The sequence below is a fragment of the Symphalangus syndactylus genome, chromosome 12 (assembly GCF_028878055.3).
Source record: "Symphalangus syndactylus isolate Jambi chromosome 12, NHGRI_mSymSyn1-v2.1_pri, whole genome shotgun sequence".
In the NCBI taxonomy this organism is placed as follows: Eukaryota; Metazoa; Chordata; class Mammalia; order Primates; family Hylobatidae; genus Symphalangus; species Symphalangus syndactylus.
In genome coordinates this window covers 21,963,779-22,252,136 of record NC_072441.2, presented here as the reverse complement: position 1 = coordinate 22,252,136, position 288,358 = coordinate 21,963,779, and the positions used below count along the sequence as shown (strand labels likewise).

Below are 288,358 nucleotides of genomic sequence, written 5' to 3'. Positions count from 1 at the left end.
CTGCAACCTCTGCCTCCCAAGTCCAAGCAATTCTCCTGCCTCAGCCTCCCAAGTAGCTGGGATTACAGGTGTGTGCCGCCAAGCCTGGCTAACTTTTGTATTTTTGGTAGAGCTGGAGTTTTACCATGTTGGCTAGGCAGGTCTCAAACTTCCGACCTCAAGTGATCCGCATGCGTCGGCTTCCCAAAGTGCTGGCTTACAGGCATGAGCTACCACGCCCAGCCCAGAAACTATGTTTGATCTCTGTAATCCCAGTGCCTAGCATAGTACTTGCAGAGCTCAATCAATTAATTAAATAAATAAGCAATAAAAGATGAATGAATGAAGCCCAGTGGGCAATAAGAAACTGGATTCTTTCTGATTCTCCCACTAGTCTACTATGGGACCTGGAGAAATTCATTTCACTTCTCTGGACTCCATCTTTTTCATTTGCATTATAAGGGTATTTGTCTAATCTTGAATCTCCATGCCAATTCTAATATCTTATGACTCCCAGCCAAGGTACCAGCAGCTCTTGCTTTGTTTTTATTTTTGTTTTCCTGTTTCAGAAAGGCTTCAGTTTCCCTCAGCTCCAGGGGTCTAATCCTTGCCACTTGTCAGCTACGTCAGTCACTGCATCGCCTCCGATCCGATCCTTACTTTTGCATCTTTCCCAGAATGCTTCCCGGCCTGTGCTCAAGCCATTAGCTCTGCCTTCCTCAACAAACCCTTTTCATCATCAGAGTCTCAAAGCAATTTTCTCCCTTTGTGAAACTTTCCCAACCATGCCAGCCCCCTAGAGTTCCCTCCTGTCTATGCATTGATCACCACAGCAGACAGAGAAAAAAGCCAAAGTATCACTTCATCAAAAGTAAAGGAACAGAGGGGTTATTCATTCATTTAACAAATATTTGTTGAGCAACCTCTGTTTTTGTGTATTGTACTGGTTGCTAGGGTTACAATAATAAGCAAAACATACATAGTCCTGCCCTAGGGAACTCATGTCTCTGCAAATGTTGGACAACAAAAATGACAAATATGAGCACATCACAACCATCTATTAACCAAGGAGTGGGGAGAGGTGGCAGAGACTATTACAAAGGGGTCACAAGAAACCTGCAGGGATAGCAAGATCCTCATTACCAAAATTATGGTGACGGTTTTATAGGTTTACACATATGTCAAATATGTAAAATATATGCAGTTTCTGTTGTCAAGTATACTCCAATAAAGCTGTTAAAAATGAAGTCATCAGAATCAGGATGGAAATAGGATTTTTGTGTGTATGTGGTGGGTGTGTGTGTGTGTGTGTGTCAGGGGTGGGGAAAATAGGAAATTGGCAGGAGGCTTTTTAAACATTGGGATGGAGAACAAACCTGCGAGATATTTCATCATCTTAAATATCAGAGCTTAGAAGTTGTTTAGGGCCATACTTTCAGTTTCCACGTGGGGATCTGAGGCCCAGAGGGCTACGATGGTTTTCCAAAGGTCCTATAACACATTTCTGGTCATTAATACTATGAATAACACCTACCTTCACTTAAGCAAACACTAAGAACTAGGCACTGTAAGAGGTGCTTGAAGTCCATTATCTCACTGGTCCCCACAATTTCTCATCTAAGTAGACATCATTATTTCTTTGTATGAGGAATGAGAAACCAGGCTTAGCTAAATACCTTGCTGAAAGTCACATGGTTAGACAACTGAAGAGCTGTGATTTAAATCTAAGTTAGCCTGAGTCCAAAGACTGAGCTTATTTTATTTTAATAGAACCAAACATTAATAATTATCTACAAAGCATTTTGTTCTAAGTAGAAGGTGAATATTACATAAATGTTGTGTTATAAGACACAGGGTCTTTGGGATGATGAAAATGTAGATGGAGAGGATGATTGCACAACACTGTGAATGTACTAAATGCCACTGAAATATACACTTTAACATGGTTGATTTTATGTTATGTGAATTTTACTTCAATAAAAAAAAAGATGTTTAACTTCAGTAGAAGTAAAACACGTCTTTCTTCATCATTAAAATCAGTGAAATAAAGTTATTTCTAGCCCTATGTTTTATTAACAGAGCTATAAATTTGAAAGCCTTCTAGAAATGTGTTTTCTTAAAAGCTGCAGAATAATAATATACAGCAAATTAGAGCACATTTAGCAGTGCAGGGGTACGGCAGAGAGAGCTCTTAACTGCAGCTAGCTGAGCTTCGTGGAGTCAGGTGGGCTGGGAGTTTACCCTCCATATAACCTGTTTGAAAGCTTGGTTTCCTTAAAGTGAGGGTAGTACAATCTGTTCTACTTGTCTTAAAGACCTATTGTGAAGCTCAAATCAGAGAAATAGCCAGAAGCTCTCTGTAAATCTAAAAAGCGAAACAAAATTGAATCATTATCATTATCAGCAAAACACTGTAATTTGAGTAAAAAGCTCCTTCATTGCAGCGTGCCTGGTAAAGAGTAGAGGTGACGTTTGTGACGCATCTAAGGGAATCTGACAGGCTCTGTGGCCGTGAGTCTGACAAGCTGTGACTCTGACAGGCTCTGTGGCTCATTTGCTCAATATGATATAGCAAAAGTGATACTGTGCCTGTTGCTGGTATCAGTACTTAAGAAACTGGAAGCTTCTAATTTCTGTCTCTTTTTGTTGGTCTGGGGAAAGCCAGTCACCATGCGAAAAGTCTGACTACCCTAAGACCCCCCTGATATGTGGAAGTCCAAGCTAGCCACGTGGAGAGGCTTGGTAGACAGAGAAAGAGATGCTGTTCCAGCCACTTAAAGCCAAGCACCTGATATGTGAGGAGACCATTTTGGACATCAGTAGATGCAATGTGAGGAAAAATGGAGGAACTCAGCAGAAAGTTCTAACTAAAGCCCTTGACAGACGGCCCTAGTTGAGCTAGCTCTCTAGTTCTTGGGGCCACCGCAGCTAAAGCCCCAGTCATTGTGAAGCAGAGATGAGTGCACTGCCTAAATCCTTCCCCACAGAAGCATGAACATAATAAAATGGTTGTTGACTTACTCCACTGACTTTGGGGGTGGCTTATGATGCAGCAATAGATAACTAGAACACTGAGAGAGCAGAAAGCACAGGGGTCACAGAAAAAGATGAAGTTTGATTCCAGGCTCTTCCACGTACTTCTTGTGTGCTCTCGAGCAGCTTAATTACCATCTTGGAGCTCAGTTTCCTCATCTATCCAGTAGTAATAATCACACATATATTGCAGGAATATACAAAGTGTATGCAGACTTGCAGGTGTGAAGAGCACTTAAGAAGTGGTAGCTATAAGAGATACTATTTTAATTCTTGCTGAGCTTTCAGTCCTCCTTCATGGAAAAAAGTAGAAACATTTTTGGGAACCTTGCTGCAATTAATTTTTTAGTTTAATTTCAGTTGAATGTAAACAGGCCGCCAGGTTGCTCTCCTAGTCAGAGCCCTTTATGAGGACTGTGTCCTGCTGGCAGCTGCTTTTCCCTGGGGGTGCCACCTCCCACACCCCCAGCATGCCTCCCAGTCCTCCTTGTCCCATGTCCCTTTGAGCCTGAAGCTCTTTGTTAGATATCCAGGGCTGAAGTTAGGAACTATAGGCCAGGATTACAGTGTGGAAGTTCAGTCCTTTTGACCCTTCTAGCTAATTAAGCTCCTGGCTGAGAGTCTGGCAGAAAGAAATGAGATTCTGATTTGCAGCCAACTTTAAACTAGGAACCCTGGCCAATCAGTTCCTGTGTCACAGTTGTCAGTCCTGGATGGGGCCGGCCTGGATCTTTGGCGATGATATTTGGCCAAATATCTGCTCAAGCTTTCTCCTCTGTCCCTTCATTCGCTTTCTCCTATCATAGCCGCTGTCTGGCAAGGGGACAGTGTGGGAGAGCAGGCTGATAGCCCACCCAGCCTCACCCCCAAGGCTCTTTAATTTCCTGTCCCTCCAAAATCCAAGCAGCCTCTTAGGTGCTGTTTAGAAAAACTGATCTATCAGTTCCAAATATCAACAGCAGGATTGCAGGGGATCAGGAGCAGCCAGGCTAAAGACTGGAAACGTGGCTTCCTCCTAAGTTTATCTATTTAACTAGCCAGACGTTCCCTCACTTGTGGTTTCCTCCTCCTATAACAAAGTGTAAGTCAGGAAAAGATAAGGAGCTGAGGGAACAGAGAAAGTGAGAGAGACCACCCCTCTCGGGCCTCAGGCCTTGGTTGCCGCAGACACCGGAGAGATCTGAGTGGCTCTGAGCAGCCCGAACTGCCACCCTGTCAGATAAAGGCGTCATAGTTGGCCTCTGCCCTATTAAAACAGCAGTGAAGCACTGCAGTCTTCACATTTATTTCCCCCCTTCCTGTAAACACAGTAACCCCTTAATTAGTGCCCAGCCGTCTCTGACATCAGACAGCAGCTCTCCTATGGGCAGCAATCCATTTAGCACCAGCTAAAACCGGTCTGGCTTCCAGGAGCAATCTGGGACCCCAGACAGCTTTCTCTGGAAAGAAGGAGCCAGAAGGGAACCATAGCAGTGAGAAGAGAAAAATGTTCACATGAGCAGACCACAGCTAATTTCCTCAGGAGCTGCTAGCTGTTCACACAGCCCTGAGAGTAGCATGGGGCCGTGGGCAGGCTCACTGTGAGGCACCCCTTCCCTCGCATCTCCTTGAAGGGAACTCACATTTATTGAACCAGGGGCTTTAGAGAACCCTATTACATGTGTCCGCTTTTATCTCCAGTTTGTAAAGGAAGAAACTGAGGCTCAGAGAAATTTTCATCACATATTTGTTTCAGTTAAGAAAAAAAAAGAACAGTATACCACAAACTGGGCTACTGAAAACAATTCAAATTTATTCTCACAGTTCTGGAGGCTACAAGTCTAAAATCGAGGTGTCAGCAGCGCCATCCTCTCAGAAACATCCAGGGAAGAATCCTTCCTTGTCCCTTCTAACTGTCCACGGTTGTCAGCCATCCTGGGTATATCCTGGTTATAGCGGCATAACTCCAACCTCTGCCTCTGTCTTCACATGGTCACCCCCCAACCCCAGCACCATCTGTGTCCAAATTTCCCTCGTTTCTAAGGACACCCGTCATTGGATCAGGGCACACCCTATTCCTGTACGACCTCGTCTTAATTTGATGCACCTGTAAGGACCCTATTTCCAAATAAGGTCACATCCGCAGGTTCTGAGGCAGATGCTTTCAACCTAGTGCAGCTGTAAACAACCAAGCTCAGATGGAAGCACAGGTCTGTCTGAAGCTGGTCTTCTTTGTGCCCAACAAACTGTTGCCAAGAATGTGTGTCCAGGGAAACCTAGAAACTTGGTCCCTTGACAATAGCTACACTTTCTCATTTGGGGCCCTCGTAAGCTAGGCAGGCATGATGTTCCACCCCATTCCCTAAGCCGCCTCTGGGACCTAAGCCCCTCTCCATGGGGATCGCTCCTTCACTCCTGTCTTGCTAAAGCCCAGACTTTCCTTCTTGTCCTTCTTGGGCTCGTAAGCACAATCTCAGAAAAAAAGTTCCTCTGGAACCTGGCATCCAACAGCCCTGAGGCAGACATATATACCTTTTATAAGGAACATGGCTGTGCTTTGGTCAAGGACAGGCCGCGGTAGGATGCTGACGTCCTGCGTGACTTGCCAAGTTTAGAGCGCAGGCATATAACTCCACTTGTGACCACGGCCATGTAGTCACAACATGGGAAGGCCATCCCTTGGCCCTACATCAGTATTGTCTGTAAAAGGTGTAACTGTCCTGTTGACACTGTGCATGGGGCTTTTGGGGCTTGGCTCTGCTCAACATGGCTTAACATGACAGGTGCGCTGACGCCCAGAGAAAGAGAGAGAGCCAAAGCTATCCGCCTTGCAGATGCACAGGAAGGAGCCAGGACACAGCTCGACTTGCTGATGCCCAGACAGAGAAAGAGTTAAGCTGCTGATACTGAAGGCAGGGGAGAGCTAGCCGCGCAGCTGTGCGTGGGGGCGGCCGGCTCAAGCAGCCGAGACAGGGCAAACAATGTCAGAGTAAGCTGCTAGTGAGAAAACTGTCGATGAGAAAGTTGCTGAATAAAACTACATTTCATCTGCCTACGGCCCCTCAAGTGTTCTTTCTGCCCATCCACCCACTCCCTCGAACTTCAGCATGGGCTGGACCCGGACCCCAGGATCTGACACCTATAATCAGCTCACAAACAAGGCCACACTTCTTTCTGCCACCCTCTCTGGCACTACAGCAAAGGACGAAGTTTGTCTCCCCAGCTTATGCCCACATTCTACCTTCATGCCACTCTTTTGTGGCTGCTTAATGGTGGTGGTTGGTGGCGGGGGGGGGGGGGTTGAATTCATATCCCCAAACCCCAAACCCTCTAGAACACTCCTGCTGGTTTGTTATGTACTCTCAGCTTAGTATTAGCAGCTTAAGAGGCAGCAAGGCTGGCAGTGATGGTTGATTTGTGGTGTCAACCTGAATGGATTAGGGGATACACAGATAGCTGGTGAGGTGTTTATTATTCTCAGTATTTCAGTAGGCACTGAGCCCTTCCCTCTTCTGCTGAAAGGGAAGCGCAGGTGGTTTTGCTTTGGATTAGAATGATTGGACAGCTCCAGGTGTGTCTCTGAGGGTGTTTCCAGAGATTGGCTTGGGAGTGGGTGGACTGACTGGGAAAGAGCCATCCTCAATGTGGGCAGGCACCACCCAATCATATGGGGGCCCAGGCAGGACAGAAAAGCAGGAGAAGGGTGAATTCTCTCTCAGAGAAAGGATGCCCTCTTTTTTCCTGCCCTTGGGCATCACAACTCCAGGTTGTCTGGCCTTTGGACTGAAGGATTCACACCACCCCACCACACCCTCCCACCCCAGGCTCTTCAACCTCTCATTAAGAGTTACACCATCAACTTCCCTGGTTGAGGTCTTCAGTCTGGACTGAACCCCTGTACCAGCTCTTCTGGTTTTCCAGTTCGCAGACAGTCTATCATGAGATTTCTCAGCCTCTGTAATCAGGTGAGTCAATTCCCCTAACAGATTCCTTTTCATATTATCTCTGTATATATACTATCAGTGTGTCCCTCTGGAGAACCCTGACTACAACAATGACATTATAGAATAATCATGTAATACAGAATGAGGCAAACTTGGGTTTGACCTTGAACCTTGCCTCATTTTAGCTGCACCGTAAGTTACCTATCTTCTGGGGGCCTTGGTTTCTACATGTCTAAGATGAGTAAAATAATATTTACTTGATTGGATTGCATCAAGAAACAAACAGGATAATGTGTGTCAAGCACCTGGCACATCATAAAGTGCTCAACAAATGCACAGTAGGTGCTGTCAGTGCCTCCCCTCAACCAGCTCTCCTCACCCCTACCATTTCAGTGCACTCCAACCCACCTCCCAACCACCACCATCTGCATTTCCTTGCCTTTCTCCTCCTGCTGCAGCCTGCCTTCCCACCATGAAGGCAGGCCTGAAATGCCAGGGAACAAATGCTCCCTGGGAGCAGCGCTTGGCAGCTAACTATCAGGGCTAGTAGGTAAAGACCCTGCTCCCTCGACCCTTGAGTGGGATGGCTTTGAGCTGTATGGTTTACACTGTTCCCAGAGATTCTCCACTGGGACTAAGCACCAGTCATCCACACCGATGGCTGGCTTGGAAAGTGCCCTTTCTTGGCTGTGTTGCTTCTCTGTCACTCTTCTTCAAGCTTCTCCCCATGATCCCTCTTTACCTCCTAAACTACAGTGGTCCTCCCTTACGGAGACATATTATGAGACCCCCAGTGGATGCCTGAAACTGCAAATAGTACCAAACCCTATATATACTGTATTTTTTCCTATACAAACATATCTATAATTAGGCACAATAAGAGATTAATAACAATTACTTCTAATAAAATAAGACAATTATAACAATATGCCATCATCACAACTCTTGTGCTTTGGGGCCATTAGTAAGTAAAATAAGGGTGACCTGAATACAAACACTGCAATACTGAGAAAGTCAATCTGATAACCAAGCTGATTCCTAAGTGACTAAGGGGAGGTAGTGTATACAGTGTGGATATGCTGGACTGAGGGCTTACATTACAGGACAGTGTGAGATTTAAAATTTGGGATTGTTTATTTCTGGAATTTTCTCCTCAATATTTATGGACCACACTTAGCCTGGTAACTGAAGCTGTGGAAAGTGAACCCTTGGATGGAAGACACTACTGTATTGGCACCCAAATCCTCATCTCAGGGTTAGCTTCGGGGGTACTTCAAACTAAAACAAAAATAAAACTATTGCTATTATAACCACATACTTCTCATTGGTAAGACTCTCTAATGGTTAAAAATAATTCATCATTATATTGAGCTGAAATGTGCCTCCAGGTAGGTTTAACTAACTATATATCATTTGAGAACCAAAGTGTGGCCATATGAAGCCAGCTACCCCTGACCTTTTCAGTTTAAGATCCAATAATCTCTCCTTTTTTGCTTAAGCAAGTTTGAGTTGCATTTCTATCACTTCCAACCCAGAGAGTCTTAACAACTTACACAGTTGAGCCAACACTTTAAATATATGATATGCGCCATCGGTTCCACAAATATCTGTCGAGCAGCTACTCTGAATGCAGTTTTACTTTCCATATTTCTTTTGACCTAAATATTACAGACAATTAACAATTTTCCACATGGACTGAAAGATTAAGGAATGCTTCTCCGGGGAGTGACAGTTGAGCTCCATTCTGAAGGACAATTGAGTTTGACTGCAGCAGCAAAGCAAGTTCCAGGCGGAAGAATCAGCATATGCTGCTTCAGAGAAGTGAGAGACATTAAAACATATTTGGTAAAGTGTAATAGTACAGATGATCGGAAACGAGCTGCATCAACTCTTAAAGCTTTAGTTTCCTCATATCTTAAATGGCTAACTAGCAGAAGTTAAAGTTAGCCATTTAGAAGTACTTTTAGGATTACATGCTAAACATATACAGTCACGCATCACTTAACAATGGGGATAAATTCTAAGAAATGCATCATTAGGTGATTTTGTCCTTGTGTGAACATCACAGAGTGTACTTACATAAACCCAGATGCTGTAGCCTACTACACACCTAGCTTATATGGTGTAGCCTTTTGCTCCTGGGCCATAAACCTACACAGAATATACTGTACTGAATACTGTAAGCAGTTATAACACAATGATGTGTATCTAAACAGAAAAGGTACAGAAAAATACAGTATAAAAGATAAACAATGATATAACTGTGTAGGGCATTTACCATGAATGGATCTTGCAGGACTCGAGGTTGCTCTGGGTGAGTCTGTGAGTGGATGTGAAGGCCTAGGACATCACTGGACACCACTGCTGCATTTATAAACACTGTATACTTAGTCTACACTACATTTATTTTTGAAATCTATTTCTTCAATAATTAACTTTAGCCTACTATAACTTTTTACTTTATAAATTTTTAATTTTTTAAACTTTTTGACTCTTGTAATAACATTTATTTTAAAACACATTGTATAACTATACATAAATATTATCTTTATATCTTTATTCTATAAGCTTTTTATTCAAAAATTTTATTTTTTTTAACTTTTTGAACTTTTTTGTTAAAAATGAAGACACAAACACACACGTTAGCCTAGGCCTACACAAGGTCAGGATCATCAGAATCTCTGTCTTCCCCTCCACATTTTGTCCCACTGTAAGGTCTTCAGGGGTAATATAACATGCACGGAGCTGTCATCTCCTATGATAACAAGGCCTTCTTCTGGAAGGAACACCCTGATGCTGCTTTACAGTTAACTTTTTTATATACAAGTAGAAGGAGTATACTCTAACATAATGATTAAAAAGTATAGTATAGAAAATACATAAACCAGTAACATAGTCATTATCATTATCAAATACTATGTACTATACATAATTGTATGTGCTATACTTTGATATGACTGGAAACACAGTAGATCTGATCTGTTTACACCAGCATCACTACAAACACGGAAGTAACGCACTGAACTGTGACATTACAACATCTACAATGTCACTAGGTGAAGGAAATTTTTCAGCTTCATTATAACCTTATGGGATCACCATTGTGTATGTGGTCTGTACCAGACCAAAATGTTGCTATGCAGCATGACTGTATAAAACCCCTAGTATTGGCTGGGTGCAGTGGCTCACGCCTGTAATCCCAGCACTTTGGGAGGCCGAGGCGGGCAGATCACAAGGTCAGCAGATCGAGACCATCCTGGTTAACACAGTGAAACCCCGTCTCTACTAAAAATACAAAAAAAATTAGCCAGGCGTGGTGGCGGGCGCCTGTAGTCCCAGCTGCTCGGGAGGCTGAGGCAGGAGAATGGCGTGAACCCGGGAGGCGGAGCTTGCAGTGAGCTGAGATCACGCCACTGCACTCCAGCCTGGGCGACAGAGTGAGACTCCATCTCAAAAAAAATAAAATCAAATAAAACCCCTAGTACAATCTATAATGTAAATGATGTCCCACAAATGTTAGTTTATTTTCTAAGTGTTCATATATTATACATTTTATGTTCCACAACTTTCCTGAAGTTTTCCATTAAGCTCACTGAGCTGAGTAAATTACTTCAGATGATAGCTTCCACCCAGAACAAATTAAGAGAACCAGAAATGATAAATAAGAAGGTTAATATAACAAAAGCTATAAATATTCAATAGTTTTCCTTCCTTATCTTCTTTAAAAGATAAAGTTATATAAAGTAATAATTATTACAATGTATTGTTGAGTTTAAACATTTATAGATGTAATATGTATAAAAATAATGCCACAAAAAGGGAGAAAGGGGAATAGAGGGAGATAGGAGTAACATCTGTATCTCACTGAAATTTTTAGTATGAACCTGAAGCTGATTCTGATAAGATAACATACGTTAAGTCCCAGAGCAACCACTAAGAAATAACTTTTAACAAGTAAAACAGGCCAGGTGTGGTGGCTCATGCCTGTAATCCCAGCACTCTGGGAGGCCAAGGTGGGAGGATCACTTAAGGTCAGGAGTTGGAGACCAGCCTGGCCAACGTGGTAAAACCCCATCTCCACTAAAAACGCAAAAATTAGCTGGGCATGGTGTTGTGCACCTGTAATTCCAGCTACTCTGGAGGCGGAGGCACGAGAATCACTTGAACCTGGGAGGCGGAGGTTGCAGGGTAAAACAAATCATTAAAGAAATTTAAATGCTACATTAAAAAATATTCATTTAGTGCAAAAAACCCACATTAAAAAAAGTAAAATGGCAGATGTAAATCCAATCATATCAATGTAAATAGATAAAACAATCCAATCAAAGGGAAGAGACTGTCAGACTGGATTTAAAAAAATGTTTTCACTATATATTGTTCACAGGAAACAGTTTAGAATCAAATACACAAATAGGTTGAAAGCAAAAAGACGAAAAAGGACATTATGCAAACATCAATCATAATAAAGCTGAAGTGACTATACTAATATCAGACAAGACAGATGTTAAAAAATGTCATTAGAGAAAAAAGGGACCTTTTTCAGTGATAAAAGAGTTGATCCATCAGAAATAAAAAATAATTATAAACATGTATGCCAAAATACATGAAGTAAAAAATTGCAGAAATAAAGGGAGAAATAGACATTTCAACAATGGTTGAAAATTTCAATACCCCACTTTGAATAATGAACAGAAAAACTAGACAGAGATCAACAAGAAAATAAAGACTCAAACAGCACTGTAAACGCACTACATCTAACAGACACTGATAGAACACTTCCAACAAGAGCAGAATCTACACTCTCTTCAGTACACATAGAATATTTTCCAGGATAGACCATATGCTAGACCATAAAAACCTCAATAAATTTAAAGGGATGGATAGAATAGAAAATATATTCTTTGACTACAGTGGAATGAAATTAGAAATCAACAGCGACTGGGCACGGTGGCTCACACCTGCAATCCCAGCACTTTAGGAGGCTCAGGCAAGCAGATCACCGGAGGTCAGAAATTCAAGACCAGCCTGGCCAATGTGGTGAAACCCCATCTCTACTAAAAATACAAAAATTAGCTGGGTGAGGTGGCAGGTTCCTGTAATCCCAGCTACTCAGGAGGCTGATGCAGGAGAATCGTTTGAACCTGGGAGGCAGAGGTTGCAATGAGTTGAGATGGCGCCATTGCACTCCAGCCTGGGCGACGAGAGTGAAACTCCATCTCAAAAAAAAAAAAAAAAAAAGAAAAAAGAAATCAATAACAGCAATCTGGGGAAAAAATTTAAAATGTAGAAATTAATAAATGGGTCAAAGAAGAAATCAAAAGCAAAATTGGAAAATACTTGGAGATAAAGTATTTATAAAATGAAGAGACAACATATCAAAATGTATGGGATGCAGCTACAGTCATGCCTGGAGGGAAACTTATGTTTAGAAATGCCCACATCAAGAGAGAAGAAAGATCTCAAATCAATAACCTATCCTCCCACCTTAAGACACAGGGGAAAAAGGGGCACACTAAACCCAAAGCAAGCAAAAGAAAGAAAATTGTGAGGATAAGAGTGAGCATTAATGACATAGGTAACGGAAAAACAATAAAGTACATAAAACAAAAAGTTGGTTCTTTGAAAAGATCAACAAAATATAAAAACCTTGAGCTAGACTGACCAAGAAAACGTGAGTGAAGGTTAAAATTACTAGAATCAGCAATAAAAGTGATAACTTTATTGCCAACATTACAGAAATAAAAAGGATTATAAAATACTCTGAAAAATGTTATGCCAATAAATTAGATGACGTAGGTGAAATTGACAAATTCCTAGAAAACATAAACTATTGAATCTGACTTTAGAAGAAATAGACAATCTGAAGAGACTATAACAAGTGAAAAGATTAAATTAGTAATCATAGTTACCCACAAAAGAAGTCCCGGTACAGATGCTTAACTGTTGAAGTCTACCACATGCTCAGAGACTTAATATCAATTCTTCACAACTTTTCCAAAAAAAAAAAAAAAACCTTCAAGTCATTCAATAAGGTCAATATTACCTTGACATCAAAATCAGACAAAGACATCAGAGGAAAACTATGGACCAATGTTTATGAATATGGATGTAAAATATTCTCAGCAAGATACCAGCATACCTAATCTAGCAATATGCAAAAATAATTATATAGCATGATCAAGTGCGATTTATCCCAGGAATGCATGGTTAGTTTAATATTTGAAAATCAATTAGTACATCATCTCAACAGAATAAAACATAAAACCACATGATCATCTCTATAGATACAGAAAAAGGACTTGACAAACTTCAACATTCCTTTATAATAGGAACATTCAACAATGTATATATAGAAGATAATTTTCTCACCCTGATAAAGAAGAACTACAAAAAACTCACACCTGCTAACATACTTATAGTGAAAGACTCTGTGTTTTCTAAGATCAGGAATAAGACAAAGATACCTGCTTGCACCTCTTCTATTCAATATTGTACTGGCAGTGCCAGTACAATAGAAAAAGAAAGAAAATGCATTCAGACTGGAAAGAAAGAAGTAAAACAATTGCCATTTGCAGATGACATGATCTTGTACATAGAAAATCCTAAGGAATGCACTAAAAAACCACTAGAACTAATCGGCGAGTTCAGCAAGGTTGTGGGATACAAATTAATAAACAAAAATAAATTGTATTTCTATATACTTGCAATGAACTGAAAATAGTCCACTGTAAACAATTGTTTTTTCTCCTTCCTTCCTTCCTTCTCTCCTTCCCTCCCTCCCTCCCTTCCTTCCTTTCTTTCTCCCTTTCTTTCTTGCTTGATTGCTTGCTTTCTGTCTTTCTTTCTTGCTTTTCTTTCTTCCTTTCCTTTTTTGAGACGGCATCTTGCTCTGTCCTCCAGGCTGGAATGCAATGGCATGATCATAGCTCACACAGCAGCAGCCTTGAACTCCTGTGCTAAGCAATCCTCCCACCTCAGCCTCTGAGTAACTGGGACTGCAAGCACACACCACCACACCTGGATTATTTTTATTTTATTTTACTTTATTTGAGATGGAGTTTTGCTCTTGTTGCCCAGGCTGGAGTGCAATGGCACGATCTCAGCTCACTGCAACCTCCACCTCCCGGATTCAAACGATTCTCCTGCCTCAGCCTCCCAAGTAGCTGGGATTACAGGCATGAACCACCACGCCCGGCTAATTTTGTATTTTTAGTAGAGATGGGGTTTCTCCATGTTGGTCAGGCTGGTCTCGAATTCCCGATCTCAGGTGATCCGCCCACCACGGCCTCCCAAAGTGTTGGGATTACAGGCATGAGCCACCACGCCCGGCCTATTTTTTTTTTTTTTTTTTTTTTTTGTGGTGATGGGGTCTTGCTATATTTTCTAGACTGGTCTCAAACTCCTGGGCTCAAGTGATCCTCCTGCCTTGGCTTCCCAAAGTGCTGGGATTACAGGCATGAGCCACTGTGTATAGCCCAGTCTTGCCTTTTTAGTAAAAAGATAGGGTAAATACTTCTCTCGTGGTTCTTTTACCTATTGATATTTGAAATTTTATGGAAATTTCTCCATGTATTGATTTTTGAAAATACTTTTTGAATTCTGCTATGTTGCTAGTCTGTGTCTGTGTGTGTAGTACCTGAAGGAATCTTGACAGTATATTCTCTTGTGAATTTCAAGTTATCGTGTACATTATTGAGTCTTCTTTCTGTGTCATGCCTGTGGTCAAATCTTCATAAGGAATATATCGGGAAACGAGCTTCATTTTTACCTTATAAAATAAACTATGTCCCAACATTTTCTAAGTTTCTTCTTTGCAACTCAGAATACATTTTTGTATTGTCCTTAGAGTAGCCCACAAACATCCCTTAACCCTAAATCTGGCCAAAATACTGCCAAGTAAATTTCATTTACTGGAGAGGCTTGTCCTCACTAAGTACTATTGAGTATTCCCACTATCAGTCTGTCAATTTTCATGGTATACACTGCACTGATTAGTTGTTTTTCTTTGTGTTTTTCCCAAAAGTATGTCAGCTCAGCAAGGGCAGGAGCTGTGTCTACCCTGTTCACCTCTGAACCTCCAATGCCTAAAACACTGTCTAGCGCATTGTAGAGGCTCAGTTAATATTAACTGAATGAATGGATGCATTCTGTTAGCCGCCAGGATAATTAAATCAGACTCAACAATTAAGCTTCCAAGTATAAGAAGAAAACATGAAACCGTAGAATGAGCACTCAGTGCAGAGGAAGGAGGCCTTGTACAAATCCTCTAACATCAGCTAGCCACGTGATCTTTGGCAAATAACTTTGCTTCTCTGAGTCTTATTTTTCTCAGCATAAAATATCTCTAAAGTCCTTCCCAGAGATAAAATGGTATGGGTATTTGAATTTACTTATCTTGTATAATGCTATTTGAGGAGGGACAGTTGCAATCAGAGAAAGATGAAGAGGCAGAAGAGAAACTTTTCCAAAGATTCTGAAGGAGGCTTCTGAGGACTTTGGAGGACTTTTCAAGTGATGACTCTGTTAGTCTAATATCTTCATTTTCCCCACACACTTAATGGTTCTCTTTTTCCTAGCTCGAAGTACGTCATTAGAGCATCCTTATGTCCATCATTTATAATTAGGGCCACTTTTAAGTTCATGACAAGTCCAGAGAAAGAATTTTTGTGGTATAATTAGGTTAGAGGCAGAAAAGAACCTGGGTAAGATGTGTGTGTTCGTGTGAGAATGACATGGCTTGAGATGGAGCAGACTGGTTCATAAGCAATGAATGGCAGGAAAAAAAAAAAGCAACAAGAGGGAAAATGATCCTCATGAGGATAAAGAAATGAAGTGGTGGGGAAGAAATGCTGAATGAGCCAGTTATTCATGCTAGGCATCCAATGGCAGTTATCACCACAGAGTGAGCAGGGCAAGCAGAGTTTACCTCCATGTGAGAGAGGAGACAGCAGCTGCTTTTTTGTCGTTGTGTGTTAACCTTTTTAAAATAAAGGACATTCTCTTTTGCTCATACCTCAATTCTTTTGCAACTGTGGTGCAATTTTGATGTCTTAATCTATCACATATAACTTCTCTATATCTTGACATTACAGTAGGTAGTCAGCTCTGTGCTAGCTGCCTCTGGGGAAGAATTTGGCAGGACTGAAGCCAGAATCACCCTAAAATCTCCCCAGGATAGCCAATTTGTCCTAGGGAATATGAAGGGAGAAGACGCTCCTCCGGTTCACAAAGAGACAGCCCAGGCTGGGTGGAAGAGAAGGAGGAGGGCAGAGAGGTCTACGGCTCCTGGAACGAAAGGAGCTCAGACAATGTGTCAGAGCCACAGGGAGATACGGACCCAGTCTGTGCCTCCTGGAAAGCTGCAGGGTGGGAGTGCAGAAACAGAAAAACGATTCATGCCTTCTGGATCCTAGATAGTCCCAGCAAAATCCTGGGTGTCCTCTAATTCAATTCTGAGGTCTAGAGAGCCGTGGTAAAGCCTGGGTTCGTATGTGTGGCCACAGCAACTGGGCACGGGACAGCCAAACCCAATATGGCTCCATCCTCCCTGACACAGCTATGCCTCCTGTCCATGCTGAGAGGAGTCAAATCCTCCAGGCATCCTCTACACAGTTCTGTCCTCTGTCTGGAGGTCTATATTTGGTGTGTAAATTTAGGATCCAGATAAGCCCTGTCCTTCACAGCAATCCTAGGTGCCACGTGGGTACTTGGAACAAAGTACCCAGGCCAACAGGGGAGGATATTAGGGATGGTAACTGTGTCATAGTTTCAAAATTCTTTTCAGTAATTTGTCTTAAAGTCATGTTAAATTAAGTAACAGATAATCATAAGATGTCTGAGTAATTTCTAAGTAACCTAAAATAGTGAAACATTATTTATTAAATGTAGGTTTAAATTTATATACTTTGACATCTTATTTTTAAATGCTATAGAAAAGCTAAATATATTTAGATCTGTTAATGAAAAAATTGGGGAAACATCTTTCTAAAGAATTATTAAATGATTTTCATCTACAATTAGTCATATTAAACAGTTTGAAATTACTTCCTAGCTTTTCACTAGAAATTGGGGTTACTAAGAGTTAAAATTCAAATTCACATATGTAATTAAAACTACTAAACTAAAATAAATAATTCTATATGCAAGGTATATAAGAAAAGCGAGATATGTTTCTGATTATGAAAGTTATAAAGGCATAAAAATGTACATTTGGGAAAAAAAGTTTGTCTAGTTTAGAAGTTATTTAAAGGTTGCTTCCTACTGAAGGAATAAAAATTATATAGATGAAACTAAATGAACATAGAAAGGTATGAAAAGAAAGAATACAAAAAAATTGTAAGAGGTCATTAAAAGTTTATGGAAATCTTGTGTGGTCAAAAGTTGACTAAGATAGAATGAATTTTATGAAGTATTATTTAAATTAGCTTTGGTATTGATAATACACTAATACAAAGGTAAAATTTGGTTTTCTCTTTTGAACAAGATTTTTGTGTGGTATTAACAAGACAGTAAAAGATTTTTGTTCACCTTTTAAGCAAACTGCAAAAATAAAAATAAAAAAAGGAGAGAGAGACAGATTCTCATATTGTCTTTCTTAGATCTTTTGATTGGAAAGCTGAGTTTCCTCTTACAGAGTAAAAATGTTTGCTTCTTAAAAACCTTTTACGTATAACTTTGGCTAAATGAACGACTATTACTTTACTCTAGTGACCTGTAATCCTATTTTGATTGTTCTAAACCCTTGACATTCTTGATAGGCTTCCCAAAATCAGGTTTCAAATTTTAAAATTGTCTTTTTTTACCTTAAACTAACTTTGGGATGTTCCAAAGCGCCCCAAAAGCAGCCAAAAGAGATAATAAACCAACTTATTTAATATGTCAAATTATACGGGAAGCATTGTAAAACAAGAAATGTGTTAACATAAAATAAGAAATGATGCTTAACATTTCAGTTGTATTTATGTAAATGTTTTATTACACTTTGGGATGCCAAGGTGGGAGGATCATTTGAGGCCAGGAGTTTTGAGGCTAACCTGGGCAACATAGCAAGAGCACATCTCTCTCTCTCTCTCTCTCTCTCTCTCTCTAAAACAAACAAACAAAAAACACATGGTATATGGTATCAGTCATAATTATGGTTATTATGTTAAATTATTGTTGGCCATAGAAATAAGCAAGTTCTTTGTCAACTGTGTTTTTAACTATACTGTCTTAAGTCTTATTTCCACAGTTAATTCCTTAATTCTGATGCATTTTCTGAAAGCTCTTTGTAAGTAAGTAAAATTCTAAAGTGTGTGTCTTCAAGGAGGTTTATGAAAAATATACAAAGGACCCTGACAAGCACTCTTGAATACAGGTTTCTGATAACTGTAGGATTTTATCATTCGAACTGGGTAAGAATCCTCAAACTCTAATGACTGGTTTGAAAAACTCCTAACGCAAGCAGGAAAAGAATTAATTGAGCACCAAGAAAATACTTTGCCAGATTTTCATGCTAAAATAGCCGGTACTGAAACTGCTTTGATATGCAATTTGAATGAACTTCGTGGCCCAAGTCAAATTACCTATGATAACCCATCTAATGAAGAGTGCTATGCACCTGAATTGGAGAAAGAAAATGGGTATTTAAGAGGATATAAATCCAACGTTGAGTGTGGACTCAGGGACAGCCTGCGTGACCACCTGGTCCTTCCTGAGTTCTTAAAGCTTCCATTATGAAAAGTTCTGTACTCTATGGGTCATCATGAAAGAGATAAGATGATCCCAATTATATTTTTAAAAATTGATGTGATGACTGTTTTAAATAGCTGAAATGGTTTATGATCAATGTCTGGTTTGACAAACCCATAATCCTGAGAAGACACACAATCAAAACTTCAGGTACCTTTCTGCTACATGATGGTCCATTTGAACATTTATAGAGGAATTTCATTCAATTGCCATTTTCGATGCATGTTTTCTAATTGTATAGAAGCTTTCCCATGCAGGAAGGCCAATGCTAAACAGTAGCTAAAAGGTTATTAGGAAATGTTTTCTTTATGAAGCATTCCTGGAGAAATCTCCAGTGATTGAGGTACTTGTTTCATTGAACAAGTTGTTAAACAGTTAAATGAGGTACTGCAGATACAATAAAATTAGGCAGAGCTAACTGAATCAACTGGATTGCCTTGTTCAAAGGCATTGCAGATTGATGACAACCAGATCTACCTGCAGTGGAAAAGATAAGTTGACCACTTATGAAAGAGTCACTGGAAGGCCTCTCTGCTCCTAATAACAGAACTTCATATATCTCCCGCTTTCCTAACCTCTATTACAACTAAATGCTGCATGGCTTTAATGTATTATGCCAAAGTGTATTTTCACCAGGTAGAGGAAGTTTTTCATCATCCACTGACTGTGGACAAGTCTTTCACAATCTAGAATCTAGAAATCGGGTCTTCTGGAAATGACATGAGAAAACAACCACACTTGCCACCCACACTACAGGAAAACTTCAGGACCTCAAACCTTGGGTCTGTAATCTCACAACTTAGAAGGACCCCTCCAGACTCTTGGAACTGTAAACACATTGGAAATCTTACAGTAAAACAAATCAGAATAGTTTCTCCCCAGAAGCAATGGCATCTTAGATATGGCCAGCTTTCCCAGATCAAGATTTCTCTGCCATCATTGAACTCTTACCTCTCTTAATTTTTCCTTTCTTCTGCCCCTATGAGCAACTGAACTGAAAAGGGGACCTTGTGTATGCCTATGGGGTACACTTTTATTTGTGGAGGACTTGAGAGCCAACCTTATACATGGGCAACCTTATGTCTTGATGGATGGTAGATGAAGGACCAATGTGGGTTAGGAATTTGAATGGTATTTTTGTTGTTTCATAGTTAGACAGAACATTTGTCCACTCCTCTTAACCTATATAATAAGTTAAAGAGAACATTTCCAGGAGACCTTCGTCCTTCTGAGTAGGCATCATTTTTTGATCCCTTTTGCCATGGCTTGGAATAAATATAAATGAGGCAATGGTTAGAAATGTATCCCTCATAATATGCTGTAGAGCAGATTCTACTGCAAAGGCTATGGTTGCACAACAGATTTCTTTAAATTCTCTTGCTAAAGTTGTAGTAGATAATAAAATTGCTCTAGATTACCTACTGGCCAAACAGAGAAATATCTGTGTAGTTGCCAACACTTCCGTTGTACATGGAGGAGTAATATCAGGTATTATGCAGACTCAGTTATAGGAGATTAACAAACAAGCTGCTTGATTAAAACAAGTAAACTTTTTATCTGGCTCATTCTTTGATCTATTTGACTTTAGTTGGTTTGGTTCATGGAGACCTGGCTAAGGAGCGTACTCCAAACTCCTGTTATTACCCTCCTGAGAGTCATAATGGTAGTCTCCCTGATATGCTGTATTCTCTCAAAAGTTTGAAATGTAACCATGCAGCCATCCATAGAATATCAAATAGTCTCTTTTGACTGGAACAGCAAAAACTCAAAGAAATACATGATCTTGTGGATGGACCCTGTAACCTATAAATGACATGTTGACTGGAAACTCAAAATGATGGTAACTGAGAGTAGTGCTAAAGCCCTAAGTCTGCCACACCCACACCTAGGTGAGAACCTGACCAAAAGGGGGGAATTGTTAAACAAAATTATGGCAGGTCATTCTTTTGGACTGAGTTCATGCATTAGGTCCTAACGAATGCAGACCTAAAAAAAATGGAGTCACTCTTGCTAAATGCCATATAATCAAATCGAAATTTTAAGAAAGCAGGTAGATCCTAAAACAGACTAGTTTTGTTTTCTCTGAAAACAGAAGATTTCAGCATAATAAGGAAGTATTTTTCGCTCTAAGTCTTATAAAAAAGTAACCTGAAGTAGCCTGGTATTAACTCGTTTTTTCTATTGTTCTGTTTCCTTGTTCCCACCTTACAAAACCCACTGTTCTGTTATTACCCAGAGGGAGTTGAGACCAAATAAGTCCATTTACAATGGTGACAGAGTGACATCAATGTCTAAAGTGGGGAAATTGTTATGTCAAGTTTGGCTCAAAAATAGCTCCTTATATTTGTTAAGTTCGGCCTAAAGGTTTCTCCATGCATACATCCTATTTTATTTTACCAATTTTTTTTTTCTGAGACAGAGTCTCATTCTGTCACCCAGGTTGGAGTGCAGTGTTGCAATCTCGGCTCACCGCAACCCTCAGGTTCAAGTGATTCTCCTGCCTCAGCCTCCCTAGTAGCTGGGATTACAAGTGTGCACCACCACGCCTGGCTAATTTTTTGTATTTTTTTTTTTTTTTTTTTTTTTTTTAGTAGAGATGGGGTTTCACCATGTTGGCCAGGCTGGTCTTGAAATCCTGACCTCAACTGATCCACCCACCTTGGCCTCCCAAAGTACTGGGATTGCAGGCATGAGCCACTGTGCCTGGCCTATTTTACCAACAATTTTAAAACTAGTTTTAACTAGTTGCTCAATTAAACTCTGTTAAATTTGTCTGAAGATTTTCTTTTAACAGCTTAAAACTGAACATTGACATTGTAAGTTTGATGGAGAGGACAGTCATGGAAGAATGTGATAGGACAAAGGTATGAGCGACATACAGTAAACTGGGGCAAACTTGGCAGGGCCTGTTCATTCAGATTCCTCTCAGTATCCCTCTGTCTTCAGCGGTAAGAAGGCTCCTTTCCTCCAAGTCATGAAAGGGCACCTCCCACATGAGGCTCTTATGGCCACTTCAGGGGAAGGTCAGAGAGTTCCTCCTGCACCTGCTCTTTCTCAAATTCCTTCAGCTTAAAATATTCAATATGCCAAAGTACCATATTCTGTGGTTCAGTGTGTCCTGAACCCCATCAACCTCTTGGTTTCCCTGAAGAAAAAAATGAATGAGCATGATACCTGAAGCTAGACTATCCCTGAATCTATTCATTCATTTATCAAGTTCCTACTATGCAACAGACACTGTATTACATAATAGAGATTCAAAGGTAAATTAATCAGCTTCCTTTCACTCATGGAAACAGCCTTCCGATGTATAGGAAATCTTCAGGTTGTCTGTGTCACACAAAGCCAGGGAACATTGTTCACGTTAGGAATATATGCCTGGAAACCACCTCACGGGCTGCCCAAGGAATTATGCAATACAGTGAATGGTACTGCCTGAAGTTTCTCAACTCTAACATTCAATTCACTTTGAAACAGAGCTTTAGATAAGTTAAGCATGGATTTTTAACTTGGATAAAGCTAAATAACAAGATACTCACTAAAAAGATCTTATAAGCTTTTCAGTCTCTTAGATTTTAGCCTTAAGCAAGTCAAAAATCAAAGAAGGTGATAAAAGTAGTTCCTATTTGGGCACATTCCTATTCTGTTTAATTCAGACCACAGCCAAAAGTTCCAATGGTTCAAGATGCCTCTGGATTGACATTGCCCAAAGGATGTTCCATGAAACAATAAAAGAGTTATTTGGGCAAGGCTTCTGAGGTCAGATAAGTCTGGGAAACACTAGGTCGAATGTTTTTCTTTATTGTAGAAAATCTAGATGACATGGAAGTGCTAGTGCCACATGGATCTCAGAGAGAAGGGAATAGTATGTATTAGATCAACCGAACACTTTCTTCAGGAAGCAGCTGTCGGGCCTGGCCTTCTGTCAAAGACACTTGGGGAAATCTTCTTCCAGACGATTCTTTGACCTTGGCCAGAACTGCCTGTCCATGCACTTACCAGTAAGGGATATTATATATGGCAATTAGCAGACTTGGACCGGGGAGGCACAGAGTGACCCTCAGGGAAAAGGTAAACTTGAATTTTCTGATATTCTGTGGCACTGACCTTTGAAGAATAAGAACTGAGAGCACACACTCAGCTCCCTGAGAATAAGAATCAGGTTTTCTTCCTCAGTATTTCAGGCAATACTCAGAGCAAATTAGTATTCAAGAAGTGTTTGTCCAACCCCATTAAAAAGTGGGCAAAAGACATGAACAGACACTTTCAAAAGAAGACACCTACGCAGCCAATAAGCACACTCAACATCACTGATCATTAGAGAAACACAAATCATAACTATAATGCGATACTATCTCACACTAGTCAGAATGGCTATTATTAAAAAGTCAAAACATAACAGATGCTAGTGAGATGGCAGAGAAAAAGGAATGCTTATACAGTGCTGGTGAGAATGTAAATTAGTTCAACCATTGTGGAAGACAGCGTGGTGATTCCTCAAAGACATAGAAACAGAAATATCATTCAACCCAGCAATCTCATCATTGGGTATATACCAAAAGGAATATAAATTCTTCTATTATAAAGACACATGCACGTGTATGTTCACTGCAGCACTATTCACAGTAGGAAAGACATGGAATCAACCTAAATGCCCATTGATAGTAGACTGGATAAAGACAATGTGGTACATACACACCATGGAATATACTATGCAGCCATAAAACAGAACGAGATCATGTCTTTGCAGGGACATGGATGGAGCTAGAGGCCATTGTCCTTAGCAAACTAATGCAGTAACAGAAAACCAAATACCAGCATGTTCTCACTTATAAGTGGGAGCTGAATGATGAGAACACATGGACACATAGAGGGGAATAACACACACTGAAGCCTAACGGAGGGAAGAGGGTAGGAGGAGGGAGAGGATCAGGAAAATAACTAGTGGATACTAGGCTGAATACCTGTGTGATGAAATAATCTACACAACAAACCCCCATGACAGAAGTTCACCTATGTAACAAACCTGCACAAGTACCCCTGAACTTAAAAGGTAAATAAAATTTTTTTAAAAAGTGTTCGTCAAAATAAATGTAATGTCTTAATATGCATACACATCGCTGATTTTACATGGGCATATGGGTTTCTACGCATGAGCAACCACATTCATTTCATTCATCAAAAGCATTTTGCCATATTATATTTCTAGCGCCACAGGCAGAAAAAACTGCTTTTATCATTTTCACAGAGAATATAGTACTTCCTGGTTCTAATTTCCTCTAAAAGCCAAAACACTGTAATCAGGAGGAAGAAAATCAGCCCTGCTGCTGAGGCTGAGAGGCACGTACAGGTAATCTGTTCAGCGTGGAAATTGTTTCCCTCATGGCTCTGCTTGCCCTGAAACTTCCAAGCCCTGGTCTTAGCTACAAGAAAACAGACGGAGGGGCAGCCAATGTTACCCTTGTACCCTGGCTGATTGTGAAATAGCACAGAGCAGCCCCAGAAACAAATACACATTGATTACATTTAGCTATTCCTTTAAGAAGAAAAAGCAGCCATGACCTGCTGTGGGTCAAATTTTGCAGATAGTATTATTTTTCTTCTGGGTTTTAGAGGATTTTCACATTCTAAGGAAAAAAGGAGAGACTATCCTCTAGAGAGACACAGCCTGCAACCGTCGTTTCCTCCATTCTCTCCGGGCGTGTGCCAGCAACAAGTCCAGCATGTTAAGTATTCTGTGGGGCTGTTTTTCTTTTCTAAAACGTCAGTGCTGTTGTAATCTAAAGGAAGAACCGAGCCCCTAGGGGAGCCATTGGTGAGAGGCTTAGTCATAAGGACACAGATATTGATTCTTACCTCCATTCCCTGAGCTCGGCAAGGACCTGGAGCTTTAGAGAAAAAGCCTTGATTTATTACCTCTATCTTTCGACTGAAATCTCTCCATTAACAAGGCCGAGCTAGTTTAAAAAAAAACTTACTGTGAAATATTTTTAATATATCTCAAAGTAAGGTAATTCAATAATTATGTCATTGTTTTGTCTATCCCCACTCCCTTCTCTTGCTGAAATTTTTTTATTTTATTTATTTTATTTTAATTTAATTTAATTTAATTTTATTTTAACGGAGTCTTGCTGTGTCGCCAGGCTGGAGTGCAGTGGCGCGATCTTGGCTCACTGAAACCTCCGCCTCCTGGGTTCAAGCGATTCTCCTGCCTCAGCCTCTGGAGTAGCTGGGACGACAGCATGCACCACCGCGCCTGGCTAATTTTTTGTATTTTTTTAGTAGAGACGGGGTTTCACCGTGTTAGCCATGATGGCCTCAATTTCCTGACCTCATGATCCGCCCACCTCGGCCTCCCGAAGTGCTGGGATTACAGGCGTGAGCCACCGCGCCCAGCCTTGCTGAAATATTTTAAAACAAAGCCCAGATATAATGTCATTTTGTCCCTGCATACTTAAATATGCATCTCTAAAAAGAAATAGCCAAACTATCTCACTCAAAGTATGGTATCATAATTCAGTGGGTTATCACATTTGAAATGCTATTATTTTCAAATTCTCCAGCTGTCTTCTTTATGGTCATTTTATTCAAATCGGGATATTAAAAACGGTGACTACATTTGGTCGTTTAGTTCTTAAGTTTCTTTTAATCTACAGCAATAACCTACCCCTTTTTTAAATGGTGATTGATATGTTGAAAAAGGGTTGAGCTATTTTAAAAAAGAAAAACAACGATAATATCATTCCCTCTCCTTTCTATCGTCCCCTCTCTACCTAGAAAAGGGAGAGCATTAATATCCATAGCAGAGACCACTTGTTACCAATATTATTTCTCTCCTTCTTCAAAGTAACGGAATTTGAAGCTGGGCCCATGACTGTCCAATATAAAGATGACAGTTCCCAGCCACCCTTATAGTTAAGTGTGGCCATGTGTGCAGAAGTGAGGGTGAACTTTCCAAGTTCCAGAAATTGTGTTCTGCAAGGAGAGAGGCATGCTTGCCTCTTCCTCATTCTTCTTCCCCACTGCCTGAACTGCAGCCATGGGGTGACCATGCAAACAGGACAGCACCACAGGAATGGCAAAGCCGCAGAAGAGCAGGTAGCAGGGTCACTGCTAATTTTGTGGAGCAGAGCTGCCATTCCGGCTCAGACTTTTACATGAGAGGTAAATGTCTACCTTGTTTTTTGTTATTTGTTTTTTTTTTTGAGACAGGCTCTCTTTCTGTCACCCAGGCTGGAGTGCAGTGGTGTGATCTCAGCTCACTGCAACCGTCACCTCCCAGGCTCAAGCGATCCTCCCACATCAGCCTCCCAAGTAGCTGGGACTACAGACTTGCACCACCATGCCTGGCTAATTTTTTATTTTTTGTAGTGATGAGGCTTCGCCATGTTGCCCAGACCAGTCTTGAACCCCTGGGCTTAAGTGATCCTCCCACTTTGGCCTCCAAAAGTGCTGGGATTACAGACTTGAGCCACTGTGCCCTGCTCAATGTCTACCTTGTTTAAGCCACTGTTACTTTGGGACTCTGTCACATGCAGCTACATGTATATGCTTACAAATTCAATAACCATATTTCATATGTCTTCAACCTGTCTTCCTGTGCTTTGGGGAACATATTTTATCTCATTAATTCTGGATTTCTTCCAGTGTTAAAAGAACAATAATATTAATACCTATCTCAGAGCATTGAAAGAATTAATTCATGCATGCATTTATTCAACAGATATAAATTATCATATGTCACTTACTGTGCTGTGCACTGGGCATGTAGTGTTGAATAAGACACTCTTCCTGCCCTGTAGAACTTGACAATCTTTTAAGGGAGGCAACAAGTTACAGATAATCACTTTAAAGTGCAATCATTTTACAATAAAAGAAATTAGGCACAGTGTGCCATGAAAACACAGAGGAGGAACATCAGCTTTGAGGCCTGAGAGTAAGGCAGAATTAGATTAAAAGGAGTTTGCTTATTAACCATCAAGAGTGCCTACACCCATCAGGAGCTAAGCCTTGGTTGCTATTCCTACTTATTCATCTAACAAATGTGCTGAATGCTGTGCATATAGCAATGGCTAAGACCTGGTCTGTGTTCTGCCTGGGGGAAGTACACAGTCTAATGAGGGAGACAGATGTGAAGAGATAGATAAATTATAAAATACAGTTGGAAGCATTTCAAAAGGACCTTAAATGTAGAAGAAAGGGCACAGATAAAAATATTAATAATAACATTAACCTTTGCCGAGTACTCACTAAAACCTCAGCACTAGACTAAGCACTCTGTAAACATGCCTGGTTTTCAATGGCAATCACAGTAACACAGGATTTGAGCCAGGCACTCTTCAAAATACGTTGGATGCGTTAATTCATTTATTCTTCACAATAATAGCCCAAAGAAGCAGGTAATATTATTATCCCCATTTCTCAGATGAGAAAACTCAGGCACAAGAGGTTAAACAACTTGCCCAAGGTCATCTGGCACACCAGGATAAGAGCTTGGGCTCTCAGGCTCCCGCTTCACCCTTGGCCACTCTGCTGGCACTGCCCCCACAGAGCACCTCTCCCCCAAGTGGAGGAGGGAGAAGGCTTCCGGGGAGAGACAAGCTGATAAGGACCTGACCTCAAGTAGAGCAGTGGGGAGAAGGGAGAAGAAGCTTGCTATCTAAGGGAGACCTGACAGGATTTGATGACCTGTTAGACATTGGTGAGGGTAAAGGGGAGGCAGAGTGAGGTTTCTGAAGAGAGACCTTGGGAGGGTCTAGCATAGGAGGATGAGACGATGACAATGTCATTAATTAAGAGTATGAGAGGAGGACACGTGTCTTAAGGGAAAGAGAAAGAATCTTGTTTTGATCATGTTCCCTCTGAACGGCCCCATGACTATTCAAGCAGAGATGAAGAGCTGGAGCTCAGGGAAGAGGATGAAGCCAGAGACAGAGACTGCCTAATCATTAGCATGGTGTGGCTGGTCGTACAAGCCACGGGATGAGATCACACATGGAGTGTGTGTGTGTGTGTGTGTGGCAAGAACAGAAAATAAACAAGGACAGGGCCAGAGGAAACCCCCCGCATTTAAGAGTAGACTAAGGAGGGCCGGGTGTGGTGGCTCACGCCTGTAATCCCAGCACTTGGGGAGGCCAAGGTGGGTGGATCACTTGAGGTAAGGAGTTCGAGACCAGCCTGGCCATCATGGAGAAACCACGTCTCTACTAAAAATATAAAAATTAGTCTGGCGTAGTGGCACGCACCTGTAATCCCAGCTACATGGGAGGCTGAGGCAGGAGAATCACTTGAACCCAGGAGGTGGAGGTTGCAGTGAGCTGAGATCGTGCCACTGCACTCCAGCCTGAGTGACAGAGCAAGACTCCATCTCAAAAAAAAAAAAAATAGTAGACTAAAGGAAGTGAGACCATGAAGTAGTGTTAGGTGAAAGTTTTCTCTTATTACCATGAACATGGATGCTTCAGCAGCCATCTTATAACCATTGTGTAACAAGGGCGGGAACCATTAAGAGAATCACAGATATGTTGATCCTAACATAGGGCACAAAATTGCACAAGTAATCGACTTTATATAGACATTGAAAGAAGCAACATTATTCGAGAACTCACTGTATGTTGTTTTGCTTAAAGTTGAAGTTTCCAAGAACCTATTGATAATGTTGAGGAGTTATTGTAGTCATTAAGCAGTAGAGATTATTCTTAACTATAAAATGAGAGTAATTGTCACATAGGATGGTTGTGAAAGCCAAGCCTGAAACAGCATTTGCTGCATTCTCTACACTCATTAAGCAGACGTGACACCAAGATACAAGGCTGTAAAATTTTCTTGGCCATTCACACAATAATTTGAGAATAGAATCAAAAAAAGCAAATTATACCTCCAGAGCAGGGGACCAATTATGAGGGGTAGGGTAAGGAGAATGGTAGAGTAAATGGAATGAGTGGTGAAAATACAAAATTTCCTTGCCATTAGGTCCGAGGTGGGAAGGGAATGAGATGAATCCAGGCCAGTGCTGACACACTGTTGACACACCACAAGATCCTCCCATCTTGTGGTGAGACTGAGTCCTCTCAAAGAGGACAGACTATAAGACCAGTAGTTTAAAAGGGATAGAGGGGTTACATCTTGTGATCAGAAAAAGGGATTCTCCTACTTTAAAATTTCATAGGTGAAGTGGTTTCAAATAGTGGCAAGCCCAGTAGTAGATGGTTGTAATGCAGTGGAAGTGGAGGCTACTGACAAAATAATCAAAGTTAATAGTTTACATGTTATTTTAGTACTTGTCTAGCAAATTCCGGGGGTATTGGTTTACTAGTGCTGCCATAACAATGTACCAACTGGGTGGTTTAAAAAGCATAAATTTATTTTCTTACAGTTGTGGAGGCTAGAAGCCCAAGATCAAGGTGTTGGCAGGGTTGGTCTCTTCTGAGGGTTCTCTCCTTGGCTTGTAGATGTTCCTTTTCCCTGTGTCTTCATGTGATCTTCCCTCTGTATTTCTGTGTCATAACCTCCCCTTCGTATATGGACATCAGTCATATTGGATTAGGGTCCAACCTAATTCAGAGATCTTAATTACTTCTTTAAAGACCTTATCTCCAAATACAGTCATGTTCTGAGATGCTAGCGGTTAGGACTTCAATATATAAATTGTAGGGTTGGGGGACACAATTTACCATATAACACCAGGCAACATGTTAAGCTTTTCTCTATATGAGTGCTGTTTCTCTATACATCATCTAATTTTTACACCAGCCTTTTGAGAACAAAAGCATTATTTTCAAGTTTATGTATTAAAAAACGAATAGAGAGATTAAGCTACTTGCTCAACGTCTTAGTCAGTTTGGACTGCTATAATAAAATACCATAGATTGAGTGGCTTAAACAACACACATTTATTTCTCACAACTCTGGACGCTGGGAAGTCCAAGATCAAGATGCCTGTAGATTTGGTATCTGCTGAGGGCCCTCTTCCTGGTTTATAGATGGCTGCTGCCTTGCTTTGTTTTCACATGGTAGAGAGAGAGATCTGTCTTCTTCACTTTTTATAAAGACATAATGAGGATCCTACTGTCATGACTTAATCTAACCCTAATAACCTCCCAAATGCCACATCTCCAAATACCACTACATTAGGGATGAGGGCTTCAACATGTGAATTTTGGAGAAACACAAACATTTATCCCCTAACACCCAGGTACACACTGCTAATACCCAGTGATGCTTGTATTTAAGCTCATCTCTGATTCCCAAGCCCATGTGACTTCTTTTCTTTCTTTCTCCTTCCTCTTATGTAAAATTTACCCCAGATCTACTTTGAAATGGATTAGAGGAAGCATCTTCCAATTATATCTAACATAAATCAAAAATACTTTTTATCCCCAAGCTGTGTTGTAATAGGTAATAAAAAAAATAGGGAGGAGGGACTAATCATGATGCAAGGCAATCAATAATGAAATTTGAAGAAGACCTGTATGGGGAGAAGAACTAAGCAATCTCTTGAGGAGAGAGCTGTGGATGAGGCATCACTCCAGGATGCGGCATTTCTGATTACCTAAAGTATTTGTTTCTATTGTTGCTATATTAAATTATCACAAAGTTGGTGGCAAAAACAATAAATATATGCTATCTAGCAGTTCCGGAGGTCTGAAGTTTGAAGGGCTAAAATCAATGTGTTGGCTGGGATGCATTTCCTCTGGAGGCTCCAGGGGAGGCTCTATTTCCTTGACTTTCCCAGCTTCTAGAGGTCTCCTGCATTCTTTGGCTCATGGTCCTTTACTACACCTACAGAGAGCACTGCTCCAACCTCTGCCTCTGTTGTTCTATCTCCCTTTTCTGACTGTGACTCTCCTCTCTCCCTTTTACAAAGACCCTTGTGATTACTTTGGGCCCACTCACATAATTGAGTATAAACACCCCAACTAAAGATCCTTAAACTGCTCATATCTACAGAGTTTCTTTTGCTACATAAGGCAACATACTCATAGGTATCTGGAATTCAGGCATGGACTTTTAGGGGGGACTATCACTCATCCTACCATGCTGTTGTCCAGTGTTTTGTTCAACTAGGAGAGAAAGTACAATGGAAATTACTAAGGCAAGTTGCAGTTCTCAGCATTTTAAAACTTTTACAAGAAGAAATTAGGAGTGTAAGCACTGATAAAGCAGTCGAATAATGTTCCTTCATATAATAAAGTGTACGATATGTGTGGTGGAGCAATCGGATGGCTGCTCTTTAATGAACATCCCTAAGTATCAGATGTATGACTCATATTATGTTAATGTTTGGGAGCTTTAAAGCAGAGCATAAATTATATTCGTGATTCTTCCTTTATGTGAGATATGAAAGGTGCAATAAAATGTTACTAGTGTCAAGCATAGGATTTGATTATTTCACTACTTCTTATAGTAAAAATGATTTTAGGTGAGCAAGGTGTATGCTCTCATCTGGATAAATTAAACAATAATTTCCTTGTAGGGTGGTTCAGAGCCTAAGTGGAGGTAGGGGTGGTATGTGAGAGCACCTTGTAATGGGCACCTTAATTAGACTACCCATGGCTGCACCATTGTTCATCAGTATTTGATACCCACTTGTCTCAATCTGTTTTGTGTTACTATGACAGAATACCTGAGACTGGGAAATTTATAAACAATAGAAGTTTACCGGGCTCACAGTTTTGGAGGCTGGGAAGTCCAAGAGCATGGCACCACCAGCATCTGGTGATAGCCTTCATGCTGTGCCAGCTCATGGCCGAAGATGGAAGAGCAAGACAGGGCAGAAAGCAAGGGGGGGCTGAACTTGATTTTATAACAAACCTGGTGTCTCAATAACTAGCCCATTTATGAGATAATGACATTAATCCATTCATGAGGGCAGACCCTTCTGACTCAATCACTTCTTACTAGGCCCTGCTTCCCAACACTATTGCACGGGGGATTCAGTTCCCAAAACATGACCTTTAGGGAACGCATTCAAACTGTAGCATGATTCCTTCCAGACTCATAGGAAAATTGCTCTTATCCAGCCCTCTTGATGTTAGAAGGGTCCAAATAACTTGCTTTAGCCAACAAAATGTGATTGAAGACTCTCCAGCTATACTTCCTCTGCAGTGGTGATTGTAGGAGCAAGCTTTGACATAAAGTGGGACAAGTACAAAATGCCTGAAGTCCTGAGCCTGCACATGGAGGACAGGCACACTGAAAAGAAGCTCAGAGTCAAAGAAGACTGTATACGAACAAGAAAAAGATTCTCGTTTAAAGCTACTAAAACTCTGGGGGTTGTGATCCTGTAGAATTAAACAACTTAATCTGACATACTATTACAGAGATAAACCTTTAAAGGTGGAAAAAGCTGTCTTGAGGGAATTTGGTGCTAAACCGCTTCAAAGTTTCAAGGCTTTCAGGCTGAGTATGTGTAGTAGCAGTAATAAGGGTAATATAACTGTTGTTGGTGCTTATGAAACTCAAGGCACCATCGTAATTACTTTACATTGTTTGTGTCTTGTCCATATCATTAACACCGGTATCTGCAGTGCCAAGAACAATGTAAAACACAGCGGGCCTATAATTAAATATCTGATGAATTAATACAGTTCTGCTTTCTATTAGGAAAGAATTTGGGCATAACTTGAAGAAAACTAGAGTTTGATTAACAGTGACTGAGCAGGTAACTTGCTTTACATGGGCAGTTACGTGTTTTTCATGTTTACACTTTAGTATTTATTGCCATTATCAGCCAATGTATTGAATGCTTACCCTCAGTAGAATATGTGTACTTCCATTTTTAACCATTTGCCTATGTGTTTTAAGACTGTTATATTAAAACAAAAAGCATAAAAAAATAATGTCCTTATTTCGGACAGGAAATAGTAAAAATATTAATCTATATTAGACATTAATAGGTCAGTAATGCTTGTTGCAATCTCTAGAATAACCATTAAAATTAGTAAAATAATGTGTAAGAAACCTATTTACAAAGGGGAAAGAACTGAATAATAAAAATAAATAACTCAAAAGAAGGCAAGAAAGGAGAGGAGAAAGGAACGTGGAACGGGTATAAGAAGTAGAAAGGTGTGGCAAAATGATAGTTGTACACCTAGACATATCTGCAAATGCAGTAAATGTAAACATCATAAATATTTCAATGAAATACGTAGATCATTAGACTGAAGGGAAAAATGCTGCTTATAAAAGACACATTTCAGATGATTCAGAACAGTTACAAAGATGGAAAAGTCATGGAGGAACCCTAAATGCATATTGCTAAGTGAACGAAGCCAGTCTGAAAAGGCTACATCCTGTAGGATTCCAACTAGGTGACATTATGAAGAAGGCAAAACCATGAATACAGTAAAAAGGCCAGTGGTTGCCAGGGTTAGGAGGGGGAGGGTCAAACGAATAAGTGGAGCACAGAGGATTTTTAGGGCAGTGAAACTATTCTGTATGATACTGTAATGCTGGATACATGTCATTATACATTTATCAAAATCCATAGAATGTCAATGCCAAGAATGACCCCCTAAGGTAAACTGTAGATTCTGGGTGATGATGATGTGTCATTGCAGTTCATCGGTTCTGCCCCACCTCAGGGACTGCCCCTCTCCACCCACAGGTGGTCACCATCCTGAACCCTGTGTTCATCATTCCCTTTTTCTCTTCAACTTGTGCTTTCTATGTGTATACAAGGATATATTTTTGCCTATTTTTGAACTTTATATCACACCTGAAATCATATTGATGTATTCTTCTGTGAATAATTTTGTTTTGTTTAATGATGTGTTTTTGAGACTCATCCATATTGATGTGTGTAGGTGGCATCAGCCGTAATTTTCATTACGGTAAAGTAGATTGTATGACTTTACAGAAAAACAAATTTATCCATTCGTTTTTGACAGACATTTGGGGATTTCCATGTTTCTTTTTTAAAGAGACTAAGCTGGGAAGAATCCTTGTTTATTTCTGTAATGAGTAACTTTGCTGTGGATATGTTTGTACATATGCAAGATTTTCTCTAGGTATTGTTTCAGCTAGCCTTGGGTTCAGCCATGAGTGACAGAAACCCAAAACACCAATGCTTCAACGATATCGAAATGTATTTTCTTCTTCCTCCAAAGAAGTCAGATTGGAAGCTGTGCATAGCTAGTGTAGCGGCTCTGCTCTCCTAAGTCCCCAGAGAGTGGGACTCCTTCCAGATCACAACTTTGCCACTCCTAAGGTGTGGCTCTCATCCTCACAGTCACGATGATGGAATCCTGTATTTCAGCCAGTGGGAAGAAGGAAGAATGAAAAGTAAGCTGCAAAGTACATACATCAATTGTCCATTAAGGAAGGATCCTAGAAAATGCTATACACATTTCTACTTATATCTCACTGGCCAGAAATCATGTGGCCACGCCTGGCTGCAATGGAGAATGAGAAATGAAGCCCTTATTTTGGAAAGTCATATGACCAGCTAGAAATTCTATTTTCATGGAGGAAGAAAAGAACGGAAATTGAGAAAGAACTGGAAGGTTCTACCATAAGTACATACCTAGGAGTGAAACTGCTGTGTGACAAGGTATGCATATGCTCATGTGTGCAAAGTAGTACCAAATCATTCTCTGGAGTGTTTGTCCCAGAGGGTAGAATTTGAATATTTTCACTCATTAAGCAATGAGTTATTAAACACCTACCATGAACCAGCTTTGTTATAAGAGCTGGACTGTAACAGTGAGCTCACATTTTAGTGGAAACAACTAATAAACAGATAATAAACAAACACTCACCAAAACCTGAATGTACAAAGTTGCGTATTTAGGAGTAAAGTGAAGTGAGTAGCTGGTAAGACTGTAGGGGTACTGGGTTTTAGAGAGCAGGCAGGGAGGACCACTCTCCAGGAGGCCTGAATGAGTAAGGCCAAAAGGGCACAAGTGGACTAAATTCAGATCCTTCCATGTCTCCCCTTGGCACATAAGAACAAACTTGTCCCTTCTAACAAGTGGCCTTTTTGGGTTTTTTGACCATCAAAAAAACTGAGTACGATGTTACTGATAATTTATTCAAATAAGCATTATTCTGGTGGTGACTCCTACCTGAAATGCAGCACAGCTAGATACAAAAGTTCAGAGGCCAGTCTTTCATTTATTCATCAAGTACATCACATTTGCAAAACACTGTACCGACTAAGGAGGTATTACAGATGTGCAGAACAAAAGAGTGCAAATGCTACTGTAGCTTGTAGGCACAAAGACAGTGAAGCCAGACTGCCACTAAGGCAGGTACAGAAGGACAGGTAATCTGCCACGTGTGCAAGGTGCGCTTATGAGTACAGGGAGTACTTCTCCAGGAAACAAGCCCCAGGTGCAGATGCTCACATTTAATTTTCCCAAAACATGCTCAGAAAGCTTCTTCTAAGACGGCAGCCAAGCTCAGGACTTTTTCTTTGATACCGTAGTTGTAATTCTACTACCACTCTTCCAGCTCCCCTTACCTAGAAAAATTACATATGAACCAATACAACTTGAACTTTATATAGATACCATTCTCCCTCTCTCTCTCTCTCAATGATTTATAAACTAAATGTTATTATAAAAACACATGCTATAGCATAACAAATCTATTTATACAGTCATACTTTCCATGCTTGACTATCCAATCCTTGAATGCAAACTCTAAAATGATATAGCTCAATATGCCCCATCATGCTGTTTCATCCCTGCTTGCAAACTAAACTTTGCCTGAATGGTAAAGTAAAACAGCATGAAGTCAATCTACTCATACCTGGCTTGAACTTGTAGCCTTGTTCTAATTAGGCCTCAGCTTCAAGAAGCTGAGTGAAGCAACCACAAATAGCAGAGAAGCTGAAACCAGGAAAACAGCCACCATTCAATAAACAAATACCAAAACCTGAATGTACAAAGCATTTTCTGTGGGTGAACAGCAAAGTGGACCCCACGGTTGAGTCTAATGGGACATCAGATCTACACAGAACTAATAGTTAAAAAAACATGGGATGAAGTAAGTGCTGTGCCGCCTGGTGATGAATAGCACTTGCTGCTTCTAGGGCCCCATAAAGATGCTTGTGCAAGCTCCATTTTGCTGGTTTTTTAAACATAGCTGGGCCATCCATTACACTGAACCAGGCAGGACTCCTTTCCTCCTACACTAGATCTTGGAAGTAATCTTGGCACACAGTTATATTACAAAATTTTATCCACCTAAAATAATATAAAGATATTAAGTCAGGAAACAGTAAGACGTTTGGCACACCCCTTCCCCACGTTGCCAATTTTCTGATCTTCAGAGTACCCTTCACTTCACTTATGAAATATGGGCCTGGAGTTGAATTCCTACTTTTTAGCTTTTCTGGGTCAGCAGACCATCACGGTGTCAGGGACACATCATCAACTGACCGCTGTCCTCTTTTGCTTTTATTGGAACCCAGGGGTTTCAGCATATCTGCAGCCTTCAAAGGGAGAAAATGGAGACTTCCTTAGCCAGTGATCATCTTCATTCTCCTGCACTTGTCCCCTACCTACCCATGGCCAGAATATCCCTCACCACCTCACAAAAACGAGGTGAGGAGTCACTTCCTATTTCTCCTAGAGGCCCTCATGGTTCACTAATCTACAGATCTTAAATTCCTGTTCAACCAACCCCCACAAAACTCCTGTATCACAGTAGCCAACGGCTGATGCATTGCCTACAATTGGGCATTTAATAATTATGTGTTTCATTGAGGTGGAAAGCACTGGGCTTTTTAAAAGTCCTACTGCAGCTATGGGAATACTGAGAAAGGATTTAGTAATTCTAACTGAAGGGCTGGGGAAGGCCTCACAGAGAAGAGTGTTTGAGCCACAGCCTGGAGGATGGAGTCAGTCTTGTTAGGCAAAGAAGAGGGTCAGGCATCCAGGCTGATGGAAGAGCATGAGCAAAGGCATGTTCAGGGAACACTGGGAAATTTAATGGCAGCACAGACTGTATAAGGTTGATGGAGGATAAAACTGGAGAAAGAGCTGGAGTCAGATCATGGAAAATCTTGAATGTAAAGTTTAGAATTTGGATTTGACTCTTTAGGTGATTGGGAGCCACTGAAAATTTCTGCAGAAGGAACTTCAGCTATCCTTTAGAAAATCAGAGAGACAAACTTGGAGGCCAGCGAAGAGGCTACTGCAACACGCAAGGTGAAAGGTAATGGACACTTACCACAGAGAGTAACAGCGGGGAATCAAACAGGAGGGGCCAGGCTAGCAAGTCATCAGGGAAGCTCAGACTTGACTGCTGATTTTCTAGTTAGTAAATTGAGATGGTTTGTATAACCTAAGGATTACTAGAAAAGTCATGGGACGGCACATTTTTTTTTATCCAGTGGTAGGGGAAGAATTAGTCCTATTGAATAAATGTATAGCAACATGGGAGACACAAATTGATTTGTGGTAATATCCTGAGTCATGCATTTTTAATATACTGCTTTCTCTACAGTCCTTCTTATGCATTCACCATGAAACCCAGCTTGATATATCCCTAAGGGCAGGTCAGCATCCTTACTAAATGGGAATATTTTCATTTATTCATTCAACAGATATTTATTGATCGTTCACAATCTGCTAAATGCTCTGTATGTAATGAACAAGACACAGTCCTTGCCCTCAAGTTGTTTACTGTCTGGGTGATGTGGGAGTCACAGAGGAGAGGCTGTCTCAATGAGGTGGATGGCAGTTATGACGGAGGCAAGCAAGGGGTATTCACAGACCACCGAGGAGGCAACTAACTGAATCTTGAAGGATTAAAAAAGCATTAGCAAGAAAAGCAAGAGGTCAGTGAAAGGAAGGATAGCCAACTCAAGAAGAGTCTGAATAAAAGCCCCAAGGTGAGAGAAGGGTTGGTATATTCAAGGAAACAAATCACTGTAGGGTGGGGAATAAGAAAGAGGTGGAAATGTGAGAACAGTATTTCACCCAGACTGTGCAGCCTCCTAACCATCCCAGGGAGTTAGGACTATATCCCAGGGTAATGGAACCAAGAAAATCTTCTAAGCCAGGAAGCAACAGTCTTGTGTTTTAGAAAGCTCACTCTGACTGCAGAAGTGGGGTGGATTAGAGGGCGATGAGGCTACAGCATGGGTATGTACCATTCATAACGTGGCTGTTTCTGCCCAGAGCACCCTTCTGCCTATAGAAATCCTCCTCATTCATCAAGATTCAACTCCTGAGACATCTCCTCTGCATGTCCCACACAATCACAGTTAATGATTGCTCCTTCTTAAGTATCTCCGTTACCCAGGTGCATGTACTTCAGTTTCTCTCAGTAAGTCCAGCTCTACAATACCTCCTCAGATACCAAAAGAATGAGAGCACCCTTTGTAAATTATAGCGTTATAGAAATGTTTGCAAAGTGATGACAGTAGCAATGAAGTCGTTTGCCTTTCTAGCTAGACTGAAAGATCTATGAGAACAGTGATTGCGTATTAAATCCTCCAAGTCCAAATGTTTCAGCTTGGTAAGTCTTCAAGTAAAATGGTCTTTCATGCTGGAGGGGCGCTGAGACATACAGCAGAAAAGACTTTGGAGCCCAACAGACATGGGTTGGAATCCCAGCTTCTGACTAGTGTATAGAGTTCTTTTTACCTCTTGGAGCTTCAGTCTCCACATATGTAAATAGAAATAAATCTAACCCATAAGGTTGTTGTGAGAATCAGAAGTAGCATATAGAAAGTACCTGGCATGGTACATTGTACAAATTAGGCCGTACATATAATTGCTACTATTAAATTGCCTCCATTTGTATACCCATGCTGGTGAAACCAAGTTCCAATTTAGAAAAGGATACTCTGACTTCAGAAGGAGGAAATCATGGCAGACGGCAGGCAGGACTAGATTTCCCCTCCCACTCGGGCACAGCAGCATATAGAGGCTTGCATCATGAACTTTTGCTCCAGAACAACTGCAGGAATAAAACAGGAAAGCTAACAGAACCCACAGACCCTCTGAAGGAAATGGATTGCTCCTGCAGGACCCAGGAGACACCCCAAATACTGTGCTGGTATCCACAGCTGAGAAACCCACAAATGGCTCACATCACAAGACTCTGTGCAGACAACCCCCAGTACCAGCCCGAAGCCTGGTATACTTGCTGGGTAGCTAGTCCAGAAGAGATAACAATCGCTACAGCTCAGCTCTCAGGAAGCCACATCCTGAGGAAAAGGGAGAGAGCCCTACATCAAAGGAACGCCCTGTGGGACAAAAGAATCTGAACCACAGCCTTGAGCCCTAGACCTTCCCGCTGACAGAGCCTACCCAAATGAGAAGGAAACAGAAAACCAACTCTGGTAATATGACAAAACCAAACAAGGTTCTTTAACGCCACCAAGAAATCACACTAGCTCACCAGCAATGGATTCAAAACAAGAAAAAATCCCTGATTTACCTGCAAAAGAATTCAGAAGCTTAGTTATTAAGCTAATCAGGAAGGCACCAGAGAAAGGTGAAGCCCATGGCCGGGCGCGGTGGCTCACGCTTGTAATCCCAGCACTTTGGGAGGCCGAGGCGGGCGGATCACGAGGTCGGGAGCTCGAGACCACGGTGAAACCCCGTCTCTACTAAAAATACAAAAAAATTAGCCGGGCGTGGTGGAGGGCGCCTGTAGTCCCAGCTACTCGGAGAGGCTGAGGCAGGAGAATGGCGTGAACCCGGGAGGCGGAGCTTGCAGTGAGCCGAGATTGCGCCACTGCACTCCAGCCTGGGCGACAGAGCGAGACTCCGTCTCAAAAAAAAAAAAAAAAAAAAAGAAAGGTGAAGCCCAATTTAAGGAAGTCAAAAAAAATGATACAAGAAATGAGGGGAGAAATTTTCAATGAAATAGACAGCATAATTAAAAAACAATAAAAACTTCAGGAAACAATGGATGCACTTATAGAAATGCAAAATGCCCTGGCAAGTCTCAGCAAGACAATCAAACAAGCAGAAGAAAGAACTTTAGAGCTCAAAGACAAAGTTTTCGAATTAACCCAAGCCAACAAAGACAAAGACAAAGGGAAAACTGGCTAGCCATATGCAGAAAACAAAACTGGACTCCTTCCTTACACCTTATACAAAAATTAGCTCAAGATAGATTAAAGACTTAAATGTAAAACCTAAAACCATAAAAACCCTAGAAGAAAACCTAGGCAATAACATTCAGGACATAGGCATGGCAAAAACTTCATGACTAAAACACCAAAAGCAATTGCAGCGAAAGCCAAAATTGACAAATGTAATCTAATTAAACTAAAGAGCTTCTGCACAGCAAAAGAAACTATCATTGGAGTGAGCAGGCAACCTATAGAATAGGAGAAAATTTTTGCAATCTGTTCATCTGACAAAGGGCTAATATCCAGAATCTACAAGGAGCTTAAACAAATTTACAAGAAAAAAACAACCGCCTCAAAAAGTGTGCTAAGGATGTGAACAGACACTTCTCAAAAGAAGACATTTATGTGGCCAACAAACATATGAAAAAAAGCTCATCATCACTGGTCTTTAGAGAAATGCAAATCAAAACCACCATGAGATACCATCTCACGCCAGTTAGAATGGCCATCATTAAAAAGTCAGGAAACAACAGATGCTGGCGAGGATGTGGAGAAATAGGAATGCTTTTACACTCTTGGTGGGAGCGTAAACTAGTTCAACCATTGTGGAAGACAGTGTGGTGATTCCTCAAGGATCTAGAACCAGAAATACCATCTGATCCAGCAATCCCATTACTGAGTATATACCCAAAGGATTATAAATCATTCTACTGTAAAGACACATGCACATGTATGTTTATTGCAGCATTATTTACAATAGCAAAGACTTGGAACCAACCCAAATGCCCATCAATGGTAGATAGGATAAAGAAAATGTGGCACATATAACACCATGGAATACTATGCAGCCATAAAAAAGAATGAGTTCATGTCCTTTACAGGGACATGGATGAAGCTGGAAACCATCATTCTCAGAAAACTAACACAGGAACAGAAACCAAACACTGCATATTCTCACTCTTAAGTGGGAGATGAACAATGAGACACATGGACACAGGGAGGGGAACATCACACACAGGGGCCTGTCGGGGAGTGAGGTGGCAAGGGGAGGTAGAGCATTAGGACAAATACCTAATGCATGTGGGGCTTAAAACCTAGATGATGGGTTGATGGGTGCAGCAAACCACCATGGCACATGTATACCTATGTAACAAACCTGCACGTTCTGCACATGTATCCCAGAACTTAAAGTAAAATTTAAAAAAGAAAAGAGAGAGAGAAAATATGAACAATGCCTCCAAGAAGTCTCAGATTATGTTAAATGACCAAACCTAAGAATAATTAGCATACCTGAGGAAGAAGAGAAATCTAAAAGTTTGGAAAACATATTTTGGGGAATAATCAAAGAAAACTTCCCCATCCTTGCTAAAGACCTAGACATCCAAATACAAGAAGCTCAAAGAACACCTGGGAAATTCATCGCAAAAAGATCATCACCTAGGCACATTGTCATCAGGTTATCTAAAGTTAAGACAAAGAAAAGAATCTTAAGAGCTATGAGACAGAAGCACCAGGCAAACTATAAAGGAAAACCTATCAGATTAGCAGCAGATTTCTCAGCAGAAACCCTACAAGCTAGAAGGGATTGGGGTCCTACCTTCAGCCTCCTTAAACAAAACAATTATCAGCCAAGAACTTTGCATCCAGTGAAACTAAGCTTCATAAATGAAGGAAACATAGTCTTTTTCAGACAAACAAATGCTGACAGAATTTGCCACTACCAAGCCAGCATTACAAGAACTGCTAAAAGAGCTCTAAAACTTGAAACAAATCCTGGAAGCACATCAAATAGAACCTCTTTAAAGCATACATCTCACAGGACCTATAAAACAAAAATACAATTGAAAAAAAAGGTATAAAGGCAACAAATAGCATGACGAATGGAATGGTACCTCACATCTCAATACTAACATTGAATGCACATGGCCTAAATGCTCCGCTTAAAAGATACAGAATTGCAGAATGGATAAGAATTCACCAACCAAGTATCTGCTGTGTTCAAAAGGCTCCCCTAACATGTAAGGACTCACATAAGCTTAAGGTAAAGGGGTGGAAAAAGACATTCCATGCAAATGGACACCAAAAGCTAGCAGAAGTAGCTATTCTTATATCAGATAAAACAAACTTTAAAGCAACAGCAGTTGAAAAAGACAAAGAAGGACATTATATAATGACAAAAGCCCTTGTCCAACAGGAAAATATCACAATTTTAAATATATATGCACCTAAACCTGGAGCTTCCAAATTTATAAAACAATTACTAATAGACCTAAGAAATGAAATAGACAGCAATATGATAATAGTGGGGGACTTCAATACTCCACTGACAGCACTAGACAAGTATCAAGACAGAAAGTCAACAAAGAAACAATGGATTTAAACTATACCATGGAACAAATGGACTTAATAGATATCTACAGAACATTCTACCCAACAACCACAGAATATACATTCTAGTCATCACTGCATGGAACTTTCTTCAAGATAGACCATATGATAGGCCACAAAATGAGCCTCAACAAATTTAAGAAAATTGAAATTATATCGGGCACTCTCTCAGACCACAATGGAATAAAACTGGAAGTCAACCCCAAAAGCAACCTTCAAAACCATGCAAATACATGGAAATTAAATAACCTGCTCCTGAATGACCATTGAGTCAAAAATGAAATCAAGATGAAAATTTAAAAATTCTTTGAATTAAACAACCATAGTGACACAACCTATCAGAACCTCTGGGATACAGCAAAGGCAGTGCTAAGAGGAAAGTTCATAGCCCCAAATACCTATTATCAAAAAGTCTGAAAGAGCACAAACAGACAACCTAAGGTCACACCACAAGGAACTAGAGAAACAAGAACAAACCAAACCCAAACTCAGCAGAAGAAAGAAAATAACCAAGATCAGAGCAGAACTAAATGAAATTGAAACAAAAAAAATACAAAAGATAAATGAAACAAAAAGCTGGTTCTTTGAAAAGATAAATAAAATTGATAGACCATTAGCAAGATTAACCAAGAAAAGAATACAGAAAATCCAAATAAGCTCAATTAGAAACAAAACAGGAGATATTACAACTGACACCACAGAAATACGAAAGCTCATTCAAGGCTACTATGAACACCTTTACATGTATAAACTAGAAAACCTAGAGGAGATGGATAAATTCCTGAAAGATACAACCCTCCTACCTTAAGTCAGGAAGAATTAGATACCCTGAACAGATCAATCATAAGCAGCGAGATTGAAATGGTAATTTTAAAAATTACCAATAAAAAGAAGTCCAGGACCAGACAGATTCACAGCAGAATTCTACCAGACATTCAAAGAAGAATTGGTACCAATCCTATTGACACTATTCCACAAGATAGAGGAAGAGGGAATCCTCACTAAATCATTCTATGAAGCCAGTATCACCCTAATACCAAAACCAGAAAAGGACATAATTAAAAAAAAAAAACTACAGACCAACATCCCTGATGAACATAAATGCAAAAATCCTTAACAAAATACTAGCTAACCAAACCCAACAACATATCTAAAAGATAATCCACCATGATCAAGCGGGTTTCATACAAAAGTCAACATGAAACCCACTTGATCATTGGTCTCACACAAGTCATACACAAGGGATGCAGGAACAGTTTAACATACACAAGTCAATAAATGTGGTACACGACATAAAAAGGATTAAAAACAAAAATCACATGATCATCACAATAGACGCAGAAAAAGCATTTGACAAAATCCAGCATCCCTTTATGATTAAAACTCTTAGCAAAATCGGCATACAAGGGACATATCTCAATGTAATAAAAGCCATTTATGACAAACCCACAGCCAACATAATACTGAATGAGAAAAAGTTAAAAGCATTCCCTCTGAGAACTGGAACAAGACAAGAATGCCCACTCTCCCCACTTCTCTTCAACATAGTGCTGAAAGTCCTAGCCAGAGCAATTAGACAAGAGAAAGAAATAAAGGGCATCTAAATCGGTAAAGAGGAAGTTAAACTGTTGCTGTTTGCTGATGATATGACGGTTTACCTAGAAAACCCTGAAGACTTCTCCAGAAAGCTCCTAGAACTGACAAAAGAATTCAGTAACGTTTCCAGACACAAAATTAATGTACACAAATCAGTAGCTCTCCTATACACCAACAGCAACCAAGCTGAGAATCAAGTCAAGAACTCAATCCCTTTTACAACAGCTGCAAAATAAAATAAAATAAAACGCTTAGGAATATACCTAACCAAGGAAGTGAAATACCTCTACGAGAAAAACTAGAAAACACTGCTGAAAAATCATAGACAACACAAACAAATGGAAACACATCCCATGCTCACGGATGGGTGGAATCGATATTGTAAAAATGACCATATTGCCAAAAGCAATCTAAAAATCCAATGCAATTTCCATCAAAATACTAGCATCACTCTCCATAGAACTGGAAAAAACAATCCTGAAATTCATATAAAACCAAAAAAGAGCCCACATAGCCAAAGCAAGACTAAGCAAAAAAGAACAAATCTGGAGGTATCACATTACCTGACTTCAAACTATAGTATAAGGCCATAGCCATCAAAACAGTATGGTACTGATATAGGAATAGGCACATAGACCAATAGAACAGAACAGAGAACTGAGAAATAAACCCAAACACTTACAGCCAACTGATCTTTGACAAAGCAAACAGAAACATAAAGTGGGGAAAGGAAACCCTATTCAACAAATGGTGCTGGGATAATTGGCAAGCCACATGTAGGAGAATGAAACTGGATCCTCATCTCTTACCTATACAAAAATCAACCTGAGATGAATCAAGGACCTAAAGTCCTGAAACTGTAAAAATTCTGATGATAACATTAAAAAAACCCTTGTAAACCTTGGTGTAGGCAAGGATTTCATGACCAAGAACCCAAACGCAAATGCAATAAAAACAAGGATAAATAGCTGGGACTTAATTAAACTAAAGAGCTTTTGCACAGCAAAAGGGAGAGTCAGCAGAGTATACAGAAAACCCACAGAGTGAAAAAAATTTTTTTACAATCTATATATCTGACAAAAGACTAATATCCAGAATCTACAATGAAGTCAAACCAATTACCAAGAAAAAAAAAAACCCATTAACAAGTGGGCTAAGGACATGAATAGACAATTCTCAAAAGAAGTTATACAAATGGCCAACAAACATATGAAAAAATGCTCAACATCACTGATTATCAGGGAAACACAAATCAAAACCACAATGTGATACCACCTCACTCATGCCAAGAATGGCCATAATCAAAACATAATAGACGTTGGCGTGGATGCGGTGAACAGGGAACAATTCCACATAGTTGTTGAGAATGTAAATATGGAAAACAGTGTGGAGATTCCTTAAAGAACTAAAAGTAGAACTACCATTTGATCCAGCAATCCCACTACTGGGTATCTACTCAGGGGAAAAGAAGTCATTATAAGAAAAAGATACTTGCACACACGTTTATAGGAGCACAATTCTCAATCGCAAAAACATGGAACCAACCCAAATGTCCACCAACCAATGAGTGGATAAAGAAACCATTGTGCATAATATATGATGGAATACTACTCAGCCATAAAAAGGAATGAATTAGTGGCATTTGCAGTAACCTGGATGAGATTGGAGTTTGTCATTCTAAGTGAAGTAGTAACTCAGGAATGGAAAACCAAACATAGTGTGTTCTCACTCATTAGTGGGAGGTAAGCTATGAGGATGCAAAGGCATAAGAATGACACAATGGACCTTAAGGATTCGGGGGAAAGGGTGAGGAGCAGGCAAGGGATAAAATACTACAAATTGTTTACAGTGTATACTGCTCGGGTGATGGGTGCACCAAAATCTCACAAATCACCACTAAAGAACTTACTCATGTAACCAAACATCACCTGTTCCCCAATAATCTGTGGAAATTAAAAAGTAAAAAAAAATAAAGAAAATGATAATCTGAAGAAACAATAGATGAATAATAAAAGCTTCAATAAAAAAATCATTTTTCTCAGATAAAATTCAATGAACATGTCCCAGAAAGACAAACATGCTCCTCATAGTGACACTTTATTCAAACAGAATGTTCTGCAATGATGAAAATGTTCTAAATCCGTAATGATGAATATGTGGCCAGTAGCCGCATGTGGCTCCTGAGTTCTAAAGATGTGACTAGTATAAATTTTTTATTTTAATTTTTTTCATTTTTTTCCTTTTTAAAAAATTTCAATAGTTTTTGGGGAACAGATGGGTTTTGGTTACATGGACAAGTTCTGTAGTAGTGATTTCCGAGATTTTGGTGCACCTGTCACCCAAGCAGTGTACACTGTACCCAATGTGTAGTATTTTATCCCTCACCCCTCTCCCATCCTTTACTCTGAGTCACTACAGTCCATTGTATAATTCTTATGCCTTTGCATCCTCGTAACTTAGCTCCCACTTATGAGTGAGAACATAAAATGTTTGGCTTTCCACTCCTGAGTTACTTCATTTAGAATAATGGTCTCCAACTTTATACAGGTTCCTGCAAATGTCATTATTTCATTCCTTTTTATCTCTGAGTAGTGTGTGTGTGTGTGTGTGTGTGTGTGTGTGTGTATATATCACATTTTCTTTATCCACTCATTGGTTGATGGGCATTTAGGGTGGTTCCATATTTTTGCAATTGCAAATTGTGCTGTTATACATATGTATGTGCAAGCATGTTTTTCATATGACTTATTTTCCTCTGTGTAGATACCCAGTAGTGGGATTGCTGGATTAAATGGTAGTTCTATTTTTAGTTCTTTAAGAAATCTCCATACTGTTTTCCATAGTGGTTGTACTAGTTTACATTCCCACCAACAGTGTAAAAGTGTTTCCTTTTCACCACATTCACACTAACATCTGTTATTTTTTGATTATGACCATTTTTGCAGGAATAAGATGGTATCACATTGTGGTTTTGATTTGCATTTCCCTGATCATTAGTGATGTTGAGCATTATTTCATATGTTTGTTGGCCATTTGCATATCTTCTTTTGATAATTGTCTATTCATGTCCTTAGCCCACTTTTTGATGGTATTATTTGTTTTTTTCTTGCTGATTTGTTTGAGTTCATTGTAGATTCTGGATATTAGTCCTTTGTTGGATGCATAGTTTGCAAATATTTTCTCCCCCTCTGTGGGTTGTCTGTTTACTCTACTGATTATCTCTTTTGCTGTGCAGAAGCTTTTTAGTTTAATTGGGTCCCATCTATTTATCTTTGTTTTCATTGCATTTGCTTTTGGGTTCTTGGTCATAAAGTCTTTGCCTAAGCCAATTTCTAGACGGGTTTTTCCGATGTTGTCTTCTAGAATTCTTATGGTTTCAGGTCTTAAGTTTAAGTCTTTGATCCATCTCAAGTTGATTTTTGTATAAGGTGAGAGATGAGCATCCAGTTTTATTCTTCTACATGTGGCTTGCCAGTTATCCCAGCACCATTTGTTGAATAGGTGGTCCTTTCCCCACTTTATGTTTCTGTTTGCTTTGTCAAAGATCAGTTGGCTGTAAGTGTTTGGATTTATTTCTGGGTTCTTTATTCTGTCCCACTGGTCTATGTGCTTATTTTTATTCCAGTACCATGCTGTTTTGGTGACTATGGCCTTATAGTATAGTTTGAAGTCAGGTAATGTGATGCCTCTAGATTTGTTTTGTTGTTGTTGTTGTTTGTTTAGTCTTGCTTTGGCTATGTGGGCTCTTTTTTGTTTCCATGTGAATTTTAGGATTGTTTTTTCTAGTTCTGTGAAGAATAATGATGGTATTTTAGTGGGAATTGCACTGAATCTGTAGATTGTTTTTTGGCAGCGTGGTCATTTTCACAATATTGATTCTAGCCATGCATGAGATTCCATTTGTTTTTGTCATCTAGGATTATTTTCAGCAGTGTTTTGTAGTTTCATTGCAGAGATCTTTCACCTCCTTGGTTAGGTGTATTCCTAAGTGTTTTATTATTATTCTTATTATTTTGCAGCTGTTGTAAAAAGGGTTGAGTTTTTGGTTTGATTCTCACCTTGGTCATTGTTGGTATATAGCAGTATTATCGATTTGTGTACACTTATTTTGTAATCTGAAACTTTCCTGAATTTATTTATCAGATCTACAAGCTTTTTGGATGAGTCTTTAGGGTTTTCTTGGTATACGATCATATCATCAGCCAACAGCAACAGTTTAATTTCCTCTTTACTGATTTGGATGCCCTTTATTTCTTTCTTTTGTCTGATTGCTCTGGCTAGGAAAATTTTCCTTCATTTACATTTAAGTAGCAATATATTGCTAGTGTATGGCAGACATAAGTGACAGCAATACCTTACTGTAAGCGTACCCTGCGAATGACCCTATGGTCTAAGAAGAATGTGTTTAGAGTTCCAAGATAAGGAATCCAGGAGTGACCAACCCAGAGATTCATTCCTTATCTATGAGGAACATCCAAACCCCCACCACCACCGACACATGCCCTCTGCCCATCCTGTGGAATGCAGCTCATAGAGGGGCTCAAGGCCCTTGGTTTTGGGTTGAATGAAGGTTACCAGGTGGAGGCTGCTAGGGAGAGGATACTAAGTGAAAATGCTATGTAAATTGCATGCTTTTTAAAAGTGGTGGCAGTTCTCCTCTCTAATCCACTGCCATCAGATCTCCCTGTGTGTAAGTTCCTTCAATAAACCCTATGTCTCATTCACTGGCTCTGGGTCTCTTCAGCCTCTTGAACACAGTGCCATCCCTATTGAAGTCAATAGGGGTCTGACACAAGAACGAGTAGATACCATGCTGGACTGTATAAGTAGATGCTATGCACTGGACTAGCCCTCTAAGTGTGTGTTTTGGTGGGGAGAGCTTAGGAAAGGCATGAAGGGGCAGGAGGGATGGATGGGGAGGTCTGTTTTCAAAGCTATACAGAAAAGTTATGTGAGTTTGAGTACAGTCATTACAAGAAGTTATAAGAAGGAAGCCCCAAGTGGCCAAGGAACTAGGTAATAGAGGTTAAGGAGGGTAGGTCCCACACCCCAGGATAAGGACAGGGATGATCCTTGCTATGTGCAGAAAAAGAGAAAGCAATCCCCCAAAGCTTGTGCCAAACGCAAGCCCTATCTAAGTATAACAATCTTACAATGTCCTTGCAAAGGAATTACATCAGCAGGTCAGACAGTTTGATACGTAAGGGTTTCATGATTTTGCTTCCTGTCCTTCAGCTGAACCCTAGATTTTACTCCACAGGAAATACATTTCTGGGGAGTGGTGAGTAACTGTCAGAGACGGCAGAGAAAAGATGAAGTGCTAGAGGAATGTTCTGCCTCTCAGAGGAGGAAACACCTGCTCTGAATTCTCTCCTCTCAGAATATGGGGCATGCATTTCACTCCAGAGCAAGAGAGGAAAGGGACCTGAAATCTTGCCTCCCTCTCCTGCCCCTCCTGCCCCTCCTGCCTGCCTGCCTGCCTGCAGCAGGAAGACTATTACATTCCAAGTCCCCACGGAGACAGTCCCAGAAAAGTTCACCTTCCTCCCTCTTCGTGGGACCATCAGACAAGCCAGAGGGGAAGCAGGCAGATACCACAACCATTGGCCATGTGGAGGAGGAGTAGCAGGCAAGCTAGAGACTGAGAGAAAAGGAGAAACAGAGTGACAGTAACAAGGGCCACATGAGGCAGGGGTTTCAGCTTGGTGGCATCTGAAACGTCTAGAAATTCTGGGGAATCAAGAGACGGTTATCCTATGAAACCCACACCCACCTCCTCTCCTGATTTTTCTCCCTGAGATTTTCTTTCTAAAGTTAAGGTCGCACATAAAAATTTAGCTCAATTCAACAAATGTTTATTGAGCATCAATGATTAGCCAAGCCCTGAGAGGATATGTATGAATTCACAAAATCCTCTCCTTCCAGGAAGGAGATAGGAGGCATGCGATAACTGTTGTCTGGGAGATATAGAAAAAGCACAGTGGGAGCGAAGGAACAATACTGGTCAAACATCCAGGGCAGTCGGCACAGAAGAGTTGGCACTGGAACTGCACCAGAGACACGGAGATGCCCTCGATGACAGCGGGCAGAGTAGTGCAGGGCAGCTGTGGTGTAGACAGGGACAGGGTGAGAGAGGAAAGGAGAATGGTGGGCAGTCGGGCAGGAAGTGTGATGGTGGCAGCACCTGGAAGCTGCTTTGGATGCCATGCCAAGTTCTTCAGACAGCAGACAAAAGGTAGCGGGGAGCCAGAGAAGATTTTTAACAAGAAAGTGGCATGCTCATTTATGTTTTATTTCTAAAGATGAGAAGACCTGGTCCCTCTTGTTAGGATTGCAGAGTATAAATGACAAGCTACAGGCTTTTAGAAGGATGCTAGGGCAGTGGTGCAGAGATCAGAGTGGAATTCGAGGGACTGCAACAAGGAGGTAAGTTAGGAGGCTGCCAGCCATGAAGCCCTAAACTAGGAGAGTATGGATGGAAACAGAAGGAAGACATGGTTAGGTGGGAGACACTGAGTTAGCTGAATCAACGCAACTCAATGACCCACAGGGTGGGGATGCAGAGGGATTGTGAGCAGGGGCTGTATGAGGAAACAGGAGGTATGCAAGGTGAATTCCACAACCTGTTTGGAGGGAAATGAGAGGATCAACTCCATGTCTCTCCTACTTGCCCAATAAAGTGAACTGGAAAAAAAAAGCATGAGAAATCTGAGGAAAACCATCCATATATAGTTAATATTGATCATCCTCCTAGGGAAGACCATCAATCATTTTACCAACCTATCCCAATAGCTCTGGATCTGCAAGGCACGTATATGCACACACTCACATACAAATGTGCCCATGCATGAGGCAGATATCTTTGAATTGCTACTTCCTCTTACTGACCACCCTTAAATTGTTGTTGTCTAGGGGCAGTCATTCTGTATTCCGCAAAGCAATATCTGATGTTGAGGAAAAAATGAGTAGCTCAGAAATTACAAACATTATGGTACATCCACCCCACAGGAAATGCATTTCTGGGGAGTGGTAAGCAACTGTCAGAGATGGCAGACAAATGTAGGCATCCAAGATAAGCTTACGTTTGGGTTTGCCAAATTTACCCAGTGAAGGCTAAAAAGAGGTTACCAGCAAATCAGGGGAACACTATAATAGTGTTTAAATTTTTTGAATTTGGTGTTCAATGGTTCATTTTTTTAAAAAATGCACACCATTAAGAAAGCGAAAGACAACCCACAGAATGGGAGAAAATATTTACAAATCATATATCTAATAAGGATCAAGAATGCAGAATATATAAAGAACTCTTATAAGTCAAAAATAAAAAGACAATCAATTTTTTTTTAATGGGCAAAGGATTTGAAGGGACATTTCTCCAAGGAAGTCCTATAAATGGCCAATAAGCACATGAATAGATGCTCAATATCATTAGTCATTAGGGAAATGCAAATCAAGACCGCAATGAAATACCACATCACATCCGCTACAATGGCCATCATCAAAAACATGGACAAAAACAAGCATTGGCAAGCATGTGAGGAGACCGGAATCCCCATACATTGCTGGTGGGAATGTAAAACGGTGCAGCTACTCTTGGAAAACTGTTTGGCACTTTATTAGAAACCAAACATAGAGTTACCACATGACCCAGCAATTCCACTTCTAGGTATATTCCAGGAGAATTGAAAACATATGTTCACACAAAAATTGATATAAGAATGTTCATAACAGTATGATTAATAATAGCAAAAAAATGGAAATAACCCAAATGTTTATCAACTGATAAAGGAATAAAGAAAATGTATGAGAATATTAGTATTATATTACTCAGCCACAAAAAGGAATGAAGTACTGACTGAATGAAGTACTAACATTCATGTTACAACATGAATGAACCTTGAAAACATTATGCTAAGTGAAAGAAAGCAGGCACAAAAGGCCACATTATATGAGTCTTTTTGTATGAAATGTCAAAAGTAGGTAAATCCATAGAAACAGAAAGTAGAGTATTGGCTGACAGGGGTTGGGGGAAGGGAGTGGAATGCAGAATGATTGCTTAAATGGTACAAGTTTCTTTCGGGGGTAATGAAAATGTTCTGGAACTAGGTAGTGGTGGTGGTTCCACCCTTGTGAAGATACTTAAAATAGCTAAATTGTACACTTTAAAAAGAGTGAATTTAATGGTCTGTGAATTACATCTCAATTTTTTAAAAATCTGATGACTTTTTGGTCAGTGATCTAGGTGTTCTTTTGAGAGTAATTGCTCTTGCTGCTTTTAATATACACTATGATGTACCTAGGAATGTCTTTATTTTAATTTAACCTGCTCAGAATTCATTGTTCTGTCTGAATTTGAGGATTACAGTCTTTCATCAATTCTGCAGTCATTATCTTTTCAAAAATTGCCTCTTCACTATTCTCTTTCTTTTCTCCTTTTGAGACTCCATTTAGACTCATGATAGATCTTTTCATTCTCTTTCCCACACCTATTAACCACTTTTTTGTATTTTCCATCTTTTTGTCTCTCTTTGCAGCATACTGGTTGATCTCTTTAGATTTGTTTCTCAGGTCTGTTTTGAGCTATATCTAATCAGCTGTTAAATAATCAATTAAGTGTCTACTTTAATTTATTATTACAATCCAGGTAATATGAATTCAGTCTACATGAGGCCATATTATGTTTATTAATGCTCAACTGAGTATTTCACTTCTCCAGTAAGTATTTAAGCTTGAGATAGGCAGTGTTCCCATGTATCCTCTGTCAAGAAACAGTGTGAATACTTTCCTGTTTGTGCCTGAGCAAAAATTCCTGGCAAGGTATGAGTGAATGGTAAACAAGCCTTAGAATTTAGAGAGAGTTTATTACCCCAGAGAGATTTGAAGGTTTATTTTCCCTGAAACTATTATTTATTTACTTTCAAAGGATGTGGACACCTAGGGACCTTCCCCTTCTCTTCCTATAGAGGACTGGTCTACATTAGAGAGCAATGGTTTCTTTTCCTCTCTGCAGAGGAAAGGGCAGCAGTTCCTTCATAAACTCTGAGATTCATAATTCCTGGGGTTCCCTCCTAAAGGACTGACTCCCTTTGTACACGCGAGGGGAATATCTGCCCTCATCACATCGCCACAAAGGGGTAAGTGGAGCATGGAGAACCATTAATGTTACTGCTGTAGGTAAATAATTGGTCTGATCACTAATCTAGAAACCTTGTGTTTGCTATCAAGATAAAATAAGTAGGGCCCCCCCCCCCCCCGCCACGGTGGCTCACACCTGTAATCCCAGCACTTTGGGAGGCCGAGGCAGGTGAATCACTTGAGGTAAGGAGTTCAAGACTAGTCTGGCCAACATGATGCAAATGCATCTGTCTAAAAAAAAAAAAAAAAATTCACTGGGCATGGTGACAGGTGCCTGTAATGCCAGCTGAGGCTGAGGCAGGAGAATCGCTTGAACTCAGGAAGCAGAGGTTGAAGTGAGCAGAGATCGTGCCACTGCACTCCAGCCTGGGTGACACAGTGAGACTCTGTCTCAAAAGAAAAGATAAAATAATTACAGATAAACATAAAACTTATCCGCTGGGCGGACACGCAGTGAGGCACTGGCTTGTGTTTTGGTCATCCTTCCATTAAAAGCACAGCACAGGGAGGTCCCAGTTTCCTACGGGGCCTCTCCTATTAAACTCTCCACTTCCGGCCTTTTCTCTTTTCCCCTTGCCCTGACAGGATGTGAGAGGGAAGCTTAGGGTCTGTCGAGTTTGGGGTATGCCCTCAGGGTAAAAAACACTCAAAGCAATGTTCAAGTTTGAGTTCTTACTGTCACTTTTTTTTCCCCCTGAGTTAGTCTGGGTATTTTTACTAGGATCTTTGTTACTGTATAATTGAAGTACCATAAACTGCACATATTTGATCAATTTTGGCAACGTACATTCATGAAACCATCCTTAGAATCAAGAGAGTGAACGTGTCCATCACCCCAAAAGCTTCCCCCTGCCCCTTTCTAACAATTCCTCCAACTACTCCTACTCTCATGAAACCACTGACCTAGTTCCTACCGCTACACATTCATTTGCAGTTTCAGGGATTTTATGTAAATGCAGCCACACAGTATGTATTCTCTTTTGTCCGGCTTCCTTCACTCAGCACAATGGTGTTGAGTTGCTCCCTACCGTTGCATGTATTAACAGTTTGTTCCTTTTTATTCACTTTGGTTTAGGACTCTCAACTCTCACTGTTTTCATCCTAGCTCCGGCTTGCACTGAGTTTTTTAAAAAATATTTTATACAGACTGTTGTTTTTAGTAAGAGAGCCAGAGAGAGCATCCAGTTTTCCATACCATGCTTCCAGAAACAGAAATTTCATCTTAATGTTCTGTTTAAACAATGTCTTCCAAGACCTCTTGAGAGGCACTGTTGAGGGAATAAATGAGTCATGAGTAATAGACCTAGTCCAGAATCCATATATCCTTGAGAATTTTATTTCTTTTGCTTCAGTGTGTTTCTGGCATCTCAGCTTCATATAGGTAGCATAAGGAATAGGGCTTTCCTTAGAGATCTACATGGGAATTGAGTTTGAGGCAGGGTTTAACTTCCTCCCAAGTCTCCATCAGCCCTTTATTCTTTGATGTGGACAACTGGTACTTTTTCAACCTTATGTAAAGTGCAGGCAGATGCAGTTTCATGCATCCGTGTCTCCTTTCCCTTCCAGTCTGTTTACACCTAATAATTTCCTCCCATACTGACATTCTAAACTGCATTGCACATTTGTCAAAACTCATACAGCATACAACATCAAGAGTGAACCCTACTGTAAACTATGGACTTTGGGTGATAATGATGTCAGTGCAGGTTCACTGATTGGAACAAATGTCCACTCTGGTGTGGGATGTGGATAGTGGCAGGTGGCTGTGTGTGCAGGGTCAGGGGTCTATGGGGACTCTGCACTTTCTGCTCAATTTTGCTGTGAACTGAAAACTGCTCTTCACTTCCAGTTGCTGCTTCTTCCCTCACACTCGCTCTTCAGCCCTGGATTTTGATTTTTATTTTTCTCACTTACAGTAACCAACTCATCACAGTTTGCCCAGAATTTTTTTGGTTTTAGCACTGCAAGTCCTACATCCTGGAAACCCCTCAGTCCCAGGCAATGGGGGACATCTGATCACCTTAGCCACCACCTCACAGAACCTATCATGGCAAAGAACATCATGTCCCGTCTGTCATTCAATCCAACGGACACTTTTAAAACATCTTATTTTATCTCTCTGAATGTTTCCACTGTTCGCCATTCCTTCCTGGCTCCTGTGACTCCACTTTAGCCTGAATCCCAGTGAATCCTTCCCAGAGGCTCCTCTTTTACTTTTCTCCCTTTATGTGTTTGCCTAAGGTTCAGTCCTCGGGCTGCATCACTTCTTACTAGTCCTCACAGTTTCCTGGGGTGATCTCATTTGCTCTGTGACTTTACCTTCCCTCTCTAGGACCACAGTTCAACCTTCTTTCTCTCATGAGCTCCAGACACCCCCAGTCAACTCTTCTGGATGCCTTAAATCAAGATTTGCTGTGCAGACTGGGGACCCGATGAGCAGTCCCTCGTTGCAGACTGCAAACAAAGCTCCTTTCCATCAGGGTGCAAGGTAACTCTGGCAGATACACAAATATGAGTGACACATGTTCCCTGGCCTTAAGGTATTGCATTTACAATAGAGTAGGAAAGGCTGGTTGTTTTTCAACTCCCACTAATTCAAGGTGAAAAGTACCATAAGTGAGGTCCCAGGAGGGTGACAGAGAGTTCAGAGGAGGAAAACTTTGCATTTATCTAGGAAAATCAACAGTGGTCCAAAGAGTTGAGTATTTAAGCCGGGACGTGAGATTGAATGAGACATGCAATGATGCCAGCCAGGAAGGACATTCCCAATGACAGGATTTATGTGTGTAAATGCACTGAAGCAAGCCAGCTTGGAAACTGGTGTAGCAGGCTGCCTGGCTTGTACACGTATCCATACCGGTGTACACACCCTCACGAATCAAGGTGGTGAATTAGAGATTGCCCACACTCCTATGTATTCCCATTAATGATGATCACCGAACAGCGTATCAATCTTTTTCAGGTGGCTTCATGATCTTTACCACCAGCACAGTTCATTTAGCAAACTCCAGCCCGAAGGAAGCAAATCTCTCATGGGCCTGAAGGCCCAGGATTCTCTCATTTGCCCCTTTTCTCTGAAACCAACAGGCTTGCAACATTAGGAACAAACAATTTGGTAGAAGCAGCTGAGATGGCAACATCACCACAAAGATATGGGGCCATTTTATGGTGGAAAGAGAACTGGATAGGGAGGCAGAATACCTGGATTCAAGCCTCAGCTCTGGTTTCTGTAACATATGTAAGCTGTGTGGTTTGCTTAACTTCTTTGAGACTGTTTCCTTCTGTCTTGTATGGGAATATGCTCACTGTTTTATGGGTTTGTTCTGAGGATCAAATGAGATAAATGTGAAAGGCTTTTGCAAAACAAAAACCATTATATATTATAAAATATCTGTTGCTGTTTTTTTTCCTTTTTAATAACACACTTCTCTATAGAGATTATGACCATTTGAAAGGCATTTACCTCTAGCAAGGAAAGGGAAAGTGCAGGCATGTATAACTATGTAACTGATCATGGATTCGGCCAAGCCCAAACAAGTGCAGTGATGTCTGCCTGTGATTCTAATACCAGCAGTAGAATCTCCCACTGGGAGAAAAATTTAGATGTTGTGTGCACTTTTCTTTCCAGATCCCGGACAGCACACCTAGCAACCAAGGAAATGAGAGTTATAGCTGTTTCTTACACAATGAAGAGTTCTCAAGTTTAATTAAAAAAAAAAAAATCTCATTGTCTTCCTCTCTACCCAACCCATGACATCATTTGTAGCTGAAAGTTCCACATGGGTGAGTCATCCCACGCTAAACCCTCAATTTCAATGACGTTTCCTCTACGCCACTCCAGCCACCCACTGCAGGGTCATTTCCTGCCCTTTGCCATCACCAGAAAATGGGCCACTTCTAACTCTAGATTCCAAGGACTCACTTTCATTGTCATTTTAGCTCACTTTCTCTGGCACCCCACGAGTACAATTCTAGGACTTCTGTAAGATCTCTAACCCATTATTTCCCTCTGTCTGCATACACTGCTATTATATAATATATTACTATAATATATATTATAACGTCTATAACTTCGCAGCTTAGATTCAGAGGGCATCACGATGCCCACTCACACGCAAATATCCCTAACACCCCTGCCCCACTCTTTTCAAGGTTTTCTTCTTACCCTGAAAGAACCTCTGCATCTGCATCTGACATTTAGCTGGGATGCCTCAGGACAGCTGTACCAGTGCTTACTGCTGGCATCTGCTCTGAATGATTTTCAAAGGTGGATTTACTGTGAATCTGATGAAACCTAAGTTTCAGGGCCTCCATATGCAAAACACCTTTCAAAGACCCTAGCCATATGTTTACAAGGCCATATCAGTTTTGTTTTGTTTTAAAAACAAAAAGTCATTGAGAAGACACTTTAAAATTTCTTTTTTTAAAGAAGGCCTTCTCCCCAAAATGTTTAAGCAAAACCAGGTCCACCCCTGCCAGGTGATGACTATTTTAAACATCACCCCGATTATCACCCGTGAAGTGGGCATGGCTGTCTAATAGATGCAGCATACCCACACACGCTGGCATAATCTGCTCCCTGCCCGGGTCTCATCTGCTTTTCTGCCAGGTTCCTCCTCACTCTCCAGCCACACTGGTCTCCCTCTGACTATCATCACTAAAGCAAATGCCCTCCCACCCCACCCTTGCCAGCCCCTCGTCTGCTTCCTTCATAACACGACGAAATGTCATTCTTTGATTTTTCCATTAACTTTTTGTCAGTATCCTCCATACAACTGCATTCTCCACAAGTACAGGGGTGGGGTCTGAACACCCACTGTGTGTCTCCAGGACCTACCACATACATACTTTGAATTAATTACAAACGACACAGACTGCCTGGGTTGTAGTGAGATTGTTTCCTTCCTACCACTGAAGGGAGAGTCCGTGGAGGCATTTATGCCGCTTTCAGGCTGCTCTAAATTCCTTCTGTAGCTAAGGAGGGGGTGGTCTCCCAAGCACAGAGCAGGTTGGATTTCCAGATTCCTACAGAGCCCTAAATGCTTCCAAAGCCTCTGCGGGAAAGCATTGCCTGATGCTCTGGGAAAGCCACAATGCTCCTTTGCTGTCAGCAGGAGAGAGGCCTCCTATTCCAGTCCCTGGATGCCTCTTCCTTCGCCTGCAGCTTCTTTCAGCTCCTTCCATTAGTTAAGTCTCCCTGGTCCCTGAACAATTGTCCTCCGTATTAGGGGACAGCTCAGGGAAAGAGAAACCCGCAGCATGACAACCGCAGGGTGTACTACTTTATTAAGTTGGAGACTATTCAACACAGCATGCAAAATTATATACACGTTCATGCATATGCATGTGCATTTTAATTATGTAGAATTTATTTTCTGAATGCCTGGAGCTGAAAATACGGTAACCTTAATCAAGAGTTCCCTGAGGGAGGTGATGCTGACAGCTTGCTGGGATGTGAGGAATTCCAGGTGTATTTGTGAGGAAGTTGTTCTGTAAGAGCAGCTGCTTCTTATTCCCACAAGCAATCACTGTCAATAAACATCTCCCAAACCTGTTTATGAATGGAGCACTGTGTTGGCACTGGGTCACCTGACCTTATCTGCCCACTCTAATTTCCATTTGCATAATGTACATTTTTCAGAACTTTCATATGCATTCGCTCATTCAATTCAAAGAATAACGATGACATGAGGAAGAGGGGGTATTAGGCCCCTTTTACAGAAAAGAAAACTGAGGCCCTTTAGAACCAACAAGCATTACAAGGTAGCATCTGATATATGCCAAAGCCAGTGCCTGTAATGTGTGTTCCAGGTTGAAACCTACAAATTAACGAAGGGTTATAGGAAGGCAGCACAGCATAGAGGCAAAGGCCAGGCCTAGGGTTCCAAACATCTGTATCTGGTCCCAGCTATTCCCCAGACTGGCTTGTGTTCCCTGTCTACTAAATGAAGCCATGAAGCTAATCGGTGGTTCTTCACCTGGGTTGCACTTTGGCCTCATCAGGGAAACTTTTAAAATCCCCATACCCAAACCACACCATAGACCTATTAAATACAGTCCCTGAAGCTAAGAGACTTGAATTTCCGCAATTTTTTTTTTTTTTTTTTTTTTTTTTTTTGAGGATTCTCACTCTTTCACCCAGGCTGGAGTGCAGTGGCGCGATCTCGGCTCACTGCAAGCTCCGCCTCCCGGGTTCACGCCATTCTCCTGCCTCAGTCTCCTGCCTCAGCCTCCCACGTAGCTGGGACTACAGGCACCCATCACCTCACCCGGCTAATTTTTTGTGTTTTTAGTAGAGACGGGGTTTCACCGTGTTAGCCAGGATGGTCTCGATCCCCCGACCTCGTGATCCACCCACCTCGGCCTCCCAAAGTGCTGGGATTACAGGCGTGAGCCACCGCGCCCGGCCCCGCATTTTTTTTTAATGCTCCCTGGCTATTCCAAAATGTAGTTAAAGTTGAGAAATTTGGCTCTGAACTAAATGATCCCTTGGGTTTTTAAACACACTGTAAACTTCTATCAGAAGACAACTTGCAGCCTCTGACCAAAATAGATGTTCATTAATTAAGTTGCCTTCAAATAAACCCATTTAATATTGTTTAACCAAGTCTTTCCCAGCCATACATGACCACAAAAGCCTTTCCTCATGTGATAATTGTTAATACTTTACTAATATCCCAGAATATTAATGTATTCTGGAAAATACTCCATATAGGGTCTACCTTTGGAAGTCCCTCTGGAAGAGTTTGATTCTCTAAGCAGTTTGCAGCACTGAAGATGCATGCCTTAGGAAACTCTCTCTAGCAAACTGCTAGCACCTCCCAGCACATCCAGATGGGACGATGGCCACTTCTACTTAACTCTTGTTTTGGGATTCAGTTCTATAATTAGCATCTTCTTTATTATATTCTGTGTCTAGGGGTAAGAAAAGAGGATGTTCTATGTATGTTTAATGTGTTTCAGATGTTTTAAAGAGCCAAACATGAAAGCAAACCCGTGAAAGTATAAAATACAGCAAAATACATCAAGGTACAAAATGCAGAAGCAAGAAAGGAAAGGAAAATAAATTTGGATACATCAAGCTTTTAAATGGTAGAAGGCTCCATAAACTAAAAATAAAAGAAATTTTATAGACTGGGAGGAAATACCTGCCTCACACCTAACAAACCATAAACATGTGGAATATGTAAAGAAGGCCTATAAATCAACAAGACAAAGACAAATAGCCCCAAACAGAAATAAAAGAAGATATGAGAAGGTAATTCACAGAAGAAAGACAAATAGCCAGTGTTAAAAGATGTGAAAAGATGCACAGCCTCACTAGCAATTAGAGAAAAACAAACTAAAATAATTACAAGACATTTTTCATGCAGGAGATTAGCACAAAATGTCAGAAGATTAATAACAGCAGGTTTTCCTGAGGAGTAGCAAAAGGTGTATACCTTGTGCACTGTTGGTGAGGATATGAATTGAAAAAGCCTTTTTTTGGAGGACAATTTGGAGTTATCTAAAAAAACTTGTAAATTCACATTGCCTCCCACCTAGCAATCGTACTTCTTGGTCTCTATCCTGCAGAATGACTTGCAAGTTCCCAGGAAGGCAGGTACCAGTATGGTCAAGGCCATGCTGCTTATAATGGAGAAAAACCGGGAAACATCTAAACAGCCATTGAATGCCAAAACAGAAACATCTGTACCCTTCGGGGGGCTGGTATATAGTGGTCAAAGTGGACTGCTTTATCTGCATTATTTAATTCCTTTTTTTTGGACATCATTGTCTTAATGATAGTGCCTACTCATAAAGTTGTTGTATGAGATGAATGAATATATATAAACTATTCAGTGCCTGTTCCACAGTAAGTACTCAAATAAATGTCATTGGTAATATTCTTGTCATCTTTAGCAATAAAAACTGGTGTTACAGTAACTTCCTGTTACTCAAGAATGACACCTTCCCTCTCCTCTGTCACTGCTGTGGAAGGCCACATGTCAACCACCTTGGCTAATGAATAGTTCTACTTTTAAGTCCCTTCCTCCTCCATTCAACCAGGCTCTGAGCCCTGTTTTCGGCTTTTCTGTATCAACGTTACAGAGGCCCTGTTCTTTCTCAAGCCTCTGAGATGGGCAGTGCCACAGCCACTGTGGGGAAGAAGCAAACATTGGTCATCATGCTTAGTAATGGCGCTTGCTGACCACCAGATCACTTCTCAAAGAAAACCTGTTTTCCCCTTCTTCAGGGAAAACCTCAGGCCCTATTGGATTTGGGATGGGGATGTGGAAGAGGAGAAGAAAAGAGTTGAAGGGGCATCACATTCTTGTTTCAGACAAATTCTTAGGCTTAAGGGACAACAATTCAGCTTTTCCTTTAAAATTCATGTAGGTACATGTAGCCCTGCAAGAATTTAACAGACAACCAAAAAGAAAATGCATTTTAATAAAATAATTTTTCCCCACAGCACTGATGAGGCAATGGTAAAGGGTGGCAGAAGGGCTTATTTTAGAGCTTGGTGAATTGGTGCCACCTCAAGAAGGGAATTCCACTGAATGCCCCGGCGGAGAATCATTGCTCAGGGAAACGTGGAAGAAGCGCAGAGACACAGACTCAAGGACGTGTTCAGTGCCTTACTGGAGGTCTGCTGACTTTTTCTCTCTCCCTCTAGTTGCTTCCTCTAACACGCTCTCTTTTGTCTTTTTTTACTTTAGCCTTGGGACTAAGAAGACCATATATTGTAAGTAAACCCTATCAGCTTTTCCTCCCTGACACCATCTCACTGAAAATGTCTTTCACCCAGAGCACTGCTTCTGGCCTGGATGGGACTTTTATCCTCTTTCATCTCTTTCTGAATTTGACTGAGTTGAATTCTCTCTATCCATCCCTTTCAAGAGGTTTAATCCAGAGATCTGGTCCTCTTTTCCTCCCTGTCTTCTTTCCCCGTGCTCAAATTTGCATATCTATTTGGAAGTGCACGGCCTTAGAGATACGTCGCAGACTCCACAATTCTGGCAGGTAGCTGTGACTTGCAAAGCTCTCTTTCTCCAGCTCCATCTCCTCTGTGGGCACCCTCTGAAGTCCCAGCTATCCTGTGGACGCTGAAGGGTGAGGGAACACACCATTCTCCCCACTTCCCTTTGCCAGTACAAATCTCACCAGGTCTAATTCAGTCCGACCTTTCCTAAGAAGGCTTTAAGGACCTCCCAGCCAGAAGTGATTTCCCCTACTGTGAATTCCTGTGGCACTTGATGTCTGTATCACTTAAACGGCCCCCCATCTCTGTAGTCTGGGAAGAACTGTGATGACTATCAGAGATGCTCGCAGATGAGGCTGTATGCACGTGATCAGACAAACATCTCTACCTTCTAGGTGCGATGCTAGGCATAGGCAATGCAAAGATGATCAAGAAATGGTCCCTCCTTTTGTAGGCTTTTATAATCTAGGAAGGAATACACAAATTTAGCCACATTTTCTCTCTGTACACAAACACCCTGGTTGAATTGAAGGGTGGAAATATTATCATTTGGTCCTTTTGGGGTTGATCTCACCTAATTCCTGAACTAGTAGATGTGACTTGGGACCTTTGATAAGGTACATGTTACCTTAAGTCAGGGCAGCTTTTAGATTAATTCCTTGAGATAATTAGTTTCATGGGATAATATCTCATGGAAATATTCCCTACTTTCTTTTCTTACCACAGTAAAAAATATCAGCTGGGAATGGTAGCTCATGTCTGTAACACTTTGGGAGGCCGAGGCTGAAGGACTGCTTGAGCCCAGAAGCTGAAGGACCAGTGTGAGCAACAAAGTGAGACCTCATCTCTACAAAAAATTTAAAAAGCAGCTGGGGGTGGTGGCACGTGCCTGTGGTCCCAGCTACTCAGGAGGCTGAGGTGGGAGGATCACTTGAGCCCAGGAGGTTGAGGCTGCAGTGAGCTATGATCTCATCACTGCACTTCAGCCTAGGTGACAGAGCAAAACCACATCTCAAAAAAAAAAAAAAAAAAAAAAAAAAACACACATACAGAGCAAACAACCATCACAACATCATACTAAAACACAGCTTAACAGAAAATGTTTTATAAGATATATATTTCACATTAAATATGCAAACCACATCTAAACACTGAGAATCCCTGGGTGATCTGTTTCTAAAACTCACTCACTCTGCTCACAACTGCTACCCTAACACTCATAACAGTTGGACCCACTTCCAAAAGCTCGGGTTTCCAAATTTCTTAGCTGTTCTGACTCTGCTGATATGTGTTGATTTTGATTCTCTTCAACCTGTTGTATCAAGATTTTATGTTGCCTTTACCCACAAGATGCCCCAAGTATTCAGGCTGAGCAGAAAAGGCCCACTGCGTCTAGCAACACTGTGCCTCTGGATCCTCCTACTTCTAAGTCTCTTCCTCCACTTCTCAGTTTCTCTCCCTTTGGTTCAGAACTTTAAAGTCTGTGTATATTCTTTTAAAAGGTCATGTCACTGACTAAAACTCTTCCTTTTCTGTTCCATCTTAGATATGTTCACTCTCTTTTCTTCTTTACTTGTTCTTAAGAGTCATTTCAGGTTACACTTGGGCCATTTTCCCAGCCAATTAATTTCAAAGGATTTGTCTCTACACATAGCATCCCTATAAGATGGCCCCCCGCCATGTAAATCCCTCCTGTTCCAGCCCTTACTCCTTTGTCTCCAGTTCTAAGTTATCCTTCTTGCACCAGAATTCCTGTGGGGCATTCTGATTCACTCACAGTACTTACCACTTTCTGTCTCCATTTAGAATTACTCAGCCCCATAGCTGATATCCCTATTATATTAAAAAGTCCCTGGGAACAAGATCTATGACTGACTCATATTTCTATGAGTCAGCACCTAGTACAATGCCTGGCTCATAACAGGCACTCAAAAATTTTTGTTGAATGAATTGATAATGAAAAGATAGATGGATGGATGGATGGATGGATGGATGGATGGATGGATAGATGGTCAGGGAACGTGAGGCAAAATGAAAAAACTTTGGAATTAAATTCAGAAGAACAGAGTTCAGATCCAGTTCTACTCCCCTCTATGTGACCTTGGATATGCCATTTTACCTCTTTGGATTTCAATTTCTCCATAAGAAAAATGAAGATATTGAGACCTGCCATACCTAAGGTTGTTCTGAAGATCAAATCTGGCAATTTGTGAACTATAAAGAATCTTATGAAATATACAAGGAATCAAGTGGTGATTTGCAACCTTTCCATGTGAATTGTATGTAAGGTATTTAAAGGCATCTAGATTATTTCTTAATTTGTATGTGTATACTTCCCTCCCATTACACAACACTGAAAGGATGTTTTGGTACCATCACAAGAACACCATGATCCTAAGCATTGTGTTAAATACTCACAATCTTCAAGCTGAAGACTGAAAATACAAAGACAATTAAGTACATTACCATAAACCACCCTTATAAATTGTACTCCCAGTAGCAAGTAAGAATGAATTTTGAGAATTAGGTGAGTTTACAATATTGTTACCTTATATTACAAATAGATTACAATGTCTTACATCACAAATTTGTGTTGAAAAGCATAAACTGTGTTTTACAAACACTGTATTGCTTTTCTCCTTCCTCCTTGGAAGAGTTTGATGCTTTGCTTACCACGGAAAGAACAACACGCATGTCATATCTCCCAGGCCTTATCAGCCTAGAGAGGAAGTAGGGACATGTAACCAAGCAGTAGTTCTCTGGCTCTACCTGTGATTTCCAAGCTTAGAGGACTTTTAGGGGACTTAAGCAGATACTCTCTCCTGCTCAGATCCTAGGTCTCTGGACCACTGTGCTTTTCTGCCATTGCTGGCTTGGCACCCTTCTCCTCCTGGGGTGCACAACTGAAGTCCAAATGGCTGTATCTCTTACACACCTGCTGGTGACTCCAAGGATCACTAGGATCTATGCTGCAGCTCCTGGGAGGTAACCCAGGTCCAGCTCACTGACTAGTCTTCCATGATTCTATCCTTCTGAAATGTGGCCACTTCAAGCCAGGTGGAAAAATACTCCTTACCTCCAAGGCAACTCTATTCTTGTTTCCCCTCCCCTTTCCAGGTCTTGGGCAAAAATTCCTGGAGCAAAGGCAAGAACCCACAGAAGAGTAAGTAAGATACCCCCTATTGTAAGTATCCCCCAATAGGGATCATTTGTCCATACCCAAGCCTGCCTCTTTCAACGGCCTCTTTTCTTAAATTAAGTTCCTTCACATGAAGATCCCTGGACAAGTTGACATACCCCACATGGACCTATCCTTCTCACTACACGAACAAGCACCAATGTATGTGTATACCTCCCTCCCGTTATGCAACACTGAAAATGGGTTCATTATGTTTCAACTGTGCTAAGTAAAGGCCTTTATTCAGAGCAGATTTCGTAATATTTTAGACACAGTGCCTTTTCAAGAATCTGCCCGTTTTCCCCTCTTGTGGGTGGAGGCATTACGGCACAGTGTTCAAAAGGATGGACTTAAGATTCAGAATGGCTGCATTCAAATTTCAACTCAACCTTGAACAAGTTTCTTACTCCTCTAGTGCTAGTTTCCTTATGTTTAAAATGGGTCTTTAATAATATATATCTCATAATGTTGTTTTGACGATGATCAAAATTGTTTGTAAACTGGATCATAAACCAAGCCTCAAATAATTTTGAAGTATTGAATTATTCAAAGTGTGTCCTCTGGAATTAAGTTAAAAATTAATAATGTAAAATTACTTGCTTGGAAATTATGTAACCCATGGCTCAAATAGGGTGCTCAGGTTTTCCCCACTTGTTTTTTTTTCTTGTTTTTTTTTTTTTTTTTTTTTTTTTTGAGATAGGGTCTCACTCTGTCTGTCGCCCAGGCTGGAGTACAGTGGTGCGATCTCAGCTCACTGCAACCTCCACCTTCCGAGTTCAAGTGATTCTTGTGCCTCAGCCTCCCCAGTAGCCGGGATGACAGGTGCGTGCCACCATGCCCAGCTAATTTTTATATTTTTAGTAGAGACAGGGTTTTGTCATATTGGGCAGGCTGGTCTCAAACCCCTGACCTCAAGTGATCTGCCCTCCTCAGCCTCCCAAAGTGCTGGGATTACAAGTGTTAGCCACTGGGCTGGCCCCCCACTTGGCTTTCTAATATGCACTTGTACCCCTCAATTATCAGTAAAACCTGCTGAAGGGAAAAAAAAAGTTGCCCAAGTAGGGAACCTAATCAAGTGTAATCTGAGTGGGAAGGCTCCCTTACCCATCACATGCAGAAAACTGAGTGAAATAGGGTACTTACAATCATTGCTTGGGCTTCTTTAATCATGTAGAAGCATATGTTCACACTAAACACGAGAGTCACTCCTCTTACTACACATATTTGCACAAGCTCACAACCAGGGAGTGAATTTCTATAATCACTTTCCAAGGAAACAAGCAGGTTTTGCAGATTCCTAAAAATGAGGGTTTATAAACAAGGCAGAGCTTACCCAGTTCATGCTTTTCTGTCCAATAAATATGGGAATCACAAGAGGGAAAAATCAGGAGACTAAAGATGCTATTTCTGCTTCTCAGATTTACAGACTGGAGGCCTTGCAGGGCAGAAAGGTGCTATCTGACTCACCAGTGTGCTAGCTGGAGGACTGTTTAAATTTTTCCAATTTGCACTTGGCTGGGACCAGAACATTTTGTATTTGCATCCGTGCCCAGCATTTCTGTCACCACATATGCTAAGGATATATCTCCTAGGAAACACGAAAGATTGATGATAAAAAGTGAATCATCACCCAGGGTTATGAATTAGCCAATCCTATTCCACACAACAAACATTTACAGAGCAATTATATTTAGTTAGACACTGGGCTAGGGCAACGGTGCCACTAAATGTAAACATCCAGGTGGCTCATTATAGAGGAAGCATTGAATCCTCACATCAGTTTCAGAGACAGGCTGATATCACAGATAAGACATGAACAATGGACATGGAATCGGAAGGTCTGTGTCCTAGTCCTAGCTCTGGCACTTCCTCACTGTGGATCAGCAGGTTAAGTTTGTCACACAAGGGAAAAAAGAGTAAATCATGCCGAATCCATGTCCAGCCATTTTCAGTGAGACAATGCATGTGAAAGCTGTTTTAGTAAAGTTGAGGAGGTTCTTTGTGTAATACTGTGAAATGATCTCCAAGAATGTATTGTTAATTGTTTTAGAAAGGGGTACAGAAAAAATGCTCAATTTTTGTTAAAAAAAAAAGAGAAAGGAAGAAAGCAAGAAAAAAGGGAAGTAAGGAAGGAAGGGAGGGAGGGAAAAAGAAAGAAGGATGGAAGGAAGGAAGGAAAGGAAGGAAGGAGAAAGAAGAAAGAAAGAAAGAAAAGAAAGAAAGAAAGAAAGAAAGAAAGAAAGAAAGAAGAGGGAAGGAAGGAAGAAAGGGAGGAAGGAAGGAAGGAAAGAAAGAGAAAAGAGAAGGAAAGAAAGAAGAAAGAGAGAGAGAAAGAAGGAAGGAAGGGAGAAGAAAAAAGAAAGAAAGAAACAAAGAAAGAGAAAGAAAGAGAAAGCAAGCAAGCGAGAGAGGAAGGAAGGAAGGAAGGAAGGAAGGAAGGAAGGAAGGAAGGAAAAAAGAAAGAAGAAAGGAACATCTACATACTGTTAAATGCATAGAATATGTTTGGAGGTAAACACAAAAAACCAGTAACACATTGCTAATCCCCGAGAAAGGCTACAGTGTGTGTGGTCTATAATAATGAGAGAGAATTTTTACTATATATCATTCTGAACTTCCAAATTATGAACCATAGGAAGTCATTAACTATTCAAAAATAATATTTAGTTTTAAATAGATTTAAATATTAAAACAAGTATTCCTAATATGCTGAGTTTTCCTGTGAAGATCAGTGCTCTCAGTATACTGCAAAATTATATAAGTAGACCTTAGTTATTAATGTAAAATCAGTATATTAATCATGATAGGAAAACTTATTTACTAGCAGGGAATAATACCTTGACTCAACAGAGTCAAATCTCAATGGTACAGTGTCAGCTTTCAGAAATGGCATAGAGCAGGAGAGACAAATTTTTGGTCACAGCCCTTCAAGAAACCTTAGTTTTACGCTACTAGAAGTCATGGCCAGTGATGATGCCGGGGTAGACATAAGCTAAGCTCTTTTCAGCTCCCTTCTTCAAATGACTCCAAAGGAAACAGGAAGTACATGTTGGATAGTTGGTTGGATGAATGGATGGATCATCCACTCTCAAGGGCTTATAAATTCAAAATCCATTAGTTTTAGTCTTTACTCTGAAATGACAATATGGGACTGAGGCTAGAAGTGTAACAGAATTCATGGTCTTATGAGTCATTGAGGGTCCCTGTCCGTGTTCCCCAGCTCTGAAGCACTCTATTGAAAACTTCAAAATTCATGAAGAATTTCTGAAATGTCCCTAGGATAGATGCTGACTCTAATTGGAAAATTCCTTCACCCAGAATCTCCCTCTTTGATTTCCCATCTACTATTTTACTGCCATTTATTTAGGTCTTCTTTAGTTTCCCTCAGTAATGTTTTATAGTTTCTATTATACAGGTCTTGCACATGTTTCTTTTAATATTTAGTATTATTTAGGATTTAGTATTTAGTCTTATACATGTTTCTTTTAATATTTAGTATTATTACAAATATATTTATATTACAAATGGCATATTTTATTTCTAATTGTGTGAGGTTCATTTAATTTTATATATTAACCTTGTATTCTGCTATCTTGCTGAATTCACTTAATAGATTCAATAGTGAGAGCTTTCTGTAGATTCCTTTGTATATTCTATGTACACAATCATGTCATTTGTGAATACAGTTTCATTTTTTCTTTTCCAATCTTTTGACTGTTTTCCTTACTTTATTGTATTTGTAGTGCTTTAAATATGTCATCCTGGTAGGCATCATGTTTAATAAGTCCGCTATCATTCTTATTGTTCCCTGGAATGTTCTCTGAATTCATTTGGAATTTTCTCTTTATGCTTATATTTTAACAATCTGACTATGGTGCACATAGGTACGACTTTCTCTGTATTTATCCTGCATGGGGTGACATTTGTGGATTTGATGATTAATGTTTTCCATAATAAAAGTTGGAAAAAGTTTTGGCCATTATTCATTTTGAATAATTTCTACTTACTTGCCTTAAGTTCAGCGATCCTTTCTTTTGCAGTTTCCATTCTGCTGTTAAACAAATCCAATTTATTTTTTCTCTCAAAGAGTGTATCTCTAGTTCTAGAATTTTCATTTGGCTTTCCTTCATAGTGTCCACTTTCTGCTGAGACTACCCATCTGTTCACCCATTCTTTCCTTCTTTTTTCTATAGTTCTTTAAACATATTCATAAAAGTTGTTTGAAATTCTTCTCTGCTAGTTCTAATATATGGATCATCTATGGGTCTGCTACTGACCATTTTGGTTTTTTTCTCCATATGTCTTATTTTTTATTGTATATAAAAATATAGTGGAGATTGTAAGATTTGATTTTTTTTCTATTGCGTGCAAGCTCTTTCCTATGTCTGGTAGCTAAGGTGAGGAAGTGAGCATTCAGTATTCACTAAGCATCACGTTTCACTGGGATAGGCCTCAGCTTTATTAAGATTGAGCTTATCTTAGCCCAGTCTCTAGTCGTGCTGTAGCTGCAGCAGCAGCTACCTAACTTCTTTGCTTTTATTAGCATTTGAGCCAGGGTGGCTGGGTTTCAGTTTCATCCTTGGATTCAATGACTGCAGTCTCCTGGTTCCAGGAACCATGGAAATAATCCATGAATTCCTTCTGGTTTTCAGTTCTGCCAGTGCCATATTAATAGCAATTCAGGTAGGGGTTGAGGAGAAGCATCCGGCTGATCATTCAGGGCACTTTCAGAGTCCAGTGTCATACTTGCCCCACCATTACCAGTAGCTTGATGGGTGTCTCTTCTCCCCAGCAAAGTCTTTTGATCTTTGTAAACTTTCTTTCTTCCCACTCACACCCAGATCCAGAGTTCGCCACCTGGAAACCGCTGCCAGCTCCCTGCTTGCCGGTGAAGAATGCTTCTCTGTGGAAGTCAGTTCATCAAGGCTTCCTTACGTCTACTCTTTGGTAGTCCTGTTCATACCTATGATCTTTGTTTGATCCTGGAGTTACCGTGGGTGTAGAAGGTTCCTATTTTTACATCTAACCAGAAGTAGATATTATACATATTTTCTCAGCCTAGAGATCCTAATATACAACTATTCTCATCTTAGAATCTATAAAATGTTTAGATAGATATAGATATATAGATATAGGTGATGTGTAGCTGAGCACTTACTCTCTACAATGCACTAAGGTGACTTATTCTTCTTCTTCTATAGATAAGGAAACTGAGACACGTAGAGATTAGACAACTTGCCCAGGGACCCCTAGTTAATATCCAAAAGGGCAGGGATTCAAAGTCAGGTAGTCTGATTATAGAACTCACTGTTATCCCCATGTTACACTGAGACATGTTGTCCTCATGATGGAAAGGTTAATGGCCACCACTCTAGAAGCACAGCTCACTTATTTAGCCATCATCTGTAGAATTTAATCTACTAGCTATTTTTTCCCCATTTCCAGGCTGATGTGTTATCCTGGCTGAGAACATTATGTATTTCATTAAATTACACTTTCTTTTGCACAAATCAATACAAAACCAATGATGATTTCTCCAAAAACACACACAGCATTACTGTTCCAGGTCTGTACTTTTCTTCTTCAGCATCATATCCCTGAAAGCGATAGAAGAATCACTTATTTTAACAGGAATGAACCTTTCTTTGTGACACTAATTGAAATATTGTTTGTGTTTCAGAAAATGGCTGAACAGAAAATGTCAAATGTAATTTGCCGGTGCCTTTCGCAAAGTCGCTGTCCACCTTAGGGATGTTTGGCTAGACATCCTTCGGCTCCGTTTGCTTAATTGGAGATTCAGTCATTGGATTTTTGTTGAGGGGGTGGTTAATGCCTTCCGCTTACCATGCCCTCTAGCTGCCCTGTTTAAATCACCCATCAGTCTATTTTGAACTTCTTCCCAAAATCTTTCCATGAGACCTGCCTGCTTTGAGATTAGAGCTGAAGCTGTTGTTCCTCTTGGTGTCAGTTAACTTAACAGATTTCAAATTGGTATCCCACTGGGTCATTTTTATGAACGGTCATCCTCCATTCAGACAAGGCCCACATCTTCTGGCCCTCCTTTATGCCAATAGCTTCATCTCCATTCCACTGCAGCCATCTCCTGACCCCCATGGCCACACCCAGGCCTCAGCATTACCATTGTCTTGATTTCACCACAAAAATATTAGACTTCGAAATCTCCAGCCTCATCACAATGTCATGAAATTTTACCTGTAGACCATAAAATGTCCCAAAACTTTCTTCAAGGATTCAGTATTCTCAGGACCTCACTCCTCATCTGGCTTCACTTTCTTTCTTGTCCAACCTGGATCCCAAGATCAAATTCTTCAAACCCACTGACAACTGTTTCCACAGTTCCTCTCTCAACCGTCATTCTGCTCCATCTGCCTGAATGGCTCTGAACCCTTCGGGAATCCAGCAAGCCTGTGCCTCTGCCTCTGATCCCTGACTGCCAAGAGTAGAGAAAAGCACATACCTTGCAGATTCATTACTTTGTCAGCTGAAGCCTCAGCTCATGAATCCCTTCACTGGACCCTAGTAAGTTCCCTTTTCCACTCACCATAACTTTACCATGGTCCTATTTCAGCTAGGATTGTATTTGAGTACATGTCACTGAAACCCAAATAACAGTGGTCCAGATATGCTAAAAGTTTATTTCTCAATCAGGTTGAAAGAAATTCAGAGGCTAACAATCCAAGTGTGCTATGCAGATACCACAAAATCATCAGAACCCAGTATATTTTTGCTCTGTCATTCTCAGCAGATGGCTTCTATCCTCAAGATGATCTCATGATCCAAAATGGCTGCCAGTGCACCAGTCATCATTTTCACATTCTAGACAGGAAGAAGGTGAAATAATAACAGAGCAAGCAGGGCACACTGAAAGCTGAGTTATCTCCACTTAAGAAGCCTTCTTGTAAGTCCCATACAACACTTCTGTCGACATCTCACTGGCTGTAACTTAATCACATGACATTTTGTTGTAAGAAAAGCTGGGAAATGCAGTCTTTTAACCATGCTTGTTGCCAACCTAAACAAAATCCAGGCTTTCACAAGGGATGAAGAAGATAACGTATTTGGGTTAAGCCTCTAAAAATCTCTACGACATATCCTTAGCCCCTCTACTCCCACACTTATGCTTCTCGTTTCAATCTGATGATTCAACCTTTTCACTAGGAAAGAAATCATCAAGTCTCAAATCTTCTAATATTGCTCCTCTTGACTTTCAGCTTACTTGTTTATAGAACTAGCCCTCATTTCCTCCATTTCTATGTCAGAGGAAGAATTGTCCCTACTCCTGCTCAAGGCTAAAACTTGTGCTATTAACATGTGCAGTGTATTATATGTCAAGTATACATCAATACAGCTCTTTTTAAAATTTAAAGATTTTAAACTCATAAACTTCTTAATCCTTTACCATCTGTTTTCCATAGAAACTCACACTTTCCACCATCTACTCCCTCCATTCCTTCAATTCTTTCTTCCCTTCATTTCTTGAGCATTGTTTTTTGTTTGTTTGTTTTTGTTTTCCTTTCTGGTTCTCCACCTGCTTCGTTGACCACATTTGTTCTGTCAATGTTTTGCATTAGTGTATTTTGGAGACTTCTCCAGACTCTTTATTTTGTCCTCTTCTATTCTTGGTTTCCTAGATATTCACATCAATGATTACAGTTCTATTACAGGAAATGTTATGCTCCTGTCTTCATGTTTCAGGATAAAGAACTTCCATTCCCAAGAAAGAATAGTATTGAAAGAACCCTACTGAATGAACCCCTCCTTTCTCCCATGGGAGAAGTAATTTATCTGACTCCTATTTTTACATAGTCCCTTATAGGGGAGAGGTTGAAATGTTAAAGTCCATGGTTCCCATGTGGCCTGTCCTCTCTCTTTTTGTACCAGCCTGCCTGTGGAAATCACAAATTCTGCTCTTCTCTATACACTACACTGAACTGTAGGTCTGAGGAATAACAGGAATAACCTTAGTAATTTTAAATCAGAAGAGAGCTTTAGGAAACCCCACAGTGGCAACAGATCTAACCCAGCCTTGTTACTACTGAAACAGATATACTGATCTCCATCTATTGGTGTTTGTATTTATTTCTGTCTTGGTCCTTAACTCAGAGAGAGAGAGAGAAATATGGTCTAATACTCCCTTAAGCCCCAGTGGGCCCCAACAACCACATCTGTGCCAACTGCTCCCAGGCCTATCTCTCTGGTCCTGAATTATTATATTTTCAACTGACCATCTGACTGTCCTCCTCACCCATCCCAGACTTCTGCTATATTATTTTTTGTTTGGCTGGTTTTAAAACATTGAGCTTTATGTAAGCATGATTTTTGAAGTTACAAAGTGTATGTCTTTCTTGAGGCTCAAAATTATTAAACATTGGAGAATTGTGCAATTGATAGATTACAAAGTCGAGGAATCTCAGGGATAGGAAGAGCTAAGGAGTCATTTTTTCCATATTCTTGATCTTGAAAAATGGCAGAAGTATCCACTCAGTCCCAGGAAGAGGACAAGATGAATGGCAGAACCTCACAGCAGCCTGAAACAAGAATCGGAAGACCATTAAGAACCCAGGTAGTTGGCCTTGTCTCCTTCTAAATTTTCTCATTATTCCAGGAGATATTCCCATGCCCTTCTCGTAAGTACTCCTTTTTGATTTCAGGTTGCTTTAGAAGATTTATATTACTTACAACCATAATCTGATATTTATCACATTCTTTATACTTTTGATTATGTTCCAGGTTGTTCTTGAGCATGAAACAAATAAAGCACATATTTTTAAGTATAAAATAACATATCCACGTTATCCTGCATTTGCTTCCTTTTTTTCTCTCCTTCAGATTGCCTGTTCGCACCGCAGAATCTGGAAAGCTTAAAAGCTCCATTTCCAGACGTTTTTGCACCTAGGGTGTAGATACAAATTTTGTCCCACCAAATAGATGCACTTGTGCAAAATACGGAAGGCAGAAATGAGGTAGAGGCCTTTTCCCTGCCCCTTTTAGACTGGTTTTCTTCTGGCCAACGTTATCTTGGAGACAGGAGCTATTTCTGTAGCAAGGTTGCAGTGTCTATTATCCAGCTTCGTTGTGTACAAAGTAGTTGCAATAGAGGCAGTGGAGACTGTAGTTTCTTAATCTGGCTTTCTGATCCTTGAAGGTGTCATTCAGATTGTGCAACGCAGGTCTTGACTATGGGGTGGTGAGTTCTTCTACTTCTACTCAAAATTTCCTGGGGTAGCTTCAGAGATGGTAACTTCCACAGGGGTTAGGAGTTGCTGTGTTATTCTTGGAGTAAGGATTTTTCTCCTCCCACCTTTCCAATGACTTTTACTAGCAGCTAATTTCCTGCATTAAATCACATCTTGCATAAAATATCTAAAGTGGCTCTCTTTCCTGCACTGAACCCTAACTGATATACTATTCTATTTTCTACCCTCAGCATTAGCAAGGTTAGAATAGGATATGAATCATTTTCATGGCCAGAGACCCAGGAATGCCCAAATCCTGTTCTGCTTATCTTCCCTTCCACTGGAGTTCCTGGGGGAGCTGTCCATGAAAGGAATAATAAATAAAAATCAAAATACCACTTATTACTAGTTTTATGCAGCTTAACACCAAATGCAATGCCTGGTAAAGGTTACAATGGGCCCTTTGACCCCAAATGTCCATCTGAACATCTTACTGCTTTGGCTGGGATAGGCAGGAAGAATTGGTATAGGCAGTTGAAGAGAAGGTAAGACAACAGAGTCATCTAGAATCTGCTAATTCATCCACCTCTGAGAACAAGGAGGGAAAAAGCAGTCTATGCATTTTAAGGTACAGTAACCTTGCTCACTAGTCCACATGGCTCAATCAACAGTCCCAAACTCTGACCACTCAAACTAACTTCTCTCCCCATGGTGGGAACAAACAAGGAGTTGAGAGAAGGGGGTTGAGCATGGAAAGAAGTCACAGGGTACATGAGAAGGGGCTGACCAGGCAGAGCAGAGAGGTAAGAACTATTGAATATCCTTCAGTATGTGTTAGTCTCTTCTTCTGCCCCATCATGGGTGTTTTGATGAAGTATATATTTATTTACAGTTTTGTCTGTCCCTTTGAAGTTACTTGCAGAGCTAAGACTTTCCAATTTGTACAAGCCTGTAACAAGTGAAAGTGTGTGTGTGTGAAGGAAAAGGAAGGAATGGTGATGGGGAAGCTGACCTGTGGGAGCAGTATTGATAAGTCAGAAGGTGTTGATCAATATCATCAAATGTGTATTAACTTTTCTTTTTTTATTAATACACATTTTTACATATTTATGGGGTATGTTAGTCCATTCTCATGCTGCTAATAAAGAATACCCAAGACTGGGTAATTTATAAACGAAAGAGGTTTAATTGGCTCACAGTTCCGTAGGGCTTGGGAGGCCTCAGGAAACTTACAATCATGGTGGAAGGGGAAGCAAACACATACTTCTTTATATGGTGGCAGCAAGGAGAAGTGCAGAGCGAAGTGGAGGAAAAGCCCCTCATAAAACCATCAGATCTTGTGAGAACTCACTCACTGTCATGAGAACAGCATGGAGGTAACCGCCCCCATGATTTAATTACCTCGCACCGGGTCCCTCTCATGACATGTGGGGATTATAAAAACTACAGTTCAATATGAGATTTGGGTGGGGACACAGCCAAACCATATCATGAGGTTTTACATGTGATATTTTATTTACATTGCACAGAATGTGTAATGATCAGAGTGTTTAGCATCTCCATCATCTTGAGCATTGATCGTATCTATGTGTTAGGAACATTTCAAGTCCTCGCTTCCAGCTATTTTGAATTATTGCTAACTATAGTCACCCTACTCTGCTATCAAACATTAGAACTTATTCCTTCTACCTAACTGTAGGTTTTCACCCATTAACCAACCTCTCTTTATGCCCCCACACATATCCACACTCTTTACAGCCTCTTTTAACTCTCATTCTACTCTCTACCTCCACGAGATCCACTTTTTTAGCTCCCGCGTATGAGTGAGAACATGTGATATTAGTCTTTCTGTTTCTGGCTTATTTCACTAACACAGTGGTCTCCACTTCCATCCATGTTGCTTCAAATGACAAGATTTCATTCTTTTTTGTGGCCAAATAGTATTCCATTGTGTATATATACCACATTTTCTTTATCTGTTTATCCATTGATGCACACAGGTTGATTCCATATCCTTGCTGTGGTGTGAGTTTTTAGGATTAATTGGCCTTAATGAAGAAAATACTAGTCGACCCCCTTCTCACTACTGCACTTGACTAGTCTTAAAAAAAAATACTAGTAGAAACACTACTAAACTACACAGATTTTTCTGGGAGGAAGAGGCTGAGAGCAGAAATCCTGAATGTACTTTCAACAGATTATTTGACTTAACCTCTCCATAAGAAAATGAGTGACGTGAACTTTAAAATGTTCTGACTCTACTCTGTACTCTGGAAACACCTCAGAGATTTTGCCATCTCTAAAGAGCTTCCTGACCCAAATAAATCAACACTAGCCTCTACGCTGGTAATACCTACCTCCTTAAGACACCTCTGCATATTCTCTTTATTTTATTTATTTATTTTTTTAACTTATATATATATATTTTTTTATTATACTTTAGGGTTTTAGGGTACATGTGCACAATGTGCAGGTTTGTTACATATGTATCCATGTGCCATGTTGATTTCCTGCACCCATTAACTCGTCATTTAGCATTAGGTGTATCTCCTAATGCTGTCCCTCCCCCCTCCCCCCACCCCACAACAGTCCCCGGAGCGTGATGTTCCCCTTCCTGTGTCCATGAGTTCTCATTGTTCAATTCCCACCTATGAGTGAGAACATGCGGTGTTTGGTTTTTTGTCCTTGTGATAGTTTACTGAGAATGATGTTTTCCAGTTTCATCCATGTCCCTACAAAGGACACGAACTCATCATTTTTTATGGCTGCATAGTATTCCATGGTGTATATGTGCCACATTTTCTTAATCCAGTCTATCGTTGTTGGACATTTGGGTTGGTTCCAACTCTTTGCTATTGTGAATAGTGCCGCAATAAACATACGTGTGCATGTGTCTTTATAGCAGCATGATTTATAGTCCTTTGGGTATATACCCAGTAATGGGATGGCTGGGTCAAATGGTATTTCTAGTTCTAGATCCCTGAGGAATTGCCACACTGACTTCCACAATGGTTGAACTAGTTTACAGTCCCACCAACAGTGTAAAAGTGTTCCTATTTCTCCACATCCTCTCCAGCACCTGTTGTTTCCTGATTTTTTAATGATGGCCATTCTAACTGGTGTGAGATGGTATCTCACTGTGGTTTTGATTTGCATTTCTCTGATGGCCAGTGATGAGGAGCATTTCTTCATGTGTTTTTTGGCTGCATAAATGTCTTCTTTTGAGAAGTGTCTGTTCATGTCCTCTGCCCACTTTTTGATGGGGTTGTTTGTTTTTTTCTTGTAAATTTGTTTGAGTTCATTGTAGATTCTGGATATTAGCCCTTTGTCAGATGAGTAGGTTGCAAAAATTTTCTCCCATTGTGTAGGTTGCCTGTTCACTCTGATGATAGTTTCTTTTGCTGTGCAGAAGCTCTTTAGTTTAATGAGATCCCATTTGTCGATTTTGGCTTTTGTTGCCATTGCTTTTGGTGTTTTAGACATGAAGTCCTTGCCCACGCCTATGTCCTGAATGGTATTGCCTAGGTTTTCTTGTAGGATTTTAATGGTTTTAGGTCTAACATATAAGTCTTTAATCCATCTTGAATTAATTTTTGTATAAGGTGTAAGGAAGGGATCCAGTTGCAGCTTTCTACATATGGCTAGCCAGTTTTCCCAGCACCATTTATTAAATAGGGAATCCTTTCCCCATTTCTTGTTTTTGTCAGGTTTGTCAAAGATCAGATAGTTGTAGCTATGCGGCATCATTTCTGAGGGCTCTGTTCTGTTCCATTGATCTATGTCTCTGTTGTGGTACCAGTACCATGCTGTTTTGGTTACTGTAGCCTTGTAGTATAGTTTAAAGTCAGGTAGAGTGATGCCTCCAGCTTTGTTCTTTTGGCTTAGGATTGACTTGGCGATGCGGGCTCTTTTTTGGTTCCATATGAACTTTAAAGTAGTTTTTTCCAATTCTGTGAAGAAAGTCATTGGTAGCTTGATGGGGATGGCATTGAATCTATAAATTACCTTGGGCAGTATGGCCATTTTCACGATATTGATTCTTCCAACCCATGAGCATGGAATGTTCTTCCATTTGTTTGTATCCTCTTTTATTTCATTGAGCAGTGGTTTGTAGTTCTCCTTGAAGAGGTCCTTCACATCCCTTGTAAGTTGGATTCCTAGGTATTTTATTCTCTTTGAAGCAATTGTGAATGGGAGTTCACTCATGATTTGGCTCTCTGTTTGTCTGTTATTGGTGTACAAGAATGCTTGTGATTTTTGTACATTAATTTTGTATCCTGAGACTTTGCTGAAGTTGCTAATCAGCTTAAGGAGATTTTGGGCTGAGACAATGGGGTTTTCTAGATATACAATCATGTCATCTGCAAACAGGGACAATTTGACTTCCTCTTTTCCTAATTGAATACCCTTTATTTCCTTCTCCTGCCGGATTGCTCTGGCCAAAACTTCCAGCACTATGTTGAATAGGAGCGGTGAGAGAGGGCATCCCTGTCTTGTGCCAGTTTTCAGAGGGAATGCTTCCAGTTTTTGCCCATTCAGTATGATATTGGCTGTGGGTTTGTTGTAGATAGCTCTTATTATTTTGAGATACGTCCCATCAATACCTAATTTATTGAGAGTTTTTAGCATGAAGGGTTGTTGAATTTTGTCAAAGGCCTTTTCTGCATCTATTGAGATAATCATGTGGTTTTTGTCTTTGATTCTGTTTATATGCTGCATTACATTTATCGATTTGCGTATGTTGAACCAGCCTTGCATCCCAGGGATGAAGCCCACTTGATCATGGTGGATAAGCTTTTTGATGTGCTGCTGGATTCGGTTTGCCAGTATTTTATTGAGGATTTTTGCATCAATGTTCATCAAGGATATTGGTCTGAAATTCTCTTTTTTGGTTATGTCTCTGCCAGGTTTTGGTATCAGGACGATGCTGGCTTCGTAAAATGTGTTAGGGAGGATTCCCTCTTTTTCTATCGATTGGAATAGTTTCAGAAGGAATGGTACCAGTTCCTCCTTGTACCTCTGGTAGAATTCAGCTGTGAATCCATCAGGTCCTGGACTCTTCAGTGTGCTGTATTCAGGAAACCCATCTCACGTGCAGAGACACACATAGACTCAAAATAAAGGGATGGAGGAAGATCTATCAAGCAAATGGAAAACAAAAAAAGGCAGGGGTTGCAATCCTAGTCTCTGATAAAATAGACTTTAAACCAACAAAGATCAAAAGAGACAAAGAAGGCCATTACATAATGGTAAAGGGATCAATTCAACAAGAAGAGCTAACTATCCTAAATATATACGCACCCAACACAGGAGCACCCAGATTCATAAAGCAAGTCCTCAGTGACCTACAAAGGGACTTAAACTCCCACACAGTAATAATGGGAGATTTTAACACCCCTCTGTCAGCATTAGACAGATCAACGAGACAGAAAGTTAACAAGGATATCCAGGAATTGAACTCAGCTCTACATAAAGTGGACCTAATAGACATCTACAGAACTCTCCACCCCAAATCAACAGAATATACATTTTTTTCAGCACCACACCACACCTATTCCAAAATTGACCACATAGTTGGAAGTAAAGCTCTTCTCAGCAAATGTAACAGAACAGAGATTATAACAAACTGTCTCTCAGACCACAGTGCAATCAAACTAGAACTCAGGATTAAGAAACTCAGTCAAAACCGCTCAACTACATGGAAACTGAACAACCTGCTCCTGAATGACTATTGGGTACATAATGAAATGAAGGCAGAAATAAAGATGTTCTTTGAAACCAACGAGAACAAAGACACAACATACCAGAATCTCTGGGACACGTTCAAAGCAGTGTGTAGAGGGAAATTTATAGCACTAAATGCCCACAAGAGAAAGCAGGAAAGATCCAAAATTGACACCCTAACATCACAATTAAAAGAACTAGAAAAGCAAGAGCAAACACATTCAAAAGCTAGCAGAAGGCTAGAAATAACTAAAATCAGAGCAGAACTGTAGGAAATAGAGACACAAAAAACTCTTCAAAAAATTAATCAATCCAGGAGCTGGTTTTTTGAAAAGATCAACAAAATTGATGGACCGCTAGCAAGACTAATAAAGAAGAAAAGAGAGAAGAATCAAATAGATGCAATAAAAAACGAAAAAGGGGATATCACCACCGATCCCACAGAAATACAATTTACCATCAGAGAATACTACAAACACCTCTATGCAAATAAACTAGAAAATCTAGAAGAAATGGATAAATTCCTCGACAAATACACCCTCCCAAGACTAAACCAGGAAGAAGTTGAATCTCTGAATAGACCAATAACAGGTTCTGAAATTGTGGCAATAATCAATAGCTTACCAATATTCTCTTTATTTTTGCCTGCACTAAAGAAAAGAATATGTCTTGCTGAAAGTGAAGAAGCTACACTTCCAACTTTCTTAAAAAAAAATCAAGTTGACCCTGTATTAAAATAGACAGGAGTAAGTTCATTATCCGGGAAATAAAATTCTATTTTGTTTACCTTATTGATGTACTGTTTGTATTGCTGAATGATCTTATGGACTCAAGTTTACAGCCAAGTACTTAACTAGCACTCTGACGACATTTAGGGCCTTACATTAATACTGTCCTTGAGAATATATCCCATGAATTGTGTCATTTCTATAAGAGATGAAATTCCTTGGGGGCAAGAACTGTCTCATTAACACCTACATCCTTCACAGCATAGTTGTAACATAGTGGACCCTAGAAATGTAGATGAATGGAGAGATGGAGAAATGGATGGTTAAACAGATGGCTGCACAGATGGTTGGATGGATAAATATGTTATTTTTGTTATCTCAATCAACACACTCCTTTGGAAGGGCTTCAAGATGAATCTGTGTAATATTTAATTCTGCTGAAAGAGAGACAGGAGTAAATATGGTTATAGTAAAACTCACAGACACAACAGAACAAAACGAATTAATATTAAAGGTTTTTTAAAACTTTATATTTTGAAGTCCAGAACCCTACTTAAATGTTTTGTTTTTTATCGTTTAGAATCCTCTTTTCCATTCTTATCTTTTGTGCCCTCAAAATAATGCTGTGTTAATATTAGCTCCAAAAAGCATGTTAGAACATAGCTATGCTCTAGTCTAGAAACTAGATACACAAAGTATGGTCCACCAGAGCATCCCCATCTCCTGAGACCATGTTAGAAATGCAGAATCTCAGGCTTTTCCCTATACCTACTGAATCAGGATCCTTAGTTAACAAGTTCCCCAGGTGATTGATATACATATTAAAGTCTCAGAAACACTTGCCTATATTCTAGATAATAATGAGTGAGAAGTAGGCTAGTCCAGAAGCCTTGACCTCTGGCATCAGACTCTTAGTCTATACAGAGTAATAAACCCCAAGTAGTATCTTGCTAGTGGAGAAGTCTAAGACACTGAGGAACAGATTTTGATATGTTGGATTACAGAGAGTAAGGTTTGGAGGTAGAGGGTGAAGTCTGTGGGGACAGGGGACAGTGTGTATGTGTATGTGTATGGGGTAGATGGGATAGTACTAAAATTCATTTCATGAGTAACTAGAACCCACAGGAAATTCAAATTGCTACAATCAGCTGATTGAAGTATAATGCAAGGTCTCTACTAGGTTTCATTGCTCTGAAAGAGGATGGAAAACCCGGAATACTCACATTGTCTCCAGAGAAACCTAACTTCCCTGATATCACTGATGAGCCCTTCAACTTCAGCAGACACAGCCAAGCCAATGTCCTGCTTGGAGAAGGAAAGAACTGAGAGTTCACTGACCAGCCATGTCAGATTTTTTAAACTTTGGCCAGAGGCCAAGCAGTCTGCAGCATGCTGGGTGCTTACTTCAAAAATTTAAGAAAAATCTAGTATGGGAGGACAGAGCCTAACAGTGAGGATGTGTGGCTGGTATTAATGTCCTGAAATAACATATGGAGAAATTGAGGCAGGTAGATAAAGTGTCTTACTTGCACTAGCTTGGTGTAGTGACCCTGTGCAAATCAACTCACCTGTTAAGTATATATTTTTAGCTATTTTCTTAGTGGCTGCTCTAGAGATTACAATATCCATTTTATTACAATTTATTTCAGGTTAACAGTGACTTAATCCTGTTAAAACATAGCCAACTTTGCTCCAATATAGCTCTATTTCCGTGTTCTTCCTTTGTGCTATTATTGTCATCTATATGGCATCTTACATAGTTTATAAACCCAGCCATACAGTATCACAATCATTGCTTTGAACAATCTATGTCTTCTAAGCAAATTTTTATTTAAAAATTATATGTTTATACTGTCATTTATATTTGCCGTTTCTAATGTCCTTCATTTCTTTCTGTGGATTCCAGTTACTGTCTGGTATCATCACCTTTTAGCCTGAAGGACTTCCTTAATACTTCTTGCAAGGCAAGTCTGCTAGCATCAAATTCTCCGTCTTTATTTGGGAATGTCTTTATTTCACCTTTATTTCTCCAAGATAGCTTTGATGAATATAGATTTTTTGTTGACCTTTTTCTTATTTCAGCACTTTGAATACGTATTCCATGACCTTCTGACTCCATTGTTTTTGAGAAGTCAGTTAGTTAACCATATAATTGTTTCCCTGTATGTAAGTCATTTTTCTTGTTTTCAAGGTTTTCTTCGGTTTTCAACAGTTTCTCTTTGATGTATCTAAGTGTGAACCTCTTTGTATTCACCCTACTTGGTGATGGTTGCATTTCTTGAATCTGTAGATTAATGTTGGGTTTGTTTTTTTTTTTGGTGTGTGTGTTTTTTTTTTTTTCTTTGAGACAGAGTCTCGCTCCATCACCCAGGTTAGAGTGCAGTGGCACAATCTCAGCTCACTGCAAGCTCTGCCTCCCGGGTTCATGCCATTCTCCTGCCTCAGCCTCCCGAGTAGCTGGGACTACAGGTGCCTGCCACCACGCCTGGCTAATTTTTTGTATTTTTAGTAGAGACAGGATTTCACCGTGTTAGCCAGGATGGTCTCGATCTCCTGACCTCGTGATCCACCCACCTCCACTTCCACCTCCCAAAATGCTGGGATTATAGGCGTGAGCCACCGCGGCTGGCCAGATTAATGTTTTTTTTTTTTTTTTTAATCAAATTTGCAAATTTGTCAGCCATTATGCCTTCAAATAATTTTACTGCCTTCCTTCTCTCTCCTTGACCTCTGGGATTTTCATTACATGCATATTGACAGTTAATGTTGCCCCACAGATCTTTGAGAGACATTTTTCTTCAATATTTCTTCTCTATGTTTTCCAGATGGGATAATTTCTATCTGTCTTCAAGTTACCGGATTCCTTATTCCATGATACCAAATTCACTATTTATCCCATCTAGTAAATTTTTTGGTTACATTACTGTGTTTTATAACTCTAGATTTCCGGTTTTATAGTATCTGTTCATGTATTTATTGAGATTCCCGATTTTTTAAATCATTTTCATCACAATTTCCTTAAATCCTTTACAGGTAGTTTCCTTTAATTTCTCGGACATGTTTATAATAGCTGTTTTGAAGTCTTCATCTGCTGAATCTATCATCTGGGTTCACTTAGAGATTATGCATATTGGCTGTGTTTTTCCTAAGTAGGGGCCGCACTTTCTGGTATTTGCACATCTCACAATTATTTTTTCAACTGGACATTAATCAAAAATTATCAAGATATATTGTAGTAACTTCGTTTTCTGGTTTATTTCTCTCAACTCTTACTGTTGATATTTTGTTTTTGTTTATTTAGTAAATTACCTGTACGTAATCTGTAGAATCTGTCTTCTCAGCAGTACGCAGTCATAATTGTCTCTGCTTAGCTTTTTTGTTGTTGTTTTTTAGAGATAGGGTCTCACTCTGCCATCCAGGCTGGAGTGCAGTAGCATGATCATAGCTCACTGCAGCCTTGAACTCCTGGGCTCAAGCTGTCCTCCCACTTTAGCCTCCCAAGTAGCTGGTGGGGCCGGGCATGGTGGCTCATGCCTGTTATCGCAGCACTTTGGGAGCCTGAGGCGGGTGGATCACCTGAGGTCAGGAGTTCAAGAACAGCCTGGCCAATATGGCGAAACCCTGTCTCCACTAAAAAATACAAAAATTAGCCAGGCATGGTGGCATGTGCCTGTAATCCCAGCTACTTAGGAGACTGAGGCAGGAGAATCGCTTGAACCCAGGAGGCAGAGGGTGTAGTGAGCCAAGATCATGCCATTGCACTCCAGCCTGGGTGACAAGAGTGAAATTCTATCTTTAAAAAAAAAAAAAAAAAAAAAAAGCCTACCAGATAGCTAGGACCACAGATGAATGACATTATGCCCAGATAATTGTTTTATTTTATTTTTGTAGAGATAGGATCTTGCTATGTTGCCCAGGTCGGTCTGGAACTCCTGGCCTCAAGCAATCCTACTGCCTCGGCCTCCCAAAGCGCTGGAAGCATTTTTTAATCCTTACTTTTACTTTTAGTCTAGTTTTCTAGAAGTTGCTCCTGTGTCTGCATAGCTTAGTAGCCAGTAATTGGTCAGAAAATGCTCAAATGCCTTCAGCCAGTAAGACTTCTAGCTAATGTTGATAGACCTGAGTGTGGGTCAAACTTTGTGCATACAAGTTTCAGGTGGGTATCAGGTTGGCCCCAGCTTTTACTTTCCATTAGGCCCCACATGGACTTCTCGTGCGTGCATATCCTCTCAGTCAACCAGTGATGTGTGGAGAGCTGATTTAATTCCCAAGGTCTTCCTGTTGAATTTCTGGCCACAATCCGAGGCTAGCAAAGCTGTAGGCTCTTCTTGTGTGTTTCTAATTTTCTGATTTTACTGACAATGCCCTTCACTCTAAATCAAGTAAGTGCCTTCTGGCACAAGCAGATCTACCCTGGCAACACTATTGTGACAACAGATCTATGGTTATGAGACATCGCCAAGCAAGAATATCACAGACTCCCATTGTTCGTACCCAAAGTTCAGCAGGGTTCCATGAATGAATGTTTCCCAATTTGTTACTGACCTCTGTCCATTTCCAGAAGACTAAAATGGTTGGTTTGGACAGTTTTCTCCAGTTGTTTTTGAGAAAGAGGATTTGTTATCTTCTCCACTCTGCATTACTGAAAGCCCTGCCTGAAATTCACTTTAAAGGGCTTTGGGTTACTCATCAATAAAATTAGGTTTCTTCCTCCCTAGTCCTGTGCTATTTTCACTGGATCAGGGTTTCCAAATGTTTTGAGGAACTTGAGGAGTATTAAAAGATGACAGGAATGTATTACCTAAGCCTTGGGAAAGTGCAACCTAACCTGACTCTAACCAGCTGAAGCATATTGGAAGGATACAAGGCAGCTCAGAGACAAGACTGCCACTAGCACAAATTTAAAAGTATGCTCCTCCCTCAAATGAAAGATGGTTCCATTAGTATATTATTGCACAACCAAGCACCATACTCGGGCCACCCGGGAAAAGTAGACACCAGGCAGGTAGCTACCTTACCTGCAAATGAAGAGAAGGGGAGGGAAAATAAGTTAATGGATAAAGGGAGGAGCAAGAGAATGATGGCTGTTATTTCATAAATCGAATGTATCTTTAAAATTGGCAACCCAAATATATGTGTCCCACTCATAAGAAAGTAAAACTAAAGCCTCTTGCCTGGACACACACCCTTGGTTTTCCAGGCCATACAAAGAAAGACTGCAAGGGCCCTGACAGGCAGAGCTACAGGTGCTCTGTAGAGATGGGGTCTTGCTATACACACTTGTGCCCACATTCCTGGCTGCTTGTCCATGTCCTATACTGGAACATACACACTGTTGGCAGAGGCACACTCAATGCCCCCAGTCCTATTCCCTAGGCAAAGGGACTGTGTCTAGATAGGTTTCTGAGAGTATCTAAGAGCAGTGGAAGGATGACAGAAACAACCTCATGGAATTATTGGGGTTGCACAGGAACAAAACCAGGTTGTGAGTACATGGGCATCAACAAGTGTGTGTGTAGGTCTCCAAAGTGAATGTATATCCCTGAATGCTGGTGCAGCCTAACTTCATCAGGAACTCTCCTCTACTACTTCCAGATGCAGCCAGAAATCCCAGACTCTCCATTATCCACTGCCCCTCCCAACCCCCATTCTCACAGGAGTTAATATAGATCTACAGCATGAATGTTTTTTTAGACATGGTGCCCTTAAGCAGTGCGCAGCCTGTGCAATTACACAAAGGAAGGCTGGAAAACCAGAATGTTAAAAGCCCAAGAAGAAGAGTAGCTCCAAAGATCCAGGAAGCAGAGCACCATCACCAGGATAAATGAATTTCAACTACATTGAATCACTGCATTGTTCCATTCAAGATACAAATTCCAGAGAGAAAGCATTTGACTGGTCCATCTTGGGTCACATGCCCATACTTTGGCCAGGGCATGGCAAGTTCCCCTGATTAACACCCACTTCGCACTGCATCAAATCAAGAGGCACAGTTTCCCAGGACAAAATTATGGTGCTATTCCCAGAAAAGAGAACACATACTGAGCAGGCAATAACAACAGATGGCCAACACAAAAAATTAATTAGGGATCAGATATCTTTACTGAAGGAGTAGGACTTCTCAGAGCCTTCAATTAGCAAATCTTATTTTCTGAATCCTTCATAGGAGATAAAATATAGAGCATGTCTCAATTATATTACCAAGAAACCATTTTTTGACAGAGCATTTAAAGAGACTAATGAGTTTCCAAAAAAACACTTTCAGGAAAATTAAATCCTTTCCGGTTTTCCACTCAATTGGCCTTTACAATTTTTTCTCTCGGTTTTGAGCATTTGTGTGGTTAAGTTGCTCAATGATGCATAACTTATGATATATTGTGTTTCTTTCCGTATAATCCAGCAATTTTATCATAGAAATTGCACTACTCAATTTTATTAAGATAAAGCTCCCTTTCCCTAAGATAGTAATATATTCAGATTTACAAAATATTTCAAGGCATGGATCAGACAAAACAAGCATTCACAAGCACAACTACAAAATAAGAAAAAGGCGAACTGGGTTCCAAAATGAGAGGAATACAAACAATTTATCAATTTTACTGTTCCAAGTGCATAAAAATGCATTTAAAAATTTCTATTACCATAAAACTCATAGAGAGACCTTTATTTATAGGAAGTAAATAACAGAATGCTGCATGTAAAATAGGTAGCCTGTTAGCCCCAAGCTAGAGCCATTTGGGAAAGAGTTCCCAGAAATTAATTAAGAGGATACACTGAAATCAACCAGACATTGGTTGAAATCCAGGACCCATCCTAAATTAGCTACGTGATCTTGAGCAAATTACGAGCTCTCTTCTGTTATCTTATTTCTAAAATAAGAACAATGGCACCTACTTTAGAGACTGGCTAACCAGTGCACTCTTCAATTATTAACTACTGTCTTACTATTTATAAAGTTTGGAGCAAATTAAAAATACTAATTGTCCCCTCAGAATAGCCTCCTGGCCATGTAGCATAGCTAATGAAATGAGTGTGTGACAGTAAAGGGGCATGGATCTGGGTCCACCACAGAGGGACATCAACTTAGGCAGGCAGGCATAGAAAGGAAATCACTGAGCAAGTCACGGGCCTCAAGTTTGGGCATCAGTCTATATAGGCAGTTATAGGATCATGATGAAGAGAAGAAACTTTTCAGTCGCTCTGGGTTCTCATCCTCACTCCATCACCCACTAATTAGCTTTGTGATCTAAGAAAAGGTACCTATCCTCTCTTTGCTTCAGTTTCATCATTTTTAAAGGTTGCATAAAGAAGTCTATCTCACTGGATAGCTGAATCAAGTGTGGCCATGTGTGTTGTGTGTTTATCTCAATGCATGGCACATAAATGCTCAGCCAATGCTAGCTAGTAATCCTATTACTAGTAGTACTAGCAGTATTGATAATAGTAGTGGAGTTTCCAGGCTTTGGTTCAGGAATAAAATGCCTATCTCAACATGATTAAGGATTAAAAAGGAAAATAAGAGTTATCATTCTATATAGATTGGGTTATCCAGGCAGCCACTCAGGACAACAAGGCCAAGATACACACACAGAAACAAGGTACCTGTGGGAGACCAAGTGATAATAGCAGGGTAGAAACACAGCAACTGAAACTGGGACACGTAATCAAGTTTTAACTAGCATCAGGTATGACATGATGCAATTGGGCTAAACTTGCTGATGTAGAGATCAAGATGGCTCAGCTGTTGGTAGAGAACTCTGGGAAAGGCAGACAGGCAACTCATAAGCACAGAAAAGGCACAATAACTCCTTATGTATGCAGAGGTCATTTATTCAGTAGTCTCTCTCACAGAGCAAGGAAACAAAAAGGGTTTCTGAGCGATCTTTGTCATAAAGCCCATGAAACAAAACACACATCTTTTACTCAAAAGTAATTTTTCATCTCTTCATTCAGCTCCTGTTTACTGGTATTTTACATACAATTTCAATGAGCATTTGTATCTGGTTTCCTAGCCCAGGACAGATTTAGGGAGAAATGAGAAACTTCTAGTGGCAGGAATCCTGTCAAAAAGGCAAGCACTATAAAATTATTAAAAAATAGAAACAAGTCTTATAAAGCATAGTGGTCTTGTGCCATTTCATGCAAGGGCAAATTGCCTTGGATGCCTCCTAAACCAAGAAAGCACATTATAACACTAGATGTTCATAGTGATAATTTTGAGTCTTCTCATCTTAATAAATAGTATGAACAATCACCAGTGGATCAAGCCAAACATCCAGAAGTCACTCTCTTTGCCTTATCCTGCATATCTAATCCATCAGCAAGTCTTGATGATCATAAAGCTGAAATATGTTCTGGACCTGTCTGTACACTTCTTGCCACCATCACTGTCATATAGCCCAAGCCACTGCAGTCACTTGCCTAGATCACAGCAATGGCCTCCTAGCTGGCCTCCTCAATAATCCATTCACCTTGCAGAAGCCAAAGTGAGCTTTTAGAGACAAACGTTGTATATGTCAATTCCCTGATTTAAAGCTCTAGGAGCTTTCTACCATCTCAAAAGGGAAATCAAGATGCAGTATTCTGTTTCTGAGACCTGTGAGATCCAACAGCTGCTTTCCTGGATGCTTATGCCCTCCTCCCTCCAGCCACACTCTCCTCTCTGTTCCTTGAATATGCCAAGATCACAGCTGCCGGAGACCCTGCATTTGTTCTTCTATCTTCCTGGCATGCTCTTCCTGTGGATCTTCACAGAGACCAGATAAAATGTCACCTCCTCCCACAAGTCTCTCTGATCACCCAGTCCAAAGTAGCTGCCCCATCATTCTACCACTTCGCCTGGTCTGACGTTTTTGGATAACATTTAACACTCCCTAGATATTTCCTGTTTATTTCATTGAGCATGATCTCTCCCACACTGGAATGTGCTCTTGTCTCTCTCTCATTTGCCCTTGTGTCCCCAGTACCTAGAATAGTGCCAGGCACCTAATAAATAATAAGTATTTGTGAAATTATATAAATAAATCTTCCTCAATTTGTTTTAAAAAAATAAATAATCTTCAAACCTTAACCATTATTACTGAATGCACGTAAGTCACGTGCAGCCCCCTCATCACTAGTCAAGTCCTACTGATGGCTAAGAACCTCTCCTATGCCCAGTGACAAGAGGTGTGAGTGTTTTCTCCCAGGAGAGCAGCATGATGGAGATGGGCTTTGACAGAAGTGAGTCTAGAGGGTGTGTGCAGAACAGATCAGAGGGGGACAAGCAACAGCCAAAGTGGTCAGTTAGATTCCTGTTTTATCTATCCAGGTGGAAAGTGATGAAGCCTGAATTAGTGGCAGGAAAATAAAGGAACAGATACAAGGATCATTGTGATGGAAGAAATAACAGCATTGGGGGCTGATTAGATTTGCTGGCGGAGCCACAAGAGTGAAGGAGCTCTGGGAGCTCAAAATCTGGCAATGATCTTCTCCTACTTATACAAAGTCTGCTTCCTATAAATGACACCCTGAGTGGTTTAGTAAAGGAATACAGATTCATTAACTGAGATAGCAGTATGTGCCTCTTTATTTTCCTTATATAATACTTAAGAAAATCATACATTCTTTTAAAAGACTGGGAAGATTTATTTGATATCAATAAACATATCACTTAAAAATGTTTAACTATATCCATGTACTATATGAATACAATTATTTTGAATGAATTCAATGAAAAACAACAGTTTGGTCTTTTTTAATTCTTTTAACACTTTGATGACTTGACTGAATTTTTCACTTTACCTTTCCTTGGTGTGGTGTGTTCATTTTCTATCGCGGCTGTGACATTACCGCAAACTTAGCAGCTTAAACACAGTTCTGCAGGTGAGACGTCTGGCCCAAGTCTTCTGGGCTAGTACCAAGGTGTAGGCAGGGCTGCTTTCCTTGCTGGAAGCTCCAGGGCAGAATTCATCTCCTGGCTTTTTCCAGCTTCTAGAGGTCACCAGCATTCCATGACTCCTGGCCCTTCCTCCATCTTCAGAGCCAGCAACTTTGGAGGACACTTATAATTATAATTAGATTGGACCCACCCAGAGAATCCAGGTTAATCCCCTATCTCAAGTTTTCTAACTTAATAACACTGGCAAATTCCCTTTTCCTACGTAAGGTGACACATTCATAGCTTCCGGTCACTGGGGCAAGGACATCTTTGGAAGGCCATGATTCTGCCTGCCACATTTGGCATCATATAGTTATTGTTTTGTCTCTAAGAAGTAATTTTTTCAATGTTACCTGGTCCTGTGTCATACAGCTGGATTCTCTAGTAGCTACCCACATGAGAGGAAGAGGCAAGTGAAAATCTTGACTTGATCAATTTCATTTCCAATTTTTCAGAAAGGTATTTTAGTTCATTTGTGTAGACCTCCACCTTGTCCTAGAAAAATTTTAAGAACCCTTAAAAGTCCTTAAGAATTTGATAAGAATGATATGTCTGGTACAGGAATATCAGCTTCCTCCTCTTTCTTTTCATCTGGACTGTCTTGCAACGACAGAGCCTAATGGTTCAGAGGGCAGGCTCTGGAGCCAGACTGGTGCAGGGGATGGACTCATGCTTGGCTGTGTCACCTACTAGCTGTGTCTTTGCACACATTACCTAATTTCTCTGTGACTCAGACTCCTCATCCACAAAATGGGAGTTAATTCATGCAACCAATAGTTACTGAGCACTTACCATGTGGGAGTAGCATTCTAAGCACTGGGGATTCAGCCAGGACTCACAAGTACAGCATCACTGGTTGTTAAGAAACTCCACATCCTCACCCCTTACTTCACGTCTGCCCCAACCTTTGCCCCAGAACTCTGGACTTCCCACAATCTAGCAACCAAAGGCAGCGTGCCTGGTTCAGCAGGGGCTCTCAGGAAGCCTGCCCCAGTACTACTGCCTGCATCTGTAGCACCTGTGCGATAGAACTGTTCAATGTGTTTCCATATGACTTGTGAATGCAGCAGTGAAAAAGAGACAGATGAAAATCCCTTTTGGATCCTGGTAGAGAAACAGACAGTGAACAATAAAGAGGGTAATAAGGGCTATGGAGAGAAATCAATCAGGGGAGGGGAAGCGTAAATGTCAATTTTAAATAAGGCAATCAGAGAAGGCTCACTAAGAGGAAGAAGGACGGTGGCCCTTATCTCGATCACTAAGGGGCTACAATCCGAGGGGGTGATGAGTCTATGAGGCAGATATTTGGTGCCCATTGAGTTGTAAAATTGCAGCTGAACCCTTTTCTTACACACACACACACGCATACACATACATGCACACACATTGTAACCAGTAGGTACTGTTGTATGAATTCAGAGCACAGATGTGGCCATATCTCTTTTATTTTTTACTTGAGTACTCAAATATCCTCATGCCCTATTAGCAAAAGTGGCATCTTGGGTTATCTTCAACTCTAACGAGTCCAACCGTCTCCCTGGAGCTTACACAAGGCAACAATATTCAGACCTGTCCCGCAACACCAAGCTGAAAGAGAAGTGGTTCAGTGGATCCAGGGCTGCATGTCTTTTGCCTGGTGTCATTGTAGGGGACTAGTTCTGCCCACTCACCTCTTCACCTGGACTCTGAGGTTGCAAGTCTTTCAGATGATACTCTCATTCTCAGAAATTCTTCCCTTCATTCTTTTCACTGTGTCCAGAAGGGATAGTGATATGAATGATGCACTGTGTCGGAACCAGTCTTATCTCACACATTTTAAGGTTTTGATTCCATGTCATCAGCCTAGATATCCCTACCTTGAGGTTGATTTTTATTTTAGGAACCTCATAGGCCTTCCTTGCCCTGGTTTTAAACGGAGCCCTTCAACTTTTCTCAGAAGTTTTACCTAACCAGACTCAGGACCAGTTTGGAATATTGGTCCCTTGTCTCAAAATGCCTGGGGGTCTTATGCAAATCAACTGCCATCTTCCTGCAGATCAGTTTCCCAAGTTCCCCCAATCGACAAAAGTCAGACATGCCCCAAAGCCAGAATAATGAGTGCCTATAGTCCTGTATTAAATGACTAAAGGGACCACTCAAGAAACAGCACAGCAGAGAGGAGACAAGCCTTTCTTGATAACACATATATCCAGACATTCCTAACAAAAAAAGCAAAGGCTCTGGACAAAATCAGATAATGCAGTGTGAGCTATTTGTATCTGACACATTTTCATTTTATCTGTCTAAACATTATAATACATCTCACTAATTTCCTCTTTGTCTATTTAGGTAAGCCCTGGAAGACTTGAATAATTAAGATGTGCAGACAGGAGTACAAATAGTATAACTTTCTTTAAATGTGGTGGTTACCGACAGAGCTTTCAGAAAGACATTTAGATATAAAAACTCCATCATCCTCTCCTCAGTTAAAAATGTTTATTAATGCACATTGCTAGCAGATGGAAACCCTAAAGATCTCCCATCAAAAGAAGAGAGTATTGCTGCTGTGGGCAAGCAATCAACCTGTTTCCTCCCTTGTGCTGAAAAGAGGTGATAGCAGGATGCACTGTTTACTCTTAATTGCACACAACAGCATAGAGATGTAATAATTTAAAGCACATGATTTCAAAACCTGGGAGAAACACATTTCACTCATCAGAATTGTTTAATCAGTTGTGAAACAACACTTTGGAAAGAGGCTGATCCCTGGCCAACAATATCTACGGCCAACTTAACGTGTATATCGGTCTTCCCGGGTCTTTTAGTCTGGAGCTTATTGAAAAACCTCAACTTCCTTTCAGAGAGAACTGATTCAGATTTAGCTTTTTTGATCTCTGAACCATGTATGCCTAAGCCGGAGATAGCAGATTTTCATCTAAAGGGCCAACCTTGATCTATAATAAATTCTACATCTCTATCCAGCTGACAGTCAAAAGTAACGTCTACTTGGGCACGGGAGGAGTGTGAACAGGATGAGGAGCTCGTCTCCCTTGCCTCAGAATTCCCAGTGACTTGAACAGTGCCCAGCCCACAGAAGGCACTCAGTAAAAAGGCATGTTGAATGAATGAATGAATTAACCTATCATCTCCAGCTTATATCTTTGAAAAAACACAGTGTTGCGGAAAGCACACTAAAAACTAGAAGATGCTTGTTCCAGGGCTACGGTAACTACGTGAGTAAGTCTCCTACCACCGCATCTCAGTTTTCCCCTCTGTAAGATGAATATAGCAACATCCACCCTGATTGGTCAGCAGCTGAGATAATGCTCTCCATGAAAAGCAATCCAGCACCTTGTATCTTTCTGTAGTTTGACCCATCAGTTCACATTTTGCCATCAGCTTCTCAGAATTAATCTGCCTTTTTCAGCCTGTCTGACCCTCAGGACCTTTCTAAAGACAGGTTTGATGAGTTTTCAGGTGCATGCCCCTCCCGGAAGCCAGCCTCTGGATGGAGAAAGACAATCAGAATGCCAGAAAAGGTACTTTGCAATGAATGGACTCATCAGTGATGAAATTGTTAACTCCTGGGCAAAATTACACAGCGAACTTTACAATAACATAATAAAAGGAGAACATGAAAAATCTAAGTGCTATACAGTGACATTTAGCTACAAAAGAAGAGGTTTCCAGGGGTATCTCCTTGACAACCAAAGGCAGAGTGGAGGAAGTGTAACCTTCCGTAGCCTCTTTCCATCAAAACAAACTATGACTTCATTACATCTGTTCTAAGCGGAGGCCTCTCTGTGTTCAAAAAAAAAAAAAACAAAACAAAACATATTTATTCATTAGAATAGATTTCCTGCTCAATTTAAATGATTCAGAAATGAAAATTCTGGGAACATAGGAGAATCAGATTCAAACTGTTTGGGACAGCACTGCAGCTTCGCAAGGATTAGGCCCCATCTATCTCTCATTCCTTTTCTTTCACTCAAATTTCTTCACAGGCTTTGCATCCTCTTGGAATGAAATTAAAATCCTTGCAATGCTAACAAGGCCTACCTACCTGTTCTGGCCTGGCTTACCACCCCACCAGATATGCATTTGCTACTGTGTTGCCCCCACTCACTCCATGGTAGACGTACTATTCCTTAAACCTGCCAAACATAACCCCCCATCCAGACCCTTGCATCTCCTGCGCCCTCACCCTGGAACACTTCCCACCTGAAGATTCAAAAGTCTCTGACTCACTTCTTTCAGATCCCTGTTGACATATTATCTTAACAAAAAGGACTTTCCTGGTCCTTCTATTTGAATGAGCAGCTCGCACCCCAACTCTCTTGCTTCTTTAACCCTTTTAACATTTTTCCTCTTTGCTTTTATACCATCTGACATTTTTTCCATAGGTGTATATACGTATGTATTTAAACATTTATTTGCTTATGGCTTACCTCCTCTTATTGGAATGTAAGCCTTGTAAGGTAGAAACGTCATTTTTATTTCACTACTCTGTCCTCAGTGCCTAGAGCAGTACCTGGTGTATACTCAAACATTTGCTGAATGAATGGGTAAACCCCTCTTCCCAGCCTGCCCTTTCATGGTATTCAGGCACTCTTCCTCACATACATCATGCATTGCACCTCCATGCTTATTGCTGTTCCTCCCCCTGAAATATATTTTCCCTTATTTCTGGATCCCAGAAGTAATTTCTTTTTTATTTGTTGGTTTGTTTTGAGACAGGGTCTTGCTCCATCACCCAGGCTAGAATGCAGTGGTGCCGTCATAGCTCACTGCAGCCTTTAACTTCTGGGCTCAAGCGATCCTCCCACCTCAGCCTCCAGAGTAGATAAGACTACAGGTGTGCATTATCATGCTGGCTAATTTAAAAAAAAAAATGTAGAGTTGGGGGTCTTGCTATGTTGCCCAGGGTGCCAAGAGGGATTTCTGTCCAGCACACACAAGAGCTGAACTGATTGGGAGGAATGGGCAGGAGATAGGAAGGGGGGAGCTTTCCAGAAAAGACTGCAGCAGAAAACAGTTATAATGGTGAACACAGGGAGAATTGGAAGAATAATTTACCATGGAGAAGGAGAAGGGAAAGAGTCAGAGGGGAGACACCAAGCAACCATCTCCACCAAACTCAGCCTTGTGGTTCAGACCTGCATTTAAGAGTCTGCAGGGTTGCCATCGTCTAGAACCTAGTCCTCCCTCCTCTCCATTCTTCTCACATTTCCATCCATCCAAATCTTTCTTACCGAGATCAACATAAATGCCCACCCTGTGGCTCCTCCACTCAGCCCTTCAGAGTCATGTACCCCTGCGGTTTTAGTGAGGGCCTCCACTCCGTGTGTATGAAACCCTACTCTGTACTTGAGAAAGGTTTGTGGAGTTTTCCTGCTTATTTTTTTCTCCGACTAGATAGTAAACTCCTTGAAAAGCAAAGATGCACAGACTTTTGAAATATGTTTAAATTTTGACTGCAATACTGACTACCGTATTTCATTGAATCTAAGCTAATATAAAAGACATTATTTTATATACCACTAAAAACAGAAAAATACTTCCACTTGATTTTAAGACACTGCCAATTGTAAAAAGCATCCTGATTTCAGAGATCTGAGAATGTGAAAAGGGAGCATAGAAGAATTGATGGAAGGCATGTGGTCTTAGACACGTGGTAAGCCTCTCTGAACTTCAGACTCATCATTCGTGAAATGAAAACCATACTTTTTCATTCATTCAGCAAATGTGTATTGAGTGCTTAGGTGTTGGGAACTTTTTAAGTTCAAAGGAATAGGAACTGGCTCTGGTTAACGTAAGCGAAAGAGGATTTACTGGAAGGATATTGGGAGCTCAGAGAAACAGAGGCTGGAGCAGCAGGCTGGTGATGGCAGCAAGCAGGGGAGCACCAAGGCCTGGGAAACGGAAACCATGGCAACAGCTCTCACCAGGTGGGCTCTGGTGAGGACAGAGATGCTGGGATTCAACTCATCCTCTTGTCCATGGGTAACTCAGGAGCCTCTATTGGACGCAGCCTGCCCCCTGGTGTAAGGGTCTGGGGCAGCATCTGCTCGCTTTGGCTTCCACAGTAGGAGGCAAACACAGAATTTGCCGTCCCATCAAGACCACATACAACAGAAGAGAGGAAATTCCCCAAAGCGATTTGGAACACTAGGAAGGTGAGAAAGGGAAATGGACAATATGTGGTCAAAACAGAAACCAAAAGAGATAAATTGCATAACATACTCCTAATATGTGCCAGCCACTATACCCCCAAACAGTCATGGTCCCTGTTCTCATAGGGGTTACTGTTACTATCCAGTGAAAGAGGCAAATGAGAAACAAAAAGAGAGATAAAGAGAGAAAGAGAGAAGGAAGGGAAGGGAAGATGGGGAGGGGAGGGGAGGGGAGGGGAGGGAAGGGAAGGGAAGGGAAGGGGGGAAAAAGAGAGGGAGGGAGGGAGGGAAAAATTCAGATACTGTCAATGAAGAAAAGACTGCTATGGGATAGAATAACTGGGGCTGCTTGGCTAAATCCAGTTGCTCATTTTCAGTCCTCATTTTACGTAAAACGTCAACAGCTTTTGACACAGTTGATCACTCCCTCTCTGTGAAACACTCTCTTCATGCAGCTCTGGGGAAATCATGTCCTCATGGTTTCTCCTCCTTCACCAGTTGTTCCTTCTCTTTGATGCATCCTCCCTTCATTTCCCCACCCTTAAGTCATGGAGGACCCCAGGGCTCAGGCCTCAGACTCCCACTTTATCTGTACTTGCTCCCTTAGTGAGTCCCTCCAATCTCAAGGTTTTAAATGATATTGGCATACTGAAGATAGCCAACTTTATTTACCCAGCCAGAAACCCTACACTGAACCCCAGACTCGTGTATCCAACTGAAGTCTCAACATCTCCACTGAGATGTCTAACTTAGAGTTCAGACTTATGTCTAAATCTATTCTTCCACTTACCTCTGCCAACCCTGCCGGACCCATAGTCTTCTCATTCAGGAAACAGCAACTCCATCCTTCCAGAAACCTTAGTGTTATCTTTCACTCCTGTCTTTCTCTCACCTCTCAGCTAATCCACTAGCAATCCCTGTTGGCTCGAGATGTAATCACCTCTCACACGTCCACCACTGTCCCGCTGATCCAAGCCATCCTCATCTCTCCCGGACTAGTGTCACAGCCTCCTAATCAATCTCCCTGCTTCTACCCTTGCCCTCTATATTCTAACTTCAACGCAACGCCTTGAGTGATGCTTAGATATCTAGATCAGATCATGTGCCCCTCCTCAAAATCTCGTGATGGCCCCGAAGACCTCAATCTTCCTCCTAACCTCTCCATCTTATTTCCTGGCTGTTTCATTCATTCGCTCTGCTCTAGCAGGTCTCTTCCTCCAGGTTTTTGCAGCTGTCCTTGCCTGTTCCCAGAATTCTCTTTCATCAAGCTATCCACAGAGCTTCCTCTCTCACCTTCTTCAGGTCTTTACCAAAATACGATCATCTCAATCAGGCACTCCCTCACCACTACATTTAAATTAGCAACAATACCACCTCCAAACACACACTCACACACAGTCCCCTTTCCAGTTCCCGTTTTATTTTCTCCATGCCACTCATCACTATCTGGTATATTATATATTTTATCTATGTGTGTGTTCCCCACTAAAACATAAACTGCATGAGGGCAGGGATTTCCTTCACTACTTACAACACGGCCTTGCACATATTAATAGTATGCACTCAGTAGAAATTTGTTGAATGAGCCAAGTTGCCCGATATTTCTGAGCATCAGTCGAAGAAAGATGTAGGAAGCAACCCTGCCTGCAATATAAAATTTACATAAAAGGCCAATGGAATAGTGTGCCTTATAAACTGAGCTACACCGTGCATGTGTGAAGGAGAATGACAACCTGCTTTCCACACGACCACATTTTAACACCCTGCTCGCTTAGCAATCTCTCACGTAGGCTGAAAACACGAACATTTGTTTTGCTACTCATAATACAGGTGAAAGACCAAAAAAACTGTTTCCTTTCCTCTATGATAAACGTACATTTCCTATCCATTTCTCACCATACCCTTATTACCCTCCCCTCGCAAGCCCCCACATGAAATAGAAAGCCCCCACTGAAAATCAATGTTATTAGATAATAATAGTATTCATTAGGCCAGACGCGGTGGCTCATGCCTGTAATCCCAGCACTTTGGGAGGCCAAGGCATGAGGATCCTTGCGCCCAGGAGTTTGACACCAGCTTGGGCAACACAGGGAGATCTTGTCTCTACAAAAAAAAAAAAAAAGCAGCCAGGTGTGGTGGCGTGCACCTGTGGTCCCAGCTACTTGAGAGACTGAGACGGGAGGATCGCTTCAGCCCAGGGAGGTCAAGGCAGCAGTGGGCCATGATTGTGCCACTGCACTTGAGCCTGGGTGACAGAGCAGACCTTGTCACAAAATATATATATATATATATATATATAGTGTTAATTGGTAACATTTCTGAAAACCTATTTTTAAAGCACTCAAATATTTTAGACTTTTATAAAAGAAAGTGAAGTATCTGGTGGCCTGAACTAGTAGGAAAGGGGGAAGAAGATAAATACAGTGGGGACAGCTGGCTGGCTTTGCTGTATAAATATTCCCTGTGGCTGGATCACAGGCACTAGCATCAAGTCAACTTCTTCCCTAGGTAAATCTGTGCTATATTCATACTGTGTGAAGCTCCAAACAAAATGAGTGCTTGGACCTATCCCACCTGAAAGGCTGGGAATATATGATCATAACAGATAGCAATTGTACATGTTCCAATAGATGAGGAAAAGCTACTAAATAGAGAGTAATTTAATTCATTGCACTGTATGAGGAGGGGGCTGATTTTCCAGCATCCACATTGCATTCAGGACATTCCTCCCTCTCCATCTTCATGGCTTGCCTGTCCAATCAGACAAGTCAATTGCAGAAAGACTCCATCTTGTGTCAATGCAGTTGGAAGGAAGGATTATCAAGGAGGAGCACCTTCCAGGAGCCAAGTACTAAGAGAACCTGAAAGGGAGTCAGTCATCCTCTCGCGACTCATGTGCTTCACTTATTACATCACGCCTGGCAGGCTGCCCACAACTAAGGCTGGCAAAGAATAGAGTCTTGGAGCAGGGAAAGTGGGGAAGAGGGCCGTTGTGGAAATAATAATAAGAGCTACCATGTATTAAGTGCTTACTTTGTCCCAGGACTGTGCTAGATACATCATAGGCATGCATTATCTAAGTTCACCCTCACGCCCCAATGAAGTTGATACCAATACATATACAACATTCTACAGATGAAGAAAGAGGCTCAGAGAGGTTATCTAAGGCTTTCAGTGTTACTCAGTTGCTTGCACTAAGAACCTTTAGGATTAAGGGGCTTTTCATGATATGATATAAGTCCTAGATAGTACATGCACACAGGTACACACTGACACACAAGCCTTCTTGTAAGAGGCCACAGAAGGATCTTTCTCATAAAACTGCCTCCACCTATGCATATTAAGAGAAGAACTCAGCAGGATGGGCTGCACTTTCAGTGATTTTGACGAGACTCTGGTTGTGTGGCTCTCAAGAATCCACCTTGATGTAGCTATGAAGGTATGGCTTCTAAATCTGGGCTTTTTTAAAGAAATGTTGCCACCTGGTGGACACCCACTCAATACTTTTAACAAATATTCATGAGCAATTTTAAAAACAAAGAGAAGGGTGATGTATGTTGAACTTGAGTTGTCTATTTTAGCCTCAGCTATTTCAGCCTCAGGTGTAGGACTCTTGTTTGTACTACGCAATTAAATATGGTTTATTCGTTTTGTAGACATGCATCAGGCTTCAGAATTTATGTTCACCTAAAAATATGACTGTTATCCACTGCCGACCTCTCCATACAAACCAAGTCCTCCTCTTATTTCCACCATCTTGCTAAAGTCACCTCCATCAACCAGGTTTTTCAATCAAGGAACCCGGGAGTCCTTCTTGATACTTCCTTCTTCCTCTCCCTTCTCTCCTGCACAGCTTCTCATCATGTCTTGTCAATTCTATCTCCAAAATACACCTCAGAACTATCCACTTCTCTGTCCATCCCCTGGTACCATCTCTTGCTTGAACTAATACAATTCCTCTGTTTCTGGTCTGGGCCCTACCCATATTGCTAAACTCACCTCATCTCACTCCTCCACTGCTACTCTACATTCCAGCTACACTACCCTTCTTTGGGTTTCTACAACATCCCAAGCTCTTTCCTACCTCAGGACCTTCACATGTGCTGCTGTCTTGGGCTGAGTCCCTCTCGCTCCCACTGCACTTGAATATTACCTACCCATTTTTCAGGTACAATTTGAAAATTCTTGACTCTCAGTGTAAATTGAGTCTCCATTATCCTTTTTAAATGACATTTGGTTTTTTGTTTGGTTGTGTTTTTCTTTCAGGGCACATACTTTCTGTGTTTGATTTATATACATTTGTGTATTTATTTTTTCTAAGTTTTCTAACTCCTCATCCACTTCAAGATTATAAGTTCCATGAGGAAAAGAGCCTTATCTGTTTAATTTACCTTTGTATCCCTGGTGCCTAGCACAGAGTGTTATATACAGGGTGTTTTTTTTAAGGTAGAAAGATAGAAATCATGCTATGAACAATATTACTACTATTATGAATACTACTACTACTACCCCCTACATTCTTTTAACACATGGTTTATTAAAAATCCTTGCTGGCATTTCATCAGAGATACACAGATAGAAAATGCACATGAGAAGATGTTCAACATTATTAGGGAATTGAAAATTTAAAACATGATGAGATACTATTACACTTCTATCAAAATGGCTAAAATAAAAAATAATGACAACAACACATGCCGATGAGGATGCAGAGAAACTATATCATCCACAAATTACTGATGGGAATGTAAAATGTTTCAGCAATGCTGCAAAACAGTTGGCAATTTCTTTTAAACTCAACATGCAACTACCATACCCAGTAATGTACTCATATACATTTGTCCCAGAGAAATTAAGACTTACGTTCATACAAAAACCTGTACACAAAGGTTTATGGCAGCTCTGTTGATAACAGTCAAAAAACAGAAATAGTCCATATATCATTCAGTGAGTGAACGGTTAAACAAACTTTAGTGCATCCATCCCATGGAATAGTACCCAACTATAAAAAAGGAATCAACTGTTGATACACACAACGACTTGGATAAATCTCCAGAGAATTGTGTAGAGTGAAAAAAAAAAAGGCTGTTTCCCAAAGGTTACATAATGTATTACTCCTTTTTTATAACAACTTTTGAAGTGACAAAATTATAGAAATGAAGAACAGATTACTGATTGCCAGAGGTTCAGGACATGGTGGAAGGGAGTGTGATTATAAAAGGAAACATTAGGAATACTTGTGATGATGTAAATGTTTTATATCTTGACTATATTAACATCAATGTCCTGGTCATAATATTATACTATAGCTTTGCAAAAGTCACCACTGGGGAAAACCAGGAAAAGAGCACATGAGATCTTTTTATATTATTTCTCATAATTGTGTGCTATAAGATAAAAAATTTTTAACTCAATAAAAATTTCAATTAAAAAATATTTTAATGCTTTGCTGGTGACAAAAAAAATAAAATAAAATAAAAAAGGCCGTGTGGCTCATGCCTGTAATTCCGGCACTTTGGGAGGCCAAGGTGGGAGGATCGCTTGAAGCCAGGAGTTCAAGATCAGCCTGGGCAACATAGTGAGAACTTACCGCCATTAAAAGAAAAAAAATCCAAAGAGGCTTCCATACATGGTGCCCCTGTCTTAGCGGTATAAGGTGCCATTTGTGGCAACTTGTCCTCTCTTGTGAGGGGTACCCCAGCACACTCCAGTTCCTAGAAATTTCGCTGCAATGGCAGGCTCCTGAAGTTTTGTGGAGTTTATTTCCCACCTTCTGGCCCTCTTTGTTGACTCAAAAGAGCTTAAGTTGTTTGCACTTCCTACAGAAGTTCGCTGTATTAATGAGAGAAACGATTTGACGAACTGTCTTTTTTCTCACCCTAAGTGCTTCTATCACTCAAATCTCCACATGCTAAAACAATGCCCATCTCCAACGCTGGCAGTAGCATGAGCCACACACCCTCACAACATCCAGACATACTGGCCTTTTGTATTGAGGACACAGGAAAGAGATGTGGAAAAACATTTCCCCTAAAGTGTGAGCACTGTTAGTCAGGAAAGCACATGTTTATGAATGCAGGTTGTACTCGGCCAGGACTGAGCATCAGATTCAAGTGGAAGAGGCCCTTGTGCATTCCTTAAGACATTTACAAAAGGTTTCTCCACTCATTCACCTTGATTAGTAGGCTCTGTAAGGCATGGGGTCCAGGCTAAAGAGCCATGATAGAGGAGACCTCTCTTTCCTGAGTCTAATCTCAGTACTATCTGGCAGGAAGCAGATCATTAATTTGATGAAAGTTTAATAGTGGCTACTTATAAAGATTGGGCAGTGTTCAGGGAAACCAGCAAATAATAACGTAGTATCTAGAAGCTAGCAAGAAGCGAAACATTACCATCCTAGGCCTGAAGAGCTAAGGGTTACCAGAAGAGAGGAGTTTAGCTGTGTGGAGACGGCCATGTGATAGGAGCTATGGCTTTCACTGGGGAGATGCAGTGAACCCACTGACACTCAGCTGGGAAGAAATTAGGGCAATAAATATCCCAATCTCTTATTCCTTGATTTCCTCCCATTGGCCAAACCCTGCCAGAAGCTACAGGACAAGGGAGCCCATTGGTGCAGTCCGTGCTGGTCAGACTGCTGGGGCACAGAGCAGGATCTAGTGGGAAAAACAAGATTTAGGGCACAATTTCTTTAAAATCTAGAAATAACTAAATAAATAACTCAAGTCCCTAAACCTCTGCGACAGCAAGAAATCCAACCACCCTTCTAAAAAAGTACTGCCTTCCAAAAAAGGATTCCTGAAGAAGAAGTAGGCTTCCTGATAAAGATACACATCTTCTGTTAGCACTTGCCACCTTGCATTCACGATAGCTTCCCCAACCAGGTTTGCTTGTCTCTTCTTACCATCTCATAACTGCTGCTATAGGCTATTAGCCACTGTCTTGACTTGCACTGTCTTGTCTTGTACCGTCTTGTACTGGTACACCGTATTGGTATCTGAACTACAGACTCCACTTTTCCCTTCCTTCCCTTAGTCACTAGCCTGATGCTGGACTGTAGTGATTAACCAGCCTCACTAAAGACTTGAGGATACCCTGGGGTAATTATGATGCAGTGCAAGAATACCACTCAAAACCCAGCGTCAGACATTTCTGCTCCTGGTATCCATAGACCAATCCCTGGTAACGGTCAGGGCCTCCTTAGCTGTCACTGATTTGAACCTCAGTACTGGACCTGCTTCCATTAAGACCAAAGTGTTCCCTTCAATTCTCCTCGGAGTCTTTGTCTTTCCCTAACATGGCATCTTTGGCACTACCTTCATACCACTCACAGGAAAATAAGACTCAGTTAACTTCAGAATAATCTCTCTACCCAAGAAGAGTATCTTTTAAATTTTATCATCCTTTGCAGTTTTACTAACTGGGCATCTTGTCTCCACCAGTCCTGTCTAATCTAGGCCCTAATTCTTGCTCTATGTAATAACAAAGGGCCACTTATATGTTTTACAAATAAGAACAGTTTTTTGCTCCAAAATTATGTCAACAAGTCTCCTAGGTGAGTGTTTTTCAAATTAAGGGTCCTGACTCATTAGTGGGTCAAGTAACCCTGAGTGGGTTGCAATCAGCATTGATTTAAAAGATAAAATAGACGGAAAAAACATCAGAATGCATTATAAACAGAAAAAAATAGGCTGTGCGCAGTGGCTCACGCCTGTAATCCCAGCACTTTGGGAGGCTGAGGCGGGCGGATAACAAGGTCAGGAGATTGAGACCATCCTGGCAAACACGGTGAAACCCCGTCTCTACTAAAATACAAAAAATTAGCCAGGCGTGGTGGCACGTGCCTGTAATCCCAGCTGCTCGGGAGGCTGAGGCAGGGGAACTGCTTGAACCCAGGAGGCAGAGGTTGCAGTGAGCCGAGATCACACCACTGCACTCCAGCCTGGCAACAGAGCAAGATTCCATCTCAAAAAATAAGTATACAAATAAACAGAAAAAATAATTCAGATAATTCAATAGTAAAAAAAAAAAAGTTGTTTTGAATTTAGAATACAGAACTGGCCATAAGCAATGTTTAAATTTTTATCTAAATAGAAATGTTAAGAAGGGAACTTATTTTTTCTTCTCACACTTCCACCTTAACCCATAGAAAAAAGAACACTTCCACCCAGCTTCTAGGAGAGAGAACATTCCTGCCCATACTTCTACAGACCAACTCACAGATCCCCAAGGAGGAAGCAAGAGGATGCCAATCCCAGCGGATGGCACCTGGTTCACACTGGATCACTTCCTGATGGCTGCCTTGTCTGTGTCCTGTGTCCTCTCCTACTACATGTGCCCATGTGCAGTGGGCCCATTTCCCCATCCTGTTCCCCTATGAGAATCTCACTTGGACACAAGCTGTCTCCTTGAGGGAGGCCTAGCAATACTTGTGCTCTCTGCCCAGATTTCTGGTCTGCAGCGGTGTGGGTGAGGCAAGCCAGCCTTCCTCTACTGCCCAGCTGGCTAGGTCAGTGGATTAGAACCTGCTGAGCAGGCCTAACCATTCTAGACTCAGCCAGTCCCCACTCGAGGGAGTAGAAAACTCCATGTTGGCTTCCAGACTCAACCCTCCAGCACAGCTAACAAGACAATCTCTGCTATTCTATCAAATACATCTGGATTTTTGTCTTGTAATTAGCTACTGATCTTTAGATAAGTGGCTCCCTCAGCAGGGAGCCTTAGAGGTTTAGGGTCCCAAACCCCACTTCAAACTCCTAATGAGGAATACATATAATTCTAATAATAAATAAAACAAGTTCATTTCATGAATATTTTTAAATTTCACTCATTTGCTGTAAGAATTTAAGCAATTTTTTACTCTCTCTTAGCTTAGATTTTATAAAATAAGGTAGTAAGACTTGATATCTCATCCATAAAGTGGAAATGACACCTCATAAGGTGATAATAGAGATTTCGTAAGGCAATGCGTATAAAGCTCTTAGGATAGTGCCTTGCACACAGTAAGTGTTTAATGTTTGCTGCTAGTGTTCCTATCATTTCCTTTCAATTCTTTAAAAAACACTCTTTTATTCTGTAAATCACAATACATGCATGCAATGACTAGAAATTTAGTCAAAAACATTCTCTCTACATTGATTTAAAATAAGAGATAACATGAAGGTCAGTAATAGAGAAAATAAAAATGGAATTTGAGGGAGAAGAAAGGTAAATAAAACATGTTCTAAGAACAAAGAGAAAGCAAGTAAATGAGAGAGAGAAAGAAAAAGAGAGAAAGGAAGAAAATGAGCCATAACAATGGGAGGCCTAGAAACACTGATGCTTATGTACCTTTCTGTGATCTCATCCTGAATTCAAACAATACAGCTTGACAAAGATGTGACTATCAGAAATCAGAATCTGATACTACCATTATCCAGGCTGCCCCCGCTTTCTACCTGTCAAGCAAATAACTTTGTGCCTGTATAGAAAGTTGCTGGCACATGGTTAAACACAGTTGACTGAGCACAGGATTATCTCTATTCCTCCTTTCAAAAAAATCCCATTAAAATAACATTAAATGAAAAACAAAAAGGTATAAGTCTATAGAAGGAGGAAAATGAGGGAAGACCAGAGCAGACAAGAGACGGAAAGTAGATGAACATCCAAGTGACAAGGCAACTGGCTTAGCAGAACAAGGAAAGCTGAAATCCAAATATCTAGAATATTTAGTAATCCGAATTACTAAATGTCTCTTCAGTAATTCAGTCTGTTAGGGGAATGCCAACAAAAGCAAGCCAGCTTATTCCACTAAAACCCAGAAAGGCTCAGAGATTGGAGGTATCAAGCACTTTTGAAAATAGGAATGTGGGATGAAGCTGAAAACAGGAGGTGTCTTAGTCTGTTTTATGTTGCTATAAAGGAATACCTGGGGCTGGGTAATTTATAAAGAAAAAAGGCTTAGTTGCTCACAATTCTGATGGCTGGAAGGTTCAAGATTGGGGATCTTCTTCTGGGGAGGGCCTCAGGCTGAATACAGAGACCCCATAACGAGAAAGGAGGCAAGAGAAGTTGGGGGAGAGGCCAGGCTTTTTAACAACCAGGTCTTGTGGGAACTAATAGAGACAGAACTTACTCATTCCCAAGGAGGGTATTAATCTATTCGTGAGGAATCCACCTCCATGATCCAAACACCGCCCATTAGACCCCACCTCCAACATTGAGGATCCAATTTCAACATGAGGTTTGGAAGGGTCAAATATCCAAACCATAGCAGGAAGACTGGTTGAAAGTCTTTATGAGGGCCCCTTGGAACTCCAGATTTCTGCTACTTCCTTTTGCAGCCAGCCACTCATCCCTCTCTTAACCCTGGCAGAACACTGGACACATATCCTAGTAGAATGTAAACTCCATGAGGACAGGGACTTTCATCTGTTTTGATTGCTAGTGTATCCCCAAGCACCTAGAACTGTGCCTGGCACAAAGTATTAAGGCGACACTCAATACATATTTAATGAATAAGTGAATGATCAAACAGTAGAATACAGAGTACTGTACTGAAAACAAGAAGATTAAGTGAATATCTAGATTAAAAACAAACAAAAACCATGATGAGACATCCAGACTCCTGGAAGGCTAGCAGCCAGGCTTAAATCCTCCCCTTAAACCCAAGTGGGGTATCTGATCTCCTTTTGGGGGTATCTGACTAGCCCTAGGGAAGAAATCTATAGAAACCAATAGAGTTCCGAAGACCAAATAGCCAAGTCTCTGCTCTATTACCTATTGTCACCACTCCGTAAGTTCTGGACACACACAGGGGTTCCAATTAGAATCAGCCAAGAATCAGTCAACATTTAAGGAAAGCTGCTAACGTGAAAGACACAGATAAAAAGAAGAAATGTTTTACAACACACAAAAGAAAAGAAATGCAAAAGAAACAATAAAGACAATAAAAAGAACAGGAAAAAAGTCCAACATATATAATTAATACTTTCAAAGAGATGAGAAGATACTGTACCCATATAACCAGAATGTTTACTATTAAAAAATAAAGTATATATGTGGAATCAATCAGTGGGGCTGAAGAAGTAGGTATTCAGAGAATAAAAGTTCTTTTTTAAAATGCCAAGAAAACAAAACAATTGTCAAGAAAAATAGATGCTATTAGAATGTATATTTCTTAGAGAAGAAATCTATAACTTTTGAAGGAAATTATAGCCTACCATGACATTTAAGTTGAAGAATTCATAAGTATTCTCCCTACATAGAGTATACAGTACCATTAAAATAACACAAAAATAAATTTTATAAGTTTTATAAGGACACATGCAAATAAAAAGATGTATATAAGAATTAGATATACATTAGACTTAGAATGTCTACGAGCAGGAAAGAAATGGGGTAGGAACAGCGTAAAAAGGACATGACTGAAAACCATCAGCATAAACCTCCTTGGGAGAGAAATAGCAGATCTAAGCCTCAAAAAAAAAAAAAAAAAAAAGAAAACCATCAATCAATCAATCAATCAAGAGACGGTCATTGCATAATGCTCATCAAAATGAGCAGAAGTCACCAGCTGAGAAAAATGATTAGCCGAAGCTTTTGCGTCTGAGTTAAAAGAGAGAGTGCTATTGCATTATTCCCAATTCTTCTGGATGCAAAGGACAGAAACTCCACTTGGGCTAGCTTGAGCACACTGAAAGCAATGGACTGGCTTCCTGAAAAACCCAGGGGTAGTCCTGCTGCAGTTGGATCCAGGTATTCAGATGATGTGCCCAACTCTCAGGTCTGCTATCCCAAAACTTACAGCAATAAAATAACCTTTTTCCTTTGTTCTTGAGTGTGTGTTGCATGTGCATGTGTGTGTGTGTTAGGAATTCAGTAAAGGCTCAACTGAGCAGTTCATTTCTAGTCTACTTGGTGTCAGATGGGGAGGCCAGGGCCAAAGGTTCCTCTTCCAAAATACCTTCTTCATTCATGTGTCTGGCACTTTGGTGTTCCCTGCTCCGACCCCTACACACAGACACATCCCACAGTGTACTGTAGATTCGTTTTTACTCTATTGCTACTTCTGTAAACTACCTCTATGGTAAATAACTTCATATATTTAAAGTTTGTTATTTCCATCATCTCTTTAGCAATTCAGTCTGTTAACATGGCACCTAGGAAATAGTCATGGCCTTGTACTTGTTCTGGGTCCATGGTATAGTGGACCTGAGAGGCTTCACAGAGAACTAAATATATACAAATCTTGGCTGACAGCAAACTCACGTTCTTCTGAAATCAGAAGCCCTGTAGCCATATTCAGTGCAGTACACAATTATAATGTGCTACATCAATGTGGGGACTAACAAACAATTGCAGACTGGATTTTGAATCTACATAGAAAAACTCTCTTCTTTTCAACTTCGGCTTGCTGTGAAAGTTTTCTTATACTTAAGCCTCAGAGGTTTTGAGGTTTTGTTTGTTTTGCAGAAGAAAGGGGCACGAATAGAGGTGCCTCATAGGAAGAGTAAGCCAGCCTTAACTACAGGGAATTCAGAGACGAGATCTGTGATGTCCAAACATTTTTTATTGTATACTTCATCGGTAAGGACTTTGAGCATGTAGTCCTAATATATGCATCTTTGTAAATTATATACCTGACCTACCATAATAACAAAAGGAAAAGACAAAAATTAAATGTAGCTGTGGTTTCTAACATTTTTTCCTGTACCTTAGAGGACTGTCTTGGAGACTACAGTCAGAAAAAACAGTAGAGAGGCCTTTGCAATTATCAAGTGAGGTTTTTAAGAAAATTGTTCAATTGTCAAGTCCATCTTTAGGATACTGACTAAATAATTTAAGGATGTTGATAGAAACAGTACCCTATCCTTTCCTTTTTTAGGAAGGAGGAGTAGGCACATTATTATGGGATAGGAGGGCTGAACACTGCCGTATCCAGTGTTAGCAGTCTAAGAAAAGAGGTCAGGGTGGCAATTCCATTGTGAGACATCATTAATATTTGTAAAGGGCTTACAGCCAATCAGATTAAGAGGAAGGGTCAAAATCATGATTCATTATTACCGCCATGTTCCTGAATTCCAAGCAGATTCCAAAAATGTGACCTAATCTGCCAAGAGCTTCGGCAGATTTACAGACAGACAGAGTGGCTTGAGTAAAGTCACCAGCACTGCAGTGCTCAAGATCCTCCCTTTGCAGTTGAATAGAACTTGGCCCACATTCTTCTGGTTTCAGAATAGGAGCCTCCACTCTCAGCAAAATCTGTTCAATTTTCCTGCTCATCATTCGAGTTTTCTCATGATCTCCATCCTGGTCTAGCTTTCATTCAGTCATTCAATATTTAATGAGTACTACTATGTGTCAGGCAATGTTATAGGTGCTGGGGAGGCCACAGAAAACAAAACAGACAGAGTACTTTCCCTCATGGAGCTTACAGCATGATGAGGGGGGCAGGCAATAATATTAGATAACACTAAGTTAAAAAGAAGAATAATGCATGTTTTAGAGAGACAGGGGCAACTTCTACTTTTAGTCAAGATGGAATAAAGAACTAGTTTTGCCCTCCTACCCGTAGCAACCTAAAAACAGGTAAAATAAATGAAACAACAGTTTGCAAAACACTGTGCATCAGGTGACAAGAGGACAGTGATCCCCGAGAGATGGGAAACAGATGAGGTGTATCCTACGACTCCCCCAGAACCCTCCCCTGAGGGAGTTTCCAGGCCACAGCAGAGAGGGGGAATTCAGGAAGAATCTGGTGGACTCCTTGAGTTAAGGTGATGGAGACAAGAAGAGATTAAGGAAACCAGAATTCCTAAGACAGAGAACCAGAGAGAAGAGAGTGTACAGAAAGAAAACTCAGAAACGAGCATGAGTATGGTGAGTGATGATGGGCCCTTGCAGGTGAAGCAACTACCCACGGCTGAGAAAAGAACCACGTGCAAGGTATTAAAGGGAATAGTACCTGATGCTCACAGGGCCAGGAAGAGTCCCTCCTCCCACCATCCAGGCTGAAAAAAATCTCAAAATTTATGGAGCATTGAATAGACGCACAATCCCCTTTTGCTTCAATAGAGGCAAAAAACCTAGAGTGGTAACTGCTCCAATCCTGCTAAACAAATCTTAAAAGCAGGAACTGAAAGGACAAATCTGTTTCCAAACAACTTAACTATATTCCAGAATAAAGCTCCAGGATATTTATAGGAATACAGAAATGTCCAGCACAATCCATCAAAGACCTCTGCAAGTAGATCCATGCCCAAATTGGTATTGAGAGTGCAGATGACTAATAAATAGAAGAAAATGTGCTCAACCTCCCTAGTAATCCAGGAAACAGGAAATAAAATAACAAGAAGACACCTGTGGAGGATTTAAACAGGCAAGGAATGTGGAACACTCTTTAAACTAATGCACTTCTATTACCTTTAAAATTTTAATGTGGTATGTAATTCTCTGGGTAGTCTCAAGACAGAAATGGTTCATATTTTTATTCTCAAAAAATACTGAGATAAATGAATAATACCAACAATAATGCCAGGATTTCAGTACTCTAAAATATGTAATACTGGAATACTGAAAGAAAATAGCATTTTTATTACATTTTCTGAGATTCCCCCATATTCTGAAAAAATATTTTATTTATTTTGGGAACCATGTAAACTGGAGTCACTGAGGTTGCAGGCTTGGTACTTTCCATTCTCACCAGTATCTAAAGCTAGATGAAATTAACAGGTTTGTTATCAAAGTGCCAGGGTAAATACTTTCCATTCCCTTTTTAACTTAGCTTACAGGTCCACAGAGTTGCCTGTGTATGAATCAAAACCCAATAGCATAGGCTATAGGTGAACCAATAATCTAATCATATCACAGGCTGCTTTTCTTTCTGACACCGCAGGGGCCTATGTTTTCTTCAGGGAAGGTCTAAGGTGAGTGGCTGACAAAGAGCATGTTTCTGTTGAATCATTTAATTACTTGGTATCTGAGTACATTCCATATCAAGGCCAATATCGAGCTTTTCTGGCTGAGTTCTGGAAATGAGCAACGGCCTGGCATTGCTCAGACTAGCATTAGTTAGCCTTGCTCATGTGAGTTCTGCAAATGGGAGCTTTGATGCTGGATACTGCTGACTGTGAAGGAGAAAAATCCCCAAACCTCCTCTGTATATCTGGAGGCTAGATGGATCGTGTGGGAAGGGTGTGATGAGGGAAGGGGAAGAGAGATTTACTCCATCTAATTCCCAGCCTCTCCTCTGGAGCTGGACACCCTCCCCTCCTCCTCAGCTGGGCTCCTTCAGCTTCCCTGTTTGCTCTCCTCCAGGTCTACGTCTATTCTTTAGAACCTTGCCTCTCTTCCGCCAGGACAATTTATTTTGTCAAGGACTTCCTCAATTATTCTGTCTCGGAGAGATCCAAGTCAGGAAAGGGAAACCTCAGCTCTCCTCCTAGTACTTTCTCCAGTGGAACAGCATCTGAGGGCAAACTGTAGAATAAGATGGTGATCTTATCAGGAGGATGAGAAGGAAGAGGAAGAGGAGAAGAATAAGCAAGAGGAAGAAGAAGGAGAATATACAGACCTTAGCTACCCCAATACTAATATTGTCACTGCTCTGTTATAATCACTACCCAGAACTGGAATATACTGTAAGACATATAGCCTATACATATTTTTAATAGACATTCAGATAAATTGAAATCTGAAAAAGTAGAATCTAGGTTGCAATTTGCCATGCTGAAAATGTTTTCCAGTCCAACTGTCTACACCAGAGGTTGCCACACTTCTTTCCTAAAGGGGCAGATAAACACTTCAGGCTTTGCAAGCCATAAGCTCTGTTACAGCTATTCAGCTCTTACCTTTGTAAAAACAAAAGCAGCCATAGACAATAGGGAAATGAATGAGTGTGGTTGTGTTCCAATTAAACTTTATTTACAAAAGATGTGGTCCTTTGGCCCTCTGGCCATAATTTGCCAACTCCTGGTCTGCACAATGCCTTTTGCCTTTTTATATTATGAAAGAAAGATACATTTATGATATGAAAAAAGACATGTTTATAGAAAAGCTACACATTCACTGTGAAAAAATTTGTGCAGTATAAAAAAGGTAGGTTACCTGAGATCTCACCACCCTGAGAAAGTCACTGTTGCTATTTTGACAAACATCATTGCAGATACACTTATAGAAGAGAGTCGTGTGTATGTATGCTTTTTTATACATGAATGGAAAATTCTCCACATGGTGGTTTATAATCTGCTATCTAGGCTCAAGAATGCATTGAGGGCATCTTTTCATGTGAACATATTTAGATCTATATCTTTTTTTCAGAGTGCTTTAGAGGGAGGTATCTTATCTCTTGTGATGGGCATTTGGGTTGCATCGCTGATATCCTCTAAATCTCTACTTTCTAAGAGACCACTGGTTGAACTCCTCCAATGATAGGAAATTCATTAACTCTTGAGCCCATATTTTTTACTTCTAGACAACAGTATCTGGGGACTTCCACTCCCTAGAGCTAGAGGGCCTATTGCAGTCATAAGCCAGAGAGCTCATATTGAGTTAGTAATCAACTAACTTGCATGGGTGCCTCCATTTTGGGTCACTCCCACCCAGGCCTCTGAAGGTTTCCACCCATGTAAGTGTGGAACTATGCTAAATTGCCTTCTGATCTGTAGCCACAGTTTTGGTCATAGCTCCTGCCTATGGCAATACACGTTTCAACAGGTTACTTGGGGATTTCCAAGACTGTGGGTGCTTCTCCCTGACCTAACTTCTACATGGAAATATGGCAGCCTCTGACTGAGCAGAAAAACCAGTTTGGAAGACACTTACTCCCAGGTGACCTACTCAAAAGGAGGCAGCTCTCCCTGCCTTCCAGGGCAGGTCCAGACAGAGTGAAGCCATGTGCAACAGGACCAATAAAATCCACAGGGAGCAAAGCTGATATCCCAAAAATGTTGTTCTGAAGTGAGATCTCCATCTCTAAAAAAAAATACATAAATAAAAAATTGTTCTGAAGTCTGTGACCTAATCACTGAGAGACTGACTGATTTGCCTCACTTTTTAATTTCTTCACCATCTCTTTCTGACTCATCCTTTAGCTACGGTGTTGTAATTGAATATTAAATAGAAATTCACAGTAGATTGACATATGAATTGCAATTCATTAAAAAAAAAACTGTCCTGAATTATAAAACCACTTCTCTTGCTTGTCCCATGAGGGATTAAATGGCCAAGAAAGCCACTTTTTAAAACTAAAATTTAATTTCCATAGAATTGGGACTTTAGAGCCATTCTCTTACAGTCTCTTTATTTTAAAGACAAGCAGAGATCCAGCAAAGTTAAGTGACTGTCTCAAATTTACACATGTTAATGGCAAAGCCAGGACTTAATCCCAAAGACCTTATCTCATAAAGCATAAATTTCACTCCACTCCACTGACACTCTTTCATAGGAAACTGATTTATTTGTTTTGAATGCCACTGGGTGAGGGGGTAGAAAATAGTTTATTAACTATTTTATAGCAAGAACATAAAAAAAAGGAAGAAAAAAAGTTAAAAGAAGGCTACAGAAAGAAAAAAAAATAAGAAACCAAACAGGCTCATGGAATTTGGCCCAACGGCATAGGGAACTCTGTCGACAATGTAGATCCACCCAGTTATCACAAATATGAGCAAAGGAGCTGAAATATTTATTCCTCCACACTGGCTAAAGGCTAGGGATAGAGGTGGAGGACATTAATTCTATGCATTTCCAGCTGCCCTGTGCCCAGGCAAAGCGAATCCTGCAGCTGGAGCTGGTATTCTGAGAATAAGATGTGGGTGCTGGCAGGTGGGAATGAAAGCACGCCTGGAACCAGTGTGCACGCAACTGGAAAAGGACTGGAGGGGGTATGGCCAAGCACTGACAGCAATTGCTGGAATTAGGCATGTACTTTAACATAAACTAGGGTAGAAGATTGATGCTTGCTTTTCAAACCCATGATTACATGCTTGGAGTTACTAACTGCCAGGGTAATACATGTACAAAATAACAAAAGTGAGTCAATAAAAAACACAAATAAAAAATAGGAATTACAGTGGTATGAAAATGGAATGTGAATCATTTAAGTTTGGGAAACATCAGCAGAGTAGAAAGGACACTGGATTGAGGGCATGGATAAAAGCACAAAGTATGGGGTCAGCCAGCCAAGGTTTGAATCCTGGCTCTGCCAGTTTTGCTCTGTATGACCTAACCTTCCTGTGACTATGTCCTTAGGTTGTTAGGAGAATTAAAAGGTTTAATATACGTAAAGCACTTAAAGCAACATCTGCCATGCAGGAAGTGCTGGTTAAGTATTAGCTCTTATCATTCCTGCCTTGCTATTAGGTTGATGCAAAAGTAATTGCGGTAATAACTTCTGTACCAACCTAATACTAACTCGATCAGTGCTTCTCAAACTATCTGTATTTTATTTTCAATCTGTTGCAGGCTGATGCCTTTCCACATAAGAGAAAAATGAAATAAACAGACATAAAATACAAAGCTGCATTTTAAACGATTTAACAGACATAAAATTACTCTGTCAAATTGCTATAAGTTTCTACACGCTCGTCTTCAATTTCTATGCTCATCCCTTTGTAGATGAGTAACGGTTTGCAGACTGTCACTATTCTATGAACCACACTTTGAACAGCACTCAACTAGAAAACCTTCAACAAGCCACTTAAGTTACTGGTGGCAATACGTGGTGTTTCAGCTTCCAGGTTTTTGTAAGAGACTAATGAGAGAAAAGCAAGAGTAAGTACATGAAAGCACTTAATAAACTATAAAGTGTCCCAGGAAGGGAAATTAGTAGCATGGCTTAGAGGAGTCTATTCTGTGGTCTGTGGCCAAAAAATACAAACTCTAGTATGCCACCCTCTGAGTCCCTGTGGTGTCAAGCTGTTCTGCTTCAGGTGTATCATTTGAACTGTTAGTACCTGTGAATCAGTCAAGCATTTCCTGATGCTGAACAGAACACGAAATAAAGACCCCTCTGGCAGTCTGTGGCTTGCATCCCAAAAACCACCGCCATCCGCAGCTTGCTAAGACCACACTCCCGGGGCAAGGCATGCATTCACACACCTACTCTACCTGTGACACCTCTTCTACATGTGCAAATGATTTCACTAAACCTGATACTTGCTTAGGGGTCAGAAGGAAAGCAAGAGGGAATATAATGCCCTGACTGCAGTCCCTAGTTCCCAGATTCCCCAGGGCCCACTTGTCCTCTGTTGGTGAAACTCAATACACAGACATCCCTCACCAATGCTTTCAGACTCCATTTCAAGTGTGGACTCTGCCCACACTGGTTCTAAGTGACCTACTTTGGCCTCACCTCGTTTCTCTCCACCCTGTCAAACAAGAAAGCGGCCACCTAGGGATACTCTAGAAGTCCACTGAGTGGTTTTCTGAACATCCAGCTTCTTTACTCTTTCTGGACTCCAAGCAAGAAGGCAAGCCCCCTGTCTGATTCATCTTTGTACCTCTCCCACCACCTTTAGCATCGCGGTGGGTACACAGCGGGTGCTTGGTAATGTCTGTCGAATGGCCGAAGGAATAGTACAAAATCTGTGGAAGCAGAAATGGCTCCTCCATTTACCCGACCTTGAACCCTTCCAGAAAAGACCGACCAAATCCGATTAACTCAGTAGGCAGAACTCTGCCGGGTACTGGGCATTCGGAAGCAAATTTCAGGGGGTCGGGGCAGATGCACGGGAAGCTCACGGTGGGTGGAAGTACCACAAATTGAATAATCCGCAGTTAGACCTCCACTTTCTGGGAAAGTCTCTCCGTGGCCCCAGGGCCCTTTAAACGTTCCTAGGAGCGTTTTCCTCCATAGTTCCTGGAACACACACTAACTTCTGTGTAGGGTCTGGCCGCGCTCATCCTCACAGCCTGGGGGCCGCGGGCACGGGGGCCGGCGAGGCGTTCGCACGCGAAGGAAACGTGCGGGGAGTCGGGGCGGCCCCGCGGAGGAGCGGGTCGCAGAGTGGGGCCCTCAAGTCTAGAACTTCGGGTCCTCCAGGAGAACTAGAGGAAGGGGGATGGCCAGAGACGGCCGGACGTCCAGCCACCGAGCTTCCCCAGGCCAGGCCTCGCCCCTCCTCCGGCGGGGCCACCACGCGGGCTCCGCGGCCCGGGGCAGCACAGCCAGGGCGTCCGGGCGGGAGGCAGGGCCCGGCGCGGAGGAAGGAGCCCGCGGCCGCCGCCGCCCCGCCCCGCCCACCCCAGCGAGGCGGAGCCGGCGCCCGGAGGAGCAGGAGGAGCAGGAGGAGGAGGAGGAGGAGAGGTCGGAGCCGTCTCCAGGAGCCCCTTAGAGACCGAGTCCCGGCGGCGACGGCGGGGGCAGCGCACGGGCAGGCGGGTGAGTGCCGAGCGGCGGGCGCGGGCGGCGAGTCGGGTCCCCGCGAGGTCGGGGCGCGGCGCGGGGCGTCGGCCAGCGAGTTCGGGGGCCGCCTCCGAGTCCCGGGTGCTGGGAAGCGAGATGGAGGGAGGGAGCGGAGGGAGGGAAGGACGGAAGGAAGGAAGGACGGAAGGAAGGAAGGAAGGAAGGAAGGAAGGAAGGAAGGAAGGGAAGAGTGTCCTGGAGGGCGGGGACTGGTCGGGGCACTGGGCGCCGGAGACCGGGGGGAGGGGGAGGAAGGGGCCAAGGGACACCCGGACCCAGAGCAGAAACGGCGCGCGCTCCCTCGACGGGCGGCCGCCCGAGGTCGCGGGAAGCCGGCACCCCCACGGCTGTGGCTGGGGCTAGGGCTGCGGTGGAGGGAAAGGTCTCCCCCTGGAGCTCGCTTGCCTCCGCGCCAGCCTGCGGCCGTGCGCCCCGCGCCGGGTTGGGAGGCCCCCGGTGTTCCCAGCCCCGGCTCGTGGTGGTGCCGGGCGTCGGAGGAGGGCTGGCATCTGGGGGCGACAGGGACGCCACGCCCCTCTGCCTACTTTCTCCCTCCCCGGACCAGCCGGCGGGAGCGCAGCCTTGGAATCCGCTGGGCGCTGGGGATCTGGCCGGGAAATAGCGGGTCTCAGAGGGGAGAGCCCGTATGACGCCCCCCGCGAGGGACCCCCGAGTGGGGACCCGAGGCTGCTCTTCTGCAGACTGTATTTGCAAGTGGAAAGGGGGAGGTTGAGGCTCAGTCTGGCGTGATTTTTTTTTTTTTAATTATTGCCCCGACAGTTATCCCGCGGGGCAGGGTGACTTCTGTTTTTCATTTTAATTAGGGCGTGTCAGTTAAAGCTAACTTTAAAACGCTGTCACGTAGCGCCTCCCGTCACTCACTCGCCCCTCGCTTTGTGTGTCCTGTGCACTGGGCTTAAATCATTCGTAACTCACGATAAGGGAGCCGTGGTTCTCGTTCCCGTCGCCGCGGCGGAGTGAAACTTGGCCCAGCGGGGGCTCTGCCGCGGTGGGTCCTCCGGCGGGGTCGTCCTGCCGGGCGCGGCTGTGCACAGACAAGCGGGGCGGGGAGGACGTCTCTGAACGCCCGGGGTGGAAGGGAGGCTCCCGCGCCCACGTGTCAGGGCGCGTTTAATGGCTGCTCCCAGCGGAAACAAACGGGAATTTATGAGACCGTGTGGAGTTGGACAAACTTCACATGATGAGCTTCCTTCCCATCAGTTCCTTCCTCCCCCCCGCTGCCTTCGCCGACACAGTTTATATTTCCTGGGGCGGTTGTAGCTTCGCCTGAGTAGGCTGCCTGTCATGAATCTTTTGGATGTCGTCAGAGGCAGGGTCTGCGTCTGTGCCTTCTCTGTTTTAAAAGCGGAGTTTGGCTTTGTTTTTAAAAGTGCTGGTCACCAGACTGCACCGTGGCCAGCGCTTCGCAGCGCTGGAAGTAACTGATCGCAGGATGGCGGCCCTCACCTAGGAGAACCAGGAAGGCAGGCAGCGCCGGGACGACGGGATTGAGGTCTACTGTTGCCAAAACAGCCACGTTCAAGTAAGGAGCTGTTTTGTTTTGTTTTTGTTTTTTTAACCAAATTATGTGTGCTAGGAAGCCCCACTTCTAGTAAACTAACGTTATTCGCACACACAATGTTTAAAGTAATCACCAAACATTTTACAGAGTCTGCAGTGATAAAAGGACTTTCAGATAAAATGTCCAGTCCCTTTGCCTTCTCTAATAGTTAACCAGCGCCGTAAAGCCCTGGTTTAAGTCCAGAAAAATGCTGAAAAGTCTACTGCGTCGTTAGACCTTATCAATAATGCAGTCCTATTTTTGCTGTATTTAACTCACGTAATTTACTAGATATCGAACCCCCAACAGGGCACACAGCACTTAGATTTGTGTAGAAACATATGAAAATGTGAATCTGTGTTTCACAAGAGCCTGAAAAAAAAGTATTATAAACATTTTCTGTCCAGAAAGCTCCAATCTTACTTGAAAGCTCTCTAACAATTAGATTTGTGGATTTGTGTTGTCACTTGTTAGAGAATATCGGTGGTTTATTAAAGTGTGACAGCAAAGGGCTTCATGGTCAGAAAACTTGAGGAAGTGGTTAGCCAATATCAAATTAGTTTTTTTTTAATTGTTGAAAACTTCTGTCTAGCAGGAAAAATATTCAAATTTAGAATTATGTGATTTATTGTGTTTTGCTTTGTTGTGGAGTTTTTTGTCAGCTTAAGCTTAACTTAGGAAGACAAGTTGTGAAAGTCAAGTAAATTTTTCTGAGCCCTAACTTGGAAGAGAAGCTTGTTTAACAGTGATTTGGGGTGTTGGCTTTGGAGTCAGACAGACTTAGATGAAAATATTAGCTATTTAACCTTTTTCAGTCTGATTTGTAAGATGGGGATAATAATGGTTTCTATCTGTAGGGCTTTACAGAAAGTATGTGAAAACTTTGTCTTTGGAAAACACTTAAACTGGACTTAACACACAGTACATGGTCAAAATTATTAGATATTTGTCTAGCTTGTTCAAGGAGCAGGCTACTGGATAAATTGCAGGGTGGCAGCTCGAACCTTCCGGAAATGCTAGATAGAGCAATTTCAAATTCTACAGAAAGTAACTGGTGTGTGTGTGTTTGTGTGTATGTATGTGTGATGTTTCTACCACAGCAGTATGAATAATTATGATTAAAGGATTAATAGTTTTAATATGCTTTTAGTGCTAAAGTTACAGTTGCATAGTAATTTCGACAGTCAGAAACATTGCATTATCCTTTACATTTAAAGAGAATTTATATTTCAAATAGTTGTGTTTATTAGCCCTAGGTAGGAAATTAAGCCGGGAACAGAAGTATTCATCTTTAACAAAGTGTAATTCTTAATCAAAGTATGAAAACATGTGACCCAAGGGTATCCGGTTATTTACTTTTGCATGTACTGATGTGCAAGGCCAACAGATAAGCCATAAGCAGTGTTAGACTGATTGTGAGTGGTTGTTTTATTTGTAAACTTTGGTGAGATTGGGTGTTCAGTTAATTCAGGAACTCTACTCGTCACATTGTTGACTCACTTCCTAAAATCTAAAAAATTTTTTAAATGCCTTCATCTTGCCAAGCGCTGTGGCTCACGCCTATAATCCCAGCACTTTGGGAGGCCGAGGTGGGCGGATCACCTGAGGTCGGGAGTTCGAGACCAGCCTGACCAAGATGGAGAAACCCCATCTCTACTAAAAATACAAAATAAACCAGGCATGATGGCGCATGCCTGAAGTCCCAGCTACTCGGGAGGCTGAGGCAGGAGAATCACTTGAACCCAGGAGGCAGAGGTTGCGGTGAATCGAGATCGCGCCATTGCACTCCAGCCTGGGCAACAAGAGCAAAACTCTGTCTCAAAAAAAAGCCTCGGTCTTTAAAACAAACCCTTTAAAGCTTCTTGTTTTTGTCTTAATGCACGTCAGGTGCACAGAATTGGGCTGAACCAGGAGCTTTGCTCATGCCACAGATGGTTTCTCATTTTACTGATTGCTCCACTGGGACACAGAGATGTTGTTTATAATAATTTTAAATAACTATAAAGGGTACAGTGTTATTATTAATTGTTTCTTGCCTATGACATTATGCTCTGAAACAATTGAAGCATTTGATTGAGTAAATTATTGATTCTTTTCACTCCTAGAACATAACATAGTGGTTTCTGGCTCATACTTCTAGGTGAGTAGACTGTGAGCAAGTTACTTGATCTATGCTTCAATAAGTGTTGTGAGGAATACATGAGCTAATCTATGTATATAGCATTTGGAATAGTGCCTGGTACATAGTCCACATTCAATAAATGTTAACATTAAATTATTGGAATTTTCTCTAAATATTGTATAATGAGCATGCATTATTTTTGTAACAGGAAAACAGCTATACAAAATTTTAATATTCCCCCAAATCTAAAAAAAGCTCAGTAATTTAGATAGTCCTGCCAAATAGTACTTAAAAAGTAAGAGAATTAGGCAATCATTTTGTCTTTTAAATGTGAAATGGTTTGCAATATTAATTTGTTAAACAAGTTAATTCTTCCAAATCTCAATTCCATTTTCTTTTTGTATTAGAGACTTTAAAAAATCAGTAATGCATGAAGTCTGTTACAGTTTAAAATGGGGAAAAGCAATATGCACAGTTACATTGTGTTATTACAATTACAGCTAGCTTAAAAATTATTTTTAAACCATAAGAAAAGGCTAGAAGAAAATACAAATTGGTGATGGGATTATGGTGCTCCCCCACCCCCAACCTGCTTTTCCCCTATTTTCCACAATGTGCCTATGTATATACTAAAATATAATTCATTTGTGTAATAGTTACTAAACAAATCTGGTTTATTAACTACAAATACTAAAAAAAAATTGTGTAATAGTTACTAAAAAACAAATCTGGCTTGTTAACTACAAATAGCAGGATTTTGTTGTTGTTTTGGAAAAAGCACCAACTTTATGGCAGTTGAATGTCCTTCGGTTAAATGTCAAAACCTTTGCAGTGAGAATTGTTTAGCAGTAAAAGAGAAGGCCTTTCAGAAGCTTGTAGTTTGATCTTCATGAAGAATATTTGAAAAGTCCGCCAGTGGGTTTTTAGGATCTGCATATAGACCTAGTCCACCAACCTTGACTTTATGGAAGTTGTGACTTCCCAGATCCAGGCCTGCATTGATGAGCTGTGTTTTTACAGCACCTTAAGTATATCAGACACCTGGAAAACAGTAATGAGGCAGATATTGGTGCACTTAGTTTAACAGGAAGGTTGGATGGATAAAAACTAATTACAGCACAATTGTATATATTATATATCCTGAGCCCTTTGTAAACCCTTCCCATATACAGTCTTGCCCAGTTCTCACAACAGCCCAGAGGGGGAAGCTGAGTTTCCTTAAAGATCTGAACCTTGCTCAAGTTGCAAGGACAGAATTTGACCCAGAAGCATCTTAACTCCACATCTCATGCCCTCTGCTCGGAGATGGAGGTGCATCCAGCCAGAGGTGAGAGTGAAGTGGGTTTTATGGAGTCAGTTTTGCTTAAAAACTATAAATCTAATCAAGAGAAACATGAGGAGGACACCCCTTTTAGGTGACCTTTCTGAGGAGAATCATCAGTGCCTGTCCATCAGACTTGCCACCCTTTAGCCATAGCAGTTAACACTTCCAAATGGCTGCTGAGACCCAGCAGGCCAGAAATGCACACAAAGGCCCAGTCCTTGGTGACCCTATGAAGTCTACCTCTTTCATCCCTGGACTCCCAAAGGGGGCCTGGATAGTACAGATGAAGGAACTGACTTCCTAAGTCCTGTTCTCGAAGCAGCACATACCCACAGATCCTGACCTCCCCACTTTCCTCCCTTAGGAACCACAGGAGAGTAGTTAACAGGTAGCATGGATCCAGGGCAGATGGTGGAGGTGACTTGACTTAAGATAACTTCTAGCTAGATTATTCCGTTTATTGGAGAGTCTCTCTTGAAAATCATTTCTGATGTCACTTAAGTGTTTGGTTTATCATGTTAGGCTTTATTGGGTATCGTAAAAGTGCTTAGTTGTAAAGTGTCTGGTTGCCATCCTGTGACAGGGAGGGTTTTTGTCTTTTAATGGGTCTGCATTTCAGAGAATTACTGTATAATAAAAACTGGAGTGTTGGCTGGGTGCAGTGGCTCACGCCTGTAATCCCAGCACTTTGGGAGGCCGAGGCGGGCGGATCACGAGGTCAGGAGATCGAGACCATCCTGGCTAACATGATGAAATCCCGTCTCTACTAAAAATACAAAAAATTAGCCGGGCATGGTGGTGGGCGCCTGTAGTCCCAGCTACTCGGGAGGCTGAGGCAGGAGAATGGCGTGAACCTGGGAGGCACAGCTTGCAGTGAGCCGAGATTGTGCCACTGCACTCCAGCCTGGGCAACAGAGCAAGATGCCGTCTTTAAAAAAACAAAAACAACAAAAACAAAAACAACAAAAAACTGGAGTGTTGGAGACTGTTAAGACTTAATACTTTCAGTTCTGCCGGAGGGTTAGTAGCTAAAAGTTCTAAGAGATTGGTTGCTAAAATCTTCTGTAATTTTCAGTTTCGTTGATTGTATAATAAGTGGTGACTTTGGGCCCAGAGAGTCAGAAGGCTTTGTATTCTGTGTGCTTTCTGACACAGTAGGCCACCACTCCCCTTGCAGGCAAGGTCACGTAATTGACACAGGATCCCCTTTGGTTGACCGAACGGAGAAGTATAAGCTCTGGTTGAACTTGAGTTTGTGTGATCACACATGCTCACTGGAGTGCAGTCTGAATCACTTGCCATCTCTGCACTTGCATTGTGTGTAGAGAATTGTCTTGATTCAGAATGGCTGTGTGCAAACTCACATGAGCCCATTAGAGGCAGAATCTTAACTTCACTGATGTGAAATAATCAGGCTTTTATTTAGCTTCAGATGGCACTAGCCAAGACATCCTTGACCACTGGACACTAAACCCTTAACTCCCCACTGGAACCCTTTGACTCAGACCCCAAGCTTGCAGTTACCTCAAATTTTGTATTTTTGGGGGGGGATAAATTATTGCAGAGGAAAAACATGAGGTTTTTTCTCAAATGAAGACTCAAACTGAAATCCACTAAATCCCAACATGAGCTAAATCTAAGGATGGAAAGAGGAATCAAAATCTAAAAGCCTCTTGGACTTTATTGAGGCTTATTGAAGACCTTATTGAGATAACATCATCATATCAAGTTTAACCAGAATCTCAGGCAAATTAGAAAGGCGTAACCTTTAGACTGGGTGCCTGAGCTGTGCCTAGACTAATGAAACCTTCTGAATTATTAGACCATGACCTGCACATTAGACCATGGGGCTTCATGTGGGTATATAAGGTCATGATTGGCTGTGCAGATAAGTTGTCATGGGAGGGTTGGATGTCTGGCCAAGAAGCAGAAGGAATGGATTGTGACTTCTTGACAGGGATACCTTGAACTGTTACACAGGTTGTTCACTGCACAAGAGTGCCTGGGCAAGGAGGCAAATGGGAGGCTCACATCTGCTAAACAGACAGAAACCACATGCATCCTGGAGTAGGATTGCCTCTGCTAGGACAAAAGGGAACTTCTTTCTGATGCTATCAAGCCTGCAAAAGGCTAGGTGTACATGGAGGGATTGCCTTTTTTTAACACACACAAAGGCACAATATGGCTACCAGCAGCTCTGCTTCTCAAAGCCCCTACAGCCACAGTAGTCCTCTAGATGCCATCAGCTGGCAGGGTCTCTGACTTAACCATTTGGTTTATCATGTCAGGTTTTTTGGGAAACGTATAAACTTCACGAATGTCAGTGGAATGAAAGAATAAAACCATGTTTTCTGTGGTGTGTGTCAGCAAGGTACATGTGAAAAAGTAATACTGATTATATATGCTAGGAAACATTCAGTGGTACACGTTGCCTATGATGAGTTTCTTTCTCTTCAATTCAATATTTCTAAGGGGCAGGTAAAGACCAGCACTTTGGGTGCTGTTGACGTTGTTTATTGCTAGTTGAACACCAGCATGCTCGGTATTGCCTAATACCTGCCAGGGTCACCGGCACCCGTTGTGTAGTTGGCCTGGTGCAGGGTATGAAGTAGTAGCTCCGATGTGGAGTGGGATTCATGTTATTTATTGACCAGCCATAGGCCTTTTTCCTTGGGGACAGGATGCAAGTAACAGTGGTTGCAGGAGCCTTTGGAACTTACCTAGGAGTAGCTGCTGCTTCTGGAAAAAGGCTTCTAGTTGAGGCTAAGAGGTGCAGAGTCTTGTTGCCAAAGGTACCACAAACTCAGAGAGTTTGTCTGTGTTCCCCTTAGTACCAACTGGTACTACTTTCATGCTTTTTTAAGTTGATCCTTTAGAAAGCCTGTAGCCAGAATCAACTTCCTCCTCCTGGCTCCTCTTCTGGGAGGCATTTGCACAGCCTGTAGGATCAGCCATGTTTAGTGAATCTAACTGCTAAGGCAGTGGTCCTGAGGACCAAGGTGCTGGTTCATACTTCGGACCTAGGCCATCTGCTGTTTTCTGGAGACAATACACCTTGTGAAAACAACTAAAAGGTGCAGAAACGTGAATGCCTTTCACATTTAACCTGGTTAAATGCAGCCATCTTCAGACATACTCAGATTCCCAAAGCAGAAAGAGCAGAAGATGACAATTCCTAAGAATTTCTTACAGAATTTCTTTAAATAGCAAATTCACCTGTTGTGTTTATAGTATGATTTGATTACACAAAATTCCAGGAGTCTCAAGTTTTCAAAGAGTATCTCTGTCAAATTAAGCAGAATATTCCAGCGCATGCCTTGCCCTCTTTTTTAACATAAATATTTGATGAGCAGCGTGCTTTATCCAAGAGCAAATCAATGCTCCTGGCAGGCTGCCTGGGAGGTAATCCTAGTGTTCCTGCCTTTGCCTCCCATTCACCTACAGTTCTCTGACTTCCTTCTGGCTGTAATAAATATCCGGGGGCTCAGAGCCACCCACATCCAGCAGGTAATATAACACAGGGCAGAAATTGCCCTCTCCACACTCACTGTGCTCACCTCCTGAACTCTGGACTGAGATTGCTCTGACTTTCACGTGAGAACCTACCTGCCTAAACCCAGGTTTCTTCAACTTCTCCTCCTGGGCTGTTGAACTCCACCTCAGCTTTATCTCTTCCATGCCAATCTTGTCCTGTTCTTCACACTTCCGGGAAAATTGCTTATACAACTTCAATATTTTTGAAAATATATATGATCTTCAAAAACATTATAACCATATGCAAAGGTAAACATTTTTGACAATTTCTTACAAGAATTCCCTACAAGATTTCTTTTCTTTTCTTTCTTCCTTTTTTTTTTTTTTTTTTTTGAGACAGGATCTCACTCTGTCACCCTGGCTGGAGTGCAGTGGCACAATCATGGCTCACTGTGGCGTCGACTTCCCTGGCTCAGGTGATCCTCCCATCTCAGCCTCCTGAATAGCTCGGACTATAGGTGCCTGCCACCACGCCTGGCAAATTTTTGTGTTTTTTGTAGAAGTGGGGTTTCACCATGTTGCCCAGGCTGGTCTCGAACTCCTAGACTCAAGCAATCTGCCAGCCTCAGCCTCCTAAAGTGCTAGGATTACAGGCCTGATCCAACATGCCCAGCCCTAGGATTTCTTTAAATAGCAAATTCACAAAAATCAAAAGTTTTCAAATTCAAAAACCTTGCTCCCATCTTATCCCCATCCATGCCTTTCCCATATTCTCTGCAAGTAGCAACTTGTAAATGCTAGCAAAGAAGAATATATGGTATTTTAATCCTTCCCCCTACTGTCATTAAAGATGGTATATATACTCTTCTTTACCTTACCTTTTAAAATTAGCGGTATGTTTTAGACATCTGTCTCTGCAAGTGTCTCTCTCTCTCACACACACAGAATAACAAGTTTTCCATCATGTGGATGTACCATGGTTTATTTGACCAATCCCTACTGCTGGGCTGTTTCCCAGTCTTTTGCTATTACAAACAGTGCTGTGATGAATAAAGATGTAATAAATCATTTTGCTTTGTGAAGGTGTACCTAAGGATCGATTCCCAGAAGTGGGACTGCTGAATCACAGTGCTCTGTAGTACCCCTCCGGAAAGATTGAACCATTTTCCCTCCCATCAGGAATGTATTGGATGTCCTGGTTCCATACGGCCGTGAAAGTGTCAGCTCTTCTTATTTTTGCTAATCTGGTTTCTGCACAATGGTAATTTAGAGCCATTGAAATATTTTTGATTATGAGTGAGATGGCGGTTTGGGGCCGTTCTTACATCTTTTCTAGAATGTTGATCCTCCTGTGGGCATTTGTTGACCTTTCCTCTTGCATACATCTCTGTCAGAATCTCCTAAATACAGACTTACAAATGGGATGGCTCTTTTGGGCCTAAGGGTAGAGTGGGCTGCCAAATTGTCAGTGCAAAATCAAGAGAAGTGGAAAGTAGGGTTTTATGCCAGTTGCTAATGTCTGAATTAAAAATAGTTTTCAGCTAATGGTATTACTAAACTGGGGCTTCTCCAAAAAACATGATGAAGATGATCTTCTAGCCTGGAATTTCTCCCTCTCAAACAAAAACAAAAGAGAGATTGAGAATATATACATTTCAATAGCATTTCCTGCAAAACTTAAAAACTTCCTTTTAAGAAGCCTAGAATTTTCCACTTACACTGAAAGAAGGTTATACATGGCTGTATTTTGTTGTTGTTGTTTACTCTCTGAATTGGGCTCCTGTTCTCCCTTTAATTTCACCATCAGAGCTCTGTCTACTCTATTTCCAGGGTGAAAGAGAAGATGAAAGTAAAAGCGCAACGTAAGAAGTCAAGCCAGAGCTCAGGGTTCTACAAGGGATGTGGGATTGGAGCTGCATAGAATCATCTTTCTTTTTGAAGTGCTCTTTCAGTCAGCTCTTGGGATGCTATTTTAATATAAAATTAATTTTCATCATTTAAAAACTGAATGCCATTGAAAGGGAGGGAAATTATGATTTGATGGGAAGATGGCTGTGGCTTTGTTTCTGGAAATTCACAAGAGGCGGTCTTATGAATTTGAGTATAAAGTTAGCCTGTATCTCCATCAAAAAACAAAAAAAAATGTAAAACTCACAACAAAAAACTCTGTCTCTGGGAGTTCCCACACTAGCAATGAGTGGCCCATGAAAAATCCCAAAGAAAAAATTTTATCTTCCAGGCCCAGTGCTCTGTTTCTTTTCAGCTCCTGAATATGTACATTCTGACTTTTATGAAGGTTGGTTTAAAGCTCTCTGGATGTTTTGTTTTCCTTCTGGCACTTGTCTCAATCAATTGTTATATGAACCTACCTCACTATAGTGTCAGCTTCATAAGGACGGGATCTTGGTCCGGTACCTAGAAGGGTACCTAGCACCTTTGGGTGCCTGATCAAAAGCGGTTGACTGCTTCTGGAGCTAGCTGGATCTTTGTGGTCCTATTATCAGAGGTAGGCCTGAAGGAGGTCATGTCAGCCATTCCTTGGCCTTTTGACAAGATACCCTAGCCCAGGGGTGTCCAATCTTTTGACTTCCCTGGGCCAAAGTAGAAGAATTGTCTTGGGCCACACATAAAATACACTAATACTAACGATAGCTTATGAGCTTACAAACAAATCGCAAAATAATCTCGTAATGCGGGGCACATGCGGCCCAGGACTACTTTGAATGCGGCCCAATACAAATTCATAAACTTGCTTAAAACATTATGAGATTTTTTTGCGATTTTTTTTTTTCAGCTCGTCAGCTATCGTTAGTGTATTTTATTTGTGGCCCAAGACAATTCTTCTCCTTCCAGTGTGGCCCAGGGAAGCCAAAAGATTGGACACCCCTGGTTTAGAGCTTGAGTTTGCAGTTTCAGTCTCCTGGGCAAATCACCTGAGTTCTCAGAACCTGTTTTCATGTTTGCAAAACAGAGATAATAACACCATATTTCAGCAAATTTAAGATGTCATTGATTAGATGTGCCAGTATTCTATATGCCATTATTCTATGTGCCACTAAGAAAAAAAAAGCTGCTGATTAAATTATAATGCGCATCAGCTGTAAGAGTGTGTTAGTTTTTCTACGGCCGCTGTAACAAATTACCACAAATTTAGCAGCCTAACACAACAAGTATGAATTATCTCACAGTTCTTACGGTGAAAGTGAGGGTGGGCTTGGCTGATATAACTCTGGGTTTTACAAGGCCACAGTCAAGGCGTTGGCCTCTTACTGGGAGGCTTTGGGAAGGATTCATTTCCAGGCTCATTTAGGTTGTGGGTAGACTCCAGTTCCCTGCAGTTACAGGATGAGGCCTCCGGCTGTTTGCTGCCTCTTAGCTGGGAGGCCTCCTCGACTCCGTCTCCCTCGGGTCCTTGCCCTTGAGCCCGTATCAGAACCAGCAACATTGTGACAGATCCCTCTCATGCTTGGGACCTCTCTGACGTTTTTTTTTGTTTTTGTTTTTGCTGCATCTCTTTGCCTCCAGCCAGAGAAAATTCTGTTTTTAAGGGCTCCTTTGATTAGATCGGGCCCACCTATAGGGTACTCTCCATATATTAAGGTCAGTAACCTTAATTGCATAATGCAAAGTCCCTTTTGCCATGTAATGTAATATATTCACATGTTGCAGGGATTAAGACACAGACATCCTTGGAGCTTTCTGCCTACCATGAAGAATCGTTCCAATTATCAGGGATCTTAAAATGTGAACAAAATATGCTTCTTAGAATTGATGAAACACTATATTTGGCTTAGGAATAAAACAGTTACTGATATATGTAAAGTACTTAGGGTGTTACTAGTAAGTGCTCAGATGTTAACTGTTGTTATAATTGACATCATTATCATAGTGGTCACGTAATATCCATCATCTTTAATATCAGTTAAAGTTATTTCTACAGTTAAATGCATTTATGAAACCCTAATTGAGAGAGTATAGTGTCCCGGCAGTAAGTTGGATGAAGTTGATGATAGTTACCCTTTGAGTATCAGCTGTGTATCAGCATATGCTAGGAACTTCACATACACTTTCTCACTCCTTATAGTAGCTGAGCTAGGGAATACTGGCTCCATTTACAGGTGAGGAAGCAGGTTCTGAGAGGTTGAATACTGTGCTTGGAAGGTTATAGGCACAGTAGTGAGTGGTCTGACTCTGAAATCAGTACTCTTTTCATGGCACCGTTTTGCTGTCCCACAGCCTCTGGTAATACCACATTGAAAAGTGCGACAGGTGAGGCATCCACCAGGTGGTCTGGAGGAACGGGATGCTGAGAGTGGAAGGGACACAGGGAGGAGACACTACCCTGTGTTGTCTCTCTGGTACTTGGATGTTTCTTTGCCATTTTTTTGTGGATAAAGGCCCTGTCTCTTCATCTGTTTTTCAGTTGTTGATAAGCTCCAAGTTGATCTTTTTCTTTTTTTTTTTTTTTTTGAGATGGAGTCTCACTCTGTCTTCCAGGCTGGAGTATAATGGCACGATCTTGGCAACCTCTGCCGTCTGGGTTCAAGCAATTCTCCTGTCTCAGCCTCCTGAGTAACTGGGACTATAGGCATATGCCACCACACCCAGCTAATTTTTGTATTTCTAGTAGAGACAGTTTCACCATATTGGTCAGGCTGGTCTTGAACTCCTGACCTCAGGTGATCTGCCCACCTCGGCCTCCCAGAGTGCTAGGATTACAGGCGTGAGCCACCGTGCCTGGCTGATCTTTTTTTTTTTTTTATTCAGCAAATATTTATTGATTGTCTACTTGGGGGATACAGCTGTGAACAAGATACACAAAATTCCTTGGGTAAAAATCACATGACAAAGTCAATTCAGAAAGGGGTAAGTGCTGTGAAGGTAGCAAAGCAGGGGACTGAGACAGAGAGATGGACTGGGGATGGAGGTGACCAGGAAAGACCACTCTGGAGGGGACATTTGAGCTGAGAGCTGAATGAGCAGGAGGCAGCCAGGTTAAATCTAGAGAAGAGCATTCCAGGTAGAGGGAACAGCCAGTGCAAAGGCACTGAGCTGGGAACAAGCTTCGCGTGTCTGAGTGCAAAAAGAAGGCTCCTGTGGTAGGAGTGTAAAGAACAATGAATGAATTAATGCGTGCTAGGAGATAAGTTTGGGGAAGTAGACAGAGAACAGATCACATAAGCCATTATAAAGAATCTGAATTTAATGAAAATGCAAATAAGAATTTGCAGGGAAATCTGCTTTTTGTTCAGAAATAAGCTGTAATGAGTGTGGCATTTTGCAAACACACCGTGTTATTTTTGAAGGGAGGAAAGTTTAGGGTTTTGGAACTGCTGCTTTTTAAACTATTTTAAGTGTAACCAGTGCAAAGGGGAAAGAGGAGGAGGAAAGTGGTTTGGCAGAACTAGGGTAAAAATAGTGACTACCTGAATTCAGTAAACGAAGATCACAGTCTGTAGAATTTTCCTAAGACACAACTGTAGATTGTCTCAGGCTCTTCAAATTCAAATAGACATTTGCTGAAAACTGATCTCATCATCTTCCCCTTGAAACCTGCTTTCTGTAAGACATTTCCATCCACCCAGGTTGCTAAGCTGTGAATCCCTGGGTCACCAGGAGCACCTCCCTCCCCTTCATCTCTCCCTAGCTTGGACACCCTGCCCCCAACCAAAGCCTAGGTCCACCTCCTAAAGCGCCCGCATGTCTGCTTCTCCCTACCCCCATGCCTCTCACCTGGATTGTTGCTGTGGCTTCCTAACTGACCTTTACCCCGCACACTGCCACCAGCATGATTTCTCGAAAACATAAATTTCAGTGGGTCACTTCCTGGCTGATAATTGTCTATTCAGTTCCCCAAAGGCATCGCAGTCTAGTAATGAAGGTTCACACTGCCCAGGTTCAAGGCCTCGTGATGCTTCTTACCACCTCTGGAATCCTGGGAATGTTTTTAACGGCTGTGTCTCAGTTTACTCATCTCTGAAACGGGTGTGATAATAGCACTTATTTCACAGATAAGTTATGAAATGTAAATGAGTTAATAGGTGTGAAGCACTCATAACCATGCTGGCCACACAAATCCTCAGTGAACATGATTCTCGATCTCTCTTTCCTTTGTAGAACAAGCTCATCTTTCTGTGGCTCTCCGCAGTAGCCCCTGCCTCCACCTCTCAGTGCCAGGCAAAGCTTGACAAGCAGACAGACCTCTTTGTTAGCAATCTGCAGCTAGATAAGTCTATATTTGGTAATTTTTATAGCAATTTGACCATCATTTTACATGTGTTGAATCTGATTAGGAACTGGACTTGCATTTTGTCCCATTTTTGGCAGTTCCTTTGTGCTGAATTTTTGTGAAAGAGTTGGTCCATATTGAATTGGAAGTAAAAAAAAAAAAACAAAACTTGGTCTTTCCCCATGAATAATTTACGAAGCACTTCTGTGTCCCCACACACCCACTATGTGATAACCTTAAATCTCTCTGGATTTCCTCACACTGTTTCCTCTGCCTAGAATTTGTTAGACATTTATTAAGTACCTGTAATAAGTACAAGACTCGAGATATAAGGATGAATAAGGTTCTGCCTTTGCTTTTGGAAATGTTTCCCTCAAACCACCTAGTAAATTCCTACCTGTCTGTTGAAGCCTAGCATAGTTTCATTTTTTCCTTCATCCGTTGAGAAACCATTTATTGACCAGGCGTGCTGGCTCACACCTGTAATCCCAGCACTTCGGGAGGCTGAGGTGAGAGGATTGCTTGAGCCCAGGAGTTTGAGACTAGCCAGGGCAACCTAGTGAAACCCTATCGCTACAAGAAATTTTAAAATTAGCTGGGTGCAGTGGCATGTGCCTGTAGTCCTAGCTACTCAGGAGGCTGAGGTGGGAGGATTTTCTGGGCCCAGGAGTTTGAGGCTGCAGTGAGCTATGATTGCACCACTGCACTCCAGCCTGGGCAGCAGAATGAGACATCTCAAATAAAAAAAGAAAAAAGAAAACATTTATGAACATTTATTAAACACCGGACACCAAACACCAACTGTTTACTTAGCACCTGCTGCCTTCCCTTTCTTCCCGAAGGACCAGTAAGCTCATGAGGAAGACAGACACAAAAACAAATAATGACAGAATAATAGGCATGTTATATGGCAGTGTGAATACAGGAGTATGGAAGCACAGAGGAGGGGTGTGCCGGGCTATGCCTGGGCCAGGGCAAGGCACTGGGGAGATGAGGAATGGGGTCATAGTTAGGGTGGAGACAGTGTGTGGAAAGATTATGATCCAGGTTTTGGGCCCACAGCCAAAGCCCAGCTCTGCCATTCACTAGCTGTGTGACTTTGAGAGACTGAATTTGCCAGGCAGGTAGGTATTGCTTTCCTTATCTGTAAAATGGGGAAGCAGTACCTACCTCACAAGGTTGTTCTGAGGCTCACTCGAGATTGTATACATAAAGTGCTCAGATGAGTACCTGACCATCGATGTTTACCTGATGTATGTCACCTTCTTGTCCTCTTCTCTCCCCCATCTCTGGACATATGTAAATTTTCTGCTGTCTGGGTTCCCAGTAGCATGCTATTCAGCCATCATACTAATTATTACATTGAATTATGTAGCTTTATCTACACATTTCTGTTTCCTTTGTGGAATGTATTGTACCCCTTGAATTCAGTGGCCTTTTTTTCATCTTTATATTGTCAGTGATAGGCAGTGTCCCATGCATAGAAGACTCAATTAATGTCTAGAGAAGTTGTATTGTATCAAAATAACTTAAAGCACTTTGCACTTTTTAAACAGCTTTCTGAGGAGTCTAGTCAAACATTAATTTCCACTTTACAGAAGGGGACACTGAGGCACTTTCTAGAAAGCTTCTGTTACTTGCCCAAGGTCATGGGCTGGCAGAGGGCAAAGGTGGAGTTAGAGCCCCACACCTCTTGTTTTCCTGCTTTTGTGCTGCCTCATTAAATCTAGTGAGCTGGGAGTTGCCGGGTGCTGGCCAGGCTCAGGACCTCTTATCGCCGGGCCCTACCTGTCCTAGGAGGACGGCTGAGTAGGCAGGAGTCAGTCCTGGAGAGAGCCTCGTCTACACCCTTCCCCACCCCTCTGGCTCACTGCTGCCCCGTAGGTATTTAGGAGTCACACCCTAAGTGGCAGGGCCCACCTGGAAACCTGGGGTGGGGATGAGGGCAGTGGTCTCCAGCTGGCTTGAGCTAGAGGCAGAGGGCCCTGTCCTAAGAGTGAGTAATTTGTAATAGACTGGAGGGTGAGTGTGTCCTGGGGAACAGGAACCCAGATGAAGGCAGGGGCTTGGAAAGTCGTGAAAGCCCTTGAATGCGTATCCAAAGGGCAGTGAATCTGTTTCTTAAATTTAAATTTCTTTTCTCCGCTTCATAAACTTCCCAATACATTTCTCTTCCACCCTCTTTGAAAGGGTGCCCTTTACACTCTGCCCAGGAGCACGCTGTACGCTCCAGTCACTGCAGTAGGCTGTAATCTTCGTTAGGTGGGTAGGGCAAAGGGATCAACTCACACTAAGGACTCTGACCTAAACTTTCTTGACTTGAGGAAAGCTCAAAATGTATGATTTCATACAGTATCTTTTTCTTTCATTAGAAGAAAAGAAAAAAAAGTCTCAAGATAATAGACTCTAGCAGCTTCCGCAGCCTCACTGAAGGCAGAAGGGACCAGGGCAGCGGTTCATGAACTTATGTGCATGTTAGGGTCAGCTGGGGAGTGACTGAAAATCACGGAGCCCCGGCCGCACCCAGCCCTGGCATGGGGCCCAGAGGGCACGGTCTCTAATAAAGCTTCCAGGTGGCTCCAGAGTGTACTGGAAGTCTCTGCAGTGCGGACGACTGACAGAAGGAGAACTCGGGGTTTGGCTGCTGAGGGGTCTTGTGGATCCTGGCTCGTTTCCTCATCCAGTTACGGAGTCTGTGAGAGCCTTTGGGCACAAATATTCCCTCATGCTGCCCTCTGAGCCACCCCCAGCACATACCGAGCCCTACCTTTGGGCTGTCTAAATCTGTCCATTAAGAAAAAAATGAACAGAAAAGTCTTCCTACTTACAAATTATTGGTGTATGCTGCTAGGTAAAAACAAAAGGAATGTCCCTGAAGGAAGAACGTCACCGTTTGCATTTCGACACAGTAACCCACAGGGTAACAGCACGGCACTCGGGGGACGAGGGCCACAGGTACACAAGGAGCCCCTGAAGGCCTTGCCCTGGCCAGTCGTGTTTCGTGGAGAGTGTCCTGAGAAAGCTGAATCTGAGGATTCTGGGACGTGAGTGTTACTCGTGGCCAGCTTCATCATATGGACCCTGGGAGCAAACTGTTTTCTCAAGAGGCGTATGTAGGCTATTGAATTTTGACTAGAAATGGCTTTAGTGGTCAACATTAATTTTGCTTTATATCCAGCAGCACTTCTTATTTTTATTAGGGATGTCAGTGAAGGAAAAATTGTGAGGGAAGGCAGCCTGTAAAGTTCTCATTCATAGAAACGATCTGTGGCCTTGATTTCCTGGATACAAATACCATTTAAAAACTTTTTAGAGAGGTTTTGTTTGGATTGCATTTCCAATCCACATGTATTTCTCCATTCCCCCTTGAGAACTAGAAGTCTTTTGTATGGTGACACTTTCCAGAAGCACCTGAAAGGAGTCCTTTGGGAATGGCCACAAACTGGATAAAAATGAAAAATGGAATCTCAGAAGTGCAGCTTGGTTTTGAAACTAACTTTTTACAACTTTGATTATGGGAAGTAACTTTGTTGTGTGTCTGTTGTTGACCTGGCATTACAACTCTATTAGGGCAATATAATTCGTTCATTTTACAGAAGACAGTACAACTCAGAGAGCTTCAGTGACTTGTGCAAGGCTGCAGAGCCAGAATTGAAACCTGTGCCTGTTTGACTACACTACCCCTAGGACTAAAGAAACACATAACTCAAGTGTTAATTTTCTAATAGCTTTAAGAGACGTGTTTCCTTTTACTGTCCACAGAAGATTGTCCTGATAAGCATATAAAACATGAAAGCATACAAAGCATTGTAAAGCTCGAGAATCAGAATCTACAAGAGGACAGAAAGTCCTGGGAAGAGAAAGTGGAACTGTTTCCTGGCAGGTACCATGTTTATAAAAAGCCCAGCAATCACTTATGTAAATTCATTTTTAAACTGGCTCATGACAGCTGCAAAGACTGGACTTGTCAGTTCCCAGCTTGATTGTCTTTTTATTATTGTGACCCACCCTTGTTAAACAAGGAATTAATAGGTAGGAACAGTTTTGCTAATGGTTATTATGCCTTTAGTTGACTGTTACACTACATGCAGGATTTTTAGTTATTTCACCAGAAAACAATGCGGAAGAAGTTCAGAGTGAATGTTGGGAAAATGACAGAATTAAAGAGTTGGCATTCTCTAAAATTTCTAAACAGGAAGGACACAGGGCTGGCAGTGTAGAAGAGTGCTGAGGGACAAGTCTGAAAGCTGTTTGCTAAGCAGGCACAATCTTTTTTTGTTTATGTGTTTCTGTAATGTTTTCTAATGATGTTTTAAATGTTTACTTTCAAGGTGGGAAAAGGTTCATTGTCAGTATTAAAAGGGGGCTCATGTACTATTAGGGAGCAGGAGGCTGACTGGCAGGGTTTAAATCCCAGCTCTGACACCTGCTGCCTGTGTACCCTTGAACCAGTTAGCTTGTCTTCCTCCTGGGGTTACTATGAGGCATAAGTTTCAATTACATATATAGTGTGTATATACTACTATGTACATATATATACACATATATATATGAATACTTACAACTGTGCCTGACACTGAATAGATTACTCAATAAATGCTTGCCATTATTTTAATTAGTTGGAACTTAATTTAATTGGAGGAGGTGATAGAGATAATGGGGGAGGAAAAGATGCAAAAGTTGCCACAATTCAGCCTTCTGCAGATTCTTCCAGTATAATTAATTCTGTTTAGCTCAGTGATTTGCGGTTCATTTTTTTTTATTCTCATCCTATTCCATGTTTATATTCTACAGTATGGTATAGCGGGAAGATCAGTGAACTATTTAATTTTTAAAAACTTAACCTTTTAACTCTACTTTTAAAAACTGTTAAATGTGGCCTCTGCTGAAAGTGTACTTTCGGTGAGGTCAAGGAAGACAGGAGCTCTGTGCTGGAGACAGAATTGTTCCAGTTTCCTTGGAACGACAGGGGCCTCCCATGCTTAGGCCCTAACTGATGCCTAAAAATCATAATGAACAATGTCGTTTGCATTCGGTGGTTAAAAGGAAGCATACCAATTCTTCTGGAGAAATACACTTTTTTTCTGGCCCTAAACTGCAACAGATTTATCATGTAGGTGTAGGATCTTATGAGAGGGGCTTCGGGGATAGGTTCTTCACTATCTTAAGTGGTTCTTCCTGGTAAATATTTAGAGAAATTTTTCTTGTGGCTATTTCTTATGTTGACCCTTGAAATAATTAGAAGATGCTATTCTTATTCCATAACTGCATTTCTACAGGAAGTGATGAAGTCCAAGAGCATGCTGTCTTGATCTAATTTGATAAAGCGCCCACTTTGGAAAGAAGAGTGGCCAGAGTCAGGAGCTTGCCATCTGGAGCTTTGGGGACAGAATTGTGGGATGTTACAACAGAAAGGGGCCATTGTCATTATGGAGTCTAACTTCTTTTTACACATGAAGAAATGGATGCCCAGAGATTTGCCAAGTTCACATAGCTAATTGGTGGCAGCTCCGGGATTCCTGATTCCAGCTGCCCATTCCAGCAACTATATCCTTGTCATAAAGGGTGTACTTAAGAGCATCTCTGTGCAAAACGTTCCGCAGTGAAGGACAGGTTCGCTCTGTCTGGTATCATAGCCACCAGCCACTTGTGCCTCTTGAGCATATGAAATATGACTACTGTAACTTAGGGGTTAAATTTTACTTTATTTAGTTCTAATTAAACTTGTTAATATATAGCAACCATTTTGGGTAGCTCAGCTTTTATAGACATTTAGGAGGAGGAAAGGTCTTATCCTCATCTCCTACCTCATTCTCACCAAGTGAGAGGCCTTCTTTTCGAATGGCTCCTGTGCAGCTGCTCTGTGCCAAACCAAGAGAATCACTCTCAGTCTCATCTCCTCCCCTCCTGCCTCTCGAGATGAAAGTTAGCTCCTCTGTGAAATTGACCTGAGTGGAGTAGATGGTTCATTGAGGCCTCTCCCATTCTGAAGCATGATGACTTTAGACCCGACTGTCTAGTGATCATCAGTGACCTTTAGCAGGGCACATAGTCTGCCCGTACCTCAGTGTCCTTATCATCTGTCAGCTGAAATTAACACCTGTTCTGCCCTCTCTCAGATTCGGAGAGGCTCGAAGTGTAAAATCAATGAGATGAGCTCCATTTGCAACCTTTATTTTTTAATAATCTATGGTATCTGGAAATATTTTTGGTTTTGATACAGATTTTTTTTTCCAATAAGCTGCAGCAGATCCTCATTGCCAGAGTAGAGAAAATAATAACCCACAGCCCCTATGAAATATGAGCCGGGAGACATGGTACTGATGAAAGATGACCGATTGGATCAGTGGGTGCTGGCTTTTATAATAACTTGCTTAACTTGGCATTCCCTAAGCCATTACTCCATACTCAGCTGTTCATCTGGAAACCCAAAGCAGATCCCTTTTCCTGAGAACTGTGACTGTCTAGATTTTCCTTCTTTGGCTCCTTATTGTCAGCCTATGTAAGTTTCATTTGAATACTTGGCACTGCATGTTCTTCCGTAAACAAATACAGCAAAAACCCTCTCATGACTGTCTCCTTGGTTATAGCCGCTACATCAGTAGTTTTCAAACTTAATTCCTAGACAGTGATTCTCAGCTGGCATGCCTGCTGCTCACTGCCGAGCCTCAGCTGTCTTCAGGAGTATGCCACCAAACTTTGATCGAGACGTAAAATGTGGTTTTGACACCACATCGTGAGTAGGTCTTTTGACCTGATGTGAATAGGGTACAGCTTGCTCTGGGCAACAGGCAGTGTAACATCAAGTTGAGGCCAAATGTTACAAAGATGTAACAAAGAGATGTCACTTCTGAAAAGTTTTGTCCCAAGCATGTAAGATAACCAAGTCAGGCCAGTGATGTGGGACTGGAGGGTGACCCAGTGCAGAGTGGCTTAGTTGTGGATGCCCCTAGAAACCCCAGGAAGTATTATTTTACCGCAGCAGGGTTTGCCTTGTAATTATGGTTGAATCGCTTAGTGTTGTGTTAGTCCTTTAATTCTGTCAATGGTGCCACCAAAAATTGTAGTATCTCTAATGGCCAAAGAGCATTTCCCTGCTCCAGAGGTCCCTTGGGGATGGCTGCAGGGAACCAGGTGAGACCTCGAGGGCACACATCAAGCTCTCCCTACCCAGTTCAATCAGAACCAGTTCAACTCTATGTGTTCCACAGATCAGCTTTCTGAATAAGATCCCTTTTGAAGAAAGGATTCCTCTGCTTATAAAGAAAAAAAGAAAGTTGAAAATTATGACTTGAGAGCAGCAGTTCTCAAATTTTGATGAGCATCAGAATCACTTGGATGGCTGTTAAAACACAGATTGCTGGGCCCACCACCAGAGGATTCAACGTGCTTGAGTTGCAGCTTGAAAATTTGCATTTTTAACCAGTTTCCAGGTGATGCTGATGCTGCCGGTCCAGGGGGTCAAACCACTGATTCCAGCAAACAGAAATGTTAACACTAACTACCTGTTGTATTACATGTGATAAATTCAGTGTCATTTGGTGCTAAAAAATCTTTTAAAGTATTTCCATCCCCATGTACAAAGAATAAAACTGAGACATAGTGAGTTGCAGTAACTCACCAGTCATCACACTGCAGTCATCACAGAACTGGAGTTAGAACCAGGTCTGGGTAAGGCCAGACCCCTTCTGTATCCAAAATGTCACCTGCCTTCCCTGTAGACTGTCGTTCCCAACCTGTGGTCCAAGGTGGGGAGGGGGAGGAGGATTTATTGTATTGGTTTGCAAATCCAGATGGAAAGCAGACATTGCTGGCAGACTAAATGTCTCACAAATCAGTCTTTTTTTAGTTTTAATAAACTTTAAATTTTATAGCAGTTTTAGGTTCACAGCAGAATTGAGCAGAAAGTACAGAGAGTTCCTGTATACCCACAGTCCCTATGCATAGCCTCCTGCACTATCCACATCCCACACCAGAGTGGCACGTTTATTGCAATCAGTGAACCTAAGTTGACACATCATTATCAGCCAAAGTTCATAGTTTACATTAGGATTCACTCTTGGTGTTCTGCATTCTGTGGATTTTGACTAATATATGATGACATATATTCACCAGTGTAATATTATACAAAATAGCTTCACTGTCCTGAAAGTCCTGTGTGCTCTGCTGATTCATTCCTCTCTCCCTCCTAAACCTTTGGCAACCACTGATATTTTCACTGTCTGCATAGTGGAATGCCAGATAGTAGGAATCATATAGTATGTAGCCTTTTCATATTGGCTTCTTTCACTTAGTAATATGCATTTAAGTTTCCTCTGTGTCTTTTAATGGCTTGATAGCTCATTTCTTTTTAGCACTGAATACTATTCTATTGTATGGTTGTATCAAAGTTTATTTACCCACTGACTTACTAAAGGACGTTCTGGTTTGTTTCAAGTTTTGGCAATGATGTACAAAGCTGTAAACATCCATGTGCAAATTTTTGTTTGGGCATGTGTCTTCAGTTTGTTTTGGTAAATACAAAGTTGTACGATTACTGGATTATATGGTTAAAGCTATGTCTAATTTTTTTTAACTGCCAAACTGTCTTCCAAAGTGGGTTTACCGTTTTGCATTCCCGCAGTGAGTGAGAGTTCCTGCTGCTCCACATCTTCACCAGCGTTTGGTGCCATCGGTGTTTTGGATTTGGCTATTCTGGTAGGTGTGTGGTGGCATCTCATTGTTGTTTTCGTCTGTAATTCTCCAGTGACGTAATAGTGAACCTATTTTCAGATGCTTACTTGCCATCTGTATGTTTTCTTTGGTGAGGTATATGTTCAGGTCACTTTTGATCATTTTTCAATCAAATTATTTTCTTATTCTTGAGTTTTAAGAGCTCTTTGTATATATTTTGGATAACAGTCCTTTATCAGAAGTGTCTTCTGCAAATATTTTCTCCCAGTCTGTGGCTTCTCATTCTCTTGACATTGTCTTTGGCAGAGAAGAAAGTTTTCATTTTAATGAAGTCTAGCTTATTCTCTCTTTTGTGGTTCATGCCTTTGGTGTTGTATGTAAAAAGCCATTGCCACAGCCGTGGTCATCTACATTTTCTCCCATGTTTTCATCTAGGAGTTTTCTAGTTTTGTATTTTACATTTAGTTCTGTGATCAATTTTGACTTAATTCTTGTGAAGGTTATAAGGTCTGTGTCTGGATTCTTTTTTTGGGGGGGCGGGGCATGTGGATGTCCAGTTCTGGCACTGTTTGTTGAAAATACTATTTTTGCTCCATTGTATTACCTTTGCTCCTTTGTCAAAGACCAGCTGACTATGTGGGTCTGTTTCTAGGATCTGTTCCGCTCCGTTGAGCTGTTAGCCTATTTCTTTACTTATACCACACTGCCTTAATTTCTCTAGCTTTATAGTAAGTCTTGAAATCAAGTGGTGTCAGTCCTCCAACTTTGTTCTTCAATATTGAGTTGGCTATTCTAGGCCTTTTGCTTCTCCATAATACTTTAGATTCAGTTTGTTTATATCCATAAAATAATTTTCTGAGATTTTGATTGTGATTGCACTGAATCTATACTTCATTTAGTTCTTCTTAGATATATTTCATCAGCATTTTATAGTTTTCCTTATACAGATCTTGTACATATTGTTAGATTTATACCTAAATATTTAGGTATATTCATTAGCACCCCCAGGTTATTTCATTTTAGGGGTGCTAATATAAATGGTAATGTGTTTCTAATTTCAAATTCCACTTGTTCATGACTGGTCTATAGGAAAGCAGTTGACTTTTGTATGTTAACCTTGTATTTTACAGCCTTGCTATTATTTCTTACTAGTTTCAGGAATTTGTCAGTTTTTTCAGATTTTTTTACATAGATGTTCATGTCATCTTTGAAAAAGGCAGTTTTATTTCCTCTTCCCCTATCTGTGTATCTTTTATTTCTTTTATTTACTATTGCATTACCTGGGACTTGCAGGAAAAAGTTGAAAAGCAGTGATGAGAGGGACATCTTGGCCTTTTTCCTAGTCATAGAGCAGGAAAGCTCCAAGTTACTCACTATTAAATATGGGCTATTTTGTAGATGTTCTTTATCAAGTTGAGGAAGTTCCCCTCTATTTTTAGTTTACATAGTTTTTTAAAAAATATCATGAATAGATGTTGGATTTTGTCAAGTGCTTTTTCTGCGTCTATTGATACGATCATGTGACTTTTCTTTTTTAGCCTGTTGATGGGATGGATTCCATTAATTGATTTTCAAGTGTTGAACCAGCCTTACTTACCCTGAGGTAAATCCCCTTTGGTAGCAGTGTGTAATTCTTTTTGACATTGTTGGATTCAGTTTGTTAATATTTTATTGAGGATTTTTGCATCTTCATTCATGAGAGATACTCTTTTCTTGTAATGTCTTTATCTGGTTTTGGTCTCAGGGTAGTGTTAGCCTCGTAGAATGAGTTAGGATGTATTCTCTCTGCTTCTGTCTTCTGCAAGAGATTCTAGAGAATTGTTATAATTTCATCCTTAAGTATTTAGAAGAATTCACAAATGAGTCCATCTGAACTTAGTGCTTTCTGTTTTGAACAGTTATTAATTATTGATTCAATTTCATTAATATAAATAGGCCTGTTGAGATTATCTGTTTCTTTTGTGAATGTTGGCAGATTGTATCTTTCAAGGAGTGTGTCCATTTCATCTGGGTTATCAAATTTGTGGACACAGAGTTGTGCATTGGTTCCGTCGTTAGCCTTTTAATGTATATGGGATCTGTAGTAGTGTCCCATCCTTTATATCTAATATTGGTAATTTGTCTTCTTTCTTTTTTTCTCAGCCTCACTAGATGCTTATCAATTTTATTGACCTTGTCAGAGAAACAGCTTTTGGTTTCATTGATTTTTCTCAATTGTTTTTTTCTGTTTAATTTCATTGATTTTTTTTACTTTAATTTTTTTCTTTAATTTGAATTTTTTATTTATTTTATTTTTCTTTGTATATTAATCTTTGCCCATGCTTAATTTGAATTTAATTTATTTTTTCTAGTTTCTTAAGGTGGAAGCTTAAATTACTGATTTTAGATCTTTCTTTTTTTCTGATATATGCATTTAATGCTGTAAATTTCCCTCTAAGCACTGCTTTTGCTTCAGCCCATAAATTTTGATTAGGTATATTTTCATTTTTATTTAGTTCAAAATATTTTTAAATTTGAGATTTCTTCTTGACTCATGTATTTTATAGAAGTGTGTTGTTTAATCTCTAGGTATTTTGAGATTTTCCAGTTATCTTTCTGTTATTGAATTCTAGTTTAATTTCATTGTTGTCTAAAAGCAGACATTGTATGGCTTATATTCTTTTAAATTTGTTAAGGTTTTTTTTAATGGCCCAGTGTGTGGTCTCTGTTAGTGACTGTTCCATGTGAACTTGAAAAGAATGTGTATTCTGTTGTTGTTGGATGAAGTAGTCTATAGAAGTCAATTATATCCAATTGATTGGTAGTGCCATTAAGTTCAACTGTTGGCTTTAATGATTGTCTGCCTTATAGATCTGTCCATTTCTGATAGAAGGGCATTGAAATCTCCAATTACAATGGTGGATTGATCTATTTGTCTTTTAAGTTCTATTAGTTTTTTACCTAGCTTATTTTGATACTCTGTTCTTAGGTGCATACGTGACAAATATTGTTATGTTGTATTAGAGAATTGACCCCTTTATCATTATGTGATGCCTGTCTTTATTCCTAGTAACTTTCCTTGTCAGCTCTGTCTGAAATTTATAGCTACTCCTGTTTTCTCTATTAATTTTAGCATGGTATGTCTTTCTCTATCCCTTTACAGTCATCCCTTGGTATACACAGGGGATTGGTTCCAGGACCACCCCCTCTGCCCTGCATATAACCAAAATCTGTACATACTCAAGTCCCACAGTTGGCCCTGTGGAACCCACACATATGGAAAGTTGGCCCTCCATATATGTGGGTTTCACATCCCGTAAATATTGAATGTTGTATTTTCCATCCTTGTTTGAAAAAAATCCAAGTAGAAGTGGACCTTCTCAGTTCAAACCTGTGTTGTTCCAGGATCAGTTGTATGTATGCACATAAGCATATATCATTGGATATATTGTTGCTGTTTTTTTATCAAAGTATTATCTGTTAAATCAATTAAAATTCACTTACGCATTCTTCACTTATGCATTCTCTGATGCTTGCTTGCTTTCTTTATGTAGATCTGAGTTTCTGACCTATATCATTTTCCCTCACTCTGAAGAACTTCTTTTAACATTTCTTACAAGGCAGGTCTACTGGCACCAAATTGCCTCAGTTTTTTTTAATCTGAGAACATTTTTATTTCTCTTTTATTTTTGAAGAATAATTTTTCAGGGTACGTAATTCTAGGTTAGTTTTTTTTCTCTCAATACTTTATATGATTCATTTCACTCTCTTGCTTACGTGAATTCTGAGAAGTCAATGTAATTATCCTTGGTCCTGGATGGGTAAGATTTGTTTTTTCTTTTGTCTTTCAAAAGTTTTTATCTTTGATTTTCTGAAGTTGGAATATGTTATGCCTAGGTTTTTTTTTTTTAAGTATTCTGATTGGTGTTTCTGAGCTTTCTGAATTCTGTGGTTTGGTGTCTAATTTGGGGGAATTTTCAGTCATTATTGCCTCAGATAGTGCTTCTGTTTCTCTATTTTTCTAGCATTCTTATTACATGTATGTTACACCTTTTGTAGACATGCCATAATTCTTATTCTGTTTTGCTTTTCATGTTTTTTTCTCTTTTCATATTTTGAGTTTCTGTTGTCATATCTTCAAGCTTAGAGATTCTTTCCTCAGCCCTGTTCAGTCTACTAATGAACTTATCAAAGGCATTCTTTATTTCTGTCTTTTAAAATTCTTAGAATTTCCATATTTCTACTTATATTATTCATCTGTTCTTGCATGTTGCCTACTTTTTCCATTAAAGCCCTTAGCTTATTAATCTTAAATTTAAAAAATTCCTGATCTGATAATTCAGCATTCCTGCAATTTCTGATTCTGGTTCTGATGCTTGTTCAGTTCCTTCAGCGTTTTTTGTCTGTCAGTATGCCTTGTAATCTGAATGAAAGGCAGACATGATGTACCAGATGAAGGAAATGTGATAAATAGGCTTTTAGGAACATGGAGGTGGAGTGTGGGAAAGCAGAAGTGTTCTGTACCTCTGTGGCTAGATCTGAGGCTTTAGATGAGCCTTGCACCTGGGACTGTGAACTCACAAGTGCTTCCCAGTATTTTTTCTTCCCTTAGGTGGGACAGGATAACAAGAGGGTACTGGAGTTGGGTATTTCTTTTCCCCAGCTAAGTTAGACTCTGATAAAACCCAAACAGATTAGGCTCTGGGAAGAATAGTTTCCTCTGAGGGCAGTCCATATTAAGAAGAATAGAATGTTCTGGTACATTTCAAAGTGCTTTTTTCACCCTCCCCGTGCTGGAAGCATGAGGGGATTTTTCTTCCCCATTCAGTGAGGACCTGAGAGAGCTTCTAGAGGTAAAACTCACAAACATATGTCTTCCCCTTCCCCCATTACTAGATTCCCCTGAAGTTTTTAACTCCCTGACTTGTCCACACTAAGTCTCTAGCAATTTGTTGGTTACAGCTCAGGTTTTTCCACCTCGGTGCTGGTTCCCACGCAGGCTTCTGCTTGAAGGTTTCTATTCCTGTATACTATGATTTTCTGTGTCCACCTGCCTATCTCTCCAACTTTTGGGGCAGTGGTTTGCCCTGTCACTTTACTTCTCTACTGCATCCAGGAAAAGTTGTTGGTTTTTCCATTTGTTCAGCTTTTTAGTTGTTAGGAACGAGTGACAACAACAAAACTCCTTGCTTGCCCAACTGGCTAAATGTTTATTTTTCAAATGCATTTTTATGATAAAGACACTATGGAGTCATATCAGGTGTCTCAGCTGGACACGGTTAATGTGCACCTGCATTTTCTCAGTGCACGCTGAAAGTACAACTTCTGCAGCTGAGTGCTTGGGAAGTTTTTGGTTTTTGTTTCTAATGGCATGAAGTTGTCTTCATAACTAGAAAAGATGGGGAATTATTTCACTAAAGCACTTTGGTTGCCTTTTCTAAGTCTAGGGTCAGTGGGAAGTAAGAAGGCATGATATTAATTAACTGATTTTTATTTGAAGAGGTTGCTGGAGAAAGTAATACTATCATGTTGCTTAATTCCACCAGGAATTCGTGCCATGTGGCTTCAGCTGCAGGGCCCCAGTGGAAACGGGATTTCTTCCCTCCTGCTGTCTGCTAAGGCCCTGCCCTCATCTCCTGCCCACAGCCTTTACCCTGCTTTCTCAGCTTCTCCCTATCCCTCTTCTTTCTCTTGTTTGCCAAAGCCAGCCCTTCTACCTGGACTCCATCCATCCTGTTGCCTAGATTCCGTACCCACCATCATCTCCTCTCCATTTGCATGTGTTTTGCTTCACTGCTGTTTCATTCAAATAACGTGGGCTTGTTTTGTTTTGTTTTGTTTTGTTTTGTTTTGTTGGTACACTTGCTGTGTAGCAGAAGCATCGTTCCCTCCTCTAGCAGATGTGTTCAGGCCTGCCTCCTCCGCTCATGGTTATGATAATTAAACCTTACCCTGTGTCAGACTTGTGCTAAGTATTCGTCTTGCATCATTCACCACTGACTAGTTATGGGACATTGGATATGTTATCTACATTTTCTAAGCATCTCTAAAAAGGGGTCATAACTTTGTAAGGTTGTTGTGAAGATAAAAGTAAAATAATGCTCGCAAAGCACTTAACACCGGGCCTGATATGTTGTACACACTCATTATAGATATGGCACAGGAGGCTTACCCATGAAGAAGGGGAGAAAAGTCATTGTCACCACTGTTTCCTCCTGATTTGCTTCTGCATTCAGTCCTTCAAGGCTGCTGTTCTCTCACCCCTTTTACCAAATCACCTTCCTCCAGATCAATGCTTCTCAACCTTCTTTTCACCATCACCATGTAAAGAGAAACATTAAGATAAATTAACTTAAATTTTTTTTTAATTTATAGAGATGAGGTCACACTATGTTGTCTAGGCTGGTCTTGAACTCCTGGCCTCAAGCAATCCTTCTGTCTTAGGCTTCCAAAATGCTGGGATTATAGGCATGAGCCACTGTGCCCAACCGATTAACTTTAAATTAAAATTTTCTCCCTAATGGGATAAATATTGAGGAATAAAATTTTGGGGATGTAGGATTGAGCTTTGGAGGGCCACAGACCAATGTAATCTAAGAAATTTTTTACTTGTATCCCCTGAGAACCAGCTTCTACTCCCTAGTGGGGGCAGTGTCCCTCCAAGGAGAATGCCCGCGTTAGACCCCCAACAGTGTTTTCTTTGCAAAATGCACTAGCTTTTTCAGGACTTTATCATCCTTGGTCTCTCTTAACACCTCTTAGCTCCTCTTGCTGCTGCTTCTCTTATGGCTCCATATCTGTTTTCCTGGCTTCATCAACCGTACAACAGGGACTGCGCGTCTGCTATGTGCAGAGATGTCCAGGACAGGGTCATGTGTAGGGAAAGAGAGAGACACCCAGTTTTGCTATAGCAGGAAACCAACCAGGGAGTGGTGGGCAGGAGCAAAGTCCAGTGGGAGCCCTGAGAAAGGAATGAACTAAGGCTGTCTAGACAGGGGCAGAGGGTAGTGTGTGTGTGCTGGGGCATAGAGGATGCAGCAGCAGGGCAAAGAGAGGTAGCCTGGGACACTGCTACCTCAGGGGATGGTGAGAGAGCCTGGGCCTTAAATGATGCTCTCCCTAATGACTTTTTGTTTTGTTTTCCCATAATCTTAATATATGACCTTAAAAATAACAAGTGCCACTTTTTGAGAAACTCTGCTTCTGGGAAAGAGGCAGTGAGAGCAGAGCCTGCAGAAGTCTGGAGCCTGAAAGCATGAAATCTCAAGTTTGGCAGAGCAGCAGGAGTGGCTGGCTGGAGATGGGGCTGTAGAACCAATACGTGCCTGGCCGTCAAGGGTTTGGAGCCAGTTAAAGGGTTTTAAGTAGGTGCATCCTTTTTGTCTCTCAGATCCTGTTTTCTGTTTTTTTTTTTTTTTGAGACGGAGTCTCTCTCTGTCGCCCAGCCTGGAGTGCAGTGGCGCAATCTCAGGTCACTGCAAGCTCCGCCTCCCGGGTTCACACCATTCTCCTGCCTCAGCCTCTCCGAGTAGCTGGGACTACAGGCGCCCGCCACCACGCCCGGCTAATTTTTTTTGTATTTTTAGTAGAGATGGGGTTTCACCGTGGTCTCGATCTCCTGACCTCGTGATCCGCCCGCCTCAGCCTCCCAAAGTGCTGGGATTACAAGCGTGAGCCACCGCGCCCGGCCTCAGATCCTGTTTTCTCCCATTTTTCCATTTGCCCTAATTTACAATATCACATGTCCCACAAACAATATTGATCCTTCACCCTGTGCCCTTCTTCCCTCGTCCATTCCTTCCCTGCAGAGAACCTCCAGGTCCTTGCCCCTTGGTAGCTACAGCACCAGCCTCCGTGGCCCCTTCGTATCAGTTCATTCCCCTGGTCACCCAGGCTTGAAATCATGGAATGATCTAATGCCTTTTTCTCATTCTCTGGTCAAGAAACCACAAGCGGGGCTTATAGATTTGCTCTCCCTCTGGCACTGCCCAGGTTCACCCAGGCATTCCACAGATATTTCCTTCCTTCCGCCATATTTCCCCCTCTGTACCTCCCTCCTTTTTCTTCCTCACCCCCCTTCCTTCTTTTTTCCTTCCTCCTTCCCTTCCTTCCTCCCTTTTCTTCCACTTTTTTATAGGCAAAATTTATTGAGCGAAGAACAATGCTGGTTGTCTTGTATACATTTTTTTATTTAAACCTTACAACAACTCTATGAAATTATAGAGTATTATCATCCCCTTCTGCAGATAGGGAACGTAATAATCATACAGGAAAGGTAATTTCTCCAAATTCACACTGTTAAGCGAGAATTTGGGGAAACCTGGGAGGTCTGACACTCCCTACCAAGTTACGCTTTTTCACTGAGAATGCTGAAATAGGACACAAATTGCTCTCTCCTCTTCCTTTTGTTCTCCGCTCCAAGCCATCCCGGATATCGCTGGGTATAATCTTTCAACAGCACAAATGTGCTCATGTTGCCCTCTTTATAAAAACCTCTTGGTTCCTAGACTACCTGCACCAGCACCCAAACCTCCCACTGTATGGCCTGAGTTTCTGTCACTTTGAAGAAATCAGCATGTAGGGAAGCAGCATGGGATTTGGTGCCCAAAGACCTGGGTTCAATCCTGTCGCCACCACTTCCTAGCTTTGTGACCTTGAACAGATAATTCATTTATCTGAGCCTCATTCATACATTCATTCAGTGAATATTTATTGTGTGCTTTCCATGTGCTGACCACTGTGTTGTGAGAGTTCCACATATTCATGAGTGAAGAAAATGGGCATGATCCCTGCCTTCCTTGGCAGGGACGCATAGGTGAGGATGATAAGACCCGTATTCTGGGACCGTTGTGAGGAAGCGACAGGTGATTTGCACATAGTACACCTGGCCATGCGGGGGTCACTACTCAGCTGAGGTTGTGCTTCTCTCTTCTGCTCTGGGAAAGTTTCCTGCCCATTTCTGGCTCTTTGCTTTGTCTTGTGCTCCTCTCAACCTCCTTTACCTCTAAACATCCAGTGTAGTCTTGGTGGTGTAACCGAAAAGGTCTCCTAGACCTTCCCAGAACCTCCCTCCATAATATGAAGTTATATTTGTTTATTCAGATATTCAAGAACATTTATTAAACACTTTTTAAAACAGTGTTCTCAATGTGTGGTACATAGACCCTAGGGGTCTCCATGACCCTTTCAAGAAGTTCACAAGGTCAAGTTTGTTTTTAAAATCATATTAAGATATTATTTGGTATTTTCATTGTGTTGACATTTGGAATGATGTTACAAAAACAGGGGTGGATAAAACTGCTAATTAAACAAGGCAGTAGTCATATCCCTTATCACACGCTCAAAAAAACCAAAATGCCATTTTCACTTAAGAATGTCCTTGAAGCAGTAAAAATTAAGTCTCATAATTTTGAGAGCACATTTTAAAAATTCTCTGTGACATAATAGGGAAACTAAAGCTCTACTGCTGATAATAAAGTATGTCTCAAGGAAAACTGCTTGTGTGATTATTTCAGTTGCAAGTTGAACTAGCCACCTTTTCACCTGACACTGCTTTTACTTGAAAGAATGTCTGACAAGCTCTGATTATTCAGACTTGGATATTTGGCAGACATTTTCTCAAAAAAGAATAGTCTGTCACTTCAAGAAAAATGATTATATTTATTGCTAAAATAATGCTTTCAAGCCAAACCCAGAATTTTGGAATACTTGTATCTGCCACCATGAGCTTGACCACTTCCCAATATTTAGACTTTGCTGATGAGATCAGGGATGACATTAATGAGTACATTTTCAATGTTGTATAACGTAATGTGTCAACATTTGGAAAACCTGTGTAATTCAGTGAACCAATGTTTTTCAGTGAACAATGTGTGATCTTAAAAACTGCATGGATTAAAGTTCTGTTCCAATGCAAGAGAGACTAATCAATTTTAATATAGCAGAAGACGGGAAGTTCATTGAAAGGATTTCAGCCAGCCTGTAAGAAGCCGCTACTTAGCAAGTTTGGATTTAGTTTCAAAGAAGAATATCTGTGTGAGGCCAGACTCTTCATACACTAATACTACAACAACATTTCACAAAAATTGGATTTAGAAGCAGAAACCAAAAAAACCAGCCGTCTCCTATTAAAAAGGTATGCAAAGAGAGTTGAAATTAAAGAGATTTACAAAACTGTAGAACAATTTTCACTAAAATTTCTTCTGTTTTGGAAAACATTGTTTTTATAAATGTTTTTGCCAAGAGCTAATGAATTTATTACTATTATATTTTAATGGATTAGTAAGTATTTTTTTAATTTCTCAGTTTCAATTTCTAACAGTATATATCAGATTAAGCTAATAATTGAAAGCCTTTTGGGATTATCAATTTTTTAGGGTCCTGAGACCAAAAAGTTTGAGAAGTACTGTAATAGAACTATCTGTAAACAGTTCTAGTTGCTGGTATACTTGTGAAAACTAAGTCCTCTAGCAAAGTTTATCCATGAACATCACTGTGGTCTGGGTTCATTGACACTACCTAACTAGATACAAAGTTAGGACAAATAAACATGAAATGATTGTAGAATACTATACAGTGCTCTGCTGTTTATGGCCAAGCCTGGGGATTTATTATCCTAAGTACAGTAAAGATGTGAAGAAGAGCAGTTCCCTGGAGAGACAAATAGATGTGTCTGCCATGCCTTATAGCCCCTTCTTAAAAGGCCCAGTTTCTGCTAAGGGAAGCAGACTCAGACTATTTGGTAAAAATGGGTAGCCACGTTCCTAACTATAGTTGACTCTCGAACAACACAGAGTTTAGGGATTACAACCCCTATGCAATCGAAAGTGTATGTATAACTTTTGGCTCTTCAAAAACATTACTATTAATAGCCTACTGTTGACAAGCCTTATTAATAACATATACAGTCACTTAACGCACATTTTATGTGTTATATGTATTATATAATGCATTCTTAGACTAAAGTAAGCTAGAGAAATATATTAAGAAAAGCATGAGGAGAAAATACATTGACTTTATTTTTTTATTTTTATTCTTTTTGTGAGACTGAGTCTTGCTCTGTCACCAGGCTGGAGTGCAGTGGCATGATCTCAGCTCACTGCAACCTCCACCTCCTGGGTTCAAGCAATTCCTCTGCCTCAGCCTCCCAAGTAGCTGGGACTACAGGCTCGTGCCACCACACCCAGCTAATTTTTTGTATTTTAGTAGAGATGGGCTTTCACTGTGTTGGCCAGGATGGTCTCGATCTCCTGACCTTGTGATCTGCCCACCTCAGCCACCCAAAGTGCTGGGATTACAGGCGTGAGTCACCGCACCCAGCCAGATTTACTATTTATTAAGTGGAAGTGGATCGTCATAAAGGTCTTTCTCCTCATCATATTCACATTGGGTAGGCTGAGGAGAAAGAGGAAGGGGAGGGATTGGTCTCGCTGTCTCAGGGGTGGCAGAGGGGGAAGGGGAGGCAGGAAGACTCAGGGTAACTTTATGGAAATACATCATAATTTCTGTCTGACCTTTTTCTCTAAAAATATTTCAATACAGCAGTGGTCCCCAACCTTTTTGGCACCAGGGACCAGTTTTGTGGAAGACAGTTTTTCCATGGCCAGCAGTCACAGAGGGGTTGGGGATGAAACTGTTCCATCTCAGATCATCAGGCGTTAAGTTAGATTCTCATAAGGAGTGTACAACCTAGATTCCCCGAATGCGCAGTTCACCGTAGGGTTCGTGCTTCGTAAGAAATGGATGCTGCCGCTGAGCCCACAGGAGGCAGAGCTCAGGTGGTACTGCTTGCTCCCTGCCGCTCACCTCATGCTGTGCAGCCCAGTTCCTAACAGGCCACCAACTGAGACCAGTCCATGCCTGGGAGTTGGGGACCCCTGGTGTAGGGCATTGGAAAGCAAACAGGAGAGGGCAGACTGAGGCAGAAAGTGAAAGGAACCTCCCATAAGTTCTTGAACATGGGAGCAAAAATGGAGTTTGGGCAAGGGAGGACTGGTTTAATGAGTAGGATGGATCTGAGGAAAGGGCATTTGAGCCAGAGAGGCTGGTTTCAAGACCACCGTGGTCATCCAGTGGTGCCAGTGGAGATGCGTGTCACCTCAGCCCTGTTTACAGTAGAGCTTGATAAGCCTGGCCGGTGCAGCCACCTGAGGAAGGTCTTGGCTCTGAGGGGATGGTTCTCTCCTTAAATGCTATGTGCATGCCATGATATGGATGTGTCGCGCCCTGGTTGACTGGAATTGGACTGATCATTATTTTTTCCATTTCCCATCCTGTTTTCTAGGTCAGAACCTCTTCTGGCAAAGTGTAGAGAGTTTAACTGGGAATCATTTGAGTGAAATAAGTTGGGGTTTTTCAAAAGTCAGAACTATCACAGCAAGGGACTGTTTTCCCTAAGCTGCACACTGCTAGTTGGCTTCTATAGAGTGAGTGTTGAGGGTTACATTTTATTTTTGTGTAGTTCATACTTGCGTTGTTTGGCTTTCACAGGTGATTTAATTTATGGTTTTGTGCTGCCTGACTCGGTTATGCTTTCGAATGTCAGTGTTCAACAAGCCATGGGACTTCTTGCCTCTGAATGGTCTAGTGTGGTACTTGGTGCAGCATTTTGGGAGAGTATTTCCACCTTCCATTGACATACAAAGGGCAGGGGGGTCTCTGCCTTTCAAGAACCTGTATCTTAATGGCAGGACAAGTTAGGTATTAGTAGAAAAATAATTTTGGAACTTATTCTGATGAGCGTGATTGTCTGTGTTTTGTCACTTAATTTTTAACTCATAAAAGTATAATCCCATTGAGAATGAGCCAGGGATTGAAATGTGGTTAGCTGAGGTAGGAAGCTGACTACCCGATTTAGTTTGGATGTTTGTCCCCTCCAAATCTCCTGTTAAAATGTGATCCCCAGTGTTGGAGGTGGGGCCTCGTGGGAGATGTTTGGGTCATGGGAGCAGATCCCTCCTAAATAACTTAGTGCCCTCCCCATGGGAATGAGTGAGTTCTCACTTTATTAGTTCACACAAGAGCTGATTGTTGAAAAGAACCTGACATCTCTCTTGCTCTCTGGCTCACCAAGTGACACACCTGTTCCTCCTTTGCCTTTCACCATGAGTGGAAGCCTCCTGAGGCCCTAACCAGAAGCAGATGCCAGCACTATGCTTCTTATACAGTCTGCAGAACTGCAAGCCCAATAAACCTCTTTTTTTATATAAATTATCCAGCCTCAAGTATTACTTTATAGCAACGCAAAACAAACAACACTACCCCATTTCTATTGACCTTAGCAAAATATTGGCCATTAAGCAATTGACTTTACCTATCTGCACCCCACCTATGAAACACTGATAATGATAATACTTCTTTTATAATGTGGACATGAGAGTTACATGGACTAAAGCATAACCCAACTAGTAAATACGTGTTTATTGAGTGCCTACTATCTGTCATATACTCTGTATTGAGGTCATACTGGAAAACATGATTGACACGAGCTCATAGGAAAGTGCTTACAGACATACCTAGTATGTAGTCAAATAGTCGTACTCATTGTTGTTATTATTTGAGAAAGGTACACTCAAGTTCAGGAATTCTTTAATGAACCAGAGTTAGCTAAAAGAAAGGTATGGAAATGCAGGCTTCAAGCAGAAAGCATCCTGAGTGTGCCGGTCTCAGCAGGGAATGGTTGTCCTTGAAAAGGAAAGACTGGGTTATCTGAATGTGCAATGTGAAAAGAGTATGTGTGTATCGGGCTTTTCACACCCACAGCATTCAGACACTGAGAATAATGTAGTATATGTTTAGCCTGACAAATGAGTGAATCCAAATAAATAGATATGTTTAGTCTGCCAAATAAATGGATGTCTTTTGTCAGTAGGGCATTTATTTTCATCATAGGCACATAGAAGGCATGTTTTTCTAAATCGGTCACATGTTAAATTGTGAGCCTGCATTTCATAAGAATTCAATAACATCGATCATAAGAAGGGTATGGAGATTAAACAGAAAGAAGAGCCAGTTTTCAATTATTAAATTCTGAATTTTTATTGTACACGTAGGAGAAAGTATTCTTGTGAGTTCAGCTTCACGTTCTCATACCATTTAGTTTCCATGTGCATATTTTTGCATAGCTGGAGTTAGCGTATTTATTCTCTGTTGGTCTGCCTACCTTTGCATCTGACCTTGGTTCGTGTTGCCCTTTTCCTGTGTCCTCACACTCCACATCCTTTTTCTTGTAATGGCAATAAAGGAAACCCCTGCACTGATAAGTGGCCATTGGTTCAACTTTTAATCCAAATACTGGATATTTGGGTTGTTTCCAGAATTTCACGGATGAGAACATATTAGCTATAAACCTTGTGTCCAGAGAGCTTAGTCAGCAGCTTATTAAACACTTTCTGGAATGGGACTGTCTGCCAAGGTTTTTGAAGTGATACCAACTCGTTAAATTAAGAGTCCTAAGAACTGGCATTCAGGATTTCCTGACACAGCATCATATTCTTTGGCTTATTTTTTCTCATACATTTAATCAGCAGATATGTATGGACGACCTAGTGAGTGCCACAGAGTGTACTCAGCACAGGTAAGCAAGGTAGAAAAGGTCTCGGACTCGCAGTGCAGACAGCAGCCTGCAGAGGCAAGGTGCGTGCAGTTGAGAAAGAGACCATGGCGGGCTGCCATCTTGCAGGCATGGTGTCCGCCAGACTTCTAGGTGGAAAGTGGACCTTCGGTCTGGGTACATCAAATATCAAGAAAGGGCGCAGTGTAACTAACTGCGGATGGCAGGGTTGGGAACAGTCAAAATTGCAGAATATTAAAAAGCAGTGCAGTTTTGTCATTTCTAAATCAGGCCAACAAAGAGATTACTGTTTGAAGCTGCATGGGATGGTAAAAAGCGCAAGGCCTTTGAATTCACACATCCTAGATTTGAATCCTAACTCTACACTTGTAGACTAGGTTTTAGGAAAAGCATCAAAACCCTGTACACCTGTGTCCTTATCTCTAAAAGGGGTATCGTAGTTTCTGTCCTTTGGGTTGTTTGTATCCACAGTGCCTAGTGAAGTGCCTGGCTCAGCAGTTGGCTGTTGTTAGAAAAAAAGAAATGGGTTGGCGGGTAGGTGGGTGGGTGGGTAGATGGATTGTTGGTTGGTTGGATAGGTGGATGGAGCGACCACTCTGGATTGAGACAGCCGAAGGGCCTCTGTGCTAAATAATATAAATATAGCTGGAGCAAGTCATACTTGCCCTATAAGCTTGAAGTTTGCTAAACAAAAATTTTCTCAATTCTACGTTAGAGGAGACCAAATTAAGAAGCCTTAAGCCTTTCTTTTGTCATCTCATATATATCAAGACTGTAAGTAACAGAAAAGCTGGGCAAATTTGGCCCTAACAAGTAGGGAGTAGTTTCTCCACATCTTCATAAAGCTTAGAGGAGGCAGCTGCTTCTGCTGTTTGCCATGAAAGACCTATGCTCTTTTCATCTCTGTGATCCACCGTCTTTGTTGTATTAAGTTTTTTAAATTGAGACATGCTTTCTCGTGGTCAGCAAATGGCCGTCACGGTTCTGTGCCTCATGACCAGTTGCAAAGTTAGGAATCAAGGAGGCATGGATCATGCTACCCCCTGGCTTTGGTGAGGAAGCAGAATCCTTCCCCAGCATTCTCCCGTCATCTCCCCTCAGGCCTCATTGGAGTGAGCAGGGCAAAGACCCACCCTTAAACTACAGCTCCCATCTCTCCTGAGCTCACAGGGGCTCTATTCCAACAAGCCCAGGTTCTGCTAGCAAGGAGATGTTGAGGACTGTCTGGTGGATGGACAACCTTAGGTTGGCCACATTTTCACAAAAGTAATAAGCGGGAAGCAAAAGCAGACATTAAAGTTTAGTGGATATGGTTTACTTGTAAGACTTTATTATCTGGTTTAAGGGATTCAGAATTTGCGAGCCCCCATTTGGTGCCTTAAGATTCTGTTTGTGCTGAGTAGAAAGGTTTTTGTGACTGTTATGTCTCTCTATGAGAGTTTATCTCCCCTCCTCCGTTTTGGATGGCAAAAGAGAAGAGTAAACGAATTCAACTAGAGAAATATTTTCTGGAGTCAGTGGTAGGTGTCTAAAAAGCTGCAACAGTGACTAATGCCAGAAACTGTGTGCTGAAACTGGTCAAAGAACTGTTAACAAAATACTTCCCCAACAAAGTGAGTGAAGAGAAAAACATGTGAAACAGTGTTTGAAGAAGGAGGGGACAGGGAGGAGGGTTGGCAGTGAAGCTTTGCAGACGAGTGCAGGAATTTGGGGGTCGTTCAGAATGTCACCAGTGTGGGGTTTATGTTGGCTCTTCCCAAGTTCATTATTCAGAGAACAGCGGAAGAAAGCCACTTGCACAGCCCGAGAGGGATGCAGACTGCAGCGGAATTAAGTCCAGAGTTAAACTGCACGAGCGCAACATTCTAGGAGACCAGATTTGTGGTTTAAAAAAAAAAAAAAATCAAAGTGCTTGACTTAAATGACCAAATACTTAGTATTGGATATCTGCCATTTTCTTCTTTTGGACAAACCACCTAACAAGTTAAATTCCCAAACAATTAAATAGGATTTCACATCACAAAGATCAAAATTTTTAAGCTTTAAAGAAATACATGGAAATCAAAGTTCACCAAGATTTGCAGATGATTTATTGCATTTTATTTATTAAAGAGGCAAAAGGGCAGAACTGATACCCATCTGTGTTTTCTATTTATGTTATCACTAATGTTAGAATTTGACCAGATCTTTGAACTAAGCTGAGTCTGACTTATTTCTCAAATGAGTCAGGATTAAGAATATCCTATTTTTACACAATGATTCCAAAGTCTTATATATAAAAGATGCAGAAAGATTATGCTTTAAGAAAAGGAGAAAAGACACAGGAGACAATTTCCAGTTGACTGAACTCTCTGAAGCTGAGGTTTGCTAAGAGTCCAAGGTGGAATTCACAGAGTGGCAGTGGTCTCTGTGGGGTGGTATTCACTGTCACACTGGGAAAATGTCAGAGGCTGGGAGAATGGCTGTCCCCTGGGAGCTAACTGTCCACTGAGTGCGTCATGATAAATGGGGTTCATTCACGAAGGAAACACTGCTGTTCTGAAAAGCACGAATACTGGCCAGGCAGCCAGAAAACCCAAATGTATTGGAGACTCCTGGCAGAAGGGGCCTGAACTCCCTTCTGGTCTCTTCCAAGGAGTTGTCTCAATATTCCACAGTGTTTTCTGTGGCTGCTGGGCCTAAACTGCATGGAACCATACAACAAAAGTGGTGTGGCAAACGACTTGGCGTTGAAATCTGAGCCAGCCTTATTCAGATACAACTGTGGGGGAGGGGGATCTGCCACTACCACAAATAAGGCAGACAGTGTCTTTATTAGCTTAATTCTGCAAGCATTTTTTAAAGGTAATAAAGCCTTAAGGCTTTAGTTTGAGGCAAAGGACTACAGAACATGCCGGATGCTTAGTAAAAATTCAGAATGTAGCCATGAGGTTTTATACATCAAAACACCCCAGTGGGCAGATACCAGAATCTAAGGGGTAAGGCATACGTAGTTTAAAAATCATGCCTTATCTTATGATTCACTTGGGGAAAGGGGAAATGTTTCTTTTTATAATATGAACATCAGAAAAATCAAGTTCAATAAAATATTTCTGGCCAGTTGAGAATATGCATTCATTCAGTAACCAAAAAATGTGTATTTTTTCTTGAATGCCTAGCCTGTGTCAGGCATTGCCTCAGGCACTGGGAGTACAACTACAGCGGTAAACAAACAACATCCTTTTCTCATGGTGTTGACATTCCAGTGAAGGAGAGGGCTAGTCATTCAATAGATAGAAAATAGAGTGCCAGGAAGGGGGAAGGGTTCCGTACCAAGAAGAAACGCGCAAAGCAGAGTCTGGGAAGAGAGAGCAGGGCCTTTCTGAGGAAATAACGCTTGACCCAGAGGCCTGAAGGAAGCGAGGCAGTGATACGTGCAGGCCTGCAGTGTCTGTGAGAAGTTTAAGCAGAAGGAAGAAGCTGCGTCAAGGCCCCGAGACAGAGCATTGCTTGGCAGATTTAAGGAGAAGAAGGGTTAGTGTGGCTGGGTAGAGTGGGCCAAGGCCAGTTCTCATAGCTCCTGGTGGGCTAAGGAGTGGACGTGAGTGAGTGTGTTAAGTATGCTGAGAAACTGTTGGAGAGTTTTGAGTTAGGGAGTAACGACTGATGGAGACTAGATGGGGAGTTGAGGAGGGAAGCAAGTGTGAAGCCCAGATCTGCCGAGGGAACTCTTTAAGTCAGCCAGGCGAGAGATGCAGCTAGTTTGCCCAGATGGGAGCAGAGGAGATGCCAAGGCATGACTGGATTCTGGAGGTGTTTTGAAGGTAGGGCTGACAGGATTTGCTGATTGATTGGATATGCAGTTGGTGAGAAAGGAGCCAAAAATGAATGAAGATTTTGATTTGAACAAGGGCATGAATGATGGAGTCCTACTGGTACCATTGATGTCCCCTGGCAGCCCCAAGAGGGGAGAGCAGTGTGGGAGATGATTGTGGCCAAGGCACAATTGTTTGTGATGCCTTATTAAGCATCCTAGGGGAGATGTTAAGAAGTCAGTCAGACAGGTAAGTCTGGCGTTCAAAGAGCAAGCTGAGACTGGAGACAGAGATTTGAGAGTCATCAGATTTGAGGAAGAGGAGAGAATTCAGCAGAGGAGACTGAAAATACATACCACAGTTTCCTAAGACACCTAAGGATGGGTATATCAGAATCTGATTAGGGAAGGTAAGGTTATCAGAAATGAGTGCGAATTTTAAAAGATTAAGAAAAACTGTATTTACATCGTCAGTATCCACAATTGTTCCTGGAATTAGGAGATACATGTTCACAGGAATAAAAGCTGGCTTTGACAAATAAGATAAATAGAACTGAATTTCAGAATTAACTCTTGCGTTACCCTTCCCCTGAGCCACTCTCAACATTTCCGTTTTAGAAAATTAGATATAAATAAGTACATCCAGAGTGTGTTTTTCATTTATTAAAAATCTAGGGCGCTTCAAGTAAAGAGATAATTCTTGTGGGAAGGAAAACAAATACATACAGGAATAAAGTATGGGCTGGGCATGGTGCCTCACACCTGTAATCCCAGCACTTTGAGAGGCCAAGGCGGGCAGATCACGAGGTCAGGAGTTGGAGATCAGCCTGACAAACATGGTGAAACCTTGTCTCTACTAAAAACACAAAAATTAGCCAGGCGTGGTGGTGGCACACGCGTGTAATCCCAGCTACTCAGGAGGCTGAGGCAGGAGAATTGCTTGAACCCGGGAGGCAGAGGTTACAGTGAGCCGAGATAGTGCCACTGCACTCCAGCCTGAGCAACAGAGCGAGATTCCATCTCAAAAAAAAAAAAAAAAAAGGAATAAACTATGGCCTGTGCAGTCAGGGGACCTTACGATCAAGTTGTTGATGCAGATACATAAATAAATGGCCAACAGGAGATCTGAGGAAAAGGGATAGGCACAGAAGTGGCTGATTTGACAGATAGAACGTTATTGAATGCCCTGAGCTGACTTTAAATCTCCCTGCTGTGGTATAGTGGATGACAGGTTTTTTTTCTTGGCTCTGGGTTTTTTTTTGCTAGTACAATGATTATATGCGCGTATATTTTCCTAAATGATGGGCAGCAGATTGTCTATGTAGTTCAGAATGTATGTAAAATGGAAGGATCTGTAAGGATGCCTGGTGGAGGTGGGGGTGCAAACCAATATTACAATAGAGGCAGCAAAGGTGGCTTTGCCCAGGAAGCAGGTGGTAGGTATAAGAACAGGTGGGTTGTACTGGATATGCTGGTTTTGTTCAGAATTGTCTTCCTGTTGAGTTGTGGCTTTGAGTGGACTGTGTTGAACACAGTTGAGTGTTTTGTTTTTGTTTTTTAATAAGCTGTTGATCTCTTGATGATACAGGAAAAGATGAGCAAGTCCTTAGAATCTGTATATCTTCTTTGGTTTTCAATGACAGAAAAATTTCTTTGCTAATTTATATTTTGGTAGCTAGAGTTTAAGACTAAACTATTGTGCAGAGTCAAAGCCCCAAAACCAGCGTGGGATACTTTATAGCACACTCACCTCACACATCTGTGAATGTGCAGGTCTTGGACGGAGGCTCACAGCCTCACCTGAAGAGCACTTTTCATTTTCTTCCTCTGAGTCCGAGGCCTGGGGAAGTGCGCTCATCTACACCAAGGGTCTGGCAGAGTGGAAACAAACCCTTCCGGCTCTTGTTTTTCTGGTCCAGGCTCAGGGCAGTGCTCTTGGCTGCATGCTGCCCGATTGTGCCGCCTGACTCTGTAGCAGACATAACCCGAATATGTCTGCTGTGATTCTATCTATATTCGATGCAAAGGTGTCGGCAAGAGTAATAGCATTAGAGAGCGAAGCCTCATGGGCAAAATGTTTATTTTCAACATATAGCAAAATCTCAGTTACCTAGACTACTCCAATAAAACCGGAATTTTTAGAGGGAATCATAGTTATATCATCAGTAGAAAATACTGCTAAATTTTACTTAATTCTTTTTTTAGTTTTCTAAGGCTAATGAAAAGTGTTTTTAATATAGTTCCATTCAAACACAATTAGATGTTAGAAATACCTTTTCATCGAAAGCTAACCAAAAATGTGTTAGAAATCATTGCTTTTGTCTGAAAAAGACTCTAAGGCATATGTCTTCATCCATTCCTATGTCAGGATTCTCACCAAAGAGCATTAGCCTGGATGCCATTTCCTGAGCTTCCTGGGGGGATGCCTTTTGAATCAGGACGTAATAGCGGGCCCTCGGTCTTACCATTGAAGTCTTTCTGCATCTTCTGCACACCGAAGGCCATGTCGCCCGTTTTATTCATTACCACCCTTGTAAGGAAAGGACTGCTCTTGAAGAGCTTTTGCTTCCTTTTATTGGACAAGAACTGTGTGCCTCAGCTCGGAGCTCCCGCTGCTTTAGTCAACAGCACTGTAGCAAAAGCACAAGTATAGCCTTTATCTCACTGACTGTCCTCATCATTTTCTTTTTTGTAGTTCTGTATGGCCCACTTTCCCACCATCATTCATTCTGTAAAGATTTGTCAGCCACTCTCTGCCTGTCAGATATTGCCACAAAGTAATATCCTATTGTGACTGTATTTATTGGAAACTGTAGTGCGTTCTTGTCGTCTTCTAAACCTTCTTAAATCTGTCGAACAGTAAGAATGTAAGCCATTGCAATAAGTAAGGCCTGGTAGAATTCCTAGTTAACAAAGATACATGAAAATACGTATACTACTCTTCGTGTGTAAGTAAACTAATTTATTTTAGGAAGATTTTCAATGTCAAAAGTTAAAGCTGGCCAGGCACAGTCGTTCATGCCTTAAATCCTTATGCTTCGGGAGGCCAAGGCAGAAGAATGCTTGAGGCCAGGAGATTTAAGACCAGCCTGGAAAACGCAGCAAGACACTATCTCTTTAGAAAAAATACAAAAACGAGCTGGGTGTGGTGAAGTGCCCCTGTAGTCTCAGCTACTAGGGAAACTCAAGAGGACTGTGTGAGCCCAGGAGTAGGGGCTGCAGGGAGCTGTGACCTGGTCGCACCACTATACTCCAGCCTGAGTGACAGAACCAGACACTGTCTCACAAACAAAAAACAGAAAAGTTAAAGCTGAAAGATATTTCGTTAACTTTCAGTTAACAACAACAACTAATTTCAGACCACTCTTCTGGCTAGTTGCTGTGAAGTATGAAGTTATTTGACGTTAGCACACAGATAGTAATCACTAAGCCCTCAGCTAGGCTTTTGCTTTGCAAATATTATTCAGTGTAAATTATGGCAAATTATGTAGGAGCCTTGGAGAAGCCACTAAGCTGTTCCAAAAGGTTCCGTGGTTCAAAGGATTCAGGTTAGCTTGGGGAGGTCAGCCACATGTAACTTTGCACCAGTTCCTGTACAAAAACCTGTGTCATAAATCCCATTGCCCACTTATGTGCCTCACAAACTCTGAGTAGGCTGACCAACCACCTTGGCTTGCATGGCACTGAGGGGATTCCTGGGACATGAGACTTTCAGTACAAAAACTGGGAAGTCCCAGGCAAAGCAAGATGAGTTGGTTTTTCCTAGTCAGAAGCTGGATCAATCAACAGAAAGGAATATTGATAAATACTGTCCTCTAAAACCAGCAACTTACCTGTAAAATGGAGATAATTCTGCCATCCTCTTAGGGTTGTGAATGAGGCCTGCTCACTCTTCCTTTCTGTTGGGTTGGGTAGCTGGCTATTGGTTTTTCCTTTGAATTGGAAACCAGCATTGACTCTGATGAGGTTGTGGCCATGGTACAGTTTATCTTCTTGCCCCTCTCTAGAGGCCTATTACCTTAAAGGGCCTTGGCTATCCCCCCTGTTAGTGCTAACTCTTTCTGATGTGAAGATGCTAGAGATTCTGGGTCATTTCCATTGGTCCTGTGGTTTTCACTACAGTTACCTCCTTTAGGTTTTGCCTGACTATTGCCTGTTTGTTAATAAGGACTCCACTTGAGAACTCTTTGCCTGACTATTGCCTGTTAGTTAATGGGACTCCACTGGAGAACTCTTTGCCCTGGTGCACCAAGCTCTTTGCATCCCCCAGTGTGCTTAGGGACTCACTTCCTCTCAGGCCTTGGCACGAGCTGTTCCCTCTACCTTACTTGTACCTCCCTCCTTTCCTCTTGTGGTAAACCCTGGTCATTCTGTACAGTTTAGCTTCCATGCTGCTTCCTCCTGGAAGCCTTCTATGGTCATTCCAGACTGGTATAAGTGTCCCCTGTGTTCTCAGAGTTAGTTGTACTTACTGTGATTAGATTATGTGCCACTGGAGCTATGGTGGCCTCATGAGTTGTTTATATGACTTACTGTAGGTTCCTTGAGGAGGGGGACTATATATATATATATATGTATATATATGTATACACACACACATATTTTTACACATATATATACACACACACATATACACACACACACACATATATATGTGTATGTATGTATATATAAATAAGTCTCACTCTGTCACCTAGGCTGGAGTGCAGTGGCTCAGTCTCTGCTCACTGCAGCCTCCACCTCCCAGGTTCGAGCAGTTCTCCTGCCTCAGCCTCCCAAGTAGCCGGGTGTACAGGCACATGCCGTCATGCCTGGCTAGTTTTTTGTTGTTGTTGTTTTTGTATTTTTAGTAGAGAGGGGTTTCACTATGTTGGCCAGGCTGGTCTCGAACCCCTGACCTCAAGTGATCCACCCACCTTAGCCTCCCAGAGTGCTGGTATTACAGGCGTGAGCTACTGCATCTGGCCCAGAGAGGGACTATATTTTGTTCTCTGTTTTGTCTCTACCACCTTCCACATTGCCAAGCACATAGTAGGTTCAGAGACACAAGCAGCAGGCTGGTGGGAGAGCCAACAAGTACAAACCCTCTTCATCTACAGTTTTCTTTGGCCTTGCTCTGTGGCTGGCTGTCATTGTCCCTCCGGTTCTCCTTGGGAGACATAGCTATGCTAGATCTTTCTCAAAAGAGCCCCATCCTCTCTATCTGGGGACCACCGTCCAATCTAGTGTTAGGTCTTAATTTGTCCCACGAGGCACTGGGCACATTATGGAAATAGACACGAAACAGCTAACCTCAACTGCCAAGGGTTCCATAAATATCAGTGGGGAGACACAGAATCTGAAAGTATTGTGTAGGCAGGGGTATTCAGTTTTGTTTATTGGTATATACATGGAAAAAAATTTTTCTACTGCAACAGATATTTCAGTAAAATGTTAAATCATCCCCACTTTTGAAGATCTCATGGCTCACAGGCTATACTGTATTAAATTGTGAATTTTGGATGTTTTCATTTCATAATTTGATCCAGATTATTTCTTTCTTCCTAGTTAACATTAATCATTTCCTGTGAATTTTCCTGGTGTTAGGAAACAGATGTCCCATATTTTTATCTGAGTTTTTCCTAAATGCTGACCAAGACTTTAGTGCTTGTGTGCTGTGTGTGTGTCTGTGTTGTGTACACAGCGAATTTTTGAGAAATAAGTTTTATCTGAATTTGCAAATAAAAGCATCACAGATAATAGTTACATATTTATACAGATTTGGGTTGGAAACATTCTTAGACATTCTGTTCAATGTAGTTTAGTATTGTTTGGCTAATGCAGACTTCCAGCCTAAGAATGCATTAGAAGTGTCTCATGATGGTATGCTTGCCAAAATAAGGAATGGTGTAGCAAAGAGAATACAGTTAGTGCAACCTGTACTTTAATGCTTTTATTTTAATTACTTTTTTAAAATGTTGTCTCTTAACTGTAAAATTCTTCTCCCATATCTCTGTAAAACATTGAACGAGTGCTCCGTGCAGAGAAAGATGCCAGGTGATTTAGGAGATAGAACTAAAATATGGACCGTTGGGACCTTACCACCCAGTCAGAGAAGTGCAACACATTCCCAAATATCTGTGATAAAAAGTAGGAGGTAGAAAAGGTTGTAGAAATTCTAAGAGAAGAGTGGTTTCATTGAGCCAAAGAATGAGGGAATACTTGGGAGAAGAAGTGGTATTTATGCCAGGTAAAAAATAACAATAACTTATACAAAGAACTTATTAAAACTTAATTTAGGTTTAAGTTCTTTAAATTATTTTGCCTGTATAAAAAACCGTGTGAGGGTGGATCCATTTTGTGAGCCATCATTATAGTAAATTTGCTGAAATAATGCTAACATTTCTTGAGATCCTCCAGGGAAGTAAACATGGTTCTCTGGTGCTGTGTGTAAAGGCTTTCTAATAGGAAACAATATCGAATTGGTGCTTTGAATAATAATCCATTTTGCACAAAATGCATCTCTTCACTTTTACCTTGCAAGCTTCCTTTCACAAGGGGTCCTGTGACTCAGAGAAGGAGGGATTCAGAGTCTGGTTTTGGCCAGCTGCAGGATTCAGTGATCCTGCCTCAGTCACCTGGCCTGTTTGGAACTGTTTTCTCTGCTGTACACGCAACATTTTTCCAATCCCCAGCTCACTCACAGGGTTGCTGTGATGATCAGCCTGGATATAAATTGACTTTGAGACACAATCAAAAGCCAAACATTTTGCCAAGAAGCAATATCATAGCTCTTGAGGTTTATACAAAATATAGCTGTGACACGTTATTTATGAAATGCCATGTAAGTGAAAAGATACTTATCTTAAAATTGCATAAGTTTTGGGAATCTATTTGTAGCAAATGTATATATTACCTGTTGATTACTGTGTGCTACAAAGAACTTATTCAAACTTACAAGAAAAACATCAGGATCATAGTACATGAATAACCAAAAAATATAAAATTAATTGTTTTTCGAGGTGACACACCATTAATAAACTTGTAAAAATGTTGATCCTAATGGTCTTACACATACAAAATAAAACAGTCTTAATACTATTTTATGTATAAAATATGAAGATCTTAGGAACTGCATTATTTTGCTGGTGATATTATTGTATGCTAATAAAAACCCTTTTAAAAAGCAAAAACTAGTAATTCTACTGTTAGGAATTTAAAGAAGCCAGAGAAATAAGATAAAAGAATGAAAAAGCTAAGCCATGAAGATGTCCAGTGTAATCATGTTTGTGATAATAAAAACTGGCGGTAACTTAACTATCCAGCATTAGGGGATTGATTTAGGAAACTGTGGCTTTTACATGAAACTCTTATGTCTATGTGTAGAAATACTAAAATATTTAAGCCAAAATTTTAGAAAGAAATAGTAGCCATAATTCATGGAATTTGTCCTAGTGGCACTGTGCTAAGATTTTCTTTTTTTATCCTTACAGCAAGTATATACAAAAGGCAATATTAGCTCCATTTTACACTTTAGGAAATTGAAAACTAGAGATAAACTGTTCAAGGACTTGCATCTCGTTAGTTGAGGATCCGACATTCAAACCTAGATGTGTCCAATTCCAAAGCCTTTACTACCAATAGCAGATAAACTGTGGTCATAGTCACATAAAAACACGTTTCTCTCAAAGGTAACATGCAAAAATAAATAGCAGCACTAGGATGCTGGAAATATGGGTAAATTCCAAAGAAGCTTGCCATCCTTTTAAAACTGCATTGTCCTTTCAGTACAAAAATGGGGAAAAATTATATTGAGTATAACATTTCAATTTCTTGTTTACTCTGACTTTTTCACTTATTCTCTTAAAGTGTGATGAAATTGGAATCCTTGTGTATTTTTTAAAATTTATACTATCTTTGGCATTATCAGAATACTTTTCCCCCAACTTATCTGCAAGTTAGTTGAGTACATATACCACCAGTTCCTCAATTAAAAACAAAACTTTGTCTTCAGAAGCTCTCTGTGGATTAGGACAGTAACCAGGTGAAAAGAGTTTCTCCTGATGAACAGCTTAGACCAGCTCTTCCAGCCAGGAGCCAGTCCCAAGGTGGACATAATGGGGTGGTACCATTTGATTAAAGTAGGCCAGTTCAACCTTTTGGGGTGTGCCATTCTCTGGGACAGAAGCCCTTGTCCAATGGGGCAAAATGCCAGCGTTTTAATCCACTGTTTTTAACCTTTGGAGCTCAAGAACGAATTTATAATTCTTTGACACATATAGTATTACTTTAGAAAGTTGGTAGCCCTCCAAACAGCTAATAAAGACAAATGTGTAGGATAGACTTCAAGCATAGGATATATTTCCCTCAACTGTGCCCCACCTTTGTGTAGCATTTACCTTTTATCCCTACAGTAGGGTCCTCTATGTGTGTCAAAAGCCCTTTTACATCTGTTTTGCCTTTTGAGATAACATATCAGAATTTGCAAGTGAAACCAAATAGTACCTGTGCTGTTCAATAGGGTAGCTGCCTCAGCGGCTGCTTGGCCACTTGAAATGTGGCTCATACAACTGGGGAAGTGAGTTTTTAATTGTATTTAAATTTGAAGACCCACATGTACCTATTATTGGGCAGCATGGTTCTAGACTTCTTAATGCTTTCTTGACATCCCCCCTTGGATGTCTCAGAGTTAACCAGATCACATCAGAATTCTTGATTTTTTTCTTCCGTCAATCTGTTTTCTCCCTGAGTAAATGAAACCATCATTGACCAAGTTGCTTGACTCCCTGTATGCACTTCATCAGCAAGTCTTAATTGTTTTACCTGCAGAACCTATACTGAAATCATCTACTTCTCTCCATCTGAGGTACCATCTCACCTGAACAATCAAATGACCTCATACTTGGTCACCATTTGTTCGCTATTGCCTCTTCAATACTCCTCCCTACAGCTGCTGAAAAGACCTTGTTAAACTCTTCATTAGGTCACTTCACTCCTTGCATGTATGAAAAAAATTGTAGAACTTATTGTTTGAAATCTTATTTACTTATTTGTATACGTGTTTGTTTGCTGTCCCCCATTACAATGTAAAGGCCTCAAGTCAAGAATGTAATATAGTTATTCACCACTGCATCTCCAGCACCTACAGGCATCCCTGCCACATGATTTACATTCAGTATACCTCTCAATAATAACTAAATTAATGTCATCATTTCTTCATCATGTAAGGAGATGATATGGCAAGAGTCAGAATACAGATTTATGGTTTGGTTGTTAATAACAAGTGATGCTGACATCCATCCATGTACATGGGAGGGTGGTGGATTCTTTTCCATTCCAGATGCAGTATAAAGTGTGGATGTTATGGCTGACTGCATTTATCTGCGAGCGGGTAGGCTGGGCCACAGTCCTGGTGCAATCTCTGACCAGGCTATAGAGAGCTCCTTCTCTTCCTAGAGATCTGTGTATGTTCTAGATCTTAAGACTTTCTGCCTTTCTCACTGTTAGAGGAAAGTATTCTACAAGTTCAAATTCCATAGCCATCTGAGGGGAGTTTAGATAGTAATGGAAAGCAATATATCCTGAAACTCCAGGGTAGGAATATCCAAGCCACGTCCAGGCAGCCAAAGGAGATTTTTCAGCGTGTGTCTTTTCTGGCAGTCCTTGATAATGGCCAGCCAAGACATTGGGTATGCTATTGCTTAAGCATGTTATTACTTAGTTCTACATGCAAAGTCAAGTAAAACTGATGAACCTGGAGGTGTGAGCAAGTCTGCCAAGCTCCGAGTTGCTTCTCCTCCCTCTGGTATTGAACAGGCCTAGGAAGTGACCATCTCCTTGGAACTGGCTGGATTTAAAAGATGAAGTCAAAACTTGCTTTGTTGAAGTGTGTATTTGAAGATTCTTTATCCTTGTGCGTTTTTACCAGGCCTGGGTTGATAGCCTTGGCTCCTATCCTTTCAATGCTGTTCCAGTGTTTTCCTGTGTGTGTCTTTATTGAGTATCTACCATATACCAAGAACCTTACTAGGTCCTGGAGAGACAAAAATGAGCTAGACATATTATTAACCTTCAGGGATTCTGCAAACGTGGGGAGAGAAACCAATAAATGGAAATCTAAAATACAGGAGATACCAGAGTAAAGTAAGTACAAGGGCGATGAGAGCAGAGGGAAGTGGACGCTAGTTGGAGCAGGCATGGAGGGTGAGATCTAGAACCAAGTTGTCCATGTTTACAATTTGGCTCTGCCACTTACAAGCCATGTAACCTTAGGCTACTGGCTTAACCTCTGTGCCTCAATTTGCTGTCCTGCTGAATGGAATAATGAAAGAACCTTCCTCATAGGATTACTAAGGGGATTAAAGGAGCATGTAAAGCACTTGAACAGTGCCTAGCACATACAAAACCAGCTTTTAATATTACCAGTAGTACAGTCATGTGCGTATAATGAAATTTCAGTCAACTATATGCTGCATCTGTGGCAGTGGTCCCATAAGACGATAATACCATTGGTACTGACTGAATGTTTTTTAAACAAAACAACCTATTTTAAAGATGATAATACCATGTTTGTACTATACCTTTTCTATATTTAGATACACAAAGACTTACCATTGTGTTGTAGTTGCCTACAGTGTTCACAACAGTCACATGCTGTCCAGGTTTATAGCCTAGACACAAGAGGCTCTACCACGCAGCCTAGGTGTGTGGTAGGCTGTGTCCTCTAGGGTTGTGTAAGTACACCCTGAGGTATTCACACGATGAAATCCCCTAACAATTCATGTCTCAGAACGCATCCCCTCCTTCAGGGACACATAAACATAGTAGTGTGTAATTGCCATTTGAATTGAGTGAATTCTACCTTATTGCCGCTGCTGCAGAGAAGTGGTTGCTGAGCCAGTCGAGGGTGTTCGCACAGGCGTCCCAGAGGTGGGGACTTTTGAACTGAGATGTGAAGACCCACGGATACTGTAGGGAAAGGACATGTTGGGCAGAAAGAACAGAATCCACAAAGGCATAGAGGAGTGAAGGGGGGAGGGTGTGCATTTTGGGACCTGCCAGTGAGGCGCCTAAGGGAGAGCCCAGGCATGAGGCCACAGGGGCTGTTTAGAGTAGTCTGAGGAGCTTGGCCTTGATCCTAAAACCTAAATCCTTCAGCAGGTTCAGGGCTCTCCATGGGAGACTGGGTGGCAGCACTTGGAGTGGCCTCAGCCCTACAGTGTCACTGACCAGCCTCCGTCTCTGTGATTTGGCAGAAAGCTCGCATGTGGGGGTCTGATTTTGCTCACTGAGTGTGATTCTTTGGGGGCCTGTGGATTAATAAAGTGAAAAGGATGTGTTTTCTTAATTCTTTTACTTGATTCTTTCCAACTCCCTACCCCTGCTGAGACAGATATAGGGATATCTATCTAAAAGACCTATTTGAGAAATCTTGCAGCATCTGATGAAAGCATTAGGCCCTTCCCTCAGAAAAATCACCAAAAGAAGATTTTCCATGGACCTCACATTAACCTCCCCAACCACCACCACCTTGGTCATCCAGACAAACCTCCAGACCCGGTGCAGCCTTTTTGACCCCACCTGCTGTGGTTTTTGTGCTCGGATCCCAAATTGTTTTAAATTTAATTTGCTGGTGCATCCAATAACTGTTCCATCTGCCATCACTGCTATTATCTAACCGTGTTATCATGAGAGCAGACTTGGATCATTTGATGGTTATAATTAAAACTGAAAGTAATTATCTTATTTTGAGCTGTTCAAATTTAATTGAGAGGGTAGTGGGTAAAAGCATGGACTCTGGAGGCAAACAACTTAGATTTGAATCCCATCCCTGCCACCGTCTCACAGTCTTGTGTAAATAAGGTAACCCCTCTGTGCCTCGGTTGCCTCATTACAAAGTGAGAATAATATATTTACCTCATAAAGTTATTGTGACGTTTAATTGAGGTAAGATAGGGGCATGCCAAGAACGGTCCCTGGCACATAGTAAGTGCTATATATAAGTATTTGCTGTCATTATGTCTGATTTCTGTTAAAATGGCATCATGAAATGGGAGTAATGATAGATGACTGAGAGAAGGAAAATAGGTGAATAAGATCTTCATATGCGTCAGACTTCTTGAAGCCTTACCAATACCTGAAGGCCAAGAATAGGTTCCCTAGACCTGTGCTGTCTAGTTTGGTAGCCAGTAGCCATGTGTGGCCATGGACTACTTGAAATGTGGCTAGCTCAGGTTGAGATGTACTGAATCTTGAAGATTTAGTCTAAAAAAAGCAAAATATCTTCTTAATGATTTCTGTATTATGTGTTAACAATAATATTCTAGATGAATTAGGTTAAATTAAATATTAAAATTAATTTCTTTTTTGCTTTTTAAATGTGGCTACTAGAACATTTAATATTACGATTAAATGTATTTTATTATAATTATAGTTATTAATATATAATGTGATACATAATTACATATTGTTAATCTAATTATTAAATATATTTAATATTATGTTTTAATAGCATGTGGCTTGGGTTATATTTCTATTGAACAACACTGCCTTAGGCTCAGTATTATCAATTAAGACAAAAATCTGTGTTTATGTATATGATCAGAAAGCCACCATTAGAAAGTCTCGAACACTCCTCCTCTGCCCTGCAAGTTATGTCAGACCACCAGTGTTTTAGGTGGTGTCTTAGAGGGGGCCGTGGCTGGGTCCTGGCGTAAAGAGATTGAGACCAAGGCAAGGGCAATGGCTAGAGAGGCTTCCCCTGACTTGGAGAGGTTTGGAAAAAACACTACCATTTATAGTTACACTGGCGTCAGACTTTGAGCACTCCCCGAAGTAGATGAGAGCGTGCTCTCTCTATTCAGGAAGTTAAACTGTGTTGGCAAAAATGTTCCCTCTTCCATCAGGAGCCAGAAAAAGCTTTTTTCATCTTTAACTACATGGATAAATGCTCAACGTTATGGCAGTCACTTGGGATCGAAAGCACACCCTTTCCAAATGTGATTTACTTATGGAATGTTTATTTAATTCTATTTCAGATTCATTCCACTTAAAACCTGAAAACATCGGACCACACAAAGTCTTACTGGTAAGTTCTTCATTTCTTAAACAAAGTGACTGTTTGACTTTATTTTTGAGATGATACTCACACTTCTAAGTTAGATGCTTCCCTACCAGTGCTATGATGAGATGTCTATTTATTTGTAGTTTTCTTTAATCTCTATAATTTATGATGTTTCCATGCCTTAAAAAAACAGAGCAACCCATGTTTCTTTGTAAGACCATGGGCAGGATAAAGATCCATGATTACATGCCAAATACTATTAAAATAAAAACTTTTTTGGGTAATGAAACTATTTCCAGGCCCCTGTTGATGGGAGTATCCAAAACAACGGAGTATTATTTCAGCCAGAGAATTCAGACAGTTCCTTGTAGTGTGTTGTAATGAAAATTGGCTCACAGCTACAACATAAAACATACTGGGGCTCTACTCTTTATTATTGCTCTATTTTTTTTCTCTCCTCTCTCATCTCACCTAAATGTGATTGTTGTGAGGTGATAGTTCTTCCATGGTAGAAAACTTCCTTAAGAGCTGGGAAAATAATGTACTTTTTAAAAGTGAGAAAGCTTCTGGGGCTTCATATAGCATCACTCCCTAATATTATGGCTATACAGTTATTTGCAGTGTGTATCAGTTATCTTATGCTGCGTAACAAACCAACCCAAAATTTACTGCCAGCATTTTGTACTTTCAGCATTTTGAGTCAAAATTTACAGCTGAAAATAACAATCCTTTATTTATCTCGCCATTCTGTGGGTTGGTGATTTGGGCTACAGGCTCAGCTACGTAGTCCTTCTCCTTTCACCCGGGACTATTCGTGTGTCTACAGGTGGCTGCAGGTCCATGTCAGCTAGGCTTTGTTTCTGGGGGTCACTGGCCGTCAGGTGGAGTGATAATGATGACTAAGCCATGTATCTCATCATCCTGCAAGTTACCCCAAGTTTGTTCACATGGTGATTGGGCAGGGTTCCAGGAGAGCAGAAGCGTCTGGACACTGAGACTCAGAATTCACACCACGTTGCTTCCAGTACATTCTGATGGTTAAAGCAAGCTATATGGTTAGCCTGGATTCAAGAAATACATGACAGAGGAGCTGCAGGGTCCCATTTCAAGGAGCATGGATACAGGGAGGGGAAGAAATGTAGCCATTTTGGCAATCTACCATGGTGTTTATGGGGCACATGGAAACAGCTGTGGTGAATGAGAAGAGCATGGAGTGTGAGAGGACTTAGATTCCCATCTCATAGTCCCATCCCTTCACCCCATTCTGACTGCCAGCACTGTCAAATCTTAGTCTCACTTCTAGCCGTCTGGCATCTCAGTCAGTTCAACAGGTTCCTAGGCGGTCTTGCCAATACCAGGTTTTCTGCCCTCCAGCCGTCCCTCCATTCTACACCACACCACCCCACTAGTCATTCTTCAGTTTATCTTTCAGGACGTTACTCCTCAGAAACCACCTCCCTCCCTCCCTGCCACCCCCACACCAGCCTAGGCTCCTCTCTGGCTTCTCCGCTCATTTTCTGGCCCCACTTTCTCTTGTTCAAGTCCTGCTGTTCCCTTTATTCTTGCCAGACAATCTATTCAATATCTCCCTTGAGGATATTTCATTCCACGTACCCCTTCTCTACCTGGAAATGCTTCCCATTTTGCAAGACCTACTGGAATTTTCCCTTCTCCATGACAGGGCCTTCCTTTCTATTCCTGCCATCTGTGATCTCGCCTGCTCTGACTTCCTTCAACGCCAAACAGTGCCTCCTTTGGCTCACTCTGTTTCACTTGTTTAGTCTTACCTCCTAGCTCCTATCACTTCCCAGCTTCCTACTCACTTAGCTCTTTGACAGCTAAAGGCGACATATGCCTGCCTTGCAGTACTTAGCACAGGGCTGAGGGTACAGCAGGTACTTAATCAACCAAGAAGAAGCATGGGCATTGGACTTGTCCATCCACCAGCAGCTCATCAGAATCACACAAGGCACCTGTTGAAATACAAACTTATACAGTCCCTTCCACTGGGCCATCTGTATTCATTAGGTCTGGGGTAGACCCCAGGAACCTTAAAGCACCCAGATGATTCTTTATTTTTTTGCTTTTACAATGTCTTCATGACATTCAAAATTCTGATGATTCTGATGTGATTGCACTGTAGTTGGCAACCACTTGTTACGGGAAGAACAAGAAATTTATACAAAACCTGAGTTTGAGCCAGGCTCTGGAACCTTACTAACTCAATCTCCCTGAGCCTCAGTTTGCCCATCTATAAAATGGGAAGAATGTTCAACTAGACGATTGCTAGGAAGATCAAAAAAGGATAATGTATGTAAAAATACATTATAAATCATAAATATGATTAAAATGGATTAATTGATTGTGGATCTCCAGTCTGCCAGTGTTCTGAAAAGGGCAGCAGCCTGCGTGGTACAGGTGAAAGGAGTAGACAGTGAGTGATCAAGTGGTAGTGGTAGGATTAACAATCACAGCAACAGTAGTAATAATGAGTAGCTACTGCGTATTGAGCACTGTGTGCCAGGTACTGTGCTGCCTTACACAGAATTACTTGAGATTTACAAGAAAAAATCTCCTTTTCAATTGCTTTTGTACTACTTTTGTAGTATATTCCACCATTAGTGAATTACTTCTATGGGTTTCTTTTCCTCTTCAAAATGCCTGGTTAAAATGTACCTGTCCTTGAAAGAGAAAAGACGCTATGCTGTTATCAACTGTTGACAACATACAGTCAAGCCCAAGGTTCTAGAGAGAGGAGGAAGGCATTTTGATTTGGTGGGAGGAGTTGAGGGAGGGAGAGCAACCAGTAGTACTAAAGAGAGAGTAGGTGTGGATGCTCAGGAATGGCCCGGGGCACTGGCTGCCCATGGGAGGTGGAGCGTAGGGAAGGTGAGCAGGAACACAGGATCCAGGGTGGGGAGAAGGAGATATTTGCTGACTTGACGGGTTGGCCCAGGGCTATTCCTGGTTCAAGGCCATACCCTGTGGCTGCCACTGCATGGCAGCATTTGTAAAACTTTCCTCCAATCACCATCTGGTTTGTTTCCTCTTATGTTGATTACTGTTGATCTGATGTGTGCACCTGTCTTCAGAGATTTTTGAGATGGCCTTTAAACATAGGTGTAATATAATGCGATTAAGAAAAATAAGTAAGGGAGGAAATCTGTGGAGAAGGGAAAGTGGGGTGAAGTCAGAGATAAAATAAGGCCCCAGTTCATGGGAGAGAGACTATTCATTTGCTGGCAGTTCCCACAGACTCACCTCTGAGCTTCTGAGCAGTCAGTACCAGAAGGAAAGCATGCTCCGTTAACGACTCACGGTGGCTGGAAGATAAAAGCACACCAGTGACTCAGAAGAAGCAAGGTTGATCATGATTCAAGGCTCAGAGAAAGGTCCTCAGAGTACTCATAAAGAGAATGCCGCACAGAGTGGCCGACACCATCCCTGTAGGTAAAACAATGAGGACGGCCTCGGTGCAGGTGAATGATGTGACAGCTGAGTGCAGTCCAAGAGAACCCTTCTAGGTTCAGGTGTGCATTTCTCTGTCGGTCTTGCTTAGTCCAAGGATGAAATGTAATTGTTTCAGCTGAAATAACAAATACGTATATTCTCAGCCCTCCTCCCCTCCCCACCTGGTAATGGACTTCAGATTCTCACGGCTGTCTTGATGCTGAGCCTTGGCACTTTAGTTGTGGACCAGATTGGGCACATGAGTTGAAATCTACTTACCATCCCTGTTCTAAAAGAAAAACAAACAACTTGCTGATAGTGCTCTGTGGCTGTTATTTCTCTCAACTCTCAAGTCATTCTACACTGTGACTCAGTCTGTGTTGTGGCTTTTGATACACAGAATTTACACTGACCCTGCATGATCCTCTTCCCTTGCTCCATGTCTCTCTCCTTCTCTTTTGAGCCCCGTGGTTCTAGGTTCATTTCTTATACTGGAACATTCAGTGCCTTCTGGGGGCAGTTTGAGAGGCTCATGAGACGTGACTCCAAGTATTTGATGGTAGCGAACTATAAACTAGGCCACCATTGTCCATTTCTGGGTCCCTCCTCTTCTAATGAGTAACCTTAATATTTATTACAAGAGGAAGTATCCGATAGTATAGGGAAGGTGAGCAGCAGGATCAAGGGTGGGGAGAATGGCAGCACTGGTAAGATGAACCATTGGTGCAGAGAATGATAGGGAATAATGTTAAGCCTAGACTTTTTTGCAAGAACGTCATAGGAAGAAAAAGTTTTAATTCATTCAGGATCATTGTCAGAGAGGAGCCCAGAATTCCACAAGGACTACCCATGAAGGGGAATTTCCTTTGGGACTTTGTTTTGCTTTGGATCAAGTTTATTAGGAGTATTTTGGTTGCAAGCAACAGAAATATAATTTAAACTAGTCTCTTGACTTATATGATTAGGATGGCCATGCTAGTAAGGGCTTCAGGCGCAGCTGTATTCAGGAGTTCCAAAGATATCATCAGGCCATTATGTTTCATTCTGTCTTGACTTTGCTTAGCGCTCTCAGCGTCATTCTCAGACATGCTGTCCCTCACCACGGTGGCAGAGGTAGCTATCAGTACTGGGTTTCTGTCATTCTCACAGCTATGGGTGCCTCTTGCCATACTTCTAGCAGTAGTACCAAGGAAGGAGCTTGACCAACCCAGACTGGATCGCCTGCCAGAATCAGCATGGCCAGAAATAGGCAGTAGACAATAAGCAGCATCACTTTGGCTAAGGCCTCTTCATGTGTCCCATGAGAGAGGGTAAAGCCCACCAGAATTACACAGAATGGGTTCCCCATGGAAAAAGGAGGGGTAGTGTTACAGCTCTTTTAGAATTTGTCTAGCAGGTTTCCTGTTTTCACTGGAAGACTCCCCACATTATGTAATAAATTTTAAAAATTAAAAAATAATAAAAGGGAGGGGTGTTGCTACCAGAAGGAAGGAAGGAAGGAATGAGAATGCCAAGCAGATGAATTTTCTAGGTACCAGAGTCCACTAGTTTAGGCATTCTTCATTTGGAGTCTGTTGAACTTGAAAGGTTGGAAGTTAGATTCTGCACAGTTACATTGACTACCTACTTCAGGTTTGGTGTCATGATCCAGACTACCAATAAGGAACATGTGGAGAGGACAAGGATGGGTAGCACCACTTTGGGATCTGGTGGGCAGCTCTTGGCCTGAGGGCCTCATGTTGAATCCCCAGGATCTCCAGGAATAGTTCTTAATCTGGAGACTGTGAACAGACTTCAACAGATCTGTGAACCTTCTGTCGTGATTTGCAAAATTGTACATATGCACTTTTTTTATTGGAGAAAGGATTATGTTTTCCATCATTATGTCACAGGACTCCATGCCTGCCCCCTTCCCTGGGCCCCCCTTGCTTAAAAACCGTTGCTTCAGACTTACTCTAATTGTTTTAGACTTGGCTAGCTTAATCTTACACATTCCTTTCCTGTCTTGGCTCAATTAGTAAAGTGTAGTGTCCATGATAAACACAGCTCCTTATGGAACAGAGACAGTGACATCAGTGGCTGAGCATGTTGCATTAAATTATATGTTGAGGTTTTTAGGCACATATGTAAACTTCCCACAATCATAGTTGCCATTCACCTAATGCCAGGCTCTGTGCTAAGTGCTTTACATGCATTCTCTGAACTCTATATTTATACACATGATTATAATTCTGTGAACCTCAGATCCACCTGCTGGAACCAGCTCCTTCCAGCTGCCTCTCCTGGAACACTGGATACAAATTCTGAGTTTTTCCTCTCCCCTGTGTCTGCTATGGTGGGTCCACCTCTCTCCACCTTCCCGCCCACAGATGATAGCATCATAAAATCAGAGTGTTGTACAGGACCCATGAGATCATGCTTGTCAGTGGCTTTCAGACTCCGCTGTTTGGTTTTCTAGCTCAGGGACTCCCGAGGAGGAAGGATGGGTAGGACCCAAGTCCCTTTCCTGCTTCAATCACAGATGTTTTGCTGAAAACCACTCATCCGGGACAATACAAGAGCTCACAGATAGATGTCAGGCTTGAGGTTGAATACAGGTTCCTACTACTTTACTTATTTACTTGCGTGACCCTGGGCAAGTTGCCTAACTTCTCTGAGCCACAGTTTTCTTATCTGTCAAATGTCCGCTCAGGGAGTTGTTAGAGGGACTGAATGAGGTAGTGTCTGTGAAGTCCATGGCCCAGTGCTGGCACTTAGGACTTAGCAAAGGTTAACTGTAACTAGTATATTGTACAATGTGACCCACCAGTCATAGTTAAGACTCAGCTTCATTCTTGTCTCCCACTGTTCATTTAAAGTTTATTCAGGGAGGTGTGTTGTCCCCTATTTCCTGATAATAACTTGATCAGGCCCATGACTTTTCTGGTTACTTTTCTGGTAATGAGAAGTTCTAAGGCCACTTGAAGTCAGCTTGCCTCTCTCTCTCTCTGTCACTCACTGTCTCTCAGCACGCACACACACAGGCACACAGGTTCATTTTGGAAATGTGAAATGCCCTCTTTGGGCTATAAACAGTCAGTATTCATTCCGAGGGAGGACTTCCTTCCATCCAGCCACCAAGGGCCAGTTCCCCTCCAGCGGCCTCCAGCTGCCCGCTGCTCAGGTCTCTCCAGGTCGTGGGGTCAGGGGGAGTGTGCAGCACGTCATTACCTGACTGCGACTGTCACACCTGGTGCTGAGTTATCTGAGCCTGGCAGACAGGGAAAGGGGACTTTTTTCTCTCCTGGCTGCCTCCACGGCCTTCTCCAGGACTCCTCTGAGGGGCCTTGCTCTGGGCCCCCGGGATTTGGGTGGTTCTCTCCTCCTGCCGCTGTTGCCATCCCTCAGCACCTTCTGGTTTCCAGTCGGACTCTCTTTGGGGTCCTCTCACTCTCAGGCCAAAGCCCTCTCGGGGAGAACCTGTTGCGAACAGACCCAGGCTGCCACCCGGTGTCCAGGGTTCATATTCCTTTCACCCTCCCCTCCGCCATGGGGCAAGGGGACAGTACTCACTTGCTGATGTGGCATCCACCCTGCTGGCTTAGCCAGCGTCAGCCCCCTCTCACATTTTGGTTCCTAAGGCAGATGTCACCTACCAACCCGGGAACTCTAGGGGATGCATATCAAACTCAGCACATACAGCTTTTGAAACCCTTTTCTCTGGGCTGGAGAAGAAAGGCTGAACCCTCTCCACTCCACCCACCTTGGAAACCGTAGGAATCAGAGCATTACCAAACAATCTGACTCACAGAACCCTCCATTGCTTTCCACTGCCCTGACCTGTTTGTGTCCTCCTTCTGGGTCTTAGAGCCATCTTCTTAGAAATTTCCACATAATGATCAGATCCCTTGCTTTGGAATTTCCCATCTGTTACGTCTTGAGGTGGTGGAAATTTTCACTTTAGCATCTTAACCTCAGACCCAGTGTGAGACACTTCCCTTCTTTTAACACGCTAAAAGTGGTCCTTCATCTGGTGAGGAGCTTCCTACCTCCATCTCCCCTCCCATATCATCCCATTCAGATTTTCAGCTAAGTTGGAGTGTTGGAAAGATGCTGCTCCCTCCAAGCCAAACCTAGCTTCCCGTGACGTCCTTTCTCTCTAATGGGATCTCAGGGGAGGGAGAGACAGAGAGAGAGAGAGTGTGAGTGTGTGTGCGCGTGGCCAAACCTAGCTTCCCGTGACGTCCTTTCTCTCTAATGAGATCTCAGGAGAGGGAGAGAGAGAGAGAGAGAGTGTGAGTGTGTGTGTGTGCCTCGTCTGGGAGAATCGGACATTGGGAAAGTGGGAAATGTTTGGGAAAATTGGAATTCTTGCCTGGGCCTCAGAGATTCCAAAGCGAAGCTTAGACACCCTGTTCTCTAAGCCCACAGGGAAACTTCTGACCTGTGTATCTGGGTGGGTTTCCTCTACCTGCATACCAGCGTGCACCTGTGTAACTCCAGCAGAAAGCTAGTATTTGGAAACTGTGCTCATGCCATTTCTCATGCTCATGACCCTAACACAGTTTCTCTTGATCTGAGAACGTATTTGCTGTGCTTCGTGGAAGCATTTTGATCAGGGCTCCATGCAGAGTTCATGAACTCTGCAAATTCAAGCCTTCAGAATGTATCCTACCTCCCTCCAAAGACGCACCCTCACTTGTGTAGCTTTTCTTTCGTGCCCGTGTGCCGTTTGGAGTCAGCATGTTTTTCTGCCTTCTCTGGCGCCAGCACTGTGAACTCAGCCTCTCTGCCAACGTGCCCCCCTTTTTCGTGTGCGGTTGGACCACTGTGATGTTGGGTCCTGTAACAATTAGGTCACTCACTGAGTATAGGCCCCCCAACCCGTGGTGAAGCCAGCGTCTCAAATGAGCAAGTGACACATGCTGGGAAGATGCTTGGGTCAGCTAAAGTTGGAGTCTCTCTGGGTGCAGTGGCCTAAGAATGTATTAAATGCATTTTGGGTAGTTCCATCATGTACTAGTCTCTTGGCAAGACTGAACGTTCTATATCCAGATGTGGACCTGATTTATGTCCCCATTTTTACTGGCTGCTTACAAAGATGGCAAGATACAGCTCCCTCCTTTCCTCCCCCAGACCCATCATATGAGGTGATATTAGAGACAGACCTCAGATGGCAGAACTCAGCTCCCCTGGGACTGCTCACCTATCTTCTCTTGGCCTGAAAGCATGTAGTGATCTCCACTGGCCGTTCAAAGATCTAGATATATATTTGAAATAACGAACAGGCTCTTAGCTAAAGCATACTTTTTATTTGTGTACATTTTATAGTAGGGAAGTGGCTTAGTGTGGGCAGATAGACTAGAGTTCGAACTTTCCTTAGCTATTGAGACACTTTGAACATAGTGGTTACAGTTAAGCTTTCTGAGTCCCAGTTTCCTCATCTGTTAAATGGGCATCATGTCATTTGCCTCACAAGATAGCTATATTAAAGGGAAAAGTGCACATAGTGAACTTAGCCAGTGGCCCATCACATAATACATGTTCAATAAATGGTAGCTGTTACATTGTTTGCATTTTAACTATTAGGATGATTTCTAAAAACTTTTAAAGCCTTGGAAAAAAGTAGCCCCGTTCCTCAGCCTGTTTTTTTTTTTTTTTAATCAAATAGGAATTTGGGAAAAAAATCTAAATATATGCTATAATCTGCTTTTAAAAAATAACTATCTTGTGAAACTCACTAGTTCTTTATAGTTTCGAAAGTGATTTTTGGCTGCAGAGGCAGCATGGCACAGGGACTAAGAATAAGGCTCAACCTGCCCAGCCTCAAATCTATACGAAATACCTTTGTAACCTTGGACAAGTCGCTTACATCTTAAAGCCTCAATTTCCGCATCAATAAAATAGGGATAATACTGCATAGGGTTATTGAGGTGATGAAGTGAAATAGTCTATATGAAATGTTTAGACTACATGTGGTTCACAGGATGCAAATAATGGTGGCTATTATTTTCCCAGCACACTCCATTTTACAAATAAGAATTTGCAGAAGACCAAGCACAGTGGCGTGTGCCTGTAGTCCCAGCTCTTTGGTAGGCTGAAGCCAAGGATTCCCTTGAGCCCAGGAGTTTGAGTCCAGCCTCCGCAATGTAGCAAGAGCCCATCTCCAAAAAAAGTTTTTAAATCAAATTTGCAGAACACTGTTTTTTGTGATAAATGGCTTTTATGAAGACACTTCTATATGTAAGAAGTTGTTCTGTTTTGTTCAAAAAGAAGAAAATTTATATCTGGTTTGTATAAATTCCAAACTGTAGCACATGTGAAAACAAGCTACATTAGCTAAACTTAACTTTCCATTTTTTTCGGCCTTGCCTCATTTTATTGTTAAGATTTAGGTAAGTGATATCGCCATCAGATAAGGAGAAAATTGTGTATTATTTTTATAAGGACTGAAAATATGCAAACAAACTATGTTTAGATAAATGCTCTCAATTCAGGTCACTTTATTTTGCTCTCTTTCAGTAAAAACTAGTATAGTTGGCACCTTTGTGCAGCCCAAGGAGGTCTAGAAGGGGGGTTGCATAACCTTCCCATGGGTGGAAAAGGAGGAGGAGGAGGCAGAGTCTGAACTAGTGAGATGACCCAAACTGGTGACTGAGGCTTGGTCAGGTAGGTGTGGAGAGCTGACCCGTGGCAGAGGAGTCTGTTCCCTTTCACAGGGCAGCGTAAGTGTTTGTTTCAATAGCTCCGCCTCGGCATCTGTCTCCAGGCAATGGACAGTCCTAAGCGGGAGGAGCTCGGGCCCTGTTGTGCTGAACCTGTACCAGCCTCATTAGAGATGGCACCATGTTCAAGAGGCCAAGAAGAGACCCACAGCCAGCACACTTGACATGGGGTTTTACTGCAGGGGAGAGTCCAGTAGTGGCAGGCTGGACAAGATAACTGCATGGCCCAGCAGTTAAACAGCCCTAAGTTTCAGGATCTCTCACTGGCAACATCCCGTTTCAGTGCCCTGTAGCTAATGTGGTATTCCTAATTTGGTATGATTTTCCTAAAGAGGACCCCCAAAGTTGTATAAGGCTTAGAACCCACAAAAACTGGATCTATCCATGGGCCAGGGACACACACTCTGAGCCTTCTGCCTTGTTGTATGGTTGCCAGGGTGCTGAAACTCACATTTGATTCTCCCTTGGGAATAGGCATTGCCTGTGTATGCCCCTTCTGTAGCTAGACCTGCATTCCCTAAGAGGACACCTAACCCTTTCCGTGAGGGAGAAGCGAGGCCCAGCAAGGAACTGCTGTCCAGGCACCTTCCTGACCACCAGATGCCATCCTCGGGGTAGAAAGGGCCCCGTTTGTGCAGGAAGGGAGGGCGGGCACTCAGACCTCCAGCGGCTTTTGTGGTTTCTCAGAGGGAGGCCCTACTGAGGAGACCGGGTGGGAGGGAGCCCGGTGTGAGGCTTCACCTGGCTTCAGAATTTCCCCAGTGGAAAATTCTCCTGGAAAAAAACAAAACAAAACAAAACAAAAAAACACCAGCGTATATTCTTGAAAGTGTATCATCTTTGGCAAAACCATAGCTGTGATCTCAAGTTTGAGGAGAATGAGCTGGCCAGCCTTCAGGGCTCTGCTGATGAAGCTCTGCTTACGCTCAGCCGTAATCACATTCCCTCCCTCTTACTGTGCCGAAGGGCTGGGCTGCTTTGCTCCTCAGCCCGAGTGAAATGCATTGAGAAGAAACAGGAGCCCGGAAAGGCCCCTTTGTATGTGAATATCTTTCTAGCACTGTGCGAAAATCAGGGTTGGAAAATAGTTTCCCCTTTCAGTGAAATGCGAGCCAACTTCGCCCCCTAGAGGAGGACCAGAGAATTGTTTAAAATGAGCCCTCAAGGGCATTTGTATTGTTCCGATTGATAATCTGGAAAGATTGTCAGCCTGTAATTAGGTGGGACTTTGAAAGGGGCTTGTCTAGGAGGGCATTGTTTAGGTTGTGTGTGTGTGTGTGTGTGTGTGTGTGTGTGTGTGTGCACGCGCGTGCACATGCTTTGTTTTGTTTGAGTTTTTGCCTTGAGATGTTATTGTAAACTTGGGGTTGAATACTCTTATAGCTATAAAGAGTAAAATGGTTTAAATGCCACCAGGCTTAAGGCTCACAGCTGTTACATTTATAGTGGGCTTTTTTTGGGCCAGATTTTCACCACTACTTCTAGTTACAACAAATCATTGTTAGTCTTGAGTTTCCTCTCACTCCTTGGGGTTGTGACAGACATAAAGCCCACTAGAAAGCAGGAATTTTCAACCACAAACTGGATATGTATTAGAGATCCTAAATTATAGACTTTAGTTATGTCACCCGCATTGAAATCTTTTTGATTTAGTCCTGCTCGTTTATTTGCATCATTTCATTTACACCTGCTACTAAGAACTGCCAGATTCAGTCACAGGCTAACTAGGTAGTAGTTATTTCACTACTGCTTCCTATGCTTTTTGTGTATTTTTAAAAGAAAAATGCAAAACAGGCAGAAGGATAAGGGTTGAAGTATAAAAACCTTTCTATGTATTATTTCATCTTCTGTTAAAATATGATCTTATTCTGACACTTTCGTTAAGCCTTTTTTAATTATTCAGCTGCTTTTAATTACCAAATCTGACCCAATTACTTAGCTTCTAATGTGTTCCCTTTATAAATAAAGCCTTTATAATAAAAATCTTCTCTACCATCTTTTGTCTCTGGGTAAATATGTTTATCATCTTCATTGTTCTAGATCTTCATCCCTCAAGTGCAGTGTACAATCATAGTGTTTATATTAGTAATAATTTTAATGTTTTTTTCTTTCTCTGCTCTTAGAAACGCTGAACTGTACTTCAGTATTTGATAGCATGGCTTTGTTAAGAGATCGTTACTCGTGCATCAGCTTAATCGCCTACTGAGGGCTGTTTCCCTCAGAAGGATGTGAAAAGAAAAGAGTGTGCATACATTTTATAGATTATTATAAGTTATTTTTTCAATACTTGACAGGAGCGTCTAATGACTATTGATGATATTCTTACATATTTTGTCTACTTTAATTTTTATATATTCTTATATATTTTGTCTAATTTTTCATCTCATGCAAGGAAATAATTTTTTGACAATATAATCTGTTGCTTTTTGACCCAAGTGTATGGAAACCAATTGCCTGAAATACCAAACAGGCTTTGTTTGGAGAAAGATGGATATATTTTTCCCAGGTCTAGTTCCTGGAGGATTCCTCTGTGTTCTTGCTACTTGACTCACTCTGACGAAGTCCAGAGGTGATAGTGAGGCCTGAGGAGCTGCAGTTTCTGCTAGACCAGAGTAACTCCAAAGCACGAGCAAGTTGATTGTTCTTGCGTGAACACCCATCTTCCTTGCTTGTGGCCACACCCCGGTTATTGAGGGGGAACACACACGCATATACACACAGCTCTTAGTACCTTTCTGTCTTCTTGGACATCTGTCCCCTTTCCACTGTTGAAAGTGACCATTAATCTAACGTTGAGACAGTCTCATTCATTAATGGTCCCTCAAAGTCAGGTAATTGCAATGCTGAGCAACATCAGGATGGTATCTAAGTTCCCTCTAATTTCAGAGCATTTTCAGGCTTTCATTATTATTCACAGATTACAACACGCTGAAGTTTAGACTCTGCTGACTAGAGGACAGACAGAGGAGAAGGGTAGCCTTTGGAAGTGGGTACTTGGGATAGGTCAGAATAAGGGTTCGTATTTTTAGTAAGAGCAATGTTTTGCAGGCACTTTGATAGAATTTTATGGTAAATTCCAAGAGATGCCCCACCTCTTTGTCCTGGTCCCCCAGCTGCAGCTCCCTGGCTCATTTGTCTTTCTCTGTGCACCAGGCTATTCCCTGTCTACCTGGAACACTACCTCCAGGTACTCATTGCTGCACCAGCCTGTGTATTTCATATCCCTTACCACAATCCATATTTTCTTGTTTATTTCTTTACTTGAGACCTTGATCTCAGACCTAAACTACTGGCCCAGAATATACACTCAGTATTTACTGAGTGAATGTGAAGGAGTGAACGAACGAGAAAGCAAACAAAGGAATATATTCAGAGGCATGACAGGAGCAATGCCCTTTATAACCACAATTTAAGGTGAAAGCCACTAAAACAGCAATGCGATACTAGCATGTCAATGCTCAAGGCTTGTTAGCCTGACATGGAGTTCACACTCCATCCTTTGCTAGACTGCAAATTGACAGAGCTTCTTAGACAAAAGTTGTTAATATAGTAACAATCTTAACATATTCTTTTAAACGGACAAATTATTAACATAAAAATTAATGGTGGAAAGCCATTCATTCAGTAGTTCATAGGGTGGGAGGGGGGTTGATTTGGAATTATAGTAAAATTATAAAAACAACCTAAAATTCTACAATAAGGACATGCTTGTGTAAAATGGAATTTGTAGTCCTAGCTACCCTGGAGGCTGAGGCAGGAGGGTTGCTTGAGCCCAGGAGTTTGAGGCTGTAGAGCTATGTGATTGCACCACTGCACTCTAACTTGGGTGACAGAGTGAGACCCTGTCTCTAACAAAAAAAAAAAAGTGATGCATATTTATTTCTGTGGTATCCCTACCAAAAGTGCATAACCTGCATCAAATCAGGAAGAAACATGTGCAAACCCAAATTGAAGGACATTCTACAAAATAACCAGCACTTACTCTTAAATATCAATAACATAAAAAACCAAGACATACTCAGGAAGCATCCCAGAGTCAAGAAGACTAAAGAGACATGACAGTTGAACATGATGTATAATTTTGTATTTTCTTTTCCCGTAAAGGACATTATTGGGATAATCACCAAAATCTGAATAAGGTTGTAGATCAGATAATAGTAAGATATCAGAGTTAATTTCCTGATTTGACTAATTGGTGTGGTTATACATGAGAACTCCTTATTCTTATTCATAGGACGTATACACTGAAATATTTAGGAGTAAAACTTCATATTGATTCTCTCTCTCTCTCTCCTGGGAGGGTAGGGTGTTAAATATAGTAAAATGTTTACATTTGAGGAACCCAAGTCTGAGTGCTTTGTGACTATTCTCTAAGTCTGAACTTATATCAAAATAAAAGTTAAAACATGATGCTTATAAAGACTTTATAATCACATAGGGAAATGCTTTCACTAGAACAGAGCAAAATATAAAGTTGTGTAGCAGAGTATGATTTAGACGACCTTAAAAACTCAATCTGCTCAAGGTTTCTTTTGATTTTTTAAAAAAGGAAGAACAAAAAACGCCCGAGAAAGTATTAGAAGGAAATGTAACAGCACGTTAACTTTCACCTTCTATTCACTTTAATTATATTTTACAAATTTTTCACTAAATTGCATGTATTTCACGAAAAATTAGGGAAAAAAACTTTAAAAAGAGATAAACGCTAATGCTCAAAAATCTGAGTGAATCTTACTACTCTGTGTGTCTTTACCACCACATACCCCATTCCAGTAGAAGGGTGCCGTATATGTATGCATGCATGTAGAAGTGTATATGTGTAATAAATACATACTCTTTTAAACTTTTCTCTTGTTTTTCTTTAATGTATTTTGAGGGAAATCCCATATTGGGCAGGATTAGAAATGAGATGACCTCTTAAGCCTCTTCTAGCCTTACAGTTCCCTGCCTTCCTTTCCAGCTCTTTGGGAATCAGCCCCTCCTCAATCCAGAGGCTGTGCTAGCTAGGTACCGAGTACGCAAGGATGGTTAAGTCACCCCACTTCATCTTTTAGAGATGTTTCAAGTCCATGGGGTAGGCAGATAAACAGTGATTACAGTCTTGTGCTAGGTACTGGGCAAATGTGGCAGTTCCTGCTGTGGACAGGCTTGAGTTGGGGGCGGCGGTGGTGGTAGTCAGGCAAAAGGAGAAGGTGTTGATCTTTAGACCTAGAAAGTTCAGTGAGAGCTTGCCATTTGGAAAAGCTAGCAGAGCATTCTAGGCTAAACATTGCAGCATGTCCAGTGTGTGTTCTCACCAAGACCCACTGGAGTATCATTCTGGAGGCCCTGAACAAAGAGGCCAGAGTCTTACAAGACTGAGAAGCTCCAGGTCCCACTGGGTCTGCTTTCCCGGGTGTGGGAGGGAGTGGTCTGACTGCAGGTGGCAGGAGTTGCTTTCTTGGGTCATGGAGCCCTGATTAAACTCAATGTCCCCATTTCCCATTTGCAGGATCACTGAGAGAGTTTTCCTGATTGCCCCTGCCTCTCTCCCTGTCTCCTCCCTCACCCGACAGAAAGCGGATGGTGTGCACATACCCTCAGGGAGGGTAAGGGACTAAGGGTTAACGGGAATTCCTCGTTGGAGAGTTTGCCGATCTCGGATATACCCTGCTGAACTGAAATGTGTTTTATTCGTTTGGAATCATAAAACCAAGAGCCAAGTCGGCCTGCACTTGACCTTGCAGGCTTTGTAGATACTTCTAGGGACCCAGAATTACCCCAAAGCAATGTTGTTATTGAACAAGATGCCCCCTGTTTCCCTAGACAGTAACTCATCATTGAACCATTTGCCTGGACCTGTTATCCATTCCCATCATGAGAGCCTGAGGACACCAATACATAAGGCTTAAATCCACCATTCAACAAAATCAGACAGAACAGAGATTCAGGATGCTACAGCTGAGTGAGATTGGAAGCCTCTCTGTTTATCTTGGGAATCTTTTAAACTATTTTAGAGCATGATTTTTCTCTCAGGTATTATTTCTATTTTAAAGCTGTCTCATAGGTTATTAAGAAGATTGCGTGAACTGAGAAATTCAGGGCGTGGCGCAGAGTAAGCATTCAGTAACTTCCAGTTGTTCTTCATAAATATTGACCAGCACAGTGTATAGAGAGAGAACACTAGACTCTAGGTCAGGGAAACCGACCAAGGTCTAATCCCAGCTTCATCCCAGAATCCTAGAAGTGAGGGGAAACAGCTGGAAAGAGGCCTTAGAAATCTTCCAGTATCTAGCACAACTTTATTTCAGAAACTTAGACCTAGAAAGGCATAGGAGCCCTGTTTGTTACCCACAATTTAAATGTTCTCCTGCACATTTTTAAAGCAGGAATAATAACCGCACCCCCATTATAGGATTGTTTCAAGTCGAGGATGAAGCGAGTTGGTGTACATCAAACTCTTGAAGCTGGGCCCTTAATACATATTGGCTGGTGTTGTTATTGTGGATTCTCTGTTTATCTTCCCCTCCTATTTGACTGCAAGGATCGAGATGTGTCGTCCTTACTTACTGTCACATCCCCGGCATCTGGCACAGTGCCTGACTGAGGAGGTGCCCAGTCAATGTTTGTTGAATAACTGAAGAAAGTGCCTTGCTGAGGATCAAATTTAGGCCAAGTCTGAGTCAGAATACGAGCTCTAACGCTAAGGTTCAGTATTTCCACACAGTTCTACATTAGCTTTGACTTTGGGCAAGTTGCTTCATTTCTCTGTGCCTTGGTTTCTTCGCCTTGAACACGATCCATCAGGTTCTTCCTGGTCGTGAGCAACGTGTTCTATAGCTGAAGGACCCACCCGTCCTCCGCCTTTTCAGGCAACCTATGTTTGTGCTCCACTGGCCACTAGGTGTCGTGGTTGGTCAAATATCAGAGAAGGCAAAAAAATAAAAATAAATTGAACTGATTGCCCTACCAACATACCAAATGATGGGAGTGAGCTTACACAGTTATTGGAAGCTAGCTACCTCTGGATGAGTTGGCTGAGTTGCCTTGGAAACGCAGGGAGTTGCCCAGGATTTGCATGTGTGGACTTTGAAGCAAAGCATAGGTTAGAGCCCACAGCTGCGCTCACACCAGCTAGCACCTTGGACGCACTGGAACGTCACAGGGCCTTGGTTTCGGTAATGTAACGCATGTAACATGCCCAGCACTTTGCCACAGTGAAGGAAGAGCACTACAAAGTTAGTGGTTATGAGGGCCACTTCTGGTATTTGATACTATAAAATGCTGCTTTTCTGTTCCTTGCCACGCCAACTGCTAAAGCTTTGAAGGCCTTCTGCCTTGCTCCCTGTTTTACAAAGCCAAATTTTTAAATAGCCCCTTAAACAGCAGAGTGGACAGGGTATCAGTATCAGGTTAAAAGGGCAGCCTAGAATATTTGGAGGGACACCAGAACTCCTTGGAATGTCACTGTGGAGCTTAGTCAACACAAAGCAGAGTGTTTTATACATGACTGGGACCCAGAGTGGAGGGAAGTGAGAGTGAGCATTGTTGCAAAATGGCCTTCACTGAAATTGCTCGAGGAAGGGTTTTCTTTGTTACGTGGACTGTCATTTAGATCTAGGTGCCTTCTTTTTAAAATAATTTGGGGAAGCTTCTAGGAATAACAACGACTAGTATTTATTGCACGCTTACTATGTGTATGGTATTACACAAAACACCATACTTGCTTGATTTCATTTAACTCTCACAGCAACTCTGTGAGGTACGTATAGTTCTTATGTCCATTTTGTAGATGAGGAATTTGAGGTGCACCAAGATTATAATAATAACAGCGAACAGATATTAAGTACTTACTAGAGATCAGGCATTATTCTAGGAGCTTTGAGTACTGGTCTCACAGTAATCCTATGAGGTCAGTATTATTATTACCTTCCTTTTACAGATGAGGAAACTGAGGCACAGACAGGTTACATAGCTTTCTCAGGTCACACACGGAATGGGTGAGAGTCCGAACACAAACCCAGGCCTGCCTGATTCCAGAATTCTTTTTCTTAATGGCCATGCTGTATTGTCTCCCACAGTACTTTGGATGCAGTTAGGCACTTGACCAGTGTTTACTGAGGTGAATAGTTCTCAGACTATAGTTAGCCAACACCAAGAAGACTGCCTATGCAGGAACCACAGAGACCTTGACACTCCTGCCACCCAAAGCCACACGCCCTCCGGCCTCCATTAGTACTGCGGGATGCGTATGCTGTTCCATGTGCTGGATTTCACCCCAACTTCTTAAAACATTTCTTATTGATGTATAGTAGTTGTGCATATTTGGGGGGTACATGTGGTATTTTGATCATGTATACAGTGTATAATGATCAAATCAGGGTAATTGGGCTATCATCCATCACCTCAGACATTTATCTTTTGTTTGTGTTGGGAACATTGCAGTTTTTTTTTAGCCGTTTTGAAATACACAATAAATTGTTGTTGACTCTAATTTTCCTACTATACTGTCAGATACTAGAACTTATTCCTTCTCCCTAACTGTATTTTGGGACCCCTTAACCAACTTTTCATCCCCCCCTTCCCTTCCCAGCATCTGGTAACCACCATTCTACTCTCTACCTCCATGAGGTCTACTTTCTTAGCTCCCATACCTCACTCCTAACTTTTTGTTGGTAGTAAGGTATTCCTCCATCGGAGCAGTCAGGAAAAGGCAAATGGTTTTAAGACACACTTGCACAGGGAGCATCTTAGCTGATTTTATTTGCTTCATGTTTTTCCGTCAAGGACTTTTTTGGGTGTGTTTGTTCTGGTATAGTTGTGTCCAACCTCATCTTTCGAGCATCTAAAAGCCAGGGCTGACAGGTTACCAGAGGTGAGCCCAGCCCTCTCTGCTGTACCATCAGTGTGTGCCCCAGCGTGCATATAGCAGCCACTCAGCCCCTGTCCAGCGTGCTCCCCAATCCTGACACCAGGCCAATGCCAAGCTGTGTGAAGAGCAGAGAGGGACCTGCTGCCCAGGTTAGCAAGCTGGCCACTGCTACCAGCAAATAGTATTTCATCGTCACGGGGACATACTAGGTCTGAGGAGGGATAGCAGGACCCAGGCCACATTAATCCTTCTCCAGGTGTGTTAGTTCAGTCCCAAGGGTGTGGTTTGTTTATTCTAATGTGTTGCTGCAATAGGAAACCCAAAGCCAGGGCCAGACTCGGTGGCTCACGCCTGTAATCCCAACACTTCGGGAGGCCTAGGCAGGCGGATCACCTGAGGTCAGGAGTTTGAGACCAGCCTGGCCAACATGGTGAAACCCCATCTCTACTAAAAACACAAAAATTAGCCAGGCGTGGTGGTGGGCGCCTGTAATTCCAGCTCCTCGGGAGGCTGAGGCAGAAGAATCGCTTGGACCTGGGAGGCAGACACTGCAGTGAGCCGAGACCGCGCCATTGCACTCCAGATTGGGCGACAAGAGTAAAACTCTGTCTCAAAAAAAAGAAGGAAACCCAAAGCTAAACTAAAACCTCCTTTTCAGACCTGCGATTCTGAGCACGGAGACTTGTTTATGTAACCCCTGTCTTTTGTTGCATTGCTGCATTTTCTTTTTAAGTGAGCTGAGCCATCTCGAATCTTTCTCAGAACTTCTCAACACTCCCCAGCGTCCCTGGGGACCCCTAATTCAGCCTTCTGAAAGAAAGCAGTGCTTTTCCTTCTGAATTTTTCTCCCTCTAAATACAAGATTTTTTTTCCACTGTGACCAAAATCACACATATCAAAGGAGACAGAGAGGCAGTTTGGAGCTTCTGGGGGGAAGGCAGCAGTCAGTACAGAGCAAGGCCCCCCAGAAGGCAGGAGGGCATGAGGCGGAAAGCCCTAATGGAAGGGCTCCCATTTGTGACCGTCCCTCTGGCCCTACTGCTTGGCACCTTCGAGCCATATCGGTCTTCGGTTGCCTTGCCAGTATGCAGCTGGAAGCAGGTTGGTGTTGGCTTTGTCATTAAAGAGCTAGTGGACACTTGAGTGACGCAAGGAGACGTGAGTGATGAGCCAAAGGAGATTCTGGGCTCATGCGAATGTTTCTCTTTCCCTTGTCAAGAGTGGCGCTTCCTGCCTGTTTCCTCATGTAGGTTGATCATTCCTAATCCAGAAATCTGAAATCCTCCAAAATTCAAAACTTTTTGAGCACTGACATGACACCAGAAGTGGAAAATTCCCCATCTGACACCTTTGCTTTGTGATGGTTCAGTGTATACAAACTTTGTATCATACACAATATTTAAAGTATATAAAATTACCTTCAGGCTCTGTGTATAAGGCGTATATGAAACACAAATGAATTTCAAGTTTAGACTTGGGTCTTACCCCCAAGATATCTCACTATGTATATACAAATACTCCAAAATCTGAGAAAAATCCAAAAATTTAAAACATTTCTGGTGACAAGCATTTTGAATAAGGGATACTCAACCTAAATGGCACACTTAGAAAAGTCATACTATAGCATGGAGGAAGATGCCCACAGCTGGAGGCTCTGGATGGTCCAGGCCCTGCCTGGCCACCTGGGGCTGAGGCGTACCTGAACCTCAGCAGGGTACACCAGCTGAGAAGCCCTGGTCCAGAGAATCATAAACCTTGCAGTGCAGATGACCCAGGCAGACCGATTGATTGGTTTTAGAGATTGTGTGGCCCAGCTTCTTGATAGGACCTGTGAAAAAACTGGGGGTCAAAGAGGTATGACACCTCGAACTAGATCACAGAGGAATCTGTGGCCATGCTGGGACCAGAGCCATTCCTTTGCTCACCTAACTGTGAGCTGTGGTAAATGAGGAGGCAGAGCATCACATCACACACATATGCACACAGGCGTGTACTCATGCTCACACCAGGTTACAACCATCACTCTCTATCTTGTGGCCTCCAAGTCAAACCCACTCCCCTTCCTGAACCCAGAAGATGCGAAGCTGGTGTCCAGAGCCATCACCCTTTGAGCAGCAGCCACAGCACCACATGCTCTTGAAAACCCAGGCGTGACATTATTTGTCATTAACCTGTTTCCAGCCTGAGAAACCTGTGGTGTTCCACAGTGAATTACTCTAGCAGCCCCTCAGCTGGCCTCGCTGGCTTCAGCCTCGTCTCTCCTACCTCATTTTGCAGCCAGAATTAGCTTTTTATAAACTCAGACCCGATCATGCTACTCTTCTTTTTATGTATTTTTTTTTTTGTCCCTTCCCGAATGATAAACTTACCCTTCGTGTTCAGATGCTCAACTGAGAGACCTTCTGAATGCACCAGGTCTGGCCTTGGAATCTCTATTGCACCCTCTACCTTACCTGTTATGACATTTTCTGCACTCTTTTGAACTTGTCTGTTTTTCTTCTTTCCACTCCCAGACTCTAAGCCCCTTGAAGACAATGGGTCCGTCTTACCTGGTTGAGCCCCAGGGCCAGGCATAAGTAAGATGGGCATTCAGCACACATCCAGTGGGCAGCTCTGCTGCTCAAACTTTTATTTTTTTGCTTCACTGTACAAAGCCTAGTTCTGCTTGTTCTGTTTTAAGGCTTTAGCATCTTGGTGGATCAAGGCTCTCATATAAACAAAACCTTACCACTAGTGATCTCCTAGAACCAGGATATATTTAGCACTATTTGTCGGTAATTACTGTTCGTTATGACCTTAGGACATTATAAAAGTCCTAAGTGCTCTTGACTCATCAGAGGCAAATTAAATTATTCATTTAGCAAACATTTTGAGTATCCACTTTGCACAAAGCATGTGTTCAGTACAGTGAGGTATATAAGGATGGATGTGATAGGTTTGCCTCCTAGAGTGGACTGTAGAGCTTTTCTATTTTGTTCATGTTTCTTCCTACGTTGAACATTTGTAAAAATAAATGAAGAAACTAAACCCCTGAAGAAGGCCCATCTACAGGTTGTGAGACCTTACAGTGTGAGGCCGGAAGACGGTGCTGGCTCTTCATTCAAGTTCAAGAGTAGGACAAGCCACCAGCCTTTGGGAGATACAAGGATCTATCAAAATGCAAATGCTGCGCTTAAAAAGACCACAGTCTAAAAAAAGAAACAAGATTTGTACCTAATAAGTACCTCTAAGACAAAATAGGAAGTGAAAAGTGCCCAAGAATCTGTAATCTGTTTTAGCTCCAAGTAACAGAAAACCCAATTCAAAATGGCCTAAACCAAAGGGAACTTACCATCTCATATAAAAAGAAGTCCACATGTAGTCTGTTTCCAGTTTGGTAATTCAGCACCTCAACACCGTCAAGCTCTTTCCACCTATTCTGCTATCCTCAGAGCACCAGCAAGCTCTCCTCCTAGGTACAGAAAGGGCTAAGGCATCCCATCCTCTCATAACAATGCCAAGGCGGACAGATAAAGAACTGTTTCTTATGCATCTCTCTATGAATGAAGAGACCTTTCAAAACTCCCCAGCCAACCTCCCCTCATGTCTCACTGGTCAGAACTGGGGCACATGCCCACCACTAAACACTCATAAGTGTTCTGGGGCCATCCATGTGGCCTAGACCAATCTGGATTTATCTTCATCACATGAGGAGAGAGTGAACTTGTTCTACCAGCAGAGAGGAGGGAGTAGATGGCTGTCAAGTAACAGGCTGGAGTGCCTGCTACACAAGGAGTGATGAAAACCCTTCCGCTGCTCAGAGGAGAGCAAGGGAGCCCTCACAGAGTGGCCTGCAATGCAGAAGACCAACAACTGTGCTCGGCGTCCTGATGGGAGAGACGGAGGTGCTGTGGCTTCCTGCATCAGCACTGCTTCCTGCAGGAAGCGACATCTAAACTGTGGACAGAACTTTAAAAGGGGAGGGTCACAGTCAATTTTCTTGACAGAAACATCACTTTGGGTGTGCGGAGGGGATTGAGGGGAGGTAGAGAGACCAGCTAGATAGCCGTGGCTGTGCTGCAGTGATCCAGTGGCCAGCTGCTTATAGTCCCAACTAGGGTGGGGCAGTGGGGTAAAAATACACTAATTTGAGAAATACTGAGGTGGCGTAAGCAGGACTTGGAGACAGAAGAAGGGGTGTGGTGGAGGAGTGGGGAGTCCAGAATGACTCTGGGGTGTCTGGCTTGGGCAGCTGCCCGGATGACAGTGCCACTCCCTGAGCTGGAGACCACAACAATAGGCGGAGGCTTGTGGTGGGGACAGGAATGATGAGTTCAGGTATGACCGGGGCTTAGTGTGTGGGAGGCGGGCGTGGTCGGGACCAAGCTGAAGAGGTGACCGGCAGTCATAGCACACAGCGCCTGTGGGCCAGGCCAAGAGCTTGCCCTCCAGCTGCCCAGAAATCTGTACGGAGTTGGAAGTGAGAAGAGATGAAGGAAAGGAAATACCGCGTGCAGAGGTGGGGAGCTCACGACTCTCTGGGCACGACCGGGAAGTTGTCGCACTGAGCTGCACAAAGTGGCCCAGAGGAGAGTGGGCAAAGGGGCGGGGCATGCTGGAATGACACCACCAGCCCGTGTAGGGCAGCCTCATGAAGAGGAGAAGGGAGCGTCTACCTTTACCCTGGCAGAGCGCTCACATACACTGCCACACTTAATGCCCCCCACCTGTCCTGCTGGGCAGGCGTTCTCTCACCGACACCACAAAAACAGACAGACCACCCAAGGGGGTCAGGGCAGTTCTAGAAGTAGCTCCCAGTTCTCCAGTCTCAGGCGAGTACTCTCTTTACTACAGACCCCTTCAAAGACCTTTATTCACCACTGACGGAACACTTCAGTAAGTGCTAGGGATACAGAGCACAGTCCAGTGTGGGAGGCACAGAAAGGCAAACCGCAAACCCAGCAGTGAAGCACGGGGGCAGAAGCTGAGCGGCGAATGCTTGTCATGCTCGGAGGGGAGGTGCATGCGAACAGCTGATTCATGGAAGGCGTTGGGGCTGCCCGGACCCCCGCCTCAGTTCTGGCTGGCCTGCCCACCACTCCTTACTTTATGAAGTAAATTTCCTCCAGTCACAGGACTTGTCATGGGTCGTGTTCACTGCAGGGCATGAATTGAAACTCAGCGAGTACAGATTGAGAATCACTTATCTGAAGTGCTTGGATCCAGAAGTGTTTCAGATTTCAGGGTTTTTTCATTTTGGAATATTTACATTATATACTTAGCAGTGGGGCGTCCCAAATGTGAAATGCCCCAGTGAGCATTTCATTGGAGTGTCATGTCAGAGCCCAAAAAGTTTCAGATTTTGGAGGATTTTGGATTTTCAGATTTGGGATGCTCAACTTGTATTTGAAAACAAGAACTTAAAAAAAAATTCTTTCAACATAATTACCAAACACCCACTCTGTATTCAGCAGTGTTCCCTGTGCTGGGCGTTCAAAGGTTAAGTAAGACATGCGTCCTGCTGTTGTGGAGCTAAGTAGGGAAGAGGGCACGTGGGCAGACCGTTGTCGTACGACAAAGTGAATGCAGTGGTGACACTGTAGGAAGCAAAGGGAGGCCAGTAATTCAGCATAGCAGTCACCTGGGAAGGTTACTGGAAGCCATAATACAGGTCAGATTCGAGCCACCTTCCCTGCCTTGAGATTTTTGTAAGGACACAGGGACATAAATTGGCACTTAGTGTCTAACAGTGCCTGGCAATGGATGATAGCCCATATTATTTGTAGCTCAATTAGTGGAGGAATTAGCTAAGAAGTGTAGAGACAATGTTGCTAAAATAAGGTAATGATACCTTAGTCAACTGTCAGTTACTTCAAGGAAAGAAAGTATATGAAATCAATTAGAACAAAAATAGTTCATTGTTTCCAACTTATGTGATTGGAGCGAGGTGTTGAAAAGAAGTATTAATTAACTCATGTCTGGGCCCGACAGGAAAGAACAGCATGACTCATTAGTGATAGCTGCCATGAGTGCTGATACATTAGGGATGTCTACCGTGAGTGCAAGAGGAAAAGAAGCAACCTCCATGTCACACGTCTGCATTCCTTAAATTAGAATAATAGCTCAACGAACTGGGATCTGACTGCATGCGACCTGTTAACCCCAAACTCCTACATGCTTGGCATTTTTCAGAGACAAAGTAAACAATCAAAGTAAACTTTCAAAATGTCTGTTGTGATCCTGGTGCATTCAGACGAGTCTCTTATACTTGCTACTTCTAGACAGCTGCCCTCTTCTCTCCAGTGAGCGACATCCTGAAACGCCAAGGAAAGGTGAATATGGGGTACTTAATTACTTCATCGATTCAATTATATTTCTCCCAATGGTGGGAGAGTGAAGGAGTGTACATTAGATTTCCTGTAAGAGCTGATCCAAGAGAAGGCCTGCTAACGAGAATATGGTTATCAGAACTTCTCATTGAAGGGTCAGCGTAATCAATTGAGGATGGGCCACATTGAGTAACTGAGGTGCTGTGGGGCGGGGAAGAGACTGCAGTTTCTTATGTCTTGGTAATAACTCTTGCTGAAAGACCGATGTAATACAACCATACTGATACTTGTCATCCTTCACAGCCATTAACCTGGCATCTCTGTTGTGCCACTTAAATGCCGACTTAGCTTAGAAAGACAGCTGTGAACTCCAGAAAACGGTGAGAGGCTCACCTCGTTCAGTACATGTGTTCAGCACGTCAGTCTTGAGAGAGGGTTCTGTTTGCTTATTTAGGTTTGACTCTTCTAGAGCATCTGCATGATAACTCTTTCCACCAGCCTTCGAGACACGAGATGTCTCACAAGTCATGCTGGAAAATCACTTAGATTTCTTTTCAGGATGCTGTTGAATGGGAATAAGGGCCAAGCTATGGCTTTTCAGGTTACGTAAGTATCCCAGAAGCAGTACACCCGTCGACATTTGTGTGCATGTACTTTTGTACTCATGACCCCAAACACAGCAACTCTGACCTGTTTGAAGACCCCACCCTGGACAGGGGACAGTGTTCCCCCAGAGCTGCCACTCTTGAGGCTCTGGAGGAGACTGGGCACAGAGACCCTCACTGTGGGACAGGCAACTGAAGGTGATTGTCCTACCCCCTGAGCCATTGAAAGCTTTTTTCTTCAGATACAATATTATTCCCAGAGGTAGACCATTAAACATTCTCCCTATGCTGCAGTGAGAAGTGGCTCACAGATTCTGCCTCTCTGTTGAACAACTATAGCTTTTACTTTGAAAGCTAATGTCATTCATTTCTATAATGGCTAATAAATACTTTTAGTGGCCCAGAATGCATTTTAAAACGTGTGTGTGTGTGTGTGTGTGTGTGTGTGTGTGTGTGTGTGTGTATGTGTATCCATGTAAATGGGCAGTCCTGGTAGACTATGAGTGGATGTGTGGGTGGGCGGGTGAGGGGGTGAATGTGTGTAAATGGTTGGGAAAGTCTGGAGTGGCCCAAATAATAACTGAGGTTAAAAACTGTTGAAAAATATTTTAGTGTAAAAGGAAAAACAAAAGTGCATGCATCTTTTTTAATGAGGAGCAAAAATAACTCCTTACCTGTTAGTGTTATTTTTAAAGTATATGATGAGTAATTTCTTACCTGCTGCTACATATAGTGTCATGAAATATGAAAATACAACTAGTAAGTGGGAAAGGAAATTTGTGCAAGTCAGCATTGCTGTAACTGAAAGAACTAGAGTTTATCCTGCACATGTACTGGCAGTCTAATGTGAGTCTGGGCAAATGAGAGAGCTCAGTAAGACTGCATAGAAGTAGGTATAGGATATTCTGAGAAATCAGCAGGCCTGGAAACCTAAGCCCCAGTTATAACACTGTTTCTACGGGAAAATATGCTTCATAAATACCTTCTTTGAAACCAGCTTTTGAAACCCTGCCGATTTGTAAGTTGGGGGCTAATGATATAAAATGATCACCTACTGATCTGTAAAATTCTCAGCACTAGTCTGTCATCAAGCATGTATTGAGTAGCTGCTGGGTGAATGACGCTGTGATGAGCATAGCAGGGTGAAACAAAAGAAATGAAGGAGTGTTTCTGCCCTCAAAAAGCGTGGCCCTCGTTGGAGAGAGAAAACCTGCACACAAAGCAGCCTGAGAACTTCACAGTGCCTGAACCCACAAAGCAAGAGGCCTGCAGGCAGCAGGGTGTGAAAGAGGGACGGGAGGCAAGTGTGGTGAATCAGGAAAACGGGGGTTCCACTGGCAGAACATGTTCCCTGTTCGTTTGTAATCCCCCAGAGGCACACCAGAGACGGTCTCATTTTTCCGGGAGAGCCTCACACGAGCATGAAGCAGTAGCTGCAGTGAATGTCATATGATCCTGGCGTGCCAAGCAATTCGAAACTGCAAATGGCATGTGGTATTACCTTATTAGGAAAGGTTCAGGCTTTTTTCCTCTTTCTGCTCCGTTTTTGTTGTTTAAAGGAAGATAGGTTATTGGCAGGCTGGGCAGTGGGTGCCTTCTGTACCCAGAGTTTCAGTTCTGAAGCACACCCTGGTGAGAGTGCCCAAGGTCTGGAGCCCGACTGTGTGTTTTTGTGTAATTTTCTGGGAGAGTCTGTAGATGGGACAGTTCTAACCAGTGACTCAGCACCTGAGAGGCAGAGTCCTTACCTTATTTTTCAGGCAGAGCTGTTGCTTTTCATTTCTCTCCAGCCTTGAGGTCTCCAAAAGGGAGAGGGGAGATCAGGAGAGGGGAACAAGTTGTGGGTAAAATTCTCAGTCTGGGGCTGTGGTGCATCCCACTGGGAATGCCGATAGCCTGTGGAGATGGGCGTGTGGCTGAGGCTGCCTTGCCAGGTGAGGCATCCAGATCAACCAGTCTGTCCTGATTGGAGGCTCCTAAAATAAGCCCTTTGCTGTGTCGTGCAGGCTGCCTCTGAGACGTGCTTCCTGGGGGCAGCAATCAGCAAACAGTTGTACCCAGACCCTTCCTCCTGGTACTTTTAGCTTTCAGAAGCACTGAATCCTTGTTACTATATATGCAGTGGGGGAAAGGATGACATTCTTCCTCAAAGGATTTACATCATCATCAGTAGCAGCAAACATTTATTGAGTGCTTACTGTGTTCCAGGCACTCTATATGCTTCGTCTCATTTAATTCCCTTTACAGTCCTGGAAGGGCTTTTTTATTATTAAAACTCCTAATACTATTATCTTAATAATTTTACCCTAATGTAAAGTTCCATTTTGCAGGTGAAAAAAACGGAGGTTTAGGGAAGGGTTAAGCGACGTATCCATAGTCTCACCACGAGCAAATGGTGAAGGCAGGATGCAAACCCAGATCTGTCCCCCTCCAAACTAAATTAGCAGACTATTCTTCTTAGACACCTTTTTATTTGCGGTTACCGTAAGTAGTGTCTGTAGACCTTCTGCTTTATTCTCCTGCATTATTCAGGAAGAAGTGGAGGGTTTGGTTGTTCTCCCCTCTCCCCTCCAGGGGAGATGATTTTCTTTTTTAAGGAGAGTTTGTAAGGGAAGTGTTGAGTTGGCCAACCGACAGGGAGAGGCTATTCTGGCCTTCACATGTGTCACGGAAGAATGCGTGGTAATGAGTGGGAGAAACAGAACGTAAACCAGGACAGGGCAGGATCAAATAGAAGGAAATGTGATAGCAAAGAAAGGGGCAGTCCTGCCTCCAAAAGCAGCATGTTAATGATTAGCACTCTGCAGACTTTTCAGATCTCACATGCTCTCAGCAGTATTCAGAACTCCCTTGTTTGGGCGAGAGTTTTGCTTTCCAAAACACAAAACCATGACATTTATTTCTGAGTTTCTGTAGGGACTGGATGAAATCACCACTGGAAAAATAAGAATGGCAGTGCATGTTAATTATTCCAGGAACTCTTAGAGGGTGCAAATGAAACAGCTGCCATCCCAAAAGACGCTGCACTTCTTCCTCCACCCTCTCTTCTTGTGCCCCCAAGCCCTGATTTCTGCTTTTTGTGCCCTTCTTGCTACTTCTTTTAAAGAACTCATATCCCTTGTGTTTCACTGAAGAGAAAAATGCATGCAAGAGATTATTGTTATTTTTTTATAAAGCATGTTACATCTTCCCAGTAGCCTGTGGTATGGTTTCAGGACTACTCTGATTTTCGTATCTGACTGACCTTTGATTGGTAGCCACCGAACTCTGGAAAGCCAGGAATTTCTTTCTTGATCTATAACCAAACTTCCAGATGCTCAGAACTTCCACTCTTCAAAGGAAACATATTACAAACAGAAAACTCCTTCGAAAAGTGAATTGTAGTCCACCCTTTAGGTTCTCTCCTTTCCCTGCCCCCTAAAAAGGAAAGTTCTTTGTCTCTGCCCTCTGCCTTTCTCTCCCTGCCCCCTCATGCAGACTAACAGTCTCTCGTTCTGATATAGAATGTTGTGTAATTATTTGTCCTCTGAAGATTAGGATAATAAAACATTTCAGCCACCCTCTTTTGGGTTCCCACTTTGCCCCAGTGAATAGAACTGTGCCCCATCATCCTTCTCCTCGTAGCCAGCAGCCTCAAGTCCCACAATAGCTCTGCCTTGGTACAGGGAGCCAACATTGTTTGCATAGCATACGTTCCTGGACAATTAGAAGGTCCAGTTTAACCTTCAGAGCATCCACATCAGTTTGTGGGTGTTTGTTCCGGGAAGAGGAGGAGAGATGGTGACTTGTGGTCCACACATGATGCTACCCACACACAAGTCCAAATCTTTATAGTCTAGAGATGAGCTGAAAATTGTGTTGCTACAGTTCACATGTAAAATCAAACTTTTTAGGTACTTCAGTCTTTCTGTCCAGAAGCAGATAGCATTAATACTTGCTTCTTACAACACTACTTGCCCACCTCACTCTCATTAAGTGAAAGCTTTTTTAAAATAGCCCAATTTCATGTGAAATTAATATTCATTAATCAAGATACTGTAATAGCACACCTTTCTGAAAATACATTCTGGTTATGATTGGTGTCTGATGAGGGAGGCTCTAAAACTCTTATTCCAAAGATGATACAGTCTTGGGCCATCAAACACTCAATAGATTTTTTATGGGCTGGGCGCGGTGGCTCACGCCTGTAATCCCAGCACTTCCGGAGGCTGAGGCGGGCAGATCACTTGAGGTCAGGAGTTCGAGATCAGCCTGGCCAATATGGTGAAACCCCATCTCCACTAAAAATACAAAAATTAGCTGGGCATGGTGGCACACGCCTGTAGTCCCAGCTACTCGGGAGGTTGAGGCAGGAGAATCACTTGAACCTGGGAAGCAGAGGCTGCAGTGAGCCGAGACCGCACCATTGCACTCCAGCTTGGGCAACAGAGCAGACTCCGTCTCAAAAACAAACAAACAAAAAGGTTCTTTATGCTTTTAAAACTGCATGTTAGGAATTATTTGCAGTTTTGTGTGCATAAAAGTTGGATCCCAAAATGGTATCAGGAAAGATAGGAGTAACTAAGTTGTAACTCACCAGTTTTTCTTCTACTTATTTAGAGTGAATTATAGCACCGCCCGCACCACCAAAGAAAAACACACACACTTTTAAAGTACGTTATTTGCTTTAGGAATGTTTAGCTGCCTTTCACTTTCAAACTGGAATTTAAGCCTTCTACATCGTTTTACCCCCTTTCTGTTGTCTCTTTTCACCTTTCCTCAGACTCTGAGAGAATAAATGTTTTAGAACTTTGGAATCAAAATAAAATGGCAACCTCCTTGAATTACTTACTAATACTCTCTGGGTCTTAAGCATAATTTTTTGCACATAATTTAAAAATCAAAACACCAACTGGTGGATTTAAGCCAAACTCCCTATTTTTAGAACAGTATTTTTTAGATGGCAGATTTTATTTTAGACCACAGGGATGGAGAGGAGTGAGGGAGGCTCTTGGGCACTTCTCCATCCCTTGGTGAAGAGCTGGTGGGACCACCTCCCCCACCCCCATAGCTCCCTCCCAATGCCTTCCTCAGCACAAGCCACTTCCGTGCCTTCGTGAATCGATTGAAAAGTATTCGGTAACTTTCCTTTTAATTCTGGTGAATTTAAGTGCTCATTGAGCTAGAGGGGAAAGTGGGGACTTTTTAAAAAATTAAGAATGGAAGAGAAAAGTTTCTTTATTCTTGCAGGAATCAACTTAACTGTGCCTTTGTCAGCAGGTAGTTTATTGGAGAGTCAATTAAAAAAGAAGGCTCTGGCCTTTAATTATCCCGGTTGGTATTCAGCTTTAAAAAGTCTGTGGACCTGCTGAGTATGTTAATTTAACAACTTTATAGTATCTTAACTCTGCCATTCTCCACCCAAACCACCTCCCCAAAGAAAAGACTTTAGAGGAGTCAGATGATACAATACACCAAGAGCTTTAGTCCTACATACCTTGTTTCTTAGGACTTTGGACTTTCATTAATATCTTTAGGTAAGTTTGTTTGTTTGTTTCTCATGTAACTTCAGAGTCATTTATTCATTGGTTCATGTATTCATACTTCCCACAAATTCAGTCAATAAGTATTTATTAAGTACTGACTCTACCATTTGCAGGGATATAGACAGAGATGTCCTTGCTTTCAGAAACCTTAGCTTCTAGGGGGATGGAGAAACAAGTAACAAACAAGGAAAACTACATCAGACGATGATAGGTGCTACACGTCATTTCCACAAACATCCATTTATGTATTTATTTACTTTTTAGATTTTTACAGTGACTTGGAAACCATGAATACTTACTAAGTATCCACCTGTTACCCAGCAAAGGAGATGCCTCTGGAGAGCCCTGTTTGCAAAGGGGCTCTAACCTTCCCTTTCTTACTTGCCCCCAACCCTGTGAAATAAGGGGACAGACACCATTTTCTCCATTTTAGAGAGAAGAAATAGAGATGCAAAGAAATAAAGCAGTTTAGTCCAAAGTGATAAAATTCGCACGTGGGAGAACCAGACTCTGTGGGGCTTGGACGCCATTTCTGGGCACTTTCCTTCCCCATGCCATGCTGCCTGGTCACCCGGGCAGCTTCCCACCTGGGAAGAAGCATGGCCCAGAAGAGTGAAATGCCTTCTCCAAGTCACGCAGTAATTCATGTCAGATCTCAGACTAAAGCCCAGGACTCTTCCAAATGTATTCTTCACATCGACAATTCAGATGGAAAGCTATCAGGTCCCACAGCAGTGTTTGTGGTGGGCTTGCTACGTTGGCAACTGCGAGAGTTGATTTATATGAATTTTCCGTGATGACACATCTGTTACCCTGGTTTATTTGTCAGCTGTGTATAAGTACCCATATAAGAGAAATTTTACATTTTTATTTATTTCACACACTTAAGTAAATATTTACCATGTGCCAAGCACTGTGCTAAACACTTTACAAATACTAATACATTCATTCCTCAATACAATCCAATAGGACAGGTGCAATTATTATTCGCATCTTACAGATACAGAAAGAGGTACAGAGAAAATAAGCGACTTGCCCTCAGTCATATAGCAAGTAGGTGGCAGAGCTGGTCAAACCCAGACGTTCTGGCTCCAGCCTGTGAACTTAGCCACTACTCTTGGTTGTAGTTTTAAATAGAATCACATTCTGTCTTCGGAGATGTGCTAGGAGGGACAGAGAATTTGGAGGTAGAGATTCAAGTGCCGGATCTACCCCTTGCTAAGTGTATAATTTGGTGCAGATGACCAAAGCTTGCTCTTCCCATCTGTAACATGGGACATGTTACATACTTTGTGGGGTTCTAGTGAGGATGAAATGAGATATTAATAGCATCTGCATGGCCTTTCACAAAAAAACCTGAGTCCTCCCAGCTCCTGCCCCATGAGTAGCAGTCACATATGTGTGATTCTGGAACCGTGCCTTGTCTCTGTCCATTTCCACAGAGCTGCACTAAGACGTGGGCCCTCTCTGCAGACTATAAACTGGTGCTCCTTCTTACAAACGTTCTTCATATCTCTGAAAATCAGTTATTTAAAGAGGTGCTGAAGCACAGTGTAGGGCACAGTGGAGAGGAAACACCAGGGGTAGCCTCTGCCTTTCCTTGGACACATGAGAATTTCATCTCAGGCTCTGGAGTTGCGGACAGCAGTTGGCAGTACAAAAACTCTGCTGTTTAACCCAGAACAATCTTGCTTAGTAGGCACCCGGGGGACCAGCATTTAAGAGCAGAAGTTTGGAGTTGATCTACCTAGGATCACATCCCAGCTCTATGACTTGCTAGCTGTAATTTACTTGATTTCTTCATGCCTTTGTTTCTCCATACATAAAGTGGGAATGATAGAAGTACCCCCTCATAGGGTTAGTGTGAAGATTAAATGAGGTAATTCTTGTGTAGCACCAGTGCCTGGTACATAGGAAGCATCCAGTAAATACTGTTAAGTTTGTTGTTCGTACTGTCATCATCACTCAAGCAATGCCCTTTGAGGATTCTCTTCCCCACGCACACACACAAAAACTCAAAGGAACACACCCAAGTGGCTTACTATATTATTTCTACTAACCGTTTTCGGTACTTCACTGACAAATAAATACCATTTTCTCTATTGTGATATATTTCCAGAAAATTGTTTAACATGCAACTAACATTCTCAGTCTCTTAAGAGACCAATATCCTTGTAAAAAGCTGGATGACTGGTCTGCCTCATAACTTACCTCCTGCTTATAAACACAAAGAATTCAGTTTATTGATGAATAGAAATGTAGAAGTGTCTTAAGCATTACAGCAGCCTAAATTAATTGCTCTTTGAGTTTCTGAAGTTTTAAAAATATATGCCATAAATAGGGCTTTTTCAGGGGAGGTAGGGGGCAGTCAGGAAGCCAATTCAAATGGAGGCAGGTGTGAGTAAACCTAAACTGTCTTGTTTCCCTGGGTGTTACTTTGCAAAATCCCTGTATGCAAAGGCATTCTGGCCTGTCACGGTCTTTATCTAATCTAGGCTTTTCTGAGTTTCACTCTTTACTTCTTGTTAGCAGCAAATAAAAATTCTCTGTCATTTGCTATATGGAGACATTTATGCTATGAGGTTAGTTGCAGTTTTTATTGTTACCAAAGATGTATTGTGTTTTGTCACATTTGTTGTTTTTATGTTATTTTGCCTACCCAGCTGACAGTAGCATGAAGAACCTTGCTTCTGCTTCAGGTACTAGCTTCAGTGCATACTAAATCTTGACGCTGAGATTTCAAGATTCAAATTCCTAAAACACTAGATAGCATTTCATTCTCACCCAGCTGCCCCTCCTCCTACTCCCCTAGGCTGCAGATCCCGGAAGGTGGCTTCATGGTAACACTCTAGGAATGTTATTCTTAGTGAACCCAGTGTAACTGAATTTTGTACTAAGCAGTCAAAAAGAACCCTTTATTCTTCCTGATTAGTAAGTAGATAGCTTGTATCTTTACTCTTCTAATAAGGTAGTGTATTCTAAACACCAGTATTTTGTGTGCCACCGTCAGACGATTTATCAGACCTGCATACCATCTAGTATCAGATGTTTAGGGTTTTTCTTTAAATCCATTTTAAATCAACTCACTTTTTAACTTATCCTTGTCTCAAACAATATCATCCATAAAACCACTAGTTGGATGTGTAATTATCTTTATCTTTTTCAAATAAACATGAGCTATTTCTATTAAAATAAATGTATGTCCATATACCACCAGAAATCATCATATGTTTCCGAGAATGGAAAATTGCATTATTTGATGTAGAAAGCAATCAAGTGGTATAATTTGCCAGTGATCTTCCACTGAAATTTAGTGACTTTATTTATAATAAAAATATTTCTTTCTCTTTTTTCAGATAGCTTATATCGCTTTATACACACTGTTCCTTGATACTTTTCTTCGGCTTCTTTGGACCCTACCTATCATTTCAGGCCCCCAAATTTATTCCTCTTTTGAGATAATAATCGTACTTATCTCATAGAGTAATTGTGAGAACGAATGCTTTGAGCACAGTGCCTGCCACAGAGTTAGAGCTATAAGCTTCTCTTTAGTCTGTGTGGGAGTTTTCTTCCCTGCTGAATTACCAAATCCTTGGGGCCAGAGAATTCCTGAATTCTCTGTGAGTATGTAGTATAGTAACTTGCCTCTAGAAAATACCAACATATATTTATTAAATTATTAAAGATTAGATTGTTTTAGAGTAGGTCAGGGGAAATAAACAGAACTGGGGTCATGAGAATAAAACATTTCTTGATATTAATTGATTAATGCACATTGTGGTGGATGAGTCTTTTTGTGAATGTTGTGAACATTTACTTAGATCATTTCTAAAAGGGTGTTAGAGAATCTGCCAGTTCTCCCTAATTGATGCCCCCTCTAAGTAGCAAAGCAGAAGAACTAAAACTCAGTCTCAGCACTTTAAAGGTTTTGATTCCTAAACTTGATGTTTGTCCCACTGCCTGCTTGAAACATTGAAACAGCTTTCCAAAAGATGACTTACCCCAGGGTCACAGCCTCAGCCACCTGTGGGCCCAGGCAAGTAGAGCAATGCAGCAGGTGAGGCCAGGCCATATCCAAGTGCATCTGCTACTCAGCTCCAACCGAGCAGCCACATGGGAATGTGCTTTATGTAAAGAAGCCAGAAATCTGGGTTTTTATGTGAAAACTCCCAATTTCTGAATGTTAGCTCCATTAAAAAAAATAAATAATTCTCTGTAGGCCAAATAAAACAGGTCTGCAAGCCAAATTCAGTCCTCCAAATGCCAGTTTGGGACTTTTGACTTAGACTTTACTTCCTTGATCCAATTCTAGAGCTTTTTCAAGTTATACAGTATTTTTAAATAATTTATTCTAGTATCAAACAACTAGTTTAACTGTTATAGACTCAAAGATGGTGGAATCAAAGACCTTTGATGATCAGTTTCTGTTTGGGGTGATCCCAGAGCCTCCAGAATCTGAGAATGAGCTGTTAACCCTAAACATAGCCATCAGTCCTTCCCCTTTTGGCAAACAGAGGAAACAGATGCCAGGCAGTTAACAGCACTGGTAGCTTGTGAGGGACTTTGGATAGAATATGGTGAACTTTCTTCTAGGGTCAGTGCATTTTTGTAGCACAAGGAGGAACAGCTTGGAGGAATTAAGTCCATGTAGTCTGCACATGTCAGTGACCTTACAGAAGAAGGCGGTGGCCATGAAGTCCAGGTGTGCAATCAGAATGGCCAGGAACTCTGACTTGTTTATTTTTCCCAAAGGCCAGAGAAGCTTCAAAAAGCAAACAAAACCTTAAGTTGTAAAAAATGCTTTTCAGTTCTTGGCACTAATCTTTAACTTAAGAAGCATTTCTCTGTCGCGTTTCCCCAGTCTGTATTTTATAAAAATGAACTGAGGTTCAAATTAGGTAATAAGTTATCTGATTAATGCATGACCTTTATATATACACTGAAATAGAAACAAATGGGAAGAAAAGTTTTGGGGAACAGTTTTATTCTTTAGTTTGGGTTTTCTTTTAAGAACTAGTGGATAAAAATATAAAACATAGATAATTCCCTGTTCATTCATATTCATGGTTGTAACAGCAAAAATACCATAAATTGGATGGCTTATAAACAACATTTATTTCTCACAGTTTTGGAGCAGTGGAGGTCCCAGATCAAGGCTCTGGCATATTCAGTGTCTGGCGAGGTCCTGCTTCCTCATACATGGTGCCTTCTTGCTATGTACCCACAAGGTGGGAATGGCCAGTTAGCTCCCTTGAGCCTGCTTTATAAGAGCATTAATCCCACTCGTGGAGGCTCCACCCTCATGATCTAATCACCACCTCCTCATACCATCACCATGGGGGTTGGGGTTTCAACATACGAATTTTGGGGGGAGACAAACATTTAAACCGTAGCAGTTATATATGTGGTAAATTTTAGAATGAAGCATGATCCTTCCTTACTCCAGGTCAGGGGTTGGCAAACTTGTTCTGTAAAGGGCCAAATAGTAAATATTTTAGGCTTTGTGGGCTGCAGTCTTTATCACAACTACTTAACTCTGCCATTGAAGGGCAAAAGCAGCCATGGGTAATAACGTAAACAAGTGAGTGTGGCTGTGTTCTCATACCACTTTATTTACAAAAGTCATCAGCCGACTGGATTTGGCCCACTGACTATAATTTACAGACCCCCAGATCAGCAAGGAAGAAATATAGGAGACTTGTTCTATTTTTAATTGTTTTTGTTGTTCAAACAACAGTGGTAAGAGTATTCATAGTCCTGTATAGCAAATTAATTCATTTGTGTATGTTCTGCCCATTCTTTATGCATTTTATGTATAATCTTATACACTCTGTGAGCAGCACAGGTAAAACTATACATTTTTTACTTAATGTAATATCCTAAACATATTTTATATAGCAATACAATCTTGAAAAATCATGCCTTCAGTGGTACATTTATCCAGCTGGCATGCCATAATTTATCCGTGCCTGTGTTTTGTGAATTTTTATTCTTCATTTTTAATTTTTCATTAAATAATACTGTAATGAATATCTCTATACACGTACTTTGGATTATTTTCTTAGGATGAATTCCCTGTGTTCAGATTATTTTTGAAAAGGATTGAAAAGCGGCTTTAAAACAGAGTTGTAAATACTTTCCGGCCCGTTGTGGAGTTCTAGTTTCACAGTGGCTTTCCTGGCTGGGTTAGGTTTAAATTAAGCAGGTCATTTGGTCTTCACATATCTGAACTCACTATGTCTGGTTTATGCCCAGCTCCGATTTGCTCTGGTTTGTAGGAGTGAGAACATAACTCTTCCCTCAACCCTGAAGTTAATCTGTCAGATATTTTGAGTACTCATGAGTACATTTCTAACTTACAAGTACACTGCTTTGACGCAGGCTCTTCCTTTGAAGATGTAGCTCATGGACACCACTTTCAAAAAGCTATCTCTGATCCCAGGACAAGATAGAGCCCCTATTCTGTGATTTTCCAACATAGCTGTCCCAATACTTTTCATCCGTTGTGTGATGTCAGCCTGCCCTCTGTCTTCTATCTCTATATGGGACCTACCACATAGTAGGCGTTCAATAAACTTAAGTTGAGTGAAGATCATACTGGTCATTGTGATCAACTCTCTGCGGATATCACCTTGAGGGAGAGGATTTCAGAACAGGAAGAGTCTTTGGGGCCTGAGCATTTGGGCGAATGGTATTACCATTTTGGAGATGATGAATGCCACAGGAGGAAGGATTTTGACAGGCATGCAGGGTGGGATCCAGAGGTTTCTACATATTAAGTGTGTTGTTGCTGGGGTTTTTTTGTTTTTGTTTGTTTGTTTTAATTGACGGAGTCTCACTGTGTTGCCCAGCCTAGAGTGCAATGGTGCAATCTTAGCTCACCACAACCTCCACCTCCTAGGTTCAAGCGATTCACCTGCCTCAGCCTCCCAAGTAGCTGGGACTACAGACGCCTGCCACCATGCCCAGCTAATTTTTGTATTTTTAGTCAAGATGGAGTTTTACATATGGCCAGGCCGGTCTCGAACTCCTGACCTCAAGTGATCCGCCCACCTTGGCCTCCCAAAGTGCTGGGATTACAGGCATGAGCCACCATGCCCGGTCCCATTTCTGTTGTTTTAAAAGCCAAGGTCTTGCTGTGTTGCCCAGAATGGAGTGCAGTGATACAATCATACTTCACTATAACCTTGAACTCTTAGGCTCAAGCAATCCCCATGCCCCCAGCTTCAGGAGTAGCTAAGACCACAGGCACATGTCATCATGCCCAGCTAACCTTTTAAATTTTTTGTAGTGACAGGTTCTGTGTATGTTGCCCAGGCATGTCTCAAACTCCTGGTCTCAAGTGATCCTCGCGCCTCCCAGAGTGCCGGGATTGTGGGTGTGAGCTACCATGCCTGGCCTACACGTGTAAACTTTGAGATGCGTTTTAGATATCCAAGCAGAATGCTGAGCGGTCAGGTAGAGATTAGAGACCAGAGCTCCAGGGGGAGGTTGAAGCTGGAGATAAACAGAGGGGAGGGCTCAGGATCGTTGTTGAAGACTTGATATAGACCAAAGCTCGATGAGGACAGTGACTGAGTCCATTTATTCACCTCTGTATACCTAGCACAAGCATTCAGTTATGGATGTCTAATCAATCAATCTGTGGCTATTGTTGCACAGTGATTGTGATTTAGCACAAAACGAAATCACTAACTGATAAGTTGCTTTATTGTTCAAAACAAAAAAAATGGAAATCTGGTATGTAGTTTCTTAGAAATAACTTGCTTATAGGGCTGGGCACAGTGGTGCACACCTGTAATCACAGCACTTTGAGAGTCTGAGGTGGGCAGATACCTAAACCCAAGAGTTCAAGACCAGCCTGGGCAACATGATGAAACCCTGTATCTACCAAAAACCAAACAAAAAATAGCCTGACATGGTGGCGCACACCTGTCCCAGGTACCCAGGAGGCTGAGGTGGGAGGTGGCGCACACCTGTCCCAGGTACCCAGGAGGCTGAGGTGGGAGGATCATCTGAGCCTGGGAGGTTGGGGCTGAAGTGAGACATGATCGTGCCACTGAACTCCAGCCTGGGTGACAGAAGAAAAAAGGAAAGAAAAGCTTTTATAATAAAGCTTGACACTGAAAAGAATCTTAGAGGCTATTTAATGCAAAGGTTCAAAGCATACAGGCAAAGAATGGTAAGGGGAGTGGACAGTTTATTGCAAAGGGTGGGCCCTTGTTTACAGGGGCCACATATTGACAATAAACTGAGTAACAATGTCTTAAACGTAATGGCACCACTCTTGTTAAAGTATATGAAGATGTTGCTGCAATTAATAAAGAGAACATTTTTGTTAATTTCTTGTTATTATGTATTTTCATAACCAGTAGCCTCCAAAAACACAGCTCTCTTTGGAGCAGGGAAAAGCTAGTGCTTACATATTAAAAAAAAAAAAAAAAAAAAAGTCTTCATATTGAAAAGAGGAGGAAACACTGGTCTAGTCCAAGCTCTTTGTTATACTGATGCAGAAAGGGAAAGGGAAGGGGATTGAGTGACTTGCATAAATTGCACAGTTAGCCAGCTAACACCTGAACCCAGGTAGACCCTCGGTTTCTTACCTTGGGCCCAGGGCTCTTCTTACCATCCATGTGACTGTTTGTCTTTCAGAACCAACTTTCTTCAGGCCAGTAAATGAGGTGTTGCCTTAGAACAGAAATCATTTATATTTGGCCATGGAATTATGTTAGTGATTTATTTTTATAATGATTTATTATGAGAATTATAATTAGACTTTGCTTTAGCTAGTTTCAAAATCCATTTATAATCCCCTAAGCACAGGCCATTTGGCAATACAAAAGACTAAGTAGCCCAAGAAGGGTTGATGAAAGTATGATTTTTAATTTGCAGTGGATAATTTACCCAGTGAGTACTGCTTATATAGAAAATTAAGACTTGGTTTTAGTTGCAAACATCATTTTAAGGAAACTTAGCAGCCTGTGTGGAATTTCAGGAGTGGACACATCTGAATATCCACAATTCTTGGTTTAAATTCAGGCTCCACAACCTTAGTACCTCTGTGATGTTGGCCATGCTCGCTCACCCCTCCAACCCTCAGTTTACACATCTGCAAAATGAGATGCTTCTTTTCCAGTGTTGCTGTGGACATTAGCAGGCACACACATTTGGTGCTTGCACAAATGAGGTCCTAAGAGGCGGGTCCCTCTCATCTTATGTGAGGAAACTGAAGCAGATTAGAAATGGCCCGAGGAAACCACTGTGAGTTCAGTCTGGAGCCCACTCCCCTAGGTTTTGATCATCCCCCCAACTCAGTCCTTACCTGCTGAGGTTCCTGGATCCAGACGGTGCTTGCCAAGGAACTGTCTGTCCCCACCACATGGATGGTTTTCCTGGCAGAGGTGTGCCCTACGAGGGGGTCACTGCTCCTGGGGTTGGCATCATGAGGCTGAGCCTGCAGTCTGCACAAGTATGTTCCACTGAGGCTGCCCTGGTGGCTCCATTGCTCACGCATCCCTGCCACACAGTGCAGCTGGGCCGTGGCCCCAGCACAGGGTTCATTTACATAACTGCACAACAGGAAGCAGGCTGGTGTTTAGAGCTGCTCTGGCCCACTGAGAGCAAATGGTTTCAGGTGCTGTGGGTTCTGGAACTGTGGGCTGTGCCTTTGGCGTCCACGTTAGCATCAGGAAGCAGGAGCCTTCTACTGCAACGTTCTGCCTGCCTGCTGCTTGGTTCGGGGGTTGGGATTTTTGTTTTGCTTGTTTGTTGTACGCTCTCACGCTTGGCAGGCACACCCGGAAGAAGAGGTGGGCGTTGTGTCAGGCTGGGAGGGAGTGCCTTTGTGGAGCCAGGGTTCCTCATGAACAGACTCCTAGTTCTCCTCCCACAGTGCCTGCAAGTGAAGTGGCAGATGCGTGAGTCACTTCATAAGACGGGAACAGGAAGGCATCCTGTTGATGCCAAGCCATTTTCAGTTCAGTGATGAGAATCCACCCCCGCAAGAAAATGTGTTTGTATCTCCCTCCTTCCCCAGTGCAGAGGGGTCAGCACCTGGCTTTCTCCCTCGCGAGAACTCCTCCACTTGGTCAGCACCCAGGAAATCAGCCCTGTCTCTCATTTGCATCTGTTATGTTATCAGAAGATCTTCTTTGCCAAAGATGCTTTCTGTCTGAGCTATTTTTAAAAAAATATTTTCCCCTGTTTTTTCTTTCTTTAGAATAATATTGTACTCGGTGATGGTTTAGGATTTTCTTTCATGGAAGAATTTTTTATGTTTTTCTCACAGGAGCTTCACTGTTGTTAGTGAAGGATCACTCAGAAATTACAGTGTTTACAGATTCTCTGCCCCTTTTAATTGAATTCTCATAGTTCCTTTCTTCTTAAATTATTTGGTATTCTTTATAATCCCTATAATATATATATAATCCCATTTATTGAATGTTTGGAGGCAGGCACAATTTTAAGCACTTTACATATGCATTTCATCCTCAGTTCCATGAGATGTAGAACTATTCCCATTTTTGTTGTTATTCCCATTTTTGCAGATGAGGACGCAGGCTCCAATTAAGCAACTCCAAAAGTCACACAGTTAAATGGCAAGAACCAGAACTTAAGCCCTGTTCCTAACAACTCCCTTGGCCAGCATTCACTCATAAAGTGTGATCAGCAGAACAATGATCTCATGAGATGTTCCTCGGAAAATATTTTTATGTGCAAATAATTTGGGGAAATGCTGCAAAGCCACAAGCCTCGTGCCAGATCATAAATGTACCTTAGTGCAGGAAAGACCCTGAGAAGTCTTGCATGAAAGAAGCCTGCTTATCATTGTGTGAACTAGGACTTTCCAAAATATATGGCATGGAACCCATTTCAATATATACCTATTAAATTGTAATACATTTGAGGCCAGGCGCGGTGGCTCATGCCTGTAATCCCAACATTTTGGAAGGCTGAGGAGGGTGGACCACCTGAGGTCAGGAGTTTGAGACCAGCCTGACCAACAAGATGGAACGCCGTCTCTACTAAAAAAAATACAAAATTAGCCAGGCATGGTGGTGCATGCCTGTAATCCCAGCTACTCTGGAGGCTGAAGCAGGAGAATTGCTTGAAGTCAGGAGGCAGAGGTTACAGTGAGCCGAGATCGCGCCATTGCACTACAACCTGGGTGATGGAGTGAGACACGGTCTCAAAAATAAAAATAAAAAGAATAAAATTGTAATACATTTTGAGAAACACCACACTAGTCTAAGAAAGCAACTAGAGCCAGACCCTGTAGTGTGCCTGTAGTCCCAGCTACTCAGGAGGCTGAAGCTGGAGGATTGCTGGAGCCCAGGAGTTTAAGGTTGCAGTAAGCTACGATCCTGCAACTGTACTCCAGCCTGGGTGACAGAGCAAGGCCCTATCTCTACACATCGTAAAGAAGGCAACATAATGTGATGGTTAGGTACAAGGGCTTTGAAGCCAGAGTACGTAGGTTCAAGTCTGGTATCTGCTACTCCCTAGGTAAGTTATTTAGCTTCCTGTGCTTCACTTCCCCCATCTGTGTAGTGGGGAAGATACAGCACTCTTGCATAGGGTGACTGTGAGGGGTAGATTAGTGCATCTAAAGGACCTGGAACACCGTTGTGCACATAGAGAAGTAGTCAGTGTTCTAAATGTAGCAGAAGGAGTCAAAACATTTACCACTGTGGGGTCAGATCACAGCCAAATGCCGTTTCCCCAGTCTTCAGAAAACGTATCAAAGAAGAAGCATGCCCTCACCCTCCGTTCCTCTAGTACTCTCTCTAGCTGCCCTGTGCTCTCTCTGCCTCTCACCATCTGCTTGTTCCAGATAGCAGCCCAGACCTGGGCTCAGGTCAAGGCAGTAGGTCTCTGCCCTGCCCTTGAGTCAGGAATAACACACACTCCTGCTGGAACACAGGACAGCTATCAGGGTTAAACACACGTTGTGGGTGGCCCCGGCAGAATCTGCAAAAAGAGCATTCTGGTGAGAAAGGAACTCAAGTTTCCTGCATTTGAGCAAGGCAGCTGCCTGTGCAAACCATTGGCCCTAGATTTCCAGAAGGCAAAACTCTTCAAGCATTGCATACTCACTGAACTTGCCACTGCCCCATTTCAGCTGAGACTAACCTCCAAGGAGAATGGGTGCTGTATGAGGGGCCTTACAATTGTGCAGGCTCAGCTTCTGGGCTGATCTCTCAGTACACAGCCTGCCTGGGCTATTTGTTGGAAAGTCCTGCAACAGGCAGATAACATTTGGTTGGGTTTTCTCTTTCCCCTCCCCTGTGTGTTCTGAAGTTGGTCCTGCAATGACTCCCAGGAAGATTTGGGGGAAGTCCATTGGGGAGAAGGGAAGAAATTGCAGAAATTTACAAATTTTCAAAATTGACTTCAGGTATTGTTTCATGTTGCCCTTTTTGTTTTTTTTTTCCTATAAATTTTAAGCATTTCAAAATGAAAAAATTATAAAAATACACTAACCCTCTGTATGGGCAAGGGTGGTTACTTGTGATATGTTTATTATTGAGTGAAAAATGCAATTGCAGAACCATATGCAAATAAGATTCCATTTGTTTGAAAGATGCATGCGCATCACATACATGCACGTGTATATGATTGTATGTGTGCAAAGGCCAGAAGAGGGTATGGAAGTCTGAAAGAAAAAGACTATATTGACAGTAGTTACCCCTTTAGAGTGAAATTCGAAGGCAGGAGTTTTAACTTTGTATTCTATACACATGCATATAGTTTGAATTTTCAACATTTTTTTCAATTAAAAAAAGAAAAGGCAAACACCCCAAGCCAGCTCCAAAAATGGGGCTAGACTAAATACTGGTGGCTTGTGATAGGTGTTATTGCCTAACTGACTGGAGGGCCTTGCAGTAAGAGGGAAGGAAACTCAGATCAGAAAATGGGCTGATTCCAGTCACAGTTAGCGCTGCACCATGCACACTAAACTGGGCTGTGCAGTGTGTGGCTTGGGAGCCTGTGCAGTTGCAAGTGGTGCTAAGTTTTGCTTTTCCTTTCCCACGCCCTCCCTGGGGTAAGCCACACCAGCTGCTCAGATCCTCCAAGGTTCAGCTTCCCATGTATTGCCCTTGGCCATGATAAAGCGCTTAATCACTCAGGCCTGGACCAAATGGAGGGGCCCACCCCAAGCACAACTGCCAGGAGGGCGGTAGCTATCACTGGTCACCCCTGCGGAAACTTGCTGCCCCTACAAAGGCCTTGAGATGAGTGGAGAGAGCCTCGTCTGAGGGTCAGGAACCCGGCTCCTTTCCCTAGTCCTGGGGGACCTTGGGCAAGTCATTAAATCTCCTTTTGCCTCAGTTTCTTCTTATGCTAGCCAGACAAAGTGATGAGGTGTGATAATAGACATGAAAGAGCTTCAAAAGCAAAGGCAGCGTTCCACAAAGACAGCAAGCACCGTGAACATTGTTAGCTGTAGTGAGCTATGGGACCACCCGGTTCCTGAGTGACTTCTCTCCCAAGGGAGTGTTTAGTTCTTTCTTGATTTGGAGGCAGAGCCCCTTTCTTTGCAGTATTTAAAGTACGTAGTCCCCTCTTTTATTTTTATTTTATTATTATACTTTAGGTTTTAGGGTACGTGTGCACAGTGTGCAGGTTTGTTACATATGTATCCATGTGCCGTGTTGGTTTGCTGCACCCATTAACTTGTCATTTAGCATTAGGTATATCTCCTAATGCTGTCCCCCCCCTCCCCCCACCCCACAACAGTTCCCGGAGTGTGATGTTCCCCTTCCTGTGTCCATGTGTTCTCATTGTTCAATTCCCACCTATGAGTGAGAACATGCAGTGTTTGATTTTTTGTCCTTGCGATAGTTTACTGAGAATGATGTTTTCCAGTTTCATCCATGTCCCTACAAAGGACACGAACTCATCATTTTTTATGGCTGCATAGTATTCCATGGTGTATATGTGCCACATTTTCTTAATCCAGTCTATCGTTGTTGGACATTTGGGTTGGTTCCAAGTCTTTGCTATTGTGAATAGTGCCGCAATAAACATACGTGTGCATGTGTCTTTATAGCAGCATGATTTATAGTCCTTTGGGTATATACCCAGTAATGGGATGGCTGGGTCAAATGGTATTTCTAGTTCTAGATCCCTGAGGAATTGCCACACTGACTTCCACAATGGTTGAACTAGTTTACAGTCCCACCAACAGTGTAAAAGTGTTCCTATTTCTCCACATCCTCTCCAGCACCTGTTGTTTCCTGACTTTTGAATGATGGCCATTCTAACTGGTGTGAGATGGTATCTCATTGTGGTTTTGATTTGCATTTCTCTGATGGCCAGTGATGATGAGCATTTTTTCATGTGTTTTTTGGCTGCATAAATGTCTTCTTTTGAGAAGTGTCTGTTCATGTCCTTCGCCCACTTTTTGATGAGGTTGTTTGTTTTTTTCTTGTAAATTTGTTTGAGTTCATTGTAGATTCTGGATATTAGCCCTTTGTTGGATGAGTAGGTTGCAAAAATTTTCTTCCATTTTGTAGGTTGCCTGTTCACTCTGATGGTAGTTTCTTTTGCTGTGCAGAAGCTCTTTAGTTTAATTAGATCGCATTTGTCAATTTTGGCTTTTGTTGCCATTGCTTTTGCTGTTTTAGACATGAAGTCCTTGCCCATGTCTATGTCTTGAATGGTATTGCCTAGGTTTTCTTCTAGGGTTTTTATTGTTTTAGGTCTAACATGTAAGTCTTTAATCCATCTTGAATTAATTTTTGTATAAGGTGTAAGGAAGGGATCCAGTTTCAGCTTTCTACATACGGATTTGCTTTAAAGTGTATGTTATGCCCAGTGCCACTCATAAGATGAATTACCCTTGGATGCAGCCCAGTTTCCCTCCACTTGAAGTAATTGACCTGCACAGGCAGATTTAAGCAATGGAGGCATTGGCCCACTTCTTTCTTTCCAGAGCTTGCAGGGTCACACGTATACTTTCCAGTATTTGTCCAGAATCAGAAGAGGAGCGGCTTTTGAAACCAAAGGTAGTGGGTAGCCTAAAACTGAAGTCTGTATCACCCTCCCTTTCACAAGTACAAGAATGATGAGAACACATGTGCTAGTAATGTATTTGGGAACTTAAGTAAAATTATACTCAGAACACACAAGATGTTGTGCAAAAATGTTATATTTTGATTTAGAGATGTGTATTACAGTTCCCAATTGATATTTAACTAGAAAAAAGCTAAAGAATTAGTTTCTCTGACTTAACCTTTTCATTCAATAGATAATACATTTGGGAAAGTCGTCTCTGGAGGAATATTTTTGTCATGTGACATTATCTCATTTGTTTAATAATTTCTGGTTTTCACACATTGGGTTCAAGCCCTTATCACTCAACTAAAGCACTGCCACAGATTTCTGTGTCATCATTTCACTGGATAAAGTGTTTATTGAGTTCTCTGTGCCCAACCCAAGGCATATGTTGTTCCTGTGTTTCCTGAGTTATGAAAAAGAATGACAAAGCTGTCACTTCCTGCCAAGACCATCCATGGGACTCATGATAAATCAGCACATATTTATTCTTTGTGTATTGCATATGGAAGATATAAAGCACATTAATATAATATGAGGTGCCCACCGTCAGATAGAGGATTCAACTTAAAGACTGTCATGGGTGAAGGAGATATCAGTGTTTGTGAAAAGTCTGCTGACTGTAGTTTTAAAAAGCCAATGCTTGGGACCCATGGTCTGGTCAGTTACTGATACACCAAAAGAAGCAGAATATTTCAAATAGGTCTGGCCCAAGAAACCTGGGGCTGAAATTAGCCATGGAAGTTCTTTTAGGAGGATTACAGACAGGAATCCTCCCACTCCATTCCACTTCATGCTCTCATTTTGTGATATTCTTAAATTTGAGTGAATAAAACTTGACAAGCAAGTTGTTTATAGTAACATGAGTATTTACATTGGTGTCATCTTTTCATTTGTTGTAAGTGATGCTCTGTCATGTTTTGTTTGACTCAACCACATATGTTAAAAGTTCTGTACCTATTTAAAGAAAAATTTTAATGAACTTGAAATAATATTTCTGAGAAATTTTATGTCGCTCCTTAAGATGAACTGGAGACATTCTGAAATACAAAACTCAGTGAACTAAAGTATAAACGTACTGTATGGGTGCCATGTTATTTAAATTGTATTGATGTTGCTGATTGGGTTTGGACTTTAAGTGGCTTGCTTTGATTTCTGTCCCATGTTTTCCCTCAAGTAACATTTTTAAAAAGAAGCTGTTAATCAAGTTTGCTTTTAGAGAGAGAGAATTCTAATCAATTTAGGGAATGAGTTAGAACTGTCAGAAGTTGACTTGGGAACATCTTGTATCATCAGTCCTTTCCCCTTTGAAAATATATAAACATTTGGATACGGTGAGTCTCAAAACAAGTACTTTAACCATGAGGGCCAACACAAAATGTTCACCTTGCTGGTCACCCCAGAAATTCCACAGACTTTGACCTTTTTCAAAGTACAGACATGTTTGATAGACATGTTTCCTCAAATCCAGACGTGTTTAAAAGGTGGTGAGGGCATGTTTCCTTGCTGTCGTGTTATGGGAGAAGGTAAGATGAGGGAAGAAAGAAAAATTAAGTATGCTATTTTGCATTTTTTGGCATGTCAAAGTTATGAGTATCTGCACCACAGTGCTGGGCCTTTCCTTTCTCATGGGTACCTCCAAGGAATGATGCTTCCTGGCAAGTAAAAACTGGATGTCTGTGACCCAGAGCCTGAGCATCGTGTGAAATGGGCAGAGGGCCCAGATTGTCCCTCAAAAGGCAACTGCTTCCTTTGTGCTGTGGACATTGGACATACTTGTTAGATCATGATCTAAAGAAGGAAATTGTGAATAATAATTAACATGTCTTCCATTCTTTCATGACAAATCTCAACTGATAATGTTAATTATCGTATGTTATGACATGTTTAGGACTATAGACTTTTAATTTTTTAAATTTTCCAACATATATGAAAGTAGAATGAACCTCATGCAGTTTAATGGTTGAAGTGGCCCAGCGGCAGCAGTTAACAACTAACCCATAGCAAGTCTTTCTTCATCCATATCCCCGCCCACTCTGTGCTCTTACAGTTTCTATCGCTGTAGATGCATTTTGCCTGTTCCTGAACTTTATATACATGGAATTGGGCCGGGCGCGGTGGCTGACACCTGTAATCCCAGCACTTTGGGAAGCCAAGATGCATGGATCACCTGAGGTCAGGAGTTCGAGACCAGCCTGGTGAACATGGTAGAAACCCTGTCTCTACTAAAAATACAAAAATTAGCTAGGCTTGGAAGCACATGCCCGTAGTCCCAGCTACTCAGGAGGCTGAGGCAGGACAATCACTTGAACCTGGGAGGCGGAGGTTGCAGTGAGCCAAGATCACGCCACTGCACTCCAGCCTGGCAACAGAGTGAGACTTCATCTCGAATGAACGAATGGAATTGACAGTGCATGCTCTTCTGTAACTGGCTTTTTTGTTCAATATAATATCTGAGAGATTCACCTGTGTTGTATCAGCAGTTCATTCCTTCCTGCTTTTCCACCACTGTATCCTCCAGTTCTGGTTTATCAGCTCCTCTTTTGACCAATTTCTGAGCGCAGTCCTGAGCTCATCCCCTTCTGCCCTCTCAGTTACCCTCTCTGTGCATCTTCACTCTCCCTCGTTTCTCAACGCTCCTCCTCTGTTTCTGGAAGTGCTCCAATGCCAACCATCTCTAAAACAACCCTCCTGCCCCTCAAAGTTTCTATACAATTCCTTGTCTTGACTGCACTGCCGAATTTGTCTAAATGTTCCTCTATACTCACTGCCTGGTCCGTGAATTAATAGTTCTGTGTTCAGCCCCTTATCATTTGACCTCCACTCCCTTCAAGCTGTGGAAGCTACTCAGCAGTCCCCGGTAACTCCCAGTCGTCTGTGAGCTGTTCTTGCCCTCTACTTCCTTTTACCCGGTAAAGTGACTAATAACTCCTCCCCCTGGTTTTGTGAATAACAATTACTAGGTGTTTTTCTTTTCTTAATTATAAAAGTATCACATGTGGTTAAAGAGCCTAGAATCAGGAGCCAGGCTGCCGGGATTCGAGTGCTGACTCCTCCATTAACCTTCTTTCTGACCTTGGCCGTGTTCTGAGTGGCTGCCTCCCTCAGTTCCCTTAATTCTAAACTAGGAAGAACAATAGGAATAACCTCATAGCATTGTTTTGAAAATTAAGTTAATATCTGTAAAGCCCTTAGAACAATGCTTGGCAAGTGTAAGTGCTATATAAGTATTAACTATTAATTCCAAAAAATTAAAAACTCACAACTGCCAGAGTACATAGAAAACAACACTAAAAATCCCCTAAAATTCATACAACCTGGCAATAGCTACATCTTGAAGTACCTTCTTCTAATATGTTTTCTGGGTATGTTTTTAACTAAACATATTTATACAGCATTAACTTGCCCTCCCTCCCTAACACTCCCTCTCTTTCCCTACCTTTTGTAAGGATGTTGCTCTCTCCAGGGTGGCTTTCCTCAGCCTGTCTCTGCTCCTTTGAAACTGCCCTACTGTCCCCATCCAAGTGAGAAAGGCTCAAAGCTGTCCTCTGCACTTTTCTTCATGCGCCCCTCGGAAATCAACAGCCATTTCTGGGCTGTCACTCCCGTTCAGCCCCAAGAATGGAGTCTTATTCATTCTTACGTTTTCACAGCTCTCACATCCAGCTTTTAAAAAACTTTTTGAGTTGTAATTGCTTCCATCTGTTTGAAATCTCACGCACTAACTCCTAATAATAATGATGTTTGATAGGTGAACACTGGGTGGTTTCTATGTGCTGGCTCTTTTCTGTATTATTTAATCATTACAGTCTGTGACATAGGCACTCTTGTTACCCTGTTGTACAGATAGAGAATCTGAGGGTTCAGGGGGAGTGATTTGTTCCATATTATACAACATTAAGTGGCAGAATCCCGATTGAACCCAGTTCCATCTGACCCCAAGCCCTGACTGCGTTGACTGCTCCTGAACCTTGCGTGGAAATAGTCTACTTTGTCTTTCACGGTCTCCCATGTCTGTTCCACCCTGCGTAGAAGGTTGCTCAATCATTTTCCCCACAGTGTTCCCTTATGCCTGCTTTTTCTGCTCAGAAAGCTTCGGTGGCTCCCATTCCACATGAGAAAGTCAACTTTAATCTGCTCTCTACCACTCCCCTCAGTAACTGTTTTGAAATTCTCCCCACCCCCACCTGTCGAGTTCCTAGCCTTCAAGGACTGACTCCTTTAAGACCTCTCTCCTCCATCTGTCTTCTGGCTGCTCAAGTCCTCACTGACCATCCTTTCTCTACTGACCCACTTACATTCCTTATTTATGTGCAGGACTCAGTCCATCATGCTGGAGTCCTAAGCCCTTTAACCACCAGCCCAGTCGCCCACATTCATTGTTTGTTGGTGAAGCCCAGCCCCAGCTGGCGACTGCAAATGTCAGCGAGCTGCACACACACTTCTCTGTCCTTTCTCAGCCTTGTTCTCTCCTGAATCCATTTCTCCTGCCCCTTCAAGAACTGACACAACTCAACGCAGAGGAGTGACTCCCTGGGAATTTAATTTCTCTTCTCTGAAAGTGGATGCAGCAGCATGTGCCTGTTGCCTCATTTTCAACCCTCCCATCAGGGTTTGGGTTTCTCGATTTCTTTTTTTTAAGTACATTCTAAGGAAGTGGTTGAGCTCCTATTTGCTTAGCAATATTAGAAAGCATGCCCTCTTCTTAATGTGGGTCAGACGCTAGGGCTTTAAGACTAGAATCATAAATATCTCTGTTGTTCTTTCTGTGTTCTTCTGCTTTGTCAGCCCAGCAAGAACTGGGGGTAGGTTAGCTACACTGTGGGCAATATCCAGGGTAAAGGGCTCCATTTCAGACAAGCTCCAGCCCTGCTCAGCCAGGGGAGCAGGGAGCGGGAATGCTGATGGGAAGGGTTCCCAGTTGGTCACACAGGGAGTTACAAGTTGTCTGGGTTTAGGTATCAAAGGGGCCACAGACCACTTCATCACAGATAAGAGGCAGAGCCCTCAACCAGGGAATTTGGAATATTCTGCCTCCTTTCTTAGGCAGATTGATATTATGTGCCTTGCCAGGAATAACCTCCTTGAGATGTAGGGTCTGTCTGTGTATCCCCCATTCTCAGCTTAGTCCTAGGATCATGCTAAGAATCTGGATCAATCTTGGCTTAAATAGACTGATGCTAACTTACTTGATAGCCGGGTCATCCTCCTGTTGAAAAGCCCTATCTAGACATTACCTCCTTCTAGTGGGGAGGTTCTTAAGCTTTAGGGAGCATCAAAATCATTCATAAGGGTTGTTAAACAGACTGCCAGGCCCACTCCCAAAGTTTCTGATTCAGTAGATCTGGGATGAGGTTTGTGGATTTGCATTTCGAAGGGGCTCCCAGGCGAGGCTCACGCTGCTGGCTGGTGCGACCACGTGTTTAGAACCATAGCTGTAGCGGACTCCTTGCTGGAGTCACTCCACTCTGGGGCTCCTTCCTTCACACATCCTTAGCACCGTGGGGTACTGTGAACCTGTGTCCTGGATGTATTCTTAAGTTGTTTGGAAATATTCTCTCACTTCATACAGTATTGTTTGAGTTCTTTTAGGGCAGGAATTTCTTTCTTCTGCTTCCCTGATCATTCCCACTTCCTCTCTGCAGGCTCAGAAGCTTTCTGAGGGATGCGGGAGGCCTGCAGTGTGGAGTGATGGCTGGAAGCACCAGGCTTCATGTCAGCCCTGGAGCTTATTAACTAGGTATCCCTGAGAGCTTCACTTGGAAAATGGGTTAATAAAACTAACTTTACCATGGTCTTAAGAATATATTATTAATCAAAATAAAGACAAGGTTCAGAGCAATGTGTGTAATATGCTCCCATTTCTATTTTTAAAGACAGATACAAGCATAATCGTGTCTATATATGCATGGGATGTCAGAAGGAAACATGAAAAGCTGATAACAGTTGTTGCCTGGGAACGCCAGGGGTACTAGGATACCCAGTTTTTGTCGTATAACCTTTTAGACTGTTTAAATTATTTGCTCATGCATATATTCTTTTAAAATTTGAAAACTAGTTAATGAATAATAGTAATGCCTTTATCAGGGATGTTGTGAAGAGTAAATAAAATAATTTTATCTAAAGCCTTTAACACAGTGCCTGGCACAGAAAAAGCACTCTCAATGTTAGCTTTTGTTTTCAATATTAAATAATTGCTGAATTTATCCATTCATCTATTCATTTATGGATAAGCACATGAGATACCTGGCTCTCCTAAGCCAGCCCTGCAGATATCAGCAAATCTTTTGTCAGCCGTCTTGCGATACTAGGTAGAGAGTAAAACTTGTTTGTAAACATCATTCTTAGTGTTGACTGTAAACACATGTCTCTGTGTTACCGGATTCTGGTCCAGCAGAGCACAGAAGGGGCTAAGATGGGTCCCGTCCGAGGGCCACTCCCCATGGGCCCGCCTTCACCAGCTGAAAACTTATTTGGGGCACAGGATGAGGGTGCGTGGTCCCTTGGAATCTTGGTGCCACACAAGTGGCCATCTCATGCTGGAGGTGAAAGTTCAGAGCACCAGCAACTGGCCCTAATGAAGTGCATGGAAACATCAGAAGCTCCACCCAGGCTTCTCAGAGCTGTGCAGGCCACCAAGCAAGTGAGAGTCTGTGGGCTCAGAGCAGTCAGTGTTTCACGGGATACTTGTAGGAAGGAGCAGCAAGGTGCATCCTGTTTCTGAGAAAACAAACACTGGGCACGCAAACACCCAGGGTGCGAGACTCAGGCTGGCTGATGTGTTGGTTGCTACACTGCGTGTCTTAATCTAATCCAGTTTTAACTGAGGCCTGATTCTCCACACTAGTCAATCTGAGAGAGAAGATGGCATGGGATAACTCAGCTGTCTGGTTAGGGCACGGCTTTAAAGTCAGATATCTGGGTTGAAATCCTCTTTCTGCCATGTAATAGCTGTATGATCTTGGACAAATTATGTAACTGTCCTGAGCTTTTGGTCTCAGTAGGTGTGATAAACCCAACCTGCTATAGTTGCAGAAAATATCAAATGAACTAGTTATCTGCATAGAGTACTTGACACAGTAGCTGGTATATAGTAATGAATAAGTGTAGTTGCTATATTATTACCGAGCCAACAGTGGGAAGACAATATTTATACACAGTAGGCACTCAATAACATACAATTAACCATTGAAATAAATGGTGTTACAGACCTTTTTGAAAGCTTGACGGTAGCTGTAGATCTTGTCCTCCGGAAAACAAAAAAAAGCAAAACATAAGCACACACACCAAATTTCGCATACAGTTTTAGGGCATCAGGGCACAACTCCCCATGCCCACCTTTTGCACTCGTGACCCACCCTCAGGAGTCCTTGAACCCATACGATAGAAGCACGTAGCAGGAATTCATGAAGGAAATTAATCACTGTAAACAAAATTAATGAGGGAGACAGACCTTCCTTGGAAGAGGTGATGTGAACTAGGGCCTACAAAAGGAGAATTTAAATAGGTCGAGAAAAGAAGACAGAGAGTTGGAGTGGAAGCTTGCAGGCGAGACTTTAAACACGGCCCATGAAGCCAGGAGATGGGGTGACACTCCCCTGACACTATGGCAGTATAGCAATAGAGGTTCTGCGCTGGGCCTCTGGAATCAGCCTGCCTGGTCTCAAATCCCAAGCAAGCAGCTTGCTAGCTGTTTGATACAAGACACATATTTAACCTCTCTGTGCCTCAGTTTCTTCATCTGTAAAATGGGCATGAAAATAGAGCCTACCTCACAGGGCCGTTTGAGGATTCAGTAGGATGATGTATTGACATTGATGGGCATGTAGTAAGCTCTGTGTAGAAATTAGCTGCTTTATTAGGATTTTCATTATGGTGGCAAAACATTAGAGAGGATCTTGAGTGTGAAGCCAAGCCCTTTGGACTGTTCCTGGGGGGTCCTCGGAAAGCCAGAGAGGACCAAACTGAAAGGGGAACTGTATCTGAGCATAGTGGTCAGGGTAGATCAGACGAAAGAAGGATTAGGGGCAGGAGTGCTGTTACAAGGCTCAGGCAGTAGCCCTGACCTGAGCTGCAGAGAGCCAAGACTCAGGTAAAATAGAAGACAGGAGAATGGGGAAAGTTAAAATGGGTTGGGGGCGGAGGAGGGTTGTCAAAGTGGAGAATTCAAGAAGATTTTCAGAGTCCAGAGTTTCACGTCACACTGTCTAATAAGGCAGCCACTATCATGTCCAAATTGAGATGTGCTACAAGTATAGAATATTTATGAGGTCTCACAGGTTTAGTACAAAAAAAATTTCAATAATATTTACAATGATTACATGTCAGTTTTTTCATATTGGGCTAAATAAAATAAAATTAATTTCACTTTTTTTTTAATATGGCTACTAAAGAATTTTAAATCACATACGTGGCTCACATTTTTATAGGATAAAGATGGTCTGAGGAGTTAGAAGGAGGGCAGAAGCAAAAGGAGGCCTCTGTGACCAGGACAGTGGTGGTCAGGTTGGGGGTAGACGGTGGTGTTTCATTGGGTTTTACCTGTGTTGTGTGTGAAGCAACTGTGGACCATTCAAGCTTCAAATTGAACAGGCTGTCATTTACACATTGGAATTCAGGTGAAGGGTCGGGGCTGCATGTGAAGTGGGTTGGTCATAGCTGAAGTCATAGGGTGGAGAGAGCACCATCTGCCTTTCCTGAGGACCAGTGCGTGTCAGGCATGTGCTGAGCAACTCATATGTGCTCTCTCAGTTCATCCTGTAGCAACTCTTTAAGGTAAGTACTATTGTTATTCCTTCGCATTTCACAAATGAGCGAATGAGGCCCAGAGCAGTACGGCAACTTGGCGTAATAAGTGATGCACCGGGATTTATCTGGCTGTAAAAGCACGTGTTCACTGTGCTAGAGTTCCAGCCCCTGAGAATACCTACTCAGGAGAAAGGGCGAGAGCTGTCCCAAAGGAGTATCACTGGACAGGGCAAGAACAGGAGAGCATCACTGACGCCAGGGAGGAGACGCTTTTCAGAAAGCAATGGCTGTTACAAACTCAGGCTTTTCTAGCAAAGAAGCATGTTAAATGGTAAGAAAAATTTCAGTCTGAGGAACACTTCATCCTGTAGGTTAAGGTAATTAAGGTAATTAAAAGAAGTTAGAATTTTTACTTATTCAGAGCTTTGAAAAGTTAAGCACAGAAAAAAGTAGTGTCCTTTTTTTTTTTTTATCGACAGAGTCTTACTTTGTCACCCAGGCCAGAGTGCAATGGTGCAGTCTTGGGTCACTGCAACCTCTGCCTCCTGAGTTCAAGGGATTCTCCTGCCTTGGCCTCCCCAGTAGCTGGGACTACAGGCGCCCACCACGCCCGGCTGATTTTTCTTTTTTTAGTAGAGACAGAGTTTGGCCATGTTGGGCAGGCTGGTCTCAACTCCTGACCTCAAGTGATCTGCCTGTCTCGGCCTCCCAAAGTGCTGGGATTACAGGCATGAGCCACCATACCTGGCTGAGTAGTGTCCTTTTAAATTGACATTTTTTAATCCCCAGGCAGGAATAAACATGGGGAGGATCAAGAGGCGGAGACTCTGATCATACCATAAGCCGTTTCTTCAGAGGACCTTTATCAGAATCATCTAGGAGGCCTTTGAATACAGATCTGTGGGCCCTTCTCCAGCCCTCCTGAATCAGATTTTCTTAAACAGGTGTCCCAGGTGTTCTAGACACACAGTGAGGTGAGGAGCTCACTGCCCAGGCTCTGCAGCTCACTCTCCTCTGGGTTTGTTGCCAAGGATTGGCTCATTCTCATGGATCCTTGCCACCTTCTCTCCGGCACAGGAGAATCATCTTGTGTCTTTAGCAATATTCCTGTGTAGAATCTGGGGCAGTCGTTCTTATAAATAAGAACAATTGATTCTCCTTCGTTGGGTCTTCTGTCAAAGCCACTTAGCTTCACACTTCCTACTGCCTTTGCTATGGGGATGACCCGTCTGAATGAACAGCAGCCCCTGAATGGAGGCCGTCTTCTTTATTCAGTGCTTCTGGCTGACACTTGGCCTCTCCTTTCTCCCAACCCCTTCCTTGTATTCTTACTGTTCAGAGGCAGGCAGCAAAGGGTGGTAAATAAGCCCATGATCTTGAGAGCCAGGTAGCCCTGAGTCTCAACTCTGCCATGTAAATCTGTGTGATCTTGGGCAAGAATTTTTTAACCTCTCTCTGCTTCATCTGTCAAACAGAAATAATAGAAGGATTCATCTCTTAGAGTTGTTGACAGACTTCAGTGCAATGCTGCATGGAATTTACTTACCTGGCACAGACTCGGCACTCAGTAAATGGTGGTAATTGTCAAAATTAATCATTATAACTTAGTATCTTCATGGTTATTATTCAGGGACATGTACCCTGGATGGCAGATAAAATCAGCTACTGAAAGACACCAGATAGGGACCTCAAAAGCATTTCCAGATCTGAAAGCCTGCTGCGTTTACAGAATGAGCTCTGTTGAGGTTTTCAGAGAGAGGTGTTCTCATTCTTTCTCATTCTGCTGATTCCGAACCTGTGTAAACTTCTCTTTGTAAAGCTCCAGACACTCTGTCTTCCCCACCCCAAACCACATTTCCCACCTCTCTGTGCAGCCCCTCCTCACCTCTCCCTCTCATTTGCCTTTCCTGTAAACCAGCAACGTGTTCTCTTTTGCCCTTTGCTCTCATAACTATGCCGGACCAGGGCAGCACTTGCAGCTGACCACAGGTTCAAGCACCCTGGCCTCATAACCTGCAACTTCGGGGAGAAAGAGAAAGAATTTTATGTCTTAACTCCTTCCTCCCTTCAAGTTTTAGAGTTTGGGATGTCCAGCAGTGATGGCGTGGTAATAATCCAAATAATAGCTAATATTTATAAGTTATTTGCAGTTTACAAAGCAACAGATTAACAGTTGTGAATCAGCCAAGGTTCAGTCACAGCAAACAGAAGGTGATCTTGGCAAAGTTAACAGAGTGAGCTTCAATACAGAGAATTAGGTGCTTGCACAATCATTGGAAGGGCTGGAGGAGCAGGCCCACGATACTGTCCCCGGGAACAACTCCCAGACACCACTGCAGAACTGGCCACGTGTGCCCAGTGGGGAGTAGAGGCTCGAGAGGCTGCTGCAGCCATGCAGCTTCTCAGTCCTGTGTTGCTAGCGACTGGACACTATGATGCCTCCACTTGCCCTAAGAGCAGCTTTCCCACCACCCTGCTTGTCAGCAGAAATAACCCAAGCATCAAGAAACTGGCCTCCTCACTTCTACCTGCAGATCGCTCCTAAACGCCTTGAATTGGCAGAGACTGCGTCATCTGGAGCCCTAACATCAAGAAAACCTGGGTGTGGTAGTGTGCTAGGAGCACCATAACAAACTGCCACAGACCAGGGGGCTTAAACAACAGAAATGCATTTTCTCACATTTCTGGAAGCTAGAAGTCTGAGATCAAGACATTGGCAGGGTTGGCCTCTTCCGAGGCCTCACTCTTGGCTTTTATTAGTGATGGTCGAGGCCAGGCACGGTGGCTCACGCCTGTAATCCCAACACTTTTGAGAGGGTGAGGCGGGTGGATCACGAGGTCAGGAGTTCAAGACCAGCCTGGCCAACATGGTGAAACCCCATCTCTACTAAAAATACAAAAATTACTCAGGCGTGGTGGCACGCGCCTGTAATCCCAGCTACTCAGGAGGCTAAGGCAGGAGAACTTGAAATAGGTGGAGGTTGCAGTGAGTCAAGATCGCGCCACTGCACTCCAGCCTGGGCGACAAGAGCAAAACTCCGTCTCAAAAACAAACAAAAAGAAGATGGTCGTTTTCTCCCTCTGCGGCCACATGGTCTTCTCTGTCCCCATCTATGTCCAAATTTCTCGTTCTCATGAGGATGCCAATCACTTTGGATTAAGGTCCATTATGACCTCATTTTAAATTGATTGCCTCATTAAAGACCCTGTCTCCGAGTGCAGTCATGTTCTGAATTACTAGGGGTTTGGATTTCAACATATAACTTTTGGGGGGACACAATTCAGCCCATCCCACTGGAAGTCCAGTGAGGCATGCTAGGAGGAGGGTAGAACTGCTGCCTGGCTCCAGTCCATTGAGGAATGCAAGGTGCTGGGTGTACTTCACACGGTGTGTAAGAGGATGCAGGTACTAAACTCTCAGAAACCAAGTATGCTTTGTGTTTATTACACTCACATACTTATTTTATCTGATGCTCTTTAACAGTTCTTTGAGATAGGAAAGTATTGTTATCCCCATTTTTCCAATGAGAAAGCTGAGGCTTAAATAGGTTATCAGTCCTCTCCCAAGGCCTTAGATCTGGGAAGTGGCAGGACGGGAGTGAGCCCAGATGCCCCCGGCGAATCCCTGAATGTGTCCCTGGAACTAAACATCCAAGGCATAGTGTAAAGGCAGTGCCACAAGTTCAGATAGAGGGCCTGGCAGGTGTACCAGCAAGTGCTTGAAGGGGCAGCTGCTGCTCAGATCCAGCCCAATTTTATAGGATTTTCTGATTTTTCCAGAAGTCTTCCTTTTAAAGTGAAATCTCTCCATTTTTCAAATGTTGACATTCAATTTAAAGTTAACACACACACACACACAATTGAGTTAACACTGTATGGGGCCCCACCAAACACATCTGCAGCCTGGATTTAGCCTGCAGGCTTTGATGTAAATAAGAACTGCTCATGAAAATAGAGGAACTCTCTTAAGAACCTAACTCTGCCTTCTCACTAAGGCCACATTAGAAAGCTGTTGCCACCTGGTCACATTACCTTGAAATTCTTCTGTTGCTTCCCGAATCTTTCTCATTTCCCACCAAGCACATGTTTTACATCTTGTTAGTGAGCCTCGGGGCTGGCATTTAGTAAACATTTGTATGTGCAAGGGAAGGTGCTTCTGTTTCTCCCCTGACAACGCTGTGTAGTCCCTCTTTTACAGAAGAAGAGGCAGATAAAGAGCTAGAGAAAGACATTGAAAGTTGAAGGCAAGACCAGAGAGTAAGTGGAAGCCAGCGGCTTTTTTTTTTTTTCTTTTAACCTGCTCTTTTATTACAGCCACAGGGGTGTTTGCTCAGAAAGTTGGCTTCACTCCAGTGATTCAATTACTGGCCACGCCATAATGACTTGTGATTCAGACCCTGGGGCTTCCTGGTGCCTTCCCCCCAGAGTGTGTTCTGTGACACTCTTTCCATCCCCACCCTGCTCTCCCTGCTTCAGGCCCCTCTTGACAAAGATGAAAATACCCATATTTCCCTAATGGACCATCATGTTCCTAGGAAGTTCTAGGAACCTGAGAATTCAGATGAAACACAGCATTAAAACCAATGCGAAGTATTTGAATAGCTAAATACTACATGTGTTTATTCAAATCTGTTACCCATATGCAAAAATGAAAGCAAGGCTGCAGAAGCGATAGCCAGAGTGTTATCAGACTGGCAGTCTGCACAGGCACGCACAGGCCTTGGCTCTTCAGGGTAGGATAGAATACTTGGTGGCTGAGGATTTGCAGATGCTAACTTCAGTCCTGTCTAGGAGCGAGAACATTCTTGTTTAGCTTGCATACATGAGAAGGGAGGTGTTACACAAACACAAGACAATCAGCAAGCCCCCTACTTTAGGTCAGCACGTGTCAGTCACCCCGATTAAGAACCACATAGTGGGCCAGACATGGTGGCTCATGCCTGTAATCCCAGCACTTTGGGAGGCCAAGGCGGGCGGATCACCAGAGGTCAGGAGTTCGAGACCAGCCCGGGCAACGTGGTAAAACCCCATCTCTACTAAAAATACAAAAATTAGCCAGGCGAGGTGGCAGGTGCCTGACTCCATCTCAAAAAAAAAGAGGAAAAAAAAAAAAGAACCACATGATGGGGCATTCAGTGATGCCCTGAGTGTTTATGAATCAAACTAATGGGAATTAATCCTTTCCTTGGCACAGTGGGAAGGGTGGCTTCTAGAGTGAAAAGGCTTACGAACTGCGTTAACTTTTTTTTTTTAAACGAGGGTCTCGCTCTGTTGCCCAGGCTGGGGTGCAATGGTGTGATCACAGCTCACTGCAGCCTCAACCTCCTGGGCTCAAGTGATTCTCCCACTTCAGCCTCCTGAGTAGCTGGGACTGCAGGTATGTGCCACCACTCCTGGCAAATATTTTTGTTATTATTTGTAGGGACGAGTTTTTACTGTGTTCCCAGGCTGGTCTCAAACTCTTGGACTCAAGCGTTCCTCCCACTTCGGCCTCCCAAAGTGCTGGGATTATAGGTGTGAGCCATCGCGCCCAGCCTGAGTTAACTTTTGAAGCAAGATTTTCTAACTTCGATTGCCTCATCTAATAAGAAACCTTTCAGGATTATAGTGAGGCTTCATGGAATAATGCATATGCAAGCAACGTGTGTGCTCACAGGTTCCATACAAATATCAGGTATTGTTTGCCTTGGAGGCTATAACTGATGTAAGAATAAAGCAAGCTTTTTATCTACCTAGTAGAACAAACAAACAGCCAGACATCCTCACCACTGAGGGAAGACCAAAGAAAACCCTCCGAAGGCACAGAGATATTTGGAGATACTTGTTTCCCCAGGCTTTCTGTCTTGTTCTGCACAGCCCAGCTGTTGAGGAGCTGCAGAGCAGCCTCAAGTTGGAAGGAAGTCCTTAGATAGACCTCCAGCTCCTGTGAACACCTCTGCCTCTCAGGGATCACACAGTGGCCCTCTTTGTGCAGCCATGTGGCAACTCAGCGAACCAGAGGCTCCTTAACTTGAGATGGTCTAATTTTGATCTGTTTTCTTCATAGGAAGCATGTTACGATCAGAAATTATCTTCCTTTCCAGTGGCCCAGTGTACAGCTTTTTCTAAGAATGACCATGAAGGAGTTCAGGAAATGCCACCCAGAATATAACACTTTGCTGTGCTGATTACTTTGAACTGAGGACACTTGGGGAACAGCAGATGTAGGCAGAGGCATTCTCTGAGCTCCCCTTATCGGCCTAAAGGCAGATCCTCCAAAAGGAACTCAGTTGTCACAAATATTCTCCCAGAAATCTTATCAACGGGGAAGGATTAACTCGGATCCCGAGAGGGGAGACTAGAAGTGATACCACACCCAGACAGACTGTCACCTCTTCTTCTGAGGGCTGCTATGAGACAACTTGTATTAACTGAGAATTGCTGTGTGCACGACAAACCACCTTTATTCACCATTTACTTCTTCCCCTTACCTCCCATCACTCATGTTGCCACCAGCCCCGGAAACCCTGAACCCCCATTCTTTTCCGTAGCTCAGGGTCCTGTGTGAGCTTTCATCATCTGACCACTTAAGTCTCATATTTGGGGCACTCCCGTGTGTACATACATAATTAAATACAGTTTTCCTCTTGCCAACCTGTTTATATGTCAGGTTAATTTGTAGCCCAGCCATAGAACTGAGAAAGGTAGAAGGAAGTCGTTTTTCATTCCCCTGCAATCACAGTTACCCCCATTTAATCGACTTCCCAAAGCAATTGCTATACAATATTCATAGAAAGTTGTTTGTGTTTAATAAATGTGTAAAAATTACCTATCTCCTAAACTTTAATTTGTATTCTGGGTGAGGCTATCCATGTTTGTACCAGCAGATGGGAAGGGACTTTCAGAAGAGAAATTGAGTTAGGAGCCTGAGAGGAGTAGCAGAGCAGGAGGAGGGGCTGGGCTGCGCCTGAAGTAGAAGGGGGTGTCTAATGGCTTATTTAACGTTGCCTCTGTGAGGGCAGGAGCTGTGTGCCTGTGCTGCCCATTTATCCTCAACATATTGTACCTAGTAGCACTCAATTAAAAATGTGTTGCATGGACTTTGTAGAGCCTGGGACCAGCAGGAATACCCCATTGGAAGGAAGCAGGGAGCCTCTGAGTGACGAGGTTGGAGAAAGCCCTCTGCAGAAGCAGGTCTGAACGCAGATATCAGAATGAGGGAAAGCTGCAAGGAGCCTGGGCTGGCAAGTGTGAATCATGAATTGCTGGCTGTGTTTAGTCTTGACTATAATATAGTCAGGAAGTAAGAAAGACCTTCATGTACTAAATGCTGAGTGTCTTGCCGACTTTAGAGGGACCTACCTGAGCATTTTGTAAATATTAATAGAGTCTGACTGTGGACGGCTTGCCAACGGCCATGCCGGGTGGGAGCAATTACTGGTCCAGTCCTGATATGTGTGCACTGCTCTGCAGTTACCGGAAAACTTGCTCAGGCCTTGGAAACTTTATGCCCTGGAGATTGGGAAGAAGAGAATGCTTGACCTTATCCTCATGCAAAGGGAACACTTAGAAAGTACTTAGGGTGCAACGTAGAAACCACAGGTCACTGAGAAAGGGTGTCATGTCCACATTCTGGAGTCTGGGGGCCTCAGAACCAGCGCCAGTTGGAAGGGGAGCCCAGTTTTACTTGCTGCAGGGAACAATATACATATATATATACATATACGTATATATATACGTATATGTATATACATATACGTATATGTGTATATATACGTATATGTGTATATATACACGTATATGTGTATATATACGTATATGTGTATATATACGTATATATATACGTATATGTGTATATATACGTATATATACGTATATATATGTGTATATATACGTATATATACGTATATATATGTGTATATATGTATGTATATATATACACGTATATATACGTATATATATACACATATACACGTATATATATACGTATATATATATACACATATATACGTGTGTATATATATACATACACATAATATATACGTTAATACATAGATATGTATATACATATATATCTCCAACTTGCTGTGAGTCAGAGCACTGCACACTGTTCAAGGGGAGGTTGGCTACTTCCTCAGTTGCATTTCAGAGGCTCTGTTAGTAAATGCTGGCCTGGGAGCACAGAAAGGGATCGGGCCAGGCTGCTGGGTGTGAGCAGAATCAAAGAGACCCTAGGCCTCTCTTCTGGGTGGGGCAGGGATGACTGAGGAATCTGAGGAAGAGGTAGCTACTCTGGGAATATGTTGAAATGAGCTTGTCCAAGGCTTAGCACAAGGCAAGGCCACCCTGCTCTGCCACATCCTTCATCCTCCTAGTTTTCTGTACTGCCAGAGCTTCCTTATTCCTAGGGAAATCCTCTGATGGCTGTCACTAGTCTTTGCATTGGGCTCTGACACTAGTGGCACAAATTGTCCAGGGACTCTAAAAAGGGCTGGTGCCCATAGCCCCACCCAGACCCGCTCAGTCAAAACCCTTTTGTGGCTCATTGACCAGTTGTTGGGGAGGTGCAGAACAAACAGGTCAACAGGGAATTGCAATTCACTCTGCTGTATGTGACCCCCAAGGATAAAAACACTAGCAGCTGCAGTTTATGGAATGCCGTGGTCCTATGCAAAACACTTGATGTGCAATAGTAAATTGAATCCCCCCAAAAAATCCTTTGGAATGTGAAGGTTGCTTATTAGGCTGATGTCAAAATTTTGCACACAGTTAAAAGCACAATTTTATTTGTGCATTTGACCCGAAACTTCCTCTGACCACAGAGGCTACAAGCCCTACCCAAGTCCTAGAACTCGGCCTTTGGGAATGTTCCAAGTCTAGTAGAAGTCAGTGTGGAGCACCGTGGTGCCCACATGATGGATGCCCTGGAGTCTGGGTTGCTAGTGTTTTTTTTGCGGCTTTGTCTGGTCTCGGCCTTTATGGCAGAATTACATTATTCAGCTGTAGCCTCTCCAAAAGGTTGAGTCAGCCTGGGTTTGCTGCTGGCGCCACGGAGCCCTAAGACTGCTGAGCCCTCACTTAGCGCTGGGGAGGCACACCTACTGTCCACCTGCTCCCATGAGTCATAAAACTGCCACACTGCTGCCAGGCCTGCCAGCCCTGCGTTTTCCTCCAGTTGCCACCCTGATGAGAATGAACTTATCCATGTAGGTCAGGGCAGGCAGCACTTTTCCCCCAGCCTGCCTTCCTCTTGAAATGTGCTGTTGGACAACCAGTTTGTAAAGCAAGGGCCAGGATGTTTCTGTTTCCATTGCTTTACACCAGGTGGCTAAGGAGAGAGGGCAGCAGGGCAGCCTAGAGGCCAAAGCTCAGGCTAGAGAGGAGAATCAATCTACGAACATGTGATGGAGTGACAGGATTAGCAAGTGCCCAGACCATCACGATAAGACCAGGGAGAGGCCAAAGGAGGGAATAATAACGTTTTATTAATTATCTCAGACTGTAGGCTACTCATGTATCCCATTTGACATTTACTGTGGATCCGTCACGGAGAGTCTCCACTGAAAGTTTTCACTCTTTCATGACTAAAAACTTCCTTATGAGCCTAACGCCTTTCAAAACGATTCCACATCATGATAGTATTTAAAAATAAGCACCCTTTATTCAAAGTTGTCTAGAGAAGCTCTCTTCTCATTTTCTGTTGCCAGGACTTTGATCAGCCTAACAGTTGGGGGCAAGAGCCCAAAAGAAATGAAATCAAACCTTCTGTGAAAGCAGGTAGCAGTAATATTAAACCGACATGTAATGTGCCTCCCGTAGCACATGCTCACTTTCTCCACAGGTCCCCTAACTGCTACAAGTGTTTGCGTATTCGTTTCCTCTTAGGAAATCCTAGAAAAGTCTAGTTTTATGTTATATGTTGGGGTGCGTTGATTAAACCGCTAGTGCTGGGTTTCTGCAAACTAAAGATTTATGTAGGTGCTCAAATGGATGACAAACTTAGATACCTAGGTCACCATTCCAATTTCTAAGGGGTGTTTTAGTAACTGCCTCCAAGAAGCTGTGATGATGAGGAAAATCCATCTGTTTCCCTTGAAGTAGAACATATTATTATGCATGTTTAAATGACTTAAAGATGCCTGTTACTTGTCTTTAAAAAAATTTCCCCTCAGATTTCAGGTAAAAACAATAATTGAAGATGTCCAGCAAAACAGCAAGCACCAACAGTGTAGCCCAGGCAAGGAGAACGGTGCAGCAGTTAAGATTAGAAGCCTCCATTGAAAGAATAAAGGTAAGAAGCCCCGACGGGATGACATATGCTTTCTGCTCAGCTCCCCCTGCTCCTTGGAGGCTGGACCCCTTGTCAGAGAAGATAATACCATTTCATTCCGCTTGCTTCCAGGATTTTTCCAGAACAGGCTGAGAGTCTCAAAGTCCTAACTTTCATTTTCCTGTATAGTAGGGGCCTCACTTCAAAAGTGTCTGCATTAGCCTCTCTGTAAAACTCTGGACAGGATTTCCTGAGGACCTGTCTCCCCTGAATAAACAAGGTCAACTCCGTTGATCCCTGTGTTCTAAAATGGGACAGGGGTTCCGAGTAGACTTCATAAACAGCTAGTCATTCCTCTGGAATTTAAGTGTTCTAGAATTATCAGTGCAGCTGAGGCAGCTTCGCATAACAAGTCAGCAGTCTAGGTTTCCCTTTTAGGGAAATGAAGCTTTTAAATGTGTTTGGCCCTCAGTGACCGCTTTCTGTGCCCAGAGTAATAATGCCAGCTTTAGTTGAGATCCCATAGAGAAACTGGAATGCATTTCTTAGATCACCTGACTTCGAAGTCTTTTCCCCTAAATCCCAAGAGAGAACTAGGCAGTGAGTGCCCTGGAATGCTATGACTAGTTCTTCCTTGAAACTGAAGCAGTTGGCCAGGCGCTGTGGCTCACGCCTGTAATCCCAGCACTTTGGGAGGCCGAGGCGGGCAGATCACCTGAGGTTGGGAATTCGAGACCAGCCTGACCAACACGGAGAAACCCCCGTCTCTACTAAAAATACAAAATTAGCCAGGCATGGTGGTATGCGCACGCCTATAATCCCAGCTACTTGGAAGGCTGAGGCAGGAGAATTGCTTGAATCTGGGAGGCAGAGGTTGCAGTGAGCCAAGATCGCGCCATTGCACTCCAGCCTGGGCAACAAGAACGAAACTTTGTCACAAAAAAAAAGAAAGAAAAGAAAAAAGAAAAAGAAACTGAAGCAATCACTCGATCGTTCACCTGGGCCTGGAGATGGTCACCTGTCCTCCCAGCGTGAGGCTCTCTGGGCTGTGCTAGACAGGGCTCAGCTGCCCCATTGCTCTTTGCTTAGGGCAAAGCGATCCCGTTCTGTAGGGTCTCCCTCCTAGACTTCTGAAACAGGGCATGATATTTTCCGGGTTCAGTTCATGCCAGAGTAAGGTACTGCCTCCTCCCATGCTGGTTTCGTCTCTCTTGTTACTTCCGCAAGCCCAATCTCTAACAGTAAATCTTGAAGCTCCACAACTTGGCTCCAGAGTTTTGGCCCCAAGCCCATCGTTCAGTTCTTCAAGTCTGTTCTGCATTCCAATCTGTTTTTTCTGGGTAGAATTTAAGATACAACCTTCCCTTGATTCACATATGCTTTTTCTCACCTGGACCCTAACGTTTTATTTTGAGACATTTCAAACCTGCCGAAGAGTTGTAACAACAAACATTTATAATCCGTTGACCAGGATTCACCAGTTAACATTTGACCACATGTACTTGCACTGTCTCTCTCCCTCCCTCTGTCTGTACACACAGACACACAAAACATACATAATGTCTTCTTTAAACCCTTGAAAGTTTTTGCAGTTCAGGATTATCTAATAAGAAAACCTAACACACAGTCCATTTGTGCAGAATCCAGGCCACTTATTTTGCAGAATCACCCTCACTTCGGGTGTGATCGTTCGCTGATTGGACTCCAGCTAAATGTTGGACAGGAATGCTAGCTCATTAGCTGGTGGTGTGTCCTCAGCACTCCCATGAAGGGATACATGTGCCGGTTTGTCTGATCATTGTTAAGTTGCTTGGTTAAGAAAGACCTTACCTGCCAAATTGCACCATTTTAAAGGTACCATTTCCTTTTTTTACCTGACAAGAATCTGAGAGCGATGCTTTGAGACTCTGATTACCTTGTTCAGGTCAGTCTTCCATTCAATAGCCTAGCATTCAATTACACTCTGAAAGTGTGCAAGTAAAATATTTTCTTTCTTGTTTGTTTGATTTATCTCCATGTCAGGTTTCGAAGGCATCAGCGGACCTCATGTCCTACTGTGAGGAACATGCCAGGAGTGACCCTTTGCTGATAGGAATACCAACTTCAGAAAACCCTTTCAAGGATAAAAAAACTTGCATCATCTTATAGTGGAATAGAGAAACAGCTCCTCGCCTCTTCCCAACAAAGCAAATTATGAGCAGCTCCTTGAAGAGATTTACCGTCAGCTTATTTGGTAACCACTGCTAATAACTAAAATGTTCTCAACTTGGAGTAATGGACCCTGAAGTCTCTGTTTTCCAAGTTGTCCTTCCTCTTAAAATACCCTTTACTGATTTAATACAGAATAACAATCTTATTTTCCACTTGGTAACTATGACTTTATGTTGGGTTACTGTTTAAGGAAAGTTGATCTGGGCCTTTTTAAAAACGTAATTATACACTTTAGAAAGACAAGGGATTCCGGTATGTCGGGGCCTAAATTGCCTGAGCACCTGTCAAATTAAAATGCCAAAATTTGTTGAAATCCTAAAGCCTTGATATTATATTCTTTATAAGGCATGTGCCAGCCTGTATAGTATATAAGGGAGAGGGTTGTTTTGTGTATATATATGCCTTTGTGTATACACTTATCAAAGGTATTTTCTTATGAAAATGTCCCTCTCTCCATACCATCAGTTTCTCAGTTCCAGAAGTTATACCTTTATTTTGAGCTGTGTATAGGTAGAATAAAAAATTCCTTTCATATCGTTATTGTACAAAAAGTAAGGAGTATCCTAAAGACTGTATTCATTGTAATCAAGTAATGCAGTCATCTCTCCTCTCTCGAAATCTTGCTGGACCTCTTAGGCTACAATAAACTGCACCAAACTAAACTGACAGTCTTTCGATAATATGAGACATTAATTTACAAGGACCCTTTAGGGCTTCAGTGATGCTGAGTCTGGAAAAGGGGAGACCCTTGGGAGGACCCCAAGCAGCTGTGCTCGCAGGGCTCATGTTCCCTACTGGATTAGAAATAGGCACCTCTGAATCTCCACCCTGATGATTGGAATGAAACGGAGTGAACATGAGCCCAGCTGAGAGAGGAGCAGGAATGTGTGAAAACCAGCTGCTCTCCTTGTCCCAGCTTTGTGATTGAGCCCTCTGTCTTGCTCTCTCTGCCTTCGCTGTCTCTTTCCTCTCTTACCAGAGCATCTGTTTGCAGAGGTAATGTTACCTTCCCCAGCCACAGGTATATGGAACACGGTGAGGAAAAAAAAAAAAATTAAAAAAAAATGCAAAGCTGACAGGATGCTTAAGCTCTTTTCAGATATCTGCAGTTTCATCCCTACTTTGTTCACATGCCATCCAAGAGGCACATAGGCTACCCAGGAGAGCCTTAGATTCAGTGCTACACTCCTTGGGCCCAAGGGCTTCAGCAACTGGATATGGGGTTCCTTGATTTTCCTCTGGGCCCAAATATAGCCCTCACACCCTTGGAATTTCCGGGTATGGGGGCATCCCCAAAAGGAGGAATCTCCTATGGCCAATAAGGTATCTTGACTTTATCAAAGTAGAAGAGAGGGTCGCTTCGGGGTCAAATCATACACAAGGCCTTTGATATTTTAATTCATCCTCAGTTCATACTAAGGAAAGGTTAAAAACTTCCTCTCAAAAAGGAATCAACCCCAAGAAGTAATTATTTACAATGATTTTCCCAAATTTTGTATAATCTGTCCTGGAAAGCAAACCCCTTTTAAAATCCAATGTCTGGGCTTTGAGTATTAGCTCATTTAGGGTGGACAAATGCATTACTGTTTTTAAACTGCTCACATTTATTCAGTATTTCTCCAAGTTGCTATCTACTCAGCCTTGTGAATGCCCCTCGCTTTTCTAAGACCATGTGAAAATCGCGGCACTGCCCTTAGCCTTGTGTCATCTGCTTTTTCCTTCTGCGATATGCCCAGTTCCCAAATCGATTACAGGTACCTGTTTAGGAGAGAGAAAGATTTTACCTCTCAAAGGGTGAGATTTGAAATTTACACTAAAAAGACAACTTTACATTTAATGCTTCACTTAATGAGACATTCTTTTTTTTGTAAGTCTATTTTTCTACTCGGTTTCAGAACACTAATCTGATTTTCACTCTGATTTTTAACATTTCTTTAAATATTTATAATATAGCTTCTTTCAAAATATTTTCATGAAAAATTACCTTTATTATACCATTATGTGCACGTTATTGGTAGCAGGCATAGTTTATTATTTAGTACTGAAGCATGTTCTTTTACCTAACAGTAAACAAGTATGTTTTGATATATATCTGTTAATATGCTTATAGTGGTAAGAAATGGACTTGAGGTCCCAGGAGATTTCATTTTATTCGCCCTGGTCAGATACAATAAAGGCTATGAGTATAAATATGTAACTTCCTAACCAGGTGTATGGCATGTTCACGAATATCAACTCTTTTGATGCTGGACCCAAGAGGGGGAAAATTGTAGCTAAATGTTGATTTACTTATAACTAGACGTCTATGTGAGAAAATGTGTATACATATATATGATATGCAGAAGTCACTTTTATTTATCAGGCTTTATTCTCCTTACAAAGCCACAGTTTAACTGTCTGCAGCAGCTGGTTTATGTTAATGATAGACAAATAACCAGTGTTTGATATTTTTCCAACTACCACTGTAATGATAAACTTTCTCACGTATATACATGCAACTTCTTGGCTTCATTTCCATGAAGCTGTTTCAATATATTCAGTATACTTTGTCCTTAATGCTGCTTCTGTTAACAGTGAGCTCTTTCTTTTTTTCATTCTTGTATCTTCATTAGTTCATCATAAATCTGTCCAGTTGAGGCCTCAGGACCATGGCAAGATTTCTTGACTCCGAAGTATTTTACAGAAACATTTTTTAAATAGGGGAAATATTTTATATACCAGATGGTTCACAAGTGATGGGTCATAGCTAGTTTTTTTTTTTCTTCTAAAAAATGTCAGTTTTTAAAAATCACTTACCTTATTAAAATGAAAAGTGCCATACTTACCTTTTAAAGGAGAGACCTGACTTGCTTTTTCTCTATGTAGACTGTTTTTGTACTGTACTAATCTTTAAACTATCAGGAAAAAAACCAAACCTTTATACCAATGATTTAGTAATTTTGAGGCATAGGGTAGCTTACGTAGTGGAGGATGTGCCGAATATTCTCTTCAAATGCCACCTTCTCAATCAGTTTATAACTAAGATAGTGTTATCTGACTAATTTCTCCGAATTTAAGATCTATATAGGCCCCCAAAATGATGATAGCATGCCAGTCATTTCTCAGTGAAATAAATATAATACCAGAGTTCACTGTGGGTTTTATTGCTTTCTTCTATGGTGGACCTGTTAATGGGGAAAAGAATACATCAAATCAAATAGAATCTTATATCTGTATGTTAAAATAGAGCACTTACCTGAAGTCAGTGGCCTGGATCATAGCCCTGGATCATTTCCCAGTCTGTCTTGTGCTGTGTGACCTTGGACAAGGCGCCTCATCTCTCTGGGCCTCTATTTCTCCATTTGTAAAACAAGTGGCTGCAGTAGATGATGGCTGAGAGCCCTTCCTGTTCCCAGATGCCTTGGTCCAAAGACCCCACCCCTCTGCTGGTCCTGCCAACGCGTTGGTGCTATAAGCTGCTTCAGATATAAAATTGGTTTATCTATAATGTTTGTTCATTTAATAGCTTCTGAAAGGCCTTTTTGTTATACTGCGCTTTTTTTCTAGTTTTATGGACTTGGTTACTGTAATAATGTCTCGTTTTTAGCCATGTAACTACAAACAGATATTCTCTTGATATCTTAGTAAATTTGCATTTGATATATCATTGATGAGATTTTGTTGTTATGTAATATTCTTTGGCTACTCATCTGTCCAGCATCTTATTAACCATAACACTGTGATCATTATTTGGAAATATGTCCTATGGAAAGAATAAAAGCATTTACTTCACAGCTAGCATGTTCACAGATTTGAAAGAAGTTTCATTAAAAGCACCATTGCTTTCTTCACTGTGTCAGTGCCTCATTGTATCATCCTACTTGCATTTTGCTCAATAAATGAATAAAAGACCATTTCTCTTCCCCTTTCCCTTCCTTCACTCAGTTAACATTTTCTGAGCACCTCCTGAGAGCAAGCTGCTGAGAGTCAGGCTCCCATGACACCCGAATGAATAAGACTTACACCAGCCCATGTCACAGTCTGACCAAGGAGGGTGGGAATGACAGATATGTAAACTAATCATCGTCGTATCATGTGGCAAGTGCCATAACTCAGGTGAACAGAGTGCTGTGAGAGCCCAGAGGAAAGGGACTAGCTCCACATCGACGAAGACCTCTGAAAAGGCTTCCACGGGTGGTGATGTTTGGGCTGAGAGAGAGAGGAGCGGTATGCGTTGGAATGAGGTCCTGGGAGGAGATGAGAGGAGGACTGGAAGCCAGTGTGCAGAAGGGCCCCGATCCTGCCCTCCCGCCCTGCTTGCCTATCCTGAAACCAGCAAGGGAGCTAGAGGCTGCTGAGGAGTGATGTAATGACTCTGACCTGTGGAGGGCTGTTTCCCATCCTGAGACCAGCTGGGGCAGTGGAAACTGATAACAAATGGAAAGGTCATTAGATGGTGGTGACTCATATTCACTATGTGTTTGCTGAAGGTGCCCTGCCTCCTCTTCTGCCCCTTCCCCCAGGGCTGGGATTCCCACAGAGATGAGGGGAGGGCAAAATCATCAAAGAACAAGGGTGGGAGGCAGCCAACAAGCCCCAGGCTATGAACCGGACACACTACAGAGATGGCCCCTGCTTCTGAGAGCCAGCACTCCACACTTACAAAAGGTAGGCGCAAAAGACAGCGGGGCCCTTTCCAGTAAAAGATTGAAGGATTTAGATACATCGGTTTTGAAAAAGAGGCAACAACTAAAAAGCACTTTTTTACTGCTTCTGACCAAATTACAAAGTTCTTGTAACTCTCAGTGGAGGAGAGTTGGGGATGATGGATGGAATTGGGTAGGGTGAGTTTTTAAAAGATGGGAGGAGGGAAGGCAATGAAGCTGGGAGAGGCAGGTGAGATGTATATTTAGCCTTAACACGGACAAGAAACCCAGGCCTGCGGGTAGTGATTGGAATTCAGTGTGGAGATGCATGTCACGGGGCTTTCCACCTCTGCTGGATATGTGCCATGATCAGTTTTTCCCTGGCAGGAGGGTCAGTTACACATAAACACATGGATATTCCCTCTAAACCTTTTTAGTTGGGGTTCTATAATCCTTGTTTGCGGCCAGGCGACCGTCTTTTGAGTATTTGTCCCTCACTCCCTATGCCAGGATTATAATCTCTTGGCTTAAAACTCTGACCATGACCGGGCGCGGTGGCTCACGCCTGTAATCCCAGCACTTTGGGAGGCCGAGACGGGCGGATCACGAGGTCAGCAGATCAAGACCATCCTGGCTAAACACGGTGAAACCCCGTCTCTACTAAAAATACAAAAAATTAGCCGGCCTGGTGGCAGGCACCTGGAGTCCCAGCTACTCCGGAGGCTGAGGCAGGAGAATGGCATGAACCCGGGAGGCGGAGCTTGCAGTGAGCTGAGATTGTGCCACTGCACTCCAGCCTGGGCGACAGAGTGAGACTCCATCTCAAAAAGAAAAAAAACCTCTGGCCATCTTTGTGGAGCCTGGTCCCACCGTGAGTTCTAGCTGTCTTTGCACAGCCTGGCACGGCTAGGGCCTTGCGCTTGTTTTCAGAGCGTGGCCATACTTGCTACTGTACCCCTTTACCACTGTGAGCAGCAAATAACCTTTGCCTTCAGATGAGCCCTCTGTTACCCTAATTACTTTCTCCTTATCTGAGTCATTTAAATCCATGAAGGTCGTTTAACTTTAGGCCAGCCCTAGGCAACGTGCAGTTAGTCTAAGGAACCCTCACCTCAACTGCCCATTTTTTTCAAAAATTTTTTCTGCCCTGGAGGAAAATGCAGTCCAAGTAAATTTATGCAAATGTGCAAATGAATTAATATATCGGCCTGTGGAGGACCACTGGCACTGTCAAATACAACTCTGGAGAGAGTGATACTTAGCACAAAGAAATGGAAGTTCATAGTGAAGTTTAGACATCACTGAGAATTAATTTTACATATGAAGCATTCCTACACCCTTTAAATCCTCCTAGACAGTCTATTGAATGATGAAAGCAATTAATTGAAATGGTTGACATCCATAATGGAAGATGCCAGGTTTATAAGTCCAAGAGATTTTCAGCTGAGACATCTATGTGCACAATGATACTTTTTATTTTTATTTATTTATTTATTTATTTTTGAGACTGAGTCTCCCTCTGTCGCCCAAGCTGGAGTGCAGTGGTGTGATCTCGGCTCACTGCAACCTCCCCCTCCTGAATTCAAGCAATTCTCCTGCCTCAGCCTCCTAAGTAGCTGGGGTTACAGGCATGTGCCACCACGCTCGGCTAATTTTTTTGTATTTTTAGTAGAGACAGGGTTTCGTCATGTTAGCGAGACTGCTCTCAAACCCCTAACCTCAGGATATCCATCCACCTCGGCCTCCCGAAGTGCTGGGATTACAGGTGTGAGTGACTGCACCCGGCCCCATGTTGCCACTTCTGATCTCTAGAGCCAATCACCTCCCATCCCTCCACACACACACCCTGCTTCGTGATAGGAGGGCATCATCTGCTAAAAGACCCTAAATATGGTCCTAACAGAAGACATTCGCCAACTGTGTGACATCACAAGGGCACTGTGGATCCATCAATTTGTGCACTAGGGCAAGCCTAAAGCAGTCACTCCCTGAACAAATGTGGGCAGTGCTACCTCCTCTAAGCCAGGCATTGACAGACTTGTTCATTAATGTCCCCGACCTTAAGTAAAGGTTGGCATGTGAGATTTAGGTAGTGCACATGTTAATTTGTTAACATTCTACTAATTGTGTAGTTTTATATGTATTAGGAAAACCAGAACTAGCACAAGTTGTGATAGAAAGTTTCCTTCTAAAATAGATAGAAAGTTTCCTTCTAAAATAGATAGAAAGTTTCCTTCTAAAATAGATTTAAATAAAAAGTAAGCCAATTTGTATTTTTTAAAATGTAAGTATGTAATAGCATGCCTTTGATTTGCATATGGAAAAAGTTGTCATGAATCCCTACAATACAAGCAAGTAAAAAGACAAGCATCCCCTTTGGGAATCAGCTCCAAGAATCAGCCATGTCGGCCGGGCGCGGTGGCTCATGCCTCTGATCCCAGCACTTTGGGAGGCCAAGGCATGCAGATCACGAGGTCAGCAGATCAAGACCATCCTGGCTAACATGGTGAAACCCCATCTCTACTAAAAACTACAAAAATTAGCCGGGCGTGGTGGCGGGCGCCTGTAGTCCCAGCTACTTGGGAGGCTGAGGCAGGAGAATGGAGTGAACCCAGAGGTGGAGCTTGCAGTTAGCCGAGATTGCACCACTGCAGTCCAGCCTGGCGACACAGTGAGACTCTGTCTCAAGGAAAAAAAAAAAAAAAAAAAATCACCCATGTAAAGCAGACAGGTTCACATTTCTACTTTTAACCTTGAAACATTTTCCCATGGCCAATGCGCTAGAAGTGCTTTGTTCTATATAAACATTTTAGATCCGACCTTGGTGATGTATGTACGTTTCAACACTGGCCATGCAACATCTGTCAACATTTGTAGACATCTGTGCAAGGCAGTGAGGAACACTGAACTCCAGACACGAGGCTGGGCATTGTGCACATGTTCTCCCATTTAAGCCTCAAAACAACTCTTTAAAGGAAAGTAGATGTGATTTAACCCCATCTTACAGATGAGGAAACTGAGGCTCAGAGAAGTTAAGAAAATGGTGCTAGATCCGACAACATAAAAGGGCGGGTCCTAAGTACATACCCAGGCAGATTTTACAGCCCATGGACTATCTTAATATTTGTAGTATGGTTTGAATAAGGGAAAACAAACAAACAAACAGTAACTTTGGTAATTGTTAGATTAAGTAAAAGGTGAGGTAAAGAAGTCCTTTACTAATCATGGGTGTAATATCCTGGGCCTTAAGAATAAACAGTGCTGTATTTCAGGCATTTACTGTGACTAGGTACTGTTCTTAGCATTTTGCATCAGTTTATTTTTTTTTGGTGGGGGTGTGGTGGTGGTTGTTTTTTGTTTTTGTTTTGAGACAGAGTCTTGCTCTGTTGCTCAGCCTGGAGTGCAGTGGCAAGATCTGGGCTCACTGCAAACTCCGCATCCCAGGTTCAAGCGATTCTTCTCCCTCAGCCCCCCCAGGTAGCTAGGATTACAGGCATGCACCACCATGCCCAGCTAAATTTTGTATTTTTTGTAGACAGGGTTTAACCATGTTGGCCAGGCTGCTCTCGAACTCCTGACCTCAGGTGATCCACCCGCCTTGGCCTCCCAAAGTGCTGGGATTACAGGCATGAGCCACCACACCTGGCCTGCATCTGTTAATTTATTTAATTCTCACAACAAATCCAGGAAACAGCTACTCCTATTATTCCTACTTTACATATGAGGAAATAGAAGCCTGGAGAGATCCAAAAGTATATTGGATATGTTTTCAGAAAACCATTTTTCAGGGTCGCCAGTGTGATGTAAGAGAAGGAATACGTATCTTGGAATAAGGAAATGCACGTTCTGGACTGATCACTACTCATTTACTGTGCAACCTTAGGACACTTATGACCTCTGATTCCACTTCCCCATTCACTTTTTAAAAAAAGATTTAGGCTAGGTAATTTTTAACATTTCCTCTAGCTTTAAATTGTATATAAATCTGTAAATCTGAGAGGAGATCAACCCTCTTGCCATCTCCACCCCAAGTCCTTTTACATTTTCCTCCTTGAATTGAAAATCAGGAGAAGAACCAAAGTCTAGTGTATGGAGCCAGAGGAGGGCATGTGGGTTTGTTGTGTGTAATTATAGGTATTTAAAAGATATTTAATCACCTCCTGATAGTTCAGCTACTGGCTCATCAACAGGTCTATAAAGAATTTTAAGGAAAAATGAATTATAGAAAAGCATTTTGAATATTGACAGCCTACCACTAATAGATTTAAGGAGCAAAGTTCTTCCACAAACTTCAAGTGTCAGTAGCACCTTATGAGTTCATAAAACATAACTACAAAAAGAAAAATAGCCCACTCAAACATTAAATATGAATGACAGTGCGTTTGGTTTATAGAAGCAGAACAAAGAGAAATTTATTTATTTGTTGAGCTCCTACCAGCATTGTGGTGGGTATGTCCTGGGATAAACCCAGAAAACACAAGGATGGTGGGAGTGGGGGTAACAGGTGCGGGGGCAGTAGGAAATAAACAGATAAATTGCTATGCAATATGGTAAATGCTATCATAAGAAATTGTTCTGCCTGAATGAGCCAGAAAAGATTTCACAGAAGAGATAATATATTAGTTGGACTTTGAAGAACGAGTAGGAGTTTGTTGGTAAAGAATAGGGAAAGGATATTCTCAGCAGGGAAAAATAGTGTGTGCAAAAGCCCCAAGATCTAAGGAAGAGTGGAGTGCTAGAGCAGCAGGGATCTTTGCAACAGAAGTATGGGAAGGAGAATGTGGACAAGGCTGGGAAGGAAGTTTGGCTCAAATAATCAAAGGCCAAGAGTTTGTATTGAATTATATGGGGGGAAGGTAGTTGCTAAGAGATTTTTTTTTTTTTTTTTTTTTTTGAGGCAGAGTCTCGCTCTGTTGCCCAGGCTGGAGTGTAGTGGAGCCATCTCGGCTCACTGCGACCTCCACCTTCTGGGTTCACGCCATTCTCCTGCCTCAGCCTCCCGAGCAGCTGGGATTACAGGCGCCCGCCACCACACCCGGCTAATTTTTTGTATTTTTGGTAGAGACGGGGTTTCACCCTGTTAGCCAGGATGGTCTCAATCTCCTGACCTCATGATCTGCCCGCCTCGGCCTCCCAAAGTGCTGGGATTACAGGCGTGAGCCACCGCGCCCGGCCGGTAAGAGATTTTTAAGCAGAGTCTTGACATGAAGATAATTAGAATGAACAAGGAAAATAAACTAGTGAAGAAAAACTGGAGGTCATGTTTCTAATTTCAGTGGGGAGTAGGGAGTGGGGGATGGTATTCACTATTCTTTTATTAGTTCTTCAACTCCTTTCCATTCCAAATCCTTGTCACTCTCCTCCAACCCCACCCCCTATTTACATCCTCTGTGATCTGTTTCTGTCTACCTCTTCAGCCTGCCTTTCTCCCCTCCCTTCCTTAAATACTTAACCCCCTAACAAACACCACAGAGCCCCACACATGCCTCACCCCTCACCCCAGTGAGCTCCTAAATGCTCTTCAAGACTCACCTCAAGCATCACCTTCTCCTGGAAGGCTTCCTGACCACCCCCTACACACGCGCGCGCACCCATTGTGCATACTCATGCTTGCCGTGACACCACTCTGGCTTGGAAATTATCTGTGTCTGTCAGCTTCCTATCGTTCCCACAGTAAACTGCAGGTAGCAACTGTGTCATGAAAATCATCTTTTTGGAGCAAGCTCTAGCACAGTACTTGATACACGGTACTTACGTTCTCACAACCTTGATTTTGAACAGAAACTGTTCTGATAGCCTGAATGAGAGATAAAGAACTAAATTAAGTTAATGGAAATGGAGAGGGGAAACTAGATTAGTGAAAATTAACATAATTAAATTGGATGGTGTCTTGCTGAATTCAGTTATGCTGGGCTGTGTAGTTTACCGGGTGGTTTATTTTTTACTTATATAACTAATTTGCAAGCCAAACAATTAAATATTAATGAAATATAAACATGCATAGAAAATCACCAGTTCATGGAAGATGCAATTATTAGTAGCTTACACATATTGACTGCTTCCTGGAAGTGAGCTAGGTTCTTTCTATGCATCGTTTCCTTTCCTTTTCACCATAACCCAATGATATGAGCCTTGTTCCTTTCCCTTGTTTTACAGGAGAAATAACTGAGGCTTCAAGAGTTACACTAACTTTCCCAAGTTCCAGCTAGGATCCAGGATTCAAGCTCAAGTCTTTCTGCCTCTAAAAGCCCACCGTCTTTTTTCTTCATTTTTGTTATTCTTTTATTTCGTATAAAAATAGGATCTTGCTATGTTGTCCCAGCTGATCTCAAACTCCTAGCCTCAAACAAGCCTCCCAGCTAGGCCTCCCAAAGTGCTGGGATTACAGGCTGGTATTAAGACAGTGGCCTGGAGTGGCGGCCACTGTCTTAACAGCTGTACTCTTGTTCTTATCTTTTGCTAGCCCTGTCCTTCACAGTGATATAAAGAAGCAAAGTCAAATCAGAAGACGTCCAGATGACCCATTTCTTGCTGAGTGCTCATTTCAGTGATGGTAAGATGACTACAACATGGTGATATAATCGTGTGTTAAGTGATGATACTAAGAAAGTTTGCTGCTTTTCTGTATAAATTCTTTCTCAGACAATCTAGGAAAGATATTAGCATAAAAGCATACAGGGACACGAAGATCAACTTTCCAATGATGCTTAGAACTTTCCCAGTTCTAAGATGAACAAAGACAGTTCTTAGAATTCTCCCCTGCCTGTTTTTTGTCTCCTTTAGCTTTCCCAAGGCTCTGCCCCACTTATTGGAGAAGTAAAAGATTCGATTCAATTAGTTTCATCCTTCCCCAGTCTAATCTTTGCTGTCTGGTTTGCCTCTTTGAGAGACTGACCTAGCATCAAGAGGACTGAATTCACAGTAAAATTTTGATTCTTCCACTTCCTTGTCATGGGACCTTGGAGGTGTCTCTTGATTGCTCTGAGCCTCAGTTGCTTTAGCAGAGAATCAAATGAATTAATAAATGTGAAAATCCATGAAAGGCAGAAAGTACTAGTGGTTGTAAGAAAAATGGAAGTGGCCGGGCACGGTGGCTCACATCTGTAATCCCAGCACTTTGGGAGGCCGAAGCAGGAGGATCACCAGGTCAGGAGTTCAAGAACAGCCTGGCCAACATGATGAAACCCTGTCTCTACCAAAAACATAAAAAATTAGCCGGGCGTGGTGGCATGCATCTGTAATCTCAGCTACTCGGGAGGCTGAGGCAGGAGAATTGCTGGAACCCGGGAGGCAGAGGTTGCAGTGAGCCGAGATCGTGCCACTGCACTCCAGCCTGGGCAACAGAGTGAGACTCGGTCTCAAAAAACAAACAAACAAAGAAAAAAGGAAAAATGCAAACTGGAAGCCCCACTTACTTCTCAGCAGCCACGGTGTGCCTGACACTGAGCAGTGCTCATTGTGTAACAATAACAGATTTTAATCATGCTTGTCAGCTTCCCCCTCGTCTTCAAAGTGCCTAGCACCACGTCTAGCACAGAACAGGTGTGTTGATTTGTCAGTTCAAGGAGAGGTAAGAACCATTCTGTTTGCAGACTCTCCCACCTTTTGTGCAGTGATCACCTGGGTTAACTTGTAAATTCTCTGTCTGCAGGTGGCAAATGGTTCTGGTACACCTCTTCCTGGGAATCCCTGCAATCTTTGCAGAGAAATATGCATCCCTTTTGGTGGGCTAACATCAAGGGAAACTGGAAACTGACCATGTAGAAGCTTCTCCCTCCCTAATCCCTGAGATTTATAAAGAGAGCTTGGAGAGAGCATTCATTATTTCTCAAACTTCCCTTATAAGAATTACCTGAATTACTTGTTAAAAACATATACATATATATAAAATTTTTTCTTTTTCTGGGGCTTGAATCAGGAAAAATAAATTCTGAGCCTTATTCCAGCCCCACTTAATCTAAAGCTTCTGGGAATGGGTCTTGAAAGTTATATTTTTAACAAGCACGTCAGGGCCTTATTTCATCCAAACAGTTTGAGAAATTCTGACAGTGTAAACTCTTCATTTTACACAGGAAGATTCTAAGCCCCAGTCTGAGTTGGTGGGATGGGGGCGAAGGGTGGACCTCACATGCCTAATAGGATGATGGATGGAAGCTTACACGAGTCCAGCAAGCTAGAGTTATAACAGGGAGGGGTGAGGTCTGCGGCAAACTGGAAATCCAAGTCCAAAAGGGAGGGGCCTCCTCTCGGCTCCAGCGAATTTGCTGCCACGGAGTGTGGACCCACGGTTGCCAGTATAGCAAATTTTCAAGAAACAATAAAAGTCTGGATTTTGCTAAGAAATTTTCCCATTTTTAAATGTTTACAACTGATCTTTAAAAATTGTTATACGTTGTGTGGTCCAAATTTCTCTTGGCTACCAGTTTCCACCCTCACATTAGGACTTTGTAAGCTATAGCGTCATCTTTTCATGTCTGTCTCTTGGTGGTGACGGCATCTGTCTCTTCTCTTAGTTTTACCAATTAATTTTAATGGCTTTCTATCATCTAGTAGAAAAGAAGCTTGGCCTGCCGGAAAATCGCGCTCTGGTTTGTACCATCTTTCCCACTCCATCACCCGTCACTGGAGGACATGTTCGCATCCTGGTCTTGCCACTTACAATATGATTCTGGGCAAATTAAGATCTCTGTGTGTCAGTATTTTCACCTTCAAAACGGGGCTAATAATAGTACCTACTCCCACAGGGTTGTTGAGGGTGCTAATGAGTTCCTGTCGATAAAATGCTTAGATCAGTGCTCAGGATGTAGTAAATCTTGTATGAGTGTTGCTGTCACCCAAAAGCTAGCTCCAAACATGCCTTCAGCGTGTACCTTCCTGAGCTATACTTCCTCCTCCTGGAGTAAATGCCCTTCACATTCAGCTGGCAGATCTCTTCATCTTTCAGGTCTCACTGAACCTGGCAAACATTCCCTGGCCCCAGGAACACTTAGGTCTTGAATATACTCATTATCACTTGTCACCTAGTATTACAGGTATCACGTATCCCTACATCCTTAAAGGCAGCTGCTTTTTCACCTTTGTGGCCTTGGGACCTAACACAGTGCCAGGAAGATGATAGGCATTCAATAAACAGCAAGATTGAAATGAACATGCTTATCTTTTTTTTAATGTGCTTAATGATTTCCTAATAGATTGTCAACTTAACGACAAATGCTCTAATAGGCCACATCTTTGTATTCTTCGTAGCACCTAGCAAAATTATATTCGATCTTCAATCAATCGATCACATTTTTGTGCTGTTTGCAAAATACGATGCTAGCTTATGAACAAAGAGTTTACAACCTTTTTCTCCATTCCATTCCTATATGCCTTCTGGAGATTTCTATCCTTTGAACTTCCAGAACAGTTCTCTGGGCCTTTCTTATGTTGCTGGTAATTTTCTGTTTTGTATCTATGTAGTGATACAAAGTCCTTGAGGCCAGAGTGTGGGTCTGATTTTTTTTTTTTTTTTGGTAGACTTCAATATAACCAGCATAGTCCCTTGTCCACAGTAAGCACTCGCTTAATATTTCTTGGTGGTTTTCATGAATACGACCTTTTCACAGAGGTTCTTACATTTACCAAAGTATTGTTAAAAAGAAAAAAGTATTCACTTCTTTGAGGGATACTTGCTTGGTGTCAAATCATGCCACTGAGTTTTGTTCATTTGAAGAGAACTTATCTCCCAAATTTCAGTCTTTTACCATATATCAAAGAGTAAAATTCGACGTATATAAATGAAAATTAGCAATTATTTCACAAGGGCTCCAGTAAGCATCTCAAAACATGCTTTGGAAATATTTCAATCGACAGTATACAAATAATTCTTTCCTAAAAATGACCCTTTTTTCTTTATTTGGGAACTCAGGTATGTATTATAGGAGATTAGCTACTTTCATGGATCCTTTCATTATAAAAGTTTAACTTACCAAGAGCCTAAGTGTGGAAAGGAGGAAGCAATGCTATTTATGACACTGAGGTGAAGTTGCCAGTGGAAAAATTAGGTATTTTCCACTTTTCAACGTTCAATACACCTTAGGTAGATGAGGGGATTTCTGTCCTTGTTGTAACATAGCTTGCAATAAGTAGATTTAATGGTTTTTAAGGCAACAACTAAAGAATATTGGCATCAATTAGAGATAGAAGCCATCCAGCTAATTTTATATTTGTTTAAAATTAACTGTTTCATGATTGGGTTTTTCAATGCTTTGTTAACTTTGTGTTATGCTCAATTAGGAAAGAAAAACAAGAGTTTAAAAATTTTGAAGAAACCAAATGGCATTAGAGTAATTGCTGAGATTTTCCTCAAAACAGTCTGAAGAATGTGTACGTGCTATTACATATTGCTAAGCATTATGAATTTAGAATAAAGATCAAAAATTCCTTTTGAAAAACATAGTTATATAGATGTACATGTCATAACACAGATCTCTCTGATGCCTTAAGTTTTCCTATCGCTATCACCTGGGTTTTAGAAACAGCCACACTCCATTGAGCACCTATCACGTGCCAGGTAGTTTGTATTCATTATTTCTAATCATTCATTTATTCAATAAATATTAATTCAGCACCTACTGCTTGCTGCCACTTGTGTCAACTACCAGGTTACAGTAATGAACCAGGTATTACCTGCCTTGAGGGAGGTTGCAGAGTTGTAGGAGAGGCCACAAGTCCGCAAGATAGGTAATCTTATCTCCAATTTACACGAGTAAAACAGGATGAAGAAGGACTAATCAAGGCCAGCTGCTACTGTGCTCGTTCCACTTAATATTTCCACTAAGCAAAGCAGCTTTATCCACTGTGTGTATCCACTTTAATTCATTCATCTCTGCAAGAGAGTTTTTACCAAATTGTTGTGAAAAATGTCTGGAAAAAACCTTACTTCAGTGGGAAGGCAAAACACCTTGCTATTTAAAACTCACTGCTCTCAACCTTTTGGTAATGTAAGAAACAAATATTAAATGCCAGTTATGTTTTGGAGTGGGCACTGGATTTTAAAAAGATACAGTAGGTAACTTTGGTCACTCTGTCCTCTCTGCCTCCTCAACATTTTGTGTGTCATCTTATTACGGCACTACTACCATTGATCTTTAATTATTCAAATTTTGCAAGCTGAATCTCTAACCATCCCTTTTTCCTAACAACTCCAACTCCTTTAAATCACCTGCTTTCTGATTATAGCCCTGGCATAGAGCAAAGCGTCAGTAAAATGTGTTTAATAAAGTACAAGTTAAAAGAAACAAGAGCACACAATAAGAAATGATGCAATTATTCATACCAGTTTATTGTAGGTATTGTGTTTCAAAAAATTTATAGCATAAATAACTTTTCATGTCATAAAATAACTTAGTAGAATTTATAATAAAACTTTGAGAATTTAATATCTCATCAAAATACAATAAAATATGGTTTTCAAATATGATTAACCCTTTCGGCTTTTCTTTTACTTGAGGGCATATAAACCAAAAATCCCCAAACTATGGCTGCACATTTAAACTTTAACATATTTGGTTTATTTTAATGTAACTCAACCATCTAAATTAATACATAGTTTTCCTTCCTGCATGGTTCTTTGTAGTTTTTGTTCCTTTTGACTTATTTTTCTGTTTCAACACAGCTTCCTTCTTCATTTCCACCTCTTTCCATCTGCAAAGTCATCTATCTCCGGGCCCCCAGAACATGTAGTTGAACTCACTCAGCCCCTTGACATCAGTTTCTGTAATCCTTGCATCAGTTAGGGAGTAACTGCTTGAGTAACTACAAAGGTATTTCAAAAACTTCAGTGCCATTTGGTTCAGTTATTTTCATTCAGATGCCATCACCGTTCAGGGAGATTAATCACTGGAACCCACTGATCCATGTAGCGACTTTCCCGGCAAAAACAAATAAGTTGACTTAAGGCAGGATCCTTCCATTGAGATGAATGTGGATTCTGGAAACAAATTTAGAAAAATAAACTTATTTTTAAAAACAGTATTTTCTAGTAATTATACTTGTGAGGAGAAAACCCTTGAACATTCAATAGTTTGGCTATGTGACATGGAGACAAATTAGACGCACAAAAAAATTAAAGTTTCTTCAAGGTAGTTGGGTTCCCTGCAAAAGCGTTAAGGGTAATTACCTATTAAACTACACATTGCAAAGTCTGAACCCATGCAACCCATGCTGAACCACATACATGTGTTTGCATATCTGTTCAGTTTTGCATGAGAGTATCATTCACGGGTTTGCTCTACCAAACTTGTTACCCTGACCTGAGTGAAACAGTTTTGAGAAAGAGTTCCATGCTGTGTGCACAATGAGATGAGAACTGCACAGCAGTTAACTGGAATTGCCATCAACTATACTCCAAGAGACAGAGTAGTACTTTTATGGAGTAGCAAAATAATCGGGCTGTCACTTGACTAGACCAGTCAAAAAACAGCAAAATTTAGAAGACAAAAGTAGCACATTTACCCCTGAAAACATAACTTCCCTACCTACCAAAGGTTTTTATCGGGCGGGGGGGAAAAAAAAAGACCCATTAAAAAAAGCAAGATTGCAGAGAAAAAAAATTCCACTCTATCCTCTTAATGTATTTCCAGGGAATTAACAAGGTTTGTCTCCTACACAATTTCTATTTTTAGCTCTGACTGGCAGAGAATGAAGCTGACTCCTTAATGAGGGGTGAGCCAGGAATTCATCTGGCTTTATCTAATCTGCCCTGCTAAAGGAATTAGTCACGGGAGGCAGTGCAGATGTAGGTAGGGGGTAGCTGGGCTGACTGCTGACTCACAGGGATCTCTTCCGCTGCTGGCAGTCCCCAGCATGCTTAGACATGTCCTGTACCAAGAAAATCCTGATGATGAAACTAGTACATCTCGGCTGAAAGTCCAGCCACCCTCCTGACCCCCACCTACCACAGATCCACAGCCAGGCGACCCAGCCCTGACTCCCGTCCTTCCGGGGCTCTACCCGCAGGCCGCAGCCCCCCAGTCCCTTACCGTCACCAGCACGCAGTGCAGGTCCGGGGGCTGCTCGGCGCCCTCGCTCGCCGCGGGGCCAGCGTCGGTCTCCAGGAGCAGCAGCTCCGCCAGCCGGCCCGGGTTGCTGACGCGCAGGATGTTGATGTCGTTCTCGCAGCAAAACGCCTGGATCAGGGTGAAGTGGATCTGCAGAGCCACATCTCTGTCGTCGTCCTCGTCCGCCGCCAGCAGGCACAACACCACGTTGTCGGGGTCGCTGGGGGTAGCGGGCGGGGCCCGTGAGCGCAGAAGCGCGGGCGCCCTCAACCCCTGCCCGGGTCCCCGGGGGTCGCCGCCCTTCCCGCTCGCCCCCTCCCCTCCGAGACGGGCAGCCGCGGGGGCAGAAGAAAAGCGACAGGAAGTGGCGCGGCCGGGAGAGGGGCGCCCAGCCAAGGCGACCTCCCGGGCTGGGGCGGGAAGCGGTGCCACGGGCGACGCGCAAGGGCCCCACTTACACGTTGAGCAGCTTGGCCGCTTCGTACACCCCGACGGTGATCGTGCGCTGACTCAGCGCTTTGCTGAGCACTTCCTCCAGGGCATCCCCCACCTTATCCATCCTACACGCGGGCAAGGGCGAGGGGTCCCGTCAGCCCCGGTGCCCTCGGGGCCATCGCCGCCCCCCTCGCCCGGCACCACGCCCCTCCCTCTCGAATGCAAGCACCACCGCGCACCTGGGCTCTCCGAAAACCCGGCGCTCCCGCGGCCCCGTCACCCCCCATGACCCCTGCACGCCCAAGGACCGGGAGTCCCGTGAGAAGTCCCGAGAGTGCCCCTGCCACAGGCTGCCAGCCGCGGGGGCTGCACGGGCAGCGATGGCCACTGCCGCCCTCTGCGAAGGCCCCGGCGGGGTTCGTTCGGGTTGGGGGCACGCTCTTTCAGTCCGTGGACGCTCCACGGAGAGTCCCGAGGGAGCAAGGGCGGGAGTTGCCCTGTGCAAACTTTTCTGCTTCCTCCCCTGCAAGCCTTCCACAGCCCGGCTGCACCGGGGAGCGCGGGGTAGGTAAGAGAAGTTCGGGCCGGAAGAGCCCGAGGCCGACTCACCTTTCGGTCTTCTGCTCTCCAGCCGAGAATTCCTCCAAAGTCATATTGCAAACTGCAGGTCGCCCAGGGAGAGAGCGCGGCGTGCGGGCTGCTCCTGCCACGGCGAGCGCGCGGGCGCCTGCTTTCTGCACTCACTCCCAGGCGCGGGTCCGGGAGCTCAGGCCCCGGCGCTGTCCCGCCGCCCGCCGCCCGCCCGGGCTCCTCCTCCTGTGCCAGCCGCCGCAGCTCCGGCCACCCCTCCCGCCTGGCTTGCTCGCTCGCTCCCCGGCCCTCGCCTCGCCACCGGCCGCACGACACTAATTGGGCAGCTGCCTCCCAGCCACTGCCTACCAGCCACTGGAGAACAAAGGGCCCCGCTCTCCGGGGTTATCCTGCCAACCCCCAGCCAACCACCTTCCGCCTCATTTGCATGCAGCTTGGCCATTGGACTATGCAAATCAGCCTGCTCCGGCAATTTGACCCCAGCTCCTGGAATCAGGTTGAGAGGAGCGGAAAAGGGAGGAGCCACGCGGGAGGAGAGCCGAGGGGGCGGGGCGGGGGCGGGGCCGAGAGGGGAAGGCGGGTCCCGCGCGCACTCTCATCCGGTTGGCGGGGACCACTGGGGGTGGAGGGCTTCAGCGGAGGCTAGAGGTGGCCTCAGCTTGGGCTGAAGCAGGCTGCCAAGTGTTTTTCTATAATAGTTGCGGGACTTTTTTCTTATTATCCTTTCATGTCTTTTGTTTTAAGGGGTGGCTATTAAAATCTATTTCCAGGGTTAATGCACTGAAGTCTAGTAATTATTAGTAAGCAGGTTACATTAAAAAAGTGTCTCCAGACCTCCGGGGCAAAGTTTACCTCAGAAGTGCTGTTTATCTAAGTCTAGGCGAAGCTGCTTATTAGCAGTAGTATTATTTCGGTGCCCTGATGGCTGGTTTGATTTATTTTTGGAAAGCTGCAAGGGCTGGAAGCTCAAAAAAGAAAAACCAACCCGTTTGTATTCAGGGATGGCAGGGAACCAAGTTAGAATCTTTTCCACAGAAAGCAGAATGGTTTCCCACCTGCCCGGTGTAACTGCGAAATCGTGAGCTGGTCTGCGTGGGGAGCTGGTGACCACATGTGGGAATCCCTGGCAACCCAGATTCGCCTTTCTCAAAGAGCCTTGCCCAAACAAGGATCCTTCTGGATCTCCGCCCACCAGCCGAGAGACAACCATCTGACACCCACACAGCCCACAAGTCTAAATTCAAAATGCTCTCGATATGCCCTAAGCTTCCTTTCCTAACGTGTGTATGTCGTTACCTTCCACAGAGAGCCTCCTATGATCTCACTGTGAATTATTGATGTTAGATGCTGAATCATGAAGCTGTAACTATAGGAAGTTTTTAGTCATATGCTAAAATTTCACCTTTGAGATAATGGCAACTTGTAGGCGGAAAGCAGACCTTTAAAACTGCAAATGGTAGTTACACATTTTTGAAAAACAAACTTTAATATATAGACTCTCACTGAGTAGTTCAAAAGTCCCTTCCTTTGTTTTATGGTTTATGCAATAAATGCAAAAACATTTCTTAAACCTACTGAAGTCATCAAAAGTGGTGAAAATGGCTCCCACATGCTTGCATTCAAAACAGTGCTTGCATTATTAAGGTTGCTGTACAGCCAAAGGTCACAGAAGTACTTTTTGCAAAAGTACCTGGAAGTTTTGCACCCTTATATTTTTATCACTCTAGACAAAATATTCTCCAGCTCTCTTGATCTTAATTTGGTGGAAAAGAAAAGTGAAAGGTTTTCTGGTTCATTTATTTGAGTTGTCATTTTGCACGCATTTTTTAACTGTGCTGTCAGCCGTGGACAACGTTTGAGTAAAGAAATGGTCATGGTCCGTGCATAATTCACCCAAGCATGATTATGTGTCTCGTATCTATGCCTTAAATCTTAACATTTGATGTCTTTCTTAAAGAATTTCTCAACATTGAAATTTAGGTAGGTTACTGAAGCATTTTCAGTTTTGCAGACAAAACCTGAATTACACAATCTAGCCTAAGTCATCATTTGGCTATTGTTAATATGCTCCGTGGAACTCCGAAGTTCTATCCACTAGGCATTTCTTAGAGGTTCTTGGGAAGAAAATATGATCACAGCAAGCTGACAAAGAATTAGGGAATCATGTGAGTTTCTTGACAGCAAGGATTTCATCGGTTTGGTGTCCTCAGCTCCTAGTACAATACCTGCATTTAGTAGAAGCACAGTCAAGGTTTATCGAGTTGAATAGAATCTGAGAGTTAAATAAGATATCAGAATCCTGCAGTCCTGTGCATTGCATGAATTCTAACATATTCCACATTTAACGTTAGTTCAGAAACACTTTTGCCTGTCTTCTTCTATACCAAGAACTGTACAATTCCTGGTCCTTTGCCTTTAAAGAGCTTAGGCTCTTATTGGTATGTCCACGCTTGAACTGGATTTTGGGACAAAATAGTATGCACTGTCATCAGCTAGCTATGCTGAAAGTCCCATGACTTCAGTCATCTGAATGGAGGCTGTAGGACAGTAGAACCGGTGTATTGTTTACACCAATTCAAATGAACCACAGTCCTAAAGCGCCCCACCCAAGTCAACTATATCCAGTAAAAATGTGATATCAAATGATTACTTCTTATTATAGGCTTAGTCCTCCACTCAAAAATTATACTGCATGCTGTATTTGACTTCATCAGAAAGTTATTTGCCCAAGTATTTTGGGGATTTTCTCTGAGATAAGCTTGGGCTTCCAGTATGCAAAAATATTCATTTGTCATACTTTCTGACTCAGATATGTTACATCATTTTGCCTGATTGCTGAGTATACCTAGAATGTTTTCTCAGTGATTATCTTCAAAGTTGGGCCTCATGGCTGGAAGTAAAAACTGTATTTAGCTACACAGTTAGATTGTAGTTATACATTAGAATGGACATAGATGATTTATTATAACTGTTTATTAGTCCTGGAGGACACTGGTAGTCAATGGTAAATCAGAGAAATTTTCCTATATCAGTATATATATATATATATATATATATATATTTATAATCAGTGTGATAACTCCAATATGTGATGTCATTTTAAAAACCACTACAGGTAACTCTGAGAACTGCAAGTACACAGGAGTAGAATGCCCTTGTAGTAATGTTTATAAAGATGCCAAATGATTATATTTGGAAATCATATGGAAATATATACTCAGGAATTGTTCAATTATTTTAGCACTGCTACCTGCTTTGCATACTAAAGATCTTTTTGATATTTTAGTCATGCTTATCCTACATACATTCCTACTACTGGTTCCATAATGCAGAATTATTCTTTCTTTCAAAAAACAATCAATGCTTTAACATCTGAAAGAAATATAATGCTTGTTATTTCAGTATTAGACAGATCGTTGTCCACATTAAAGGAGAAGATCATTTCGACTATGACAGATGTATTTTCCACCTACCTAGAATTGTATTGTATTATTTTTTCTTGTTCAAAATCATAAGGTTCCTGGCCAGGTGCAGTAGCTCATGCCTGTAATCCCAGCACTTTGAGAGGCTGAGGAGGTCGGATCACCTGAGGTCAGGAGTTCAAAACCAGCCTGGCCAACATGGTAAAACCCCACCTCTACTAAAAATACAAAAATTAGTTGGGACCGGGTGTGGTGGCTCACACCTGTAATCCCAGCACTTTGGGAGGCCAAGGCAGGTGGATCACCTGAGGGCAGGAGTTTGAGACCAGCCTGGCTAACATGGTGAAACCCCAGCTCTACTAAAAATACAAAAATTAGCCAGGCGTGGTGGCAGGCACCTGTAGTCTTAGCTACTCGGGAGGCTGAGGCAGGAGAATCACTTGAATCCAGAGGTGGAGGTTGCAGTGAGCCGAGATGGTGCCATTGCACTCCAGCCTGGGTGACAAGATTGAAACTCCATCGCAAAAAAAAAAAAAAAAAAAAAACTAGTATATTCTTAATGCCATCTTTTTTGTGCATTCAGTAAATCCTTATCCTGCAGAAATTCTCTTCAGTTATTAAGAATCATGGTAGTAATCACAGTGCTGATTTGAGCTTTGGGCTGGCCACCCTGCGCTGCCACCAGCTGCTCACATTTCACCAACCAAGCAAGGCCCAGCCAGTGGAGAAGTCAGATGAAGAGACTAACTAGAACATTCTTCAAGATCAGCACCCCCTAACCCCCCACCTCTCTGTCAGTAAGTGTGTGTCAGAAGGCTTCTATCATGGGAGGAATGTTCGGAGAGTCTCTGCTTTGTAGCCTAATCACTGGGGAGGGAAGTAGGTGGTCTGAATTGGTGACTGGCCACTGGTAGGTTGTTTTTGCACCTTGAACAGATTTGTGAGTTTGCTTTTTTTTTTCTTTTTTGAGACAGGGTCATCCTCTGTCATTGAGACTAGAGTGCAGTGGCGCTGTCATATCTCACTGCAGCCTTGAACTCCCAGGCTCAAGTGAGCTTCCTACCTCAGCCTCCTGAGTACCTGGGACTATAGGCACCTGCCATCGCACCAGCCTAATTTTAAAATTTTTCAAAGAGACGGGGTCTTGCTTTGTTGCCCAGGCTGGTCTCAAACTCCTGGGCTTAAGCAATCCTCCCACCTTGGCCTCGCAAAGTGCTGGGATTACAGGTGTGAGCCACTGCGCCCAGCCAATTTGTGAGTTTTCTCTCTCTGAAATAAAGGAGACAATTCTATTCACCCATCAACTTGATTGCAAAGTTTTCTTCTTCCTAACTTCTTAACAGCTCATGCTTATACCCCTTCTCTCTACTCACTCTCTTGGTGACCTCATCTGGTCTCATGGCCTTAATTATTTATATGCTGATGACTCCCAAATATATTTCAAACCCGGTCAGTCATCTCTTCTGAACCTCAGCGCTTATTCATCATATCTGCATCAATATATAGTAAACATCTTAAACTTAAAATGACAATTGTTGCTCTTCTGATTGTCTGGCCAAATCTGTGCCTAGAATAATAGGTCAATGCAACTCCATTCTTCCTACTGTTCAGCCCCCCAAACTTTGGTGTCATTCTTGATTCCTTTTTCTTTTTTTTTTATTATACTTTAAGTTTTAGGGTACATGTGCACAATGTGCAGGTTTGTTACATATGTATCCATGTGCCATGTTGTTTTGCTGCACCCATTAAATCGTCATTTAGCATTAGGTATATCTCCTAATGCTATCCCTCCCCCCTCCTCCCACCCCACAACAGTCCCCGGTGTGTGATGTTCCCCTTCCTGTGTCCATGTGTTCTCATTGTTCAATTCCCACCTATGAGTGAGAACATGCAGTGTTTGGTTTTTTGTCCTTGCGATAGTTTACTGAGAATGATGTTTTCCAGTTTCATCCATGACCCTACAAAGGACATGAACTCATCCTTTTTTATGGCTGCATAGTATTCCATGGTGTATATGTGCCACATTTTCTTAATCCAGTCTATCGTTGTTGGACATTTGGGTTGGTTCTAAGTCTTTGCTATTGTGAGTAAACATACGTGTGCATGTGTCTTTATAGCAGCATGATTTATAATTCTCTGGGTATATACCCAGTAATGGGATGGCTGGGTCAAATGGTATTTCTAGTTCTAGATCCCTGAGGAATCGCCACACTGACTTCCACAATGGTTGAACTAGTTTACAGTCCCACCAACAGTGTAAAAGTGTTCCTATTTCTCCACATCCTGTCCAGCACCTGTTGTTTCCTGACTTTTTAATGATCACCATTGTAACTGGTGTGAGATGGTATCTCATTGTGGTTTTGGTTCCTTTTTCTCACAACCACATCCAGTCCATCAGTAAATCCTATAGGCTCCACTTCAAAATGTAAAATAATTCAACCATTTCTCATCACCCCTACCACCAGCATCATCTCCCACCTAGAAAAATGTAACAACAGGTCTCTCTCTGCTTTTGCCCTTCCTCCCTTCACCTCCAGCAGCCAACGTGATCCTGTAAATAGTAAGTCAGATCCCAGTCAATTCCTTAACCCAAAGTTATCAACGGCTTTTCTTTTTATTCAGAGAAAAACCCCAAGTTCTTACTATGGCTTAAAATACCATGTAAAATCTGTGCCCATGATGAAAATGTCCTAATATTGATAGTGGTGACAATTGTACAAGTCAGTTAATTTAGTAAAACCCATTGAATAAAATATTTAGGGTGTGTACAGAATGTGAATTATATCAATAAAGCTCTTATAAAAATCTGATTCCTACAGCAATCTTATCTTATACTGTTCCCCCCATGCTCATTTCTCTCTAGTCATATTGCACTTCCTTTTGCCTCAGGGCCTTTGTACTGACTGCAAGCTTGGGATGTTTTTCTCCTGATACCACATTGCTCATTGCCTTCCAGCCACCTTCCTAATGAGCCGTACCCTGCTCACTCTAGTTGAGTTGCAATACCTCTACTCCCTGGCACTACTAATCTCTTAAATCCTGTTTTTTTAAAAGATCATGTCACAATCACCTTCAAACCTATATATTTTACTTATATATATTGTTTGTTATCTGACTCTCCTCCTGCCCACTCCACTATCCAAAAATATGGGGTAGAATTTTGTTTTGTTCACTGATTGGTCCCTAAGTGACTAGAACACTGCCTTATACAGAGTGGACCCTTAATAAATAAATATATATATATTTTTTTTTTTTTTTTTTTTTTTTTTTGAGACGGAGTCTCGCTCTGTCACCCAGGCTGGAGTCCAGTGGCTCGATCTTGGCTCACTGCAAGCTCCACCTCCCAGGTTCACGCCATTCTCCTGCCTCAGCCTCATGAGTAGCTGGGACTACAGGCGCCCGCCACCATGCCCGGCTAATTTTTTTGTATTTTTAGTAGAGACGGGGTTTCACCGTGTTAGCCAGGATAGTCTCAATCTCCTGACCTCGTGATCCACCAATAAATATTTGTTAAATCAGATATTATTGAATGAATAAGGTACACAGATTTTAATATATAATTGATGAATTAGAACATAAGAGTTATACACTTTGTTGTCTTTTTTCCATATTAGAAAGGAAGATGTCTTGATCAAATACTGTTTTGCTGCTTGTATTTTTTTTTCAGTCCTCCAAGACATCAGAAAACTGCTTGTATTGTTTTAGTTACAGAGGATTGTGCACCCTTATCTGCATTCATATTATTCTCATAGTCCCTCCACCTCCATCCAACTCTTTTTCTTATAATTTTTTCAGGGGTTATAAACTGGCCCATTTTGTAAGCTAAGGATTTTGACCTGTACCGTATACACATATAAAACCCAGTAGATTAAAAGGTGCTCAGTTGCCAAGCTTCAAGTCTTGTTCTTTCAATGTAGCATAAAGAGATTATAATGATGAGGAAAACAACTCTGAAAGGTTTTATGAAAGTGAGTTTTGAAGTGGGAGATTTAAAAGCAAAGATGGGTTATGTTGCAGAAGCAACATACAAGAAACACAATTGGAGATGAAATTAAGGAAATAATATTTAGGAGACTGAGAACGAAAGAAAAAGAAACAGAATAAGAGCATTCTTTACTACTATTTGAACTTCTACCTCTCTCTCTGGCTTTAGTGCTTGTAAGCATTTAATCCTGATTAACTGGAAATTTCTGCCAGTAAAACTTATTCTTTGAAATTGCTTGTAAGTTTTTTTTGTTCTTTGAATAACATGCATTCTTATATTTCGGTTTGGTCCTCATGTACTTTGGCAATAAAATGTCCGTCTCAAAGTCTGGAAGGTATTAAATATTAAAACAAGATCATTTAGGATCAAGCTCTGTAAGACTGTGATGTTTTGAAGAGGGTCTGGGACATGGTCTTTTGGAGTGCTCATTTCTGTATAGCTGGTCTTAGATGTGGGCCACAGCCATGTTTGTGTGACAGTAGTCTTTCTGGCTCCCGTGTGACTTTGTATGTAAAGGTCCAAAGTAGCCTCATTTTCAGTAACCAAAGAATGCAGTGAATAGTCTGCTATCTGGCTATCCATTAAGGACACTTTACTTCTGTGCTTTGTGGACCATATCAGTTTGTGGCAAAGGGATGGATTGTGTTTAACATTCTGTTGTTGACCTGTAAGGATTTTTGCCATATGTTCCAGCTCATTGCCTTAAGATATAGGAGGGGGCAGTCTTATTAGTATCGTTGTCCACTAAGCAAAAATGTGTCAGAGATTTTGCTTTCTCAGCTGCAGACTCCCTCTTGGCAAGCCGTCCTCCCTATTTTAGGAAAGCATCGCCATCAAATACAAGAAGGCCAGTTTATAAGCTTGTTTGTTTATATTGTATATCTGGTCTGTATTTATGGAAGTTTTGAAATGATGCTGTGAAATTAAGAACTGTGTGGCTACTTTGCAGACATAGTAACAATAATAAATCTAATCTGATGTCCCTCCAAGAATGTGGCTTGAATGATATAATCTTTAGCAGGTTGTTTACCCTCTCCATTCCTCACTTTCCTCATTTGACAAATATTTGTGAACTCTTTTTAATTTTGAAAAGAACTCCCTTTCCCTAAAATCCACAGTAGGCATAATCCCCACATCTAGATAGATAAAAGCGGAAGTGTTGTGGCTGCAGTAGCTGGATGGCAGTGGGGGTGAAGGGCAGGGATTGGCAAGTTTAGGCTCCCCTCACTCCCCTCCTGCAATACACCCCATAGCCTCTGAACCATGCATGTTGGTCACAGTGGGAAATGTCTTGTTCCCTAAGACCCTTCCAGCTCTGACGTTTTTTACTTAATAATTTTATTATTCTATAATTACTCTATATTTTTCGCAGTCACTGAAAAACCTCAAATACCTTACCTTACCACAAAAAAGTTATTTTTCTGGGCCTTAAAAATTCAATCACCAGATAATGTGTCTAAAAAATTTAAAAAACATTCGTGTTCCTCTGCTTTGATATCGATTTTCAAACATTTCAATCTGTTTCCATAGGTCAGTTGAAGTTATGTTACAACTTGCCTTATTAACCTTAATTTATTGTCCGGTTACCAAATGCTATGGAGTATGATTTGGCACTGCGTCTTAATAAACAGGTCGCACCTGGGAGCTAGCGAGCCCTCTCCCATCTGAGAAGAAGGAGCTACAACAGATGGTAAAACGACTGAAAACCAGGTGGGGGCATTGTTTAATGACCATCTGAATTAAGTTTGGTTAATTTGGCGTGTCCCTAATTATCCCTAGCAACTGGACCCTCTACTCCATTTTATAAGTTTGGATTTCTATCTTTTATGTAAACTATCAAAACAAGCCCATATGTGATCCTGAAGCTGTATTTGCCTTAAATCTAACCACAGTGGAAATCCTAATTTATTGGATTCTGGCTATGAGGAGTCCTTAAACAGTGGGTTTCTACAGTGCTCTGCAATTTACTTTTTCCCAGGTTGTCACCTATGATATGAGCATTTCCCTTCATTCTTCTCCAAGTTTAATGAAAAGACACTTAGCATAATTTCCAAAACTCAGACATGTCAAAACTTCAACCTATGTGCATCCCTTTAGAAGATTTTCTCGTGAAATCCGTGTGCAGCAGTGAGTTGGCTTCCAGAGATGTTTAGAAAATTCAGAAGTTATGCTGTCCTCAACACGATAATAAATTCAAGGCCTGCCAGCTCCTTTAAAGGCACTTCCTCCCCTACCTCCACTACCTCCACCAGACGTTATTTTTGTTTGTTTGTTTTTGTTTGTTTGTTTTAGGCAGGGTCTCGCTCTGTCACCCAGGCTGGAGTGCAGTGGCGCAATCTCGGTTCACTGCAACCTCCAGCTCCCAGGCTCAAGTGATCCTCGCCTAGATTTTATTTATTAATAAGAATATTAATTTGTGCTGGGATGGTGGCTTGCGACTATAATCCCAGCTACTCAGGGGGCTGAGGAGGGAGGATCACTTGAGGCCATGACATCATGTAAACCAGGAGTTCAAGACCAGCCTGGGCCACACAGTGAGACCTTCATCTCTAAAAAAAATAAATTTTTAAAATATAAAAAGAAGAAAAAATACTAATTTGCTAAATGCTTATCATGCTTAGCACTATGGTAAATTTTTATTTACATGATGTCACTAAGCTCTGACAACAATCTATGAGATAGATACTATTATCTTCATTTTATTGCTAAGTAAGCTGTAGCCTACTGGAGAGGTTAAACTAGTTACCAGCTCCAAAGACCCCTAGCTAAATGGCCAGGGCAAGATGCAAATGCACATCTGTGGGACTGCAAATCTCACATTCTTAACCACATATTATGCTCCTCTAGAACAGCTGGGTTCACGTGGCATCAGAGTGTAGTGTTCAGAATGCAGACTCTGGAATCAGGCTTGGGCAAGCCACCTAAGCTCTTCTGCCTCTTTTCTGATAAATGCTATCTCTTAAATTTATTATGAAAATCAAATGAGACAAAATACGCACAGCACTTAGAGTACACTGCATGTAGCAGGACACCATGAATTTTAATTAGATGGCACCCATTTTCCAATGTCCTTTCTAATTTTCTTTGTTCTTAATTCCTTCATCTAAGTAAAATATTGTATTTATTTCCATTTTCTCTAACATTTGAGGCATCATTGCTAACGGCAAAAGTACTGACTGGACTTCCTGGTCCTTACCTACTGCTGTGACAATTCCCCTGAATTTTGATGCAAGCCACAGGTAGATCCAATATACATGTTCCCTTTCTAACTACAGATGAGCCGAGGTTCCCCCATCAGTGCATTTTAGATCTTTAGGCCGTTTTTTGTTTTTGTTTTTAGTTTCCTTGTTTGTTTGAGATAGGGTCTTGCTCTGTCGCCCAGGCTGGAGTGCAGTGGCATGAACTCGGCTCACTGCAACCTTGGTTCACCGCAACCTCTGCCTCCCGGGCTCAAGTGATTCTCATGCCTCAGCCCCCAGAGTAGCTGAGACTACAGGCCTGCGCCACCATGCCTGGCTAATTTTTGTATTTTTAGTAGAGACGTGGTTTCACCATGTTGACCAGGCTGGTCTTGAATTCCTGGCCTCAAGTAATCCACCCATCTCAGCCTCCCAAGTGCTAGGATTACAGGTGTGAGCCACCACAACCAGCCTTTTTAGGCAGTTTTGATAACGTGAATCATGGGTTTCTGTGCATGCTAAGGAACAGGCTTGATGTTATTCAAACACTTGTCGTGTGTGTGTTTTTTAATACAGAACAATGAGTTTCTCAAGCTCACTGTAAAATACTCTTATGTTTTCTTTTATCCTCTGAGAGCTTCCTGTATTTGTGAGCTCCTTTCAAATCAGCAACTGCAGCCTCGACATCTGGATCCTCCCTGGTGTGGGGAACCTAAATTAACTGGTAGCGCCCTGTAAATGTTATGGGCAGGAGGAGTTCAGGGAGTGCACAGAGGCAGGCCAGGGTGCTTTCAGTATGTACCAGCTGGTCCCGATGTAGTGCCTCAGAACTGGGTTTAGCTGACGTCAGATAACACTGATGTGCACCAGATTGACTTGTAGTACCAGGAAAGCTGACCCCTCCCACTTCCCCTGCTGCCCCTGTGCTTGCCAGAATGCTGGAGACCATTATGAACTCACAGTTGTCATTTCATCTCCATCTGGCTGCTGTCACTGAAGCTGCCTTTTATCATTTGCCAAAAAGTGTAAAGCAAAAGACATTTCCCTTTCTCACAAATCTTCGCTTCTAGTTCTTGCTCTTCTCGTTTTCTGGGTAGTTCCAGGTAATTCTCCTTCTGTCTGGGTCTATGTGGCACCATCAGGAAACCAGCAAAGGGCTCACTAGAATATTTATCCATGTGCCATCTTCTTGGTGAACTAGATTTAGCAATGGATTTTTAAGGAAGTGTTAGAGGTGGGCTGTGGCTTTGCTGACTTCAAATATTATGTCTTCAGTTTGATGTGGTTTGAACTGCTGATATAAATGTGAGATTTGCGTGTATGAGCTCACATTGTGGTAAGTTTTATGAGGATGTAGATCACAACAGTCTAGCCATACAATTATGTGGGTCCCTGTATTAAATTAGAATCTACCCAAATTAAACAATGAATATAATAGCAACATGCCATACATTGGATCTTATAACAGCTTAATAACGTGAGGGGAATAGAAGAATAAATTCTGAGGTGATACTTGTTGTACTTAGTCACTAAGAACACTAGATTAGTTGAAGCTGATCGTAAATCTGGTACCAGCTTAAAAATGTACTGTTAGTGATCATCTAGCAGCTAAGATTTAGCAACATTAGCAAAAGATCATTCTTTGTCAAGCAAACTCTTTAGGGATGACATTTGATATTCAACAAGTTTTGATGGTAATAATGATGGAATATCGTATGCTCCAAAAGTTTTGGAAACAAATTTAGGATTCTGATTTTTATGCAGTTTAGCAAATTAATCCTTCAAGAGGTAATTATAAAGAACCTTTTATGTATGTTCTCAGTATCCTGTTTATAAAGAAATTAGAAGGCACTACACTCTATATGAATCCATAGCATGTGTGTATGTGTGTGCAAAAAAAAATGTGGATGGATATACCTCAAAATGTAAGCAGTGTTCCTTTTAATGTCCTTCCTTCCTTCCTTTCCTTCCTTCCTTCTTTCTTTCTTCCTTCCTTCCTTCCTTCCTTTCCTTCCTTCCTTGCTTCCTTCCTTCATTCTCTCCTTCCTTCCTTTCCTTCTTTCTTTCTTTCTTTCTTTCTTTCTTTCTTTCTTTCTTTCTTTCTTTCTTTCTTTCTTTCTTTCTTCTTTCTTTCTTTCTTTCTTTCTTTCTTTCTTCTTTCTTTCTTTCTCTTTCTTCTTTTTTTTCTTTCTTTCTTTCTTCCTTCCTTCCTTCCTTCCTTCCTTCCTTCCTTCCTTTCTTCCTTCCTTTCTTCTTTTCTTTTCTTTTCTTTTCTTTTTTGACAAGGTCTTTCTCTATCACCCAGGCTGGAGTGCAGTGGCCCAATCATGATGTGTATGAGCTCATACTGCAACCTTGACCTCCCAGGATCAAGCAGTCCTCCTACTGAGTGGCTGAGACTATAGGCACACGCTTAGCTAATTATGTTTTTTAGAGATGGGGTCTCACTATGTTGCCCAGGCTGGTTTCAAACTCCTGGATTCAAGCAATCCTCCCACCTTGGCCTCCCAAAATGCTGGAATTACAGGAAGAGCCTCCGCACCTAGCCTCAGTGTTCCACTGAGTGATGAGATTACTGGTGATTTTTATTTTCTTATTTTTGCCTACTTTTATTTGGTGATGTTTTATATAATAAGTGTGTGTTACTTTAAATATATTTTTAATTGAGTAATATTTATCTTCAGTGAAATACACAGATCATAAATGTACAATCTGATGAGTTTTGATAAATGTATATTCTTGTGTAATCCAATCAAGATACAAAGCCCAATCAGGACATAACCCTATTAGTGATATATCCCCAATCAAGATATATAAAGTTTACATTACTTCAGAGAGTTCCATTCTTTCAGTCTCTTAAAAGAAGCTTCTGTGTAGATTAAGATAGGACACATACACACAAAAATTGAAACAGTTCTCTGCCTTCAAAGATCTTACGTTTTTGGTGAGGAAATGAGAAAAATACTAGAGAGCTTAGCACGGAGCATTTAAGGGTTAAATTACGTAGTTCAAGAGAACTCAGAGAAGAGCCAGATAATCAGGTAAGATTTTAAAAGAGCTTAGATCTGTTATTTCATTCCAGTAGAAAAGGTGAAAAGTTTACTAGACTATAAGCTCTAAAAGGTCAAGTACTATGTTTATCTTGTTAACTGTATCCTAAGTGCCTTACACATTGGCTGGCAGAGGGTACTGAGTCACTAAATATTTGTGGACTGATTAAAAGGGTATTATTTATTCAATTACTCAGTCAACAAATATTTATTTACTCTTCCAGTAAATATTTGCTAAGCTCCTACTGTGTGCCATGGATTGTGCTAAGCCTGGGAGACATGATGGTAAAATGATAGACATGGTTCCTAACCTCATGGACTTTACAATTGTATCTTGGTGGAAGACTGACACTGTATTAAAAGTGTTTTAGAGACAGATAGAATGGAACTGTGAGGGACTAAAGAGGAAGGCACGTGTTGAGCCTGCAAGCATATTCAGAAGTGGAACTGAACCTTGGCAAATGATTGGCTGTGATAGATAAATGAGTAGAGGTATCAAAAGTGACTTCAGATCCTGGAATAAGCAACTTGGTTAATGGTAGAACCACTTATTTTTTTTTATTGCATATCATTATCCAATAGAGGCCAAGATTATGGATCCACCATGGTGAGGGTCAGACATCTGTTGGCCATGGTTCAAACTATGGATCTATAATGTATCCATTGCATACCTTGGGGCAAAGGCAATGATTTACAATGCTGGTGCAGGGCAAAATGGTGACTTGAAAGGATTTTTATTTGGTGCCCATTACCTGTTCTTCTGATTACCTTTTCTTCCTCTTGCCCATGTTCCTCCCTTTATTCCACCAACCCTCATATCCTTTTCAGGTATCTGATAACTCATCCCTACTAAAGTGATTACTGATCATTGTGGCTCTAAGGTGGAGATGCCTTTTTCCCACCTCCCAAACCCTACATACCTGGAATGTTTGCCTTTTAAGAGGAATGGAATGGATATTAGGGGCATAAGGATGGGTCACAGAGCCAGTTGTTACGATTGTAATTTCTTGGTAAAGGAGGCTGCCCTGATGCCTGTGCCAGTTAGACCTATCCTATTGTGCTCTATCTCCCTATATTCTCTACTTTGCCCTTTTCCAGTGTTTTTTTTTGTACTCCCTACATATTAGTTGTCTTTATTTTGAATCCTAGCTCTGTGACCTTGAAAAGTTTACTTAACACTTACCAACCTCCATTTCTTCAAATATAATTGGGAGATACATCAATGTCAGTGGATTCAGTGTCTTCCACATGGCAGTTTCTCAGGATTAGTTGCTTTTCCCTACCACCCATTTGCTGGCTCCATTGCTGAGAGTTCTAGACTCAGGAAATCACTCTCAGGTATACTCAGCTTTTATAGACAAGCTTAATGGTACCACCTCATTGGATTTGAGAGGCATTTCTCTCAACTCTGTTCCCTCTCTTACTTGCCCAGTTTCATTTGTCTCACCAAATTGTAAGCGTATACCACTGGACACAATAATTATTAAGGGAGAGTGTACCTGGATCTGCACAAATCCATTCCCACTGGGATCAAAGCAATTCAATAAGTCTCTGCACTGATCACCAATCACAAATGTCCTTGTATATGAAGACTAATCCTTAGTTTGAAGACTACACATGTGAATCGAGCAAAGTAACCCAAATCATTATGTGTATGAATAATATATGTGTTTATCCAAATTAGTTAATAAGGGCCCAGCATCCATTCATTCATTTTGTTATACGTAATTGTTAAGCACCTAGTATGTGCAAGGGAGTGCACCAGATACTGGGTCTACAGTATTGAATAAGACAGATTTCCAGTGGAATTAACATTGAGATGTGCTTGAAACAGCTAATTTCAGAATTAATTGCTCAATTATAATTGTGGTAAGTTCTACAAAAAAACAATTACAGGTTGCTATGAGAGTTGATAGCAGGGGATATGATCGAGTGAGGAGGTCAGGGAGATCGGGAGAGACTTCTGAGGCAATTACTGAAGCACTAAATGTGAGAGCTAAAAGCATTTTGTGGAAAGAAGGAAATGTAAGAGCTCCCCGCTTGTTTGTAAGAAGATTCTGAGTTTCCCAAAGCTGGTGTTGCCATCTCAGGATCTGACCCTGGGAGAGCTGATTTCAGCCTGGGGAATTCATGTTCTGAAATCATGAAGGATCTTCTCACTTGCTTATACCCAAAGGGAAGAAACTCACCCTCAGAAGTCAACCAACCAATTATAATTGAGGGAAAAGTTATAAAGGTATTAAGTATCATTAAGACACACACAGGCTACCCAGGAACCTTACTTCATTGAAGATCTGCTTGGGGACAACCATTTTACACATCTTTGAGCTCACTCAGTCCCCTGTTAACCTTACAATGCAGATAAAAATCCCAGTTTACACCCAGGATAACTGAAGGTGAGAGGAGTTCAATAACTTGTCCACGCCTGTACCAACCTTCATCCATCTGATTTGAAAGCTCATGATCTTTCAGCTACACCAAGCTACCCCATTGTTCGCATTTTGTTAGATGACTGCTGTCTTCTTTAGGAACAATTAGAACAGTAAAGAAAAGTTTGAAGTGTCAGTTATCCCTGGAACCAGAAAAATAATCTACTATGTTCCCATTTTTAAAAACTGTTATTTAATGAAGGGGATTATGAGTCATAAGCAGATCAATACTTTGACTATTTAAATTTGTGTATGTTGATATTCTAGTTCCCTAAGTTTTATGAGCAAAGAGGTGAAAGGGAAGTTAGCATGATTAGGACACATTCCACAAATGGTCTGAACCTTCAACAACTGAACAGAAAAATGTACCTTTAGAGGATTAAGAACAGGTAATTTCGTTGTGTGAACTATTGTCAGCCTCCAAAGATCTAGGTGTTTACTGTCTTTGTATAAATGAAGCCAGTATTGGTGTTGGAACTTCCAAAGAACTCAAGAAGCTTCTGGGAATAGCTTGGTAATTGAGAAACTCCACTGGAAGTGTGTAAGGATCATCTCTTTTTGTTTCATAGGAAAAATTCAGGTGACCCGAAAGCCACTGTTCTTTGGAAATAGATAAGAAATAAATAAATAGACTCTTCATGTGCCTCTTTGCTTATGGAAGTTACAGAAATGGAAATCTGCACAACGGCTTCATTCCTTGCTGTTTGTGCATTAGCCTTCTCTAGGCTGGGAATGTCACTGACAAAAATGATGCTGAATAATTATATCAAGCACTGCTTTAAATTGGTCTGGCAGGCTGAAGCAAAATGGTAAAGTTTTCTCCTGGATGCCACACCCTTGGTTGTGCCTTTCATTTATTCCTTTTCCCTCATGTGCACCTTGAGTGTCAATGCCAGCAAGCCGTACCTTCTATTTATTTCTCAGACTGCTTTTCTTGATATCCCCACTGAAAAGACCAAGGTCAAGGTTTGAGCCTCTCTGGCCCATATAATGGCCACTGCTGCCATGCTGTCCCCTTGTTTTCCTCTCTTACCCTCCAGTCTACTTTCCATAGGGCTGCCAGAAGTATCCTTTTACAAATTAATGCAATCAGGTTGCATCAATGCTGAGATCCCTTCTATGGCTTCTTGTTAACTATGGGACAAAGTCCAGGCTACTTAGCATAGTATATCATCTGGCCTTTGCTGACGTCACTGGTGTCATTTCCTGTCTCATAAAGTACTTATTCTCCAGGTACTTCTTGTTCCAGCAATACTGAAGCATTTATGGTACCCAGCAGGTCTGGCTTCATGGGTGTGCAATCTATGCTGTTTGAGAGGGTGCTGAGTTCAGAAGGGCTCCGTTTCATTTAATGCTCTGCTATAACTATTTTGAACTAGTCATTGCATGAAAGAACCCACGTCTTCATGCTGGCCAGGCGCAGTGGCTCATGCCTGTAATCCCAGCACTGTGGGACACTGAGATGGAAGGATTGCTTGAGACCAGGATTTTGAGACCAGCCTGGTCAACACATTGACACCCCATCTCACTTAGATGCCTTTGCATATGTTCCCTCTCCCCACATCTTCATTTTGTACTGGGTCCTGCTGGCCAAACATCATCTTGGTTCACTCCTATGTGTGTTGTTTCACTTCTCTGTCTGCCTAGTCTATCTTTCCTTTCACTCCATTTCCTGTGCTCTTCTTTGTCTTCCAAACCTAATTTGAATACTACTTCTTTTTTTTTTTTTTTTGAGACAGTCTCCCTCTGTTGCCCAGGTTGGAGTGCCGTGGCGTGATCTCGGCTCACTACAAGCTCTGCCTCCTAGGTTGATGCCATTCTCCTGCCTCAGCCTCCCAAGTAGCTGGGACTACAGGCGCCTGCCACCAGGCCCAGCTAATTTTTTTGTATTTTTAGTGGAGACGGGGTTTCACCGTGTTAGCCAGGATGGTCTCGAACTCCTGACCTCATGATCTGCCCGCCTCGGCCTCCCAATGTGCTGGGATTACAGGCGTGAGCCACCGCACCCAGCAAATACCACTTCTTTGGTGAAAGCTTCCCTGATCATTTGTTCCTCCATCCCCTACCACATTAATCACTCTCTCTTCTGTGCTACCCCCTTTATATTGAACATGTATCTATTACAGTCCTTCCAAGCACAGAATCTACCTTGAAGGGTAGGTGCTGTGAGGTTTAAATAAGAAAATACATGTAAAATGCTTAGAGCAGTGCCTGGTTCATAATAAATGTTGAATAAATGTTACCTGTTCTTATGCATTATTCTTTTTGGAGTTCCTGGAACCTAGTAGAGTGACTAGAACATTTATTCTTAGACATTTATTAAATACCTACTGTATGCCAGGGTCTGTGATGGCTTCCTGAGATACATGGTAAAATAAGACATATCCTTTACTCTCAAAGAGTTTAACTTTAGTCAAGGAGAGGGATGAACCACTAATAATCATGGTCCAGTAAAAAAAAATGCTAAGTGCCAAGTTTTTCAAGAGCACAGAAGAAGGATATTGGGATCAGACTGAGAAGTTGAAGCTTCATCTGAATTATGCAGGATGAGTGGGAGCCACCTAAACATGGAAAAGGAGGAAGATTATTCTAGGGAGAGAGAACATATGCAAAGGCACATAAGTGTAAAAAGTCTTGCATGTTTAGGGAACTACATGTCATTCTATGTGACTGAGCAATGGTGTTTGGTGAAGTTCTGGAATGCTAGATCATCAGAAAGGACTAGCAAATAGATTTTCACTCCTGCCTGTTGGTGGTGGCTGTCTAGAACGTGGTGTTGTGAAGGATTCTGAAACCATGGCCAGTCTCTAGAACATGGCGTTGTGAAGGATTCTGAAACCATGGCCAGTCTCAGCAGGAAATAGGGATGGGATACATTGATTCCCCTTGTTGTGGGGGCAGAAGAGGGGAGTGGGAGCCTGTATGACATATATCTGCCATTATGATGGATTAGGTAGGGCCTCTTATTCTGTATTAAGAAGCTTGGATTTTATCCTGAAAGCTGTAGGGAGTTACTGAAAGATTTTAAGCATGGGAGTGACATGATCATATTACACAGTAGGTGCTCCATAAATGTTTGTTGAATTGAACTGACTATGATTCCCACTTTACCTATTAATGACTTAGTGTATCAAATAGCACTCAAATGATCTGAACCCAGCAAAGAAACCATGTATAATGGAGCCCATCGTGCTCAGCGGCTCCGTGCTAAGTGCTGGAAGAATTAGAATAACATCTAAAGGTGCTTAACATGCTCCCATGGTGTGGCTTACATAGGAAAACAGTCTGCTTCACCCTGCAGTTTTAATCGGAGGATTAAAGTGGCGTTAATAATTTATGCAGCTATATTGTTTCATGCTATGCGCTGAAGCTGTCCCAAAAGGAAGACTTCCAGGGGGCTTTTTGAACCTTTAACCCTCCTGCTGGTTACACATAGTGAGAAAATGATTGGAAGAAATGAATTGCAATGTTTTTTAGATATAAATATATTAATATATTTCATAAATATTACTAATAGATCTTTTATTTGTAACTAGGAGGAAAGTGCTGCGAAATGTGGGCTACAATTGCAAATAAACAACCAGACTTATTATCCTTATTAAGAAAATAAATTAAAACCCTATACATCTGGCATTTGTTATCACCATCATTATCTTTTAACTGTCACTGGTAGAAGAATCTTGTGAGAATTTTGCTGGGAAAACTGGCTAGCCATATGTAGAAAGCTGAAACTGGATCCCTTCCTTACACCTTATACAAAAATTAATTCAAGATGGATTAAAGACTTAAATGTTAGACCTAAAACTATAAAAAACCCTAGAAGAAAACCTAGGCAATACCATTCAGGACATAGGCATGGGCAAGGACTTCATGTCTAAAACACCAAATGCAATGGCAACAAAAGCCAAAATTGACAAATGGGATCTAATTAAACTAAAGAGCTTCTGCACAGCAAAAGAAACTACCATCAGAATGAACAGGCAACCTACAGAATGGGAGAAAATTTTTGCAATCTATTCATCTGACAAAGGGCTAATATCCAGAATCTACAATGAACTCAAACAAATTTACAAGAAAAAAACAAACAACCCCATCAAAAAGTGGGTGAAGGTTATGAACAGACAATTCTCAAAAGAAGACATTTATGTAGCCAAAAGACACATGAGAAAATGCTCATCATCACTGGCCATCAGAGAAATGCAAATCAAAACCACAGTGAGATACCATCTCACACCAGTTAGAATGGCCATCATTAAAAAATCAGGAAACAACAGGTGCTGGAGAGGATGTGGAGAAATAGGAACACTTTTACACTGTTGGTGGGACTGTAAACTAGTTCAACCATTGTGGAAGTCAGTGTGGCGATTCCTCAGGGATCTAGAACTAGAAATACCATTTGACCCAGCCATCCCATTACTGGGTATATACCCAAAAGATTATAAATCATGCTGCTATAAAGACACATGCACACGTATGTTTATTGTGGCACTATTCACAATAGCAAAGACTTGGAACCAACCCAAATGTCCAACAACGATAGACTGGATTAAGAAAATATGGCACATATACACCATGGAATACTATGCAGCCATAAAAAATGATGAGTTCATGTCCTTTGTAGGGACATGGATGAAACTGGAAACCATCATTCTCAGTAAACTATCGCAAGGACAAAAAATCAAACACCGCATGTTCTCACTCATAGGTGGGAATTGAACAATGAGAACACATGGACACAGGAAGGGGGACATCACACACCAGGGCCTATTGTGGGGTGGGGAGAGGGGAAAGGGATAGCATTAGGAGATATACCTAATGTAAATGCCAAGTTAATGGGTGCAGCAAAACAACATGGCACATGTACCCTAGAACATGTACCCTAGAACTAAAGTATAATAAAAAAAAAAAATATATATATATATATATATATATATATATATATATATATATAAAGAATCTTGCGAGAATCTGTGTTTCTGAAAGAACACACAAAGTGAGGTTGTTTCTGCAACACGTTAAGTGTAATGGCCAAAGGCATGTATTTCTATTTATTTTTCCTTGATTCCAAAGAAACTTAGGGTAGCACGAAACAGTGCAAATAATACAGTGAGGAAAAGTTAATTTAAAATAACTACAAAAGGTGGAACAAAGAGAATTTTTAATGTAATAATTCAGTGGGATCTATGCATGAGATTAGTATACACCTTATACACATGTAACATGTAAGAAAATTATGTATCTCAAGATACTCAAGTCAACCAACACTTTAGTTCTCTCTCTTTTTTTTTTGAGATGAAGTCTCACTCTGTTGCCTAGGCTGGAGTGCAGAGGTGTGATCTCGGCTCACTGCCGCAACCTTCACCTCCTGGGTTCAAGCAATTCTCCTGCCTCAGCCTCCAGAGTAGCTGGGATTACAGGCGTGCACCGCCACACCTGGTTAATTTTTTTGTATTTTTTAGTAGAGATGGAGTTTCACTATGTTGGCCAGGCTGGTCTCGAACACCTGACCACAAGTGATCCACCCACCTCTGCCTCCCAAAGTGCTGGGATTACAGGCGTGAGCCACCATGCCCAGCCTTGTGTTCTTACTAGGTACCAAAACCAAAACTGAAGTAATTAATATTTCTGATTTAATTTTTATAAATAAAAAGACAAAAAACATATTTTTCAGATACTGCCTAGAAATGATTAAAAGAATCACTGGAGATACTGAAACGAAAATTAAAATTTATACTGCATCGATTAATTACTTCCCTCTTCTTTGTGGTTCTATCTGCTTTGTCTTTGTAGCTTTCTGGCATTACCCTCCTTTGACTTCCTGTCATTATAAAGGCTAACAATGGTCATAGATCAGGATGAAAGAGTTTCGTCTTTGTGTAAATATTCTTTCTTGCCGTCACATTTGTGGGGTTGGGAGTAAGAGGAAAGAATTCGGAATGCAAACAACTTGAACTGACAGTATTTTTTTCTGTATTACTAACATCTAGCACAGTTCCTAATACATAGCTGATCCTTAATAATTGTGAGTTGAAAGAAAAAATGAAGCTTCACAGAACTTATTAGTCCTTACAAAAATGCATAACCACCAAAGATGTATGCCAGTGTGATATCTTTATCATGACTTCTGATACTCAATTCTTAATTTGTATGGTTGTGTTACCTGAACATTTTGTTCTAAAAGCATCTAGACTACAGTGCAACCCTAAGAAGAAGGTATGTTAGGAAGACAAGATGTGGAAATCAAAGAAAAATCAAAGAGAGGGCACTCAATAATTCCTCTTCCTTTGCTACTCCATTATTTATTATTTTCTTAATTCATGTTTTGTAAAAACAGGAAGACTTTTAAGTCCTCCAACAAAACTCTCCCACTCTCATCCAGCTGACTCTTATTCTCAAAAAGGATTTTTTAGCTTCCATTTACCAAGTCTTTAGAACACTCGAAAAGTTTGGGAAAGAAAGAGTAGACCACTGTTTTTTTGTTGTTGTTGTTTCGTTTTTTATTTTTTAGTATCACTTTGTGCTGGGTGCTCTGTTAGGTAATTTAGCAGAGATTATATGATTTACTCCTCACAGAAATCTTAACAGGTGAGTATGTTCCCAATTTATAAATCAAGAAACTGCTGCTCAGAAAGATATCTGGCTTCAAGGATTCAGCTGCAGGTCTATACTGTGCAAGAGAGTAATTCTCCCACTCTCAAACCTTTGTGTTTGTTTGTTTGTTTTAATTGTTGATCAAAATCTTCTATGCTCCATAATCATGAGGACTTAGTATTCCTCCCCTGGAGTAGGATTAGTATTTATATTTCTAATGTGTTTGGCATTAACTGTTACCATAACAGATCAATTCAGTTGGCCAAGTACTTTACAATGGTCTATTGTTTGAGTAGAAAAAGGAGGCAATGGCAAGTATATAGAATAAAAACTTTCTGTACTGTCACAGACATGATAGATCTCTAATTCCACAAGATGACCATTAGAATGTGTTGCTCAAATTGCCAATACGATGATGATACTGATGATGAAAACGAGGACAATAGTAATACACTCATTTCCTGAGCACCTAACATGTGCCTACGACCGTTTTCAACATTCCTATTGTCTCACTTGATCTTCCTGATAAAGTATGAAGTGTTATCGTCCTTGCTTTACAGATGAGAAAACTGAAGCTCAGAGTTGTAATTTGCCACGTTCTTATAGTACAAAATGACAGAGCTGGGTTTGAACTGAGTTTTGATGCTCATCCCCCTGTCTTTAGCCATGATGCCACATAGCCTTCTATAACAATAACTAACATAATGGTTCATACTATCACTTAGATTTTAGTTGTGCTTTCTTGTCTCTACCACAATTGCATTTGCTGGAATTCTTTTTGGAGTGTGTGTGTGTGTGTCTGTGTGTGTAGTAGGTGGTTGTATTTATTTCTACTTTATAGGAGAATTTTACCAATAATTCCATGACTTTAATACTCTTCATGCCCAGGATATGCTGGTTTGTTGTGTAACTTAATTTTTCCATAACTTATAATGCTCATTTCTGAAATAGTCTTCAGAATATGCTATTATCTCATTTTACTTCATTCATATATCTATGTATATACTTTTATATATTCCATAAAATACATGTGCATATAATCTCATTTGCATTATTTTACCTTTAAGGTGAAATGGTGTCACCCCGATAATCCAGCTTCTGCTACTTTTCACTCATCCGATAGGTGTTGAGCCCCACTGTAAGTTAGATACTCTGCTAGACATCTGGGACACCAAGATGTAGGGACATGGTTTCTATACTCAAGAAACTCATGATAACTCATTCTAGGTTATGTTTAAGGCACAGATAAGATTGACACTAAGTCTGTGAAATAGTCCAAGTTTAATTTGTGGAATATATCCAAGTATGCCCCTTCTCCATCTTGCGTAGAAACTCTACTGCGACGTGGCAGCAATCTATAAAATGCCTATGTTTAGCATGCTACAGTAAGAGATGCCCAATAGCCTAAGGATGAATTCTAGTTAGTTTCTGCTTAAGAAATTCCCCAAAGTCCTGGAACACAAGATGTTGAAGGGGTTCCAGAAATTAACAGAGAGATCACCTTTATAACTATTGGAAAATTCTGTCACTTTAATTATGTTATCCAAAGCCTTGAAAAACAGACCCTATATTCAAATCCTGGCTTCTTCAGCTACTATCTGTATCATGTCGCTGTGTTATACAACCCTCCCTGAACCTCAATATCCTTATTTGTAAAATGAAGATAATAATGTCTTTCATTAGTTTGCTTATGTATTCATTCGTCCAGAAAACATATTCTTAAATGCCTACCGCATCCCAGGCATTGAGCTAGACATTAGATAAACAATGGTCAACAAGATAGCCACTGTTCCTACACTCCTGAGCCTTATAGCCTGGTGAGAGACAGAGGCTGTAAATGAACTGGGTGCTATGATGAAGAATAAAGTGAGGCAATCTGCTTTCAGGTGGGTAAGCAGAGAAGGTCTCTCTGTGGATATGATATTAGGCTGATATCTAAAGAATGCAAAAGCAAGCTTTGTAAATGGCAAGTGAGAAAAGTGTTTCAAGTAAAGGAAATGGTTTGTGCAAAGGCCCTGAGCTAGTAAAGGAAGAGTTTGAGAAAGCAAAAGTAGCCTAGTAGATTAAAAAATGAAAAGCGGGGGGAGGTGTGGGGGGGAGGTGGGGGGGGCATTATCCTAAAAAATGGACATTTTCTACCCTAAAACCCAGTAATTTCACTCATGGTATATAACCTAGATAAATTCTTAAATATGCCTACTAGGAGACATATATAAAATACTCCTAATAGCACTAATCTTTGTTCTTGATAGCACAAAATTAAAATAATCCAAACATGGACAAAAGAAAGGATAAGTAAGTTTTGGTGTATTCGCGCAATGGAAGATTATACAGCAGCAAAATGAACGAATTGTAGTTAGACCAATGAAGATGAATTTTATAAGTAAACTTTGAGATGAATACCTAGGGGTTGTGACCACGTCATTGACCTCAAGCAGCAGTTGGCTTCTCCACATGGAACCCTGGAGTTGGAGACACAGAATCTCCCTTCCCACTCCTGTATTTGGCTTTGTGAGAAACCTTCCCATCAAACGTAATGGCTAGCAATGTTATCAACAAGTCAAATCCTCACTCCATGAACCCCAGACTATTCATTGGGAATCTCAACACTCTCGTGATCAAGAAGTCTGATGTGGAAGTAATCTTTTCAAAGTATGGCAAAACTGTGGGTGGCTCTGTTCATAAGGGCTTTGCCTCTGTTCACTGTGTTCGTGAGAGAAATACCCGGGCTACTGTGGCAGGAGGGGACGGCAGAATGATTGCCGGCCAAGTTTTAGATACTAATCTGGCTGCAGAGCTGGAAGTGAACTGAGGAGAAGCCGGCGTGAGATGATCTGCGGCGGAGATGTATGGCTCCTCTTTTGACTTGGTCTGTGACTTTCAGTGGGATTATTATGACAGGTCGCACAGTGATCCAGCACATGCTTCTCCTCCTCCTCCTAGTGCTTGGGCTGTAGCACCCTCAAAACGCCAGCATGTATCAGGAAACACCTCACAAAGGGGCAAAAGTGGCTTCAATTCTAAGAGTGGGCAGTGGGGATCTTCCAAATGGAGAGGAGATGAACTTCAGGCCGTAAGAAGGAAGTGACTCAGATAAAACAAAAAGTGGATTCTGAACTGGAAAATCTGGAGGAATTTGAAAACGAGGGGAGCCAGCAAGGAGTAGAGTTGAAGAATGTGAAGTCAGATGATGGGCAGAGCAGCAGCTCCGTGAAGTAAGATGAGACTAATGTGAAGATGGAATCTGAGGGGCTGCAGATGACTCTGCTGAGGAGAAGGACCTGCTGGATGACAATGATACTGAATGTGGGGGTGACCAACTGGAGATAATCAAGGATGATGAAAAAGAGGCTGAGAGAGGGGAGGATGACAGAGACAGCGCCAATGGCGGGAATGACTTTTTTTTTTTTCTTTTGAGACAGTCTTGCTCTGTCACCCAGGCTGGAGTGCAGTGGCGCAATCTCGGCTCACTGCAAGCTCTGCCTCCCAGGTTCACGCCATTCTCCTGCCTCAGCCTCCCAAGTAGCTGGGATTACAGACGTGTGCCACCATGCCCAGCTAATTTTTGTATTTTTTTTTAGTAGAGACGGTGTTTTGCCACGTTGGCCAGGTTAGTCTCGAACTCCTGACCTCAGGTGATCCACCCACCTCGGCCTCCCAAAGTGCTGGATTACAGGTGTGAGCCACCGCATCCAACTGAGAATGACTCTTAAGCACATGATGGGGTTTAGAAATCCTATGCCATTATTTCTTTACCTAGGCGGCTGTCTAAGATCAAATTCCTCACCTGACCCTCTCCCCTGGTGTCTTCAGCACATGCTCACTGTTCTCCCCATCCCTGTCCTTACCATGTTCATTAATTCATATTGCTCTGAGCCTGGTCTCATTATCACTTCCTTTGAGGTTCCTAGTAGTTTTGTTAAGTCTCACCCTGTAATTTTTGCTTTTAATTTTGATACCTCTTTATGACTTATCGATTAAAAGGATGTATGGTTTTTATCAACTGTCTCTAAAATAATCTCTTGTTATGCAGGAGAACGGTTCTTTTCATTCATACATGAGTTCAGCAGTTGCTTCCCTAACTGCAGAGGAAATCTCATTTAGTTCAGTAGCACTGGAGGGCAGCTTTGAGTTGGAAGTATGTGGATTATGCCCTACATACGCATGCTGTGTGGGGCAGTGCAGCACGAATGTAACAGTGTATTTTTGTGAATGAGAGTTGGCATGTCAAATGCATCCTCTAAAAAGAATCCGTGTAATAGTCTCAAGACAGTTTTCTAAAGTTGATGCTCTGGGTTATTTTTGTGAACAGCCTGATGTTTGGGGCCTTTTCCCCACAAAATAAACAAGCCCTTATTAAAGGAGAAACTTGTAGAAAAATAAATAAATAGTACCTTGAATGGAGAAAAAATTACCAAAAAACAACCCCAACTTACAGTATTATTTACTGTGCATTTAAAACAATCTTAAAATACCCCCAATTTAAAAATATTATAAAAATATTTTTAAAAAGCAAAAGAACTGAAACTCCTGCTTCTGGGCAACATGTTAGAACAGAGAGCAAATTTACTCTTCTGCCTTCACTCGATAACTAGAAAAATACGTGGAACAGTGGTTTTTGGAAATTGGACAACGGGCAGAGCAGGACTGTGGTGTTTGAGTGAAGGATAACAAACCAGGTGAGCTCTGTAATTGCACCAGCTTGCCCCTGAAGGGAGAACCGAACCCCAAACAAAATCCAGTGGTAATGAAGAAAGCAGACTGGCGTTAGGGGAGAACAAGGCAGCCGCAATTTACAGAGCAGAGAACTGTAGAGGAGGGAGCTGTACAGGAGAGCTCTGGGGAGCTGCAGAATGATCTGTTTAACCCATTTATACCTGAGGTTGCAATTTTTTGAATTTGAAAAATCAGACCTTGGTGATGACATTGAGCAGTAGCATATAAATAACTCCCACATGCTTAGCGTTCCATTAATGGAACACTAGGCATAAATGGGAGTGAGAGACAATAACCTGAGGTCAGCGAAAGACCTACCAGAAGGGAGTAGGCAGAACAATTCCTGGATCTCATAGAGCACTGGGAAATGTTCTTGCTTCCACAAGTCAGAGTGAACAGGTCTCATGATATATGGAGCATCAGTAGGAAACTAAGAAGTAAAACATCTTAATAGTCAGCATAAAACCTTACTAGAGGCTGCTGTGGACTCAAAACCACAAAGCTTAAAAGCAAGCTTGAAAGGATCCAACCGTTATCCAAATAACTGCATACCAGAAAAAAGTACAACATTATTAAAAGAATACAAGAAAATCTAGCCACCAGCGACATAAATTCACAATGCCCAGTATCTGAGAAAAAAAATAAATAACCATGAGGCATGCAAAGAAGCAGTAAAATAATATCCCAAAACATAGACAAAAACCAATCCATAGATACTGATGCAAAAATGATATCAATGATGAAACTAGTGCATAAGAACATCACAACAACTCCATATGTTCAGAAGGTAGAAGAAAATGTAGCCATAAGGAGAAGAGAATTTGAAAATGTGAAAAAGACCCAAATGGAACTTCTAGAGATTATCCAAAGTAAGAAATTCACTGGACGAGATTTGTGTCTTTGAATTTAAAGCACATCTCAAGTAAAAACCAAAAATTGAATCTTGCTTTTTTATCCAGTCTGACAATATCTGACTTTTGATTAGAATATTTAGTACATTCACACTAAATATAACCATCAAGTGCTAGAAAAGTTAGGCCATTTTGCTGTTTTTCTGTTCATCTCATCTTTTTGTTCTTGTTGCTCCTATGTTCCTCCGTTACTCTTTTTTGTGCTAAACATTTATTTATTTAATTTTAAGTTCTAGGGTACACATGCAGGACATGCAGGTTTGCTACATAGGTAAACATGTGCCATGGTGGTGTGCTGCACCTACTAACCCATCACCTAAGTATTAAGCCCAGCATGCATTAGCTATTTTTCTTAACGCTCTCCCTCTCCCCACTGCACCGCCAACAGGCTCAGTGTGTGTTGTTCCCCTCCCTGTGTGCATGTGTATGTTCATTGCAGCACTATTCACAATAACAAAGACATGAAATCAACCCGAATGTCCATCGATGATAGACTGGATAAAGAAAATGTAGTACATATATACCACGGAATACTATGCAGCCATGAAAAGGATTGAGATCATGTCCTTTGCAGGGACCTGGATGGAGCTGGAAGCCATCATCCTCAGCAAATTCACACAGCAACAGAAAACCAAACACCACATGTTCTCACTTATAGTGGGAGCTGAATAATGAAAAATTTATTCTTTTATTTTAATTCCTCTTCTGACTTGATAGCTATATTTATTTGTTTATTTTTTAGTAATTCCTCTAAAAATACCGTATGAGACTGGGTGTGGTAGCATGCACCTGTAGTCCTAGCTACTTGGAAGGTTGAGGTGGGAGGATTGTTTAAGCCCAGAAATTTGGGGCTGTAGTGTGCTATGCTGATCAGGTGTCTGCACTAAGCTTGGCATCAATATGGGAACTTCCTGGAAGGAGAGAACCACCAGGTTATCTAAGGACGGATGAATCAGCCCAAGTTGAAAATAGAGCAAGTCAAAGTTCTGATGCTGATTAATAGCAGAATTGTGCCTGTAAATAGCCATTGCACTCCAGCCTGGGCAACATAGCGATAGCCCATCTATAATAAAAATAAAAAGACAGGCCAGGCACTGTGGCTCATGCCTGTAATCCCAGCACTTTGGGAGGCTGAGGCGGGTGGATCACGAGGTCAGGAGATCGAGACCATCCTGGCCAACATGGTGAAACCTCGTCTCTACTAAAATACAAAAAATTAGCTGGGTGTGGTGGCATGCACCTGTAGTCCCAGCTACTAGGGAGGCTGAGGCAGGGGAACGGCTTGAACCCAGGAGATGGAGGTTGCAGTGAGCTGAGATCACGCCACTGCACTCCAGCCTGGGGACAGAGCAAGACTCTGTCTAAAAAAAAAAAAAAAATTGCTCCTCAGCTGATAGATGGCAGAAAGTGAAAGTCTTACTGGCTTGAGGTGTCTAAGCATAACCTCCACCCAACATATTGGCTTCCCAATAACCTATGCTGGTGCAGGGGGAAGCTAAGGAGCCAATCACTTCTTCTCCAAGGAGAAAACAAGAGATTAAAAACTGAGCAAAGACAGCAATGGCTGCACCCTCTGGGAGAGTTTTGCTCTTGTTGCCCAGGCTGGAGTGCGATGGCTCACCGCAACTTCTGCCTCCTGGGTTCAAGCGATTCTCCTGCCTTAGCCTCCCGAGTAGCTGGGATTACAGGCATGCACCATCATGCCCGGCTAATTTTGTATTTTTAGTAGAGACGGGGTTTGTCTATGTTGGTCAGGCTGGTCTCGAACTCCTGACCTCAGGTGACCCACCTGCCTTGGTCTCCCAAAGTGCTGGGATTATAGGCCTGAGCC

At 41.9% G+C, this 288,358-nt stretch overlaps 2 protein-coding genes, 1 non-coding gene and 1 pseudogene across 8 annotated transcripts; 3 read left to right on the top strand and 1 right to left on the bottom strand.

Annotated features, from left to right (window-relative positions):
- Positions 1-116,911: 116,911 nt before the first annotated feature.
- On the top strand, positions 116,912-243,383 carry GNG12 (G protein subunit gamma 12). 4 transcript variants are annotated; one of them, XM_063625327.1, is made up of 5 exons: positions 116,912-117,049; positions 171,817-171,866; positions 187,488-187,584; positions 237,245-237,363; positions 239,365-243,383. In XM_063625327.1, exons 4-5 carry the CDS (start codon positions 237,271-237,273, stop codon positions 239,488-239,490), a joined length of 219 nt encoding a protein of 72 aa, XP_063481397.1. In that variant the 5' UTR covers positions 116,912-117,049; positions 171,817-171,866; positions 187,488-187,584; positions 237,245-237,270; the 3' UTR covers positions 239,491-243,383. The 4 variants fall into 4 exon arrangements, with proteins under 4 accessions (XP_063481397.1, XP_063481395.1, XP_063481396.1 ...); XM_063625325.1 differs by lacking the exon at positions 187,488-187,584; XM_063625326.1 differs by lacking the exons at positions 116,912-117,049; positions 187,488-187,584 and adding an exon at positions 117,988-118,616.
- On the top strand, positions 176,655-176,715 carry LOC134734992 (U7 small nuclear RNA). The gene has a single exon (XR_010117857.1). It is a non-coding gene; the product is annotated as a U7 small nuclear RNA (small nuclear RNA).
- A 12,094-nt stretch (positions 243,384-255,477) lies between the features above and the next one.
- Positions 255,478-258,698, bottom strand: GADD45A (growth arrest and DNA damage inducible alpha). Of its 3 annotated transcripts, XM_063624021.1 has the most exons (4): positions 258,263-258,623; positions 257,677-257,778; positions 257,201-257,438; positions 255,478-256,149 (listed from the first exon to the last, which is right to left on the bottom strand). In XM_063624021.1, the coding sequence occupies exons 1-4, from the start codon at positions 258,304-258,306 to the stop codon at positions 256,036-256,038; spliced, it is 498 nt and encodes a 165-aa protein (XP_063480091.1). In that variant the 5' UTR covers positions 258,307-258,623; the 3' UTR covers positions 255,478-256,035. The 3 variants fall into 3 exon arrangements, with proteins under 3 accessions (XP_063480091.1, XP_063480093.1, XP_063480092.1); XM_063624023.1 differs by lacking the exon at positions 257,201-257,438 and having other exon boundaries at positions 258,263-258,698; XM_063624022.1 differs by lacking the exon at positions 257,677-257,778 and having other exon boundaries at positions 258,263-258,641.
- A 24,738-nt stretch (positions 258,699-283,436) lies between these two features.
- Positions 283,437-284,851, top strand: LOC134734604 (heterogeneous nuclear ribonucleoproteins C1/C2-like; annotated as a pseudogene).
- The last annotated feature ends 3,507 nt before the right edge of the window (positions 284,852-288,358 follow it).

Excerpts from the sequence above, each read along its gene's own strand:
- GNG12 (XM_063625325.1), top strand. The coding sequence starts at position 237,271 with ATGTCCAGCAAAACAGCAAGCACCAACAGTGTAGCCCAGGCAAGGAGA. Across the intron at positions 237,364-239,364 it reads CCTCCATTGAAAGAATAAAG|GTTTCGAAGGCATCAGCGGA; the intron begins GTAAGAAGCCCC and ends TCTCCATGTCAG.
- GADD45A (XM_063624021.1), bottom strand. The coding sequence starts at position 258,306 with ATGACTTTGGAGGAATTCTCGGCTGGAGAGCAGAAGACCGAAAG. Across the intron at positions 257,779-258,262 it reads GGAGAGCAGAAGACCGAAAG|GATGGATAAGGTGGGGGATG; the intron begins GTGAGTCGGCCT and ends GCCCGCGTGTAG. Across the intron at positions 256,150-257,200 it reads TGCACTGCGTGCTGGTGACG|AATCCACATTCATCTCAATG; the intron begins GTAAGGGACTGG and ends ATTTGTTTCCAG.